The sequence below is a fragment of the Columba livia genome, chromosome Z (genome assembly GCF_036013475.1).
Source record: "Columba livia isolate bColLiv1 breed racing homer chromosome Z, bColLiv1.pat.W.v2, whole genome shotgun sequence".
Lineage (NCBI taxonomy): Eukaryota > Metazoa > Chordata > Aves > Columbiformes > Columbidae > Columba > Columba livia.
Genome location: NC_088642.1, coordinates 76,908,801 through 77,111,792, shown reverse-complemented (window position 1 = coordinate 77,111,792; position 202,992 = coordinate 76,908,801). Strand labels below are relative to the sequence as shown.

Below are 202,992 nucleotides of genomic sequence, written 5' to 3'. Positions count from 1 at the left end.
AAGAGGGGACAGGCAGAAGCAGCCACGCTCCCCAACAGCTTCTCTTCGCATTCCCTGTGGAAATTCCCTAAACGCATCAGCAGGTTTGAATAACTAATCTAGAAAACTAAACAGTCCTATGGCTGGGCTCTTCCTGCAGTCCAACTGACCACCTGACACTTTTGCATACGGGATGTTCATTAGAAATTGTGTTTTATCCAGTCTGTGCAAAACTCCCTGCTTTCTGTTACTCTGGCTGTGCTGGATTAGCTGTACGGGGAGAAAGGAAAACCTAATTAGTGATATACATTATTCACAAAATAAGAAAAGACTTGTGCTATTGTGCTAATTGTCTCTATAGCAGTAGATGCAGAGAAGAGGTTTGCAGAGTCTAGAGTTAGTCAGCCAGAGGGTTCTTCCCCACGGGGAAACCAGAGGGTGATGCAACTGGAGAGCACAGTGCTGCTGGTTTATGCTTTATGTTCTTAGTCAAAACAGCCATAACCAGAGGATGTTTTGCATTGTGCAGCTGACACTGTTTCTGTCATTGTTTCTCTGATGGGGACTACACACACACAAAAAAATAAGACCAAAGTTCTTCATGCTTTTGAAGTGAGTCTAATAGGTGCTTTATCGGGGGTTCAGTGGTCAAATCCCCCTCGTAGTAGCTCTGCAGCTACAAAACAGGGTAGAAGAGATGATTTTGTGTAACCGGTGCTATAGCTGCTTCTGTGCAGACACCTCTTCTGGAGAACAGCGAAGTGCTGGGGGTAGCATCACTACAAACAATGGCTGGTTTCCTGCCATGGGCTCGGTCTGCTGAGGGCAGTTTCACACCCTCTGAGACCCCATGGAAATGAGCCAGAGCTCCCATGGCTTTGAGAGCTCAGGGTACACTTTGTCCCCAGGCCACAATCTGCAATTTCGATTTGGGAAAAATCTAAGGGAGGAAGTGCTGTTTGTACAACTTATCTGAACCTATTTCCCGACAATAACTATTGTTCATTCTAGCAACTTGACATAATATCATTTATTTTGTGAAAAATAAATTTAATTTGCAGCTCATAACTGTAGTGAGATATACCATGGTTTTATTAGCAATGCTAGATTTTTTTCATTGTTTCTGAAAGAAATCAACATGATTCTATTTGCAGAATGCATTAAAAACTCATCTTGAAACCCCTGAGATGGTATCGCATAGGTTGATTTCAGTTCTTAACAACTTTAGCTGACTTATAAGATGCTGCAGCTTCCATATGCTGGAAAGAAGTTAATATCCCTTTATTTGCTGTGAAAACTCCCCCTGCCATGATTCAGTAACACCAAGAAATCTTGATGTGCCCTGCTTACATTTGCGAATGGAGGTGGTAAAATTCTGCTTTGAAACCAGGAGAAACAGACAGTAATTTTTTCATTAGTGGCCTTTATAATGAATCTCTTTGTTGTGTCTTTTGTTGAAATAATCCATCCGTGGATCTTCTGAGCAAGTTAAACAAGCTGATTTGTTAATTGGGGGAATGTAGTTTTGGTGTCTGACTATATGAGAACTAAAGCTGTGCAGAAATAAAAATCCAGAAAAGTGAAAAAACCAAAAACATTAGCATTATATGCTTGCAGCAGAGCTTACACTGTATTGTGAATCTTTATTTTTGTCTACCAGTTGCTACAGAAATTCTCCACCCTGAATGCTGTGGAATATTAAACTAAACGTAATCTCACCTACTTTTGGCCCTATGTGCCTTCAAGCCCACCCCATCCTTCTTCATCGTGTGTTTCCCTCACTACTGATTTTATCTGTATTTTTGAATCAGTTCTGCAGAAAAAGTAATGCACTTTTTAAAATATCACGATCCAGAAGACTCCTTTGAATCAATTTCTCTCTTCTACAAAAGCATCCACTCGCATGTAAAAAACACCCAGCAACAGAGAATCCCCAAGGACTGTTAATAACTCCTGTTGTTTCTCTTCCTCATTGTTTGGGAAGATGTAGCTGGTATCAGAACAAATGGTTTAACTTCCAGTGCCGGGTTTGACCTTTGTCTGTCACTCAGGCCTAGGCTGTGTGGGTGAGTTCTGTCCTGCAGCTGGCATTCCCAGCTGTGATACAAACGCTACAGGCCTTGAAGATGGCACTGCACCAGAAATCATGTCTCCTAAACCTATCAGCAAAGACAACACCTGCTTCTCTAAAAGCATGACAAGAGGAGACAGGGGCATGATGAAAATAAATGTTATGAGTTTTGAGCACTGCTTTGTTAACATGGTTTAGCGTTGGCGCTGGGAAGAAGGAGACTGTTGTAGAATCATAGAATGGTTTGGGTTTGCAGGGACCTTCCAAGCTCATCCAGTGCCCCCCCTGCCATGAGCAGGGACATCTTCACCAGCTCAGGTTGCTCAGAGCCCCGTCCAGCCTGGCCTGGGATGTCTCCAGGGATGGTTCATCCACCACCTCTCTGGCCATCCTGGGACAGGGTTTCACCACCCCCAGTGTCACAAATTTGTTCCTCATGTCCAGACTGAGTCTCCCTTCTTTAGTTTAAAAACCATCACCCCTTGTCCTATCACAACAGCCCCTTGCTAAAAAGTCTTTCCCCATCTTTCTTATCGGCCCCTTTTAAGTACTGAAAGGCTTCACCTCTCTGTGCAATCTGGGACAGGGTCTCACAACCCTCATTGTAAATAATTTCTTCCTCATGTCTGGCCTGAATCTCCCTACTTTGTTTAAAACCATCACCCCTTGTCCCATCACAACAGCCCCTGCTAAAATGTCTGTCCCCATCTTTCTCACAGGCCCCTTTTAAGTACTGAAAGGTCACAATAAGGTGTCCCTGGAAGCCTCCTCTTCTCCAGTCTGAACAACCCCAACTCTCAGCTTTGCTCATACCAGACAAATCATTCCCATCATACTCCTTAGTGGTTGTCCTCATCCTTAAAGAAGCTGATTGTCCTCTCATGAATGCAGTTGCTTTGCTTGGAAGTTTTGTCACATAGGGCTTCCTGAAAGAGCTTGTTTAGAAACGCTGTTTTTCGCGGCAGGCTGGAGCTGGCTCAGCCTGCAGTTATTTCCTCTCCGTGATAGCAGCTATTTCCTGATTTACAGGGCACTTACTGCAGTTCATGATTGAGGGGTGGGGAGAAGTGAGGTGTTATTATTAGCTATTGCTTTGAAAAGCTGCTGCTTTATGTCCTGACCGCTCCACAATTCCAGAGAAGTGACTTCATTCCCAAGATGCAAAAAATGAGGTGTTTTTTTTAGGGTGTGAGAGCAGAGACAGGCTTTCTTTCATTCATAGACGTAACAGCATATATAAGAGCAAGGTTCTCAAGATTACTTAGAACAAAACAGATCATACCTCTAATTATGCAAATTAGAAACCTAACAAAACATCTCTTATTCTTACGTCTAAACAATGGGGCTTTTTTCCTCATATAAAGCAATGAGATAAGGAGTTTATATCTTCTCTCCAGCAGCACAGAGCTGCTGTACAGCGAACAAGGGTGTCAGCAGGGCCCTTTAAGCAATATGATGAATTGCTTGATTCAATATCACTGCATAATTTGGAGCTGCCCTGATGCATCCCCCAGAGCAACCAGAACTTTGCCTTGGGTGCTTCTTAAGCACCAGCTCTCCAGATGTGACAGGAGCAAAGCACTTGCTGTGCCACTTCGGAGCTCTTGGGTAGGGTTGGTGGTTAAATCGTGACTTTCATTGCAAGTAAATAAGCTATAACTTGGCTGAAGAGGCAAGTAAATAAGCTGTGCTTGGGTGGGCAATATAGCGGGTGACACCAGGGAAGATGCTTCAGCAGGAGCAGAGACATCTGCCAGTCCCACATCACCTCAGTGGGACCAAACCAAGACCGTGACTGTGTTACCAGAGGACAAATGTTTTCAAGTCTCACTCAGTCTTGCTTTTCCTCCTACATTCCTTTGTCTACATTCACGCATTTCTACCGGCATAAAAATTACTTAGAGCAAAGATGACTTGCTGGGTATCGATTCTTGTCAGAAGCACTGTACCACGGGGTGAAGCCTGACCCATTGGCAAAACCAGCCTGAAGGAAGAATTTGGGACTTGCCTGTGCCAGTCATGGCTAGCCATGCACCCCCAAGTGCCCCCCACTTTTATAATCCTTTGTGTTCACTTGATATAGTTCAAAAAGAGGCAGAAGAGACAAACATTAAAGGCAGGGAATATGACCTGAGGTTTCTCCCAACATGCCACATGTCATGTGTCTTGCTCCCAACTTGCGACTGGTTTTGGAGAAGAACAATCTTTTTGAGAAGACTGTTGGTCCTCTTGGCTGTTAAACTGAGCAAAGCACATCACGTTGTCTTCCTTGCTGGTAGAGGAAAAAAGTTACACTGGAGAAGCTCTTGAGGGCATTTTCTAACCTAAATGATTCTGTGATTCTGCAATAACTTACGTGCATGAAAAAGCAGGCACCAAAGGAGTGTTTGGTCATTTTTTTTTCTCCCACATCCAGGCCTTTATGCAAAGGAGGCCTCTTTGGCCTAAACCCATGCTTTGGCATGTGAATCTTGTTCCAGTTTTTTTCTTGTTCAGTACATGAAAAATTATGTGGAAAAATTAGACGAGATAAAGATGCAAGGTATTCTTTGGTATAACATGCTTTCATGTAAGCTAGGTCTCAGCTGAAAATAATTACCTGATTAACCTTTATCCATGCACAGTACTGTTTTTAGATGCTGCTTCTTTCAATTTCATGAGGCATGTCACAAGAAAGCATGTACTGAACATTCATTGCATTGCCACCCTGAATTAGACCTGCACTGTCTCCCTTTCTGTAGATGGACGAGATGAAGCCAAGATGAATGAGCAGTGAAGAGCAAACCTGAGAATAGAATCTAGATTTCTGATGGCAAACTCCAGTTCTGGGCTCTAAACAGTTGATAATGCTGTCACTTACATGAATGTTTAAAATACTAATTCTGTACACCTAGGAGAGATTTACCCTGACAAGTTTGCACAAATATGAAATTCCTGCCAATGCTAGCCAAACAATATCTATTCTTAAAGGAGATGATTGACAGACTGTTACCTACTATTTATGTGCGAGGTGAAGGTTTCTGCCAACAGTTAACTGCCATAGCACGTAAACAATCCTCAGCTGAGAGTTACACACATTAGTTTTGTATTTTCTGTGAAGGTCATAATAAAGTGCCCTCTTAAAAGCTTTCACTTCACACATAGCAACAGGCTGCTTACCATTCAGGATAATAAAAAATATATATATCCTTGAACTATATTTTGTTTATAGTGCAATATGAATTCCTGGTGTAACAGGGAAGGAAAAAAAATGGGATCTTTGGTCTCTAAAGCCAAGGAGTGGATATTGCCCATGTAACAGCTGAAAGCAGGCAGCAGCGCTCAGGAATGTTATACACGGATGTGCCATGCACTGAAGCTACTGAGCAGCTTAGAGAGGCAGGGACAAACCTAATGTGATAGGAAGTTCACACACACGGAGCTCTGTTTGGAGTAAAAGGACACTCCAGCCTCCTGCTCCCCCTGAAATGGGCTGGAGAAGCACAGATGACTAAACCTGTTCCACCTATGGCCACTGTGACTTGTCACAACACTGAAACAAAACTTGCAGGTCTTGGGGACTGAGTATGAGTTTTACCGCATGGATAAAGCCATCAGTGAGGTATAATCTAGTTCAGTGCTTTTTCACACAAATGTCTACTTTTAGAAACACAAGTGAACAAGTGAAGGAAATGAAGGCATTAGAAGTTGGTCTCAAAAATGTTTTTCTTGCGAGCAGTCCTTCGCACGTGAATGGTTGTGATCCAATGTGCTGATACCCTCGTACAGTCATTTGAGGTGGGTTAGAACTAGATGGTCAGAGACGAATAACAAGACACTTGCCACGTCAGATTTGCCTATGCAAACAGGGCTCGGCTGCTCTATGAAACAAGTCGCAGACACAACCAGGGAAATGCTTCAGCAGTCCAGCATCAGGCAGGAAATTTGCTGCCACCTCTTTGGCCTTGACTCACCCAAACACATGCAACCACAGCATAGCCAGCCTCTCTGAAATGACCCACAACAAGACCTGCACCAGAGAAACGCGGGTCTTCCCTGTGTTCTTTGCACATCTGCCAGCCTCATGAGGATGTCTCGCTATCCCAGGACATTTCAAATCACATTAGTTGTCTGTGTTCAGGTATCTGACTCATGCCCTTTACATCTGCCAATACTGTGGGATGACATTTGCCATTAAAATAGTTGGATTGGACTCACACATGCTAGAGTATTCGCAGTGCTAGGAAATCCAATGGAAATTTTCAAATGGTTGCATGCATAGCTTATAATATATAGTTTCATAACATATACTTAAATAATATTTAAATAAATAATATAACTTAATTAGAACAATGTATTTTTAAAATAATTACTCTAACAGGTGAGAACATGGCTTTCCAAATATACCTATATAGATATGTGTGTGTGTGTGTGCATATAGAATCATGGAATCATTTTGGTTGGAAGAGACCCTCAGGATCATCGAGTCCAACCATAACCTAACTCAACCATGCACCTAAGAACCTCGTCTAAACGTCTTTTAAACTCCTCCAGGGACAGTAACTCCACCACTGCCCTGGGCAGCCTGTTCCAGTGCCTGACAACCCTTTCCAGGAAGAAATTTTTCCTAATATCCAATCTGAACCTCCCCCTGGTGCAACTTGAGGTCATTTCCTCTTGTCCTATCACTTGCTACTTGGGAGAAGAGACCAAACCCCTCCATGCCACAACTTCCTTTCAGGTAGTCGTAGACAATGATAAGGTCTCCTCTCAGCTCCCTCAACTGCTCCTCATAAGACATATATATTAAACACATAAACAACATAGTGCTTACGTAAACAATACAGGCTTACAAACTTCTGTTCTCTGACGACATAGTTGTACCTCAAGGAAAGATTTCTAACATGTCACCCCATCCACAACGGCAAGAGCAAAGCCTGCCTTCCTCCAGCCTCCTGACCGTGTTCCCAACCACTCTCCCCATGGCAGCCGGCTCCCTCGGCCTGGCATAGCCATTTGCCTGCACAAGTAACCTGGCCGCACAAGAGCAACTCCTGCCCGTGCTGGTGGGGTCACTGCTGGTGGCCCCAACCAGAGGAGAAGGGCTGGACACCTGCCTGCTCTTCCCCAGCAGGTCTTCTGGACTCACATCCGTCTTCTCTCTCTGACTACCAAGCTTCCCTGCACGCTATTGAGGAGCGTGTCTCCAAGATATGGATTGAAAGCGTCCGGTAATTTCAAAAAATACCCAAGGCCTGAAAGAGGAATGTGTAGGTGAGACATAAGAGATCATATGATTGTGTCCATCTCTCTTCCGTAGTACATCCACAGTAAAAGTAGGATCAGACATACTTCTGTACTCGTGGGAGACCATGACAGAGGCTTATAGTAACTTCTCTACAATGCATGAAGGAGTGTCAGAACATTGACCTATGCCGAAATTGCCTAAGGAAGAGAATTACAGAGTCTAACAGAGACAACACAAATATTCTGCTTTCATGACTTTTTGGTGGCACTTGTTGAAAATGTTGTATCTTTCTTAAAGGCAACAAATTCTATACTCAGTACATTTATAATCCCATTTATTTCAGAAGAATCACTTCGGGTCACAAAACTATAAACTCCAAAGCAGTATGAACTATTACTGAAGTATCAGTTTCTTCATACGTGTAGTGTAGACCAAAGTTGAAGTCAGAGTGGTTTTCTTGGGACGGTCAAGGGGCATGTACAAAATGTATAGCCCTCAGTTTCCGAAAGAAAAATGGAGTCCAGCAACAAAAATATGCACTTGTCCATGAAGCTTAGTATGTAAATAAATTTATTTGCAATAGCTTGTAAACCTCTAAGGCAAGTACTGACCAGTACATACACTGTTTCACTCACGACATGTGACAAGACCACTTCAACACTGATGTAGAACCAGTATTTGTTCTTGCAAATAATTCATCTCCTCTCCTTGTCTGGAACATTATAAACTATCCTGACACTTGTCCTGCCAGCAAAGAAAAGGTTGTATCGCCTTGGGCCCTTTAATAGCAATGATTTCCTCCGTTGCAAACCCAGTCTGAATGTAATGCATAAATCTTTTATTAGGATATGTGTTCTTAACTGGAGAAAACATATCTTCTGCATGCAATGAGTTTCACAAAAGCCACTGTAAATCTCCTAAGGGACAAGTGGGGTTTTAGCAACCTCACGAATTAGCATTACGCGTTGGTACCACAGCCACCTTCTGGTCTCCTCCACCACCGCAGCTGTGCCCAAGCTTGGTGAAGTGCTCACCTGCGCAGCGCTGGATAGAAAGCTCTGCAGGAGCAGTGTTCCCTGTTCGCTAATGCACAATATTGGTGTGCTCAGACAACCTCAGAGTTTTCTTTGTTCCTTTTTCAGCGCAACGCTGTGCTCCCCATAATCTGACTGATTCGCCCTGTAATGCTGGGCAGCTGCATCTGTAACTCAATAGCTTCACCATGAGGTCTGTTATAGGAGGCCAGTGAGGTTTTGAACAGAATTACAGTTTTAAAAAAAATCTGCTTTCAGTAAGTGCTTGACAAGGCAGCCGTCTGTGATGCAAAAAAGATAATGGGAGAGGAAATGAAAGGGAAAAATTATAAATGCTTAATAGTGCTCACAGCTCTGTCAAGCAAAGGGAAACTGATGTACAGCACTGGGCTACTTGGTATGTATCAACCTGCCTCAACACTTGGTGGATCTCAAACTGGGAAACCAAGTGAGGCTGAGACTTGAAAATATAATTTCAGATATTCCTTTATTGCACTACCATAGTTATAAGCAAAGCATTAAAGGATTACTCTATAAGGGTGGAGGAAAGACTAAAAATGCCTTTCCCTGTCATTCTTTTACCTACATTTCAAAAATATAGAAGAAATGATTAAATGTGTAAGCTAAAAAGAAAGCTAAACAGACAATGCTAGCTGAGATTTTGTGAAACACAGGGGAAATAACAAACCAATTTCTAACCTAGAACCTAAACCAACTCTTGCTGAAGTCGCTGAGAACCTTTTGAAGGGGCTCTGGAGATTTAACTTCTAGAATTGAGAATCTGCTAAAAAACTGCAGATAGCAGTAAACTCACCCTGGCAAGAGGGAAACACGTGGTCCAGCATTTCCCAGACTTTAGGGAAGAGGTTCTTGCAGCCGAACAGCTTGTTTACTGTGTGACAGGTCTCATCAATCCTGCATCTGATGGTGAGGCATGTGGACAGGTCTTTACAGAAACCGGGATAAAAGAGAGACTGCAGAACACATCAGCCTAAGGAACAGCAGAATGCAGAAATGTATTGAAACATTTTTACATTCAAGTGTTGAGAGTATAAAATCCAGAGCACTCCTGCAGCCTGACCTGAAATGCATGAAGTTGGTTACTGCAGAAGAATGAATCACAGAATCATAGAATCACTTTGGTTGGAAGAGACCCTCAGGATCATCAAGTCCAACTATAACCTAACCTAACTCTAGCACTAAACCATGTCCCTAAGAACCTCGTCTAAATTGTAAGATGCTGCTGTAGACAGTAAAGTTTAAATTTAGGATCAAGGGCTTTTTATTTTTTGGTGAACACCCTCCACCTTTATCAGAAGGAAGTAAAATTATTGTCAATAATAGGTGAGACAGTTGTAGCACATAATGGCTGAGAACCAACCACTGGATATGAGAACAGATGATGAAGCCTGCTAGAACCATTAAAAAGGGAGTAAAGCTATGTTAGGCAGTGATGGTAGGGAGGGTGTAAGGATGTAAAGATTCTTGGAGAGACCCAGAGGAGAATTAAGAGCCTCCTAGATGAAACTGTGGGAGTAGGTAAAATCTCTGTGCCATGCACACAGCTGCCTGCGTGCTGTCTGCATGCCGCACATCATTGGGAAACACGAGCATTTCTACTCTCACTGCAGGGGACAGAGGGGAAGAAAAGCTACAGCTTCTCAGCCTCCTGGCTTGTTGAGCGTAATACAACGTCAGACCAAACATATCATTGGCCATGGGCTTAAGCTTACATTTAAGACTTAATTGCTTCTCAAAAAAATAAGTGTCAAAGGCTTACACAGTTGCAGTTTGCAAATTTAATTAAAGGATTAGCAAAGTTTTCTTTTCCTACGTGGAAGCTATTAAGAATAGGAACTTGCATAGCAGATCAGGCCACTTAATACAGCTGCTTATTGCATTAATAGAGTCTTTGCTTAAGTAAAGTGCTGCAAATAGAGCACAGTATTTACCTTTATATAGAAATACTTTCACAGCGAGCCGCAATGAAATGAGATTAACTTGAAGCTTGGTATAAAACACCACCACAGATACCAAACAGCTGGGAAAGAGGGTGGTCTCACTGGACACCATGCTGCTTGCAATGTGACAGCCTAACAGCTGAGAATATTCTTGGATGGTGCAGAAAAGCCAGCTCAGTATACCTTGGTGTTGTGTGCTTTGCGTTATTAAAACAGTTTTGAAAAAAATCCAAATTGGAAGTCTTACCACTCCCTAGTGATGCACATTTTGGGTAGGCTGAGTTAAACCAGGACAAAAATGTTGTTTCAAGGCCCTCTCCTTAAGTATCCCCCTGGCTCCCCACTCTGTTTTTCCAGCAATTGTGCGGTGTTTCGGGCGCACAGACAGGGGTGCTGACAAGCTGCCTAAGTTAGCACATCTAAGCAGTGATCTAAGGAATGATCTTTAGCCTCCTCACTGCGAAACAAATATTTGCCCGGTGTATCCCATCTGCAGTTTTGTTCCCCGTGGTGGATCAACTCCCTCTAACCGCAGGACAGACCTTTCCCCTCTCCCTCCCCGGCAGCAGGAACCTCAGCTGACTAAACAACCCAACCCTTTGTGGGTGAGCTGGGTCGCTCCGTCCCGCTGTGTCCCGCAGGCTCACCCTGCCCGTGTCCGGAAGGGACAGCGTTCCTCTCCATCTCCTCCTGCGAGCGATGTGGTCCAGCCAGAGGACCAGCGCCCTGGGGATGAAGGTTCACGGAGATGGTCCCGCACAGACCAGTCCACCACTCTGACAAACCTTCCAGCAAAAGGAGGTCCCGCATGGTAAGTTCAGTGATGCTTGCCTCTAGTGATTAGCATCAGGGCCCTGCGATTTTATTTCCCCCTGCTCTGAACGAGAAGAACTATAAATATGTGCCCATAAAATACAAGAGATATTCAGAAATGCTCCAAGACGACAGTCAACTTCTAATGCTTTATGCAGAGAAGAATATGCAAAGAGAAATATTTCAATATGTAGGCAGAAGGAAAAGCTTGGTACTTGACTGAAACCTTCATTTTGTTACATAAGAGTGAGATAATTATATCTAGTAATCTTCCTGGTATTCAGGACACTAGGAGTTTTAAGTCACCCTAGATATTTGGATTATTATAAGTGAAAAGCAACATTGATTTCTACTTCCTTATTGCAGATTGCATATTTAAAATCTGCTGTGTATTGTGTTTTCCGATCCCTTCTTTCTCAAGAAGCATCCTTTTTCATATAGCATATAGTAAAGTCATAAAAACTAACTGATTAAAAATGAAAAAGAAAGAAAGGCTAAAAATCCATGAAAATCAGCAGTATTTTTAATTATTACCAGTTGCAGCTACCAGTATTTTAAATAAAAATTACCTTATTTTACAATACCTGAAAAAATACTTTTACTTACAAGCAAACATGTGGAAGGAGGGCGGTCAAAATATTATTACAGATTCCTTTCAAGTTCAAAAGGACACAAGTATTTGAAAGCCTCTTACTTGAAGTTGTTTTACATATATGTGTTTAGAAGACTGCCCGACTTCCAGGACTGGTATTCCAGGGCTAAGCTTTGTTCTCTGCTGACTGTGTACAGAGCTGAGGATGGGGCAAGGCTTCCTTCTTCCTGAGTGATGAAGATACCAGTTGTGTGTGTGACCCACAAACCAGAGAGAATTAGGGCCATCAAATGCTGTGTTTGCAATGGCATGAACCCCATGCCAGGCACCACTTCTTGTCCCCTCTTGTTCCTTTGGGGATGATGCTCTTGATACCGTATGTGACTGAGTGCTGGACATCTGGAGCAGCACAAGGGCTCGCTGCAGAATTCAGCCTCTGGCAAACTCTCAATCTTATGTGCTATAACTGCTGGCTAGCAAGACCATAGCCCATAGTATCAATCAAACTGGTGCCGGCTTGCTCTTTAACAAATCCTGACATGTAGGAGGAAACCATCCTGTTTCCTAATGCCATTATTCTTAGAACAGCTAATTATTCTTAGATTTCTAGATCTGTCTTTTATCTTGTTCAGCCTTTTATTTCCCCTGAACAGTATCTTAGACACTGTCCTTTTCTCTACAGCTCACTTACGACTGAAACCAGTTTAGTCTCAGACAAATACACCATTTCACAGTTAACAGCATGGCCTGCAAGGACTCATATCTTACAAAATGACTGCTTCAGAAATAATTTTTTAAAGATTTTTAAGAAACCAAGAAAACATACTTTGTTTTTTGCCTCTCTCTGTGTCTAGGCAAGGAGAAAAATCTATAATGTAATTAAAAAAGGCATTAAGTTTTTGCATTTGCAGCTGAGGAATAAGAAAATGATCTACCATTTCAAGCAAAGCAGGATTTCCACACCAAACATGTACCTAGCCATGTACAATGACAAAGCTAGCACTGTTACGGTAAGCAGCATTCTATAGTTTTGGCAAACATATTTTTTAGTACAGGATTTTACCAAGCTGGGCAAATCCATGGCTTCCCTTGAACTGAGCTTCAAAACAAGAACAGCCAACAGCGCTGAACTGATGCAGGTCAAAGACCCAAATACGTGATCTCAGAACTGAACCCTATGTTTACCTACCAGCTGGATTTTAAGTCCTGAATTCATCCTTGTTCAGTCATAAATCCCTTCTTGGGCTTTGACTGTCTGCTTTTTAAAAAATTCCCGATTCAGATCAGCAGGCTGCAAGTTTGTCACCCAGAATTTGGATTTAACAGACATTTGATCTGGATTCAATTGTCAGAGATTCTGCAGGGAGACGGAGGAAAGCTTTGAACAGAGATGAGAAAACTAAGCTGAGATGGTAAATTTCAGCTTGCTATGCCCTTCATGTTTAGGAACAATTAAAAGGTGATGAGAACCATCCACTCCATTCATATGCTGTGAAATCTGAAAGCGGGAAAAGAGACGGGCAGTTCGGACTCACCTTTCAGATCAGTGTCCAGCACTCTTGGCACTGGTGCCAGGATTTTGGAGGAGATAGCAAAGGTCACCTGTGGTGAGACTCGGCAGGGATAATAACCATAATAACCATTCTGACGTGTGATCCAGATTCTGGAACACAGTCATACTTCTCTCAGTGCAATGCAATCTACCAAACCTCTGTTTCCCTATGAAACACTCATTTATATCAGAACTACTAAGAAGTTAACGTAATTGAATTAAATTCTCACTAGATTTTACAGATAGCAGAAATATTTTGATAATTTACTTTCCAATAGATTTCAATAAACATTACTTTCACTGCAGTGAACAGACTTTTAGCAATATCTGACTCAGCTGACATTTCAGTGATCTTTAAATTAATTTAAATGCATTGTAAACTGATGTATGTAGGTAAATTCATGGGATTTCTATAAATACTTCTGGAAAACTTTGCAATACAAAGAAAAATCCCCTTGAGAATTACTTTAGTGAAAGATGTTGTATGCCAGTAAGAAAGGTAATTGCTACTGGTAATGTATTTTACTTTGCGTATTCTATAATGTTCTTATATAACCAAATACAAAAAGGCAGTGACAGCATATCCAGCCCTCTCTCTCCTTCTCTTCCATCAAAATGGTCTACCAGTTTTTGTTGCTAACCTGTGGCACTGTGATTTCTAAAGGCAATACATTCAAGACAAGATGCACAAAGGCATTAAAATTTGTACGTTAAGAGCAGGGAGGAGAGAACAATGAAAAAGCTTAAGAAAGTGATAAATACCATCCTTAAAAAAATGGATGAAGGCCATAAAATAAAAAAGTCTTTCAAGAAGACTGTACCTTTATGTATAGCACAAAGTTGTATTTTTCACATCAATATTAAATTTTGACAATGTAAATAACATGCTGGCATAGGCAGCAGGAGCCAATACACTGTGCAGGTTTCCAAAAATATTAATATTTAGACAATGAGGCTTAGACATTCCTTTCTTGAAGGCAAACTCAAGACTAGCATGAATTCCCACTACAACCAAGGACACCTAAGTACAGGTCACTCTTTCTCCTTACTTTACCTGACATCTGTCAGTACGCAGGATCAAGCTTGCTGATGCAGCACACAGCTGAAATTTTATTTCTCTGGTTTAAAAACAGGGCACATCTCCAAGACGATTCCTCTACCAAAACTGTACTTCAAATTTTCTTTTAAGATGAAGCTCAGTGTTCTGGACTTTAAAATAAAAAAAAAAAAAAATAAATAAAAAGAAAAATAGAAGACCAGCTTCTCATCTTTCTGTTTCTTAGAAGAACTTCTGCTATGACAGACACAGAAGTCCCAACTTACCACAGCAAAAGACATGAAAAAACACTCCTACAAAATTATTTTCCCTGTTTTCCAGCAAGTCTTTGTTTCTTTATTTCTCTCTTGCACTCTGTGCTACCAAAGGCCAAGGAATGTCTGGTTGCCTGTCTAGACTGCGCCTAAGCTCATGCTCTGCAAGCATACCCAAGTGAGCTCTGAACTCGTCACCTCCTAGAGCCATTGCTCTGCTAACGAGCGTGGATGCTCCAGCCCAGCAGAACAAGGTCCAGATAAATCTGCACTGTGCTGTGTGGTTCATTATAAATGTATCCTAAAACCAGCAGGAAACACGTCTAATAATAGCATGCATCTCCTTGTAGTGCATTCTCCAACAGTCATTGTACATATCTGCTAGGAATTACAATAATCAGCAGTGAATAAAACAGTTGTTTTAATAATTAGCTCACATATCTTGAAGAAACCTTATTGGGACAGCAAGAAAACCTGTTATTGAACTGAGCATGGCTAAAATAAAAAGTTATTTCCAACATGATCACCAACATTAGGAGAAAAGCCTGCTGTAATTGCTTTGTACTTGATAGTATGAACAGGCCAGTAATACTGTGTCCATTTCCCCATTCTTAATTGTATTTCTTCATTTTTTATTTGTTTTTTAGACTGCGTCCAGGTGTTGTTTTTCTTGTCAGAGCATAGTGTGAATCCTCGCTAGAGGGCAAAGGCAGCCTTAATAAAAGCACATTTTAGCACCTACGGGAATTTAGTAATGGCTTATTTATTCTCTTTGAAGACTATGGTCAGAGGTTCTCAGATCCAATGTGCTGCATCTGTGTGCACTAATAAAGCAGAATTACATTCACTGTGCTTCACAAAGTGTGGCACAGATAAACACATGTGTGACCACACCTTGAAAGACCAGTTTTCTTCTTCAGTTCTTCAGTTTAGATAAATATACGCCACGGTCTGGAAGGAGATGCTCGTATTGATTGCTGCTGTTTGAGTAGCAAACAAACTATTTGTTTAAACGTCACTTTGTCGCCTGAAGAACCTGGAAAAAAGTCTGCAGTGAAGGTTAGCAATTGCTTTTCAGTTACAGTTACACCCATTTCTGCACAAAGTTCTCTGAATTGGAAAGGCTTATTCAGTCACCTGCAATGTTACTTCATATTTGTCTGACAAACATTATTTTCCAAAAAAAATCCCTCATTTACTGAAAAATTAGAAAGGTTCAGCTGACTCAAAGATTACAAACCCTAATTTTATTATTTTCCTTTTAGTAAAATCAATATATTTTATTTAACTTATTTTCACTTAATAAAAGACTTTTTCTTAAATATGACAAACTCTTTGCCAAGGTTTAAGTATGTGAATGTATTTGTCCATTTTCATAGCAACATATGTTACCTGGTTATTTTTATAAAGGAAGACAAATTTGGAAATCACAATCTCATGTGAAATTTGGAATTAATAACTGCGAATACAAAAATTAAAACACATTTATTTTATTTTTTCCAGCTTTCACCCTGCATTTGACAGAGCACTGGGGATGCCAGTTGCATAGTTGGAATTGCCTCCTCCACCTCATCTTACAATAGTCCAGCATTATTCAGAGTAAGACTTTCTCCAGACCTTGCCAGAGATGGCCAAGATTAGGAGAAAATCTGGAGCTGAAAAGGAAGCAGGTGTGTATGAGAATGAAGAAGAGGGACAACAAAATACAGTCAACGCATGTTTTGTGCCGCTGCTTTGAAAACCACCGGTTGCACCAACATCAATTGCATGAGTAGAAATGAAACTCTCCTATCCAGCCACATAACACACGATTTCTTAAATTCATTGTGCACATAAGCTTTAGGGGGTGCTCTACAAAAGCACTACATCTTAAATGCATTAATACTAAAACAGAAGAAAAACCTCTTTATGGTATTCATTCATACCAATTGCACAGCAGTAAAGCATAGTCAAGACTTAGCTACATTTTCCGAACGCAGAGCAGTATTTCTTTAGAAACTGAGGTACAATAAAGTTAAAAGACATTATTTTATTTATAAAAGATTTAGCTAATAACTTACCAAGATATTTTTTAATGTTTTGTGAACATAATTAGAAACTAAATCCAATGGCAGTAGACATTTTAAAATTGAGGTGAAGGGTGGAAAATGCTGCAGGGAAGGAATGTGGAGTGAGAAAATTACATAAAATCAGGAGGTGGATGTGGGGCATCGTGTCACAATGCAGCATCTCTATGTCTCAAAAGGCAGAAAAGTCAACTTAATGCACCTAGAACTACACCCTGATAAAATCTGTAAATGTCCAGACCTATGTTTTGTATCCCCAATATTTTCTATCTTCAAGCATGATCTGAGGATTAAAAACCATCCTCTCTTTCATCTTCAGGTTCGCACATACTTTTCCATTTTTGTAGTTCCTGAGAATCATTTATCTTCCATATTTCAGCAAAGGACTTCAGTTTTTTCCTGGGGGAAAGAAAAAAATCAGTCAAAACATGGATACATTTTTAAATTAAGCACAGCAAATCTTGAAAGCTCTAGAGTCATCTGCAGAATTTTATACAGAGTCAAAAATAGTTGTTTGCGTAGCTCAAAATATTATGTGATCTTTAAACAATCAGTCAACATTTTCTAATATATGTATTCCACCTCTAGGACAGTCAACAATTTAATTTTAAAACTAGCTTACTGTACCAGAAGCATTGAAAAGATGAAATAAAACACTGAGCAAGAGTAAACCATTAAAGGAAATACATAACATTGTAGTTTGCATCATTTAATATCCAGTGTTCAGTTTCTACAAATTTGCATTTGTAGAATCACACAGAGGATAATGCATTTTCAAACTAAATTAGTATACACATTCTTCTTACTTTCTTTTTAGTATGTGTTGATTTGAGAGGGACTCATAAGAGCTGTGACAAATAACAAGAAGACATTTAAAATCGGCTAACACACATTCCTGATGACAAAGATGTCAAGACTGGACGGAATTACCCAGTGAATTTTCTTAAATAACATGAAAGTGATTTTGAAAAATAAGACAAGGCAGCTAGCCTGTGGGTATTGTGACAGCACAACTATACTTCTATGAACAGGTCTGAGTTTGATTCCCAAGATCATGATAATTTTTATTTCCTCTCACAAATACACCATACACATTTTAAAATTTGCTAATGTGTATTTGGGGGAGAAGGTACAGAGGAATACTTTGACACCTAGATCACATCATAGCAGTAAGTAAAAATAAACAGGAGTATACAAAAGAAAATATTTCTATAATGAACTGGAAAAATTAAGAATTACACGATACAATAATTGATGCACTGTGAAATTATCAGATAAATTTGTCATGTTTGTTTGTTTATTTATTTTCCGCTGACTTGAGTTCCAGGTTTACACAGATGCATGAAGTTGCCTCCAAAGTGCATGCAAGAGGTCTGCAATGAAGGAATAACCTGATAAAGGTCAAACTTGCTGAATTAGCAGCTGCTGTGTGGTGGATATCCCTGTATCTGATCCCTCCCATTGCAGTGTCATTAAAAGGGGAGGCAAAAGGGTCAACCTTTGGACGGGGTAGGCTGGTCTGGCAGGCTGGCTGCAATCTCAAGGTTACTTTTAGCAACTGCTGACAGAATGAAGGGCCATGTTCTCACTCCCACCCTTTTCTTCTTCAGGTAGACTCAAAGAATCATAGAACAGTTTGTGCTGGAAGGCACCTTCAAAGCCCATCCATTGCCACCCCTGCCATGAGCAGGGACATCTTCACCAGCTCAGGTTGCTCAGAGCCCCGTCCAGCCTGGCCTGGGATGTCCCCAGGGATGGTTCATCTACCACCTCTCGGGCCAACCTAGGACAGTGTCTCACCACCCCCAGGGGCAAAAATTTCTGCCTTATGTCCAGCCTGAATCTTCCTTCTTTTGGTTTAAAACCATCACCCCTTGTCCTATCAAAAAGACAGTAATGCCTTTTGACAAGTAACACCAGGAAATTGAACTTGTGTGATATCACCTCCAGAAAGAAGGACTTCTCAGCTGCATCAGATCCCTAACTTGGCCTGTTTTAGAGTCATAGAATCCTTCCAGTTGGAAGAGACACTCAAGATTATCAAGTCCAACCATAGCCTAACCTAACTCTAGTACTAAACCATGTCTCTAAGAACCTTGTCTAAATATCTTCTAAACACCTGCAGGGATGGTGACTCCCCCACTGTCCTGGGCAGCCTGTGTTCCTCTGCTTCACAACCCTTTCTGTGAAGAATTTTTTTGGTAATATCCAATCTGAACCTCCCCTGGCACAACTTGAGGCCGTTTCCTCTTGTCCTTTCACTTGTTAATTGGAAGAAGAGACCAACCCCCTCCACGCTACAAGCTCCTTTGGGTAGTTGTAGACAGTGATAAGCTCTCCCCCCTCAGCCTCCTTCTCTCGAGCCATGTGGCCATGCACAACCCAGCCCTGGCACCACCGAGAAAAGGGCAGGGAGCAAACCCACCAGCAGCAGCCTCACGAGATGGGTTTGGGGACCCTGCTCAGGCAGGTCCTCCCAAGCCACAGCTGCTGGTGCAGCTCCAGTGGCCCCAGTCCGCAGCGAACTGGGGAGTGCGGTGCTTCCAGCCTGTGACAAGTCAGGATAAAGCACTCATCACAGCTTTGGATTAAGTATTTATTCTTTTTCACTTTAAGGATACAAGCCAATCGCATACCGGTAACTAAAATACAGATGGCAGCTTACATATTTGAAAGCTGGTAAATGGGACGCAATTACGTCCCACAATTAAGACTAGCAAATCAGCCCTCACCCTGCCCCTCTATGGACACTGTAAATCAGTTTTCTAACAACATCATTGCACACTATTTTTACTGCTTGTAGGTTTTGATATGATTAACTCCCTTTTTAGCAATGGAGATGTGCCAGAACCCTATTTGGGCCCTGTCCAAGTAATATGCTAGCTTGGTTTTCATAGAACAAAGAAAGATAAACTAAAGGAACATATTATTATATTATTTTACATCTTAATTTTATTATACAGTAACTCTGACCTTCCAGCTCATACTCTCACCTTTCCATACGACAGTTTTTTGTTGATTTTAGAACCGTATGTATCCTCTAACAACAGAGTTCAGATATTGCTAGTAACTTGTTGGTTTACTTTTATCAGTTATTGACCATTATTTCCAATTAACATAAGCTACACGATTTTCCCCATAAACTGTCACGTATCTTCAACAGAACATTTTTATTTTGCTTACTTAAAAAGAGGATAAAAACTGGTGTTAAGCACTAAGCACTGCTAAGTCCCAAAATATCTGCCTGCACCTAAATATAATTAGTACTTAAATTTTTCTTATTTTAAATTGTTCTGTCAGGATTAGTTACGGCCATCGGATAAGAGAGCTCTTTATTTATTATATTCCTAAAAGGCTATTTGAATTTTGCAGAATTGACTGCCACTGAAAATAATAACAACAAAAAAATTCAGTGGAAATCAATATTAGCACATATTTCTAAATTGTGTACATCATGTTACAGGTTTTATAAAAATGATGTCATTTGATTCACATGGGAATTTTCATAACTAGTCTAATATATAAGGCACATATATCCCTAAATGAAAATGAGTTATCAGAAAAGTATGAAAATCCGCAGATTTTCAGTAAAATCGTGTGTGTTCAGGATGCAATCAAAATATATTATAAATATTCATTTTTAAGTTAAATCAGAAAAATAATAACTTCATTTCCTTCTACACTATAGCGTGCAAATCTAATTTCAATTTTCAAAGTGAAAAATATACTTTCTAAATTAAATCTATTAATATTTTCGCTGTCACTGGTGAGTACAGAAGTAGGCATTGTAAGACAGTTATATTTCAAATTTTTCTTCCTGGAAACAGTGAAAATATATACCTGAAAGGCTAAATATGCTAGTACTTGCCATAAGAAAATAATAAATAGTTTATTCCTCATGTTAGCTCAATGTGTATTTAGTTTATTTCAATCTTCTTTCAGGGGGCAGCAATTAAGCTCTGATATAACAGCTAACTATAAAATCTAAAGCTTTGATTGAAATGGATAGCATAATTTCCTAAATATGTTTTTCAAAGTTTTGTCTCACTGTCTCTTCCATGAAGGGTAGGAGGATATCTGAAGTAGCTCTTACTGTGCTTTTTAATGCACATTGTGTGAAATGCTCTTTGATTCACAGCTGAGTTTCATTAGGGAGGAAAAAAAAAATCACAATTGTTCTGACCTTTTCATATTCACTATCGTCTCCAACTCCTTTGATTTGTCAGCTGCTTTCTTCAAGATTTCTTCAGGAATATCTGCCAGTTTGGCAACATTGAGCCCATAACTCCTTGCAGAGACTCCTTTAGTTATTTGATAAAGAAAAGTGATAAATTCAGGATTCTCTCCATCTTCAGGTCCTAATAAAACAAAACCAAAACCAAAAGCTCTTCTATTATGTTAATAAAATGTAGCAGACTAAAATGGCAAAGCCTGCAGTCCCATGCTTGCTGTGTGATTTATAGCATTGAATAAGTATGAACGAAAAATGTTTCCTTGAGACCACACATTTCACCTACCCCCTGTGAGACAAAAAAAACCCTTTACTGTATTCTTACCTGGGGTCTTATGAAGCAGACTTGTGTGTGTGCACACACGAAACTTTGAGTCTTTGTACATCAAACTGATTAGTTAACGCTGCAACTCAGATATTGCATCTCACATTTGCTGAGCAATGACAGAATAAAGGAAGTGTCAGTAATCCCACAATTAAGAAACCTGTAACTACAGCACAACAAAAAGTTTGCTGCCTGTCAGGAACTTAGGAGCCACAGAAAACATTAGCTAAAACCAAAGGTTAGGATGGTGAATCTACAGCTAGGGATTCTTTCTATTCCATGACAATAAGATGGAAACTTAAAAGCCATCATTACAAATCTGATGACCCCTTCCTCTTTAGACATTCTTGTTGCATCCCAGCACAATCCAGGCCTTGTGTAAAGAGCAGAAAAAGTATGGGGTCATTCGTTGCCATTTGTTCCTGTCTTAAAAATGCAGGTTTTTGGAAACCATGGGGATTTCCATAAATGCTGATGACTCAAGCTGATTTGATCTGAGTGATCCCAGTCAAAAACTGAAAAAAAAAAAAAAAAGCCATAAAACTCATCTAAAATAAAACAATTAAAATGTTAAGTCATAAGGAGCTGAAGATACAGGGAGAGCAAGAAACAGATGTGTTGTTGCTCGCAGGCTGGGGCACTACACCTGCTGTGCTTTCTGTAGAAAAACAGTGAAGGCAACATATGGCCTGAAGGTTTAGGTCAGCTAACAGTCAAAGCAGAAATGCTGATGCAGGACACTGAAACACAAAGTATAGGGTTTCACGGACACAATAGTTAAGGAACAGTAACTATTGAATACCGATAACATCTCAATTGCCTGAGAGTACCAGAGATTAACAGTTCAATTAATCAACTCTGTGAGAAAAGGACATGGTGATGCCCAGGAGAGCAATGCTCATTACTGGAAACATGCATCACTCCATAGTGCTCACCTAAACACAACATTACTTTGAATTATCTGTTCTCAAAGTTAACATGTTTCTGGGATCCCTGGTTCCAATATGAAACACAATACCAAAGATGAAGTCTCCCTCTAGCCAAACATTTCTTTAACTAACTCTCTGAAAAACATTTTTAAAGTGATAGATTATTTATTTAAATACATAACTCAGTGGAAAACACTGAAGTCCCCTGTCTCTATTAGTTTACAATATAAGCAGATAATACAATATTAAAAAAATTTAGGAAGAAGGTAAATAGCAAACTTCATGCCAATTCTTAAAAAACTATTTCCAAGAATGATGTAGGGAACAGGCAACTATCAGGCAAAGTGGGAAAACCAGAGTAAGAACTGTCAAGCACCTGATTAAACCAGATACATCAAGAAAAAAAAAAAATCAAAACAGATTGTACGGAAGGAAATCCTACATCAAAAATGTGTTTTAAGTTTGGAAGCCATGTGAGTAAGAGAGATCCAGTGGATAAATCCTATGTGGATTTTCAAAAGTTTTTTGACAAGAGTCCTGTATCACATGCTCTTTGGAAACTAAGCAGCTACAATCTAAAAGGAAGGCCTCTGCATTTGTAAATAATTGGTTAAAAGATAGGAAACAGATGGTAACAGTCCTCACCATGAAGGGTGATCATCACTGCAGACAGAGCTGCTCAGCATAGCCATTATCAAACAAGGAAAAGAGCTAAGCAGTAAGCTGATAAACTTTAATGAAAATACTAATTCAGAGCAACAGTGACAAGAAGAAGAGATGCTGCAACTCTTCTGCATGGTAAGACAAGAACTGAATGGAATTAAGAAAAGCAAACTACAAAATTATGCATGGCATGGAAAGGATGAACAGAGATTATTCTTCTGCCTCTTCTAATTCAAGAAGTGGGATCGCCAATTGAAACTACAAGATATTTCAAGAATTTCAGAACAAACAAGAGGAGCAGGATCTTCACACAAGATGGTGCTAAATTTTGGAGGTCTTTGACTCAGTGGGATGAAGATGCTAAAAGTGCACAATGATACTCAGGGAAACTAGAAACCTCATTGAAATAAAATCCATTGAAGATACTAAAAACCAGAAAATGCATCTAGCTTTTGAAGCCTCCTAAGCAGCAAATGTTTGCAGACAGTGAGACCTTTTAGAGGAAGATTTGCTATATGTTTGTTTCCTAATCCTTCCTCCCCCATCCTTTGTATTTGGCTACGGTGAAAAGCTGGATACTGGAGTGAGTTAATCTTCTATCTGAGCGTGCTCGGTCATCCTTATACTAAATAGAAATTTTTGTTCGGTTTTCAAGCCCCCCCCCAAAATGTGTATATAGGCTGATACTCTAGTAAGTTTGGATTTATCACTTTCATGTCAAGGTTTAAATTACCATTACAATTTTACAATTTCTGGCTATGCCCATACTGCCAGAATCCCAGATGGATTTATACCGTACCTTTTTGTTCAGCACTTTCCTCCTCATTCACCAGGAAAGCCATGTGGTAATTACCAACTTTTTCTGGATACACCTTCTCTAGGTCACAAACTGAGGGATAGTGAGTGACAAACAGTGTCAATGATTCCACCTACAACAATGAAATAAACACATAAGAAGATTTGACTTTAATTTTTTTTTAAACACAGCAACACAGAGCTGGTATCCTTTATCTATTATTTCTTTGCTCTGAGTTTAGACATGCTGCATTTCTACAAGGAAATACACACCATGTCAAAGCATACCATAGTGCAGGCTGCAAAAAGAATTTACTGAGCATGTGTCAGATTGAACACTTACATCTCTAATAAAATGTTCAAGTGTAGCATAAGCTATAGCGATTCCGTCATGTGTGCTAGTTCCTCTTCCCAGTTCATCCAAAATTACTAGCGATCTTGAAGTTGCTTTTCTTATTATCTCAGCAGTATCTCTCAGTTCTTCCATAAAGGTACTTCGGCCTTTGTAAATGTTGTCTGCTGCGCCCATTCTGCATTAGGACACAAAACAGATCAGTTGATTAAGTTCAAATAAATGCCAGACAATACCAAAAATAACTCATGATAATGAAACTGTTTTGTAGCACATCTCTTGTTGCTGCTCCAAGCAGAGCAGAAAAACTCAGGTAGAACATTCACCTTCCAGGACAAGCTACTGCTTAGGAAAAAAAGCAACCACAGCACATGGTGTAGATGAGACGGTAAAAAAGACTGAAAGGTCCAGAGGGAACTACTCATGTACCATTAAACACGGGCTTCCACGCATTCCTCAGGACAACAGGGTACACTGGCCCTGTGGGCACCTGCGGGAGGTCAGGCTGCAGGGACAGCAGAGAATTTTTCTGGGTTATCAGTCCCCAAGTAAATCCACAGACAGAAATCTCAGCACCCCATGTCAACAACAGGAACTGGGGAGGACAAAGTCAGGGACAGGGGGCTATTTCTTAGCATGAAGTTCTTCCATCTCGACAAACAGTATAAGGCAGCCTGCTCTTCTCCTAAAAAGCACCCTGGGAGTCCGGACCAGTCAGCTCGCAAGAAGGATTCCAGCAAAGGTAGCTATGAAAATGAATTTTACTTTATTGGTTTAGTCTGACCATCTAATTTGCATGTTTTTTAAATGCTAACAACACCTGAAAGTATTAGATATTAGCATTTTCATGTAGAGACAGAGTGAACACTCATGTGACCAGGTATTTGTGCATCCATACAGGTACAGCAATTAGTTCCTTCAAGCAGTAACAGAATAACAATTATTTCTGCTAATTACATAGGCACACAATCCTACTAACATGCTTAAGTATCATTTTAAGAGAAATATTTCCCACCTCATCTTTTTACACAACTGCTCTTGAACTTACTGACCTCCATCCAGGTGAGTTTCTCCTCTGCCCTACACACGAGTGTGCACACACACACAAAACCCTTCATGTTTCATGCCTTTCAGCGCTGTTTCAGATTCATAGAAGAATCTGAGGATTGAAGGTATCTCCAGTTGTAAAACTGCAGTTTTCATCTCAGAAATCTGCTGGTAATTCACCCTGTTTTTCTCCTGCAGCTTTCCATACCTATTCAATTAATACGCTTTCTACCTGGAAAAAAAGAACATTCCCTTTTTCCATATGTGCTTTTCAATTACATTAATCATATTACAATGTCACTTCTGAGATAGGTTATCATTACCAAGCCACTGAGCAGGGCTGTAAAGATGGATTTGTTCACTCTCATCAGCCAATAACATAGTTACATACAAGCCACATTGATTTAAGGAAAACTGACTCATGGGCTTAGCATATTACATTTTCAGATTCAACAGCTGGCCACAACAGTATTTAAAGCCAATCAAAACCTTTAAAGAGAATCCCAGTATAGCTTTTTTTTTTTTCCTCTCGGTCTTTTGCTGCATCTCTCTCTAATATAATTGCTTCTGTTGCCTACATAGCAAGATATTAATCATTTTACGGGGATCTTGTGATTGTCAAGAGTAATTGACTACCAATATCAAAAAACAGCAGCTTGGACACAGCAGAATTATGAGTTCTATATATTCTCTGGTCCCTGCCCTGGAAATTAGGTAGGGTGGCATGCATAACCTCACAATACACAAATCTTCAATAACAAATGAGCTAGTTTTGGTTGCATATGGGCATTATGATACAAGGTGCAAACTGACAGTTTTCATTTCATTGAGTATGAGCTTACATACACACACACTAGTTATACTCCTACGTAGTGGGGAAGAAAAGTGATTTTGCACATAAGCTAATTAAATTTCACATTAATTTCAATGAATTAAATATATAATTCCGGATTCCAACGCATTGTGAAATGAACATTTTCTGTAATCCTTTTAAATGCTGGGTTAAGAACTATGAAGGGATTACTGAATTTCTCACAGTGCCCCCAACACGTCCCAGCCCCTTTCCTAGTTTGGTTCAGCCATCATGTACTACTGCAAAATCAAACAATCCCCCTTTATCACAGTACTGCACAGATCTACAGATAACAATATAAATTAATCTATTTTTAACACTATTAACTAGAAATAAGTTAACCAGAAGACAAATACTTTTTATGTATGAGTGCATGGAAGACAATTTCCTGACACAACTGGTTAGTGAGCCTACCAGAGAAGGAGCCGCACTGGACCTGTTTGTAAACAGAGAAGGGCTCCTGGGCAACGTGTCGGTTGGAGGTCACCCCTTGGGCACAGTGATTGTGAAATGACTGAGTTTCCTGTTTTTGTAGAAGTTAGAAAAGCGGTCAGCAGAACTGCTCCTTTGGGCTTCCGAAGGGCAGACTTTGACCTGTTCAGAAGGCTGGTTGGCAGAGCCCATTGGGAGGCAGGCTGAAAGACAAAGGAGTCCAGAAAGGCTGGTTGCTCTTCAAAAAGGAAATCTTGGAGGTACAGGAGCAGGCTGTCCTCAGGTCCTCGAAGGCAGGCTGGCGGGGAAGAAGACTGGCCTGGCTGAATAGAGAGCTGCAGCTGGAACTTAGGCATAAAAAGAGAATTTCTAACCTTTGGAAGGAGGGGCAGGCCACTCAAGAGAAATACAAGAATTCTGCGAGGGTATGCAGGGAGAAAATTAGAAGGGTCAAAGCCCAACTAGAGCTGAGCCTAGCTACTGCTGTAAAGGGCACCAAGAAATGTTTCTGTAAACACATCAGCAACAAAAAGAGGGCTAAGGAGAATTTCCATCCCCTGATGGATGTGGGGGAAAACAATGACAGAAAATGAAGGGAAAGGCAGAGGTACTAAAGGCCTTCTTTGCCTCAGTCTTTAATAGTCAGAACAGTTGTGCTCCACATACCCAGCCCCCTGAGCCAGAATACAGGGATGGGGAGCAGAATGAAGCCCAAATAATCCAAGGGGAAATGGTTGGTGACCTGCAGCACCACTTGGACACCCACAAGTCTGTGGGGCCAGATGGGATCCATCCAAGGGTCCTGAAGGAGCTGGCTGAGGTGATCGCTGAGCCACTTTCCATTGTCTATCAGCAATCTTGGCTAACAAGGGAGGTCACAGTTGACTGGAAGTTGGCAAATGTGACACCCATCTGTAAGAAGGGCTGGAAGGAGGATCCAGGGAACTACAAACCTGTCAGTTTAACCTCGGTGACAGGGATGGACATGGAGCAGATCATCCTGAGTGACATCACACGGCACATACAAGAGAACCATGTGATCAGGCCCAGTTAACATGGGTTTATGAAAGGCAGGTCCTGTTTGACCAACCTGGTCTCCTTCTATGACAAGGTAACCCGCTTAGTGGATGAGGGAAAGGCTGTGGATGTTGTGCACTTAGACTTCAGTAAGGCCTTTGACACCATATCCCACAGCATCTCCTGGAGAAGCTGCAGCTCATGGCCTGGATGGGTGGACTCTGCGATGGATAAAGAACTGTCTGGAGGGCCAGGCCCAAAGAGTTGTGGTGAACAGAGCCAAATCCAGTTGGCGGCTGGTCATGAGTGGAGTTCCCCAGGGCTCAGTAATGGGGCTAGTTCTGTTTAATCTCTTTATCAATGATCTGGATGAGGGGATTGAGTGCACCCTTAGCAAGTTTGGAGACGACATCAAATTGGGTGGGAGTGTTGATCTGCTGCAGGGTAGTAAGACCATACAGAGGTATCTGGACCATCTGGGTCATTGGGCTGAGGCCAATTGTATGAGGTCTAACAAGGCCAAGTGCCAGGTCCTGCACTTGGGTCACAACATCCCCAGGCAGCACTACAGGCTTGGGGAAGAGTGGCTGGAAAGTGCCTGGCAGAGAGGGATCTGGGGATGTTGATAGAGAGCAGCTGAACATGAGCCAGCAGTGTGCCCAGGTGGCCAAAAAGACCAACAGCATCCTGGCTTGTGTCAGGAATAGTGTGGCCAGCTGGACTAGGAAAGTGGTTGTGCCACTGTACTCGGCACTGGTGAGGCTCCACCTTCAATAGTGTGTTCAGTTTTGGGTCTCTCATCATAAGAAGGACATGGAAATACTAGAGAGAGCACAGAGGAGGGAGAAAAAGCTGGTGAGGGGCCTGGAGCACAAGTCTGATGAAGAGCCGCTGAGAGAACTGAGGCTGTTCAGCATGGAGAACAGGAAGTTGAGGGGAGATCTTATCACTGTCTACAACTACCTGAAAAGAGGTTGTAGCATGGAGGGGGTTGGTCTCTTCTCCCAAGTAGCAAGTGATAGGACAAAAGGAAATGGGCCAAGTTGCACCAGGGGAGATTTAGGTTGGATATTAGGGAAAAATTCTTCCTAGAACGGGTTGTCAGGCATTGGAACAGGCTGCCCAGGGCAGTGGTGGAGTCACCATCCCTGGAGGTGTTTAAAAGGCGTTTAGACGAGGTTCTTAGGGACATGGTTTAGTGCTAGAGTTAGGTTATGGTTGGACTCAATGATCCTGAGGGTTTGTTCCAACCAAAATGATTCTATGGTTCTATGTCTGAACAACCTCTGGCTCCACAGTCGGCAACTTTAATCTTAGTTTCCAACCCTAGGATTATTGGTATTATTATTTTATAATTTTTATTTGGCTTTTCCTTACAGAGACAGCACCTACCATGCTGTCTGGTCTGCACCTATGATGATTGCACTGAAAGTTCTCAGTTCTATTTTTCTCTTGGATTGCATCATTTCCATAGAGCCCTCAAAATCATTTAGTCATTTTGTATCTAATTTGCATTCACAAAAATAATTTTCAGAACTTCCTCACTGAATGCTCAAGATACAAACAGAAATGAGTACTATTTTGCTCTGGTTGTTAACAACAGCTGCAAAAGAAGCCTTTCTTTTCAGCATCTTAAAAGATTCAAATCCAACTCAGGCTTATCTACAGATTAAAAAGCACGTGTATTTTTCAATGACATAAAAACTCTTAAATGTCATCCTTTGAAAATGGATAAAATTGTTCTTTCTCCCCCTGTCCTTGACACTAGAAGAATCACACTTGTATTTTAAACTGACGTGTTATGCAATATTATCCCAGAGGCAAGTAAGAATAACTATTGTAATGTGGATGATTGCATTTATAACAGTAATGGTTAATATGCAACAACACATTGCTCCTTAACTGTATGCTATATTATTCTTGATACAATAAAGTTTTTGAGTCAAAACACCTATTGCTTAAACAATTCTTCAAGTTTAAAACAGCCATAATAAATCCCACTAAACTCCCACGAGATTCAGTTGCTTTGAATTTACATTTTGATGTAGTTTGCCTCCTAAATATTTTCATACATCAAAATAATAAACTCTTTCCCACAATGCTGAATAGAATCCAGATGATTTACCATTGTTAACAGCTACTCTATAGCTAATACCTGAGATGCTATCCCTATGAATTGTTAGGGTAAAAATGCTAAAAGAATGTTATAAATACTAAGCCTTAATGCTGCCAGCACTTAAAGCACTTCCTTTCTTGTTTGCTTGGTTTTCATTTTACACATGGTCTTAATAAAATCTCCAAGATTCACTTTCTCTGGAAAGCTACCTACAATGGGATCAGATATTTCTGTAACCTTTATATATACACAAAAATAAGTATTTGATTACATTTTAATGGTGACAATATAGTGAAAGAGGTATGACTTGTCCCTGAGTGATGCAGACATGTCATGCACTACCCAAATTTTCTTTTCTTCCCTCTCTCAATTTAAAAAAAAAAGAAAAATAATGGACTTAGGAGAAAAGGTTACAACAGAATAAGACAGTCACAAAAGCAAACCATTAGAGCAAAAACCGTGCCACCCATCTTCACCAGCTTTATTAGTCTATTTGTTAAAACACCAGCTGCTGCAAGTAGTTACACGGTTAATAAAAAAAAATCCATTTCTGCTATGGAATTTCTAATGTCTACATTCAGAAAGACTACTGCATTCTGCCCATGAGGAGCCTGCAGACATCCAATGCGAAGAGCGCCTCTTTAGTGCTGGCAAGAGATCCATCACTCCTCAGCAAATGCAATTTGGCTGGAAACCACTTGTTATAATGTCTCTTTGACAGCCAACCAAATTTCATAAAATTAAAAGCTCTTCATCTTATAATGTTCAACACATCTATTATGTAAAGAAAAAAAAAAAGGACACATTATCTCTTTTCAGTGCTAGGTTTCAACTGGTAAAGATTCTTGTCTATAGACTTGGAAAAAAAAACCACAGGGAAACAGGGAAGCAATGTTTTCATAAATTAATTTTTGAAGGATAAGTTCGAAACTATGCAGCAGTAGCTAGCTTTATGTAAATCAGCTAGCACTATACGCTTAACCTCTATGTGACCCCTTGGAAAAAAAGACACAGATTTCCTTATTCTGCTGTAGGTGCAATCAAATGTGTTTTGTTGTTGCTGTTTGTTTTGTTTTTTAACCTGCTTTCCAGAGTCAATAAATGGGCACAGTACTGACCTTTTCTAAAGCAAGTGCCCTTCATCCTGGGAAGATATCCTAAGATATTTTGTCCTACAAGGCTCTATAAATGTTGGGATTTTTTTTAATTATACAAGCTATGATATCACTCAGAAACCACAGGAATTAAATAGCATAACTTCTTTCCTTGCATCTCAAGAATTTTTACGTAGTTGTTATCCATATAAACTTATTCTCAACAGGCGCCAACTAATATTGCTAAAATGTGTGGTCCTGAAAGTCACCTCAAGGCCTGGTGCTTTCAAGCTTTTGATCAGCTAGACACACCTGTGGGCTTTGAGAGCTCTTCATGAAAAATATATATGGAAGGAGAAAATTGAAATTGAAGTCACAGAGGTCTTCTTGGAGTTCCTTCTCTCAGCATCCTGTTAATATTGCTCTCAAAAAACCCAGGTGTCCTGAAGAAGGGGACAGACTTGCAGACTTGATGACCAACAGTGGTATGAAAACAATAGAATAACACAAGACATTGTTTTGGAGTGGAGCAGAGTGGCCCCCAGAGAACTGCAGCTGCCCTATGCTAGCAGGCCATGGGTGAAAGTGACAACATATAGGTTAAAACAGAAATTGCCCTAGTGTGACAGAAGGCAGTGAAAAAAAAGGATTTCGCCGAGCAGAAAAATGAACCTGAAATCCAGAAGCTTCTAGTTAAGGGTTTCTCCATGCTGTCTTTCAAAAGAAGTTATCCAACATGCTGTTAGTTGTTTTGGTTATAAAATTAAGAGCACTATGTGGAGGTCAGGTATTTCATTATTTCTTTATGTTAGTGTGAATCCCTGGCACTGCTTGTGAAAATGACCAAGCAGCCCAAGAGCTCCCAGAGGTCACAGAAACCAACTACATAAAACTGAGTGAATTCTAGAAAACAAGACTGCAAAACCGTTCCCTAGAGCCTTATTCTCATACAGGTGTCAACATTCCAATGCTACTTTTTAATTCCTAGTTCATAAAATGCTTCTTGCTGAAAAAAAAAAAACTTAGATGAAATTTCAGATTTTCCACCTTGATTTTAGAAAGATGCACTTGATTTTAAAAGTTAATCTAAAATACTTACTGGAGAAATGAAACCTAGTGCCTGTTGTGGAATAAACCTAATTAGTATAGTCTCTACACACTGCCTTTGCAGTTTAAGAGAAGGCATTGAGGTTTCCAGGTATGGTTTGTCTTCCCAGGGGTTAGAATTAAGCCTGACTTAATATCAGAATGTACTCATGGTCAAACTATTTATCCATCAAGAACAATTCACATTAAAATAAAATTACTCTTTCCTCTGAGAATATCTTCAATGCAAGGTGTAGAATACCGCTCTCTCAACAACACCACCAAAGACATTCCTTCCATGATTCAAAGAGAACATGGAAAAAAACACAAATAAAATAAATTCATAACATGACTTTACAGCTCCACTCACTCCCTCTCACACAAAACCCTTCAAAATGTCACTTCAAAGATCACTGTATTTGAACAGGAGTTATTAAACTTAAAATAAGTACTTTACAGAAAGAAAGGATTAGATGGATTCTTGCCTTATAGTTTATTTTCTTGCATGGGACTGTTCTCTACAACATGTTTTTGATTAACACTATATAGTTGATATTTTTTTATAAAATCTCACAACAACTGGTCTGTATCCACTTATTTTTTGGCAGAAAATACTCTTCCCAGCTGAAGTCTTATTGGTCTTTGCAGAAAATGAATGGCTGCAAAAATGTGAGTATTAACTGAACATGATGTTGATGAGAACGGAAAAACTTAATATTGATCCAAATGTGAATGGAACAACACAAGCGCAATTGCATTTCAAGACCTGTGTAAGTCTTCTCCCATTGAACTGGGTTATTGATTGTCTATCAGGCAGCTAGCAAACAGTACTTATGGAGACTTCACAGGTTAAAAATCAAAAGCAGTGTGCAAACTCGTCTGCCAAGAAAATGAAAACAAGCATCTCAAAGGGAGGACTGGCAGGCTGACTACTGCATGTCCCCTCCTGCAGTCCCAAGAAACCCAACACCTTTAACCAGAACAATTGTTCATTTTTGCACACAAAAGTGATTTGAAACCCTATGTATTTTGGAAACACTCAAACTGCTAATGAGGTTGTTAGTATTATACAAAAGTAGCTCAATTTGGATATTGTAACTTTTGGCTACTTTCCACATACAATGAGAATTTATCAAGTAATTCTTTAGAAGATAGCATCTGCAAATTTATAGCAGTTCACTGGCAAGAAACTAATGCTTCACACTCCCCCACAGAGTACTGGTAAATCATTTACTTCATTTCCATCAAGCTCTTACTGATTCAAACCAAAAACTGACAATAAGAAAAATAATTTACAGAAACTGCAATTACAGAATTTTTAAAGTAACTCTTATCCAAAGTATGACAGAAAGCACTGTTATCAGGATAGGTTTGGTTTTTCTTTTCATTATTCGTGGACAACTTCTAAGAAGTAAATGTGTGCAAAATTACACGACAATGACAGGAAATCAGAGGATGCTCGTGATACTAACCTATTTACAGTCAACATGCACACATGTGCTCAACCATTTCTACAGCTGCTTATTTGCAAATTTTAAATTAAGAAATACCAATGGTTTGTTACCAGATTTAGAAGAACAGTTGTTGAAAAGCCTGACAGAATGCATTACACATTTAATGTAAAATACATTTTTATTTTGTAAATTATTGTAGACATACAATATTCTCAGTCACTGAGAAATTAACGAAACAAGTAAAACGTAAGACCACTAGGGATACGTACTTTGCATTATCCTGGAAAGAAAAACAAGTCCAAAGCAATTTTAATACTCAGTTTCATAATGTTTTTTACTTTTTTTTTTTCCCTTTTCTATATCACTAGGTAATTGAAACAGCCAGAACAAGTAATCACTTAAATCCTCAATACCTTATAGACCTGGCCAACACAGGCATGCTGCACACATGACTACCCCGGTATAATAAAAGAAATGTATCTAACAGGATTAGCTTTCAAGATGTGAATTTCATTGATTTTTTTTTTTTCTGAAAGCCAGAGGCAAGAAATACACCCATGGATTGCAGTGAACATTTGATATTTTAAAAGCTTCACCTCGATTGACAGAACAGGTAGGACTGAGTTCAGAAGATAAAATACCAGCCTAGTCAATACAGTCACTAAGTGACAAGAAGTTACTAAAATCCTCTCATTCCTAAAGCTCTGTAAGGCAACAGAATTCAGCTGCTCTTCCAAAAACTTATGTTACATCACCTGTGAAGAATACCTGAGAAAGTTCTTTACTGAAGTTCAGCAATGATACCCTCAGTAAGAAAACTTCTTAAAAATACTTGTCATGCTGCCTGGAGCAAATATATCACTCACCGGTAAAAGAATCCAGCAGACATCTGGTTAATTCTAAAATTTTCCATTCTATTTTAAAACTGGACCTGCTCAAGGGTAAGTTCTACTTTCTCCATGCCACGTCACTCACAGCCCACAGCAGCTGGCTGTCAGGACGCAAGGGGTGAGCTCGGAGGAGCGGGGTGTCCAGCAGCACAACCCGGACACGACAGCAATAGCTTAAATTCTGCATTCAAACATGCAAAGGATTTTACATCTGATGTATCAGTGGATTGGTTTCCACAGGTCCATCAGCTTTTACATTTACTCAAACCCAGAATCAGGCATTTGTTTTTCTTACCCTCAGTGAGAAAGCTGCAATTTGTTCCTGTACACAGGTACCAAACTGAGGTTTCTATTGCAGCTTGTCCTTCTGACTGAGAGATCTGCCAGCGCAGGCAGTGCATACCAGAAGGCAAATAGTATTATAGATGGAGAAGTTTATCACGGCTCCATTAAGCAGCTGATGCTCCAAACACATGCTTTTACCCTGATTTCTCTGCAGGAAACCATTAAGACAGTACAAGTGTTACTGATGGTCAAGAGAAAGAGCAGATTAAGAATACAATCACTTTGCTGAAGGATGAACTGTAAGTGCAGATAGGCAAATTAGGCACATCAATACCAGCTTGAAAAAGCTGAAAAAAACAAGACAAAACCCCAGCCCTAAAATATGCACAGGTCTACACTTAACTACTCTCAGATTCCAGCGAGGGAACTCAAGGTAATTAAGTTAATGTGCATATGTAGCTGAAGGATTGAGGCCAAGGGAGGATTAAAGAGAGGAAACTATAGCAACAGACTAGGGACAATAGCTGAAGCATTCAGCACAAGTGAACTTTTCCCCTTTAAACCTGTGGACGCTACAGAAAATCCAATTCAAGTCGCAGCTAGGTTAAATCATAGCATGGAAGAATTCTAGAAAGGTATATACCACCATTCGATGTAAGAGTTTCAACTTTACTGTAAAATAGCTGTTCAGCTTCACAGGCAAATTTCAAATTTCAACCCCCCCTGCACTCCCCTACACCATTGTATGGAAAGTCTTTCAACCCCTATCAGGAATACTGCAGTAGAAACTGTTTTATAAATCTCACTGTACATACAAGTAACTGCCTTTTATTGACTTAAATGAATTTTCAAGCCTGATTTAAACCCCTGTAAACAAAACAGTTTTGTTCACAGATTTTATCAAATGCCATGTATTTAAACCAAGGACTGTTTATTAAATATTATATTACATGTATATGAGATGTAAACCTAACACTGCAGATTCATGTTAGTATGAAATGAATAAAGACACAAAACTAAATTAGCTACAAATGTCTACAGCATAGCTTAATTTATTTCTGCAGAGCTACAGAACACTGTCAGAAACAGTTACAGTTCAAACGTACTGTGATATGTCCAACACATAACTTTTCTAGGAAAACAGGACAAAATAATTTTCAATTTAACACCACTAACTACAACTTCTACTTATTCTTTTATTTTTCAAAAATAACATCTCCATGTGATAAAAAAATAGGTGCAATCAATATAATACACCACCTTTTTTTTTTTTACCCTGAAAGCTGGGAATAGTTTACCCCAGAGGTGTAATTATATAACTGTAAGCGTAAATGAAAGGCTTAAGTAATTTTTGTTATTCTGGCAATAAACACAAATACAATTAAGCAAGAACAAACTGAAACAAATTACTGTGCCATAAAGAAATTGCATTTTTCAAAATTACTTTTGGGTTCTTGATGACTAACAAGTTCTGCTTATCTGACTGTCATTGTTGCTTTCCAGAGCAATACAAACAATACTTGTTTAGTACATCAGTATATAAAATTCTCGTGTGGACTTGCCAGTCACTTGGGATTGCTTCGTATGAATGGTTCCCTACTTTTCTGCACAAGACATTAATTAATGTGTACGGCAAAACCAGTAAGCCTTACTACATATATACAGAATGAACAAAGACTTGAAAAAGTACCTTTGTTTCTTCTACCATTTGGAGGCTAATTGCACGAGCAAACTGAGAGAATATAGGGTTTGTTGTTTTTTTTCCAAAGGAAAGTCTGAATGACTGAAATGTAAACATTTATTTCCAGGTGTAAATAACTAAAAACAATAATTAAAAAATCTAATAAGGCACCAACCAAAGTTCTGGCTAAAAAGAGGTAACGTACAAACAAGTTGCTGTTGCTCTGCGGAGATAAACTCCTGCACGGCTTCTATTCAGCACTCAATCTCCTGGTCACTTCTGTACCACACAGGACGGCTGCACACTGCTCTGCCAAACCGCTGTCACCTCAAGACCAGAATTTCATAGCCTAGACTTTTATGATGAAGGTAAAAAGAAGCTGACTAGCTGAAACTCTGTGCCAGGGTTCATGATATAACTGATATTTCTAGGGCAGACAGGGAGACTAATCTTCATAATCCTACCCTGTAGGCCTCAAAGAAATCAATAAAGCTTAATAAAGCAATAAATGGAAGCAAGGAATGTTTTAGCTTGGTAACTGGTCTTTTGATACAAATAAGATGCTATATGCTGTTCTGGAAAAATACTGAAGAGTTTGTCATAAAGGACAACAACTTATTATTGCTTAGTATGTGAACGCACAAAACCTACGCCAGTCCAGCCCAACAATCTGACTAGTTTTGGAGGTTGTGGCCAGTACAAGAATTCCAAAAAAGGCATAGAAATGATGCAATAACTTCAGAGAAAGATTTTACAGTAGACTGCAAAAAAAAAAGTCCTGCTTATATAGTCTCTCATGTATATTTCCAAATATAGTATATTTTAAGATTTATTACAAAACAAAGTCAGTGTAGACCCCCTCAAGGGGTGAAAAGCAATACTGTCATACTCCACTCATAGAACAAAGGACTAACAATAAGATGGGACAGGCTCATTTTATTATACAAAAGCTCTGCAAGTCTCCCCTGCACACTAGTAACCATTTTAAAATGTCACCATGGTGTCCCCTCAGCAATCAAGGCCAAATACACAGACTAGCTTTGATGTCCATTTTTTAATCACTATGTAGTAAGAGACTTCTAATGAAGAACGTTTCTAAACCATTTTCAAGCAAATGAGTTTGTGGGGATTGTCTTTTCAAATACAGCTCATCCGTGAACCAAGCAATGCAAAAATAACAAAGAATGTAACAAGCTGCATTCATGCCACAAACTGTGCTGTTTTTCTACCTTAGTTCACTTATTGCTGTGCAAATAGCACAATTTCTACAGAAGTTCTGAAATAATGGAACTTGTTACTTACTTATTATTTTTAATGTAAATTTTTCTCCCTCTGTCCTGCTTCTACGCAGCTCTCTTCTACTGATCAGCTGCTAAAACTGGAATGAAATTAAGTGCAACACAATTTGCCTAGTTACAAAAAGCTGGGAAGTTTTTTGCCACCAGCAGTTAGATCAATGGAACATTCATTTCCATTAATATTTCCGAGCGCTATTGTTTTTTTTTATTCTTAAGTGATTTAGTGATTTACCTCAAATTTCAATTTATTGTGAGAAGCACTTGGAAAACATATTTTACCCAATTTCTGTTAGAAACGTTCTCTTTTACCTGTTTCACATACCACTCCATCGTGTGCTTTCTGATTTTCTCAAGATTTCTTATAAAATATATTTCAACAAGCTTTGGAACATTTTATCTGTAAAAGTAAATAATGCAATTTTAAACAGCTTTCAAATGTTAATGATGGTGACAGAATGAAGAAAAGAAAAAAAAATCGAAATTGATGTTTGCAGGTGTTAACACAATATTTGCTTTCTATCGATTTTTAATCAAAATAAAATTCGTAATGATGACATAAATATGCACATTTCATCCAGCTTCAAAAAAAAACCAATCTTTGTCTGGAGATAAAATAGTGAAGTTTGTCTACTGGTTTCTTCCAGCTGCGCACACTCTTGACAAAACAGCAATGAGTTTGTCAAGTTGTCAGAATTAAATAGCTGTTGAAAGTATGGAGGGAGGTAACACCCAAAATATATCTAATTGTAAGACCCAACTCTTCTGAAATTCAATTCCACCATTTAGAGATCAGACAAACAGACATTTCAAATAAAACATACAGAATAAAGCACTAAGGCCTATATGATGTACAGCCTTTAAAGAAAGTGGATTAACAAAGGCTGAGTTTCTTGGGTTTTTTTCAGTTTTAGTCCTTCATCCCTAAACTGTCCTCTAAGCTTTAACAGAAATTCTTTCCAGATTATCACCTCTTATCTTCTAGACCATGCCAAAACAAGGTAAGCATTAGGGACCTCAAACAACTTCATCTGTGTCTAAAGGACCCTTGTATCAAACATAAGCATTTGCTACACCTAGTCACAGTCCTGCCTCTGTAATACGCAGCTGTAGGTGGAATAAACCTGCACTTCTCCTACACAGGAGAGCAATATACCGGTCAGAAGCTGACTGCTGATTGTTTTTTCACCATGGCAGAGGAATAGCCACGCTCTGCTTGTGCAGTAGGAGGACTTGACAGAAAGACCACAATATGCACATTCTCCTGAGTCCTCTACATCTCAAGTTTGTGCTCTTCAGCTGATGATCATGCCATTGACAATATGAGATCTTTCTGGCACAAGGAGAACAAAAGAACAAGAAAAAAAGAGTAGTGTACAAAGTAGTGTATATCAATAGGAAACAATCTCTAGCACACACTCTACAGAAACAGAGATACTTGCAGTCCTTGCAGGTGTTACGGGAAACAAGCCAAGAGCTCCATGTGTCCTGCATTTTGGCACAAGTCTAGAGAGACACAGGCATAAACATTCCTGTATTTTCTGGCCCATAAATTCTCTTTTAGGGGACAACAATCAAGGCAGAGAAATAACATGGGCGAGAGGTTCCATGACGGCTGTAGTAACTCATACAAAAAAAGTCATTTTGGGATGCATAAATGCTCTTTCTTCTTCCATCTTTGTGGAATCAATTGCACATGACTGACACGGGTCCTTCTGATCACAGGATGATGGAAATGAGGAGTGCCAGTCACATCAGTCACACAGACATTCAAATGCTGCTTTTTTCGACATAACATCAAATTTTGTCCCATGTGAGCATGTACCACTCACAAATTTAAGCAGAATGGGTCACATCTCAGCTTTGTGGATTTCATGATTAGTTGAAGATGCCACCTGAGCAGTAGCAGAGCAAGGGTTGACAGGTAGCAAGGGGAGTACAGCCACCAGCTGGCAGAACAGCATGACGCACTGAGTTACCCACTTAGATGGACCCCGTAATGAAGTGTCTTGGCCTTTAAAGCAGCTTCCTACAGACAAAAAGATACTTAATCTCATCCGTGTCACCATGTTAAGCCAGGCATACACATAAATAATGTAATTTCTTCTTTAAAATGGAAAACATAACGTAAGTTGACTGGCTGACTTATGCATAGCTTGAAAACATGCATGTTGACTTTGCTAAAAGAACTGAGAAGACGGAACAAGCTTGCTTTCCTTGCACCTATTCTGTCACTTAGAAGAGAAAGGATTATCTGGTGTGTGCTGCTAGGGTGCTTCTAAGACAAAGTGGCACTATGTCACAAGAAAGCAGGCTCAACAGGGATAAAAAAGCCAGGCTGGAGCGATGTGCTGGTCTGGGACTGATTGGCGGTATCTTTCTCACCGACACTTCTATAGCAAACTGAGCAACACATGCACTTGGGACATCTTTTCAAGGGTAGATAACAGCTGTTTCACAGATGTTTTGCTAGACTCTAGAAAGACTGGGCAGGTGAGGTGGTGACTAGAGTCCCCCAAACACTGCCACCACATTCAACAGCTGTGAGGACATAGCTGACATTCAGAGAGGTAGGTCCTCAAATGCAATTTTCAACAGTCAGAGGTCATTGTCAGTTGGCAAGTCTCTCAGCAGCATTGTTGTGCCTTCCACTCCTTGGCAAGGTATGTGGCTGGAACTGGATATTGGCAGGTGGACTTGAAATAAAATGACCCAACCAAGGCCAGTGGTGAGGAGGATGAAACTCCCTCATTATTTCAGTGTTGGAGAAGGCTGGCAGTTCCTGAGCAATGTAGAAAACATCCTTTTCTTTCCTCTGCCTCTTTCCACTCCTTATAGACCCACAGATCACAAAAGCTGAAAGGAGTTTCCCATGTATGAAGGGCAATGAGGTAGGTCTCTGCACTGGGGTCTGAAGTCTGCCTTCAAAGACACCTCCAAGACGCACAGCCTGAACCGCTTTTGTTTTCCACAGCTGGGGATGCAAGCAGACCACATGCATGCCAGGGACACACGCAAAATACCTCAGCAGGACACAGCTTCTGCTGAATCAGTCAGAAGTATCAGGTCATCGCATGATGGCAACAGCTTGAAGTCAGAGGCCTAATTTATACAGCTCTGCAGCTTTGTCATCTCACACAGACATGTAAGCATCAGGTACTTTAATATTTTTGCACTCTAGTTTTAGTTCAGTGTTCAAAATCATTATACAAGGAAGACAGACAGACTAGAAAATACCAAAACAGCTACGTAACTTGAACCCCGGAACAGACAGATCCAGGATTACACTTGTGGCCATGTGTATCTGAAAGACCCTGTATGTCTCTCCCTAGTCAAGGTGAGGAACTACCATCTGTTGTCACAACGTTTTGAGAAACACAGTGGAATCTGAACTGAGTATCTCCTAACTATAGACTCAGCAATGAGGAGTGCCCTCCATGTTAAAAATACATTTAAATCATCTGTTACAAGGATAAAATGTAGGACAAAGTTTCTTACACCTAAATACAGATCATGTGATGCACAGAGACTATACCACGACAATTGCCTTGATGTGCAGGCAACTGTACGTCTTACATAAATCAAGAGAATTAATCTGCTGCTTACCTAGGCAAGCTACCACTACCACCTGTTAATGCGTATTGCCAACCTTCTCCACCCCTCTGTTTTCTTAATATACCTTCTCAGACAATTTAGACTCTACATCTTTGCCATCATGAGGATTAAAGACAAGCTGAGAATCTGCAAACAGCAAGATAAGTCTTTTGACAAAGTGCACAAGCAGAGAATCTACATGCATCTTACTGATGCTGCTATTTATTCCTTTAGCATTTAAGCACGTGGCACAACCTACAAGAGGCAGTTTTCAAATGCCGTTGAAGCACAGTGCATCATATTAGCTCAGACAAGTGAAGCTGCACGTCTAATAACATGTCCAGTTTGGCTGATAGTATAAAACCTCACTGGAAGATGTATATCACCATAGTGTGACTGTGCATACTAAGGTATGATCACTGAACAAGTGAAAGAGCTCTTATTTCAACACAAGAAAACAGGCAGGGATCTCTAGGAAGGAAATTCTTGTCTCTTTACTGTCACCTGCAGTTGGTAGGAGTTGGTCTTCTTCACAGTATTCTTTCTAATGGTAGCTTGTGATTTCCATAAATTAATTCGTAAAATCTTGAATACAAGGAATTTGGTTATTTGAACTATTAATTAGCTTGGTTATTTGAATATACTTTACCTTCAAACTGTTACAACATTCGCTCTCAATTTTGAAAACTGACCTTCATGAAGAGCTACTGGTGACCTACAGGAAGAAGGCTGAAGCTTAAAGCTGTAAGAAATCATATAAATGATCGATTGTAACGGGACCTCTTTAAAGGTCATCTTTCTTCAGCAGCTAAACATCATCTCCTCTGAACGCATGACTAGGTCAACAGAATTTCTTTCATTAGTTACTCCATACATGTGTGTCCACACTTGCTATGTCTTTCTACATAAGCACACATAGAAACATTATATTATTTAAATGTCTGAATAACCACTGCAGAAGAACTAACACAAACTGAAGGTTAATTTAAAGCAAAAATTGAATCCATTTATTGCAAGGAGAAACCTGGATGGGAATTTCCAAACATCAGAGAAACAAACCCCATTAGAAATCAAAATAGATTGTGCACTGACCTTTCCAAAACTCCTTTAAAATTATTAAGTATAATGGCATTGATTAAGTTAAATTCTTTAAGCAAAGGTTGCATGAACACATAATCCCTTACTGGGGAAAAAAAAATCAACCAAAACCATCCTCCAAGTATTGCGTACTCCCTCCATTCTACGTAGATATCCCTTAAGTAATGGGTACAGCATACAATTTGAAAAGTTGGAACTTTTTTGTACAATAATGGTATACACATACACTGATTGACGAAAAAAATGAACATTGAATTTCAAGTAAGAAATTTATACAAACACTTAAAAATATAATATAGAAACAGCTTTAATTAAAAATACAGAAAAATGGAGAAAGATTCACCATCTTTTTAGTCTACTGTTATGAAGCTGGAGACACCTAATCATGCACCAAACTTTTTACTTACTTCACAAACCCCTTCCCAAGATTAGTAACAAAGCATAGCAATGGAAATAGTAAAGTTGTTTTTACACATAATTGTAGAATCATAGAACAGTTTGGGTTGAAGGGACCTTCCAAGCTCATCCAGTGCCCCCCATGCCATGAGCAGGGACATCTTCACCAGCTCAGGTTGCTCAGAGCCCCGTCCAGCCTGGCCTGGGATGTCTCCGGGGATGGTTCATCCACCACTTCTCTGGCCAGCCTGGGACAGTGTTTCACCACCCTCAATGTAAAAAATTTCTTCCTCATGTCCAGCCTGAGTCTTCCTTCTTTAGTTTAAAAACCATCACCCCTTGTCCTATCACAACAGCCCCTGCTAAAAAGTCTGTCCCCATCTTTCTTACCGGCCCCTTCTAAGTACTGAAAGCCTGCAGTAAGGTCTCCCTGGAGCCTTCTCTTCTCCAGGCTGAACACCCCAACTCTCTCAGCCTGTCCTCCCAGCAGAGCTGTTCCAGCCTCTGATCATTCCTGTGGCTCCTCTGGCCCCTCTCCAACAGGTCCATGTGTGTCCTGTGCTGAGGAACCAGAGCTGGACACAGGACTCCAGGTGGGGTCTCACCAGAGCGGAGCAGAGGGGCAGAATCACCTCCCTCCACCTGCTGGCCATGCTCTCCTTTTGAGGCAGCCCAAGATACAATTGGCCTTCTGGGCTGCAAGTGCACATTGCCGGCTCATGCCCAATCTCTCATCCCCCAGTACCCCTAAGTCCTTCTCCTCAGGGCTGCTCTCAATTTCTTCATCTCCAGCCTGGATTGATACTGGGGGTTGCCCTGACCCAAGTGTAGGACCTTGCACTTGGCCTTGTGGAACCTCATGAAGTTCACATGGATCCAGCTCGTCCAGGTCTCTCTGGATGGCATCCTGTCCCTCAGGCGTGTCAACTGCACCACTCGGCTTGGTGTCATCTGCAAAACTGCTGAGGATGCACTTGATCTCACTGTCTATGTCACTGATGAAGATACTGAACAGTACTGGTTGCAGTACGGACCCCTGAGGGACATCACTTGTCACTAGTGTCCATTCAGACACTGAATGGACATAAGGTATTCTTTGGGAGAGTCCATAGGAGCACTCAGAGCTACTTCCTAAAGAAGTAAATAACACAAGCAGGGTATCATAGGCAATTACTCTCTCCTTCCTCCCCCAGCAAGTTTTGTATTTACAGACTTGTAACAGCACCTAATCTGGGCTTAGGGGCATTACACAGCAGAAGATTCTCTCCCTTTCCCCCACTTCAGGATGAAGTTATCAACACTACTCTGAAATGTTTGGACAAGTCTTAGCACTGTATTATGTCTATACACCCAATAATGAAGATGAGTCATTCTTATTTTCACTGTACCTGTAAGCAATAAAATTCCTTTTGCATCTTTAAAAATGCTTAACATGATGCAGTATTTAAAGTCAATTTAGAGAAGCTATAATACACAAATACTAAATATATCCGAAGGAATAACCATAGTAGCAACCCTTTGATTTCCATGGAAACCCTACTTAGAAGACAAGATACAAATCCTAGATGAATGTTAATCTCTTAAACCTATATAAATTCACACTTCGAAGATGCAGTCTACAAACAAAAAAGAGACTGCAGTATAAAGCACCGACACTAAAAAAATTAGCAAACAGCAGAACTGTTGGTGCTCCTGATGCACAGAACTCCTCATAGAGTCAGCCTGTAAAGCATCGCTCACAGCAGGGTGCTACGCTAATAGCAGCATCTAGAAAACAACACACCATGGCAGTAATGAAAATAACTTGGAAGCTGACATCTTGCCATGGAATGTTTTTAAAAGATTAAAATACACCAAAGCTATCAAGAAAAAAATCCCAAAAAACCAAGAGCAAACAAACAAACAACCCCACAAACAAACAAAAAACATGTAAAAAAACCCACAACTCCAACTACACAAGAGCAACCCCCAAAACAAAACACAGAAGAAGAAAACAAACGAAAAAAAACGCAAAATGGGGGTGAGTGAAGAAAAAAATCTGATGTCTTCAAACTCATTCCCTACCAGAGGAGAGTTCTTGGCAAAGACTGAGGCTTCAGAAATGTATCTTCAGCCAGACAAGAGTATTAAAAAACACTGTGGGATACAACATGTGGCAGCTGAATTGACTGTTTCTCTTCTCCAACCAGGCACTTAGAACTATTACAAGGAAAACTTCCTAGGGCGAAAAAATACCATGAATATAACACATTAACCTGGCCTGACAGACTTTTCATACTTTAAGACCTTTCCCAGATCTCTGGGAAAACAAAACAACAACAACAAAATGAACAACCCAAAACAACCAAACAAATCAATACAGAGGTGCCTACTTTCTGGACAGTCTTTGCACACCTTGTGACTCTAAGCTGCAAAATCTGGTCAGTAACTCGTTTTCTCAATGTAGAGAGTAAAGTTCATGATTTGGAGAAGGTGAAAACCAAGCAGGAGTTAGCCGACGACCAGAGTGGGCACTAAAGCCCACCCTGTGGCTACTGACAATCAAATACAGTAGGACAGAAAAGAGCACTGCCAACTCACCTGCTTGGGAGCTCATATGTCATTAGTTGGACAAGAAGAGCAAGGAAAGTCCCATATGCCACAGGCTGAGGCAAAATCATGATGCAAGTGTTCTCCTAAATGTTTGTACTGGAAGGAGAGCTACAACTGGGTCAAGATCTAATACCCTGAAGCACATCGCAAATGGGTGATGTCTGTCCCAACAGCACAATCAATTCCCTCAAATTATGCTACACAGAAGAGAGAAGTTTAAACAGATGTGCAAACAATCAGTTTCACTGATAATCTTTTACAAGTGGAAGTGGCCACTCTGGATTTCTGAAAGAATGCAATAGACTCAGCTTTTCTGCTTCCTGTTAACCTTCTAACTAATGCATGAGTATTCCTATCTCAAGAATATATTTTCAATTTCTTCTTGATTAATATTGAGCCAATTAATCGTCAATGCAACAACAAGAATTTAAGGAATTCCTTAGTATATTCACCTGGTGTTTGACACATTTCACATTAAATGAACAACAGCATATCCAGCTGAGCTTCCAAAGCTAATTTAGACAGGAAAAAAAAAATCAATCCCCTCTGTTAGAATCTGACTGGGCTCCAAATTAAATGGTCTGAAACCTCACAGCCCGTAACACACTCTAGGTGTGCTTGGCTTGAAATCTAAAAGCATAAGTTTTACCTTCAAATCAACCACACTAACTTATGAGAACAGATGTGAAAAAATACCTGTAATGTAAAGAAAAGCTATGGAATCAGGGAAACGCACTGGGGAACAGGTGGAACTCAGATATGTTCCTTTCAAGGTTTTCGCACTGTAGAGGACAAAGACCAATTTGTTCACTTTCCAGTGGGCACAAAATGACACTTCCAGGGACTGTGTCACATTTCCTAATTTTTCCGCAGAAATAATCCTGTTGCAATGACACTCAAATAAAAGTAGAGGAAAGGGGACGCTAAGCCTAACAGTAATAGAAATATGCATATATAGTTAGAAATTAAGCCAATGTGAGCACAAGTACTCTAAATTCACCTACAAAACACAGAGGAAGACAAAAATAATCTTCGAATTGTTATTAACATTGTATTCTTTTTTCTGTGCGGTAAATCAGATCTTGTGTATCTCCGTGTCTCCTCCAGAAATGCCCATCCCATCAACTAGTCAATTACTTTCAACACAAGGTAGGGAAAAAGGTAACCACTTTGAATTATCAGCTCAGTTTAATTTTTGAAAGATAATACAAAATGTCTTCTAATTTGTTAGCTTAGCTTAGCACTGAAGTGCATCAAAGCACGATTCCATTTCTTTTTGTAATGACACAGTGAGGTATAATACAACGTCTTTACATGATGAAGCAATCCCAGACAAGCAGTATCTCAGATTCTCTTAAAAAGTTAATGCTGAAGTGCACTCTGCTACACAGAACTAGAATTTCAGGAGAGATAATTCTACTACAGATACATAATTGTTGTGAAACTTATAACCTTAAATTATTATCTATCTCAAATACCATCAGTAACATAGAATTTTTGCTGTTTAAAAAACAGATTAAAGAAAAAGGGGAAAAATGCTGGATAATGCTCAGAACTATTACATTATAAAATACAAAAGTTTCAACTGTACTGATAATCTTTTAAAATTACTCAGCACTATGTTAAAAATGAGACTGAGGCAGGCTGAGTGAAATGAACTGCCACTATTCATTCTTTCAAAGACATCAAGACTGATAGTACCGGAGGGATAATAAGCGTACAATATAAGCAGTCCCAAATTCTCAGTCTCAAATATTTTGAGTATGTACAACTGTGCTGCACAGCAGAAAGTGTGACCCAATTTTCAGAGGTGACAGTATTCATTTTAGGGGAAGCAGAATCTGGCTATCATGCAGCACAATAAATTTGGCTGGGATGTCCATTTAGGCAGATGAAGTTAGGTATCTAGATCTTAATCAAGACAGACACATTAACATTCTTAACTAGATGATCTTTTGAGGTCTCTTCCAATCCCTAACATTCTGTAAAGATTCAAAGATTCCAAAATAAGTACTACAGCTACCAGAAAACCAGAACCAAAACCTAACAACCAATGCATGTATTTAAAATTAAAAATGGAAATGTCACATATCAATTCTAAATTTCTAAATGAAAAATGAAATCATACTTTGTTATACACACATATGCACCCTGCCACAATAACATTTTCATAAACATACAGCAAGTTTTGAAAGATTACCTGGTAAAAATACCATCCACAACACCAATTGTCGACTCCTCTGCGGGAACATAAGAACCAATCTGTGCCATGACCGTGATCAATGCAACTTGCTTTATATAGGAGCTCTTTCCTCCCATGTTGGGTCCAGTTATTATCATGACCCTTTCACCATCTCCCTGTAATGATAAAACATAAATCAAATATATTGTCCTGCACATGGTGCTTTTATAAGAAATTCTGGTGGTATGTATGTGCTTAGAGGGACATTAGGAAAGCCCTCAGGATTAAACATTCTGTTTGTACATGAACAGCTTCCTTCATTCTTGGAGTTCATTGCATGCACTTTTCAAAATATTCCGATGTCTCGGATGGATAAATCTAAGACCTCTCCAGGCTGGTGAGAAGCAAGCATCACGATGAACTTTCATTACGCTTGAGCAAAATGGACAGAGTGAGAGAAAACCTTCCTCTTGTCCATGAAGGAGCCCAGAAAGCACTCCAATAACTTTCTGTGCAATTTTCTTTGGAAAAAGAGTTAAACTCACCAGCTTTGAGCACAGCCAGTGCTGTGCTAATTTGCCTGTGCTCTGGAATCCTTTCCAGTTAGAGTTCTCATTGCTAAATGGGGAAAAGACCTGGCAGAAAAGGATCTGACCTAGATTTTACACCCATTCATAACTTGTCTTGGTACAACATAAGCAAATTCAGACTGGCTACAGGAAATCAGAAAACTGCCAAGTTTGGCAATACTTGACTGCAGCACAGATACTGTAAGCAGACTGCATCCAATCTCTGATTGATCAGTGTATCTAAACACCGAAATACTACGGAAAATGAAATCAGATGCAAGAGCCCATCTCAGCTGTAAGACTCCATACGGTGCTGCAACATGCCTACAGCTCCAGAATAAAGCTGTCTTTCTCTGCTGCAAGACAATTGCTAATGCAAAATTAAAACTCATCGATGAATCCATAACGCTTTCTCATAGCCTAAATCAAGACTAGGAAATTAAGTTATGCAAGGACTTTACACAACTACGCTTTTCCCTTCCACTGAGTACATACAATGAAATCCAGCAACTGATGAGCTAGGCAAAAGTCAGTATATTCCATTGTCCCATGGGAGAGGCATGCAAAGAAAGGACCAGATGTGCAAAATGAACATTAGCCACGGTACTTAGGAAACTTGGAACCAATCAGGCACTGTGACAACAACAAAAAAATCTCCACAGAATAAACCTCCCAATCGTTACAGATTTGTTTTTTTTAATCAGGCTTTCATTCGATTAATAAGGAGGCAAATAATATTAAGATAGGACTGTCACATCACAATCCAGATCTACGAAAGATACATGCAAACAGTATTTATTACACATAAATATCTGTTTAGTTTTTGTGGAAAAAAGCCCATCCATAAGCAAGTCATAATAAAATAAAAAGCCAGAAAATGCCATTATCAGGTATAAATGATGGATGTAATAAAATGCATATGACTATATGGGAGCAAAATTCATAACCATTTGGCTTAACACAACAGATTTTACCGATACTTAAAACCAGAGAGAGCTCATCTGTTAAAATCCACAAATTTCTTGCATGTGTTTGGTATCTCTCCAGGGTCCCTCCAACCATGCTGTGAGTCTGGTGGCTGGTTTGCAAAGCCAGCTTTCGGAAAGAACATCTGTTGTAGCATCACACCAGAAAACCCATCTGCCCTTACAACTGCATGCGACCATAATCTAACATCTTGTTGGTATTTATGGCTGAAGTTAAAAGTACTAAAAGAATCCATTTATATTTTGGGAGGAGAGGGGGAATGGAAAAACAAGATATCTATTTCAGGGCACTGCAAGAAAGCATTTCCTGAAGTTAGATATTTGACAACAGTTCAACTGAAAACATGACAGGAGATGCATTTTCCTGCTGATTCGAATACATCAGTTTAACACTAGAGGCTTTTTAATAAACTGAGTTCCCACCCACCTTTCTCAAAAAAGAGAGAAGTCAAACCAACAGTAGAGGTAAATGTGACTGTACCACAATCACTCAACTTTGTAATATTCAATATGTAGAAAGACAACATAAAAATGAGACTAACAGAGGAAAGTGCATGACGATTACTGAATGAAATGCTGAATTTTCGGTAAATGCCATCTGTAACCTGCTGACAAATAAGTTTGAAAATACGACATGAACTGCTGCACAATATCATTATCACTGTTCAATACAGAACAGCATTTAAAAATATCTTCTGAGAAATACATACAAATTGAATGGTGTTTATCACAGAATGCTCCACATGGACATATACCTTTTCTATATTTACTACACAAAAAGGCAGTTACATATTCAAAGTTAAGTGGCAAGCATACTTTTTATATTAATTAAGAGCAGACATGTAGTATTTTAAAAATATAAAGAAAGGTAAATATTTTACCAAAAAATGTCAAAAAAGTGTTTAATTGAAAAGATTTTAGTTTCTCAGGGAAAGAGCAAATAAAAACCTAAAATATGCTTATCAAAAAGAAATGTGTGAAATAAGATACGCTGTCTCCTACCTATGCGAATTGCATATTTATAGCAACTTTAGGTAATTTAGATCATACAACTTAGGCAGCATTGCGTAGAAAATGCTAAGTAGTAGCCCTGCCACTTTTTTTGACCAACCGACAGCAACACCGAGCAAGTAATAGTCTTATCATTTCCCAGAATCATTCTTTACTGCAGAGAACTGCAGCCAGGGGGATACTTACGAGTAACATACAGCTTGCAAGCTACACCTCGCAGGGTGGGATCTTTATTATATGTGGATATGAAAAACTTCCTACAACTAATGAGCAGCACACGCAGTGTGTACTTGATACTATGTAGTGAAGACTCAGAGCTACAAGTCTCCTTTGTCAGATTAAGAAAGACTGTATGAAAATAATATTTTACTTCCAGAAAAGAGAGAAAAGAACAGAAAACACATAGTATAGAAATGACTAAAAAAAAAAAATCGGATCTATTTTAGGATTAATTTGGAAAACTGAGCCTGTTACATGTTACAGAGCAACGTAAGCAGTTGCTATTTTGTATATTAAAAAACTCCACAAATTTGAGATAAGGTTATGACAAAACGCAGACACCTTCTGATGACACTGTTAAAAAACCTGTCATTATTCACTTGTTTTTCAAAACCAACTATTTAAAGCTCTCAGTTTCCTAATTTTGAGACCATGTTTCTTTTCTTTACGTCATTAAGACTGAACGAGGTTGTAAAGAGAGTGTCTGGCTGCAAGATGTCAGAAAATGGACAAAACAGATGTGGTCATGTCTATCAATATCGCTCTGAAATGCAACCAAGCAGACAGTTGTATAATTAATTTATTTTAACTTACTGGGTGATAAGCTAATTTCAGATTCCTTTCCTTGAATGCTTCTGAAGCTCAGGCACTAACTCAGTACTTACTGAAAGGTTAGTGGTATTTGGAACATACTGATCCTGTTCTTCCAGTAGTACATCGATCACAGGGTGCCTCCCATTTTTTATAATTATTTCTTGCCGATTATCTTGCACAGTTGGTCTGCAAAAAGGAAGAGACATTAATTTCAGTGCTTATTGTTAACTGATTATCTAGAACTACTGTAATTAAAGACTGCAGGACAGTCATCTATGATGCAGATTTTCATGAAAATTACAAATGACAGAAATTAATTATTGCTACAAAATATTTCTGAAGACTTCATCAGTTTCATTCATTTATTAAAAATATATTAGCAGATTGAACAAAGAAATTTTAGAATATTTTCTTCATTTTTTCATTACCTAGGGAGTGTTTGAGTCATTTATGTATATTCTACAAAACTAATAAGAGCTAAAAAATTAACAAGCAATAGCAAAACCCCCGAACTGGAGTACAATCTGCTTCCTTCTCACTGCTGCACCAATTTCTGCAAAGTGCCACCTTTTGCAGATACATTTTATGATCTTGCTGGTGAATTGGTCCAGGCTGTTACCACGTTAAGTCCTAAATGGAGTGTGAGCAGTACAGACAATTGTCCAACTATGTATATTATGACTGATAACACATTAAATGATACAAACCAAAGACTACAGTATGACAGAGCTGTAACTCTCCTACAAACATCAGCAGCTCTCATAATCTGACAGCACCTCCCAAACACGTGTAAGTCATCAAACAATAACTGTCTAAGAAATAGCTTACTATCCAAGTTGAAATGGTGAAATGACAATACCTTTTCAGAAATTAATATGCAAACCAGATCATACTACTTCCTCTTTCTCTAGTCTCTGAACCACGTAAAAAGAAGTTTTGTCTCAAATGTTTCCACCTTAGCTATAACACAAAATTGTCTACATGTCTAGTAATAGGTCTAATTCTACGTTACATATCTCCATGTCTGAAAAGCTCCAAGAACTGTGCATTTTTCACAGAATAAAAAATGCAAAAGAAGCATGTTCCAAGTGAATTATGACTATGATTCCTTTTTATTCTCTGCAATCTAGATTTACTTTTTCATTGTAAACTGAAGTACAGCATTCAGTGGAGCAGTAAATGTGGTTTCATGTCTCAGTAACATTTTTGTACACCAGACGTACAATCACTTTGATATAAGAGCAGTTACTTAGGAAAGTGGCAGCAGCTGAGAAAAAGAGAATACTGGAACAAAGCCACAGAATTGTTTGACTGGAAATTAACTAACACTTTGAGTAGACTTTAGATGAAAGTCAAGATGTGAGGAGTGTGATTTATCTTGGACTAAAGAATGATGATGCAATTTGAAAGGAAAACGGAAGTAAAATCAATAGCACATTTGGAACATAAAGCCCTGTGGAAATAGGTGCAAACTGATAATGGTGTGGCTTTTTTAGCATAAAGAGATATTTCCAGCAGTTGTATAGCTGAGATGAAACCAATACAGACAGACTTTTAGGCCATGGGGACAAAGAAAGGAAAAGCCACCCTCCACTTGCTGGGTGGCTAAATTGTTTGCAGCTGTAATGTGATGGTCTTAAAGGGAGGAGCACGTACCTAGAAGTGCTTCCTCCTGTACCTCTCCACTTCGCATTAAAGAGAGGGAGACGACAGCTAAACAATCCATTTATCGTTTTATAATTCTGCCCTCATCTTTGGAAAGAATTCCCTTTTTAAACTGCTTGAACCTCCTTCCACGTAACCGTGAGACAGGATGTGGTTTCAGGATGTCATGAGCCTTGCTGACTACCTGTTCTGGATTCATACAATGGGGCATGCAAAAGTAGGGCCTTGGTCACAGTAATTCAAAAGGTCTTCCCTGCCCCGTGTTACCACAATCAGACAATGATGTGTCAAGCAGTAAGAGAGGAAAAAAAATATAGTCAATTGATCTGAATGTCCTTTAGTCATGCACTACCTTTTCAGCAGCATTCCTTAAACAAATTCACAACCCGCAGAGTGGATACTCGGCAACATCAGATGATTATCTCTGGGCCACCTACATCATCATCTTCAGGTATCTCACTTGGCTGCCAGAGAGCCCTGGTGTTGTACATCACTGACTGTGTAAAGGATGAGTCTCCCAGCAGAGGGGTCCTGACCCTGAAGCAGAGAGAGGTACCCATCCCCCTCCAACAACTGCATGGGGCATCCGTGCTCCTGACTTCACTCATTTACATGCCTCAGGTAGGGTGGTATGAAACAATCCTCAATCAAAAAACATTCCTCTGAAATACTTCAAACAGTTAATATGAAAGTCGAATCTTTCCTTCAGTAGCCCTCCAAAATTAATTATTGACACTTTCCCCACAGCTGAAATTTCACTGAGAAGTCTCTGTCCTGCCAGTTTATAAGCTCTAAGCCACTCTTTAAAATTCAGTGAATTATTTAAACTCCGCACAGTGAATTAATCAGATTTCAGCTTGTTTTCTAAGTATACAGAAGTAAGTGAGCAATTACTTTCAAAGAGATTTTGATAGAAGCACACAAGATCCCAAGAGTCTAGAAGTGATCAATATTATCTTTAATGCTGTATAAAAGCAGAAGCATACATAAGCTGACTTCCCTTCATCCGCGTACATTTAATACATGATACACTGCAGTTCCACAGGTCTCAAATGTAACTAATTCATACCTTTATTTCTAAGCAATTGCCCGAGCACTTGCAGCGCAGCCCTGGAATCACAAGATTTTAAAAGATACACATAGTACTTTCCAAAGTGGTCTGTCTGGCAGAGGGGATGGCTGAGGACTAGAAAACAACAGCCATTGCAGGGGTGTCTACAGTAAATCTCACAAACTTAAGTGCTGGACGCCAGGAGAGCACTCAGCAAGCTGCAGCTCAGTGAGTGCCCAGCACCTCTGGTGACAGAGGGAGAATGGGAGAAGGAAGCCCAGTGAGACCATCGTTGGGTGCAAGAGATGCGGGGTTGTGACAGGGAGGAATACCCGAGCTTCAGGGTGTACACACAGGGCAGCCAGCTCTGGAACAGCCCCTGGGGACGCAGGCCTGGAGGGCTGATGTCTCCCCACCGCAAGGGCAGGGCGGACACCCCAGCACCAGCAGAGTCTCAGGCTGCGGTGCCCGCTGTGCACATGTGGGTCTTGGGCAGAGGGAGGTGCACATCAGATATGACACACGATCCCAGGTGAGGCATCATCACTGCTCTGGAAACTGGCACTAAAATTCACCGATTATCTACCTGAAATTACATCTTTGAAACTTGTCTCATACACCTTAGAATCTCTGGTATGAAAAAGACATTATAAACTCAGAGCTTGCTGAGAAAAAAAAAAAAAAGGAATATAGGAGAAAAAAAATTCCATGCAAAGACCAACATATATTTATACATATGAGAGATATCACCTACTAGACCCATGTCAAACAACAGACAAAAAAACATAACATGTCAAATTTGAACTGCAATATTTACAGATTTGCATTATGCCCAGAAGTGTTGCTTTGCAAAATCAGATTAAGGTGAAACTACTGTAAACAATTTTAATAATGCATTTTATCGTAGTATACGTATTAAAATAAATTTATTTTAAACAGTTTAATTCTCTATAAAATCCTAAATAAAAATTAAAAATTGATTACCTGCAGTAGTCTCCTTGTTTAGCCACCTGGGCCAATGAGAACAGACAGTCAATAGTTGCTAGGTGACCAACTGCTTTAGACACAGGGTGATAATGTTCACTAAAATGGCTATAACAAAACAGGGGAAAATAACAGGAGTAAGAAAAGAGAAAAAAAATCATTTAATACAGACACAAATGTACGGTCAAAATATACCCCATGCATACTTCTCACAGGGCTCCTGTGGTCTTCAAATTACTCTGAATTCAAATTTCCCAGCAGTGTATTAGCTTACAATATGAGGACACAATCAAGACGGACTCCATGCTCCACTGCAACAGTGAATTATTTTTAAGCACAAAAAAGAAGGCAAAATGAAATTCATTAGATAGCATATAAAAGGTCTGCAGTTGATCCCTGCTGCCTAAATGAGGTCTATAAAAATACCACTGTTTATCACAGTGGCAACCAAATCCCAACTGCCAATTTATTTCAACCATAATTTACAGTAAAAAAAACCACCAACTCAAAGTGCCTGAACAAAGAAGTTGTCTACAACTTCAATAAAACACGGTATCTAAAACAGAAAACTCAAGATTTCATTTTCCATTTATGGTATGGCTTCCCCCAGTACAATAATGGCACCACCAGGAGAAGAGAGTTTTCCAGAATTTCTTTTTTTCCCCTCGAGCATTTATTTTTTCCCTCTCCTAGTCTCAAAGATAGAACACAGAGTAGAAAATCAGAAAGGGAGCAAAATTTAATAAATAAATAAATGGAGGGGTGGGGAAGAAGAGCACTTTCCTATACGCAGATCTTTCCTTGTTGTATGCTGCTATTGTACAATAGTATTGAAAACAGCAAAGTGTATATAAAAAGCAGAAGATCTAAGTGAAGTAAGGTTAAAATAGGTCTGTTCAAACTTACGTGGCTAATAGAGTGACAAAACATTATTTAACAGAACTATTTTTTTTTGGTACTGCAAAGGGAAGACATCAGGAGAAGAGCAAATTGGAATGTTTTTCTAGTTTCTACCAAATTTACAGAATCGCTGAGTGCATATTAGGAGGTAAACCTTGGCAACAGTTATGTACAGTGAGACAACTTCAGAAGGAACTAATTCGGATTTTGCAGCAATGAAAAAAGCACAAGTGAAAATAAGCCAATTATAACTGCGTGACATAAGGAACAATTTCAGTGGCTCTGTAATTCATTGAAGTAAAAAAATAATTCATAATCAGACACCGGTACAACCAAAGTTATTCAGAAGTTTGAGAAATACATTTTAAACTCCCATTTTAAATATCCTCTGACTAAATAGTCAAATAACTCAATTCAAAACCCTGATCTGAGACAAACATCTTCCGTGGCAGTTGTGGCGGAAAAATAACACTCCCATTACTTTCTAGCAAACAGACTCACCGTCAGGCGCAGGGTTAGCAGACAAAATGCACAGCTGTGGAGAATCACAGTCACCCCACTGACTGTCCAAACACTGGATATTCCTAACTCAAAAACTGTAAGTAACACTGCAATTGTAGGGTTTTTTAATTATTATTCTTTTTAGTTAATGGCACACATAACTGTGAAGCCACACTCTTATTTCAATTAATATGAAAAGTTAATTTGGGTAACTTGTATAATAAAATCTTTGTTTCATCTCACGTACTGCAATAATAAAACTAACAGATTCAGTTTTGCTCCTTAATTTTCAAATTTTGAGAACCACTTTATAGATTTAATAGTGTAAAATTTCAAATGCTAGATACATCACTGCTTGTCTCAGGACTCAGTCTCCAAAAGTCTTGCTTTAAAATGCTTTAAAGTGAAGAACTATCTTTTAATTGACTATCTTGAAAGTTCTTGTGGTCAACATAATTGCATTATCAACTTTTTCCTTTTCTTTTAAGATAAACATCTTCATTTTTCTGTGTTACAACAAAAATAATATAAAATAAAATACAATGATAACACCTGACTCTATTTTGTAAACTCACTCTAAAAAATTTAACCATTCAGCATTGCAGTCAAGGACTAGCTGCTCCCGGAGCTGATTCAGATGTCTGTAATTTTCTATAACAAAAGGAGAGTGGAAACGGCTGACAGCTTTTGTGCTGGAAGACAGAGAAAAGCCAAATAGGAAATCAAGGTTACAAGCAATCAGTTACACCATCTACATGCAAAATTGGACTAGTTTTCTTACTCTATGTAAGCTTTCAAAATGGATGTTAAAAATCACTGAATCACAGAATAGTTTGGGTTGGAATGGACCTTCAAAGCTCATTCATGGGCAGGGACATCTTCACCAGATCAGGTCGCTCAGAGCCCCGTCCAGCCTGGCCTGGGATGTCTCCAGGGATGGTTCATCCACCACCTCCCCGGCCAACCTGGGCCAGGCTCTCACCACCCTCATGGTGAGGAATTTCTTCCTTATATCTGATCAAAATTATCCTCTTTCTGTTTAAAGCCATCACCTCTAGCCCTGTTACTACAGCCCTTGGTAAAACATCCCTTTCCATCTTTCTTGTAGGTCCCTTTAGGTACTGGAAGGCTGCTGTAAGATCTGCCCGGAGACCTCTCTTCCCCAGGCTGAACACCCCAACTCTCTCAGCCTGTCCTCCCAGCAGAGCTGTTCCAGCCTCTGATCATTCCTGTGGCTCCTCTGGCCCCTCTCCAACAGGTCCATGTGTGTCCTGTGCTGAGGACCCAGAGCTGGACACAGGACTCCAGGTGGGGTCTCACCAGAGCGGAGCAGAGGGACAGAATCACCTCCCTTGACCTGCTGTTTTCACTTCTTTTGATGCAGCCCAGGATATGGTTGTCTTTCTGGGCTGCAAGCACACATTGCCGGTTCATGTCGAGCTTCTCACCAATCAACGCTCCCAAGCATTGCACACCCAAGGGGCAGGTGCTGATCTCTTTTCTCTGGTAACCAATTATAGAACCCAATGGAATAGCAGGAAGATGTGCCAGGGGAGGTTCAGGTTGGACTTTTGGAAAAGGTTCTTCACCCAGAGGGTGCTGGACACTGGAACAGGTTCCCCAGGGAGGTGTCACGGCCCCAAGCCTGATGGTGTTCAAGAAGAGACTGGACAACACCCTCAGACACATGGTGTGAACTGTGGGGTGTCCTGTGCAGGGACAAGAGTTGCACTCAATGATCCTTGTGGGTCCCTTCCAACTCAGGACATTCTATGACTCTGTGATTTTAAGTCCTTTCTCTTTTATTGTGGTACTACATGCTATTGATTTCAATGATCTTTGTTGTGAATAAACTGATAGTTATTGCACCACTGCCCATTTAGAAGGCTTTTTAAGTGTCTTTCACAACATAGCATACATCACTAAAGTTTATATATTTCACAAAATTCGCTTCAGCAATATGCTGCACAGGTGGGTGACTTTTCTGTGACTGACTGCAATGAACTCCAAGAAAAAATTTTGCTTGAAAGAGGAACACTCCACTATAAGTCTGAAATAACCTTAGTAAATACAGACTGTCTTGCATGGATACTAGTTTCCATTTGGGGCACTTGCTGTGTATTTATGTATTTTCATTAAGGTTCACTTTGGCATTCCCAGGCATTCTTTTACAAAATCCAGGTTAGCTATAATTTGTTCATCATCTTAATTCTGTCTAATCTGTGATCTTTTAATGCTGAATTCTTGCATAGGTAAATAGAACATCACTTTGGAGTTCACATTGGTTATGCCAATTTCTGGTGGTAAATGTCTGTGCTCACACATTACAATACTGCTGTACCTAACCTGTTTAAATAATGAAACAAATGACTGAAAAGAAAATAGCCAAGTACATAATTCAGTCCATATCTGTTTCACCTACTGGAAAAAGTATCCAAAACTACCTAAAACCATGTTTACAATAACACTAAGTACCAAAACAAGCAAAGGTTGTCTGTATGAATAAGTGAAATGATATTTAAATATACTAAATTTTTGAGATACACAGATATTTGCACAGCTACCTTTACCTTTCTGAATAAAATAAGAACAATCAACATTTTATGAAAGATTTATATCTACAAACTACAAGCTCAACTGAATTAAGAGGACAGTTTTGACACCAATACACATACTTTGCAAGATTAAGCATGTAATACAGTGCACTAAGGATCTACCATATATAAACAGATGTTTTAAGAACACCAGTTTTTCACTTTGGTTTTGTTCGCTTTTAAACAAAACTTATTATGGCAATAAATTAATATAACAATTTTGGTTGGTTGGTTTCCACTTTAAAAAAAACCAAACCAAACCAAAACACAAACTCATGGAGCAATGAGAATGTGTACGTAACTAATTGTAATACCAAAATACCACTGTTTTTTTCTCACATATTGGAAGAGAACAAACTTCAAAGACATTTTACATACCTACTAACCATAACCCAGTCAGATGGCACAGATGATTTATGGGAATTCTTGACTTCTACCATAAACTAAAATAAACAAAAAGTGCAATATTACACATCATAGGAAGTTAGGATGACTACATAACCATAACCATCATATATAATGAAATCTGCATTCATCAGAGGAAAACCACATTCAGCCTGAAGAGACTGAGTGGACCAGAGGCTCATGTTCTCTTTCCCTGAGAAGTGAGGGTTATGACAGCACTAGATCTACAGTACCTTGCTTTAAGTTTGCATCAACTTGAGGTCAGAAAGGGAGGGAATGAGTGAAACAGCAGCAATGGCAAGAGGTTTCAGTGCAGTGAAATGTACACAATGTTTTCATTACAGTATTTCATATTATTAATGTTGGTTATCTTTGCAACACCAGCCTGAGGTCCTGGATGTCAAAGAATTGAGGCATTCTCAAATAGAAGAATTCAGCTGGAAAATTAATTTCTAGCAGAGATTAGATTAACCCAGAATCTGATCACCTTTGCAGAAAACCACAAGACCCTCATCTGACAAAGCTTTTCCATTACAGTTAGTATGATTTAGATAAAACCTTCCATGCCTCACCAGAAGAGCCAGCAATTGCCTTCAAGTACAAACAAGAAGAATAATCCTAACACGAGCACAAGACTCCAGCAAGGATATAGTGCTCTAGTTCTTAATTTACCTAAGACACCTTGAAAATATTTGGTAATGTAAAAAGCCTGAAATTGCATAACACATACAAGACAAAAAGACTAAAAATGGGTAGAAGCAGAGAGCTGCAAAGATCTGAAAATGAAACTACTGCTGCCACTAATGGTGTTGCTGATGTGCTGGTGTTACATTTTTTCTTCTGAATTTCACCTCAAAACAATTAAATATGCTGTGTTTACAAAAGGAAGACAGAAAATAATATCTCATTTGTGTCTAACCTGGATGATCTAACCAAATGTGTCTAACCTGATGTGTCTAACCAAACGCAAAACAGTCTGAATTAACACAGCCAATTCAGCTGCCTGGTTTGTTTGTGTGGTTAGTGAGGAACAAAGTGGTTGCAATCTTCTTCAAAACAATAAATGTGTTTGCTTTTTCATCCTTTAATTCTTAGCCCTATTAGATAAATAATTGTGGTATTAGATAAATAATTGGTGTATTAAATAAACAGGGCCCAAAGCACTGCTTACACCATGCAGGAAGTATGTAGCCAAATGTAGTAATTTCTCTCTAAATCCTGCCCAAAATTCTGTCCAGTGCACACTACAAGTTACACTGGAGATCTTGAAACACCAGAGAAGATAGACAGGGGTGTAGCCTCGTATTTTGAAAAGGTATGTGTCAACTGGATCTGCATCAAAACTCCAACAGAAACTTAACCAATATAAGTTAATAAACTGTAGGCTGACTGAAAATCTAACCACGTGTTCATGATCATGGGTTTGGGGGCACACATGAGGGGCAAACAGTCCGATTTTTCTTTTCCCTCTTCAAGAAGGTCTGTTCCCTGAACAGATGTTCAGAGTGGGGTGATACACAGAAAAAGCTTCCTGTCAGCTTCTCGCTCTTCAGAACTAGGAAACCATAAACCTGCTTCTGTCCCGGTCTGTTGCAAAGAAGTGTTTGAATACTACATCTATCAGAGTGCTGCAATGACACAAGAAGAGTATGTCATACAGATCTGAGGAAGAAAGAGGTCAACGCAACGAAACTCTTATTATGCCTATGCTCTGTTCCTCCCATACAATTCCCTTTCCATTACTTCCATTCCGTAGTGACTTTCCTTTCCTTACTGACCATCTTCTCTAACTCTACTGCCTCTTTTGATGTCTCTGAAGCACTCATACCAGACAAAATTAAATAACTGACATCCATGACCTCTGCAGCTCCTTTCATGAATTCACCAAGAAAGATCTCTGTCTGCAACCATTTCTGAGCCATCCTCAGCTACAAAGGCCTTGTCTCTTAGAAGTGTGTGTAATGACTAGTGGTTTCTGAAACTCTCCTGTAAAGTTCACTTCTGAATACTTTCTCAGATGCCCTCCTCTCTTTGATCAACTCTTCTCTTCTTTCCTTCACACACATGTCATCACCCACCTCTTAAACCAGCCTCTCTGAGAGAAACCTTTCAAGTCCTGGCTCTTCCCTTCCTCGCACAATACATCTACATTTCCTGTTGGACTTCGGCATCCATGCTGACAGCCCACCCAGCTCTTCAGCCACTTGTTTCCTTTTCTCAAGCTCACCATGAAAAGAAATACCCACCCAAGGTCTTCATCAAATGCTGCTCCCTCTAATTCATCCCTTCTCACATCCCCTCGCAATTTCAGCATTGCGTGTCTGTTCCCTGCTGTGTCTCTTGGGTCTTTCTCATCTTCCAAGGTCCTAAATGTGACAGTCGGCTGCTTCTGCTTCCAGCTCCTTCCCTCCCAGTTCTCACTGATTAATCTCTTTTACACACAACTCTCATTTGGTTTCCTAAATCTTTTCCCAGTTTTCTGGGGAGTTTTCACCAGCCTTCCTACTCTCAGTTCCCAAAGGACAATGCTGTACAATGCTATTCCTTGCTTTTTTCAGTTTTGCCACAAATTTGGCAGAATCTGTGGTCTCTTTTTCTTTTTTTTTCTTCACTAAACTTCTCAGCTCACGTGAGTATGGTCTGCCCACACTTGCACAGCACCTAGCAAACAAAAGCTCCAGTCCACAACCACCATTTCAAAGAATTAAAGGAAAATAACATTTATCATTCTTTAATACTGCTCCTCCTCTTCTCTCCCATCTTTCAAATTACAGTCTTAATCAGTACATACAAATCATTTTGCCATTCTTCAAATTATCCTAATGCTGTGCTTCCTGGATCTCTGAGGATATTTCAGCACTTAATAGCCACATCATTAACCTTGGAAGAATGAAAGTGTTTCTACATATACAGAAAAGCAAAGCATTACTGAACAAAATTTAACTGCACTAATGTGTTTTTATTATTTAAATCACTAAAGCAATTGACTTAACAAATAAAAAAGTGACAGTGTCACAAAACTGTTCTTTAAAATTGCACAATATAGTATCACACTAAATGAAGAGAGTTCTAGTTAAGCGTAACTTTCAAGCTGTTTTCTAGACAAGCAAGGGTACAGTCATACATAGTAGATACCATATTACCTCTTGACCAGAAACTGTAACATACTCTGCAGAAGGATTCTTAATCTGTTTACGAATGTCTCGCAGATGCAATTGGATTTTAGAAAGCACATCCTGGATCTCCTCCTTTTTCTTTCTGATGACAGGGAAGTCTGTAAGGTCCTTGAACAACTGGGTTTTATCTCCAGTCCTGTCCATAAGAGGCATAAGATATAACAATGGTAAAACCAAAGATATGTTCCCCGATTATACTGGCTGAACCATTCTTTTTGTTTTTCTCGTTTATTTTAACACTAGCTTTATTCCTTTGTAAATACAGCCTTTCTGTTCCTTGATCACAGTACAGCACATTTACCAAAAGCTGCACTTTGTATACAAGCTCTAAGAGGCTACACCAAGACACGCTACCCCTGCCCCTCCAGCGTATTTAAAACCAATATAGTCCCGTTCCTTTCTACTCTGTCACATGATGCTCGTTCTTCTGTACGAAACCCTGCTGACCTTTGTTTTTGTCATCTCTGAATGTGCATCCTGCAGCTTTCTATTTGTTCTCCCTCAGCCGAGAAGAGCAAGACAAGGAAGCACAAAAAGCTCATTCTCTTCTGTCTCAATCCCTAATTCTGGAATGCAACTGCTGTGCTAATCTGGAGCATCCTAAGTGCCAACAATATCTTTATCATTATTAAATGTGAAGCTCTACATAATTTCTGCATAATATGAACAAAGATTTTTGACATATTTAGAATTTGGGCAACTTTGGGCAGACTTTCATAAGGATCGCAAAGAAAAATCCCTCCAATAAGGCCTTCATCAAAGCAGAATGACAGAGTTTCTCAGAGTTGTTTCCTTAATTTCTCAGGAAAAGATTAACCATAGCACTTTTTAATACATGCAAAACAATGCTCTTTTCTAGTCTCAATGTCAGAAAATGACAGAGTTGTTTTGGCTGCGCTACCTCAGCTCAGGCTGAAACCTGAAACAGACAACGCCATTCAAATGTTTAAAATTGGGAAGCTGAGTAAGCTTTTAAAAATATGGTTGTCATCAAAAAATAACAAAAATTTAACTTATCCTAATAAGTATCAGGCAAACAATAAAAAGTATTGCAATCAGCCCTAAGTTAATTGGAATATACATTTGTGTTTCAGAGCAAATAAAAAACTGTACCAGTTAATTACATAATTATCCTGAAATCTAATATTTGGAGAGCAAGTAATTATCAAACTGAAAGTAATAAAACCTGGAAGTAATAAGAATTCTAATATTCTACCTACTCCAATACTCGTTTCCCTGAGAATGAAACTACAACTGGAGACAGTGAACAGACAGGTAACACAAAGCTGTGCTTTGATTCTGCACTGCATGGATGTTGTTATTACATAAGTGACAGTAAAGATGCCATTTCGAAATACAATACTAATTTTTAGAAACGATTTTGTGCTAATTAGACCTGTTTCCATGGGAATGCTAGGAAAAAAGATCACTACTAGCCAGCAGCTGACAGTGAGGACCATCACTGCTATGTGATGCCTATCAAAAATTTTAAAGTTGACAGTTTAAAAAACCCCAACAAACCCCCAAAATCTTGAATCTTTTGAAAAACTCTACAGGATTTTATCCACACCACATAATAAAAGTAACGCGTGATGCAGTATACAGGCTTGTGCAAATGTGTCTGTGCAAGTATGTATAGCAGTCATTATGATTTTGATGAAAGATTATTGAGTACAAATAATATTGCCATACAAGTTTGAGATATATAAAGGGCAAAAGATAAGTTTAGTCATCTTGAATAAATGCAAATTAAATATATGCATTCTGCAGAGTAATTATGATATCGTCCAATTATACTATTGTATCTTATTTTTGTACACTGTTATAGCCATCATCAACAGTGACAGAAAAAGTCCATATTTTAAACTTACCTACAGTAAATTGGGTACAATCAAGATACAGCCTGTTTTGTCATAACCTGCCACAACTATAATTGGATACCATGCATCAGCAGAAATCTCATAATGCTGTCCAATGGGCATAGCAAATATTTTACCCTTCACAGCTTCTAAATTTATACACCTTGTGTCTGTCTCTAATTCAGAAGCAAATAAATAAGTTCAGGGCTTTATTTTTTAAATTTCTTTAATTTTACATCTCAGTTGGAGAAAAATAAAAAATATTTTCTAAATAAATTGGATGTTTATTTTTAGTCTGTTTTGAAAATAAAAGATCAAGTCTATGCTACCCCAATGTAACTACACATTAAACTATGTATCACATCTTTCGTCAAAGAATCTCTAGGTATATCACAGTCAATTATATTATTATATCCCATAATATTGCACATGAAGAAATGTTCAAAGTTAAACGAAACTTTCTTGTAGCAGGGAAGTTTGGGATGACGTGGCTATAAAGCTGGATGGTACTCATTTTGTGTCCAGAATGTCTCTTCAGCGCACTGTGTGAACAAGAACTACACTGAAAGGAGACCAAAACCCTCTGAGGTCAGCTGCTCGGAAAGGCTGGCTGTGCGAGCCGGACAGACTGCCTCTGTTCCTAGCACCATGAGCGAACCTTTTTCAGAAGATTTTATACTGCCCTTTTTTTTTTTATCTGAAAGACAGTGACTTCTACTGGCCACAAGGTATTCCTCTTAAATCCTGTCTCCTGAGAGGTTTTTACACATCCCTCCCTCACCAAACTCATGCTCTTGCTTTACTGTTCTGCATCTTAAACCTCCTGGTGTCTTCCTGTGGTTGAAAGTAGGTTGTAGGGGTAACAATGGAGGCAGCAGTTCTTCAGAAGAAAGAGTACACAACAAATTATTTAAAGACACTTTCCCTTATAATGCATATTCATTCCACTTTAGCATCATCTTCTTTTGTCTACCATTTTTCTGCTCGGGTCAATGAAGGGCAGAATTAAGACAAAAAAGGGTAGACGGCGTCCATACTTTCCGCTCACCTTTCCAAGACTGCAGGGAGGCGACTGCAGGGAAAAGCCTGACCACCCAGAGCCTGAGGCAGCTGCTCATTTGGTCACTTTCTACAGGGAGTCCATGAACAGGGCACTGACCCCAGAAGTGCTCTTGGGGGTACAAATCACACAGGCTACGGGGAATCTTCAGCACTATCAAACTTCACATTCTCTGTCATTATCATGTAAAGACACTATTAAAAAAAGGGGGGTGGGACGTTCAAAGCTTTGATGAATTTTCACAAAAAAACAGTACAAGGCACGTTCATGACAGCAGAGCAGCCGCTCTGCTAAAAGGTCACGTCTCTCTTCAAAAGGAAGAGCTTCTCTATTTAAAAAAATAATTAAAAGTTTGTTAAACAAATTAACCTAAGCAAAAGATATTTCACTCTAAATTCATTCCTCAAAACAGCTGAAAAACTTAGAAAAAAAAAAAATGCAGCCTGAGGCAGACACTCACCAGGCAAAATAGTTGCACGCCTCGTTTAGTTTTTTAAAAAGCATATAAGCTGTAGAAAACAACCTCTGCTTTAAGTGTAAGCAACACGTACATACATAAACAAAAAAAATTAAGGTGTATTAAAACAATATGCATAATTCACATAACTGAATACATTTAGTCAGAAAGCATAAAAGGCATGGAAGATTAATCTGTTTTCTCTACTTACTTGGCTGCTTCTTCATTAAGGATCTTTAAATAATGTTTTACTGGGGAGAGAAGTTCTGGGATTTCCAACAGTGTGTTTTGTAACAGAGGACTTTTCACATCAGAATGTATGACTGGAACAAGAGACTGAATTTCCAAGTCCAGACGAGACAGGGTGCTCACTATCAAGAAGAACTCTTGCGTTGAGCACTGAGAAGGGAAGCAATGTCTAAATCATTACAAAGTACTATATTTTCATTAAATCCTAAAGGTTCTTTTATGGGATTTTTTTTTTAAATGAGACAAAAATACAATTAAATTTATGGATTGTAACACAACTGCAACTGTGTACTAATTGTTTCAGCCACTGTTAAGACTCATTCAAGAGCCGAACTCCATTATTCCTGTTGCTGGATGGAGAAGAGTAACACATATGCAATAGACAAGTAGGAAAAAAAAAGGGCCCATAATGGGCAAACAGCAAAAAAACAGGTTGAGTAATTTTAGGAGTACCACAACTTGTCCGTATGGGCTTGTGCATCTATGTGCTGTTACCTGAATTCCCAGGTTGCTGTTTCGGCAAAAGAGGGTTTGGAAAGACAAGTTCAAGTACAGAGAGGGAGAGTCTTGGGAGAAGGACACAGCAAATAAAAAACCAAAACCACATAAAGAGAAAACCAGTAGTCACTATTTGAAGTGCTTGTAGCCATCGCCAGCTTCAGCCACTGGCTGGTTACTCCCAGGTTTATGCGATGAGGAGACTAAGGAGAACAGCCTAACTTGATCTCCGTGTTTCATCCTCCTCTCACCACAGAGTTATGAAAGACATTTTTCTATATTTTTCATGCAGTTAGGCAGAGTATCATCAAAACGGAATCTCCCAGATTTGAGACAATAGCACACATCACTTTCAGAGCTTGCTTCATGATGTCCACAGAATAGGAGCGTACCGGCTCCCTTAAAGCAGCTTCTCACCAAAAGCAATGTCTTGTAAAAGGGAAAAACCTCTCTCTCTTTAACCATTGATATTACTTCTGATGCAGCTCCAGTATTTTGCTGTTAGATTCTAGACACTCTTCAGTGTCAGCATAGTTTATTACCTTTAGCTCATTTTCAAGAATTATCAATCAGGGTCTAGATTTGCAAGCCGTTAAGAGCTGTAACAAAACAATCCACCTTGGGTCACACTCCTAATGCCACCACTCCGTTGTCCCATTCAGCTTTCAGTTACCTAAAGTACTCAAGCCCAACCTATAAATTAGGTAATACCGATGCTGAAATGGTCTTTACAGAAGTAAGTCTGCATTTGTGCTATATCATATTTGCATACCAAATGGAAACCCAGTCCTATGAGACACTTCATGCCTTCAAACCCTGCTGAATTCAGTGGCACTCCAGCACATTTCCATTTCAGAAGGTTTGAAAAAAGTTGTCCATAAATAATTATGCTGATATTTTTTCATATTTTACTCATCTGTAGGAACACTCTTCAGCATTCTGGACTTCTCCCATCAGTCAACTGACAATACTGAAAAAAAAGGTTACTTTTAATCACCTGAGAATGCAAGGAAGGGAATAGAATATACTGAATGCTTCTGTTGCTATATTCTTTGCATGCCCACATCCTTTTCTTCCTACATTTTTTTTCTCTCTCCTACCCAAGCAACATGCAGTCCAGAACTTAATTTCCGGTCAGTACTTTGTGGTGATCAGTACAACACTGGTTACAGCACGTGTAGGCTTCAGTGAATCACTATTTCATAAAACACATCTACACTTTTATTCAGTCGTCCCTTCTCTTTCAATTTCTCCCCAGAGGTAAATTTTTCTTTCTCTTTCCTTCCTACACTCACAGGCAAGAGCTAAGACACTTCTCTCATCTATTACACTGTAGTTATTTCTCCTAAATAACTTCTGTATTCAAACACAGAAGCAAGTATTAACAAAAATGCTGGGCTGGGAAGGAACATTTTCTCTCCCTCCCCACATAGGTAAACCCTAAAATAAGCTTTTTCTGTAATCTCTACTAGCCTTTCAGAACCTGAAGACAATCTCAATGCAACCTTCTGAAAACCATAAAAAAAATACATTAAGGTCTCAGCCTTAGTCCTCTTCTCATTAAATACATATCGCTACTGTCACCAGTGACAGAAGAGTGGCCTCCATGCTGCATAAACACAGAATAAAGGCTAATTGCTGTGTTCACTGGTTTGTTTTGTCTTAAAAGCTATTATACAAAACCAAAAGAAAAGTAATTCCTAGACATTTAAGATTTATTGAATCACATAAGTAAATGTAACTGAAGTTATCATAAAGCTGGTAGCCAGTATCTGTTAGATACCCTCCAACTAACCTGAAGCGCGGCTGTGTGCTGAAGAACTGAACTACAGGCAAGGTTGGTAGATACTGGACTCAAGGAATACACAATTTAACCATGATATTTCATGACATCCAGGAAGGCCAGAGAGATTAGATTCTGAATGTTTCTGGAGAATCTAAGCTTATCTTTGTTTCACATACAGGGAAGTTATGGACAGAAGGGACCCATTAGGTGGTTTTCCTGGAACCGCTCAATTTTTCTGTGTGAGTTTTCTTTTTTTCCTGTTCTCAGGCCCTTATATTCCAAGAAACTACGTGCTTACCAGTTCCCTTCAGAAACTAATCCATAAAGCTGTAAGTATCATCATGTAAAAGTTTTATCTGATGGCCTAAATTTCCCTTCCATTAATCCCAGTATCTCTAGTTTTACTCTTTTGTATCACACAAACTCAACTCCCTCTTTGCTGTTAACACTCTTCAAAAATCTCTAAACCTTCTGTTCTCCTTTAATCATCAATTTAACCAAACTATAATCTTTTAATCTTTCTTCCTAGGCAATCTAGTATTCAGTCTCAGGAAAACTTTGGTTCTCCCCTGCACTTGCTACAACATATCAACATCTTTCTGACAATCTGGAATTTACTTTTTCTATCTTGTGAAAGCTCTGACAACAAAATAAAACAAAATAAAGCAGTAAATCTGTCAATAGCATATCGAGACAAAGCACAAAAGAAAGGCCTGAAAGACTAAACAAATAATGAATTCAGGCTTGGACTCAAAGTCAAAGTAAAATACAGTATGACTGACTCCATCATCATCATCAACCTTGACGCAGATAAAGGATAAAATTCTGCAAGACTTCCTTTGACTACAAAATGCACTCAAGGGGGCAAAGGCTGAAGCCCCGCCATGCGAAACTGCAAAGTAGATCCCTGACAGACAGCATTAAGTGATTCATAGGAAAACAATGTCCAGAAAAGAAGAATGAGCAAATATGGACAGTAAGAAATACATCAGTTGAACAGGTGGTGTTTGTTTGGGTTGTTTTGGTTAGACTGTTCTTTACAAAAAGAAACCAAATAGGGACTTAATTAGAACACTATCGATATGAGGGCGGGAGAAGGAAAAGATTTTAAGAAAACGTAAGAACACCCTTCCGAGGTGTTTTTCATTAAGGGTCGTGAGGCTGGTGAAGGTGAGGCTTCAATAAGGGGAGGAAGGTAGATTTCAAGGCAGTGTCACCTAGAAAAGAATCAGCAGGATTAAAAAACAAAAACCAAACCAAACCACACACCAAAAATACGCTGAAACTTGGTCACGTACAAAAGAAGCCATCAACAATCCCAAAGGTTATAAAGAGATTTCTCAAAGGATGCTTAATGAACATGCTGAAGCTTCTTAAAGCAAGTCTGATAGCCTATACACCATAATAGTAATCTAATGAACTAAAATCTATTTGATTCTACTGTAATCAAATAGATTAACAGTCTACAATAGCTTTGGAGAATGAGAACTATGGCACGCTTTACTACAAACAACTTTATTAAACACAACATTCCCAAGGAAGAGGGTGAACATAACCCTTTTGTACTTATTCAGAATATTACTGTTTTCCCTGGCTTGATTTTAGTAACGCTGCAGGACTTTGCATCTAAAATTTAATGGCTCCGCTGCAGAAATGATTTACTAAGCAAACAGGTAACTTGGAACAGATGCACAAAAATAACTCCAAAAAGCTGGTCTCCATTAAAGTAGGACTGATTCCATTTAAATCCTATTTAAATCCTAAGTAACCTTACAAAATACATATAACTGTTATAAATTAGAAGCCTTTAAAATACTGTAAAAAAGGTTTACATAAAGCAGTATTAATAGCCTTGTATTCACAGAATATTCTCGTAAGCTTGTTCAATGCTATTTTTGAAGTCTGAATTTGAAATGCTGTCAATCATGGGTAAAGCTTCTCTGGCACTAGAAAAATAACCTGAGTTGACAGTGATGACAAACAATAGTTTCAACCAGCAGTTTATCAAACTACTAAACATGGTATGGCTGCCACTGAGAAGGATGCATGAAAGATGCATAGCAGTATGCCATCTCTAACACCCTTTCAACAACAACACTGAAAGTAATTCAGCCTTGTTTGCATTAGTGAAATTGTTTCCAATAGATATACAAGGGAGCCACAGAGACCCACAGCTGACAGCCATTGACCACTCCAAGTCAAAAGCATTTCAAATAATAATATAAAGGGAGTTGAAATACAGCGTACATTTATCACTTCTCTCAAACTGTAATAGCTACCTTCATGTTTTTAGTATAGTGAGCACACTATTTTTGGTTTAGGAAAAATGAGGTATTTTCATTTAAAGGTTACTATGTCCCCTTGTTACAACACTATTTATATAAATCAGCTTAACAGGGAACAATTTGCTCAAATCAGTACTTAGTACTTCAATTCTAAAAATATCTGTGATGCACATTGTTTAAAAGATTAAAAGTATAGTATATGCAAGATATGCATACTGCTATCATTCACGAAAAAATGTATAAAAAATGGAGATATGTGTTAGATAAAGTCAATAATATATTATGCTATGGTAGAATTTATTTTAAACATTCCATACAAACATTAACTAATTTCTTGAGCATATATAGCAGGTATTGATTTCATAAGAGAACAAAAATCAGAAATACAACATTTTTCTTTGAATCTTCTGAAGATCACACCATCTTCAAGGAAGTATCAAACACACCTTCCAGGGAAGGGCACATTTTCAGCATAATTCTGATGGACAAGCTTATGTGAAAGATTTTAAACACTGAGCTGAGCAGCACCCTTCTCGTCTGATGAGTCTGAGCATGACGGTGAAGCACTGAAGTATTCACTGGAAAACTGAAAGGCAAATCCCACCACGAGGCTGTAGGCAGCCAGGCAGCGAGTACCCCCCTTGTAGCAACTGCCTGCTTTACTTCACACAGGTGAGCAGCCTGGGGAGTGGGAAGCAAAGTTTTAGAGACCGATTCAGAACTGAACAGGTTTTGCCAACTGCTGCAACTGGTGAGGAACTCTGAAGGAGGAGGAGCATATGGCTGAAGTTAGGAGCAGAACAAACTGAAATGACATTTTACTACATGCCCTGGTGAGGTTTGATTATTGACCTCACTTCTTGTGTAGGAGTTCAGTGAAACAGCTTCAGTTTTATGTGCTCTGTAAATTCAATGACCATTTGTTATGATGACTACTGTCCACTTTGGTGACCGAGCTTCAGTTAAAAAATAATGTTTACTGAGCAAAGGGTACAAATAAGATAAACATTAATGGATCAAGCCTGTATAAATATTTATCTTCTGAAACACACTGTGTGAAACCAGGCATGAAACTGGCAAGCAATATCAGGATGGCTCAGTAGGACACACTCTGAAAGTACTGATGGCATGTTTAGTCTGTAGTGGTTTTTAGACCTACTCAACCATAGGTCTCTGACTGTTCCCTTGCCATTCTGTGTATTCCAAGGCAAGGCTAAGCAGTCACCAGTTTAACTAAGACAAAAAAAGTAGGGTCCTGCCATTCTTATCTCCCTGTCCCGAGATGCACATTACAAAGGGAAATGCATGTGGCCTAAATTTTGGTGGGTCTCTCTGCGGCTAGAGGGCATGGCAAAACTGGTTTTGAACAACACTGACCAGTGTGTCTTCCAGAAAGATCTAATTCTGTGACAGGTCCAGGCACTATTTAGACAAAACTCTTGACAATTCCCTGTCTCTGTTTCCTTTTGAAGTCAACTTCCGAATGCTACCAAGAAGTCTTCAAACAGTTCACCTCCAGGCATCCTTCTCTTGCCACAGAGAAGGGTGAGGCCATTCTGCTGTTGACAGCGTTTCTGCCTGGCAAAATCTCAGGTGCTGGAGCTGAAGGAACTGAGAAGAACAACCAGTCCTCCTGTTAATTCAACTCTCCATAGCAACAGTGCCATTGCTCTTGTCCCCTTCACCATTCCCATAGCCCTTTTCCAGGCTGTGACAAACTCAGAGATGGTAATATGTCATCCAAGGTAATACCCAGTTCCCATTACAAGAATGCTGTTCTAACACCAGACTGCTCATACCTGGGAGTAGATCAGCAATGGCTTTTTGTGGTTTGGGGTAATGGGAACTTGTGGAGGGTCTGATAATGCTACACCATTAGAAGAAATATTTAAAAAACAAACAAACAAACAAACAAACAAACAGGAAAAGATATAATGGTGCTATTTACTAGAGGAGCTCCCATAAGGATGCTTTCCCTTGCAATTCAGTTCTAAATAATAGCATTGTTTTGTCTCATTTTTTTTTGACAGTGTCCTCGAGAGGTTACTGGTGCAAAGTAATAAAAATAGAAGTTCTTCAACGGTTGATCTGAATGAAAGACGTTTGGAATGACTGAGACAATCCAGCCACCTCTGTACACTTCAGGGGTCTCCCTTTGTGAAACATACATCCTAAAATACTAATGCCACTGAAGCCTAAAGGGTCTAAAGCATTAAATACTAGTCACATTCACCTATTGTTCCTGCAGTTGACAATGAACTAACAAGCCTGCATTGCAGCATACTCCTTTAGCTAGGCCACCAGTGTGCTCCACTCAGCGTTTTGGAACCCTTAGCAGGAATGAAATTGCAGGGAATCTCATTTTGAGCATGCGGGAGCTGGATATCTGGAATTAACAGAACTGGAAAGGCTCCTAGTGGGAACTGAAATCACAGCACTTACTGGACATTCTGAAAAAAAAAAAATAAATAAAAAATCAAGAAAACCAGTTACATGATGTTCTTGAAAACGTAGCTGCTTTGCAGGGACCTTCCTTCAGGCTTCACACTCACCGCCTGTCTAGACTGCAGGATGTGTTTCCCAGAGTCCGCTTTTGATTCTTTATTCAAAACAGACTCTGTCTTTCAGGGACACTGTCATCTCACAAAGCCCTGAAGATCTTCAGTGCTTTGGGCACTCTCCGCAGTGTTCTGCCATGGATGACAAACTAGATTTTTACCAAGGGAAATTCATCAAAGGAAAAGTGTGTGCTTGGAGATTCCAACCCCCCATTTACCCTTCTTAAGGATTTTCCTGGAACATTTCTCCTCTCTGGCAACTTCTTTCCAACATCTGATCCACTAAACACATATCTGCACACTACAGTAGCTGTTTTTGTTAGGACAAAATACATTGTTCACCTCATTCCAAAAATGACATGAAAATCCAGGGCCTCTGAAAGGTTCCACATAAATGTTGGCTTTAAATGCTGAAAAGGATAAGCAGCCCTATAGAAAGGAAAACCCAAAAATAGGAAGGAAAACCCAAAGAAAGAGATACAGGATAGTACAAAAAAAAAAAACAAAACAAAACACAGGATAGCAGTGAATAATTGCCAGGATGTTGTGAAATACAGATGTGTACCTACAAAGCTTATTACATTTCATTCCGTTTGAAATTAGTCAAACCATTAAAAAGTGAATTATCTAATTCCAGAGAGTTTTTTAAATGAACAATTTTATCATGTGGATTCCATGGATACATTTTAGAGGATGGAGAAGTGGCTGCACAATTCCTCTTTTCATAAACTTAATTATGGCTGGACCTCTGTATCTGTTCATGGAAATATGCATGTCCTTCCATATGCCTGACACTGCAATATGTTATGGCTTTAAAAATCATACAAGAATTGAGTTTCAGATTTTCAGAGAGAGGAAATCTTTGTGATGTACCATCCAAAGAAATTACAACTTTGCTCTCCTACCCACCTATTCCTTTATCTAAAACAAACTGTCAAAACCTCTAAATATAACAGTGAAATAAAAGAACATGAGTTACTGCACAGGTGCTATTAGCACATTGATCTGATTCAACTTAGAATTGTCAGTGTCTCATTACAAGTAATTCTTATTAAAATGTGCAAGTGAGATCCAAATTACAGAATTTATAAACAAATTAACATTAATTTGAAAACAGCTAACTACAGCCAAGTGGTTTCACTTGCAAGTGTGATTTTAGATAAGCATACAGAATGCAATGCATTATTTTAAAAGGAAGTAATTTATGGCACAAGGACCTATGGCACCATCCTTTCTCACAGATTCCAGCCACTAAATGAGTACTGTAGATGTTTCTACTGTCAGCATTAGCAATACAGTATATGTATTCTAGAACTCAGACATTTCTTTTATCATCGTATCACTGATAACAAATAAGATTGTATTATAGGGAAAAAACATTTTTTATAAAGCTGCATCCCTTTATTATGTCAGACTCAATCTTGCTAAGACAAACATATTTTTAAACAAAGATGCAAAAACTGTAGAAGTACATTAAGACAGAATGACGCCATTTAGAAAATAATAAATTAGGGTAATTATGGGTATACCTTTTTGTGAAAAACACTGCAGAGGCCTCTCTCTAAATCTGGCAGCTTACAAAGAAGGTTTCGAATACGATCAAAGACACTGGATTCTGACAGCAGAACTTCAGACACAGCATCAAGCCGGGTATTTATTTCACTGTAAAAGAATAATCAGAAGATGAATAATAAAACTTGTGCTTCTGTTTTGTTTTTGTGTGTTTTTTAAACTTTGACTAAGGCCATGTTCTCATGAACAGCTAAGTAGAAAAATTAAGAAATGCAGAGATCTCATGCTTTCATTCAGGATGCAATCAAGATCCCGGATATAAGCTCATTATTCCCTCTCTATACTTGAAACTGCCAAATATACACTTCAGTGCCCACGTATACACGTTCTTCTACTGGTACATAACAAGAGCAACACTGAATATCCAACTGTAAATTTGCAGGCACGTAGCTGGGGGAAGGGCAGGAGGAGTTTACATTTGAACTCCATGTAGCACACTTTATTCCAACAGGTTATAAATATTGGTTACCATTTCACCCCTCTACTTTCGAACCAGACCAACAATTGGTAATTAAATTAATCAGAACCACGGTGGGTTTTGGCTTTTTCTTTTTTTTCAAAACACACAACATCAATCTCCATATTTCTGGACCGACGCCAGTCAATGAGGAAGCATTTCTTATGTGAAGAAACAATTCTGTAGTTATTTGCACTTTCCCTACAATGATATTCTTACAGCCACTGTCAGAAAAGAGCTTTAAAATACCCAACCTACTGTCAAGGTTTACCTTCATTTACGCTACTGCAAATGGAACAGCGACAACTTCCAATATATCCATGAACTGGCTGTAGATTGCAGAGCTGAGGTAAACTCTGTTTCTGCTTTTTGTGCAACCAAATTGCCCCAGTGCTGCTTTCTAAGAAAAGACTGAGATTAGGGGTATATGGGTACACCAAAAAACATGCAGGTTAGGAGTTTATCTTCAGGAGCAATCACTGCCAGTGCACGCAGCCCAAGGGAAACAGTGAAAGGCAGCGAATCTGCTCTAAGACAGCAGTGAAAGAGACGTGCCAAAGCCGAACAGCACAGTTCCTCTGAATGTAGCTTTTTCATGCTCAGGCTTTATCTCTGAGGTAACTGTGCGCACTACAAAACACAGTCAACTAGGTGAACACTGTGCTAAGATTTGCTGAGGTTTCACAACAAAAACATCTGCTCCAGATCATGTGTTTCCCCAGAGTCCCCCACCAAGGGTGCCAGAGTGTTGGAAAGCTTTATCCAGCATTTGGAAAGCTTCCAGCAAATAAGGCTGAATCTGAAACATAACATGCCAAGAAACTTTAAAAATCCTCAAGACATCCCAGTGCTTATTCTAAAATCCTTGCGTTTTCTCCCAGAATGACAACTAAGCCTTTTCACAACGTTCCCCTCCTGAGACAAGGGGTTCAGAAATCCCCACACTGCTGTGTGCGTGTCCATCCACCCTCGCAGGTTAAGAATAAACCAGTCTTTTGATACTGACACTGCGCATACCGGCCAAGCGTGTGCAAGGCAAATACAGCCTCTGTTCTCCCAGACCAGCGAGATGCTTATGGCTCTGCCAGCACACAGGGATGAAAACCAAGGCTGCAATCAAAATAGAAGATTTTGGGAAAGACTGCCTGCCTTGCCCAGGGCTTTTATTGAAGAATTGCTGTGCTATTTGCCGCTGTAGCTGCTAACAAATGCTGTCCATGAGGAAATCAATGAAATTAGGTAGTTCCACAGGTTGCAGACATTACAACACACTGGCAGTCACAGGTCTTTGGCCCTGAAGACAGACGAATCTAAGAGTCCTTTAAATTTTATTACACTGCATGTGAAAGGGAGAACATAATGACTGGATGTGCACTCGGATACACATAAATCTAACAGCATTTAAGTGCCAGGATTTTTTCAGTGACATACTGCTTTATACTAAACCAGCAAAATCATCCCCTCATCTGTCACAAATGACACAGATTCATCCCCAGAGCATCCTTGCTGTGCAACCCCAGGATTTGCGGTGCCCCACGTGCCACCATCTACCTGGATGCAGGTAGATGAACTCCACAGCCACCATACGAACTGGGGACAGAGTCGCTGCTGCCTTCTTGACCCCAGGCACCTTGGGAACTCACTCAGTTACCTCTGAATGGGACAACAGGCTCTCCCATCACGCCACAGCACCCAAAACATTCCACTTCACTATTCTGTTGCAGGTCACAAGAATACCTTCTTCTTTCTCACCATCATTCCACTCCCCTAGCAATGCCAAATGCACAAAATTAAACATTTCTCTGGTTCCTCTGGGCAGCCAGGCAACCTGCAAGCAACAGCAGCAGACAGCGGCTACCACCAGTGCAACGGCTCAGGCCATTTTCAGCACAGAATGCACCCAAGCTTTAAATCCCGTCCTTAAGAGCCACCACCACGTATCTGGTGTAGACTGGCAGGGTTACTAAAAGTTATGCAACCAAATAACCGAAGAACAAGCTGTTGGCATCCACACAGTGTATTCAAGATAGCAGAGGTTTAAGCTTTATACATCAATTAGTTAGGCGCTCTGAACTACAGCTGGATAATGGAGAGGATATTGAGAAGTGTTATTATCAGTGACAAAGTAATAAAAAACCCTGAGTATGCAGCTTTGAAGGTAGCAAATAGTCACGCTGAAATTTGGAAAGGTCAGTGTCATCAGCCACAAACACATTGTCATGGAGAATTATTAAAATTCACTGTATTTGAGACCCTGGAACACTCCTCTGTGTGAAGGAATACTGAACTGTTAAATTAAAAACATGTGTATCCTAAAGAAAAAAAGAATTTGTATTTTTATAACAAAAAGGACATGCAAGCAACAGAATTCTGTTCCAGAACACTGTCACTTAATTTAAACAGCATGATTATATCTCTGTGGCAAATTGAAAACATACAGTAATATGTAAAATAGATGCAGATATTAAAAAACTCCTCCCTTCAAAGCTTAATCTGCACTTTAATCATCCTCACATATGGCTATGTTACTGTAGCTCCAGTAATCTAAAACTAAGCATCCATACAGTTTTTCTGCTTTAATCCTACAAGTAAGAAAGGGTCAGGGAAACAGCATCCAGTAACAAATGACCCATTTTTCTACCTGTCAACAAAACACAGCGAGATTCTTCTTTCAAAAGTCAGCAAGTACAGTCAGAAAGTACGATGAAGAATTAGGTAAAACTCCACACGTATCAGGAAGAAATATGATAAAACCAGCCAATTATGCATTTTGAAACATGATTTTAAACTTTAAATATTTGTACTTTAATAAACATTTTGTTGAAGACCAATTTATTATACTGATCGGTTATTAAACCTTCTCAAAAGAAATTTGTTCTGAAGAGTTATTAAGCATATTTGCTGTACAGTTTGGGGTTTCTAATCTCTGCCTGATTAGGAAAACAACCCCACCACTAAAAAATTTGAACCTAGCATTATACATAGAAACTCAACAGCTTATTCAGTCCCACATTTTATAAACTGGTTACTACTTCATTCTCTATTTAGATGCAATATTAGCCTATTCTCTCCCATCTGTATAAACGTTGTCAGCATCAAAGGTCTATACAATTTGCCAAATAATCTTCTGTGAAATAACGTAACATAAGTCAGTTGATTACAAGCAATATGATTACTTCTGCCATACTCTCCCATCTGAGAATAGCATCATTAATACTTTGTAATGTATTTAAACATAACATAATCTACCTGCAGAATTTTTTATTCTAGTAATTTAAGAGAACTGCTTGAAATTATATCTTGAGATACTCCCCTGTATTATTCTGCTTCCAGATACATGAACATCACAGAAAATTAGCAAATACGAAAATATTTAAATCCCAAACTAAAATTATTTTGACAAAGCAGAAGCCTGTAAATACAGATGCACTGCTCTAACATCTGAACATCTTAACAATCTAAATAGCATTGTTGGTTGCTACTGTGCTAACAGATCTGCTGATCTCTCAAAAAGCCTAACATTTCTAGATGTGGTAATATATCATTACATTTAAAGCAGAGTGAAATTGATAATGTAACTGCTATGTGAGAACCACATAAAATTTTGAGTCATAGAGTCACAGAATAGTTTGTGTTGGAAGGACCTTCCAAGCTCATCCAGTGCCCCCCTGCCATGAGCAGGGACATCTTCACCAGCTCAGGTTGCTCAGAGCCCCATCCAGCCTGGCCTGGGATGTCTCCAGGGATGGTTCATCCACCACCTCTCTGGCCAACCTGGGCCAGGATCTCACCACCCTCATGGTGAAGAATTTCTTCCTAATGTCTAATCTCAATCTACTCTCTTTCAGTTTAAAGCCATTACCCCTTGTCCTATCACTACACACTCTTGTAAAAAGTATGTAAGGTTTTATTTGTATGTAAAGTAAATAAATACAAATTTATCAGAAATCTATTAACTTTCTCTCTTAAACTTAGGATGAATGCAAAACATATTAATTCATTCATCATGGTAAGGACATAGCTAAAGTACCATTAATGTATAAAATTGAAATTACTTTTATTAAATCTGTTTAAAGATCACAGCGATATGTAAAACTACCCGTCACAAGAATTCAACACCTGAAAAAAACATAATGAAGGGTGTGAAACAACAAATATTGCTTCCCATGAACTATATTACCGAGAAAAAAGCTTGGCAGTCTCCTGCATAACTACAGCATTTCAGAGAAAAAAATGTACCACTTAAACATTGGAAAAATGCAAGATACACACCGATATCAATTGTGCCTGAGGAACTGCTTGAACTGGAAATTGCTGGAAGCTGAGTGCTCCAGGGAGGTGACATTACTCAGGTGTCCTGTTCTCACATGATTTTCAAACACAGGGCAAGGTGAGGGCTACTCTGACTTCTGTTGCTTCATATTTTGTCTCACACATTTTGCTTTTTTCCTGACCTTCCTCCAGAACACAGTTTACAAATGAAGACTTTATATGAGTTGATTAAGTTAAAGACCATGTGAAGTAGTACAGAGTGCTCTCTGCTTTAGATCACTCTCTTTCATAACAAGCAATTAATGTCATCAAAACCAAAAGCCGGGGTAGTATTACTACTGTGCAATGAATAAACTGTCTACGTTTTTTTAAAGAACAAGCAAACAAACAAAAAACCCCTATAGTCTACCTCTGGCTTTTCTGCTTAACTGGCTAAGTTAGAATCTGGCTCAATTTATGGGAGAAATCCCAAATTGTTAAATTGTGCTATGCCCGCTGTAATTTTTTGCATTAGCAACGACAAAGAAGTACGAGCAAGGGTAATTATACAATAATTACTATAGTGAAATTTAAGCGAAACCTAAAACAAATTGACAGCCTTCTGGCTCTGTTCACTTCTTCCTTCTATATGCAGGAAAAAGAGTTATATACTCCCAAAACTCCTAATGTCTCATCCCCCTCCAGAGAGGTCCAACATTCCCCTAAATAAACATGCAGCCATGAGAAGACAATATTCCTAAATGGATCCCCAATACTTAACAGCAATATACAAGTAAACTTTGTCTTCACATCTGTTAAAAGAATGTATAAAATATGCAAATGATAATCAAACACACTTGTTTATGTTCACACACAATGTATTTCAGCTATTTGTGCCATAAAAAGGGAACCGTTAGCTAATTCAGCCAACATGAATGAATGCCTGATTACTACATTTACAAGGAGTTAGACACAGCATTCTCTGGTAGCAAAACACAGCTAGCAAAAATGAATGAATGCATGTGATGATGCTGCAAGCTTTTTCTTTACTACAATAATTTTGAGATCTCAGTCATATGCCGTACGTAACCTGCATTTGTGCATTTTATATTGGCACTGATGCTATAAAATCTTTATTCTTAGGAGCAAAATTTAGCCCGTGAAATTCTGCTGTAGGATGGATGGATTTTTTTTCCTAAAATCACTGCTGCAAATGAAGATTCTAATCCAGCTCTGGATGATGATCGTATCAAACAGCAACCAGTTTAACTCTGAATTAAGATGCGTTTATTTAAAGACCTTTAGGTAGTTTGTTTTACTGCCCAGATATCTTAATTGTGGGAACAAGGACAAAGTAAAACTTGGAAGACTTTTCCTTGGGATGGTACTTTGTGTATAGAAGTATGAATAAACCAGCACTCAACACATTCAAAGAGAGAGGATTTAGAACAAGCTATTTTTATAGGAGGAAAAACATGTCGTTGCCAACATCACTATAAAGAGCCCCTCCTCTTCCCAGTTCTACAATATATATCTTCCAAATAAAAGTCACGTAACATTAGTAATACCAATTTACACTCTTTCTTGTCTTTAGTGGTAGATGAGGAACTGTCTGCAGTTCCAAATTGTATAGTTCTGAATTTGCTAAAGCTAGTCATTCTATGCTTTTGTAGGCAAAGTATATTAAAACTAACAGTAATCATTGATACTATCCTACAAGGCTTCAATAAAAGCATAGTCTCATCCAGAACGGGGAGGAATGGGGCACAAAGGCTACTACACTCACAGGAAAAAACTGAAACATTATTTTTGAGGGGTAATTATTATTTTGGTTTCTCTAGCCTGCAAAGCACAGGTTAAAAGGTTTTTCACAGCTCTGTAAATACATGCAATTTTTCTCCTTCCTCGTGATTTAAACAGCAGCTTTAACGCAAGTGTATCAGGAATAGTGTGGCCAGCAGGACTAGAGAAGTGATTGTGCCACTGTACTCAGTGCTGGTGAGGTCCCACCTTGAATCCTGTGTTCAGTTTTGGGACCCTCATCATAAGAAGGACATGGAAATACTAGAGAGAGTGCAGAGGAGGCGACGAAGCTGATGAGGGGCCTGGAGCACAAGTGTGATGAGGAGCGGCTGAGGGAACTGGGGCTGCTCAGCATGGAGAAAAGGAAGCTGAGGGCAGACCTTATTGCTGTCTGCAACTATCTGAAAGGAGGTTGTAGCATGGAGGGGGTTGATCTCTTCTCCCCAGTGATAAGTGATAGGATGAGAGGAAATGGCCTCAAGTTGTGCCATGGGAGGTTTATTTTGGATATTAGAGAAATGTTTTTCATGGAAAGGGTTGTGAAGCACTGGAACAGGCTGCCCAGGGCAGTGGTGGAGTCACTATCCCTGGAGAGGTTTAAAAGACGCGTAGATGAGGTTCTTAGGGACACGGTTTAGGGGTGATCTTGGCAGTGTTGGGCTAATAGTTTGCCTCGATGATCTTAAAGGTCTTTTCCAACCAAAATGATTCTATGATTCTAAATTGCCTGCAAATAAATGCAGGCGAGAAACTACACAGATAGTTCCAGCCACTGAAGTGCCATATTCACTTGTGGCAGTGTGCCTTGCAGACAAGAACATGAAATATACCACAGTAAAGCTGAAATATGTGAACAGGTTGGGGTGAACCTGGGGCCAAAAGGGTGAGCTCATCTTAAATGGGGTTTAAGTGTTTGATTGGCTGATACCTCTTGCGGCAGCCAAAAAGAGGCTTTGTCACCATCCATTTGATGTGGTCCAGAATATTTAACAAATTATTTCCACCATGTATTTGATGTGGTCTGGAAGACTTCTCCATCCCTTCTCTTGCTGTGACACCAGCACCAGTGATACCAGCAGGGTGCTGGTTGTGGATTTGAACTGGGATCGTTGAGAACACTGAGGCTTGTGCTGGCTACAGCTTCCCACTGGCTCAGGGTCTGCACAGAGAGCAGGGAGAGGGACCTTCACCATCCAGGTGGGGTGGGCAATGCCTGCTTTTATCTCAGAAGTACTCTGTTACAGCAGAGGCCCAAAATGTTGATGAAACCTTTGATCACCACTCCCTTCCCCTGGCACACTACATTATGATAGAGGCTTTTAATTTTTCACTCTACATTTACTCCAGTGCATTAAGCATATTCTGTGGCTTGCAGTACAGCAGAACTGAGACATGTATCCCCGAACCATAGATGTGAAATTGTCTGCGTGGGCGACAGGGTTTGTTTTCTTGTTTGTTTGTTTTTCTATTTCAACACAAGCTGATAAGGACAAAGCCTGTTCACCCCAAAGCCCTGAGCAAGCCTTCCATGCTGGAAGATGCATGACTTCTGAACTCGATGTTTAGGGCATTCTGCTCTCCAAAATCTTATTCAACTCATTACATTATCTTCTGCACTTCATACATGACATATTAAAAAACTAAGAGAGTCAACAGAATATTAAAGAAATCTAATTTAGGTGCTTGTGGATCACTCTCACTCAATCTGTTTAAGCCACTGCAAAGCACGAATATCCCCAAAAAACAGCAGATACCACCCCAAAGAGAAAGTAAGCATTGTGCAAATTAGTATGTTAAAGTAACACACCACAACAAACATTTTATCACTTCCAGTGATCCACTCCTCACACCTAAGATTTCAAAATTTTGCACTAGATACTTTTCTAACTCACCAAGCACTTTTGCAACCAAGGCAAACACCAGCATTTCAAGATTATCTTCCACTCAGAGAGCAAAATCTCTACCTTCTCCCTGGCTACAGTACTAGAAATGACACTTGATGATGTCCACCCACTGATATTTAAAACATATTCTACCTCTCCAGGAATAGACCAGTGATGAAAAAAAAAAAAAACAATCTCTCTTATGCAATGCTTTCTATACATACTGGCCACAGTGTTCTCTGCATAGGAATGGAATTCTACACATATTCCCCTACAGTGGCTATAAATTGCTCTGTATGATACATCCACCATTTATCCCTAGTTCTACTTTAAGCATCTAGTCACAGCTTCATTAGCTTTATAGCCTGATCTAATACGAAAATAATAAACCTCTATATAATTGTGCTACTCATCTACCTTTTTCAGTTTTTAAATCTTTGTTCAACTCCAGCCTACACTGACAAGGTTGAGGGAAGAGTTTGTTTGATCTCAATGAAACAAATTTCCTACAAAACATGCAATGATCAACAGCTGAGCAAGGCACAGACACAGATTAATAATCAATGAGGAAAAGGATGCAGTATTTTTTCCACAGTTGTCTAATCTGTTTGGACTCCAGACCACACAAACAGCATTGCTATAGCTTGGAGCCAGTCATAACACTTAGAGAACAGGAAAGGGAGATGCGAAGATGATGGTGGGAAGGAGTAATTATGGATATAACAGAGAGACAAGGAAAGACAAATTTGGCAGACACGAGCCTTCAGATTGTCCACGTCAAGGGCAGCAACTTCCTTGCACTTTCTTTTGTACTACCACCATACGACAACACATGCATGGTATTCAATAATAAAATAAGAAAGATGCAAACCATATCCAGGTTTGCTTAACCAAGCCTACGTTAAGCCTGTCTTTCTCTTCTTACTGTAGCTGTTCAAAAGGCAATGATTGTTTCACATCAACTTCAGAAGTTCTGATATTAACTTTGCATTAGGAAAGAAATTATTTTTACATGTTACACATATACAAAGATATAAAGATCACACTGTGTTACCACACTGTATCCTGAGACCCGTCCTTAACCCTTTTGCTGTTGAGTATGACAATACACAGCTCTAGTCCTTCTCCTGCTGAAATTCCATTGTCTAACAGGGAAACAGCACGTTTCATTCAGTCAAAAATGTTCCAACCAACTCAGCTTTCTATTTCCTTTACTTTCCACTCCCCTCACAAAAGTTAGGTGAAATGGAACTTCCATTTCATAGGCAAGATAGGCAATGGGAGATAACACTTCTGTAATCCACAAAGATACAACTTCTACAAAAATCAATGGCTTTCCTGATTCCTGCTAAAAAGCTCAGTCCTCAATGACTCATACATTCTTATCATCTTGGTGAATAAGTGAGGAAAAGACACCATCCTTGGTTAAGCCTTTTTTTTTTCATTTTTCCCAAAGTCACACATTCCTAACACTTAAAACCTTTTATTGGAAGTGTCTCCAAATGTATTACATCACATGACCTAATGGATATCTTCAAGTTTGCCCAAACGAGACATCTGTACACATTCTGCCTTTATTCAACCTAGTATATGGTTTCTCCCCTGGAAATTTAGTCAACATCCCAAGTGATTTTCAACTATAAGGCATAAAGCAGTAATTACACCCTCTCACTTTCTGATACACCAGGGGAAATGCACCTACCCACGGACTGGGAAAGATGCAGTACAGAAATCTTACTTCCCCTGAAAATGTCACCCCAGGAGGCACAGGTGAATTACAGTTACAGAATGTTCTCTAAGTGCATTTGTGTGCATTACTGGAAACAATGCTGCCGAGTGTCTGATGCACTAAGTACGTGAAATTACAATTTAGAGTCAGAAACGGAAAACAGAAACAAAACAGATTTTCTAGCTTCAGCTGAGGAGTACTGTCAACTCCAAGCATGGAACTTCATCCCATACCAAGAAAGAAGGCTGAAAAAAAGTAAGTATCAACATCTAGAAGTAGCTAAGAGCAAAGAGGAAATGGGAGAAACCAAAACTGCAGACTTGTAAAGCTGGTTCTGCACTGAGACAAGGGAGAATTTAAACTAAATTTACTGGTTAAGAAAGCAAGCCTGAAGTCCCCAGTCGAGTAGTTTTCTACCCGCTGTAACCAGGTAAGAAAGAACTCTGCCTGTTTTACTGTTGAATGTTACTTCGCCTGCTGCATCACACATGGCAAAATTTGGGATAGAAATGGTTAGAGGCACCTCTTCTCATGTCCCCATCCTCAGGGCCACCACACCACACCACACCACACCACACCAGCCTGTGCTCTGGCTCCCCCTGCTGACAACTATACAAACAATCCCCAACAGGTCATAAGGTGCCCCAAGGGCGGGAAAAGAAATAAACTAATTTATTTCCATTTATTCCCACAAAGTGGCCCAGAAATTCTATCTAAATGCTTCTAAGGTGAACACCAGGCACATAATCAACATCCATAAAGCCTAATGCTACTTAGGATGGTTACATCAAAAGGCTCTTTGAAGTGGGTAAGATACAGAAAAGCTATTTTCACAAGAATTAGAAGAAGGCATATTGAAAAGAACTTCTTAGATTCCTGTCCACAAACAAAATTAACAAAATAGGAAGGAAAATATAGTTAAGAGTTTTTCTTATGCCACTGAGAAAAGATACTTACAAAAAGGCTAACAAGACAATTAAGCAGTGATGCTGCAGAAGTACAGTGCTTTAGTATATTCAATCTGGTCAAGGCAAAGAAATGCTCCCACAGAAACATTTGTAAACTACCAACAAGACCAAGATGCTAAAACATTGGTATTCCTCACTACTTAAAACTGTTAAATATAATAATTAAAAAAAATTTAATACATTTTTTAAACTAAAACAGAGGGAAAAATTACTTTAGACAACCAAACCAAAAGGAATTTCCGAATGCTATAGTCGAAGTGAACAAAGCGACAACTGAGTAAACTCCACATAGACAATGCCCAGCGGATGGACATTCAAAGGAATACATCCAAAGACGTAAAATTTGGCAACAAACATTCCATGGACTCAATACTATTATTTACTACATATTTAAGTACAGCACTCCAATAAAGCCTGTAAAGAGAAATTAGAAAAGATGAAGTCCATTTCAAGACAGACACAAGTAAAGCCAAGCTGATAGTAGTAGAAAATAAAGCATTTCTAAAGCATTAATAAAGCACAATTCAAAATACAAAATGACCCAACAATCTTTGCAGTTCAGAGCTAATGAAAAAATAAAAAACAAAACCAACCAACCACCACCACCAACAACAAAAAACACAAAAAACTTTCATATGTAACACACTGTATGCAGGTTAACAGAAACATCCAAACTTAATTTAGAAAAAATCAAGTACTTTAAGGATCTAAATACTTGTGAAGCAAGAAAGACATCAAATGTTAATTGGCAGGTTTAGGAATAAAACATCATCCAACAGCAGGCAATCCTCATCCATTGTCTGAAAAACGACTCTGAATTATCATGGAGTCATAGAATAGTTTGGGTTTGCAAGGACCTTCAAAGCTCACCCAGTGCCACCCCTGCCATGAGCAGGGACATCTTCACCAGATCAGGTTGCTCAGAGCCCCATCCAGCCTGGCCTGGGATGTCTCCAGGGATGGTTCATCCACCACCTCTCTGGGCAACCTGGGGCAGGCTCTCACCACCCTCATTGTCAAAAATTTCTTCCTCATGTCCAGACTAAATCTCCCTTCTTTATTTTAAAACCATTACCACATGTCCTGTCATAGCACGTTCTGCTAAAAAGTCTGTCCCCATCTTTCTCATAGGCCTTTAAGTACTGAACCGCTGCAGTAAGCTCAACCTGGAGCCTTCTCCAGCTGAACACCCCAACTCTTTCAGCCTGTCCCCAGCAGAGCTGTTCCAGCCTCTGATCATTCCTGTGGCTCCTCAGCCCCCTCTCCAACAGGTCCATGTGTGTCCTGTGCTGAGGAACCAGAGCTGGACACAGGACTCCAGGTGGGGTCTCACCAGAGCGGAGCAGAGGGGCAGAATCACCTCCCTCCACCTGCTGCCCACACTCCTTTTGATGCAGCCAAAGATACGATTGGCCTTCTGGGCTGCAAGTGCACATTGCCAGCTCATGTGCAATCATACCTGAGTACCCCCAAGTCCTTCTCCTCAGGGCTGCTCTCAACCCCTTCATCCCCAGCCTCGGGGTTGCCCCGACCCAGGTGCAGGACCTTGCACTTGGCCTTGTGCAACTTCATGAGGTTCACATGGACCCACTTCTCAAGCTCATCCAGGTCTCTCTGGATGGCATCCTGTCCCTCAGGAGTGTCAACTGCACCATTCAGCTTGGTGTCACCTGCAAACTTGCTGAGGGTGCACTGGATCCCACTGTCCATGTCACTGATGATGATATTGAACAGTACCACACCCAGTATGGACCCCTGAGGGACACCACTTGTCACTGGTGTCCATCCAGTCATTGTGCCATTGACCACCAATCTCTGGTGCGACCACCCAGCCAGTTCCTCATCCACTGAACAGTCCACCCATCAAATCCATGGCTCTCCAATTTAGAGAGAAGTACATTGTGGAGGACCATGTCAAAGGCTTTACAGAAGTCCAGACAGACAATATCCACAGCCCTTCCTTTGTCCACTGATGTAGTTACTCCATCATAGGCGGCCACTAGGACATGACTTGCTCTTGGTGAAGCCATGCTGGCTGTCCCGAATCACCTTCCTGTCCTCCATGTTCCTTAACACAGCTTCTAGGAGGATCTGTTCCATGATCTTCCCAGACAGAGGGGTGAGACTGACAAGGCAGTAGTTACTGGGATCCTCCTTTCTACCCTTTTTGAAAATGGGTGTGATGTTTCCCTTTTTCCAGTCACCAGGGAGTTCACCTGACTGCCATGACTTCTCAGATATTATGGAGAGTGGCTTGGCAGCTCCAGCCAATTCTCTCAGCACTCTGGGATGCATCTCATCAGATCCCATAGATTTATGTACGTTCAGGTTCCTCAAGCGGTCACAAACCAGATCCTCACTTACAGTGGCAACGACTTTGCTCCCTCAGTCCTTGCTTTGCATTTCATGCATTTGAGAGGTCTAGGAGGAGAGCTTGTCAGTGAAGACCGAGACAAAGAACATGTTGAGTACCTCGGCCTTCAGGGTCCTGACTTTACTCCTCACCTGTCCCGCATCTCTCATGACTACAAACTCCACAAGCGCATGATCACTGCAGCCCAGGCTGCCTCCAGTCTTGATGCCACTGCTTAGTCCTCTTACACTGGTGACCACAGGGTCCAGTACTGCATCTCTCCCGGTAGGGCTGCCTGTTACCTGGCTTAGGAAGTTATCCTCAATGCACTCCAGGTGTCTGCTGGATTGCCTACAGCTCACCATGCTACTTGTCTAGTGGTTGTCAGGGGGAGTTGAAGTCCCCCAGCAGGACAGGAGCCTGCAAGTGTGATGCATCTCATTGCTGGAGTAAGAAGCTTCATCAAGCTCCCCATGATTGGGTGGCCTGGAGTAGACACCAACCACAAGGTTTTTCTTGACTTGGTCTCTGATTCTTACCTATGAGCTTTTAACCCGCTCCTGGCCATTCTTCAGAGACAGCTTTTCACACCCTATCCCTCTCTTGATATAGAAGGCAACCCCTCCACCTTTTCTTCCTTGCCTGTTACTTCTGAACAGCCTGTAGCCATTGATTTGCCACACTCCAGTCATGGGATCCATCCCACCACATTTCAGTAATGGCCGCTATGTTGTAGCTTTCCAGCAGCACTGTGGCTTCCGACTGCTCCTCTTTGTTGCCCATGCTGTGTGCATTGGTACAGAGTTACTTCAGCTGGGCTGTTGGCTGTGTCACCTTCTCAGAGGAACACCTCTTAAATCCTCTGAAGTGTATCACTGGTTCCAGTTGGCCTTTATTAACTCAGGAGCCCCTGGCTCATCTCCAGAAGACTTCAATTAGAATGGCACCCAATCTGATTTCTGAACAGGAATTTCTAATTTGCTCCAAACCTACTACTCTGAACTACTTAAGGTTCTGTGCCCAAACACAGCGGTCTAACATTTTTGAACCTATATATAATGTCCATATTTTCTATCGTATCATTTCCTTTGTAAACTGTACCATGGATCTCAGGTCCTCAGGAAAAATAAATACATAGTGCATACTTAACACCATAATTGTAAAATACAGATTAAGCCCATAAAGAAATACCTCACCTGGATTTCATGAGGGGCTGGGTAACCCATTTCTTCAATTTTCGACGTCCAAAGGAAGTTTTAGTATGATCCAAGACCCAAAGTAGGCTTCCTTTTGTTTTCATATCTGTCTAAAATAATAAAAACAGCACAATTATTTTTAATTGAATGATCAATGATGTATTGAAAGGATCTTAACATACAACTTGAACATTTTATTTAGGGTTGAAGATATGGCAACTACATGTTCGTTTACCAATGTTGGTCACCAACAATGCCCTACTTAAAGTACCTCCAACAGTCACAAGATACTTAAGTATGTTTTTCCTTTTGCCATAAAATCTTTTTAGAAAATGACTGGAATAAATTAAACAACTTAAATGGAGTCTGTGCATAAAGGTCTATACAGTATCACATGAGAACAAACAAACCCTACTGCAGTCATATCACAACTACAGTTGCTCAAGAACTCAAACTTTAGGAATGCTCTTTGCTAGCTGAAGTGCAATAAGGCTCCTAAATCATACTAAACGCCAGCACAGATTAACTCCTATTTATGTCTCTGAAAAAGTAATCCTCCTTCAGTTTGATCCCATTTAAAATAATTCAAAGCTTCTGGAAAAGACTTACAAACTAACTTAACTAACTTCATTGAGAACAGTGTGTCAAACAGCTGTGAAAATCTCAGCATTTATTAAAAAAAATATATATATATATATATATATATATTTGTCCTTACCTGATTCTGTAAAATTTCGAGATTTTTCATTGTTGTCCCATTTATCGTCATGTACTCAGTTTCACTTGACAACTGTTTGAAATTGCTAGGAAGAGAAATTTCATATGTTATATTTTAAATTTGGGCACAAACGTAATGGTGAAATGCTGTCAACTCTCTCACATTAGAGAATTCCTTTGGTATGCAAAATTTAAAAAAAATCAAGTAATAAATTAAAATCTATTTACATCAATAAAATAACATTAGTAAGTTCTTCTGATTTACTGCTTGGGAAAACAAGATTTGTGACTGGCTTCCCAGTTTCCTACGACTCTCACAAATCTCAGGATAAAATCTACCTCTCCTGTTATCTAATCCTGATCCACTAAATGGTTAAGGAAGTACCCCTTCTTCGGTCTATGAAGAAATTGAAAAAGTATGTCTTCATCTGTGTTCTGTTATGATCACTGTAGGATTAGGTACAGGGACAGGCCTGAGAATTAATACTTCGAGAGTGGAACAATGTTTAACCCAACTCATCATCAAAACAGCATATCAAAATACATATTCTCATTTTTTACTACTGCTACCAATTTAAACAGCCTGTTAGTGCAATTATTTATGAAAACAGAAATTGCATATATTTAAACTATTTGATTTTATTTTTAACATCAAATAACCAAAACAATAAAAATTACTTTATTTTTTGATACTCCCTAGCGGAATTTAATGAGACCAGTGCAGAGTTTGTGGTAGCTTAGAATCAAGGTTAATAAAATAATTGTACTACAGGTATTGAGTACAAAAATTATTCCAGTCTCAGACACACACATGTGGTAGTTAGGACCACGAAGTGAAGTGCAAGATCCTCACTAAATGCTTCTGACAAACCAAGTCATGATTGTCTAGGTTAATCATACTGCTGACTGCCCTTCGCAGAAAATCTAGGGCACTCTTCATTGTCTTAGACTAAACAGAATGACTTGCTGGGTAGGATTTAAAACTGCTTTCTTGATTTTTCACATTTTTTTTTTTCAGTGCATTCGATTTTAAACTCTTTGGGGAACACTGACATGCTCAACCTTTTCTGCTAGGCACATACAGCTGCATTATTGCTATATTAAAAACAAAAACAACACAAAAACTTTCAGAAACATGAAATATTCACATAATAATGTTCTATATTTATGTTGCATGCAGGTGTTTGGGCCTGCTAGCAAATTTGTTCCCAAATAATGGGTCAAATTATAAATATTTTCCACAGAATTTTAATTTTTTTTAAAGTAGATTCAACCAAGTACCCTCAAAAAAGTTCAATGAGAGTTTGGGAGCACAGCCAAGTCAGAATGGTGCCCACAGTCATAGTTATTCTGCCCTATTGTGCTATCCCAGCAAAGGAAGTTGACCAGCAAAACAAAACCTTGGAGGCAAAAGCAGCAGCGCATTCCAAAGTACACAATATTATAAGCAACAAAACAATACTTTCTTTCATTATCTTCAGTCACAACTGCTGATGCTGGCAAAAAAATAAATAGGGATGATTTCTACTTCGCTCTCAATCCCTACGATCAACAACAAAAACTACCCACTCTTCTAAAAGCACCTTTTCGGTGTTTAGGACTTACCTAAACTGCAGTTTTCCCATTTGCTGCATTTCAATTTACCACTACTCAAGCCTGTGATCTCTGAAGCCCAGCTGGGTAAGAACCATGCCTTTCCACCTCTTCCTAAAGCAAGAAGGATGCTTTGGTTTGTTTCTATCAACCCTCAGTCACCCATACATGACTTTCAAGGTTGTGGATTTACTGGTTCTAGTGTTGCCCTACTCAATCTGGCTTCAGAGAACGTAACACAGAGTGTATTCTGTTTATAGCAAACTTGCCCTCCAGTAGTATTTAAAGACAACTAACTGCTCCACTGCAGAGTATATTTACTATTCTTTCAGAATCAACACTGAAGTTGTTCTCATAGAATAAATTATGTGTATTTTATATTATCCAGGTGTTTGCTTCATCTGAGTTATTCCACTGTGCCATTAACCCTGTAATCAAGAGCTTAGAGCGTATGAATAATTGGCAAGATCAGCTGCAGTATATGCCCAACCAACAATTCCAGATGTCACAGCACAGAGCATGTTTTGCTTCCACCCCCTCATCTTCCTTCAGCTTGGGATCAGAACTTGATAAAAACATGAACAAAGACAGACTCTTTGTAGGGAATTTAGGGGCCTAATGGCATGAGAAGACATTGTAAACAAATATATAGTTGGGAATGGTTTTGCAGCAAGGGTGTCAACACATCCCTTGTGAGAAATTCTAATGTGCTTCTATCAGCCACCTCCTGCATCAGTAAAAATGACTCTTCAAAATCACTTCATCTCGATAACGGTGCCATAATTCCTCCTGGTGACAGTGTGACCTGGGTTTCAAAGAACAGACTTGTAACTGTCTCACATACTTAGACAGCACAAAACAGGGGTGATGGCAATGGTTGGCAATTCCACTACTGAGAAGCAAGGCAAGGTAGGATCACGCCATCTGGACCAAGAAAAAAGAAAAGAGGGAACAAAAAGAAACAAGAGCTTCTAGTAAGATTTAGGAAACTTTTGGGAGTACTCATAAGAAAGAGGTTGCTACTCATAAAGTAACTTTTCAGTCTAGATCCACACCTGATGATGAGTATTAAACAACATCCTCAGATTTCAATTCTTATGTGTTACCTGTGAAATTGGATCTTCTTGGTCATTCTGCCTTATGAGAAGCTTACAGTGACAGGCCCTTTTTACACTTTATTTGTTACTGTCTCCACAGGAGTTATTATATGTGATTTTGTACTCAGTAACCCAGGCTAAGTGAATGCATGTTATTCAGATCAGTAGTTTTCAACCACCTTAATTTTGCAAATCTGTAAAAAATTTCCAGCGAAGCTGCCAAGACAGTGTATTGAAAGCCTACTCAGGAGCAGATTATCTTTGCTCAATTACCTTTTACAGACCTCTAGAGTCCACGTCTTTGAGATTTCTAAGGGTGCATAAACCATAGAACAAACTGATGCATTTAGACAAGAGTTCCAGAAACCCCTATTCAGCTTTAAAGAGTAAAACCACGTCTCTCCATTTCTCAGAAGCATTAGCTTTCTTTAGGTATGAAAAACATTTACCTCAGTCTAAGTAGCGAAAGACATCAAGCCAAGACTGCGTTTCGTATTTAATTAACCAGTTTTAATTTCATTAGTGAGTATTGCCACAGGGCTAGAACTTCTGATCTGGATCCCTGATGTGACAGGAGTCCAGAAAATTCCAGCTAAACCAGTAACAAAATAAAACAAACACACACACACACAAAAAACAAAACTGAGAAACACAAAACCTAGAACAGAAATTAGAGGACCTGGGAAATTTTAAGAGATATAAAAATAAAGTCCACTATTTTTATTCCACATCAGTCTTCTTTTGTTCCGTTGAACTCAGCCCCAGGAGTGGGCATGCAACCTTGTTCTCCCCAGATGTCTGCACTCTCTCAGCCTGCTTTCCCTGCACACAGACCCAGCACAGCTGCAAGCTCCAAATGTCCCGAGTGCAAGAGGTCCCACCATGGTCTCAAAAGAGATTGCAAATCCTTTGCTAAGCACCTCTTCTTAGTGTCTGAAAACCACACCTTTCCTTTTTCAGTCTCTCATGTTCCCCAGCTGACTTAGAAACCTCACAAAATCACTTCAGTACTCCGGTTTTCATAGTGAGAATGGGTAAAAAAACATATGCATTGTGCTGCTTACATCATCAGCACCCAATAGATACAAAAGCCTTATGAACATCATTCCCTCAATTTCTATGACACTTCACTTGAAAATTCAAGGATGTACACCATTTTAAGCTGAAGAACTTACATTTTTACTTAATTTCTTAATTTCATCTTGACAATTCCCTTCCACTCCTGTTATAAAGTACAATCAAACATTTATCCTTTAATTCTTTCTCTCTTTCTTCTCCCTCAAGGTGACTTAAAGCTGCCCTCTCCTCTTGCACTTCTGCCTCTTTTTTGTCTTCACTGCTGGAACTTCTCCAATCTCAAAACTACTCCCCTCCTTCAGAAAGACACCTGGCTCTTCCATTCCCTGCTTTTCTTGAAGTTCACCTATCACTGTTTGAAACTGAAGCACTAGAGTCTTTCTTGTCCATCTCTAGTACCTCAATGTCCTTCTTATGATGAGGGGCTGAAAACTGAACACAGGATTCCAGGTGGGGCCTCATGAGCACCAAGTACAGTGGCACAATCACTTCCCTAGTCCTGCACCAAGACACATTTCCCAGAGACTGCTATGCAAATGATGATTTTTCAAGTAAAACTGAGTACTCAGCTGTTTCTCCTTGATGCATTCCAACTCCCTGTCAAAAGCCAATAAAGGTCTCTCAGTATGTAGAGGTATTGGAACACATTATTTTAAAAAATTTATATCATTCTCTGTTAAATCAATCTTTACTTGCTATTAGAGCCAAAATGCAGTCTAGTCATATCCCAGAGTTCTGCTGTGGCAGAAAAATGTTTCTCTTTTTAATATTTTTCTTTATTTAGGATCTTAAAAGTGGATTTAAAAGCTTCATCTAAACATTCAAACAAAAGTTGTTTCTCCAGTAATGAGGATCCCTCAAAACTTGCATGATGTTTCATGACTCTTACTATTAAATTGAGATGTAATTTTGTTCAGATGGGGGAAGAGTGTTAATCCAAAGAAGGTACAGAGGTGTAAGGAATCTTTTTGTCACTGCTCCTATCAAATAGGTCTTTTTCCTCCAGATTTGTGTCACTTACATGAATAAACTGAAAACTATCTCACAACTCTGACTTCATGCTCACTGACTCATCAGTATATGCTCACTGACCTGAATTCTAGGAATTTTAAGTTGCTTGACAGGGCAATGGAAGTATTTCTCTTCCCTCTCCTGCAGAACCAGAGAAGATCCATGAGCCTGATGGCCCATTGCTTAAAAGGTCTTCCCTTTTCAGTATTTAGATAATATTTTGCAGGCATTGGGAAAAATACTGAAGTTGAGTTTGCCCCAATATTTGGCTACAGCAGGTAGAATTCATTATCAGGTAGTCAAAGCAGTAAGGGCTTTAGAAATAAATACAGCAGATTTCATGCTCCTGAGCACATTCTGAAAGAATGTATAGTATTTCTCCAAAGCATATCACCGAGACATCAAGTAGTTCATTGCCTTTCCACTCGCATGAAGTCTATTAAAGCAACCTTCAGCAGGCAAATGTCAGTTCTTAAGATTTAGTGCTTTTCCTTCCCAGTCTGTAATTATACTTAATTTTAAGATGCAGCTATTACAAATGTGACTGACTGCTGCTAGATAAGGCTTCCCATAATGACGTTTCTCCTCTGCTACTCAATTACTTCTACATAAAAGATGGATTTTGTATTTCCCTCTTTGAAAGAACATTCACCTTATATTGCATATAAGGCACTGTGACAGTAGTGATCTACAAGTGTGACCATGGAATGCCATTTCGTTGGAGTTCACCTTCTTCTTCATAAACTCCCACAAGAAGATTTCTCCAAAAAGCCAATGGAAGAGGACGAGAAGAACACCACAGTGCTGGAACACCACAGATCAAAGCGCTCCTTGATGGATGAGGCGGGGGAGACAGCTTAGAAAATGCCACAAGAATATTTTTATAACATTTTAATAGTACTTGGAGGGGGAAAGGGCAATTTAAGAAAGAAAATCCATTCCAAAATCCAGAAACCTCAGGCATATATAATTTCCAAATATTTTAGTAGATATTTCTGAGAAATGTTTGAAGCTGACATCTGCAGTCAATCTTTTAAAATGCAGCTGCATTTAAAAAAATAAAAAAAAACAACAAAACAACTGGTAATGTAGGGAGCCCTTCAAAATGAGGCTTGAAACTTTAAGAATCTCATACAACGTGTGAATGATCTACAACTGACATAATTCTAAGATTCCAGTTTGTAGCTAGACTTACTTTATTAAATCCTGCCTAATTACAAGACAGAGGAATACTGAAACAACCAAGAGAGTATTTTGCACAGGACCCAATCACAGATAAAGCTGTATTAAAGAATTTAACAAGCCTCAATGACATTATATTTTCAAACCCAAACCTGGTAAGAGAGCTGTCTTTTATATTTGCAAAAGACAGGAGAGAAAGACGCTTGAGTGGCAATATCTTTCCATTTTCATTTGATTCCACCTGCATAATCCTGCTAGGAATTTCTGGTACTCATCTGAGCATATCTAATGAAACTAAGTGTTGGGACTACTTAGGGGAAGACAAGATGATTTCCATATGTGTGCTTCTGTAGCAACTTTGCCCAAATGCTGTCAGTCTAGTACTTTCTGCATGATCGTTACCCCACTACTAGTTACCAGTGACACAAGGATTTTTTCAGAAAGCCAAGATGTGTTGAACGTCTGTTTTCTTTATAATTGATACTTAAAATTCACCAACCCAAACAGATCTGCTGAGCACTGTCTAAACATTACAACACATCAGGAACAGTACCTGATTCCACAGCTATAAAAAGAGAAAATTCTACAACTCTGGCAAAATAAAACATCACCTGCAAAACTAAACTACAGCATTTTTTTAAAAAAGCTAGAAAAAAGTGCCAAATTTTGTTCACAAAGTAAAACTGAGGTTGAGATATGATGGCTGATAACTTCAAAATTTCCCCTAGTATCCACCAGTTTTTGCACCTTGTTTGTTTTCAGTAACACTTGACAGCAGTACGCACTCATATACATTACTGATAGTAACGTCTAGACAAACATACTTCATAAAGATTTTCCAGAAACACCATTTAAAAGATATTTCTGTTCTGATTAGAAGCTTAAATGTGAGGTATAATTTTTACAGAGACTGTGTTTATCACTCTGGCAGGTGTGTTCATTGTATTTAAAGGAAGTTGTCTGCTAAGGCTTACAAGATAACACTGGCACTGAATTGGAAGTCTGCATAAAACAACTTACCTTGGGTCGTAAAGCATCTTTTCCAAATTAAATTCTTTGAGGTATGCAATTACTGCTGACAGAGAGCAAATAACAGGCTTATCCAAGCTTAGTATTACAGATAGTTTTTGAGGACCTAAAAAAACCCAAGTTATTTTCCTGTTAACTCATTGTTTACTACTTATGTGTTTTAGAAAAGCATAATATATTTTTCAGTTTAATCAAATAGAAATCTATAATATATGTACAGTGTTCTATGATATTTATAAATCAACATAAAGTGAGGTTCCAAAATAACACTTACAGTTCCAAAGAATGTAGAACATTACAATAACATAAACACATTATGAAACATAAAACATTTGAATCCACTGTTTTTTCTTCATAAAAATGGCTGTTGGCATAAGAAATTTCTAAACATATAAACTAAGAATTGAATTCTGAAATCTCTATTACTGCAGGGAACATCTGTGCAAGTTAAAAGCAATGAACAGGCCTTGCCACACATGACAATTTATTTGTCTTGGCCAATATGCAGAATATGTTTCCATCTTTGTGGGACAGCTATTTGTATTTGATAGTGTTTCTAAACAGTGCTCTACTACTGTCCCTGTTCCGGTTGCAACAACAGGAAAATTCGCTCTATGATATCTCAGCATAAAATGGTATTTTTTAAAAACCCGATTTAGTTAAGTTTTTTTTTCAGAGATTTTTTTTAAAGCTGTTCTCTTCTCTTCTTAGAGCGTTAAGACACATGAGAAATTTAAAGAACATTTTAGATGTTGAACAATTTCCGTCAGTTGCTATATATGTGTGAATTTAAATCTGTCTAAAAACACATCTTCAAGCTATTAAAAAAAATAAAGGGATGCTAGCCCTGTATTAATTTCTGTTTATATAAGTTTCACTTCCAAGTTTCACCTCTTTCAAGCTCAAAAAATATCCCAGTGTACAGAAAATTAGGCAAAGGTGGCAGAAGGCCTGCATGGATGAACAAGATGCTCCTGATTAAGTCAAACATTAACAAGGAGGAGTATGAGGGATGGAAGAATGGACAGATGACTCAGGAAGAATAGAGAAAAATTGTTTGAGCTTGCAGGGATGGGGTCAGGAAAATCCGAGCCCACCTGGAGTTGAGACTGGCAAGGTACATGAAGGGCAACAAGATCATCTGCATCAGCAGCAAAAGTATGACAGGTAAAAGTGGGCCCACTGCTGAATGGGGCAGCAGATCCGGTAACAAAGGATATGGAACAGGGTGAGGAACTCAATGGTTTCTTTGTCTTGGTCTTTACTGGTAAGATGTACATTGAGGAATCTGAGGCCTCTCGGACCAGTGGGGAATTCTGGAGCAATGAAGATTCCTCCTTAATAGAGGATAGTCAAGTTAGGGAACACACAAATTGGACATGGACAAATCCATGAGACCTGGTGGGATACACCCACATGTATTCCTTATTTATGTTAAAACTAACAAGATCCACACTTCAAAGGCATTCTGAATGACCAACCTGTAAGTGATCAGGCACTTTTTGCGTAAAAATGTGAATGACATACCTGTAGTATCAGGCACTTTTTTCACATAAAAATCAGTAATCAGCTGGAAAGCATGGCTGTATTCAAAATGGAGGTTTTCCATTCTTTCTATCCTAATTCTGTCATCCCGCAACCTGTAAAGCAAAAAATAATTTACTTTCAGTATTTATGCTCCCTTCATGAAGAACACTTAAGTGGGTTACAAAGGTTTACTTTCCGTTGCCTTTCCTTTGTTAAAACCAAAATGGTTAAACAATGAGGAGATGAGCTACTCAGGTGGGTTGAAAACATTTCTAAGAGAGTGGTGGGGATTTTTTTTAACCTTTCTTCTTTCCATTGTGTATGTGCAAACAAATAAAACCCGAAGAGCAATAACAAGCTAAGACCAAAAGAGAATACAAGAGGTCTTCTAGTATACCTGCAAGGTAGATGGTATGATCAATGAAAACATATTTACAAGTATTTGCCTTATCTGTTCTTAAAGATTTACAATGATTAAACAATGAAGCAATTCTCTTAAGCTATCTATTACCCTATTTAATTATTCTTTAAAGGCTTTGCTCTATTCTGTACAACTTGTTGCAACATTAAGCTACTGCATCTTTTCTTATATGCAATCAAAATAAAGTATTCCTCACCTCTGTCTCATAACTGTTCGAAGACTTTTCCTTGTGCTAAAAGATTTTGTTTCTTTCAGTCTTTTTGCAGTCCAGGTTGTCAAGGATGTTGCTACTGATAACACAGTCCTCCCAACATGCCAGCAGTTCCTCCCCGTTTAACAGTAACAGAAAATGTAGTAAACTTGCTCTGTCCTACCAGTAAGTTAAACTAGATCTTTTTCATGAATCCTTCCCTCCTGTCAGCAAGTAATTGAGGATTACAGCAGTGCAGTGTTTCAGCCAGTTTTGCAACTCATAAGAAAATCATCTAGCCTGTTTTCTGTGATCCCTGCTTCCATAGTCAGCTTAAGTAAAACACTGGCAAAAAACTTCATTACTCGCAATGTGTATGAGATCAAAGTTGTACAGTACCTGGGCTTGAGTTTCAGGCAACACACCTGAGATACCAAAATCCGATTCAGAGTATGTGTGTGGTGGTTACAACATACAAACTTTCTACACTGGTTGCTTTTCCTAGCTGTTCCCTGAAATTAAAACTGGATGGTACAGCTGTTAAAACAACACTAAAGAGATGTACTGGCTAAAAAAAAAATTAAAAACAAAAAAATAAAATCACTCACGCTCCCCCTGCAACCTTTGAGAATAACACAGCAACAAAAAGAGCACTGAAAAAGCGGCCAGCAGAAAGCTGCCAGTAAAAGACCTATGTAAAACCCACTTGGCCTCAGAATATCCAGTCTCATACTACCACAGGACGTGAATTAACCAGCTGCTTCTAGGACACTAGAATTATGCCAATGAGAGGGACTGTGTAGGTCTTATAGGAAGGAAAATAATCAATACTATTTTTTCAGGGTTTTTCAGCTTCACAGGAAAAAATAGACACGTTTTCTGCATTATATTGTACATATTCCCATCTGAAAGGATCAGTATGTCTCTGAGGCTCAACTCTTAAAGTGAAAGTTATTCTCCTAAAATATGTGTCAAACTAATGGAGTCCTAGAAGCCTAAATTTTCTCAGCACATCCTAGATGATCCCTTGCTTACTTCAAATGCCTTACAACTGACTGACCCACTTAAGTTTTTAGTCTTCAGACCCTCTGGGATTCCCTTCTGCCCCAAGCCTACTCAGAATGACCAAATATTTTCAAAACAAATGGATTTCTGTAAAAGAACATGTGGCAGAATGCAAACCCCCCTCTGTCCCCCTCCCTCCTTCAGTATGGAAGGAGTGGGCACATCTCCCTCTCTCTCTGCTACTTGAGGCTAACAGCTTCTTCTGTTTGGCCCCAGAGCCCCCTGGCCAAGGCCATTAGGAGAAGGGAGTGTCGAGGCACACTGAGCCGCTGGGCGCCTGTGGCCAGCGTGGGGGATGTTTGGAGGCTTCAGGGGCACCCACAGCCAGGGTGGGGGTGCGGAGAAGCTTCTAGAATGCCTACAGTCAGATCTGATCAGCCAATATAAAAACGGGACTCTCGTCGAGACTCCGCCCGTTGTCGCGGGTCTCTCGGAGCACGAGCAAGATGCTGCTGCCGAGAGCCCCCCCGGGATGGAGACTGCGCTTGCCTCGCCGCCACATGTGTGAGTGAAACTTCTCTCAGGATTGCGAGTGTATTTATACTTTCCGTGCACATATGCACGTGTAACTTCCCGTGCTCAATACAAGCACGTGTAAAATTTCCTCGCACAGTTGCGAGTGTATTTTCCTTCCGTGCACATTTGCACGCGTATAAATTAATCCTCACAGAATCGCGGGTGTATTTTCCTTCCGTGCACATTTGCACGCCTACTGTCCGTGCTTAATACAAGCACGTGTACTTTCCGTGCACATTTGCACGTGTAACTTTCCGTGCTCAATACGAGCACGTGTATAAATTATTTCCTCACAGAATCGCGAGTGTATTTTCCTCCCGTGCTTCCACATAAGCACGTGTAATATTCCGTGCACATTTGCACGTGTAAGTAAATTAACCCTCGCAGGATTGCGAGTGTATTATAAATTAACCCTCGCGGAATCGCGAGTGTACACTTCCCGTACTCACTACGAGTACGTGTATCTCTTTAAAATAATCCTGCGCCGTGTTCAGGCAAGTGTGTACTTCTCCGGGACGCAGGGGCAGCTCCAGCGTTGTTTTGGTGAAGCCATGTGCATGCACACTGTGGACCGCCTGTTGTATTAGTTGCTGCCCCTTAATAATTTTCCTCAACTGATAACCGAACCTTTATTTAAGTCACTTTGGAGTATTAAAACCCTGTTTCTCACCGGTTTAATAAAAGTTGTTTTGGACCCTGTTGTCCCTTAAACTAACCCCAGGGTGCCTCCGTGACAGAACATTAGTCTGTGCTCCTCAAACTCTGACAGCAATCAGCTATTTTCATCCTTCCTTCCAGCATTTTGCACTGGCTCCAACATTCAATAATAACCTGCTCCATCCATTTTGCTAAATTAGCACCTATACTCACTACAGCCTTTTGCAAGAATACCACTTCAGCATTAAACGTTTCAAAAGGTATTGTATGATAGCACAAAGTTAGCAGAGTACAAGCCTTTGAATCAGTCCTGCAAGACAACAGGGCTTTTTCTGTTGAACATGTGTGAATAGGGACTCAGAGAAATCTTTTTAAAACAGGATTTTATTTCTAATTTCTACTTTTTATGTTTTCATAGCACCACCTTCAGAAAAGCAAGGCATAGCAAGGACTGTAGAGCTAATTTTTAGAAGCAAATTCAAAACAGGAAGCTTTGGGAGGTAATTAAAAAAAACCACAGAATGTCCTGAGCTGGAAGGGACCGACAAGGATCATCGAGTCCAACTCCTGTCCCTGCACAGGACACCCCACAGTTCACACCATGTGTCTGAGGGTGTTGTCCAGTCTCTTCTTAAACACTGTCAGGCTTAGGGCCGTGACACTTCCCCGGGGAGCCTGTTCCAGTGTCCAGCACCTTGGGGTGAAGAACCTTTTCCAAAAGTCCATCCTGAATCTCCCCTGGCACATCTTCCTGCCGTTCCCACGGGTTCTGTCATTGGTCGCTAAAGGGAAGAGTTTGGCATCTGCCCCTCCTCCTCCCCTTGTGAGGAAGCTGTAGCCACCATGAGGTCTCCCCTCAGCCTCCTGTTCTCCAGGCTGAACAAACTAAGTGACTTTAGCTGCTTCTCATACGGCTTCCCCTCCAAACACCTCACCAACTTCATGGCCTCCCATGGTCACACTCCAGTAGCTTTCTAACTTTTTATGTTGTGGTTCCCAGCCCTGCACACAGTGAATGCTCCAGGTGACGCCGCACCAGTGCAGAGCAGAGCGGGACCATCCCCTCCCTGCCCGGCTGGTGATGCTGTGCTGGATGCACCAGGACACGGGTCCCTCTTGGCTGCCAGGGACATGGTTATCTCATGTTCAACTTGCCATTGACCAGAACCCCCAGATCCCTCTCTGTGGGGCTGCTTTCTAGCATCTTTTTCCAGCATCCCTAGGACAGATCCCTGTGGAACCCGCCAGTGACTGGTCACCAGCCCAACATGACCCATTTACTAGAACCCTTTGGGCCCGGCCTGTCAGCCAATTGCTCCCCCACTGCATTGTGTGTTTACCCGGCTGTGTGCTGGACATCTTGTCCAGGAGGAGACTGTGAGAGACAGTATCAAAGGCTTTGCTGAAATCCAAAAAAATCACATAGTCGGGCTTCCCTTGGTCAAAGAGGTGGATCACCTTGTCATACAGAGAAACTAAGTTTGTTAAGCAAGACTTTCCCCTCACGAACGTGTGCTGGGTGGGACCAGTGACTGTGTTGTCATTCAGATGCTTTTCAGAAACTCCCAGAACAATGTTCTCCATGATTTTGCCAGTCACAGAAGTGAGGCTGACAGGCCTGTAGTTGACAGGGTCAGCCCTGTTGCTCTTCTACATTCATCAGATGAATCATGCCACACCTGCTTGTTTTTATAGTCAACAATTAATCGTCTTCATTTTCTTTAATGTATTTGTGAATTTCTTTCATTTTGTAACTAAATTTCTCCAAGTCCCTAGCATAAACTTTGGCAAATGGTAGCTACAATGACTATAACTTGAGTGATTTTTTTATAGCAGTACTTTTGCTAAACAACTATATTGCTAGGAAATAGTTCAAATTATAATTAGACAACTCAGTGACTTGTAAAGATCTTTGCATATTTTAATTTTATATTCTAGATATGGCATCATCAAATATCTGACACTTGTCTTTCTGAAAATATGCATCTGATATTCTAGATAAAGGAAAAAAAAATGAAAGGTCATAGATATCTATTTAACATAGAGAAAAATCTCAATTCTTATCAAGATGTGTGAAAACAGAATTTTGCTGCAGATGGTTTTCGTGTCTGTCCTTTGTTCAGCCAGATGATCAACAATAGGCCATTTTTCTGATTATAGCCAGAATTATAAGTTGATGCTTATGTTGATGCTTTATCTCTCCAGCTACCAATGCCTATTTAAATCAGAAGTCAGTTTGCCATCAACTGTTGTAAACATCATTCTTGTCAGAACTACAATGTGCAACTCAGCCAGTATTTTACTTTTCAGTAAATTTCTTTCCAGTACTTCTGAAAACAAGCAATCCTGGTAAGTCCCATGACCCCAATACCCTGTTTCCCTGAAAATAAGACCTACCCCAAAATAACCCCTAACATGGTATTTCAGGATTTTGGAGGATGATCAAAATATAAGCCCTACTCCAAAAATAAGGCCTAATTACAGTTTATTTTAAAAGTCAATTTAAATAGTGTCCAAGCAGCTATACATGTAAAAAAGTATTAAGTTTTGGAGCAAAAATTAATATAAGATCCTGTCTTATTTGGGGAGAAACAGGGCAGGGTTAATCACTGATTAAAATAAACTTTTCAAAACTTTCTTACTTTTCTTGCACAAGTTCTGCTGCTACCCTTAATGGATATTGAGGAGAGATTTTTCAGGTTTTGAACTGCCAACTGATGGTAAGAATGAACCTGCAGTGCCCCTTATTAACATTCCTTGCTCTCTAAACATACTGAGATTTGGTGGAGAACTGTTTTTCCTCACAAGGTGAGTTATAGAAGTTGCTTGAAGAGATGATCATCAGCCACAGCTGAGAATATGAAATCAATGTGTCCATAAATAGATGCATATTGATGAGATCCTAAAATACACACATTTACACAGACATACATTTTTATGTATATAATGTAATATATGAAGTCCATTCCAACCTACACTGTTCCGTGATTCTGTTACTACAGGGACTAATTTACCTGTCACTGTACTGCAAAAATGAAAAAGGATCAACATGGCTGGGTTTTATGCCTCTATTTATCTGACACTTCAATGCATCTACTTAAGGAGTTATTGCTTACCAAATGCTGCAGGAAAAATATTTAAGAGATCCCTAAATTTGGGCGGAAAAAATCTAAGAAAAAGACTAAAATGAAAATGCTAGAAGCTAGAAAAATGTCGAACATCAGAAATAAAATGAATTTATAGAAAATTACTAAAGAGATTTTAAAAAATAATGAAATATTTTATTGTAAGAACGAGCTTGCACATAAGCACAAGAGCTCGCTGCAGTGCACTGAATAAAACAGAAGTCACTTCATTGCTGCTCTACAATTAACACTTAAACAGGCATCAAGTGCATAAAGACTTCCTGAAAAACAAACACATCCAAAATAAGTTTTCTTAAAGCCCTGGAAGCCTCCTAAGGAAAGCAAATAACTCTGAATTTTACCTTCCAACTTTTCTGCCCTGCCCATTCTCCCTTATGACTATTCAAATGCAGAGAGCGTGGGCATCAGTACTTTACTGTTACCATTCATATATTGCAACACAAGTTCATACACAATACAGAATTTTGGAAATTTAGTAAGAAGTTTTCATTTCTAATGCTGAGCACAGATTTGCATTTCTCACAGTGCACTCTGCTAGGATGACCAGTCTGTCACTGGGGAAAATTCCCTACACTGCTCAGTAGGGCAAGCTAACCGGAATGTGTTAATCTCAGAAATCCAAGTATACTATGTCATCTTCCCTTATTAACATACTTAGCAGAAGCTGCATTTACTTTATCTGTCATCATTGCTTCACCTTTGTTATACAATTGCTTCTAGCTTGGGGTGTCTAGGTTTGAACTTGTCCATCAGAACCAGACAAGAATCATCCTTCCTTTTTTGGTAAATCCAGGCATGGAGCCCTAGTAGCTTCTCTGGCAATGTCTCAATGACATTTTCAAGCAGCTGTTCTTCTGGCACTATATGCATACATTTTTATAAGTACAGCTTTCTTCTCCTGCCAGAGGAAAGTACTTCGCAACATTTGCTCTCAACAACCTTCAGATACCAGAGACAGAGACAAGGTTGTTGGATGGAAAACAGCAGCACAGTCACCTTCTCTGAGTATCTGCCCCTCTCAGAATAATATAAATCACTACAGCCTGTAATAACCAAACAAGAATTACCACACATATGCTATTAATATACTACACACAACACATACACAAGACCTCCAGCTTTTCAAGTGTCCTGTCCCAAAGCCCTCATTTAAGCTCAACGATGCTGAAAAGCCTAAAAGCAACTCTGACACACTTTTATATACACACATATGTGTATTTTGCACATATATATATGTAGACACATGCACACTCACATACATTTTCTTCAATGGCAGAAGAACAGATTCTGTGGACAGAGAAGAGGCAGATGATTTCCTACATGCTTGATGTCAGTGAGGTTATTTTATAATGTTTCAAACAACATTCTCATAACTCATCTGCAGAAGCACGATTTACGTGAAAGTACTTATTTCAGAATGGGTACTGAACAGGCTAGAGAACAATACTCAGAATGGTATCAGGGGATCACTGTCAAAATGAAATAACATACTTTGCAAACTTCCATAAAGCTCAGTACTGCATCTGGTAGCACTCAATGCTTCAGTTATCATTTGGACAATGAAACAGAGGACAACTCCAGTCAACTTGGAAAGAGTATGAAGTTGAAGTGACTGCAAAGAAAGTTAAAACTCCAGATTTGAACTCAAAACATGGCAGAGGAATTCCCTAAAAAAATGCAACTTCTCTCCATCATGTATGGCTATGAACAAACAACACATGCACAAGTAGAATGGGCGACAAATTAGTAGAAGCTCTGACTTCTAATGTAGTAGTTGTTTCCAAACATCCAAAGCACATTTAGTTTACTTGTCAAATAACAACATAGAACAGTTCATATCCCCAGAACAGCACTATTTGAAGTGATCTTTGTTGCCTTGTGCAGTTGTATATCAGCTCATACAATTGCTCTTTAGAAGTCAGCACAGTATTCTCCATGTTTCCAGGAATATTTCCCTCTGTGTTTTGCAGGTGCTGTATATAACATGACACTGGGAGGACACAGCTCACTCTGATTTCGTCTCATCAGGAGACTGAGAGCTGCTTCTGCTGTTACACTCCACCCCTGACAGGGATGTGTTACAGACAGCTTCATAAACCAGCAGCACAGGTTTGTCCCCAGAACCACCATTTGCACCACAATTCTTCCATTCAGGATTATACCAACCAGCAAAAACCTCCCTTCTTGCAGGGCTTCAAACAAATTAAATGAAAAACCCTCACACAACACCACCAGCACAAAACAAAATATAGGAACACCCCACCTAATACCTGCCACACGACATTAACACCTATGAAATAACACTCCCCCAGTTACACTCCACCATTGAAAATACCTCTTCCTGAAACAAAGTGAGCGAGAACAGAGTGAAGACATAGATAACATCGTTAGCTTGGGATCACCCCTGCAGCTTGCCTCTCTTTCCTGCACACCATGAAGTCCCCACACAGCAGGGCATCTTTTGTGGCCCTGTTTAACTGATCTGTGGCAATTTCTGCCCTGACTTTTCTGACATCAGTTATACAAATTTAAGGTTGGACACTTCCAGCAGAATTAGCTTTTTGGTTTTGTTTTCTGAAAGATTATTTCCCTGTGGCGCCTTTCTGTCAGAGAACAGTTCAACAAATTCCAGATGCGTGCTATCCTGCACTCCTTGAAACACTCAGGGTTAAAGCACACGGCAGTATGCCAAAGAGTTTACTGGCTAATAGTCACCAGAAGTTTCTCTGAAAGGACACCACTAACATGACCCATTGACCTTGTAATATATTTTTCTTATGATACAGAAGTGATAAAACTGCTGCATCCTGCCAGAGCAACCCAGTGTGCTAGCACTAAGGATTCTGAAGGAATGGAGTGCTCTGATGCTTGCTACTTCACTTCAAGCCAATGTGAACTCCAACTAGACGTGGGGAAGGAAGAGCAGGTAAAGTACAAGCAAATGCAAATATTAATATTTCTGAAACGCCAAACAGACAATACAAAGATGAACAATGCACAGGCAAAAGAAATGAATGAAACTCCACATTTATGCTATATATCCTAAAATCAGAGGAAGAGTGCTCTCTATGTCTCTTTCTCAGCACTTTGCTGAGAGGCCATGAAAGACCTAAGCATCGCATTGTGCTTTTGAGATAATTTTCAAATTCTGAACTCTTCTCTCCTTTTTTACTCAAGAATGGGTCGTTTCTTCTCTCTGTATTGCCCAAGCTTTTGACGAGTATTAAATAAAATGTTAATTATCTGTGTTCTTGCCCATCAGGCAGGGTAATTTTCTGTATTTTCTTCTCACACACAACTTCTTCCAACAACATATAGCTGGACATGCATACTGTCTATGAACAGGAAAAACACTCATTTATGTCAGCGCCAGCTCTTATTACTGTGTCTGGTCTCAATTACTCCACAGTTGCAGTTCTGTACATGTCTATATCAATGTAGCTACTGACTGTCACAGTACCTCTCTCTCCACCCTGTCCCTGGCTGCTAATTCCCACTGCTCTCTCTGCAGCGGCTGCAGAGCTTTTCTGACCACGCTGTGACAGAAAAATGCCGTGGTGTGGCAAAGCAAAAAAACCCTTTTTGCCAGCTTAGCATGGTTAAATGGCTCAGCAACAACGAAGTGAAAAGACGGTGATGGTGACAGGACCTGGATTGCCAGCTCTGATCACTACTTCTAGGGGAAATTGTGGCAAAAGCTTGCCACCAGAAAGCTTTAGAAGCACTGGCTATTGTCTCAGGCTTGTATCACAGTCCTCTTCCACCCCTCCCTAGCAGCTTTATTTCACGATTTGCAGTTGGTCAGCAAGAAGGCTCACTCCTTAGAGACTTCCACCGCCTGACCCTTCTGCCCTCTCCACCTTCAAGTTTTCCAACGCTAGTTGCTTAACAACTTGATTTTGAATGTCAGCAAGGATCACAGTGAGCAGAGTAGAACCACATATCCAACATCTAAAACTGCAGAAACTGCTGAGGGTCCTCTGGAGATCACGTTGTCCAGCCCTCCACTTGAAGCAGGACCATTGCCAACATCACACCGATCCTTCCACCAAACTGTATAAGCGCCTGTCACTGCTGTTATGAAGGAGCTGACAGAAATGAGGAGCAGGTTCTAAGAGCAAGTCCAAGGCCAGACACCAAAGCGAACTTTAAAAAGTAGCACAAAAAAGACAGCTGTGAGATGGAGCAGCCGCAGCTGCAGGAGCTACACCCTGAACTCCCGGAGAGAAGAGTGCGGGACAGGGGCACGTTGATCTGCTAATGCACGCTGAATGGAAACACTGCAGCATGAAAAGCAAAACAGTTGTAACTGCTCCTCACTGAAACCATGATGAGGAGCTGAGTGTCAAAATTTTCCAGTACGTGACATGCACAAGAAACACGTAGAGAACTGCTGTTCTCTGGAAAGTACAACTATATGTTTAGGGAAAAGAGGTTTAACCTAGAGGAGCAATATCAGGGTCAAAATGAAGAATCCCATCTATACAACTATTTGGAAAAGAAAGCAGAAATGTAATCCAGGAGTTATATCATTATTTTAATCTGCTTTTGATATATTTCCCCCAGAAGCCACTCTGAAATGTTTTTTCTTACAAAATTGATACCCTACTGCAAAACGGTTGAATCTGCTCATATAAATAAATACTTTTGATAATTTCATACTTGACCAAGAGACCTACAGCAACCACTTAATACTATTCCAAATTATCTTCTAACATAGTGATAACTGAGTCTTAAAACTCCCCCTAAATTACCATGCTGTTTTACTAAAAGAGACTTGTAAAAGAATGTCTACACCACCAGACAACAGGGTGGCAGTCAGAAAAACTGAGCTCTGTATTACATATTGTACAACTATAAATATTACAGCCGTACCTTGCACCATTAAAAAAAAAATCCTTCACATGCTTCATTAACATTAGCAATAAATAACTGGAAGAGAGTGACTACAGGTAAAGGACACCAAAAAAAATCTCGACAGGCAGGGTGAAAGAAAAGATGACAGAACAACCTTGAAATAAAATGAGTTTTGAAACTCTAATACATATGTTTATGGCAAATTTTGGAGCATCACCTCATTCTAAATGCAGCTTTTCTACTATGCCCCTCACAACCCCACACCTCCTTCACTGTATTATACATCTTTCAGAAATGAACATACTGCTCTTTGCTTCACAAGGTCACATGTTGTCTGATCATACTTGTGTTGATGGACAGGAACATGTAAGTTTTCCATTTTGAACAGCAAGAACTTCTGAGCACAAAGCACTATTCTTTGTTTTTCTTCTAAGCTTTTTTGGAAAGGCTTCCCGATTACCAGATCTTGCAGTGAAGTCATAACCATTGTGCATCTGTCAAATCACTGCCTACTGTCACTAGAACTCACCATTACAACCCCATTCTAGGATCAAGATGATGGAGCATACACCTTATTTAAAGACACATCTTCCCTACCAGCAGAAGTAATGGTCAAATTCAGTTTGAACAAAGTCAAGCTCAATGCTCAACCAGGTCTCCAACTCATTTTAATTATCTCCCTTTCCCTTATGCTGTGCCTGAGCAAAAATGTCTCAGGCATTTTGAATTTAATACATTTGAGACATCACTGGCCCTTAAAACATTCAAAATTATCTGGAACCTACACACACATGCAAAACATTTAGTGCTTTGTCAGAGAAAGAAAGCATTTCCAATGGGAGGCTGTTAAAATAAGTAAAAAATAAAAGCAGATGGCTACAATACAACATACTTCTGGAAAAAAATCTGAAATTGTGTTAGTGACTTCTTCACAGGATTAGAGGGACCCCAAATCAAGGCTGAATATTGCAGAACATATCAGCCACAGAAAATGCACAGTGGTTCTGAGGAGTGCTGCTGAAGCACGAACCATCTATTTGCCCCAGGAGATGGATAAAAAGATATTCTACCAGCACAGAAAGCATAAATAGGAAGCTGAATGGAAGTCATCATTGGCTTATGAAACATCATTTCCAACGATTATATAAGAAATAATGGAGACGGTGACAGAGCGAGTCCATCCCTGTACCTGTTACAAATCAATTTGAACCAGCCTCCCACACTACTACCACGACTCTACCTGCCAAGAACTGTCAAAAACATAAATCCTGCTCTTCAATCAGCATGACAACTGTTGTGGAAATTTACTAGGACTACTGAACATCCAATACGGACCGCGCTAAGAAAGTATATCACTTCTGCAAGCAGGAAGGCCATACCTGGATTTTCCACCAGAGTTAATGGCTCTGAAGATCCTGTTCAGGCTCTTACAAACCTTCCTGCAGTCTGCAAAGACACAGTATGCCCACTGATTGGTTTCCAACTTTGTGTAAGGGAAGCTCAGAACCTTTTATAATAAACAAACACATATACACTGACAATAGAGCAACAGGGAACTCGTATGAGAAGAAAGTCTCGTGTTTTTGTTGGGGATGGACTGTTGCATTAGAGGAAGAGAGAAAACGTAAAGGTCCCCCAGGGACAGCCTGAAGGAGGGAGAAGGCCAGAGAGCAGATGGTTGTACTTTCCACACAGATGTCATGTGGGAATGGAAGAGCTGAAAGGCCTCCAGGAATAATCCATCTATGCCTTGTCTGCATTACAGAAAACAATATTCTGACCCCTTTCTGGATACTTATCAGCAGTCAAAATTAGCTACATGTAACTAATTCTGCCCTCTGATCCATAGATTTGTGTTCACAGCTGGAGAACGCCTGATACTCCAAATAAACTTGTGGAAACTGGAAATTTTCTTCTTTCAGTCTACTAGGAGTGCAGGTCACAGTTTAGAGCAGAAACAATGGCCTGACATTTCTCCCATGCATTCCTCAGCCAAGTCCTGTCAGAAGAAACTCCCTCGTTCTCCAAGTGACAGATGTCGACTAGCAACATATATCTGAAAAAAACCTCCCATTAAAAACAAAACAAAACAAACCTCACTGAATCCTCTTGAGAAATACTTCACATGACCCTCTAGGATTACAGACCAACTAAAAAAAAAGAAGTAGAAAAAGAAATGAAAACCAAACTTCAGCCCATAACATCTCACTTCAAATTTAAATTTGAAAAGAAAGTATACACATTACTGTGTTTTCAAATGACAATGACAGTTCATTACACCTGGTACTTAGGCAAAAAGCCTGCAATCATTCTTGAATTCTTTACTTAAAACACCACATTATTCTAAGAAGTTACAATATAAAGGTGAAAAAATCCAAAATACATCTTCAGGATTTGGATAATTTGGATAAAATTATATGCAAATATATCTGGATAAACTACATTTGCACAAAATTTTATATTCTTAGTTAATAATAAAAAATATTAAGAATATATGCAAAACAAGTATCTGATCTATATCCAGACCTTAAACTTTTGGGTAGCTATTCCTCTGGGCATTACCCACCATTAAAAAAAGGCGGGAAACATCTTCATCCAAGCTGCAAAGAAAACCAACAGCATGGTGTTTTACACCACACAATACTCCATACTCATACTCACACTCCATTACATTAAATAGGTCTACATGACCCACCTGGAGGAACTGTACATCTAGGCTACACTGTACTAATTGTTATTCAGCTGGCAGAGGTAAAAGAATAATACAACTGTTCTTGTCACTTAGACTTGATTTTTCCAGGCAGGTAAGACACTAAGGGATACTGGTATGAATGTTGTGCAAAGAAAAAGCAGGGAAATATACCAGGCTAAAGTAATTTGAGTACCACGAAGGCACATCATTCTTGTGGGAGTGAAGGCTAACCCACAAAATTACATAATAATTTGTGTTGGAAGGGACCTTCCAAGCTCATCCAGTGCCACCCCTGCCATGAGCAGGGACATCTTCACCAGCTCAGCTTGCTCAGAGCCCCGTCCAGCCTGGCCTGGGATGTCTGTACGGATGGTTCATCCACCACCTCTCCGGCCAACCTGGGACAGGGTTTCACCACCCTCCGTGTCAAAAATTTCCTCCTCCTGTCTAACCTGAATCTCCTCTCTTTTAGTTAAAACCCATCACCCCTTGTCTTGTCACAACAGTCCCTGCTAAAAAGTCTGTCTCCATCTTTCTTACCGGCCTGGCCACAGTAGCACAAGGATGGTGAGACCAAGGGAAGTAATAATTCCACTCTCCTTGGTATTCGTAAGACCCTGTCTGGAGTACTGAGGCCAGTTCAGGCCTTCAGTACAAGACACCTATCAACAAACCAGAGGAAATCCAGGAGGACCTCTAAGACAATTAGGGGGCTAAAATATACAGCAGATGAGGACAGACTAAGGAAACAGAACTTACTTGGTATGGAGAAAGCCAAGTGGGCATCTTCTGCTACCCAAAGGGTATTTAGAAAAGCGTGGAGCAGATTCATGTCAGAGGTGCGCAACGAAAGGACAAAAACAAGCAGTTGCAAGTTACAACTTGTTCAAAATTCTGCACAGATTTTAGGACAAAAAGCCTTCCCCACAAGACCAATTAAGCACATAAGCAGGTGGTACAAAGAGGCCAGGGACTTCTCTTCTTCAAGGATTTTCCAAATTGGGCAAAACTGCAAGAAACGTGATCTAACACTGAAGACAGCCCCTCGCTTTGCGCAAGACATTGAACAAAATGACCTCCAAAAACCCCATCCAAGGCAAATTTTTCCAAGATTCTGAGAAACAAATGATTCTAACAAACTGCAAAACTTTATTAAATACAATATAAACCAGCTGTAGCTTAATTGCACCAATAAGAAAAAGAACATACAGGCTGGTTGCATAGCCTTTCTTGCCTTACAACACTGTTGTACCAAGCAGTTTATTCAGTGCTATAGAGATGAGCATATGACATTTAATTTAGTGTTTACAACAATCTACTAATGAGATCAGAAATTGATCTAATGCTGGAATAACTATGATTCCAGAGCTTGTGTGTCTCAGGTGATTGGCTTCCACTAAGTCTTTCTTACACATCTCAGAAACTAAAGATCTGTGCTCTGAGCAGTGGATGCTCTTGGGAAAACTAAGGAATTTTCCATGCAGAAATTCTCTTAAAATGTCTTTACACAGAGGACTTCAACCATTCCGTAGCTACAAAATTAAGAGATATGCTCTTCCCTTTTCTACGGGCAAACTTCATATGCAACAGAAAAGACAGGACATACTATTTAAGCTGATTATCTAACCATATTTTTCAGCTGAAACTGTGGCACAAAGTCTCTTATTTTTGGATTTCTGGCATGCATAACTTGCTGTTCAGATTTCATTCTCCTCTCACACCACTGACAGCATCACTTGAACTGACTCCAGCTGAAAGGATATGATAGATTATGTAACTACTCAGTATACTAGGTTTTTCCCTTTTTTCCCCTCCATTTAGAGGATCAATGTTTGGAACACCTAACATGTTCACGTCCCCTCTGCATTACAGAAATAAAAATATTAAGCCACAACAAGATCTTGCAGCTGTCAGTATTTGTAACTGCAGATATAATTAGATACCACAAGAAAAATTATTAAGCACCTCCACCCCAAAAATCAAACCTTCTCTGTTCTGAAGAGGCTTCAACAATCAGAATTTTCCTTTGCACATGGCCTATACCTTGCAAACATTTTAATCCTTTTTCAAGAAAGATCCAACTGCGTGTTACCATAATGCATTTCTTGTAATGATCCTACAGCCTAGTATGGCTGTAAACCTGTATTATCCCCGATTTTCTTCAAGAAATGACTGAGCTCTCCAGCTATGACTAAAAGAGACTCCAATTCCAAACTCACAAAGATATCCAGTGAGACACTACCTTCAAGTCTGAACATAATAAACAAAGTTCTGATCTATCCTCATTCCTATTTTCTTTGCTGTTACTGGAGTTATTCTCCTTAGTTGCCATCAAGCCATGACAGCACCCTGGTTTCTGCTGCATTCTACCCAGTGTGACCACCACTTGTCCTGCACTCCAGAACAAGACTTCCCAACTTTATCTTTGTCACCCAGTGAAAGCAGGATGACATTTAAGATGGAAGGGAAGGAGTTCACTATAACAACAAATCCAAGTATGGAGTGAGCAAGATGTCCCTGAGGAACTAATTTGAGTGAAAGCAAAAAAAGAAGCAAGAAACTTAACTCTTACAGGTCTTAATTTGAGAATAAGCATCACATTCACTCTCCACACCAAAAACAAGAGAGACTTCTGGGTTTTTTTCATATGCACTGATGGCAAATGGGATTTTCATTTTTATTAATTCTAACAGAAATTTTGCTATTATACATTTGAAAATAAAACCTGGAAATGGTGGACAAATGTTCAAAGAAGTCTTCAGACCTTGAGAGTTCTGTGCTAATCCCCAGGAAGCCCAAACTCTGGTTTCCGTAAAAAGACAGCTGCTGTGTTTGGTCATGATTTGTCTAGTGCTGGCCCAATGGAAAGTGTGGTATCAACACAAAAGGAGGTTATTTACACCCCTGCTGTTAACTAGGCACATCCAAAAGAGCAATGGAGATTCCCCATGATCAAGCAGACCTTCGCAGTTTCCTACCATCTCACAAAAGGAAAATTGAAATATGGAATGGTTCCATGAGGCCCTTCTTGTACCTGGGAAGAATAATTTCTAAGCTTGGGAATGAACACTATAAACCTAAAGGACAAAACATATTCTATCCAAGCAGAAAATAGTTGTCTAATTTACAGTGCTAGAGTATCCCAATGAAGCAAGGCAGAGCTCATCTTCAGCACGTGCCTATTTACTGCTCTCGATATAAGAGCACAGCCTGAGAACTGCACTGCTATTGGAGAAGTCCTTGTGCGCACTGAGGAAGACGCAACCACACTTTCAGCTTTATCCACGCAGTGCTCCCCTCTGGGAATAAAGCATTCTGGCGTGCTAACCGTCCGTGTCATGTTTTAAAAGGGGTTCTCTGCCAACTGGTAACGTAGCCTGCCTCCATAGAAAGTGCTACAAGCAACAGATACTGGTCACCCAACGTGCACTAAACTAAGACACTATCATTTAAATCTCATTGCTTGAGCAGAATTTGGCATGGGGAACTTCTCATCTCCCTCAGATAAAGAGCTTTACATGTTTTGTAATGTTTTTAATAGAGGCTGCTGGATAGAAAACAGGAAACAGCTGGCTATGCAATTACACTTTTAATTAGTGTTTCCTTTTATAAGAAGATACAGATTTAAGAATCCATTAAATGTGATGAAATGAACTTGTTAGTTTTTTAACAAATTATTACAGGCTTTCCTGGGAGATGCAAAAAGATGCTTAAACACAGTGACAATTCTAACAAAATAAACACAAAGAGTGTTAATAATTATGCCCTCTACATACAAAATTTTCTTTTCACTGCCATATTCCTGTAACTAAGAGCGGCACATTTTAACCACAAATGGCTACTTACCTCGATTTCATGTTCTATGAAAAGTTAAAACACATGAAAAAGCAAGGAAGTTATATTTCCCATGGCTCAACTTTATATGTACCATAGAGATGCTGTACCCTATGCATTTGTCTTACTACTGCTTTGCTAGAGTTTATGATTAATGAGCCAACAGCAAAAAGCTAGCTAAATTATTTTACAAATGGAAAATACATTTGAGGGAAACAGATGAAGGCAGCGTAGGCTTAATGGTATGCTTTTTAAGAAAAAAAAAAATAAAAATGAAAAAGCACATCTGGATTCAAAATTGAAACTCAGTTTATCTCGTGTTTACACTTCAGAGGCTTTGATTTGAGTGAATGCTCTCCTGGCGACGGTTCAGCCCAAACTATAACTTTCATTATCACAAGACCGCACACCATCTCTGTAGAACTGAACCGAAAACAAAAGTGGCCGAGTTTTGGTTTGTTTATAAATAAAATGAAAATTGAAGAAAAAACAAACAGTATCATAATAGTACTGACAACTGATACTTACTCTAACTTATTAGATTTTAGAAGACAAGACTTAAGGAAACTGAAGAATAAAACTTGTACTATTACCAACAAATGAAATGTTTACAATCTTAGAGGGAACACATGGATAAAGCTAGTAAATCAAACTGTTTATTTTTGTCAGATAAAGGATTTTCACACACAAGACACATTGCTTTCATTTTGTTCAGTTCCTATATTTTAAAATACACAAACTTGCTGGCATAACATACTGAAATCTGTCTATAAGGTATGTTTCCTAGCAAGCCCACAAGAATTGCTTTCACTCAGATTAGTATAAAAGGTACAAGGTACCAGTCTACATTCTACATACAGTAAATTATTATGACAGAGGCACCTGAAAAGACATGCTTATTAAAATATATCAATTTCTTAATAGGATTTCCATCTTAAATACTACATGTATATGGACTGTAGTGAAGGGACTTCAGTTCCATCCTAAGTCCTCCCTCAACAACCAGCCTGAAATTGTGCGACTGTCAACATGAACATGCTTCAAGTCACATTTTCTTTTTTTGAAAAAATAATTATGTTAGAAGAGAGAGGGGGTTTGGTTTTGTTTGTTTTGTTCTTTTTTCTTTTAATATATCACACTATTCTCTTAAAACTACTTTCCCCTCAGTCCTTCCCCTTCATTTTGGGGCATGACACCACTGGAAATAACTGTTACACATTTTCTTTGAAGCTACAATATGAGCAGGGTAAAACAATTCTAGAAATATAATAGGCAGTGATACTAGAAATTTAATGATTAGTCCTTTCACGTCAGATCTGAGGTGGTTTATCTCATCACAGTACTTCCCTATGCTTTTTATGGCACTTCTGTTCTCAAGACGACCCATCACATTCTAAAGGCCCTACGCTCACAGTTGCAGCACTCTATTCTACCCATCTGCTGTATTACCACCAAAGTCACCACCAAACACAGTACCTGTATGAAATTCAGGGCTCTGAGAGACTGTAGATCCAGACCCCTGCATTATGTGCATATGCAGGCACAGGATGCCTGGAACAAATAAGAGATGTATTTATTCTACCTAGCCAGGAAACTTGCCCCATACAAGACAGAATAAAACCAGGGATCTTAACCAACAACCGTCTTCACCCCTTAAGATTACAATTTTTTTTTTATCTGACAGTTGGTAGAATCACAGAATGTCCTGAGTTGGAGGGGACCAACAAGGATTGATTCCAACTCCTGTCCCTGCACAGGACAACCCCACAGTTCACACCATGTGTCTGAGGACATTGTCCAGCCTCTTCTTAAACACTGTCAGACTTGGGGCCACTTGGGAAGCCTGTTCCAGTGTCCAGCACTCTCTGGGTGAAGAAACTTTTCCTAATGTCCAACCTGAACCTCCCCTGGCACATCTTCCTGCCATTCCCTCCATTTCCATCATTGGTCACCAGAGGGAAGAGACCAGTGCCTTCCCAATCCTCCTCCCCTTGTGAGGAAGCTATAGATCACCATGAGGTTGCCCCTCAGTTTCCTCTTCTCCAGGCTAACAAACCAAGTGACTTTAGCCATTCCTGAGTGGTGCAGTTGGGCTGAGTGGTGCAGTTGGGCTGAGTGGTGCAGTTGGGCTGAGTGGTGCAGTTGACACACCTGATGGACAGGATGCCATCCAGAGGGATAAACTTGAGAAGAGGGTCCATGTGAACTTTGTGAGGTTCCACAAGGCCAAGTGCAAGGTCCTGCACCTGGGTCAGGGCAACCCCCATTATCAGTCCAGGCTGTGGATTCAGGGATTGAGAGCAGCCCTGTGAGGAGGACTTGGGGGTACGGGGCGATGAGAGACTGGACATGAGCCGACAATAAGAGCTCACAGCCCAGAAAGCCAACTGTATCCTGGGCTACATCACAAGCGTGACCAGCAGGTGGAGGGACGTGATTCTGCCCCTCTGCTCCACTCTGGTGAGACCCCACCTGGAGTCCTGTGTCCAGCTCTGGTTCCACAGCACAGGACACACATGGACCTGTTGGGGGAGGGGCCAGAGGAGCCACAGAAATGATCAGAAGCTGGAACAGCTCTGCTGGGAGGACAGGCTGAGAGAGTTGGGGTGTTCAGCCTGGAGAAGAGAAGGCTCCAGGGAGACCTTAAAGGGGCCTATAAAAAAGATGGGGACAGACTTTTTAGCAGGGCCTGTTATGACACGACAAGGGTGATGGTTTTAAACTAGAAGAGGGGAGATTCAAGTTAGACATGAGTAAGAATTTTTTTATAATGAGGGTGGTGAGAGCCTGGTCCAGGTTGTCAGAGAGGTGGTGGATGAACCATCCCTGGAGACATCCCAGGGCAGTCCGGATTGGGCTCTGACCAATGTGATCTGAGTGAAGATGTCCCTGCTCATGGCAGGGGTGACACTGGATGAGCTTTGAAGGTGCCTTCCAACCCAAACTGTTCTGTGATTCTATGACTACCACCTTGTTCTTTGTAGCGTTCTCTTTGTTCTTCCTCAAGCTCTAACATGAGTTGTTAAGTAAAAACAGAAATGCATAGCCCAAAAGCAGTATAAGACATGCAGAGAGGTGGCGTGAAGTACAAAAAAAACCTAGTGGATCTGTCTAGGAAAGTTATCCTTCCTTCTAAGAACCAAGAACTTCACCAGAATACATAAAAGATGAAGAAAGTTAGAAGGTTCTGACTTAAGTCCTCCCTAGGATGCTATCTGGGTAGCTGCTGCTTCTCTCCCCATCTTAAGGTCCCTGTCAGCCGTGACTTTGTCTAGAGGTATGTAGAGGAAAAGAACAGGGCCAAGCAACCTTGCAAGGAGTGTCTGAAATCTTACTGGAGATGGGGTCAAGAGCACTCTAGATACAGGAAACAAAAGGGCACAGACATGAATAAGTGGGAAAGACTCAAGAAAGCAGGTAGCTTAGTTGTAAAAGAAGAGGTAGAAGGGATGGAGGGGAAGACAGTTATCTTCTGCCTGACAAGAAGAAAGAGAGACAGGCACAACATAAAATAAGAAGAGGAATAGATTCAAGTATATTTGCCATGAACTATTTTTAAATACATCCATCTGCCTCTGCAGGAAGATTCTTTCACGTAAATGGAAAGCAAATATACATACATGAAACCTTTTTACATTAAAAAAAATACTGCATTACTAAGCTTTGTACTGGAAGAGCTAATTATTATAGCAATGACTCCAAATGCTTTACTAATAACTCAGAAAATACCCACGCAATGTGAGAAGCAAACTTAAGTACATATTTCTAACAATCTTTTTTACCATTCCAAATTCCCAGAGGAATAGTCCAGGCTTAAGTACACTCTTCACAACTCTGATTTACTGAAAGCCTCTTACCTATGCCATACATCAAAAGCAACTACTGTTGTAAGCCAGTCAAGCACAAAATTAAATTGTTAAAGATAGCTTGAAACATAAAGTTTGTTCCCTTTTGCAGTTCAGTAAATTGATAGCACAGAAAAACCCATTTCAGTTTCATTTTCTTCAAAGTTAATAAAATGAATATATTCTGTTTTTATAAAAAATAAATATCTTCATGGCCTTTCTTCCCTCACTCATGAGGGGCTGGGAGTCACCATTACAAAAGCATTATTCTTCTCCTTACTCTAGTATTACTGCTATCTGCATGTCCAACACACAGATAGTTTCAGTCTTTCTCCTTCCCATACTCATCTCACATCACTACATTGTTTTGATTAAAATTGCTGAATTCCTAACCCCTACCACCAACGAGGGCAGAAAATGTGGGAAGAAATAACATCTGAGAAATTAACACATTCAAGGTGTCCATGATGCCACTGTTTCACAGGGAAACTCAACTTTAAAGCAGAATTGCAGAAAATAGGTCATTACATTTAAAAAAGCTAGAACTTTAACAAATATGCCAACAAACACTTGTAGGCTGTTAAAAAAAAAAAAAAAACAACAAACATTTGCACAACTGTTTTAAGAGCTTAAGAGTCCTCCTCTACTTGAACATGTGCACCCCTGCTGCAGGTTACTGCAGAGTTTTCACTTGTACCTGGAACAACAGAAAATATGCAATTGATTTTGTGGTTATAAGAACAAGCTGGCATCAGATACACATATGCTGCTCGCAGTGTGTTAGCTCCTCTACAATAGATCAAGGAGTACATATGCATTTACCCTTACAAAGGTCCAGTAGATTACCTCTCCATGAAAATGCAACATGTTACCTTCACATTTAAACCACAGTACATGCACACAGGCAGTTACCACAGGCCACCCAATGTGGAGGACAGCCCAGAGTATGGAGTTACAACAGCAAAGTACTGACGTAACTGGACACCTCAAAAAGGATTTTACTTTCATTCAAAACTCACCTTCGGTCGAAACAGAGATGCCAGTTCTGTTTGAGGTTTTGCTATTTTTAAGAAGAAAAGCTGCTTGCCTTCTGCTCTGGTCACCTCAAAGCACATAAACAAGTGGCTGGTTTACTGTAAAGACCTGAGCACTCAGTTTCGGTACAGTCAGAGTAACTGGGACATTCAACACTTTTGCAAGTCATTTTTATCTGTACTTTGATATACTTGAGACAACTTCCAATTTTAAGTGGGTGCATATGCATGTACTTTCCCTCCTCTCACTTCAGTACAGTATGCAGCTGCTACACTGACAATTATTGTACAACCTGCCAATTTACACAAGCCCATCAGATACAATTGCCTGCTCTATCATTAAAGTAAACATCCATTAGTAAATGTTCACTTCTTTGAATGATAAATGCGTTATCTGAAAACTGGAAATTAAACTACTGATACAAATAAGGTCAAAATAACAATGCCATTTGAGTTATTTCAGTTATTTGACAGGGCAATGACCTCTATCTTAAGTTACAAAATTCCAAACATAACTGAGAATTGTTCCTTCAAATTAGGATTATTTAACTTGGGAATTTATTAACATTCTCTACAAAGTCACCTAATGCACCACAGTTATTGTTCTCGCAGATATCTAGGGAAAATTAGTTATTATTAACTGGTTGCTTTCATCTTTTCCCTCCCTACGGCCAGGACCAGGACAAGCGGAGCTCCAGCATGGTGGCGCCACCTCCTGGAGGACAGAGGTGTGGAGCTCCAGGCTCCCAGTTGAGTTCACAACTGTTCTTCCCTGGCTGGAAAACTGACACCTGTTGTGAAAAGCCAACAATATATAAATATATACTGAGATAAAAAAGCAAGTAACATCATAACGACCAGAGAAGACAACAAAAAGTAGAATGACTTGCACGTCATCTTCTGGTCTATCCTATAATAATAAATCAAATAGGTGCCAAAACTTGAGAATAAATGCTTTAATTTTCCTGCTTATTTCAATAATTAGTTTATTTTCAAATTAAAAAGATAATTTTTTGACAGAAATTGCACAAGCACTGAGATTAATTTAATTATTATTCATTTAATAATTTCTGGCTCAAACACCAGGGAAAAAGAAAAAAAAAGCCAAACCTATAAATATCAGTGCAAAAATGCCACAAATACAGCTCCTGAACAGAGCATGTTTTCCATGCTGCTTACAGTCATATGAAAAATAATGTACCTTTGAACCACGTATGAACTGCTGGAGAAGCAGATCAGAGCACAAATCTTCACTTTTGCTGGGAAGAATGTACAAAACACATGAGCTGGGCAAGGCCTGGGAAGGCCAGCTGTTACCATAACAAGCAATATTAACATTTTTTTACCTAACGTATGACCCAGATTAAGAGAAGTGCTCTGCACTATATTCAGACACGGTGCTTTGCAACTGCCTTCCCATTTTTTTTTTCTAGTGGCAACTCTGCATGCATAATAGAACAGTAATTTTACCTAAAGGATGCCATATGCCCATGTTGTGTCCCAGACTGTGAAGGGCACAAAGGTAGGCGATGGTAAAGAAGTAAACTTTACACATAAGCAATTTGTCAAAACAGATTTAAGCCCCATGTTTCCCTCACCTGAAATGCCACAGAAGACAATAATAAAATACAATATTGAGAACAGCACGCTTCATGACTGCAGCAAGATTAAAGCACAAAAAAAGATGTCCAACAATTCTTTCAGGTCATTACATGATTTGGTAATACTGTTGTGGATTTTTTCCCCTGTCTATTCTAAACAAGTGAGCTATGACATGACCAGAACTCTTCAAGCAGCTCTCCATGCAGCTGAGTTGCCCAGGCCATGAATTGGATTATTAGCAGTGCAAAAAGCCTCTTTAGTCAGTAAACATCTGTTCAGTGATGCATTTGGTTTTCGTATTTACAGAAAATGGCTCACATGCTGGTTTTGTACTTTACTTGCTTTTTTCCTTCTACAAATTCAAATGCTTCTAGCTTCCATTTATACAAAACATTCTCAAGATGTTTGTCACAGCTTGCCTTTCACTTAAAAATCCATGGGAATATTACAAGCTACACAAACCACAAAACCACTAGTTTTATATGATTACAAACCCTTTAGATCCTCATCACTCCTCCATTCAGCAATTTCGTTTGCAATACTGTTTACTCTCACAATAACCATTTGGTGTCTTGTTTTAGCCACCACAAGCCTTATCGTCCTTGCTCAACTACAAACCTTATGAGCTGAGCTACATATATATATATATATATATATATATATATGCACATAACTGCTCCCTGTTTTAAAAAAAAAGTCTTCAAGATGAGCTATATGAAAGCATCCTCTGATCTGAGCAACCATCAGTCACATAAAGAATCACAAAATTAAAAATATTTTATATTCTTTTACAAGACTTAACTGAGTTCATTCCAGATGAGTTTCTACTCCTTGACAGATGACATAAATCCATAACCCTATCCATGAGAGCAATTAGCAATGAATAGCACTATTGACCAATGCATCTAATAAATTTGCTATTGCTCACTCCTATACCCTTTACAAGCTAACTTACAAAGACAGTTGTACTTCCCATTTCAAGGAACTCAAAGCATTGCTGAATTCTACCACGGGACTACACTGAGAGAAAAAGAGAAGAAAGACATCTCTTATTCTTGATTTCTGATGAAATACAATTGGAGAGCAGGATGACAAGAAATAACCAACTAGCAGTCAAATACCACCACCACAGGTAATGCTTTGGGCTGTAAGAGATCACAACAGGGCTGATACCACAGAATAACACACCTGGCAGGTGTCTGAGAGACCACAGCCAACACAAAGTTAAAGGCAGAAGTCACAGCTAAAACAGAGGGGGTACCAGCACTGCACTGATGTGGTGTAAGCAGAAAGAGCTCAAAATGTTATTTACAGAGGTCCTTAAACACAAATAAAGCAAGCCTGCATTGCATGTAATGATGGAAGATCAGCTACTTGTGGGACTCAGCCCAGGAGTAACACAATCATACCAATGAGTGGGGAGGATGATTTCAGTTTCCAATGAATTTGAGAGAGAAGGGAATTCCAGGGAGCAAACTCCCAATCCAAAACCAATACTGCAGTACTCTGGTGAAACAGAAACCCAAATGCCATAATCAGAATTAAAAAATCTTAGCCACGCTACAGGGAGCAAGTAGGAGACCTAGCCACAGCCTGAACAATGCAGCACATGATAGAGGTTGTGCCAGAACTGCCTCCTAGATTACAGGACCAAGCTAACAGGAGGAAACAGAATAAAGTGAAAAATCAACAGGCGCAGACAGGAGGTTAATTATCTTATCATCCTGATTTTAGATTGTTGACCAGACATCAAAAACAAGACACACACACACAAAAAAAAGCAGACTTGAGTGAAATGATGCTTTGGAGTCGAAAGTGAAATAATTGTGATCGGTATCTTTTTACATGATGCCAAAGAATGCTACAGAATAAAACATTGCCAGTGTTCACATAAAAAATGGCAAATGGAAAAAAATAGAAAGAGGAGCACTGGGGCACTCTTAATATTAACTCAATAGAAGTATCACATTTTTCAATGAAACAAAAAAGGGCCAAATGAGAGAGCAAGAACAACCAAAATGGAAAGAAGCCTCAAAAACAACTTCAGGAAGACCAGAGAACAGTACAAGCCAACTTTTAAAGCAGCCAGTATGTTAAGGAGGATGGGTATTGACCCTTGACTAGGAAGAGCCTGAAGCACAAAACACAGTGTTCTCCTTTAAAAAGACATGTGTTTTTTGAAGGCAATAATGTTTTGGTTTTCTAGAAAGAAGGAAACTAAAAGCCTTAAAAGATTTTCCTCCAGCCAGGCCAGCACTTGCAAACAGATGTTACTATCAGTTTAGGAACAGAACACTACACACCAGAACAGTTTGTTCTGAACCGGTTTCTGGAACCTACTTTTAACTTTTACTTTGCTTTTGAAGCAAGGCTCTCCCGCAAAACTGACCTCCGGTTCAGTGTCCTTGAATAGTACTTTCTAGTCATTAAATCTGTCCTCGAATAGTACTTTCTAGTTACTAATTTCTATGGACAATGTCTGTCACAACATTGATAATAGGAGCATTTCATTTACCACGTGAAAGAGCAATATCCTAGGTTCAAATGGACATGAAACCATGTCACACATCTAAGAACATTTACTTTCATGAGTTGTAAATTACCAAAGGGGAAAGTTTGTAACTTGTAACGCAAGTCTACATCACAAGTTAAACTATTCCTTAAAGCTTACTCAGGTTGGCAAACACCAAAGCTTAATCCAAATGGTTAACGAAAATCTCCACAAAAAGATGGATGAGTCAAACGTCATTTAAATCATTTGTAAAACACCCATTTATTCAGGCTAGGATTTCCCTACCCTAAACAAGTACGCAATTTAACTAAACTAGCTTCCTGCTAACTGAATTAAAACTCCATTGTATGAACAACTCCAACAAACAGATTAAGAATTCTTACTACAGTAGCGTCTACCTTCGCTTACTGCTCGTTAATGTGCATGCCTACCTTAGACGTGGAGAACTTCAAACCAGGACCAAATCTTACACTACAAACTGCTTTCTTGGGCACAGCTCAAACTGCTGCTCTTAGACAGTTCTTTAAAAAGCTCTTCTGCTGCTTTGGTCATTTATTAACTTACTGTAAAATGTGATTCACTCTTCCTATTGTAAGACCCTGTTTACAGGGTGAAAGTGAAAGTATTTTCTCCACTGATGTGCAGGATAAGCAAACTTTTCACTTTCACTATACTGCATATAACTTAAGTGAGAAGGCTTCTTTCCATTGTATATTTTACTTGCACTTTCGTATTTGACTCAAAACTCTTTACAGCTATTTTACATTAATGCACAGAAATAATTTATACCATTACAAAGTACTCCTTAGGTTTGAGTATTAGCTCCTGGTGATTATCAACCAGATTAAACCACTAAAACCTTTCTGACGACTTGCCTTGTTTTTGATAAAATCAAATTTAGAACAGCAGCACCCTGCAACTCAGCTGCTTTTTCCTTCTGTGATGTAAATTTGACTGTGAAAACGTGCACAACACCAAAACAGAAGCACCAATAAACAGTGTGAATGACATAGCTGAGCCTGGACATAGCTGTGGTGGCAACAAGAGAACAGGAAAAGGGAAACACAGCATTCCATAAGGAGGAAATACGTACGCTTTATTTTTGTAGAATAAAGGCAGAGAGACATGTACACCAGTATATAATATTCATATTTGATCTCTGCATATTTTTTAAAAATATATGTATAGAAATGGAAGGAAAGCACACAGATACTTTCAACTCTGCCAATATAACCAGCCATTGAACCAGATTATGACTGCTTTCTGCAGTGATCTATCTGGACTAAATGCTGTGGGTTTTCTACTAACCACCAGCACAGTCTCTGTGCTGGAGGACACCTTGGTCACACCACCTTGGTCACTCAGTGAGAAGTTCTAATATGCAATATCCAAAACCAAATCATCCCCTGAGTTACTCAGACAGCCCCTGGTACAGTTCTTGCATGCCCTTAATGACTCCAAGTTGTACACCTCCTGGGACTATTTTTCTCTCTCATCTGTACCCTGTTTCTCTAAATTCAGGGGGTTTCCACTGCATTATAGATACACAAAGACATGAGGAGCCTTCTTGAAACACAAGACCTGGTTCCCATGGGTTCAGTCAGAAGGGTCTTCAAAAAAAGTATAGAATTGAAACCTTTTGCAGCTAACAGATGATTCTCACCAGGAGCTATTAAAAAAGAGCAGACAAAGAATGAACTTACTGGGTAACGGACAATAACCCAAACTGAATACTACAGAACACTCAATATGCATTAAAATAAAATTACTGCCTGTATTAAAAAAATACATATATATATATATATCTATATATATAAAAACTGAAGCCTAGTTAAAAGCACAAGAAAGCAACATATTGGAACCACTTGAATAAATTTTAAATACTTCAGGGCCATCTAGTGGTCAAACTTTTGAAAGAAGAAAATCCATGAAGAATTGGTTTTGAAATAACGCTGCTGAAGTGTACTGAAGTAACGTGTTGGGGTTTTTTTACCACTTCCATGTAATTAAGGACATTTAGGCTGGAGAGCTGCCTAGTAAATTACCAGAAAATGGAAAAAGCTACAAACTAGTATCTGTTCACAAAACCAGCTAATGGGTGCTATTTTTTGTTCTTAATAGAAATGAGAAGTTGTGCAGAACCGAAAGAAAAAGAATACAATCACCCTCTCCAACCTTCATCAGAATTTCCTTAATACAACAAAACTACTATTTTCTAAAAAATGCACTTGCTTTGTCAGTTTATTACATTTTTTTACCTTCCTCTGGCTTCCACAAAACTGTCAGTGCACAATACCAGCAACCAAAAAAAAAAAAAAGGCCAAACAAAATAAGAACTGTAAGAACTGTTAGTCTTCATTATGGTATATTTAGAAATATGTTGAGCATAATCCTAGAGAACTGGTTTGCAAAAGAGAAAGTTATCAAAGGATCAGCAAGGCAAAAATGTACAACTGTTAGCAACTGGGAAACGTTTGTTACTTTCTAACTGGTCATTTGCTGAAGTCTTAACAAACCATCTTACTACAGGGCAATACATTGGTATTACTTGCTTAGTACATCTCACTGCAGTTGACCTTATGGCTTTGCAGTCCATACATGAGCTGAGGGAACTGAAGAGCCTAGTAGGACAAGAGCACACTTTGCTAGAAGTGCAAGCATGACAACACCGCTGAATGATGATGAATGTGTCACTTTCACAAGCCACATTTTCTTAAGATGCCTCACACCAAATCAGACACTTCCAGTCCCTCCTCTAAGTCTTGCCTCTCACATACACATGCCCTTGAAAGCTTGACAGCCAAGTACAGAAACACCTGTGGAAGTTCCTAGATGTGCCACAAAACTAGCTTTTCTAGATGACATGAGTGCCTACCCACTACTTCATGTCAGGTTTCCTTTTTTTTTCCCTTTTTAAATATACATATATATAGATATATATATATAATTTTTTCCTTAATAAAAGGGGACGAAGAAGGATTACACTGGTAGTTGAGGAAAAGAATGCCTGTGGAGCAGACTAATTAAGCGGCTCAGCCATCTGGAGCATTAGGGGAAGCTACAAGATCGTGACTTGGGCAGAGTTTAAGTGAGGTAGCCAAGGTACAGATTTGACTGGCAGGTGGCTCCTCTCTGTTTTACTGTGATGTATTTGTCTACCTTTACAATATGGAAGAGTGATGATATTCGTATCTTCACCCCAATACAAAACTTTGCCTATGTAATACATTCATTCTTATTTGGCTTTCTTAGCTCCACTTTTGTTAACATACAGAACAATATCATCCTTTCTGACTAGTTCATTCAAAATGGAAATGCCAAGCTTTAAGCTAGTCCTCTACAGCCCAGAGCTGCATGGTCAAAAAAAAAAAAAAAAAAGGTGAAAAACTGGTATTTTCTCACAAAAATTGCATCTGAAATATTTCACAAGTTCATCACATACGTTCAGAGGATTGTTTTATCCTTCCACAGTAGAACTGATAGAGAAAACATGTAACATTCACTTTTGAAATACACAGAGAACACAAAATATAAACAGATGATCAGTCACAATACTTCCAAGCCTATATCCAGGTTCAAGATAGAGTAATAGGCCAAACAGAATGAAATACCAGTTGCAAAGGTTTTCTATATCTACATTATTAGAAAAACTTCCATGCCTTTTACAGAGCTTAAGACTATGACAAACAAGAAAAGCAGCCACATAACACCATGTGCAGATCCTTAAGATAAGTGCATGAGCGCTGAAATAAATTCAACAGATAATAATAAATAAATAAATACATAAAAATAAATTCAACATGGTCCAGAGTGTGGGAGCAAGATGATCTAAATGAAAACAGCAAATGTTTAAGCACACAAATCTTTCATAGGCCTGAGACAGAAGCCATGAATTTCAGGCTAAATACAATTTGAGAATGAGTGCCCAAAACTCACTGGGATATGGGGAATTTTCAACCAAGCAGCAAACTACAGCCATTCTGAAATGGGCCTTTAGAGAAATACACATCCACGTTTCTTCTGGATCTAAACTTTATCAATGGCTATGCTGTAATTTAAAACAAAACAAAACAAAAACCCAACACACAACAAAAAGCCCATGGAACATACCTCATGGAGGTTATACTCTTGATGAGTTTTTCAGACTGAGCTGACAAGCTAGATGGAAGTATTATTTCAACTGGCTGCAGGCGCAAAACCCGACTCTCTAATTGTAGGCGAGATGCACTGTCCCAAAAACTGTCAAAAATTACTTCTCCAGTAGTTGGTTGGATTGCCTGTTAAATAAAAAAAAATATGCATTGAATATTTACATTTTCAAGGAGTGTTTCAGTAACTCAAATTGTCAAACCAGAAAGAAAATTTATGGTACACAGCAGAAAATTCTATAGCACCCACATGCTTAGTGAAAGTGGCAGATCAATCTATGATACAGTAATAACTTCAAAAGACTGCCACAGTTTTGTCTTGGTAAACGAGAACAATACCTTAAAAATGTAAATATGTTCCTGCTATCATCAGTCTATCACTGCTCAACTTTTATTGCTAGGCAAATCTACACAACTCAAAGTCCATGGAAAGTACATGCAATTCAGCCTTGAAACTAACTGCCATCCCAGCACACGCTGTTGTTCTCTCCCACCTGCACTGTCACATTCAAATACAAGCACAATTGAGACGATTTTAAATTAATGAATTACCATCACACTGGGCTTTAGTTATAACTTTTTTTTTGCCAGCTAAATAGTCCTGGTTTTAATCTTCACCTTAAAAGAAAATACAAATCTGAAAATCTGAAGTGTAAACAGTAAAAAAGTGTCACTTTCTTCCTCTGAAAAACAGTATTTATAGAGAAAAAAAGTGCTCACAAGCTTTAACATATTGACCCTATAAATGTTTAAACTTTCATGACAGTAAAGCATCTGAACTAAAGATTTGTCTATATTTGGTTAAAACACAGATATGTTTTCAAGTAAAACAGCAGTAAAAACAGTATCAGGAATATTCAACTGTCAACTCCAGATCTGTTCTGTGGTTTTAAAATATAAAGCCATCAAAATTCACACATGGATGGTATCTTACCTAAACTGCACTGTGTTACAAAAAAACAAAACAAAACAAAAACCAAAAAGACCCAAACACTGAATGACAGGACAGAATCATAAATTTAAATAAGAATATAACCACTCATCTCAAAACAAAAAAAAACAAACACAAACAAACCAACCCAACGTAACACCCACAGCAATTAAAAAACCTCCCAAAAAGAGTCAACATGAATCCTAAAATACTGCTTCCCCTGTGAAACTAACTTACCATAATGCCTATTAGAATGTCACCTTTCTTTCTGTCTTTTAAGTTTTCTCCGTTTTCACAGATACAGAGGAGGTAGTTATCAGGGACATCTGCTGTTACCTCTTCAACATCAACAGAATCATCTAGCTTCAGCAAAGGGTACACATGTGACAAATGTTAAAAAAATAAAATAGTAGACAGATTCTGGTGGATTATTCATAGACCCTAGATCTAAGACCTTCTCGACTAGATTTTGTACTGGGCCTTCTAGACTGAAGGTCTGTTACATTTTTATTAGCTTGACTCCTACTATTTTAGTGATCCTTAGATGACTGTTGGTGTGAGGCCTGAAGTCAACACAGGACAGGCAGTTACAGGATGCACAGATTTCATCAGCTCATGTGAAGGCCGTCTTTGGCTATGTCTGTGGATCTTCCCATTCAGGCAAGAGCAGCTGTGTCAAAAGTTAAACCAGCAGCTGGTTCTGCACATGGGCTACTCCACCTGGTCATTTTGATTTCATATCCTCAAAGCACACGCACCTACTAGAAAAAAACTAAATGCACTAGGTATGCTGCAACTGAAAGGCAGGCAATACCCTGAGTTAAACAGCTAAGGAAGAGATTAATTTAGTTGCATTAAACACTTCCTGCATATCTATCCATGGGGTTGGGTCATACTGCTGAGCCTGACTTCATGGAGTTTGCCAGCTATTACAAGAGAGTCTGTAAGTCCACCAAAAGTTTTCAAAAAAATATCTCAGGACTGTGTTAACTACTTCCCTGACATACTCCTTAAGTGCAACCCCACAGGCATTAATCTAACAATGTTTTTAGCTCTTGCTATCTAGATAAAGAAATTAAAGAAAAAATCATGAGGTAGATAAAGCAGGAGATAAGAAAACTGAAATGGGAAGGAAAGTAATTAAGAAAATAACTTCATTGGTTAAAAGCTGTTTCTACCTCATTTTTGCATTTTCTTTGTTACAATAGTCATGACTTAATTACCTAGCCAGATTTTTAACAGTCCATTGATTTTATTACCTTCTTGTCACAGAAAGCAAATTGTTGATACCAAACAGTCAATTCTAGTTTCTTCACACCCTCCTGAATCACTAATGCTATGCATTCTCAACCTGGTAAAATACCAAATTGAAGACAAGACCTACAGAACACTGGAGACATGGGAAGTCCTCTCTCCGACTTCAGAAAGCAACTGCAGTAAACACAATCTCTGCTGTTTCACAACAAACCTAAAGCCTCGAGAAGATTAAATTCTTTATAAAGCCGGCACGATGCTTTACAACATAAAATTAAAGGAACTTTATTTCCTGCTGCCCCTCTCTGGCGGTCACTAGCTACTCATGTTTCATCTAGGTCACTATAGTACAATTATGGCCTCTCATACACCAAACGTTAGAGAGTGAAACAAAATTTCTTGGAAAAGGATATCTTCTCCAATAAGCGTAGACTTTGTGTAGAGAGCAGTCAGTTTCCGGCTGAAGACAGAGCTTTTATTTTCTCCAGCAGCCTTCAGTGCCGCAGTTTCCATTTGTTTTATTACTCCAACCTACAGGCATACAGACAAGGGAAAAAAGAGTCAGCTTTGAAAATAAAGGATTTTTTTTTTAATTTTATAAATAGGGTGATCTTTTAAGACATGCAAACAGCAACTGCATCACTAAAGCTGAGCAGCAAGCACAGAAACTAGCACCAATCCTACTAATGAGATTATAAAGCACTGCTTTTCCTTATACTTTGTCCACTTCTAACTGCCCCCTCAGCTACTGCCTCTGAGCTTCTTGTCCTGTTTTGAAACAATTTAGCTAGAGTTTGCCAGTGGGCAGCGAATGGTCACTGCAATCAATTTAAATTCAAAAAGTTATTTTCTCATAGACAGAAAAAATATCTATCAACAGAAAGCCATAGAATTACAGGGATCAACAACAGTAATGAAAAGAGAAAAATAAAACGGGCTGGGAAAAGAAAAACAAGGATGTGAGGATAAATAAAAGACAGAGCAGATATATAAACATATTTTTATCTAACACACAGGCTTGATAAAAACTGAGAGAATGAATTGTTCTAGAACTGTTCTATTAAACACAAACATACTTCTCTGTAAAAGAGAGGAAGACTGGATCTACTTAAATTTAATGAGACCAGAATAGAGAAATTGAAAGAAAGGAAAGTTAGACATTTTAACTGCAAAAACAGATGATAATGAGTTTCCCACTTCTCAGTTCAAATAAGACCCTGGTACAAGTACATGTTATTTCAGTGCTATTCTGTACTTAACATCATTTAATAAAAGCCAGCAATAACCTTATATCCTTTTGCTACAAGTCGCCGCACATGGACAAACAGTCTGTGACTCGGTATACTGGCAGTCATAAAGTTATGATCCTGATGACAATAAATGTTCAGTTCTTTAGCTGCAATCTGCAAAGCAGAAGAAGAGTCAGCCGATATTTCAAAATACAATTCAGGAGCTCATCTCTGTGCTACTACTGATGCACAACTACTTCACGTCAGATTTTTACGCTGCAACTTGATCTTTATGACTGTGAGATAAACCACCTGCACAGACACACGGATACTGCAACACAGTTCAACAGAGGGTCAAATAATTTTCAGAGCACCAAACATGCAAAAATAATGGATTTATTTCAGTTGTGGTTATAAGAATGGAATTAAGCTAGCTAATCAATTAAAAAAATGAAAAATCAGTATCAAACAGCAGTGGAAGCTAAATACAGGCCTGTCAGTCTCACTTCTGTGCCTGAAAAAATCATGCAGATTATTCTGGGAGTTTCTGAAAAACACCTGAATGATAATGCAGTCATTGGTCCCAGCCAGCATGGGTTCATGAGGGGTAAGTCCTGCTTCACAAACTTAATTTCTTTGTATGACAAGGTTACCCACCTCATTGACCAAGGGAAGCCAAACGATGGGATCTTTCCGGATTTCAGCAAAGCCTTTGATACTGTCTCTCACAGTCTCCTCCTGGACAAGATGTCCAGCACACAGCCAGGTAAACACACAATGCAGTTGGGGGAGCAACTGGCTGACAGCTGGGTTCAAAGAGTTCTAGTAAATGGGGTCGTGTTGGGCTGGTGACCAGTCACTAGCAGGTTCCACAGGGCAGGCACTCTTCAGTGTCTTTATACATGACTTAGACTCAGGACTTGAAGGATTAAAGTTTGCTGATGACACAAAATTGGGACGAGCTGTTCACTCTCGAGGGCAGAGAGGCCCTGCAGGGGGATCTGGACAAATTGGAGAAATGGGCAATCACCAACCACATGAAGTTCAACAAGGGCAAGTGCTGGATTTTGCACTTGGGACACGGCAGCCCTGGCTGTACAGACAGACTGGTGGACAAGATGCTGGAAAGCAGCCCCACAGAGAGGGATCTAGAGGTTGCGGTCAATGGCAAGTTGAACATGAGCCAACTGTGTCCCTGGCAGCCAAGAGGGACCCATGTCCTGATGCATCCAGCACAGCATCACCAGCCGGGCAGGGAGGGGATGGTCCTGCTCTGCTCTGCACTGGTGCGGCCTCACCTGGAGCATTCACTGTGTGCAGGGCTGGGAACCACAGGGTAAAAAAGAGAGTGGCCAGAAGAGGGCTACGAAGTTGGTGAAGGGTTTAGAGGAGAAGCCGTATGAGGAACGGCTACAGTCACTTAGTTTGTTCAGCCTGGAAAAGAGGAGGCTGAGGGGAGACCTCATGGTGGCTACAGCTTCCTCACAAGGGGAGGAGGATTGGGAAGGTGTTGAGCTCTTCTCTCTGGTGACCTATGACAGAACCCGAGGGAATGACAGGAAGACGTGCCAGAGAAGGTTCAGGATGAACATTAGGAAAAGGTTCTTCACCCAGAGGGTGCTGGACACTGGAACAGGCTCCCCAGGGAGGTGTCATGGCCCCAAGCCTGACAGTGTTCAGGAAGAGACTGGACAACACCCTCAGACACATGGTGTGAACTGTGGGGTTGTCATATGCAGGGGCAGGATGATGGGTTTTTTCTGTCTCAAAATCATTGCTACCAATTTAACCTTTGATCTGTGCCATTTCCACACTGGAGACCAGTGAGAAACGTTGCTAAGTTACTAGGAATTAATTTTCCTGATCTAATTTGTACTGTGTAATTTGTCTACTAGTTTGCTGGTGAACTCACAGTCCAGAAATATACTATGCAGGTACAGAATTCAGTGTTTGACTGCAGTTCCGGCTTAAGACCACCTTCCCCGTCAGTGAACACACCTACCTTTTTGCCAAGAGGCAAAAAAAAATTCCAAATCACACATTATAATGTAACATTTTAACAAACATTGCTACTCTTTTTCCATGAAGTAGAATCATAGACTCATAGAATGTCCTGGGTTGGAAGGCACCCGCAAGGATCATCAAGTCCAACTCCTGTCTCTCCATAAGACAACCCCACAGTTCACATCATGTGTCTGAGGGCCTTGTTCAATCACCTCTTGAATACTGTCAGGCTTGGAGCCATGACACCTCCCTGGAATTATGAAAAATCTATGAACCATCAGTGTAAAATTATGCTTGTTGCAAAGTACTTTCCAGTTCCTACAGAGCTGGCACATGTAGGTGCCACATCCGAACATGCATTCAAGATGCTTTCAGAACCCAGGCTATACCAGCTATATTTATTTACTTTTACACCACTTGTTCCACTGTCTTCCAAACTGAAATACTCCTAGTAGAGTTTTGGGCCATGATAGACAATTCACACTTGAAAATGTTTCAGCTTTTACTCTGACAAGTAATTATTCTAGGACCACATCTTAAGTTATCAATATGTAGGATAACAAGCACTACCATATGATTACAAAATTATAAACACTATTTTGGTAAAAAGTGTGTGTGTCTTCAACTTAAGCATGCAGAGATTTTTTCATCTTGATTTCAAGTATTAGAAAAATCCACAAAGCTTACGCCCCCCAAAATCCTTCCTTCTGGAAGTGGCTGTAGACCTAGTACGACACTAACACAATGCAAGCATCTTTCTGTAACCCTGGCAAAAATTACCTCTGCATCTTCTCCAAAGAAGCGATACTTGTAGCCACATTCCACACACAAAACAGCATCTTTATACTGTTTCTTCATTTCCATGAACTGAAGTTCTAGGGGAGTGTAAATGCTTTTGGTTCTCTTACAAATATTTGTATCTGAAGTATTTTGAGTATTTTCATAAGACTTAAAAGATGCAGAAAACTGACTAAGATCACAGCGTGACTCCTCCTGTAAATAAAAGATGGAAAAGTATAGTTAGGCATCATCAAATAAATCAATCATCCCTGCTGACCTTCACTCACATTGACCATAGAGCTGAAGATTTTTCTAGCAGTAAATAGCCCCAAGAACTGCAGCAACACTATTAAAGTAGGATATAGATAATATAGCTTATTTGGAATGAAAATGAATTAAAAAGCCATGAAAGGCAAAGATTTTGCATTGATTAGTTGACTTGGTTTACAACAGTCCTTAGACATCTCAGCTGAAATTAGATGCCTCTTGTATCATGAGCTCTCAAAATACATATCAAGAGACATGCAGGTTGTGAAGACAAAAATAAGGATGAATTACCACTCCAGCTTACAGATGAGAAACTGCAGCACAGAGAGATTAATGATGTCCCAGAAATCCACAGTAAATCAAAAAATAAACCAATTCAATACAAGTCTCAGTTCACTGTCACAAGTACCAAAACCATATTTCTTCTCCAGCCTGCCCTTCCTACATGAACTCATCAAACCTCCCAAAATAATTTATTCTTAAACACAGAAAATCTATATTAGTTTATAAAACGCTTTTTAACAGTTAAAGCTTTGAGTCCACTGTCTCAGTGGTTTATCACTTACAATGACATTATGTGATCTATGCTAGCCAAGTAACTTCAGCTATACAACTTCGTTTTTTGTTTTGTATTTTAAGCAGAATGATGGACCCAGTCTTTTGGAAGAGCAGTGAACACGGTGCACTTCACTTAAATCAAAGTCTCTCCTCAGTTACATCACAATATCAAGTACTGATAAAATTGGTTAAAAAAAACCCACAAAGACAAAAACCTCCACAAGTTTTTAAAGTCTATTACTATACAAAGCATGACTCACCAGGTTGTGTTGTGAGTTTTTGTATCTGCAATTAAACCTCTAACCTCTAATAAATTTCTAACAACTGTCCCATCTGGATTACAAGCAACAAAATCAACAGACTGTTTAGAAGGAATGTTAACTCAGAAGAAACACAGAGGTAGTACAAATTATATACTTTGGGTCATGGGATTGTACAAAGAATGAAGTCAGGAAAAAATGGAAAAAAAGAGAACATTTAGCTGTATCGTTAAGAGTGAACTGCAAAATTCCCAGAATTGCACACGATCAAGGGATGACCCATTTGACAATCAGACAACATAGGCTGGCACAAACAAAGCTGTATCATGTCTAGAACTCAGATGGCCCCAGGACCTCGGATTTCTCCACTGCAAAGTCCTCTGCCAAAGGATTCAGCAGTCTTCGATCCAAGGTCTGTGCCAGGCCAGTGGGATGACCTTGTTCATGTTACAGAGAAAACTGTTGTGACAAAGCATGTGATATAAGGTCATAGAAGAAAGTAAAAGAAGCAAAAACATAGATGTAAATTGAACTGTTGAGATAGCTGTAGGTTAGTAGCTCAAGGAATTTAGAAGAAAATTACTCACATAAAAATGTTATAATTTTAAGAAAAAAGCAAGACACAACATGTAAGATGAGTCATTCTAAGGAAGGCAGGCCAGCCCTTCCCCACCTGACTGTCTGGCCAGCACAGACTCAGTAGGTGTCTTATACAGAAAGATGATAGTAAAGCTTTGTCAAGTAGGTTCATGAGTCCTCACCATCTACTGAGTATACTAAGAAAAAATTGCTCTTTACTTTGACTTCATTACATCTTGCTTGCAGAGTCTCTCTGCACATGGTTAAAGACGACCTTCCTCAAGATCTAGGAAGGGACACTTAACAGCTGTTATCATCTCACAGACAATCTATGATTGAGTGGACCTGAGTGCTGTTTGGTGACAAGCGTCTAAGTATATGAATATGCAGTGGCAACACTGCTATAAAAAGCACACCAGTGTTAGTTCATTGGAAACAAACTTCAAAATAGTAAGGTAGAAATACGGCACTAGCTGTTACACAGAAGATTAACAAACACATCTGTTCAAAGACATAGAAACCTGAATTTTGCTGAAACAACCATCTTAGCTTGGTGGAGAGAGAGTTGGACGGGCCTTTGCTCACCAACCATGCAGTTCTACTGCAGTTCACAGAATCACAAAATGGTTTGCGTTGGAAGGGACCTTGAAGATCATCTAGTTCCAACCTTCCTGCCATAGGCAGGGATACCTTCCACTAGACCAGGTTGCTCAAAGCTCCATCCAATCTGCAGTAACAACAGCTAGTGTAAACCACACATTTTTAACAAACAATCTATACCAGGCACATGCTGTCTCCAGTGTTACTGAAGAGAAAGTCACTAAGAAAAAATACTCTTCATCTATGTTTCACATACATGCATGTGTAAAAGACATACATTATACAATTTCAGCATCTAGAATAGGTTCTCAAAGATCCATGAGACATGCTGAAGTATGATTTACAGATTAAACCAGTAGGGACAGCATGTGGTGTCAACGTAACTGGATGAACAAAGGGTCAAAAATTAAGACACTTCAGACAGACAAGGTTTTTTTAAACAGGGACAGAGAAGGAGTCAGTTTTCTTTGTTCTCCAACTGACTACACCTCATCATCTCAATCCCTTATCATAACAGAAATCTCCTGCCACAAGCTCTTCACTATTCTCCTTTTTATCTCATGTTCACACAATCCAGATACCCCAGTTTAAGGTCATGATCTTCAAACAAGGAAGGTTAAATTAACTATACAACTTTTCAAACAACCTCCCTCCTCCTAAAAGGCAGACATAAAGCTTTGTTAAAGAGCAGCTGAGTCCCAATGCAGCATCACCACAGTAAGCCATGAGATGCCTTTTACGACCTGAATACTTCAAACTGAGCAAGGTCAGCCCCCAAACAATCAATTAACTAATGTTAATTAGTTCCATAATAAAAGGAGAAGCAAAGTAGTATTACACGCTCATCAACTTGTATCATAATGATACTTTTTCAAGGGAGGTACCCATATCTCCATAGATGAAGAGAATACTGATACCTTTAGTAGTTATATTTATTAACAACTGGATTAAGCTACATCCCAGTAATAATTCTAAATCATATTTTTGCAAAGAAGGACTATTAGGAATTTTACAGTGCATATCAAAACTGATACATCTGAAAGCAAACTGAGCAAAGGGCCACAATGAACATTTGTTATTGCAATATTCAAGGGTCCTTCACAATCACAACACACACTTCCAGTGTTTCTGCTCTCTCATTACTGCTTTTTTTCAAAGAACTCTAAGAGGCATTCTCCTCACTATGATAAGAGTTCCAGGAAAACATCCATACACAAACACTGGTCTATTAGGTGTTGCTGCACTACTATGACAGAACACAGAAACACAAAAGGAACATTGCACCAAAGCTTGCTTTTTCAAACCATAAAAAGTGATCCGTGCAGCAGTAGACCAAAGCTCTACATACCTTCTGAGCAACCTTTGGGCTAGTGTCCCCAGACTGAAGAGAGTTTTTCAATTCTGAACTTCTCCCAATAATACTGGGACATTTTTCCAAACTCAGACATTCTTTCTTCTGAAAACCAACCTCCTGGACCCTGTTACACTGCTGGTCTGAATCACTGCTGAATTCTCTCAGTCTGTCTAGAGTTTGCAAACATATACGGGGCCTTTCACACTTCTCAGGTTCTTCTTCAGTAAAAACACAAAACAAAAACATATTAGGAACTTATTTTCTAAAACAGAACGTCTATTAGAATGACATCAGTAAGCACAGAACACAACCATTTTGCTCTGTCGCTCTCTTTCCTACATTCCTTCTCCCCTCCCGTTGCAGTATTTCTGCTAGCCTAACAGAATTGTACATGTAATCAGTCTGGCTAACTTCCCTGGAAAATCAATGCTCCTCACTGCTTCTTCATGCATGGGAAAAGAAGTACAACTATGTTCTGGACTGGTAACTGCAAAGCCCCAAAATCAGCCAAGGATATTGGAACACGAATTGTATGTTTTTCAGTAGTTTTTAAGCAGATAGCATTGCTAGTCGATAATGTCTTAGAGATCCTTCAAAACATCACACCCCCAAAACTGTATGTAATTCCCTCCTTAAAAAAGATCATAGAGGCTAAGACTTCTCAGTGAAGAGTAAGTGTAATGACCTTTACATTCACTGATTTTCCTACTAGCATCATTAATTTGTTAAATTCTTAGTTCAAAGCCAAATGGAGCATGGGCATTTTCAATGTAACTAAGTGGCCACCACTTCACAGCTAAGATCACTGCCTTAGAACTATTGATTTTGAGGTAGCCTTTAGGTATCTCAGTCACAGGACAGACTCCACACAGCTTCTGGGTGTCAGTCATACTTCAGCCTGAGTCTATAAGACAGACTGTTAAACCAACACAGAAAGGGAAGTTGTAGCATTTCTGCCTGGGCATTTGAACTTCACTGACTGAACAACCTGTTCAAGCTGAGTCAGTTGAAGGGGATTTGCAGAGTTATTCTGGAGCAAGGCTCAAATACCCAGCTTCTGAGCCACAGAAATGTGCTTTAACGTTATAGCTAGTATGCTCATAACAGCTCTTCAGAGATCTATCTTATGCTTAAGAGACAGTTCCTATAGTATCTGCCAACACCTTTTTTACATTGGATAATGAAAAATTATTTATTTGGTATAAAAGTTTGAAGGTTTCTTTACAGTCAACTGACTTTTATCCTGAATCTTGAGTGGATTATAGAAGTCTTCTAGAGTAATTTGCCGTGCCTTGGTCTTCTTTTCACATGGCTCATTGCTTTCAGCTGATGTTTTCCTTTTCGTGCCAAGTTCAGAAGCCTGAAACATAAACAAGTTCAGTTACTTTTTCTCTTTGCCACCCTCTATGAAAGACAATAATGGACCCAAGGATATCGGAGAGACAATGCAAAATTAATTTACAATATATGAAATCACTATTTTAACTACCTACATTTGTTTTTTATAAAATAGCTCATCTAAAGTTCAAGGCTACAAGAGGAAAAGAAATAATGCATTCTGTGAGTAAGCTGGCTGTTGTACTAGAAAATAAACACCTGCAGCTACCATGTTTTCAAAAGGCACCTAAGAGCTACTTCTGTGGCAGAGAACTGAACCAGCACTTAACAGACTTGCCCATCATACCGCACACTACCACCCTGCATCTAAATTAAATCTCATCTTCAAATCCTCATTCCTACAGTTCAGAGCCCACTTTTTGACAGGTACTTGCAATTTGCCTCTGAGAGGCACTACTTTCTGTGGCCTACATCCTAATGATGTAAGAGTTATCTTCTTCACAACATTCTGGAAGTGTTAATCTGGATTTAAAAGATTTTCCTAAACTATCTCTAAACATTTAACTACCATCACCATGTGTTTGTATAGAACACAGTACTTTCAACTGCTGCTCCCTCATGTGGCTTTTGACATAAGCACTTTCAACACTTCATAAACAGAAAATTCACCAAGGTATGTTGTTTCATCATTGATATATTATTTGACAGAATGCAGGAAATATGACCAAATATAAAGTAACTTGCAACAGCAACAATGTATAAACACATTACCATTTCACTTTGCCGATAAACACACAACAGGTGCTACCCACATTTCATATGGTAATCTCAGGTGGTTTAAATGTATTACTGGGGAAATTCAATCTCCTTATAGCTAAGTGGGAACTCCACCCTCAGCAACTAAGCCCATAACCTGTATGTACATAATATACCCATATGCATAGCCCACACAAGTGGCAAAGAGCTTCCTTTCCAAGACCACTATAATATACCACCAGACTAATACTAATTATGAAGTAGTTTTTCTGCATGGACAAGATGGCATGCACTTTTCAGAATATATTGTGACCAGAGAGAATAAAAAAGGTTAACTTGAGACACAGGTGAAAAAAGCATGCATCCAGGTCCAGAAAAGGGCTAGAAACATCAATGACTGGGAGACTGAAAAAGTTAAATTCTGAATGAAATCCAATTGTTAAGAGACACCAATTTTTTTCCCCTGCGGTGACAAGGGGTGATGGTTTTAAACTAATAGAGGGGAGAGTCAGGCTACATATAAGGAAGAAATTTTTTATTATGAGGATGGTTAAACCCTGGCCCAGGTTGGCCAGAGAGGTTGTGGATGCCCCATCCCTGCAGACATCCCAGGCCAGGCTGGACGGGGCTCTGAGCAACCTGAGCTGGTGAAGATGTCCCTGCTCATGGCAGGGGTGGCACTGGATGAGCTTGGAAGGTCCCTTCCAACCCAAACCATTCTGTGATTTTACGACAGCGAGAGGCTGGTGGTTCACTGCACACAGTCTTGGTCCTGCAGCTAACAGCAGACTAAGAGCTGCCCAAAGCCCACGATGCTCAACCACACCAGGAGGCAGAACCTGTGCCAGAAGGTCCTAAACTACTGCAAGGGAGCAAAACACCTGAGACACAGATAGGCACACGGGCTTTGCCAAGTCCACCGCACCCATGCCAAACTTCATTTCCTACAACATGGGCACATCCTGGCTGTCTCCTGAAAGAACAGGTACCGCTACCCGGTACTACACGAGGCAAAAGTGCTGCGGGAAGCCCTAGCAACATTTAAGGCCCTGCCTGCAGGCAGGTCCGCCGCAAAGCACCCCCGTTTAGCACGGCCGTGGCCAGCTCCTGAGGTAACTCCGACACGGGGTGACCAGACAGCCCCGAGGGGCCTCCGCCACCACCACCAGGGTTCCCGCCCGGCCCGGCCCTCCAGGCGCCTTCAGCCCCAACCGCCGCCGTCCTGGGCGCACCGTCTGCCGGACAGCGCCCTGCTGCTCGCCGCTCCCCGCCGATCCGAAGAACCTGCTCAGCACCATCTGCTGCCCGCCGCCGCCGCACTCCCGCCGCTGCCGCCGCGGCATGGCGATGGCGGACCCGCGTGCCGGCCGCCGGCAGCGGCAAGACGTGCCTCGCCGGATGCGACGGCGGCGTGGGGCGGGGCGGCGAGGGAAGAGAAGGGAACGGAGGGGCCCGCGGGCGCGTTGCGCTCCGCCCAAGCTCCCACCTCAGCGCTCCGCCACTGGGCTGGCCCTGCCGCCGGCGACGTCCCGCCCCGCTGCTGCGACCTCGCTCGGTCCGAAGTCTGGTTGCGGCGGTCGGCAGCATGGTGCGCTTGCTGAACTCCATCGTGGCCGTGTGCCAGAACATGGGCATCGGGAAGGACGGCACCCTGCCCTGGCCGCCGCTGAGGTACCGCGGCTCTGCCGGGCTCCTTCCCGCCGGGGCGGTGGGCGCGCGGGCGGACTACAACTCCCAGCATGCAGCGCGGCGCGCTGCCCGCCGGCGGGCTGTGCGGGGCCGCGCGTTGCGTGCTGGGAGTTATAGTCGGGGAGGGCGATGATCAGCGGGGCGGGAAAGTGGCCGCCGTGGCGGCTGGAGGGGGCCGTGGCGGGGAAATGGCTGCCGGGCCCCGCGGCCACGCCGGGCAGTGGCTGCTAGGCCCCGCGGTGCTCCAGGGCTCGGGGAGGCGTGTCAACAGCCTTTCGGCCGCGGGTAAGCTCTGCTGCGGGCAGACACCCGGGGCCAAAGTTCTCCCTTCAGTCAGGGCACCGGGCCGGGCCCTGTCCAGCCTCACCTCCCCGAGCGGCGGCGGCATTTGCGTCATGGGTTTTTTTTCCCGATTAGAGAAACGTAATTTTTTTCCTGAACCACGTTGTTATGCTTTTCATGTTGTGTTGTTTTGTTTTGCCAGGAACGAGTACAAGTACTTCCAGAGGATGACGAGCACGACCCACGTGGAAGGTACCGTACTCCTGGCTGAGGTGCCGCTGCTTATTAAAATCAGTTCATGCAGTATCAGTCATGAAAAGACTGGTGATTTTATTCTCGCCTGACTTAAAAGTCCTGCTTCTGCAAACCTTCCCAAGCCTCACAAGTATTTTACCTCCTTGTAAATAACATCAGCAGATTATTTCAGATAGAGAAGCTAGAGGTGAATCAGATGTTTCGGGGCTGAACATTATTTCTAAAAAAATAATTTCAAAGTCCTGTTTCCCCAACAGATTAGAAAACTTCACTTACTTGGCTGTACCTACAACTCCACCCCTGAACAAATGAAAAATTGAAAGAGTTTTGTATCACAATGAATTAGCAAAGGTTTGTGTTTGTTTTTTTTTTCCAGGCTGCATTAGCTTATCTAAGTTGTTTGCTCTGGCTCAGCCTTGGCCGTTTGTTCACCCCTCTGACCCTTGTGACAGTAATTTTGCTTGGTTCTGTGAGTGTTGAGACATCCCAATGTGCCAGAAAACCATAACCATACCCACAACACAGCAGCAATTCTGCAGTCATGCGCAATATATCTGTACACAGTAACATGCAACTGTGCTGGTAATACACGGCAATAATGTTCAGGCCCAGCAAGACCTTTGCACAAAGGAATTTTATAGACTCTGTTGATTTGGTGAGACAAAAGCAGTTATTGTGGGCTGAAAAAAATTGTGAAGGGCAGCAGAAACAAACAAAGATAGGAATACAAAAGATTAAAACAGCTAATTTGTTTTGACTGGGTACTTAGCACTGCCAGAAGAGACAGGTCTTGCCGCATTGCCCCCATTCCTCTTTCACACTGGCTTTAGTGCTGGTTTGACGTTTCCTTCTGTGACCCGGTAGTCAAGTCTACTGGGTGTCTGTGGGGACTGTCAGTACAAGGTGTGAGGTAGGATCAGGCAGGAGGTGTTGAGAGAGAACAGGACCTCTCTGAGCCATGGAAGCGGCTCACTGTGCCTGGTGGAATAAGAACCATGAGAGACAGCAGGTTTGTCCTCACATTTCTGCTGCTTTCCCAATGTGGTCACTCTTTCCTGTGGTTCTTTTTTTTTTTTCATGGTCCTGTTAAAATTTGTGTCTAGCAAAACTCACTTGTTTGCTAAGACTTCTAGGCAGCCTAACATGTGCCCGTGTTTTGACTGAGTGACCTATTTCATATTCTGGTTTGAAGGTCTGTTCCATATTCCAGAAGGAATGTTTAAACTCATTTTGCAGCAGTCTTAAGTGAAGGATTTTATTTACGTTTTGAAGACCTGATTCAGTCCATTGCAACCTTATGTACAAAAAAGATGTAACACAATGTAAGTCTTTTTATATGTCTGCGATTTGGATCTTATCCAGCACAAATAATCTGTAATCACAAAAAGATGTTTTAAGTATAATTTAAAAGAAAAGCTTTGCTCCATCCTGCCTGTAAATCTTTTAATAAGCTATGATGCTTGGCAGCCAAGTTGCTTTGTAACCAGACCTCTTAATGCATTTTGCTGCCATAAATCTTCACAGCAACGACATCACCATTGGCTCAAAAAAGTCAGAGTCACTAATTTTTGTAAGTGAAGATCACTGATCTTCAGTGCTTGCATGTCTGCACTTGCCACTGCTGTAGTTTAGCTATTGGTCTAGACGCATCTTTGTTCTGACCCTGTAGGCATACCAGTATGAATCTTGAGTAAGAAAATACTTATATCCTTCAGCAGTGCTGTCAGTGGTCTGTGCTAACACATCTAAATTGACACTGCAGTACATCTAAGAAACTTGCTCATTGAACTTATCTGCAGAAGAGTCTTCAGACGTTGCTAATAAACAACTGGAGTATTGATTCTGTGGTGTGATCTAGTAGATCCAGCCTCTCAGACCAAGAAGCAGGGAGGATAGCTATGAAAAAATACTGTTTTCTCTAAAATCTCTCCTGCTGTGTAGTGCTGTTAAGAACTTCTGTTACCTTTTTATGAGTCTCAACCTTTTTGCTTATTTCTCTGGGATCTCCACTTCCTCATAATTGTAGAATCACAGAATAATTTGGCTTGGAAGGGACCTTCAAAGCTCATCCAGTGCCATCCCTGCCATGAGCAGGGACATCTTTACCCAGATCAGGTTGCTCAGAGCCCCGTCCAGCCTGGCCTGGGATGTCTGCAGGGATGGGGCGTCCACCACCTCTCTGGCCAACCTGGGCCAGGCTCTCACCACTCTCAGTGTCAAAAATGTCTTCCTTATGTCCAGCTTGAATATTCCCTCCTTTAGTTTAAAACCATCACTAAATGTCCCGTCAGTACAGGTCCTGCTAAAAAGTCTGTCCCCATCTTTCTTATTAGCCCCTTTAAAGTATGGGAATGCCACAATAAAGTCTCCCTGGAGCCTTCTCTTCTCCAGCTGAACACCCCAACTCTCTCAGCCTGTCCTCCCAGCAGAGCTGTTCCAGCCTCTGATCATTCCTGTGGCTCCTCTGGCCCCTCTCCAACAGGTCCATGTGTGTCCTGTGCTGAGGACCCAGAGCTGGACACAGGACTCCAGGTGGGGTCTCAGAGTAGAGGAGCAGACTCGCCTCCCTCCACCTGCTGCCCATGCTCTTTTTGATGCAGCAAAAGAGAAACCCTCTTAGCAGGATACATATAAGAGATAATCATGTTATGAATGTTTGGGTTTGGTCAGAAATGATAGGTGAATTCTAGAATTTGATTGAACACCTGTTGCAGTTCTGCTTTGGATTTCATTTGGCTAGTTCTCCTAAAATTTGTCCTTTGTATGGCTTCCTTTTTTTTTTTTTTTTCCTTAAATAACACTCAAAGCTGGGAATTATTGCTGATTTTATAACTTGAATGGTGGACCATGCAAACATAAAGTCGATTACTGTATACTGCTTGGATTTATAAAGAGAACAATGATGTTTTTTCACACTAAGAGAACTTTTTGACAATGTTAGTTGGTCTCACACAAAGATTGATTTGGCCTCATAACTACAGCAGAGCCAGTGTCTGTGTAATGCATGTAATGGGCAATGACATGCCTTTTTTGATTTTCTTTCAATTATAAATTTATAGGTGTGCATGAGACTAATTTGCTGTCAACTGCCTGCCAATACTTGGAGGCCACAAACCCCTTCTTCTGTGCATGTGACCAATTAGAGAAATGAGGCCTAAGCTTGTGCTTTCGTTAAGTGCTGAAATGTGGTTTTCAAGGGGGAGAGAGGGAAAGTCCAGCAGTGCCATGAAACAACTAAAACAAATTTGGGACAGAGCAAAAATACCCTTTAAATAAGTGTTTTCTCTCTTATTCAGGTAAACAGAATGCAGTGGTCATGGGTAGAAAAACCTGGTTTTCCATTCCTGAGAAGCATCGTCCTTTAAAAGACAGGATTAATATAGTGCTCAGCAGAGAGCTCAGGTATGTTTGATGGATAATAGGCCTGTAAAATAAATAACAAGTCTGCACCTAAGCATATGTGTAGCAATACATCCTAAAGTAATCCTAAATGTAACATTGTGGATATCTGGTTATGAGGTTCTGAGTGATAACATTTCTTCAGTTTTATTAATTGTTATTTTAATTTCTTTTTTTTTTTTTTTTAATTAATTCACCAGATAATTGTCATTACATAATAAATACTAGCCCTAGCTCTGCATGCGAACTGATGATTGTCAGTAGTCTTTCTGACTCATGTATTAAACTGTATTTCTCTAGTTCCTGGTTAGGTTGATGGGTCTTACTTCCCTTTTTGAAGTTTATTTTAATGAGCATTTAAGGAAAAGAACTGTCCTTTTTCAGAGCTCTCTTTTTGAATGTATCACCCACAGTCATCCAAAAAGTCTTAAACAAAAATATCCACGTATAGTGGTTTATTTGTTTGGAGAATGTTGGTGAGTTTGGGACTGAATATGGGGGGGAGAGAGGGTGGGGGATAAGGGCTTTTTGGCTAGTTTTATTGAATGAAATATTAATGGTTTAGAAATCTGTATTTCATTTTAGAGATATCAAAATTTCTCAGTTACACCTTTTTTAAAACATGATATAAAATTTCAGATCTGTAATTTATAATGCCTCTTAAGTCACAGTTATGATTAAACTGTGATTTATTAGGCAATCCGGCAGTCAGATGAGAATTCTAGCATAGTTTAGCGATAATATGCATTTCAAAATAATTAACTATTGTGAAGCATTTAGTCATTTGTTAATTCAACAGAATGCATATCTAGATTTTATTAATTTTCATGATGAATGGTCCTTTAATTATTTACTAACAAAACTTGGCTTTTCCTAGGGAAGCTCCAGAAGGAGCACATTATCTTTCCAAAAGTCTGGATGATGCTTTAACTCTTTTGGATTTGCCAGAGTTACAGAGTAAAGTAGACATGGTTTGGATCATCGGAGGCTCTTCAGTTTACAAGGTACAGTTAGAGTACTCCTAAATTACTCATTTTCTGCAGCTTTAGGAAGATAATTTCCTTCATGTGACCCAGCAAACTCCAGTGGTTCCAACAGAACAAGTCTTGGAGAGTAAAATTTCAATTCACAAGAAACCGAATGTTGCTCTTGCTAAAGGCCCAGTATCATACAGTTCTTGCACTTTCGCAAGCTTTTCTTAACTATCTAAATTGTTAGGTTTATAAACGAAGACCCATCTTGTTACATTTATTTTACTGAGGAAGTAGACTGGCTCTGCAGAGGATGTGGGGAAACCAGGAGAAGTGATCCAAATTTTTAGCCAGAGTATGACATATTATACAGGTAAGAAAAGAGGAGTTAGAGAGAGCTGCCAGGTGTTGGTATCAGCAATAAGTGGAGATAATCATGCAACAAAACGTAGAACTGACTGTTTTCCCAACCAGCAACCAGGCATCACTGCTTTTCCCACTCCACAGGTTTCTCTCCATGTCTAGAACATCTCAGTATTCAGGTGTCCGTTCATGTGCCAAAAAGGCAGCATGTGCCGCTTTTTTCTGAGGACTGGCTTTGCACAAAGCCTTTCATAATCACCTTGCTTTCCCACAAATGTAATAGTCTGCCTGTCCTTAACTGAGATGTTAGCTGTGCAAAGTGAGGGTCTGAAATAAAACCCATCTTGTTGCTCGGTGTTTCCTCAGCCATCTTTCTCCCTTCCCCCAAATCTTTCTTCTCATCTTCTCTTTATCCATGTAAAGTTTAGTCAACTCTCCATGCCTCCACCCACATCCCTAGAGTCATCCTTTCAGCCCCTACACAGTCAGGGTTCTGCCCTTTAACTCTCTATTGATTTTGACTTGTTAAGTTCTTATATAATTTGTATTTCTCATCAAACAGTACCACACAAAAGATTATTGCCATCAACCCTGGTTTCTTTCATCTCAGTCAGGAAAATATGGAATAAGGACAACAATAAGCATTCTTCTGATTAAAAATATCAAGAATTGTAAAGCAAATCCCCTTTTTTAATATAGTAAAGGAAAAATAGTTCTGCTGTCCTTTAGGTCATAAGAAGTATGCTGGGAATTGTACTCCACTTCTTGTTTGGCAGTTGTACTTCAGGTGTGTGATGACAATGGCATCATGCTGCTGGTAGCAAATTAGAGCTGACAGAGTGCTTTGTATGCTGGGTGGGAAAATAAATGTTCTAATATTTCTTTCATTTGTAGTTTGTGCCTTTCGTGAACCTCTTCTTTGTGCCTTAGGGAATGTATCTTCTACAGTAAAAAAAGGCAAAGCAGTTAGATACTGCAAAGATTGTAAGAAAAATAAGATGCATATGCAAATAGCCTGTAAAGTGCTGTTGTTCCTCTGTCTTTTTTAAAATTTATAATCAGTCTTGCATGTGGTGAAGTCCACCATGTATTTGATGTCCCAACTCATTCAGTCTTTGATTAGGTATTAACATGTAGAAGTAACCTGCCATTCACTCTCAGCCATTGAAATGCCTGCTTCCAGGCAGTAAGTAGGAAGTTTATTTCTGGAGAAAGATTCCCTTCAGATTGGTCATAACTACCCAACATGAGCAAGAGACTGGACTGGGCTTCTGCCTGGGATGCTGCAGGAGGCACAATGTGAGCAGCAGCATTGCCTCTTCTGTGCACTGACTTGTGTGCTCATCTAGTGCTGCAAAGATTTTTGCCTGTTCTTCCAGGGGCACCTCTGTTGCAGACTTCTAATTTAACTGTTTTTCAGTGCCTGGCTGATTATTTTGTAGAAATCAATGCCACTTTTTAGACTATTACTTGCCAATGCTTAGATTGTAAATAGGCAGTTTTGATTGAGAGTACTTTTGCAATGTATTACTTGTGCTGGTCAGCATAAGGGAATATGACTTAAAACTTCAACTGTTTTGCCCCTTTCAAATATCTACGTGGGATGTTTAAAAGGAATTTGTAATTCATTAGGGAGAAAGCTGACAGTTTTATATAGATTCATGCATTCAAACTAGCTTTGTGATCTTAATTAGAAGACTTTGATGGAAAACATACAGCTCTGCCAAAACTGCAGGTAATATTTTTAGTGCCTGTATTAAAGATTCACAAAGGATTACAGGAATATTGACATTATACCATGTAGAAATGTGTGGGAAGTAAAAGAGCAGTTGGTAATTCAAATGAATCATTTTGCTCAGTAATTGCAGGTATTTGCTTTTAAAGCATTATTTGGATCTTACTACTTTGTACGGCTTAAGGCTTTAGAACTGATTACATTTACTAATACAAGCCTGCGATGGAGGGAATGTAATTGCTTCAGCAAGTAACTGCAACAGAAGCAGTTTGAAACAAGCAGTGCTGAGGACATGGCATTTCTACTTTTAGCACATGGAGGAGTTTAGCGCTAACATCAGATCTTTCAAACCAGATAAAGCTTTATGAGGACACACCTTGACAAGGAGAACAGGCCACTCTGGAAAGCACCGCACTTTTCATCTGCCTCCTGCAAATAAAGGTCCCAGCCACCATCAACCCTTTTCCGTTTCTGGTCTTGTCCCTAGCTCCTCCTCATAATTTACAAGTAGCACTACCATGCCTGCTGAGTATATCCACTTCTACATCTCTGCGTAGCCACACAACTGTGTAGTAGGGAGCTGTTTTACACCACAAGAAGCTAGTCTGTTATGATCCCGGTGAGAATTGCATCCCAACTCTGTAAAGTGTCATTTAAAACACTACTAAGTAGAGCTAAGAGTCAGAAGAAGGACAGAATGGTGTAAGTTCTCTTACATCCCTGTAGATGTTGGGAACTCCAAGTTGTGTGGCACTGGAGGAGCCTGCAAGCAACGTGCAGCGTGCTGCACAGATCCTGTCTGTAGGAAGGGCTACCCCATGCTGGTCATTCAAGCTGTTATAGGACTTCCTTACAAGAAAACAAGTCTATTCATCATTTCTGCTGGCAAACTTAAAGGATGTTCACATGAGAACTACTTGCTGCTCTTTCAGATAAAGGCAAGGACACATGAGTGGTGTAGGTGTCTGTGCCAAGTGAGAGCTGCCTACAGACTCCTCTGTTACAGCGTTCTGGCTGAGCTTATCCTGTGGTCAAGAAATACGTGCAGCACAGTACAAGGCTGGGCCTTTTCAGGTTAATTGTTCTGTGCATCGCTAACTCCCTAATGTACAGTGATCTTTTGGTCAGGATCGCTACAAAAGGGAACAGCAAGTTCACGCATGCATGCACCTGTTGCACTTATTTCATTTCATTTATATTGGGCTGCTTTGACTGCATGTCATGGGTTGTTGTGGATGTCTTGAGGGACGAGTAGGAAGATGGGGGATAATAGCATCCTTGGAGTCTTCAGTGTGGCTGCTTTGGCTTGGTTGATTGGTGGCCCTTGGCAAAGGGCTTGAGCTCAGGTTGGTGGCATCACGTTGGTAAAGGGATCTTGGAGAATAAGAAGTAGATGCAGAATGTATTGAAGGTGAGGATGTACAGCTGAGGCCATCTGTCAAGAGCTACTACAGAAGCTTTGTCATTGCCAGGCAACAATTCCAGACTCCATATCATTATTCAAGAGAGTGGTTTATTGTCCTGTGGAGCCTTTTAACACAGCTCCTAACCTTAGCAACTTCTGATCAGTTAATCAGTTTGGGATAGGGAGATCTACCATGATTAGGGTTGTTGTCACTGAGCTCCCTGAAACAATCCACCAAACGGTATTTCTGTAGATGGTATGAGGGGGGAACATTTGCATGATCTTCCAGGCCTTTGCTCTCTTTGCTTTTCCATACGCTTTGTGGGTGCTGTGGGCAGCACCACAACTCACCTCGATTCAGGGTGGCAATCCAGAAGGGTTACCAAGGGTAGCCCATGAACTGGGGCAAATTCACACATGTTTCAAGATGTTTCCAAAGGACATCAGATTGAAAAGAGGTGCTGGCACCTTCTTTCTGCACAGAGTCACTCAAGATGTTTGAATGCCTGCCTTATCCAAAAGAGAATTGTAGAATAATTTGGGTTGGAAGGGACCTTCCAAGCTCATCCAGTGCTCATGGCAGGGGCCATGAGCAGGGACATCTTCACCAGATCAGGTTGCTCAGGGCCCTGTCCAGCCTGTCCTGGGATGTCTGCAGGGCTGGGGCATCCACCACGTCTCTGCCAAACCTGGGCCAGGGTCACATCACCCTTAATGTCAAAAATTTCTTCCTCATGTCCAGCCTGAATCTCCCCTCTTGTAGTTTAAAACCATCACCTCTTGTCCTGCTCTAACAAGCTCTGCTAAAGCATCTGTCCCCATCTTTCTTACAGGCCCCTTTTAAATACTGAAAGGCTGTAGTAAGGTCTCCCTGGAGCCTTCTCATCTCCAGGCTGAACAACCCCAACTCTCTCAGCCTGTCCTCACAGCAGAGCTGTTCCATCCCTCTGATCATCTTGGTGGCCTCCTCTGGCCTCTCTCCAGCAGGTCCATGTCTTTCCTGGCTGCATCCTCTCTGTGCCTCATGCTGCCATGCCCAGATACCACACTGAAACACAAGCCTGGCTTATCCAGAGAACTGTGACGAGGTGGAGCATCTACCCAGCTGCCTAGGTGCAGAAGGGCTCTCTGTGGGACACAGGTGTCCAGTCTGTCTCTCAGTCTCCAGTACAGATGGCTCCTGTGCCTTGCCCAGCCTCTAAGAACTGAGGCAAGCGAAGGTGCTGGAGTGTGTGCTCCAGGGTGGCATTTTGGGGGAGGATGCTGCCCTCAGCAGCAGATGGCATGGAGGCAAGGGACTACTGGTATCTGCAACCTCTTCTCGTAGGACTGCAGCGGGAGAGGAGCAAGTCTGGCAGTCTCTGAACATTTATAAGGACACAGTGCAGCCGTCTGCTGCTTATAGTCATCTTGCCCACTGCCCCTAGGTCCTCAAGGACACAGTTCTCTCCATGGTGGTGGGAGTATTGACATAAGCTGCCTCAAGTCCTGTGAAGAACAGAGAAAGGTGAGCTCTGAACAGGGTGGCCGTCCAAGTCCTCATGTAGGTTACACTCATACTGTGTTCAGCAGCATACTCTGGGAAACTGTCTCTTCTGGGCCTTGACCTCTGTAGCAGGCAAAGGCAGAGCAGCTAGACATATCAAGCATTTTGATGGGGACAGGGAGAGCTGTGTAGGGTATTAGTATTAGGAAATGAGAGCAGAAAAGATTGAAAACAACTCCCACAGTCCAACGGGGGTTCAAAAAGCTCATACAGCCTTCATTTTCCTAAGTGTGCCTTGACACTGACTACCTCATCAGGTTTATCGTCTCCTGATACACCCACAAAATACTACTTTTGCCTTCAGGTAAGCTTCTGGATTTCTCACAGCACAGATTTGCAAGTTTCACTTTTTGAATTTCATTGTGGTGCCATACTGGATCTTCTGGGCTGTTCTGGATCCCCTGAGTTCCAGGAGTTGGTGTTGCTATTGATTATAGGGATGAGGAAGGAGGAGTGTAGCAGCCCAGCAGTGGCCAGTAGGTCACAGCAGTTACAAAGCCGTTCTGCATCAGCAGAGGCTCTCCATGATTTTGCATAAGCACTTGATTTGAGAGTCATTTGCTGGCTCATGGGTGCTTGTTGTGTGCTTGAGTCCCTCTTAGCTGTTGGAGCTTATCAGATGTGTTCCTGGAACAGATTGGCGGGGTTTCATTCCCAAGAAATGTAATTCATGCTCACCGCAATTGCTCCCCAGTACAACTAAAGCATAGTGAGTGGGGAGAATTGGAATATTAATTTCAAAACCACGTTTCTATGGTTAAGACACAAATGTAGATGCACTCTTAAAAACAACATTCAGATTTTACTAGGAATAGGAACTGTAAGTCCAGCACATCCCCAATAATTAAACGGAGTTTAAAAAACAAAACCAGCTCTAGCTTCACTTATCTGGATGGTATGGTCTTGTGCTGTGTTGTTTGTAGGATGTTTAATATAAATCCTGCTTTGTAAAAATAACCAAGCACAAATCCCTAAAGAGAACTTGAGGGGGTGGGGAGGCTGGAAACACGCAAAACACTAGAAAGAAAACTTTAAAAAAAAAAATGGGAGAAAAAAAAAAAAGAATTGAAGAATTTATGACTCAGGTCCTCATAACCAAGGCCTGTTTAGTAACACCAAAACAGGCTATATGTCAAACAGGTTTTCACCTTGATAGAACAGTTTTCCATTCAGCATCTTGAACATTTAAAATAGTCTCTTCAGATGTATGTGTTCCTACTCAGCTTGTTGCTTTCTCAGTGCCACAGAAGCAAACAATGAGACTCAAGGTCACATTGCTGAAGTACAGATTTGTGTTTGTGTATTACATTTGGAGAACACACTTGGAATTTAATAACAGAACAAAAAGTTCTTTCTTAAGAAGTTTTGTTGGTTTTACTGGTTAGTTAATATCTAGGTTGGCCATAACAGAATAGATGCTGGTGATAAATGACATTTGGGGAAATTCTTCAACAAAGAGGCTTGAGCTGGGAAATTAAATTTCCAGTAATCTCCAAGGAAAATTTTATCTACTATTCATGCTCAGGTGTCTTCCTACCTATTAGTATTTGACATATTGTGTTTGGTAATCTACCCATTTTAATTCTGCAAAATTATTGAATTATGAAGCTACTATTAATGCAGCATTAGTGCAGCAAGTCTTTTGCAGATGATTAATTACCCTCTTAAATAGAGTTTCTCGACTAAGCATATAAGCTTCAGTGGGTTCTGAATGCCCTGAGTGGGTTGTGAATGCCACATTTACTAAGCTTCAAACCTTTGCTGTACCACAGGGGTCACTGCTTTAAAAGGGAAAACCATTAACAATTAGAGTCACTAGTTTTAGCATTATTTTTTTCAAGCCTGCCAAAACTTTACTAGCTAATGCTAATATATTAATATACATTTTAAAGGTTACATTTTAGTATGTCTCAATTTCCTTGTAAACTATAAAAGAAATAGTAGTAATTTCTCTACATTCCCTGCACATAAGGCAGAGTGGATTTCAGCTGCATGCCTGTTGGCATAGAGACTAACGTGTGTAACAGAGTTCCCAAAGAACGTGCTGCAAAGAGCAGGTTCCTCTGAGCCACGATGCATTGGTGACATGGGGGACGTCACACTGCAGGCCTGAGACATCATTCTGCTCTGGGAGCAACCCCTGCAAAAAGCTGGGTACTGCATTGGCTTCTCTGCTAGTTCTGGTTTAGAGTGAACTAATTCGTATGGAGGATTTTCCCGTGCATAGTTGTGTAGCTTTGCGTAGTTGTCTGAACTAAAAGGCAGGAATGAGAAGACAATTTTCCTGTATTCCTATGACCTTCTAGTTGTTTTTTGAGAAAAGGTTTGAGCACTTGAAGTGCAATTCCCTAGTATGTCTTATATAACAGTGGCACGGTCACCACATTACAGGTGACAACACTGTCCTCTTGCAGAGATTTATGTTTTGTAAAAATATATCTGTGATATTGTAGTCATACCTTTGCGGGCCAATACTTCTTGCTCTTTGATAAATAAAATCAGAAGAAAAAACTACATTATTATCAATGGACTAGTGGATTTACTAATAATTAAAAAAAAAAAATTCTTTTAGTATCTTCATACCTTCACAGGCTTGAGAGGGACATATCCAGCTTTCCCAGTACCATCTTCAAAATAAAATCGATGGGATTGTTAACATGTAAAGAAAAGTGTAATATTGCTATTACTCCTGAAAAAGCTTCTTGTGTGCCTGTGCTTGTGAACAACCATATTGATTTGACATTCCTCTGGGAAAAAATAATGACTAAAAAAGGTTAATATATGAGTCAGTTGCAGACACAAATCATGCAGCTGTGAAAGGTTATTGCTTTTTAAGTTCTTTTTCAAAGCTACTTGCGGAGATCATAGAGGAAAAGATTTAAAAGCCTCTCATTTAAGACTAACACACAGAAAAGCCTAGTGACTAAAGTGTATCTGTTTCTGCAAGGCCAAGATGGTCAGGGGGTTTGATAACGGTCATAAAGATTTTTGTTGTGCTTTCTTTTGTCCCTGACAGGGAACGGCTGGTGGGAGCTACCACAGCATCTCCTCTCTCACTAGGCTTAGCCTTAGGGGCTTGGGAAGGAAGGGCGGTTCCCAGCCTCAGTAAGCTGAGCACTAGTAGCATGGGAAGGAAGGATTTTTGAAGGTGATAGTTGTCCTGGTTATCACTGCAACTCTCCTAATAGCCAGAGTTCATCTTAGGCAAGTCCTTTTACCTAGGTGAGATCTAGGACTTTTTAAGCTCTTCAGCTGTGAGATTTTTTTAACGCATAAAATACATACTTTAATACTCTTGTGGCTTCCAAATACAGCTTGCCTATATGACCCAAAATATGTTAAGAGTTGAAAAACAGAATGCAAATAATCAAACTGTTTGTTTTGCAATTTTCTCTTTTACAATGTTCTCATATTTTGTTTGGATTGGCAATGTTGTCTAGCAATAGAAAGACTCTTGAAAAATAAGTAGCTCATGTAGCTACTTTGGCTGTTATTTTATGTAATCGGTACTAGATGAGAAGGCAGGAGCAGTGTGTGTGCGTCCTTCTATAACCTGTGAATCTTAAATGACTAGAAGTAATTGGTCATTTCTACAGCAGTTGGTTGCTATGCCCACTAGTTTACAGTGTTTTGGTTATTAGATCTACAGAAGACTAATTTTCCATATAATACATCTGAAGCTACTTGTAATGCACAGCTGTTTTTCACTGCAGAGCTTCAGGTCTGTTTTAACCTGTGTTCTACAAAGAGAAACTAATTTAAGGCAATGGTCCTGCACATGCAGACGTAATTTAATCTTCTATGGCTCTCAGTCCGGTGCAGCTGGAAATCACGGGGAAGATGATCCTTAGGTCATGAAGATGTCCCTGCTCATGGCAGGGGTTGGACTAGGTGACCTTTGAAGGTCCCTTCCAACCCAAGCCATTCTATGATTCTGTGATCTCCTTTTTGCTTTATGCTTCAGAGGCAGGCCTGCCAAAGATTTCTTGGAAGTAAGCAAAAAGACACAGGTATGCTAAAATCTCTTTACAGGATTATGAAGATAGATGTGAGTAATAAAGGACTCCAGTTCACATATAGGGTTGACATACTTGGGACAACAGGAGGGTTTCTGACACCTCAGTTCTCTTGTCCTCCCTCTGTTGTGGAAAGTCATCTCTGCTTGAGGAGTGATTCTGGTGTTTCTGACAGCTTGACAGCCACAACTTTAATAGGCAGTGCTTTCATGTGAACTGAAAATCAGCATTGCTTTTCCCTGTTGCTGTAATATCTTAAAAGGTTCAGTAGCTGCTACACAAGGACATGAGCCTATCTGGACAGCAAACACATACACAACTCCCAAGGGAAACCAGGGCAGGTACAGATAAAGTCCAAGGATAACTGAATGAATTATGAGGGGAAAACACAGTAAATTAAAACTGTACCGGTAATCACTTTGAGACTCACTGTGGTGATGGAGTGAGGGTAACATAATGACCATAGAGTAATGATGTAGATTTTTCAAATTTACAGAAGCATGAGCTCACAGACATAATTTTATTGGAAAAATTTCTTCTTGTCCTGGTTCAGTTATTTCCAACAAGTTCTCTCTTACTGTGTATCTTTTGTATCACATGTATTATCTTCACATTTACAAAGTATGCAGAAAAAAAAGGCAAAACTGATCAGCTTATTGGAAGCGTTTTGTCTGCTGAATGTTGTGCTAACTTCCCACAGTGTTGCCTGATCACTAGAAAGATATTTGCTTACTGCATGTGCTGTTTATGTATTTGAGATAATTTACTTCTATACCTTCGTGTTATCTGTATGTGGCATTTAAACAAAGTCATATTTACCCTATTCTGTTCATTAGAGTAAATACGCATAATGTATATTTTGTTGATTAAATTCAGAGTAAGTATGTCAACATTCTATCAAATCAGTACTATGCATCTTCTGACTTACAAAAAAAGGTGGTGAAACAGACAGAGTGGGCTGGATGAGGCAAGAGTGAATTGAATATCAATGAGGAACTTCCTTAATCCTCATGAAAATGCCAGAGTTGTGATGAAGCTCCTTCCTTGTCGTGCCAGGTCCATAGCAGTAGTTTGCAGATGTGGTTTCAGAGTCAGGCTGAGGGGAGACCTTCTCACGCTCTACAACTACCTGAAAGGAGGCTGTAGCATGGACGGTGTTGGTCTCCCAAGCAGCAAGTGATAGGATAAGAGGAAATGGCCTCAAGTTGTGCCAGGGAAGGTTTAGGTTGGATATTAGGAAAAAGTTCTTCCTGGAAAGGTTTGTCAGGCGTTGGAACAGGCTGCCCAGGGCAGTGGTGGAGTCACCATCCCTGGAGGGGTTTAAAAGACGTGTAGACGAGGTTCTTAAGGACATTGTCAGACATAACCCCGGGATGACTAGATGGCGCAATGTGGACAAGCCAAGGCCGGGCACAGGTGCCAGCGCGTGACCTGGTTGAACTGTGTGCTTAAAGCCCAGTACAAGTGAAAGTATCGGAGTAGAGCAACTGAAATGTCAAGTTGAATCACTTTACAAACGTGTTTCTCCTTGCCCGTTGCTGTAATATGCTCGCTGTCAGGACAGTGGGCATTCCCAGCTGCTGAGAAGGAAGATGTGGATTGAAACCTCCATTCCAAGTTCTTTTTGCTGTTCAGTTTTCAAGGGCCACTTACACACTCAGATCCCCAGAGCTGGTCTGGCTAACTCAGGAAGCATTTGCACTTTTTTTATTAACTTGGGGACAGTTACACAGATGGTTGATTTACTCAACAAATGCAACAGTTTTTCTAGAATGGAGGTCATATTCCGGTCACTTTTGTGCCAAGTACAACTTTATTTGCAATATCTGTGGTCAGCCACTCCATACATTTTTCCTTGACCTGTCTTGGTGGTACAGAGCTCCTGCTGAAGTTGAATTCCCATAGAACTGGATAGGAAGTTGATTTATTCCCTAACTACCAAACAGAAGTATCTCTGTTTACAGAATGTGTTTATTTGTGAAGCAGATTCTATTCTTCCTCTGTCGTTCAACAGGTGTATGTTTCTCCTCTTACTTCATACCTTTATTTAAAGAAATAAAAAGTGTGATATTTATATGTAAACTAGATGAACACCAGTTCAATGCTGGTGGAAACTGGTGTGCTTTGAATTACCACTTCCATTTTAAGACGTTCTGTAGCAATAGAGCAGCTTTTCTAGAAACTTCTCGAGAGTAATACCAATTAATTTTATGGGATGAAATCTGCTATTACTTGGCCCCTGTGCTTGTCAAAGTAGTACCTCATAGCATGCTGCATGGTGAATCACCTTCAACAAAGAGCATTGCTCATTGCAAATTTAAGGGAAGGGGAGAAACAGCTGTAAGCTTTTCAGAAATAATATATTATAACCGGGCACCAGTATAGCGTTTAATGGGCTATTTTAATGCAGAGAAAGTCTGGAAAAGGTGACTTTTCAGTCTGATCTGGAGACAAAATGTCATTTTTAAACTCCTAAGTTTGTGTGAATTTTTTTAGTGAGGAACTCACCTAACAGGTGTCTTCATAACTTCTCTGCAACCAAGGAGCTTGGAAAGTTTCTTTCTTGTTTTTAAATAGTTTTCAATGCATATTATCACTTTGCCATAATCCAGATACCAAACTTAAAGTTAAACTGATAGATAATTTGATCACTGAAGCTGAAAACTAATGCAGAGTAAAAATACATTATAAATCCTTAGCAGTGATATTAATTAAACATATCGGAAACTATTACCTTGAGGTGTGGTCCTCTTTCACCACTTAAAGCTTCGTGTCTTTCACAGAGGTAGGATTCAGAAATTGCTTGTTGGAACTGGGCTGTGATGCTTCTTTCTTCTCATGGGACTACTTGTAATTTTTTCTTCATTTCTGTCAGATGCCCCAAGCTCCAAGATCAGGTGTTTCTGCCATTTACAGGTGGAACTGGCACAAAATGAACTTATGAGGAGGTTTCGAGTTCAATTTTCACTGCTTTCTTTAAATCCTGTAATATATAAAATAATAACTGAGTTTTAGTTTTAGATAACATTTGGTATGCAGTCTCCAGGTAGAAAATACTCATCTCTTGGTTCTTTTCAAATGCTGCCATAGTGATGGCTGGTGCAGTCAAAACAAGTATTTGGAGAGTTGGTAAAGAAAGCTTGTGTTCAAGATAAGAACTTACACTTGATGTTATCTTACAGGCTTCCCAGAGTGTTATAAAACAAGAATATTAAAAAATTGCGTAAAGAACACTACTTCATTCATGGTTGAGCTGTTTTACAGGGAACAACTCAATTTTAATAATTTCTATTGTTTTTAAAGGCAGCGATGGATAAGCCAATTAATCATCGATTATTTGTGACAAGAATTTTGAAGGAATTTGAAAGTGACACATTTTTTCCGGAAATCAACTGCAGAGACTACAAACTTCTTACAGAGTAAGTATCAAGATGCATACTAGTCTTGGGTTCAGATGGAAGACTTTGAATGTGTAAGGGTGCTATTAAAGCCATGTTCTGTTTTGAGTTAGAGGTGCTTTTCACTGTATTTTTCCCCAGAGTCATGTTTTACTTAGAACCTGGAATTGCACCACACTCAGCACAGAGAAGTTGTTGGAACTTGCTGTGTTCTTCAACCTTCCCATAATATTTACAGTAAAGAATTGCATTTGTCAGTTTAATGTCAAATTAAATGGCTTTGAGCAGGGAGGGTTGAGCACTTATAGATTTATAAGGTTGTTCCTTTGTCTTGAGAAAATTATTTCTTCTTAACAAACTTAGTAGGAACAAGTATTGAACTGTAAGTTTCTGCCATTCACTGCGATTTCTCCTGTGTTATCCTTGTCATGCTCCAGTCATACTTGTATGTCTTCTCTGATGAGATTACGTTCAACAGGCAGTAGAGAGGTGGCAAATGTTAAAACGTCTGTCTCAAGAACCAGCAAGGACAGGACTTTTCTCATCTTCTTGCTATTCCCATTTTGGTTCCCAGCTGGTTAGATAGCAGCAGTGGAAGAAATAAAAAGTGTGGGAAGTCACAGGGAATGGGAACGGGTTAGCACTGAAGTGAGGGAGAGCAGGGAGGGGCAGGAGAGACAAACAACGTGAGTGGGGAGGGTAAAGTCACCTTCATCAACCCTTAAGGTGTTCTGAACTGCCCTGTGCCATATCGTGAGCCCACGTCAGTATCCTTATGCCTGACCCAAAGCTGCCCTCTCTCCCTCTTGGTCATTTCTTGGGTTTACGTTGGTTTTGGCCACTGTACTGAAATCAGAATTTGGCCTTAAAGCATCAATTTACAAAATACTAGATAATTCCTTTGCTAAAGTGGAGACCTGATAGAGTCAAACCTAGCAAATCAAATTTAAAATTTCTTTCTCCCTCAAAGTGAACATTACTCATACAAAATCCTTATCTGTCACAGGGAGCTGAAGAGGTTTTTGGAAGTGTCTGTTAATAAAAACTGTTTTAGTAAATCTGGAATATAGAGGAACACTTTGCACGGTGGCATTCAGCTGCTTTAAGAAACTGTTGTAGACTTGTAAGACTCCTTTACCTTAGCATTTCCTTTGAACTGTCTGAGGAAAAGCAAAGCAAAGAAACCCAGAAGGGTTCTGTGTGTCTTCTGCCTTTGCAATAATTTTAAATAATATGTTGGAGGCTTTTATAAAAATGTTGGTGTTTTTTTACTGAGCAAAAAAGGTGGAGAGTTTTTTCTACATCAGAGTATACTATTTGATTTAAAAAATATGTGCATGCAAGTTGTTGATAGTAGTTAATGTGATTCCTAGAAGTAGTGTATACTTGGTATACCTGTTGTGAGGATGGTGTTTTCATCTCCTTTGTCAAACATCTCTTTTCATCGTCTCTAGTTGGTTGGATCAATTGCAAGTGACCCATAATGATATTTTAATGTACTTGTTGGCTTTTGCTTTTTCTTCTCCCCTCTCTGCAGGTACCCAGGTGTCCCTGCTGGTATCCAAGAAGAGAATGGCATCCAGTACAAATTTGAAGTGTATGAAAAAACTGTCATGGCACAATAAATGAGGCTTTCTATACTTCTGTGTAAGGGCAGGCATTTTAATTCCATGGAGTCTTATTGAGTACAAATATGTATTAAATTATTGAGAGAAAATCCTTCTTGATCTTACGGTACCTCAGTAGTGAATGATTCCAAAAAACACTCCCCAGACTTAATATACACCGTGCAGTGGAAATATGAGGCTGGTCAGCAGCGAGAAAGAGGCAGCTCTAAGGAATGACAGAACGGTTGGGGTTGGGATTGGAAGGCACCTCTGGAGGTCATCCAGTCCAACCCACCAGCTAAAGCAGGTTCACCAGGGCAGATCACACAGGAGTGTGTCCAGGTGGGTGTTGAGTGTTTCCAGAGAAGGAATACCTCAGCTAAGGTTGCGTGAGACATTGTGTTGAGCTTCACAGTCCGTGGCAGCATACGTAACAATTCCGTGAGTACCGAAAGGCATTAGACTGCGTCAGAACATGTCTACCTAAGCAAAGGTTTGTGTGTCTCTTCATGCAAAACATCCAACACTGAGAAAGCGTCAAAACTGCTGAGTTTGAGTGGGATGGCCTAGACATTTGTAACAGTCTTTAAAAGGTACCTGTATAGAGTAAAAGGTAAGCAAGCATAATGAGAGAAGTGGAGTCTGGAGGTCTCAAGCAGCAGCTGAGGGGTACACTGATCCTTCGTGGAAGTGCTCTCTTGTCATCTTAACCTTCCTGGGTACACAGCCTGATTCAAGCCATGTGGCTGAAAACACTGACTTACAAATTAATCTGATAAAGAAATTTCAACGTTTCCATTAACTTCACACCCATATAAAGGCCTGCTGCCCTTACAAAAAGTTGCTGTGTCAGTTTGACCATGGGCTGCCTTGCAGCATAAGAATATAAACATTGCTTTCTTAACCGAATCTGTGTTCTTACGTGCCTTCTAAATGTTATCAGTGCAGGTGCAGAGTGTTAAATTGTCAGTGTGATTTTGAATATTTTTTTCAGCATACAGATATGGATTATAAGCAGGTAGTGAAGTCCTGTTTCCTCTTTCAGTAAATGCAGCTAGTGTAATAATGTTTTGCATTACTGTTCCCTAAAAGTAGCGAGCAATATACTGATGCTGCAGTAACACTAGTTCTAATGGCACACAGTGCCAAGTGTTGACCAAAGGTTGTTATTGGCAATATTATCCCAATATGATCACTAATGTTAGTGTGTTCTGACTGTGGGGAGTTCGTCAGGTGGCAGAAACCTCCCTGTGTGAAGTGCCGTGGCAAGGGGCTGGGATGCACCGTGCCTGTGTGGGTTTCCTTGTGCTGCAGCTGCCACGCAGGCAGTGCGAGCCTGCAGGGAGGGGTTCCTGCCTCCCTTTCACTGCAGGTTGGTCTGAGAAAAAAAGAGTGAAAAAAGATATTTTTTAAAAATAATAGTAACCCTCAAAACCCTTCTGACTGTTTTCCCGAAGCATTTTAAAAGCATTGTCTTGTGAAGCAGTATTTTGGGAGATTCACGTAATACTGCTCGTCCTTTCATGTCACACAGTTCTAACATCAGGGAGGACAGAACTGACCATTGGCAGCTTGTATGTGTTCTAACTGTACAGGGGACTGTAACAGTGCGCAGTTTTCTAAGATTAAACCTTCATTTTGCTTACTTTTGAAAAACCTAACCTCTTTGATAAGAGAAAAAACACTTAGAATATCAGCTATGAACATTTATTAAATCTTCTGTGACAATTTACAACATTTAACTGATTAAAAAGATAATTTTTGCAGCATCTGCTCTGAGTTGTCTTCAGTTTTCTCCGTGTTCCTTTTGCATTCTTAAAAATGTAAGTACTTTCCTCTGTTGATCTTCTTGCCCCATGTGTGCTGGCTTGGTATCAGTTGATAAAGATTAAAACAACAAAGTTATACGCTTGCATAATTCAGCAAAAGGTCTCCAGAGTTTTAATTTGCCAACACATTATGAAAGCAAAGGGAAAAGACTGTTACCAGGGGGATGGTATTTAAAAAAAAAAAAAAAAGAGAAAGTCACAATGACCCTGACAAGAGAAAATAACATCCCAGAAGCGTTTCGTATGTACCAGTTAGTATCAAAAAACAGGCCACTTGAAAACTCTGCACAGCTAGTCTGCAAAGTACTGTGTTTGTGGGAACTGATGTTTGTGGAAAGTGGAAGCTAAGACTTGGTGCAATGTGCACTTACGCAGCGATACCAACGTGAACATACGTTGGAAAACTTATGCCTAAGCGTACATTGCGGGAAGTACAGCTCACTGAGGCCGAAAGGCTTTGTAGAACCACTTTGGCTGCAAAAAGTAACTTTAACTTGGATGTAAACAAGCCTGTTGGGAACATAGTTACTCTGAGTCCTTTGGGCTGAGTCCTCTCCAGATTTAACTGTTCATTTGTCAAATTCTGTAAAAAATTAAGTAAATTTATGATGAGTGGAAATGAGAACTTTTGAACTAACACAGCAGTTTCCTACTTAAAACTTTTCAGAACCTATTAATGATGTGATCTCTTCAGTATGCCTCTCTACCAAAAAGAAGCGTTTTTGTTGGGGGTTTTTGTTTTTCATTTAATAAAAGCATAGCACATTTTGCATCAGAGCACTTCAATATGCCATACAGATTCCAATCAAGAATTAGGGAAATGCATTTGATTATAATGAAGTTGGGTCCAAAAGCAGCGTGTTCATCCTAATGACAAACACACCAGTCACGACAGGGTCAGATGGTTCCAGTTTCAAGATGGACAGGCAGATGAGTGCAAGTCTGTGTGTTCAGGAACCACATACAAAGTTTGCTGAGAGGTTTATTATTTCCAGGGGATTGTTAGTTTGCACTTTTTTTTTTTTAAATCTGCACCCTTTTAAAAATACCTCAGATTGTTCATCCAAAAACTGAGGCAAGAAAAATGGTTGCTCTCCTAACAACCGGAGTTACCAGCCGGGATTTGTGTGGCGCTTTTACTTTTCAAAAGTGATGCTTAACTGGGTGACAAGTTGGTTGAAAAAGCAACAGGTACAAAATGTTTGCTCTTCACCTAAATTGGGCATTGCACCTGTTACCTCCCCATTTATATATCCTAAGCGAAATACAAATATTTTATACTATGGCTTGATTAAAAGTCCCCTTTGTTCCAAATACAACTTTCCACGTTTTGTTTACTCTTGTACCTCACTAATGTATGATTCCGTGAAAAGCCATAGATTCTCATTATGTCTAGTACAGGGGGAAATGTCATGTTTTTCCCCAGTTCCATGAAGCTAAGTACGATGAATAACATCATGAGTGACAATATAATTACCAATCACCAAGAAAAGTATAGTACAGATATAATGTAATCCCCCTCATTCAAGCTTTCCCAGGAACAGTGTTGTAAACAGATTAAAAATTTAATTTTTAAGGGTAATACTGGTTTTAACAAGATGGCTAAAACCAGAGGGTCTGCATAAGAGATGAAAAACAAACCATTAAGGTTTCTGTTGCTCGTCACTCATTATCTCTCTTATGTGACAGGGGACAGCAATTTCCATTTTGCAGTAGAAGGCTGATGTTTTCAGTAGCTCACCAGTAGCCTTACAGCCGCCGTATATTCAAGGTCAGAATTGGGAACATTTCAACAACAAATCTCTGTCATGGAGAGCAATTCATGGAGAAGAAAGGTACATACTAAATGCGAATTTCCTAATTTAACAAACAGTGCTATTGGTATATATACAGAACACCAGGGGAAAACAGTAACACCACAGTGATTAGCTTATGCATGTTATCTAACGAGAGCATCAGGAGCGCTTGACAAGAAATCTTAATTGGGACCAACCATGTTGTCTTCATCAGACTACAGCTAATTTAGCAAAGGCTTAAACCCAGACTAATTCTGAGTAGTTTAACAGATGTGCTAATGGAGGAGGAAGATAGGAGCAGGCAGCAGCTCATTTGGAGAGGGGAGAAGCTGTGGGAGGGGTCGTTAGTTAATCAGTGCAGAAAATGAGGTGACTAGAGGTGACAAATGAGATTACAAAGCTTGGTTAAGTATGAAACTAGGAGATACCTCCCTCGTTGCTCAGTTGTGCACTAGCTTTCTCTGCTGGCCCAGGAGAGCCGTAGGGATGAAGTCTACGAAATCAGAGTAGACTGACCAAAAAAAAATCACAAAAATCTTCTGAAGGGGCAGGTCCTGGAACAAAGGGGTAGAAATGGAGAAAGAAAGGCGAGAAGACGAAAGTCACGTTTCCTAGAAGGATTGCACAGTCTCTTGTGTTGCTTTGCCCTGTAACTATAATTATTGAGGAAACACTTCCAAACTGCTGCAGGTTTTAGCGCTTGTAAGATGCTACAGCAGAGAATTTCATTAGTGACAGCCTGTCAGGATTTGGGTGTCTGTGTGACTGCCTTTGTCAGCCACGCTGAAATCCTCACTTGCAATTCCCATTGTGAAGTGCCTGCACTACACCTGGAAGCGAGAGTCCCACCCCAGAGCACCCAGTGTCCCAGGAGCTGGCACTGTGCCCAGGCTGATGGTGTCCTGCCTCTGTTGGTGGACAGCACCTGCTTCTGGGAGTGCATATGGGAAACCTGCCAATTTTTCTTGGTCTTGCATTACAAATACCTGCTTTCTGCTGGCTCTGGGATGAACCTGGTTTATTCCTGCCTCTGTTTTCTGTCTGCAGATCGTTCTGCCTTGTGTAACATCAAAGCAAAACTTGTACAAGAAGTCTTTTATTAGATTAATTCACATGGTTGGAAAAAGAGCTAACCATCTCTCGACAGAGTCCTTTTCTGATTATATTCTCAAGACTTTTTTTTTTAGGTGACTTGAACAAGGGCTTTTGTGCCAAAACTTGCCTGTTTATCTCCAGTTAAATGGGGTTGTTTAATAATGCTGATTATCTCATCATGTAAATCTTGTTTTTCTCATATTTTTAATGGGTTTGGCTTCAGAATTTGTGTATTGCCTTCAGTCCTTAAACTACAGTCCTCTCAATTCTGCCCCTTACCTCTTCAGCTGTCCTGCTGGATCGGAAATTTACAGAAATTCAGGGAATTGTTGGGATCAAGAAAAGCAGTCATTTCAAATAAAGTGGTTGTCATGGTTTAACCCCAGCCACCAACTAAGCCCCACACAGCCACTTGCTCACTCCACTCCAGCAGGATGGGGGAGAGAATCGAAAAGTAGAAGTCAGAAAACTCATGGGTTGAGATAAAGACAGTTTGATAAGTAAAGCAAATCCATGCACAAAGTGAAGCAAAACCAGGAATTCCTTCACCTTTACCAGGTGTTCAGCCAACTCCAGGACAGCAGTTCTCCCGCACCTATAACCGTTTCTTGGGAAGACAAATGTCCTGAACATTCCCTTTTTCTCCTTCCCCCAGCTTTATATGCTGGGCATGATCTCATATGGTCTGGAACATCCCTTGGTCAGTTGGGGTCAGCTGTCCCGGCTCTGTCTGCTCCCAACTTCTTGTGCACACCAGCCCACTCACTGGTGGGTGATGTGAGAAGCAGAAAAGTCCTTGACTCTGCAAGCGCTGCTCAGCAATAACTAAAACATCCCTGTTTTATTAGCAGTTTCCAACACACATCCAAACTATAGCCCTGTATGAGATAGTACGAAGAAAATTTACCTGGTCCCAGGCAAAACCAGCACAGTAAGTATGTGCTTGTGTCTGTTTAAGTGGTAGTAAGCATTTTTCCAGAAATCAGCCCAAATATTTGCCTGGTTAAGTAAAGCTTTAGGGATGAAATTAAATGTTCTGCTAAATTATGTCTGCTATGAAAGAAAACAGGAAAAAAAAAAAAAAGTAAATGCAGAACTTGAGAGGACAGGAAATGGAAGGTACACCATTACTCAGAAACCTAAATCAATGTCTTTTCCTTCAGCAGTTCAGTTTAATGAGCAACTAATACCAAGCAGAATCTTCTTCAATAAATAAGCCAGTACATACAAGTCACTTTGGCTATAAATTGCGTCATTGACTTAACTGAGAAGGACACTTGCACAGAAACGGAACGTTTGCTCTTCAGAAGTAACATGCTTTTAATGTTCATCCTTCCTCTGAACTCACAGTTTTCCACAGAAAACCCTGCTGTGAACGCTCTCACTTGTTCCAGACAGCTGAACTGGTTGATGAATTGCCAGCCCTTTGCTGGAGATCCCTGCTCCACCACTCAGCGCTTCCAGCAGAGCCAGATGGGTTCATTTAAACACCCAGCAACGAGTGATTTCAACTGAACAAAGTGGGTTTTGCCTCAAAGGAAAAGGAAAAGGAAAAAATCAAGTGATCCTTCCCACTGACAGAGCAAACCCTTCCCGGAAAGGGTTGTCAGGCATTGGAACAGGTTGCCCAGGGCAGTGGTGGAGTCACCATCCCTGGAGGGGTTTAAAAAGTGTTTAGACGAGGTTCTTAGGGTCAGGGTTTAGTGCCAGAGTTGCGTTATGGTTGGACTTGATGATCCTGAGGTTCTCTTCCAATCAAAATGATCCTATGATTCTATGATTCCCTTTCTTGCAGCAATTAAAAACAGAAAAAAGTGTTAAATACACCTCTCATGTGGGATTAAATAAGGTAAAATGGATCAGTCCAGCTCAGACATTGAATTCCTCTGAAGCTTGTGAAGTTGCCTTAGGGAGCGCTTTAGAAAATTTTGAACTATTATATTTGATGCTGTATCAGTAGGTTATTAAACATGGCAAAATAAGCTCCTCAGAACAATTTCTTGTGAAATCAGCCTGAAAGAGATCTTCATTTTCACTAGTGCAAGAACGGAGCTTTAATCACTACACCTCAACTTCTTAGGTTTTGTTCAGAAAGGATGAACTTTAGACCTTTTTCCCATCAAGAGTCCTAGGTGGAAAACCTCATTATTTTAACACACCTAATCTTAGAAAGAATTAATTTTACTAATTGTTTTTCTTTTTTTTTTTTTTTTTTCCTCATGTTTGTTCAGTCATTAATCATACAAAAAGACAATTTGTTCTTCTGGAATTATTTACTCACTAAATACCTTTGTACACATTGCTATTTCACTCAGTCAAGACTGATTTCTTCAGACCATTGAGTCTTAGCGTCCTTCACCAAGTTGTGGTTCCCTTTCAGATGGAATCACGTGGATTTTCTTCCTTTTGTCACACAGCAGTTGCACGTTTTTTTAGCGCACAATTCAATACTTTTTTTTTTTTTAGTATGTAATTCAGATTCCTTTAGAAACTACTACAGTGCATAAAGGGTACAGACAACATTCTGCTATAATCTAAATAGTAATTCATTTCATTCCATTCCATTCCATTCAGTGTATTATTTATCCCCATATGAAGGAAATCCATATCCTTCAATTACGGCAGAATAACGGCTTGGTCTTCTTCTCAAAAAAATAAAAAATAATCTGTCAATGGAAAAACAAAACTAAAACAAAACAACCTCGTAACCAAGCTTGGAGGTTTTCTTCTTCTCAGTAGCATGAAAGATTATTGACCATAACTAGTATATGGATTTATGCCTGTAAGCAGAGAAAGTAGCAGTTGATGTCTTGTATAATTATGTGATTTTTCATCCTAATTAGAAAAAAAGTGCTCTGATCAGGAGTCACTATATTGATATATTGACATAAGTCCTTGTTATATGCTTTGCTGCCCTCTTACTTTACCAATATACCTACCACTATAATGCCAAATAATTCTAAAATATCTTCTTTCTCACACTATTTTCAATTTTTCTGAACACATTTATAAGAAAGAATCAACTCTGTGGATGTTCATGTACTACATTAGTAATATCTGATTCACACAAGATGAAATAAAAACTTTGGCAAAAGAGTTATCCAACGAGCCTGTTGATTTACAACACTCAAGAAACTGGCACTTGCATTTTGCAGCATTGCAAAAGGTGTCGATGGAGCAAGACATTTTAGTGCAATATATTCCCTACAATTGTTTGAAGAACTCCCCTTCCCTCACCAATCATAATTATTATTCCTGCAAGTACAAGAGCAATTCCCACGCACAGTCAATTTTTTAATTGAAATAATTAGCAAAAAATGCACCAAACACTTCAGAGAGCATATTGTTCCAGAAAGAAGGCTCCTTGTTATAACTATATAACTAAAACACACCTGACAGAAATCAAGAGAAAACTCGACCTTGACATTACCACACTGAAGCCAAAGGGGTAATACTGGACTAAATGTCAAAAAAACCTCTCGCAGAAATTTTACCTGATGTGATCAACCCAACAGAGTGTGCCAGCAAAGACAGTACAATATAAGGCATGCCTCAAAAATCAGAATTATCCAAGTAAACAGACCCATAGAGTAATAAAGTGTTATTCCAGATTTTATACCACATGCAGAGTTGTGGCTTTTTGTGGGACACTTAATGGAGTCCTAATTTCTTCTGTTTGGTTTTACTTGTTATTTTTGAAACAAAACTTAGTGCTTCTCTGTATTCTGCCTGCTGGCTCTATCTCCTCTCTTCTCTTTCAGACCTCTCCAGTGATGCTTCTAGATCACCAGCATAATCTCACTTCATTATTTTAAGCAAGTGAGCGGCTGTACCCGTTACATTTAATAAAAGTATTTTTAAAACCCACTGTTGTTTACAACATGTTATTGCATTCCTCTCGGAAAGAAGTTCTAGTAAATATCTGCCCCTGTACATAATGTTTTAAATTATATTTTTAAGGTAACAAATTAGTATATAATATTAAGTTCAGGGTTTCTTTTTTCAGTCACCACAACTAAATCACGTTAATTGTGTTTTAGTAATTTCCCATTTATTCACAGTTTTGGAAAAAAAAAAAAAAATCTATATACCAATACAAAATAAAGTAATAGAATTATTAGAATGACTTAAATTACGTTATACCATGTTCAACAATTTACACACGACTGCATTAATATATGAATAATTGTATGTCATAAGCTATCATGTCTCACTCTTCATCTGAATCAGTTTTTGCTAGTGTAGGCAAAGGCTAGTCAGTACCAAACAGACATGACAAACAAAGTATTTACAGTTTCCCAAGGAAAGAAAGATCCAAAAAAAATTTTGTTTCAGATCAAATAAAAATATTTCCTTTTTTTTTTCTCTTTTTTTTTTTTTTTCATAAACAAGATGGGACAGCTGACTGTTGATTCCCAGTATCCTCAAGGAGCCAGGGAAGTGCCCAGCTGCTGTCAATAGTGCTCAAAAACCAGAAAACCAAGTACCTTTCTGTAGTTTTGCTCTCTGCCTGTCCATATTTGGACAAAAGTTTATCAAGAATCAGTGTAGTGGAACATTTTAGTCAATTAAAATGAATATTATTGTTCTGTGGCCATAAAACTTTCCCCTGGTGTCGGGGATTGGCTCAAGGAGCACAGACATGAGTCCACCAAGCAACTGTACGAGCAGAGCCCATTTTAGTTGACATAAGTAGGCCTTAGTTAGCTTGTCTGTTAGGCCGTGGGAAAGGGGGGAACGGAAAAGTACTAACTAAGGCAGGGTCAGGATATTTTTGAAGAGATAAGAGTCAGAAGAATGCGGGATGCGCATAGCTAGCTAAACCCAAGTAGGTGGAGTAAGTAAATGTGCTTAGCCTATTAGATAGAGACAAGTATGCATAATTATGGTATTTGGTATAAATGCACGCTATCTCGGGCAATAAAGTTGAAGTATGCTTTATCACTCATATTGAGTCGGCTGCATTTCTTCCTCCGTCCGCTCGGGTCTGGAACTCTGATGGGATTTCTCTCCGCACCCTGGTAGATATCTAGATAGCCCAGCTGTCAGTGAAATATAAGAGAGGGTTTGGTTGATAGACATCCCAAGAGGGTTACCAAGAAATACGTGTGTGTGTAAACATCTTCTGTATTTTAGAATAAACTTTGCAAGGCATTGATGTAATCCCCACTCCAATTTTCCACCCTCTTTCACTGTTAACATAAAAATTAACTTATTGATACCACCAGTTGTTTCTATATCAAATTAAAAGCAGCAAAAAGGGAGGAGGATGTGACATTAAAAAAAAAAAAAAAAAAAAGGTCTAATTATCTTCCTAAAAGTGCTCTTCTAAGAACTGATGCCATATACTTTTTGGGTTTTTTTGGTAAAAGATTTGTGTTGGCTATCATAAGCACAATAGTACAATGCATGCAAGGACGGAAGGCAGAATAAGAAAGTGTACAAGAGAGCTGCAGAAACCACAGAAGTGAAGATTCTCCAGCAGCAGAATTGATGAACCGTACACAAGTGCACACTGCCTCCATATCTTATATAATTCACACAAAAACAGGTCTGAGAGGACCAGTCACCTTCCTGAAGAGTGGGTGTTCAATACACATGCCTTTCTGAGACTCCTCGGCAAAGACTGAGCATTAGCAATGTGGGTGAGATGCAGAAAGGAATGGAAAACAAAGGTAATTAGAATCAGTCCACGAAGAAAAAAAATAATTAAAAAAAAAAAGTCTGTGGACATTCTCCTAACTCAGCTTTTAAAAGGCAAGGTTAAAAAGTAAGTGAAGAACCTGCCCTTGGGATGTTTTTTGTCTTAGTGTTTTATTCATACGATTCATCCTGCTCTTAGTCATGCTGGTGTCTACGCGATCCTGTCATGCACTCCTAAAAAGTGGAACAGCACAAATCTCCTTCACATTCCTCCTGGAAACTTCTCTGGTGCCTAAAAAAGCCCTTCACAACATCAAGGATGCTGGTGCTCTGTGAATACTACTTATTATACTGAGCATGATGGATTGTTTCGCTGTTACTTTGCCCTCAGCTCCCCTGCTTGCTGGATTCACCTGTTGTCTTTTATTATATGCTAAGACAACAAGGTATTTGAGGCAGCAGCTGCTTTGTTAAATAGATGAGTACAGGACCTTGCACAACAACAGCACTACAGCCCCCACAAGTAACCATGTTTGTGAGGGCAATGAGATGGTTGCTGCAGGTCCCATTTCTATGCGCTGCATCGTTCACGTGTTGCCACCACAAAAAGTTAGCACGTGAAAAGGCAGCCAAAATGTTGTGCAGAGCTGTCACAGCCTATGCTTTTGTGGGAGTCAGGACTCCAAGAAAACATCCTTGGAATATCAGCGATATCAGCAGGAAATCCTGTCACTCACAGATGTGCTTAAGGATGCTGCGTAAGCATCATCAGAGGCACCAAACAGCTAAACGAGACTACAGCACAGAAAGGTGATGAGAAGTAGTCACCTTGGTTTCTCCAAGGGGAAGTCATGCTTGACCAACTTGATGACCTCCTACAATTAAATTACTGGCCTGTTAGATGCGGGGACAGCAGCGGATGTTGTGTACCCAGACCTCAGTAGGGTCTTTGACACTGCCTCACAGAAGATCATCGTAGAGAAGCCGTTGATGGATAAGCTGGGTAAGCAGGCAGTGAGGTGGATTGAAAACTGGCTGAACAACCAGGCCCAGAAGGTGGTGGCCAGTGGCATGAAGTCCGGTTGGAGGTCAGTAATGAGTGCTGTACCCCAGGAGTCAATACTGTGTCCAGCCCTGCTTAACATCTTCATTAATGATCTAGATGATGGTGCAGAGCGTACCTTTAAGAAGTTTGCAGGTGACATTAAAAAAATGTCTGGACATGGTCCTGAGCAAGTGGCTCTAGGTGACAGTGGTTGATCAGGGGGTATTGGACCAGATGACTTCCAGAGGTCACTTCCAACTTCAACCATTCTGTGATTCTATAAAGGTGTCCTAAACTTGTATGAAAATCAAGGAGGCTCTTTCACTTTGCTTCTAAATTTCATAGGGTTTTAGTAGTAACCTGAAAGTGGCTAGTAGAAACAGAAGTTCTATGAGACAATGAGCTTAGAAAAATGGGTCCCAAGACACTAAGATAACCTCAGAGAAATGCTATGTGGCAACTGTGAGAAGAAATTCATACTAGTATTTGACAGGAACTTTGAATTTTGCAATTTTTTTCTGATTTTATGGTCAAGAGCCTCCACCTTGGCTTTGTTGGAAAAATTTTTTCTAATTGAAGTTTGTTGGGTGCTGAGGCTGATTCCAGGCCCCTCTGGAAAACATAACTACTTCTCAGGAAACAAATCCATACCAAATGATATTCCATTAAAACGGTGTTGCGGATTAACTTTTCATATGTCTGCCATGCAAGAAAATCCCAGGAACTGAGACTTATTGCTACTGGGTTCATTGGATGGTGGGCAATGTCAAATGTCAAGCAAGAATGACTCTCCTGTCGGGCTTTGACCAGATTGCTTCTGGCATGGGACAAGCAGCAGAGACAAACCACGGTATCAGGTAATGGCATATTGATGTGGGGGCCTCCATCTCCAAAAGAGTCCATGAGTACTCCTGCAGAAGAAAAAAAGTGATATTAGAATAAAAAAATTAACTGGCTGGATGGATTTAGGGTTGTGTGATAATGAAGAAGCCTCGTGAGAAAACTGGAACCTCCCAGTCCTCCTGCAAGCAGATAGGACCCAACTCCTCTATCTATCTATCTATCTATCTATCTATCTATCTATCTATCTATCTATCTATCTATCTTTCGCCTTTTCGGCAGTTTTGCTGTCCCAAGCAGTCGGGGACTATTGTAGGGTAAAACTTGAAGACACCTGAAGGAAGCACCTCTTTGGGCTCACCTTCCTCTTACTCCTTTTCACACGGTTAAATTTATTCTGGCAGAGAGCAGCGAATTGATGAAGGAAGGTCTTAGGTGGGTTACTTCTGTTGTTCACTGCAGGTAAACAAGTACAGCGGAACACGTCTCAGTGTTGTCTGTGTTGTGAGGGGTGGTAGTCACACTCTTCACACGACTGGAGGTGCCATGGGTCGGGGTTGTGTGCAGGTGTGAGGGTGTGGGGACGTGTGTGGGTGTCATGCTGAGGGGATGTGGAGGTGATGAGGTCAGGGTGTGAGGGTGTCAGAGGGGTGTGAGTGGGTGTGAAGGTGTGTTTGGGGGTGAGGAGGTGCAGGCATGTGGGAGAGAGGGAGATGGTGGGTTGGTGTAACGGTGTGTAAGTGTGGGGGGTGTAGGGGTGTGAAGGAGGATTTGGGAACGTAGGGGGGTGTGAGAGGCAGTGGGTGTGAGCAGGTGAGGAGGTGTGTGTGAAGGGGTGGGGGGTGCTGAGGGTGTGAGAGGCCGTGGAAGTGGGTGTGAGGGGTTGTGAGGTGGCTGGTGAGGATGTGTGAAGGGTGGGCTGGATGTGAATTTGTCTGTGAGGGGTGTGAGAAGGGGTATTAGAGTGGATGGTGGTGAGCATGAGGGGGCGTGTGGGTTTGTGTGAGGGGTTTGCGGCGGGTTTGAGGGGGCTGTGAAGCTGGGCAAGGGAGCGGCCGTGAGGGGGTGTGAGGAGCGCGGGTGTGGGGCCGCCCCTCGCCTCCCTCAGCGCTGCTCTCCTCAGCCTGCGCGCTCCCGCGGCCGCGCCGCCGCCTCCTGCGCGATCGCCCGGGGGCGGGCGGGTGTTGGCGGCAGCGGACGGTAGCGGACCTTCCCGCCTTGCCGGTGTGCGGAGCGGCGGTTCCGGGCTCGGGGGAGCCGTGCGGGCTCACAGAGCGCTGCCCTCGCCCGGAGCTGCCGGGGCGCTGCCGGGGCGGCCCGTCCCGCCCGGCGGGCGCTGAGGCGGGAAGAGCGGACGCTGCCGACGGCGACAGGTAAAAACGCTGCCCCGGCACCTCCGCTGGGTGCGGGGTCGCCTGGTCTTCGCCTTCCACACACGAGCGTTTTTTTAAATTTTATATTTAAACGTTTTACATCTCGTTAGGGTGGGCAGAATGCTGAGGAGGGGCTCAGGTCGGTGGATGAAGGTCTGTTCGTGCGTGTTTGGCTTGCAAAGCGTTTTTCTCGGGCTCTTAGTTCAAACACCGTTCTTTCTTGCTGAGTTTTTAATGGAAAAGCCCTTAACATGCTTACTCTTTTAGCCTGCCTTTATATTTTTCAGGTGTGTTCTCTGTAACTTCTCTGTAGAGAAGTTGCTCGTCCCTGTTGTTTTCTTTTCCAGATCTCCCTCAGGAAAAACGTTAGATGATAAATTCTGTGTCAGGGAACGGATACTTAATGAGCTGGCTGGACTGCTCCGAACTTTCCCAGAAAGTGCAAATGCAGGAGATCCTAAGTAAGAAGATGGGTGAGAAGGGATCCTGACCGCCCTGCAGTTAATCCCGGGAAAACGTGAGGCTGAAGAGACGGGCGCTTCACTATGGAAAATTGCACTTTACAGGCTAGTTTTCCAAAACTGGACGTGATTCTGGCAGCTTCGGGGGAAGGTGAGGAAATTTTGGCTGTATTAGAATGTTTATTTTTGAATCAAAAGTTACTCTCATGTGATAAATTTCAACATGTTTACGACAGTGTAGGAATTCAGAGTTCTCATTATACTGGCTGAGATATTTTACAGGGTTAACATGGATGTGAGGAGTCACAAAAATCTGTAAAAGCTTATGCTCTTTAAGTGTGTAAGCATCTCTTTCTGATTTTAGGCTCTAAACCCTACTATGTGTGGAAGCTTGTTTGTGTAACTCTGAGTGCTGAGGCACGGAGGACGCAAAATTTGGCTTTCACATTGAAAAAGTGAGGAGTATTTTGCAAGGGCATTGATTCATAGCACTCCATTACTTAGTGAAAATGTTATTTTCGTGTTTGTTTATAACATTGATCAGCTTTTCCCCCCTCAATTTTGCGATTATTTCCGCTGTTAGATGTAATAAAGCACTGGGAGAGGTTCTCATAGTAATTAAATGATATTTACAAATAAAGAAGGAAGGGTTGGAGGAAGAAGTGCTGAAACTTTTTGAGGGTTAGTGGGTTTTCCCACTGTGATGGCAGCAGGACCTGTATCAGAAGAGGACTCTGGGATATCACTCTTACATTGTGAGCCTGCCCTGTCCCGCAGGACAGGACCCAGCACTAATCCACAACGCTGGCTATCTACTTCTTGGAAACAAATCATCGTCGACTTCAAAACGTGATTTTCATGCTACAAGGTGCTTTCTGCTACTTCATCTCGGACAGTATTGTTTTTGGAAAATAAAATTAAATTAAGCTCTTCCTAGACAGAGTGTTCCAGGAATATCATTTGTACAAGAAGGCCAGGCATTTGTGGATGATCTGAAAGACCAGTTCATGATTCAGTGTCAAATACTGGGTTGCATAGTTCTTCATTCTTCAGACTGCTTTCTTGGCACAACTTTACCTTCACAGCTGAAAAGCAGCTGTGTCACTCCTGATGCCTCAGTAACACATGGGGTGGTTCTAACATCACAGTTAATTAGATTTAGGGATGTTTTATAATACCAATCTGTTTAGCATCCATCTGCGACAAATTATCAGATAAATTAGTCTTTTAGGGAATCTGCCTGAACTGAGATCTTTCACTTCTAAATAACTAGCTGTGTCTTTTTTGGAGCAGGTTGTACTCAGTCCTGGTGTGGCCTGTGCATTTTCTGCTTTATATTTCTTTCTCCACTTTCCTTCCATGCTACTCCATTCTCCCTTGCAGTGCAAAGTGTAAATCAACCTATAATTAACATGGCTGGACCTAGGCAGCACAAGTGCCTGTTCTCCTTCTTTCAGGGATTAGCCACTCTACTTTGCAGACCTGCCAGCCCCAGCCTGTGGATATAACCATTAGTTGGATTTCTGAAATAAAATTTATTAACACCTGCAAGCCCTGGTGAGATCTCAAGCGTGCTGGAACTGCTGACCTACCTGCACAAAAGCATCTTGGTCTTTCTCCAAGCCAGGTTTATGCAACATCTTGGCTACACAAACTGCTCCAAACATTAACTATTGGCCTCACTAGTCTTCCTCTACCCTCACATTAATAGTCCTGGTAAAGTCTATGGAGATGGTGAATTTAAGCAATTGGAGGCATCAGATGTGATGTCAGAAAAACAGTGTAATTATTAGCATTGACCTGCTACATGACTTGAACTATCACTCTTTCTGTGCCTGTTTAATATCTATCTTTTTTTCTCCATAAGAAGTATTTCAACAGATAAAAAGATTTGTGTAGGAAGTGCTATATGCCATCACTTTAGTAAAGCAAGCAGTTAAGTATTGTAAGAGCTTTAGATAAATATGAAAGAAATGTAAAATCACTGATGACTTCCAGGTGAGTCAAAAACAAGGGAGGACACAAGCAGAATTCCAGCATGTGTGCTGAAATATATTTCTCTTTAGTTTGTTTCTGGAAGTCTAAATGCACAAATTAATTCGCTACTTTTATAGAAGACTCAAAATCTTGAGTATGTTACTTATCAACAATATGCCTTTCATAATAGCGATTTGGACACCAGTGAAAGCTGTGATAGACACTACTGAATCATGTACTTTCAGTATAATGGTATGAATCCTTACAGTTATTGCAATGCAATTACTTAGAAAATTAAAAAAAAAACTTTTATCAAGACAGAGGGGAAAACAACAAAAAACAACCACCAAAACCAAACCCAACTGGTTAAAAGAAGGTGATAGTACTACAGGGGTGTCTCTGTTCTCACCACTGGTCAGAACTGGCATGTTTATTGTTGTGAGGACAGACAGGGAAGTTCTGGCCCTTTTTCATCCTCCTTAATTTCTCAGAACAGGACTGCAGTCATATGTACACAATGAACATTCTTTGTGAGGGCCATAAACCCAGAAATAAATGCTATCAGAGATGAACCAGTTAATCTCATGTGTTTGTCTCCTTGTTTGTTTGTTTTGGTTTTGTTTGTGGTTTATTTGTTTTTCTAACGTATGAAATATTGCGAGATATCTTACCAAAACACGTGCTACGCATGACCATTGTTACATCCTATCAGCAAACTACTATGTTGAATTATAGTTAAATACTTAATTAACACATTGATCTATCTGTTCGCATTGTGACTGGTAAGCCACTGAATGTCGCAGCTTAGCAAAAGCACTGGTAGCTGCAGAACACGATGCTGTGAAGTGAAATACACTGACTGGGGAGGGATCTCTAATAAAATATGTCACAGGTATTTCAGCTGTCTTTGTTTGTTTGTTGGACTTTCAGAACAAGCAACATTGATGTAATCCTTTGATTTTGGAACTCAAAGTAAAGCTCCAATATTGAAGAAAACCAACAAAATCATTGCTCCTGAGTTATTCACCAGAACATTAGTAGTGCTTTCAATGGTAGATAAAAATGAGTCTCTGCTAATTTTCTTTGCAGTTAAGCTAATTAAATATTTTTATTTAGAAATACACTAAATAAAAAGTAAAGAGTCATATCCATGTCTAATGTTGTCTTGGAATTATATCGCCCTGCAAACTGTTAAGTGTTCATTTATTTTTCTCTAAAGATTTTCCCTGCATGTGGGTAAACAAGCACATAAAAGTAATTTAACTGTGTTGCTTCCATGGTTGCAGGTGTATGTTCATACAAGACCTTTCATTATTTATACCACATTAAGCTCTTATTTTTGTGTGTGTGAAGCCTCTATATTTTCTTCTATGCTATTGAGCATTTATTTTGTTTTGGAGTCAATACTCTCTGCATGCCCAGATACTAGACTACTCTCAGCCCAAGGACCCCCACAATGAGTGGGACAGGTTGTTTCACTCAGACAAGTTTGTTTCAAAGCAGCACAAGGAAGGTAGTGTACTTCCACAAATGTAATGACTCTTATAAAATATATTAATATTTATTTTTCTGCCATTTAATTCTTCTTAGGAAAAAATATATACTACAATGATTGCTTTCCATAGTTACTAAGACCTGTGAACTTTCTTTTTCTCATTAATTTCTAGGTGCTTAGCATTGTCTATTTATGAGAAAGAATAGGTGAATATACCAAAGAATATCTCATTACTGAAAAAAAATTCTCTAGGATTAATTCAGTTCTTGTTCCTTGCACTGATGAAAATCAGGAGGGGTACAGCTGTCACACAGCCACATGGGTGTAGTCAGTATAAAGCCATCAGAGTGTGGAGAATTAAACTTTTCTGGCAGCTTATTTAGCACAGTGTGCAAAAGGGAGAGTAGTCAAAAAAAAGAAAAAAGGTGACAGTCATGTTTTAAACATCTGTAAATGTTATAATTATATTCAAATATGCTTTTAATTTTTTCTTTTTTTTTTTTTTTTTTTTTTTTTAGGAGGGGCTCTTTACTTTCTCTGAAAACCCATTGTTCTTTCCAGCCACGAGAAAGGCGTGAGACAACTGCGATGACCGAAAGGATGGAATTGCCAGCAGAGGGGAATTCCCTGATCAGAGCCGTCTACCAAAGCCGCCTTCGCCTCACCAGGCTGTTACTGGAGGGTGGTGCCTACATCAACGAGAGCAACGACAGAGGTGAAACCCCTTTAATGATTGCTTGTAGGACAAAACATGTGGACTCTCAGAGTGTCAGCAAGGCAAAAATGGTTAAATACCTCCTGGAAAACAAGGCTGATCCCAATATACAGGACAAATCTGGAAAGACAGCCTTGATGCACGCGTGTCTGGAAAGAGCAGGGCCCGAGGTGGTGTCACTGCTCCTGAAAAGCGGAGCTGACCCCAGCCTGCAGGATCACTCCAACTGCTCCGCGCTTGTGTACGCCATAAACTCCGAAGACAAGGAGACCCTGACAGTCCTTCTTAATGCCTGCAAGGCACGAGGGAAGGAAGTCATCATCATCACTACGGACAAATCCCCATCGGGAAGGCCGAAAACAAAGCAGTACCTGAACGTGCCTCCTGCAGACCCAGAGGAATGCCATTCCCCAACTGCCTGTACTTCCCCATCGGAAATAGAGCTGAAAACATCTCCATCCCCACTTTCAAGTTCAAATGAAAGTAAAAAAGCACTCTTCAGCTTTAAAGATCTAGACCATCCAAGAAGCATGAACAACTCATCTCAGACAGTTTCACCGATGAGAAAATCCAGCTCAACAAAAGCGGGGTCCAAGCTGGCACAAGTGCAGCGGCTTCAGTCTGAGCCTTGGAGAAAAAGCTCTCCGTCGCTGTTTCACCAGAATAAAATTGCCTCTTTACAAGAAGAACTTCAGGATATTACTCCAGAAGAAGAGCTCTCTTTTAAAATCAATGGCCTTGCTTTATCAAAGAGATTCATCACCAGACACCAAAGTATTGACATAAAAGATACTGCTCATTTATTGAAAACCTTTGATCAAGCTGGATCAAGGAAATTCTTATGTGATGAGATAAACTCTCAGACTCCTTATGCGGAAGAGAAACATAACCCCAGTGCAATTCCTTTGGGTAAGGATGCCAGTTCAGGACAAATCAGCTTTATTTCAAACCTCAGCAGTATTATCCAGAAAAGAAATTTGGGAGCAAATCACTACAGCTCTGATTCTCAGTTAACTACTAGTCCAAGTCCTAATACCGCAGAAGACAGCAAGCCAGCGATAGGAAAGAAAAAGATTCTTTCTCCAACTCACTCTTTGTTATCAAGTTCTAGAGAATTACTGGAGAACATGCCTCCTGTTACTTTGAGCAGGAGAAATCAAGGTTTTCTAGAAAGACGGGGGTCAGGAGCCTTATTGTTGGATCATCTTGTTCAGACAAGACCAGGTTTTCTTCCACCACTGAACGTGAATCCTCACCCCCCAGTTCCAGATATTAGTTTTATAAATAGGGTTTCTGGGATGATTTCTTGTGGACAAAAGCACTTAATACCAGCAGCACCTGCTTTCCCCAGGGAGGCCAAAAATACAAAAATGCTTCTAAGAAGACAGTCATTACAGACTGAGCAGATTAAGCAATTAGTGAATTTTTAACAGGGGATTAAAAGGTTACAAAATTCACTGCACTATCTGATAGTAATGATGCGTCACAAAAGATGGCAGGTCTGCAATGTAGGGCTCTCTGCCTTGCAATGAGTTAAACAGCTTAGAGACTACCTGAAAAGATACGTTCAACTAATGATGCTGCTTTCTGCAAAATGAGGAATATTTATCGTACCGTTTTCATCACGTTTTCAACTTCAGCACTGAAGTTCAACCTGTGACAGGCTGAACACACAAAGGGTCTTAGGCACTGCAGCTCTCATTTTAGGTTGGAAATAATATCCCTCCAAGGTTTCCCCAAACACGCACTCTTTTTCCAGCCAGAAAGGTGGTACGCATGGAATTTGGGAACAAAACATTTGAGTGTGATGCTGAACATCAAACAGACTCTGTCCGAGCTGTGCAATACCAAGAAATCTTGAACACAACCAGTGTGCACAAAGGGTGGGCGGTGGCAGGTGTACTCAGGCAGCTACTGCATGTAGACTGACAACACACAGACTGAATAGAATTGATGTTGCAGAGCTGTGTTCCATGCACAGCTGCTCCCAGAAGATCCCAGCTGAGGACTGGGCGCCTGCTTTAGATGCCGTGCAGCCCACCAGAGAGCTCAAGTTCAGCACACACTGCCAGGGAGAGTCAAGGAGCCAGCATGGTGAGCGAGAAGTCCTGAGTTATCTCATGTAACATGACCCAACCCTGTTCACACTGTCAGTTAGGCCTGTCAATCAGCCTGGGCTTCTCAAGCTATTCAGTTGCTGGAATCTGCTTATTTAAAACAAGCAAACAAAAAAAGGCAGCAGCTGTATCTACATTGGGGTCCAATTATTTTCTGCAGTTCCAGACTCTCAAAAATCAGATCTCTGGATCATGCAGGGTCTTTCTCCCCAGTCACAGCCCTGGGTTTATTTTCAAGACAGGATACAGGTGGTGGGACACACACCCAGATGGTGTCCTGATCAGCGAGGACACTTCACACACACACTTGGCAGCAAGGTAAGAGCTCTGTCCTGCTCATACGTACCTAAAAAAAAATCTGACATCTATGATACTCACCAGGGAGACCCAAGTCCTCATTTTGCTTAATTCAAAGCAGAGGACTGAATTTCTTACAGATGAGACACATGCTTTTGCCTCCAAGCTGTTGCATATTTTTTAAAGTATCTTTATCTCAAGTCTGTTTTTCCTTTCCATTTAGTGTTTTGCAGTCCTAAACCCCTACCTTGTCTTTGTGCATATTTCATAGATGTTGATTTCTGGTATTACATTTAGCATTTTATAAATCACCTGAAGACTGAGAAATATTGAAAGTGTTCTGTGTTGTCATAATTCACAGAAATTAATTGTATTGAAATTGTGTCTGTATAATGTGAATTTCTGTATACTGAGATACTTTTTTTCTGAAAATACACAGTGGGTACTGTCTGCCTTCTTGCACCTTCAGTCAAGATTCACCCAGTCTGGCATCACCTAACAAATAACTGTAATGTTATTCAGCTTTTCCCTTAGTATAAGACAACTTCAAGTGGATTATATACAGTCTATGTAAATACCTTTTTATGTAAAAATATAAAAATATCCAAAAGTTCATACTATACATATTTTGAAGAAGGGAACATTTGACTTATGGGAAAGTAAAGGAATATGGTTTACATCCCTGCACAACAGAATTGTACACCAAGTGCTGATCTGAAACAACATGTTTAAATCTTGAAATCAACTTTGCAACAAAAACCTCTCCCATCTCTAGTGACAGCTGCTAGAAGGCAGGTGCCCTTGCCGTGGATCCTCTGGCCAACCTCTCAAAGGTAACTACAATAAAGAAAGATGCAAATCTCTATTGCAGTTGTAAAAATTATTTTTTCGCCACCAAATATGGCCTTGAAAGCCATGGTGTCTTTTGCCCTCCCCTTGCATCAGAGATCTGCTAACTTGGGATGTGGCAACTCAGAAGGTCCACAGTGACCTGCACAATGCCATCACGTTTCACTTACTCAGATACGATTGCCACACTGGTTCAGTCTTTTACCCCTCAAGATGGATTGGTGCCAATCACTACCAGTCGCTTTTTATTTATTTCTTTTTTAATTAGAGATAGTGTTCGGCCACTCAAAGACACTTGGTAATTTCTGGATTGGCTGACAAACCCTGTCTTCTGAACATACACAAAGAGGTGTTCACTGTCTTAAAACAAAACAAACCCAAACAAAACAAACAAACAAACCCAGCAATCAATCAACATCCGAGTTTGAACATTAAGCATACAAAAATGAGAAAGCTCTGAAAGTGAACTTACGTGCATTGTAAAAGCCATTAACATGGTGAGGGAGTATTTGGTTATGTTTCAGTTCTGCGTCTTACTTCAGGAGGTGTTACTGGATCATCATCTATATATTTCAGGTAGGAACAAGGATTACATAGAATCCTTTTTAAGGCAAAGAAATTATGTGTAGCATATGTCAACATTACATTATTAACTGGGTACAATATACTTTCAAATGTTTTTTATGATATTATAAATGGAAATGTTATTATTTTTTTAGAAAAAATGAAGTAGGAAATGAGGTGTTCTAACTGGTATCTTTGCTGAAGGTGTAAAGCCTGATCTGTGTTGTATTGATTTTAAAATTAACTACACACATGGGATTACTGCTCCCTTAATTGAAAGGGTAATTTTTTACAAAATGCTCAATGGAGGAAAATGGCAAATGTCTTGAGAAATGACATTCTTTTGTACTGTTGCCAGTATTTTGTGCTTAATTTTGATGCAGAAACAATGTGAAAGGTTAACATTAATGTTTATTGTTACAAGCAGCCTTCAAAGGAAGAACACTTCCGTTTTGTTCTCTTGATGTTATGATGCACAAGTAAAAGCTATTTTTCCCCCGTCCAGGGAATATGGAAATAGACATCCCTAGTAGACATCTTTATTCACCACTGAGGAGATGCTGAGTCACTGCCAAAGGTACTCGCTCGTAATTGTTTCTCAGGCTGCCTCTACACAGGACAGTTGAACAGTTAATTAGATTAACCCAACATAGCTAAATTTGTATTGTGTGAGAGATGCTCTTCTGTCGGCTTCATTTCAGCGGAGATAAATACACTTCTACCATCTTTGAAGTCTTAATCCTCATGATTTTCCAGTCATCCATAATGTCTTACAAGCAAAGAACTTGAAGCAAGACCTGAATTTCTGATGTTAATTTCCCCCACCAAAACATTACAGTTTACAAACAACAAAACACCTGCCAGGTGTTTGTCATGTATTTTGAAAACACCACACGCTGGAACTTTTTCCTTGCTGGTTTTCCCATCCAGAGAGAACCACCTGGACCAGTTCTAACAGCTGACACTGAGGAGTTTCTGAAACTGAGCGCGTAAAATCCTTAAACATTTAAGCTATATAAAATGGAAATGACACTTTTGTAAGCATTCCTGTTAACGCAAGTTACTCCTTTCAGTAAAACAGGTGACCTGTGCGGTTTTTGATTTCAAATGTATGTGCTAAGTTTGGATAAGTAAAAAACTTCTTTTTTTTTATACTTTTTGGTTGTGATTTTCTCTGCAAAATGCTGTGAAGCCGTAGTGAAAACAAATTCTAGATAAATAGTGTTAGCATCACAAAAAACAGTGATCACCTAAAAGGCTTCATAGTTTGGTTTAACAAATTTAAGAACAATAAGTAATTACACAAGAATGCTATAAAAGAAGCAGTTTTCAAGGTTGTGTTTCAGGCATGTTGTTCAAAGTAGTTTTCCAAATATCCTTCCCTGCACTTTATGTGTTCTTGCTTTAAGGAGAAAAGCATTTGGAATTGCTGTGGTTTGATTTTTTCTTTTTTTTACAATTATGCATCACTTCCAAAAGAATATTTCCATAATTTAATGCAGCTACAGAAGAAAAACAGTGAATTAAAAGAGACATTAAGTTATTTTTGTTTTCTTTTCAACTCTTAATGAGACCTTCATCTTTCTGTGTCCGTTATGCAATGCAACTAATTATTTTCCAGCTAAAATCAGGCATTTATAAATAAAGAGATTATTACATGAGTAAACCCTTATTCCATTAGTCGGCTGTTTTGTTCATGTAACAGAAGCATGGGTTATTACATAAAGGCTAAAAATAGTCACAAATAACCATCTTGCTAAAAACATTCACACTGTATTTGTAAAAGGGACAAGTTTGTTTGTTTGTTTGTTTGTTTGTTAAAATTAGTTAGAGGGACGCTTTCCTGTTTTAAAATATTTCCCAGCCACACATTTTCACTTTAAGGTATTACTGGCACTGAAGTACCTTCAAGGGCATCAGCTTTGCTAAGGATACACCTTAGGAAAACTCTTTTTTCCAGACTGAAAGGAATAAAATTCCAGTTTTTATGACTAATTGTTCTGATAAAATACCCAGCTGTTAATCCTTTTTAAAAGACAATATGTCTTATACTGCTTTGCACAAGTTAACTTTACTTGCCTATGTGTATATATATACATTATATATGAACATATGTATGCAAAATCCCATTTCTTCGAAGAAGGACACTGGTTATCCGATCAGGTGTCTCCTCGGCCAATGATGTCTTTGGCCGGTTGAAAGCAAGTGCAGACCTCACAGGAATGTCCTTGGCTTCAGCATTTCAGACAATTAAAACATAAGCCCGCTTCTTTTTGCTGGTACAGAATGAGCAACAGAACCCGAGGATTTCAAAAGCAACAGAGGCACTCTGGCGATGGGACAGTTCCTTTGTACAGATTCTTTACTTAAACAAATTCCTTGCAACTATCTGTTAAAGCTCAACAAAGGTGAAAGTAATTTGTAATAACCAAACCACAGGAATTACAGAAGAATTACTTAAAACTCCTTTTGCATCCTCTGCAATGGCGTGTGCGAGGCAGCAGCCGAAATGTGACATTAAATAATAAAAAATAAATCTAAGCTGAAAGGAATTCCTGGAGGTCTTGACCAACCTTCAGTTCAAAGCCAGGCTTGCCTCAGCCGTACTGCTCAGCTAAACTGGGACTAAACTGGGACTCAGGAAGCTAAGGTATCAACAGTTCAGCACTCAAGGATTCAGTTACCAACATGAACTCAAACCTACCATTTTAAATTTAACCACAAAGACGAGATCCCCTATGCCAGCACCACACCACGGATCTAATGTTAATTCAGAGGCAGGAAAATAAGTGAATTTCTGTTCAGCCATTTAAAAAATGTGCTGAGATCTTAAATTAAGCAGTGAATAATTTTTTTTTTTTTTTTTTAAGAATTGTATACAGTCCCATTTATTCCCAAATTTCTGAAATCCAGATGCAGATGCATGCTGATGAACTGTAATTAATTCCTGTATTTTTTCCCTGAAGGCACCAGTTAGTAATTTTGAACACTTTAATGAGCTGCAGGGGCGGCACGACTTACAGCTTCCTCTCAAAAGCTAGTCCATTTCAAAATACAAACATGACCTGTACAGACATTTTAAAAACATAATAATGGGAACACCTTATAAAAACATTTTAGTTCTGCTTGGACTGACCCCACTCAGATTATGAATGTGCATATTCCATTTTTTTTTCTGCTATAGCAATGAGAGGAATCACAACTGGGCAGTGAAAGCAACAGCTATGACAGGAGGGTCACTGAAAAATTCAAGAGAAACAAACCAAAGTATATGGATATTAAAAAAACAACATACGATTGACCCAAAAATTTAGATGTTCAAAATTCAGATGACGATAAGAGTACAATACTTTGAATTGTACTGGAAGCACAATTATGGGTTTTAATGAATAAGCCTGAGATGTCATCCCCAGCTGCTTTTTGTACCAATCTGCCCAAAGTTACTGCTCCTGTATATGGGAACACTGACCTTAACACCCCAGTGCATTCTGGAGTGTGGAATGAGTATTTTCATCAATGATGGTGCTAAGATGGTAATAACAATTACAGTAATTTGCAGTAAAAAGGCGTATCAGTAGGTAGAGGAAGGTGGTAACATCTTCCCTGCAAAGACATGTGCCAAAACTCATCCATCAAAGCCCTAGAAGAGAGGCAAAGAACTAAAGGATAACAGAACACCCTCAGTTTTGCATATAGCACAAGATTTATAGGTAAAACTTGGTAAAACTGGCAGTATATATAACAAGTTAATACATAGAAGATAGGCCTGTGCATCAGGGAATCACACTGCATAGGGGAACAGGTATTCTTACAACAAAAAATGGTGCGACTGAAGAATAAATATCTGTGAGCATCAAAACACAACGAAAAATTGGTTTTCAATTAAAAGGTCAAGAAATGAAATAGTTTTGTGGTGGGAAAAGGTTTCTAATACATACATACATACATACATATATACATACATAAATCTTACGGAAAAATTTCTTTAAAAAAATTGTCCAAACACTTCCGAATATATTTTCTTATATTAGTACTTTTATTAAAAGAAATACTGAGAAAGTTGAAAGAGATTTTGAATCAAGTAAAATGAATTTTAGAAGAACATTGAATCTACAGACAATCATCTCCTGATTCTTGAATATTATGTAAGATGCAATTCATAACAGGCATTCTCTGACATTTAAGAGCAAACAAAACCCAAACCAGCCCCAACATTTTTATTCCCCGAACACTGTAATTTCTACATTTTTTCTTGAAGGACAGTGCCATTTCATCACCGAATTATTAAATGAGTTATAAAGATTTTCTGTGTGATTCGGTAACTCTGTCTTATCACCAATAACATAAATTCCTGATGGCGGGCTGCGGAGGTGGAGGCTGATGTAAACCCAACTCTGCACGAGGTAATTCGGAAGGTTCAAATTGAGATTCCAGGGGTGGCTGCACGTACATTGCTGACATGAAAAAGATGGTGTGTGTTGGGTTTTTGTTTGTTTGTTTGTTTGTTTTTTAGTCAGAGGAGGCCAAAGCTGAATAATTATTTAAATGAACAATGAAGATGGGAGACAACTTCTTATAAAAAATGCATCTCTGGGGGCATTTAAACAGTACAAACCTCAGAAATATCAGCTTCTGTTTTGCTTTCATCAGTAAACTTCCGCATTACAGCAGGATATTATTGAGTAGTTGTGCAGGACTCATGAACTCACGTCTCTTCCGCAACATGTTACTTTATCTATTTAGAAAGGTCAATCAAATTCAAAGAAAAATACAAACTTGAGCTACACTTGCAGTAAATTAGAAATGTTTTATTAATCAGTTAACTCACTGGGACATCCTGAACAATACCTAACTCCATTAAAGTCAACCAGGTTTTCTTGTAAGAAAGACAATTAAGTCTCAAACCCTGACAGACATGAAGAAACACTAAGAGAGAAAATCATTTCAGAAAGAGGTGGCAGAATTTATAGCTCCTAGACAAAGTTTTAAGTACAAGGCACAGAACTGCCACTGGGTTTCATCTCACGTTTATTATCTTATTGTCAGCCCCACAGTTACACATCTTATTTCAGGAGAGCGTTTGTATGAAGACTGGCATGAAAGCAGCGAAACAAATTCCAATTAATTTATTTACATGAAAGACCAGACTGACATAAACATCATCACAGGAAACTAAAATCCAAATAAAAATAAAAAAGAATACATTCAGAAACTCAGATATATAGGACAATCCATGCAGAATAATCAAATTTGCCACATAGTCAAACACTTCTGTCACTGCAAGAATGCTTCATGGAATTAGTTTCCAGCATTTTGTTTAATCTAGTTTTACGTGTTTCATTACCTTAATTAATTTTTCTGGTAATCCAGATCATGTCTTCTTTGTATTTTATCTGAATATCCCTGTTTATTCATATCCACATATATTATTCAGCAGTATATCTTTCATGATGCCTGTACCCTTAAAAATACTTCTGACAACTTCTCCTGTTTTTTACTTAAAGAGTTTAACCAGTTTTAAGAAGTCCTAATACTCCAGGTGTGAACTGAGAAGTGGGAAAAAGGTTTCTAAACCACAGAAAAGTTTGTCAGTATGAACACAAAAAGGCCCAACCAACTGAAAGATAAAATCTCACAAGTCGAAAATTTAACCAGCTCTAACGAGGAGCTGAAACAGATCTCGGAGTCCCTGCCCGTCCTAAACATCTATTTAAATTGTGGAACAAAAGGACAAGAAGATACTCTTGTCTTTGAATCTTTTAGAAGTAAATGTGTGGCTAGAAAGTATTGCTGCTTCTGAATGACTGCCTATATCTTGAAAAGAAATCTACACTCGGCCTAGAACTAATAAAGTGTTTAATAAGAATAATACAAAAAATGCCATGATTTTTAATGGCATTTTCATTCGACAAATAACACGACTACAGCAATGTGTCCTCATGGTATTTCCTTTATGTCTCTCAAAAGTAAATGTTATTGCAACACCTGCCCACCCAATTCATTTTAGGTAATGCAGCTAGGTTACATTTGATCGCTAATGCTGGCTGATGTCCCCGAAGCGCTTCTTGTTCAATGGTGTATCCCAGAATATAAAAAACTCTGAGTTATACTGTTTCTTACTGATTTACTGTAGGTGCTACAGATTCAAAGCAATGCCTATAACTCTGGCTTAGTTGGAGCTTTGGTCAGTCTTGTACCCTGTTCTCCCAGAAGGGGAGCTGGGTGGAAGGGGCATCACCCAAAACAGACACGCCGTGGTGAGGTCTGTTCACACAACAGCTCCTGAACCTGTGGCAGTCAATATGGTCTGGCTTAGAAAAGCATCTTTGAAGTATTTAAATTATTTTCCATAGTTATGATGTTAGGAAACAGTTAATCCCTCCTCATCCCACGTACAGTAAAGTTTGCAAGCAACGCTCAAAGAAAACATAAAGAACTGAGAGGTTCAATCAGTTCAAATCAGATCATGTTGTCACAGTGAATTTAAAAATATATCTCACAATTCATTAAAAGGTCACACTACCAAACTTGACCTTTTGGTGGTTATCACCATTCATACTGACTGACTGTGTAAATTAATTCAAGTACCCTGCCTAATTATTCCAAGTATAACTAGATGGTTTTCTTCCTTATTTGGAAAAATATTTCCTAATTTTACCCAAGTATATCTTATTCTTGAAAGTATATCTTAACAAAAATTATGAAAGCTCTGCCCCTCAATAATGTAAAACAATTATTAGATAAACCTGGCAAAGGAGCTTGAGTAACAACCAGGAATCTTGAATTTTACTGGCTGCATGAAATCACCATATTTCATGATTGAGCATTAATAAATATAACTAACTTTTCTATCGCAGTTGTGCTATTAAAAAAAAAGCTGTAAGAACCAGAAAATGCTGTAATTAACTCTATAGTTCTAATAGCCTGTTCAGTGTTGTGCAAAATGTCAAAGTTTAAAAAATTAATGCATGTGAGAGGAATGGGGAAAGGAGGGCAAAGAGACGATTCTTCACAGAGTCAGATTTCATTTAGAAATCAAAATCTCCTGTGTCATTGTGAAAAAAAAAATTGTAGTGTTTGGCAAAATATGACAATACACAACTTCCATCTCAATCTGCAGAGATTTCAGTATCTGTATTCATTTTAAGGGATGCAGAAGCAAGAGAGACAAAAAAATGCTCGAAATGAAAGAGGTTGGACTCCTGCAGATAATAAACACGGTTGCAATGATTTCAGAATTTTTCAAAGGCAACATCAACTTTTGAAAATGTTTGAAATCACATTCTGAGAGTTAAAAATATGCGCAATCCAGGAGAATGTAGCAAATAACTGTACTTTCACAGAAATGTACGATCTTTGCTGTAGGCACTCATCACTGTGCGGCTACTTCATTCCTAGAGCCTCTGGCTTTCAAAAAGACGGCAGTGCAACATTTTAGGTAACTCCTCTTACACTTTAGTTTAAAACTCTTGAAAGAACCACCAGCAGTTCTCTATTTTACAAACCACTACAGCTCTTTTGGTGCTGTCGCTGATGCGTATCTCACGGTAATCCATCTTCGTGCTTCACGTACAGGACAGGATCATTCTTCATTGCGGGTGTTCTGTCTGCCCCAGCACCTCCCGCGGTGCAGAGACAACTCCAGCCCAGCAGCTCTCGGACTGATGGCTCAGGAAGCACAGAGACAAGCCATGACATGGAATTCACTGCGGAGAACCTGTTAGCTTTATTTGGTAAAAATAACCTTTCTTTCTGGGATGCGTAGCATGACAGACCCCGCTCTTCACATCCAGCAAACAGAATCTGTTGACTGGGAGTGAAAACATTATCTAATTGCAATAGCATTAAAAATTGAGCGTTTCTAGATGAGCTACAAAATAACCACTTTGGGAACTGCATAGTTTTGTACTTAACATAGTCTTGACTCTTTTCCTCCCCTGTAAAAAGCAAAAACAGGTTTTGGTAGTGACTGAGTGTCCCACAGACTTCGGCTTAGACAAAAGCAGTTAGCAGCAAATTATTTGGTCCTCGACTGTCCACTGGGTCATCCTCCCTTTTATGTGCTTGCAGGGAAGAAGTACTATATTTAGTTAACATGAGCAGCGTTTACTACACACCACTGGTGAATGAGAGGAAAATGCATATGGTAAGTAACAATTCTGACCTCTTAAAGGTGGCATTAAAATTTCTATTTGGGAAGCCTTTCAGTAAAGTGTTATACAGATACCACGGCTGTGTTCTATAAGATTATTTTGGGAAGGAAAATGTATTTCCCTGAGCAAGAAACCTTCACACTTGAAAAGGCTAAGTATTATAAGGTCAGAAATTGCGTGCTTTGTATTCTCTATTCTATTCCTATGGCCTTTTTGAATTCAGAATTTTGTGGCTCCAAGATGTCATAATAAACCCTACTTTTATCAAAGTTTTCTCGGATGTAAAGCAAATCTTCTACAGAATACACATCTTCTTTTCCTGTCCAAACAGTGAGACTGTAACTGTATTTAAAAAAAAAAAAAAAAAAAGGAAAAAAGCAAATTAATAAAAAGAGAGAAAAAGAATATGTTATTATCTTAAGGTAAAGCGTGTAAGACACTGCACTAGTAGACTCCTGAAAATATTCAGGCCTATGGTATCTCAATTTCAGGAGTGTAATTAAATACTAAAATCTTAATGTAATTTAGATTTTGAAGGTAAGCAATGAGAGCTTATGAACCATCAGAATTAACAGTTTAACATGTCCCTGCGTTCCTCACCCCTGTACACCCGGGCAAGTCACCGCCCTGGATCTGTGGCCACAACCGACAGCACTGCGAGCCCCTCCAACACTGTCGTTACCACGGGAACTCCAAGTTAATGGGAAAAGCAGTTTCTGGATCGAAACGCTACCCCAGAAACTGGCATGATCAAACACATCCTGGTTTGCACAGAACGCTTGGTACAGGCAGACCAGCTGAAGAATATGCCAGATAGTCTTTAAATAGACCTCTATTTGACACACAAAAATTTGCAGAGGTCTACTCCTTTGACACATTCTTCTTTCCTCATTACAGAGGTAAGTCACACAATTTGGCCCCAGTTCTTGCTTCTAAGGCTAAACTTGCTAGAAATTCCCAAAACTTTGAAAGTGGACATTCCTGCACCACCTAGAACAGTTTATCTGTAGCCTGGTCCTTGTGTGAACTGTTCTGCCAAACCTGGCAAGGACTAAAATAAAAACTCTGAGGCCAATATTCAGCAAAGAAATTTATCAGGCTGAGCATTTAAAGTTTGACAAATAAACAGCTACAAGCAGAGCATTATAACAGAAAATGTGAGGCAATGTCAGTGATTTTCACACCGTTTTGTCACCTAATACATGATATGTAACGATAACGTCTGATTAACTGAATATATCTTCTGTACGTTATCACATACACTTTTCTCATTAATTGCACAGACTTTATTACAACTCTAAAAAAAACCTGAAAAACTTCGAAGTATCACTTAAAGCTGAAAGCATTCTGCTCCACAATCTTCAGAATTTATTGTATGTCAGCAAAACTGGCTCTGGAATTTGTGTCTTCTAATCATGCCACTAAGAAAAAACAGGATTTTTATGCTGAGGTAAAAGAGAAAATCCTAGTATTTCAGTGAGAATAATGCTTGGATCCAGTGAGAACCTATGGGATGGCTGATGCTTAAGGAACAACTTTAATAAAGTGTAGGTTGGCAGAGTAGGTGATAAAGATGAGTTAAAGATAGTATGTACAAAGCCCGTTTTATTCCATTATATAGCTTTTCTTTTTTTATTCCATTATAATAGCTTTTTTCTATGAAATTGTTACGCGTCTGTAAGAACTATTTTTAAAAAGAAATACTAAGTCAGTGTTTGGAAACCTCTGAAAGTATTTCAAGTACTTAAGCAAAACCAGCTTTGTAGCATGCTCATTAAATTCTAACCCAGAAGTCACCATTAATGTTTTTATGTCACTTTATTACAGAAAATATAAATGCTGAATCTAATAAAAAGTATCTATAAAATGTAAGTATTTAAATTTAATTAATTCCAAATTGTAGCATCCAACTACTTGGTTTAATTGACTACACTAGTCTTACGAAATGTTTCTAGTGTGACTGGATTACAAACCTACACAAGATTCCCTACCTTTAGTAAGTAATTTTAAATGAGGCTTTTGGAATTTTATTATTTTAAATAAATGAATAGTGACCACTTCTGTGTGACAACACAATGTAGGAACTAAATGAAATAAAGACCTGAAGGCATAACCTAGAATAAAAAATATTGTCACTGTAACTGGCATAAATACATACAGATAACTGTGCTATATTTAATATAAACAATTATGTGCCTTTGCAATAAAGACAACTGAATATAAAGGCCTCCAACTTACCTATCCGACTGTTGCATTAACCAGCACAGCTCAGACACTGACTGTCGCACCAATGCTGCTCTAACAGGGAACGTTACAGGCTGGGAAAGAGTACTGCCTATCTGAGCCATTTCCTCCACCATCACCCAATCATAGCCTACGATAAAGACCACTGATTAAAAAGAATTATTCACAAATACAATCCGTATACAGGCACAATAAATTCTAGAATGGTTAGGCGGCAAGATAATACAAAAGCAAACATTGGTTTTGTGAAACTGACATAACTCTAAACTGAAATCGCTAAATCACTATTTAAAAAAATGCCATTGTCCCAGAGGAGAAAAGTAATACTAATATGGAAAAATGAAGTTATTTTGAAAATCTTTACTTCTCTTTATCGCAGTGTAATTTTACATATAGCTACAGAATGTGACATTTTCTAATGTCCAGGAAATTATCTCTTTGCTCTCTCTCTAAAAAGCAATGTTGCCATTGACTGCAACATGGGCTAGTTTTAACTTGACAGTGACACTTAAAAAACAAACATTTGGAAAAAAAACTGAAAAAAAAATCAAATGAATGCAACAGAAGTCTTTAAGCTAGAGGGAAATGAATCATGTAAAATGTTATGTACTTAAAAATGCTAAAACCAAGCAATCTAAAACACTTCAAGTGCTTGCTGTCAAAATGTTTATAAGCACTGGAGCTATTTAATATTCTCTTAATTCTACAGGCTATGAAAATCTCAACTTCAATAACAACAGTTCATTTATTTTCTCAAGTACATGTTGTGACTGAAAACTTAAAGCACCAAATCTTAAAAAACCCCAGCAACTTGCTGAAATCAGTAAAATACACTGCTTTTCTCATGCCTTACAGTATATGCTCAATTAGCATTACTATAAACTTAAATTTGGAATGGAGATGAAGTTATGTTTATTAAAAAAACCTCATTACAGTATTTCCAGTAAATGATTTCCAGCAACTTTTTACTTCACTGAAAATACTTTAAACTACTTTTAAAACTTTTTACTTTTTTTAAACTACTTCACTATTTAACTTACAGTTTAGTGAAATTACTGTATAACATGCAACAATATCCTCGTAACACAATATTAAATCTTAGTAATGAAGAATTAGCAATTTATATAGGTGTATAATTTTGCTGTTGTAGTTACAGGCAACACTGGTGGGGACTACGCTACTGCACACAAATTACATGCACTGGAGTAAAACACGCTAATAAAACAGCTATGAGAATTATGAGAGGAAGCCTGTGAAAAAGACCACAAAATAACAGCTACATGTTCAGGATTGAAATTCAAGTAACAGTAAGAAACCACAGTTAGATTCTCAAAACTTAGATTTAAAAATGTTACTAACATCAATAAATTGGGAAATTGACTGCAAAAACTCAATTATTCAACAGAAATGAAAGGTTAAAAGCAAAGCGAACCTAGAATTTTATTTCAGTTATCTACTGCACAAGCACACTTACAAGGTTTTAAACTTCCAGCTAACCTATTTTGCTTCAGGAAATGTGCCAGAATTCCAATTACCAAACCAACCCTGTCAGGATTCATGGAGCGGATGACCTGGAACAGGGTGTAAGCAATTTGTCCCCCAAAATTCCTCAGCATGTGTGAATAAGATGAAGAACAAAATACTGTTTAACAATTAAAATATCATGGTTTTATACAGTTCCGCTGCAACTCAAACATTGACCTAAATGCTATGAAACAGTAAAAAACATACTCCAATTAAGAAAATAATTCTTCCTACATTCGCTATTATTTTTGAACTGACTGGGTGGCATAGAACTTATTCTGAATCCACTGTTAAATGAATTTGAAGAAAACAGACGTTGTGGTGTAAAAATCAAATTTTCCATCTTTACCTTTGTTGTGTTTGCCAGGGTGCCAGCCAGTTGTCCATCCCAGCGATAAGGTCACATCTGGGAAGAACGAAGTGACAGCGTCGAGGAATCCTTTAGCATCCACCGCAGCATTACGTCCATTAGGTCCCGGGAGGATGTCTGCGTTGATCCAAACGGGTCGCCTCAAATGCTGCTTCACGTGCTCAAGAAGCTCCAGGGAAGGTCGGACGGCTTCTAGACTGTGTCCAAAACACACCGGAGAGACAAGACACTTCCCTCAGACCCAGGACGGGCGATGCACAGCGCTTGCATAGATTGATACGTTAATGAAACTGTCCCTGTACGCCAGAGAGCAAATGCTGAGGACCTTTTCTACGATACCATCAGGTGACTATGCTGGCGTGAGGTGCTGCAAGCTTCCTGTCTCCCTGTGGCTCAACACGAACTGCTTCGTGGTCTTATCTCATCAATCTTCTGACTGTAACCTGTTAAGAATTGGATATTACTGAACACTTGGGAAGGATTTTAATAAAGGAAGCCACTGCAGGCTCAAACACTTTGTCTTAGATTAGACTATTGGCCTGAAGATACCTGAAAGCCACAAATACTACCATGAATTTAAATATATTTATTCCATTTACTCGTCCCTGAAGTTTATACACTGTTCAAAGGGTAAAACTAATCTCTCTCAACCTTAACAGCACCTTAAGTGGTTAAGCTTCTGTCTGTATTTCAGATCCAGCTAACAGAGAGAAAGTTAGCTTCACAACTGTGCAAGAGAATGCACCCGTACTAGGAGAATAAACACCCAAATCCTTAACATTTTCAGGCAACTTATAGACTGTAAAGTCACCCATCTGAAAATTTTATCCCTGATCGTGGTTGTTCTCACAGCTCAAAACTGTGGCATGGTGGCGGTATGTGAAGTCTGCCCATCAGGTATTCATCCTACAGCTAGTTTTTAAGTATGAGATATAGCCAGTAGAGAGACCAATGCAGCATCTCTTGTAAGCATTTAACAAAATATCTTAAATCACATGTTCTCACTGTTCTCTCAAATAAAAAAGCATAACTAGGATGCAAAAGATAGCCTTTCTCTATCCTAACAAAACCTTTGAAACAGCAGTATCAAGGAAGGAAAGGAAAAGTGGTTTAATGGGGAAAGGGAATGAATGCCAATAGAATATGTACTTTTTCTCTTACAGCAAATTTCTATATAACCTTCAGGAATTTAACATCATTATGGTCAGGGTTGTGATTTCCTTACTAATTAGCAAGGATCCGTGTTTCCTCCTGCAAGTCGTCAAAAGTTCTGAATAAGTTCTGTTCTCTTCCTCAAAACCTTGCAGTGACCTGATAAAGAGCTGAGCCAACTGAAAACTCTTCACGCTGTTCTGCAGGGTCAAATTTCCCTGTTCAATCCCTTGTTCAGCAGTCTGTGAATGCAGGGACACAAAGCGGTAAAAAACTGTTCTCACTGTTTATTAGAGATGGCTAAGTACCAAGCTATTCCCAAACCTCGCTCACGATGAGGTTGGGTGGATCGTGTCAGGATTTCCAGCCCAAAACGTGAATGGCAGCCAGTTGTTACATCAGGTTAACTCCAAAGCCAAATCCCACCTAGAGCTGCCCCTGTTTTTTCCTGTGAAAAGTAATTTTAACTTTTGTACTGTTGAGAAAGCTGCTTATATTGGAAGGAATTCCACTACACGCTTCCAGTTAGTATTTGCTCGTCTTGGAGAAAAGTGAGTCATAGCTTGAGTTAACATTATTGACTCCAGTATTTCTCACATTGTCTGAGCCCAGAACATTTCATTTTCCCATGTACAAGTAAATGTCAAAAACATTGAAATGCCTTCCTTTTTACTACAAAGTACAAGATAATGTAAAGAGAAGAAAGCCTAAAGCAGCAACTCTTGAAAGAAACAACAACAAAAAACCCACGGACATAACTGTTTTTATTGCACAGCATTTGGAAAATTCAAAAGTATTGCTGACTCCATATTGAATGATTCTGGCATTTCTAAAGTGGGACTCTGAAGTCCTTTTGCAGAATAGATTCATTTCTGTAGATAAAGCCAGCAGGAAATGTGACTGTGTACTCAATCAGACTGACAGAGTAGAAAAATACAAAATATATATTTTTAAGCATTGTTAAAATAATCTTCAAAACTTCAGCAATGCCATCCAAATAAATATTTCTCAAAAGAATACAAAATTGTTTTATCACTCATTTGACTGTATCTGCAATGTGTGGTTGTATTTTTAAAATGCTTTTATGCAATTAGACTTCTATGATGCAACATAATTTTTAAAGCTTTTTAAAATCAGTCCACTTGGCTGGAAATTCCTTCTGGAAAAATGAGAGTCGGATATCTTAAAATTAATTTAAACAATAATTAAAATACTCCCCTGCATACAAAACCCCAAACAAACAAACAAACAAAAACCACCAAAAACAAACAAAAAAACCCCACAAAGAAACACACAAATAAAACAAAACCCAGCCAACCAAAAAAAAAATCAAACAAAATAAAACCAGCCATCAACAAACAATTCCAAGCAAACATCTACTTTCCTTGCCCTCTCTGACTTCACTTCAATTGTCTTTCCCAATTTCTTTGCACAAGCAGAAAACTCACAGGCGTTTCCCAGACATGCACTATCACTTCAGTTTCCCCAATGGGAAAACTTAGCTCTAGAGAATGGTAACAAATTAATTCAATAGAAAATAATTATTTGTAGTTCAAAACACTTTAAAAGCTTTTATTCTGGACGTGCACTTAGTTATACTGATTATGATTCTGCATTTTCTGTTCAGGAAGGAATGCATTACACTAAATTTTAAAATAAGAAACATTTGGTCTACCACCGCCATAGTTAACGCTGCCTCTAAAATTATTCATTAGTCACAACCCAAAGAATATAAAAATCTTTTTGTCTTGAGGTACCTCTTAAAATCCAGTTTGATGCCTTTATCTGTGTTGACAATCTCTTTTAGCCATTCCTGCAGTGTGTTGTCACTGTCTGTTTCGGGAGGGTGAGCCATGATCGGTTCTCCATTCCCTCCCACACCACCACGAAGAAGAACATCTGCTTCTATCATATGAACGTCACCTGTGGATTTGAAAATAAATGCTCTAATGGAAGCACATCCAGTAATTCCAGCGTCTGCTTCAGAGTCACAGCAGCAGGGCAAATCTTCTACGCTGGCCTGTGCACATTCACCCTGTCACAAAGATCACCAAGTGCATTTATTTGCCTACTTCAGTCGCTAAACTCCTCAGAAATCTACAAGCACGTGAAAAATTACTTTTGTAGATACATTTGGCCGAGCAATCACTTCTTTTTTTTCCCCAGAGGAACAGCAACGTGAATATCCAAAATGTGAATCCACTCGTGCTACATTTCAAATATTTTCCTCTTATTAATTACCAGGTTCCAGACAGCCTTTTAGACTAGAGGTGACCAGATTTTAACACTGTTGGAGACTGACCCATCCCTTTGCCCCATTCTAAAATTGAAACAACCCACCTCACTAAAATCTGTAAACAAAATAAAGTCATTCAGCCAGCAACATCTGCCACAAAAAGGCAGCTGAAACACATGACAAGTTAGTGGAAATTTTAGGAATGCTGCAAGATCTTGAGAACAGGTTTCTGTAATGAGAAGCACCCAAAAGCCTGGGCAGTGCTACCAGATTTGCAGAGAATTCAATACAGATAGTTACTCAGACTGAAATAACTAATTTAAAAGATAATAATTATGCAGTCAACAGAAAGCGAATTACATACAAAATTACAAAAATAAATTACATATTTTTCCAATATTCACGTAAGTTAAAATTCACTGAAACAAACTGGTTACAAATAACTTGAAATCCTTTAATCGTCTTTAACGAAATGGGACAGGAGGAAGCAGTAACAAAACTGTCCTGTAGAATCCAAGAAGTATTAGAGGGAGGGAAGAAAAGAGGGGAAAGGAAAGGGAAGAGAAGGATTTTTAATGAGGTAATTTCCATATTCTGTTTTCCAGAGTGGGTGCACAAGGAGAAGTGCCCACGCCCTGGGAAAGGTGACCGCCCATGACATCAACCAGGGAAGAACAGGGAGAACCTGTCGGCTGCTGCCCAGGCGGGTGTCACAGGGAGCTGCGGTCCTGTGGTCCAGCCCCAGCGCTACACCCCTGCGACACCAGTCTGACCTGCAGCAGAAGCTTCTGTGTCCCCCTGTGCAAACACACGAACTGAACACCACCCCGGATGAGCCTGAGTGCGTGAAACCAGCCAAATCCTGGTGTTCATGGAGTTTTACAGGAGGGAAAAGCAGACTCTAAAACAAAGAATGGGATTCAAAGAGAACAGGAACTGGTTACTTATGGGAGGAACTTGAAGGAAAATACCCAGAAATAAAGCTTGAAGAACATGCATGTAGTAATAAACCATAAAATTTAGCAAGGACTAGTGGTGTGTTGTGAACTTTGACGAGCTGTGCTCATTATAAGATGATTAAGGGAGTGGAGCACCTCCCTTATGAAGAAAGGCTGAGGGAGCTGGGTCTCTTTAGTTTGGAGAAGAGGAGACTAAGGGGGGACCTCATTAATGTTTATAAATATATAAAGGGTGAGTGCCATGAGGATGGAGCCAGGCTCTTCTCGGTGGCAAAAAATGATAGGACAAGGGGTAATGGGATCAAGCTGGAACACAAGAGGTTCCGCTTAAATTTGAGAAAAAACTTCTCAGTGAGGGTGACAGACACTGAACAGGCTGCTCAGGGAGGTTGTGGAGTCTCCTTCTCTGGAGACATTCAAAACCCGCCTGGACATGTTCCTGTGCAACCTCACTTAGGTGTTCCTGCTCCATGGGGGGATTGGACTGGATGATCTTTTGAGGTCCCTTCCAATCCCAAACATACTGTGATACTGTGATTTTAATTACAAACCCACGCCTCCTTGTTGAAAGCTACTCACCTCCAGAAGACCCCTGCTTGTAGCGAATGGGGCGCAGTGAGAGACATTTATTACAAATTCAGGCTTCTATTTATACTTGTTAGGATGCTTGCTCAAGCATCACTGATTTGCTAAGTTATGCATTACATCAGCGATACATTTTGCGTTCCCACCAAAGTTGCTACCCTAAAAGCATCCTTTGATCTGCCACAAGATACCGCTGTCCTTGATGTATCAATATGTATCAATCTCTCTGGCCTTAATGTATCAATCAGTGTACAGTCCTTGATGCTTGTATTTTTCCACCAACACTTGTTCCCAGCGTGGTCTCTTGTAGTTTCTCACAGGCTCATGTCACAATGCTGTCACACCCGCTCACTAAGCACGCGTGGAAAATTTTATGTTCACCATTTAAACCAAGGCGAGAAAAGTTTAGAGCAAGAGCTTTAAGCAGACATAAGCATATGTAAATACTAGGAGCAGTCAAATTAAGATGTATAAATGCATTATGCGACTGTTTCCTGGTGTGCCAGCTTTGCCAAAGATCGCTCAGCACCTGTTTCTGTGCCGAAATGCAAAAAAAGCGAACAGCGTGACCCCGTGTGTGAACTGGTACCTGCACATGGGGTGACAACCCTGACTTTTGGGATGGCACCACCTCCAAACAGAGTCACAGAATGTCAGGGGTTGGAAGGGACCTGGAAAGCTCATCCAGTGCAATCCCCCCATGGAGCAGGAACACCCAGATGAGGTTACACAGGAAGGTGTCCAGGCGGGTTGGAATGTCTGCAGAGAAGGAGACTCCACAACCTCCCTGGGCAGCCTGGGCCAGGCTCTGGCACCCTCACTGAGAAGTTGTTTCTGCTCAAATTTAAGTGGAACCTCCTGTGTTCCAGTTTATACCCACTGCCCATTGTCCTATCATTAGTTGTCACCGAGAAGAGCCTGGCTCCATCCTCCTGACACTCACCCTTTATATATCTGTAAACATTAAGAAGGTCACCCCTCAGTCTCCTCTTCTCCAGCTCCAGAGCCCAAGCTCCCTCAGCCTTTCCTCACACGGGAGATGCTCCACTCCCTTCAGCATCTTGGTGGCTGCGCTGGACTCTCTCCAGCAGTTCCCTGTCCTGCTGGAACTGAGGGGCCACAACTGGACACAATATTCCAGGTGTGGTCTCCTCAGGGCAGAGGGGCAGGAGAACCTCTCTGACCTACTGACCACCCCCTTCTAATCCACCCCAGGTACCATTGGCCTTCCTGGCCACAAGTGCACAAGTGCACAAGTGCAAACCGCGTCCTACCGGCGGTTCGCAGGGGCGAGTGGCTGCCCTGGGTCGAGTCTCGCCCGGAGGACAAAGCGGGAGCGCCCGACGGCAGCACCAGCCACCCCGCTCTCCTTTAACCCGGGGGCACCTCACACTCACTTTAACCCGCCAGCACCTCACACTCACTTCTCGCAGCCTCCCGGGCGCGGGCCTTGCTGTTGGCGGCGTGGAACCACCTCACGGCGGCCGCGTCTCTGGCCCCGATGCGCCCCGATCTCAGGAAGTGATCCACCGCCGGCTCGCTCCAGGCCGACGGAGCGCTCCCCTCAGCCCCGCGGCCCCGGCCCTGGGCCCCGCCACCGCGGGCAGCGCCGGTTCCCGCCGCGCAGCTCTTACATTGCGCCTCGGCCGCCATCGCCGCGCCCGGGCCGGCCCCGCGGCTGAGAGGAGGGCGCTGCGGGCGGGCTGAGCGCCGCCGGCTGCCGGGCTGGGCCTGCGGGGCTGCGGCCGCCCTCCGGACTGGGGAAGGGCAGCGGGGCCCTGGCTGCCGGCGGGACGCAGAACCGGCGGGACGCAGAGCCGGCGGGACGCAGAACCGGCGGGACGCAGAACCGGCGGGACGCAGAACCGGCGGGACGCAGAACCGGCGGGACGCAGAACCGGCGGCAGAGTGCACTGTCAGCAAGTTTGCTGATGACACCACGCTGGGAGGAGCGGCTGAACCGCCAGAGGCTGTGCTGCCATCTACTTGTGTTGTCTGTACCTGGACAGGCTGGAGAGTTGGTCAGGGAGAAATTTAATGCAATATAACAAGGGCAAGTGCAGAGTCTTGCATATGGGCAGGAACAACCCCAGGTTCCAGTATAGGTTGGGTGTTGTAGGAAAATAGGAAATTAGGATTTTAGGCCTATATCAGTGTTATAAGCTGTGCTGCTAAGGCTGCAAGTCTCAGCTTGTCCCCTGTATAGTCCTTACCCAGAACCACAAGCATGGTTACCTTATGCTTGATTTGTACCTTTAGTTAAGACATTGATAAATGCTATTCTTAGGGTTGCTGATTTCTATGCTAGACTGATGAACTATGGATAACAAATGAGACAGGTGGAACTTCAAAAGAAGCCAGCCCTGCGACCCGATGACCTGTCGTTCTGTACTTGCCAAGAAAGAAGAAGTGGAACCTGCAGACCACTGGAACGGAAGGAACCTGAGGATATCGACAGTGATAGATTTTGTTTAGTTGCATAATACCTGTTAGAACCCTATATAATGACTAGTTATACTGCTGTATGATTGTCACTCTCTGAGGAGGTGACCCAACGCTGCTGTTCCTGTGAATCTTCTACAATAAATACTGCTAAGAGTAACCCACAAGAGTTCAAGTCTCTATCCAGCACCTACCTACGACCTTTTTCATTGGGGAATGACCTGTTGTAGAGCAGTGTAGGGGAAAGGGACCTGGGGGTCCTGCAGGACTG

The 202,992-nt window shown here is 40.0% G+C and overlaps 4 protein-coding genes across 7 annotated transcripts; 2 read left to right on the top strand and 2 right to left on the bottom strand.

Annotated features, from left to right (window-relative positions):
- Window positions 1–16,014: 16,014 nt before the first annotated feature.
- Window positions 16,015–141,725, bottom strand: MSH3 (mutS homolog 3). 2 transcript variants are annotated; one of them, XM_065046429.1, is made up of 24 exons: window positions 141,527–141,725; window positions 139,437–139,560; window positions 138,195–138,418; window positions 134,583–134,795; window positions 131,856–131,972; window positions 130,983–131,100; window positions 129,553–129,698; window positions 128,347–128,513; window positions 97,866–97,978; window positions 96,330–96,444; window positions 89,351–89,435; window positions 88,633–88,742; window positions 73,950–74,082; window positions 65,256–65,443; window positions 61,636–61,804; window positions 58,466–58,530; window positions 56,069–56,185; window positions 54,093–54,200; window positions 50,464–50,578; window positions 47,032–47,189; window positions 23,893–24,079; window positions 23,554–23,683; window positions 20,790–20,964; window positions 16,015–17,005 (listed from the first exon to the last, which is right to left on the bottom strand). In XM_065046429.1, exons 1-24 carry the CDS (start codon window positions 141,635–141,637, stop codon window positions 16,897–16,899), a joined length of 3,297 nt encoding a protein of 1,098 aa, XP_064902501.1. In that variant the 5' UTR covers window positions 141,638–141,725; the 3' UTR covers window positions 16,015–16,896. The 2 variants fall into 2 exon arrangements, with proteins under 2 accessions (XP_064902501.1, XP_064902502.1); XM_065046430.1 differs by having other exon boundaries at window positions 138,195–138,415.
- On the top strand, window positions 141,712–162,729 carry DHFR (dihydrofolate reductase). Of its 3 annotated transcripts, none has more exons than XM_065046431.1 (6): window positions 141,712–141,965; window positions 142,468–142,517; window positions 145,817–145,922; window positions 146,797–146,923; window positions 159,259–159,374; window positions 160,891–162,729. In XM_065046431.1, the coding sequence occupies exons 1-6, from the start codon at window positions 141,880–141,882 to the stop codon at window positions 160,976–160,978; spliced, it is 573 nt and encodes a 190-aa protein (XP_064902503.1). In that variant the 5' UTR covers window positions 141,712–141,879; the 3' UTR covers window positions 160,979–162,729. The 3 variants fall into 3 exon arrangements, with proteins under 3 accessions (XP_064902503.1, XP_005513894.2, XP_064902504.1); XM_005513837.4 differs by lacking the exon at window positions 141,712–141,965 and adding an exon at window positions 142,090–142,268; XM_065046432.1 differs by lacking the exons at window positions 141,712–141,965; window positions 142,468–142,517 and adding an exon at window positions 142,778–142,871.
- An 11,560-nt stretch (window positions 162,730–174,289) lies between these two features.
- On the top strand, window positions 174,290–184,728 carry ANKRD34B (ankyrin repeat domain 34B). Its single transcript, XM_065046427.1, has 3 exons — window positions 174,290–174,581; window positions 174,929–175,193; window positions 179,033–184,728. Exon 3 carries the CDS (start codon window positions 179,103–179,105, stop codon window positions 180,657–180,659), a length of 1,557 nt encoding a protein of 518 aa, XP_064902499.1. The 5' UTR covers window positions 174,290–174,581; window positions 174,929–175,193; window positions 179,033–179,102; the 3' UTR covers window positions 180,660–184,728.
- A 2,341-nt stretch (window positions 184,729–187,069) lies between these two features.
- On the bottom strand, window positions 187,070–202,207 carry FAM151B (family with sequence similarity 151 member B). The gene is made up of 5 exons (XM_065046428.1): window positions 201,704–202,207; window positions 198,257–198,422; window positions 195,327–195,544; window positions 193,448–193,583; window positions 187,070–191,551 (listed from the first exon to the last, which is right to left on the bottom strand). Exons 1-5 carry the CDS (start codon window positions 201,930–201,932, stop codon window positions 191,401–191,403), a joined length of 900 nt encoding a protein of 299 aa, XP_064902500.1. The 5' UTR covers window positions 201,933–202,207; the 3' UTR covers window positions 187,070–191,400.
- Window positions 202,208–202,992: the final 785 nt, after the last annotated feature.

Bases quoted from the DNA above. Each gene is read 5' to 3' on its own strand.
- ANKRD34B (XM_065046427.1), top strand. From the start codon at position 179,103: ATGACCGAAAGGATGGAATTGCCAGCAGAGGGGAATTCCCTGATCAGA.
- DHFR (XM_065046431.1), top strand. From the start codon at position 141,880: ATGGTGCGCTTGCTGAACTCCATCGTGGCCGTGTGCCAGAACATGGGC. The intron at 145,923-146,796 runs GTATGTTTGATG...GGCTTTTCCTAG, and splicing joins GTGCTCAGCAGAGAGCTCAG to GGAAGCTCCAGAAGGAGCAC. The intron at 146,924-159,258 runs GTACAGTTAGAG...TTGTTTTTAAAG, and splicing joins GAGGCTCTTCAGTTTACAAG to GCAGCGATGGATAAGCCAAT.
- MSH3 (XM_065046429.1), bottom strand. From the start codon at position 141,637: ATGCCGCGGCGGCAGCGGCGGGAGTGCGGCGGCGGCGGGCAGCAGATG. The intron at 97,979-128,346 runs GTATGTTCCATG...TTTGCTTTACAG, and splicing joins AAGAGTATAACCTCCATGAG to GTTGCGGGATGACAGAATTA. The intron at 65,444-73,949 runs GTATACCCATAA...TTCCCTTCTCAG, and splicing joins GCAGTGTTTTTCACAAAAAG to TGCTCAACGCAAGAGTTCTT.
- FAM151B (XM_065046428.1), bottom strand. From the start codon at position 201,932: ATGGCGGCCGAGGCGCAATGTAAGAGCTGCGCGGCGGGAACCGGCGCT. The intron at 198,423-201,703 runs GTGAGTGTGAGG...TCAAATCCACAG, and splicing joins CGCCCGGGAGGCTGCGAGAA to GTGACGTTCATATGATAGAA. The intron at 191,552-193,447 runs GTAAGTTGGAGG...TTTTAAATACAG, and splicing joins TTAATGCAACAGTCGGATAG to TTACAGTCTCACTGTTTGGA.